General features: G+C 37.0%; 6 protein-coding genes across 8 annotated transcripts; 2 read left to right on the forward strand and 4 right to left on the reverse strand.

The window, feature by feature from the left end:
* Nucleotides 1–33322: 33322 nt before the first annotated feature.
* On the reverse strand, nt 33323–37960 carry LOC113541102 (transcription factor 21). 2 transcript variants are annotated; one of them, XM_053228051.1, is made up of 4 exons: nt 37769–37960; nt 37468–37525; nt 37009–37430; nt 33325–34675 (listed from the first exon to the last, which is right to left on the reverse strand). In XM_053228051.1, the coding sequence occupies exons 1-4, from the start codon at nt 37823–37825 to the stop codon at nt 34595–34597; spliced, it is 618 nt and encodes a 205-aa protein (XP_053084026.1). In that variant the 5' UTR covers nt 37826–37960; the 3' UTR covers nt 33325–34594. The 2 variants fall into 2 exon arrangements, with proteins under 2 accessions (XP_026793695.1, XP_053084026.1); XM_026937894.3 differs by lacking the exons at nt 37468–37525; nt 37769–37960 and having other exon boundaries at nt 33323–34675; nt 37018–37400.
* An 8279-nt stretch (nt 37961–46239) lies between these two features.
* terf1 (telomeric repeat binding factor (NIMA-interacting) 1) lies at nt 46240–55299 on the reverse strand. 2 transcript variants are annotated; one of them, XM_034297847.2, is made up of 10 exons: nt 54957–55299; nt 53135–53230; nt 51130–51257; nt 50790–50876; nt 49748–49897; nt 49528–49622; nt 49131–49169; nt 48912–49009; nt 48163–48233; nt 46240–46764 (listed from the first exon to the last, which is right to left on the reverse strand). In XM_034297847.2, the coding sequence occupies exons 1-10, from the start codon at nt 55123–55125 to the stop codon at nt 46606–46608; spliced, it is 1092 nt and encodes a 363-aa protein (XP_034153738.1). In that variant the 5' UTR covers nt 55126–55299; the 3' UTR covers nt 46240–46605. The 2 variants fall into 2 exon arrangements, with proteins under 2 accessions (XP_034153738.1, XP_026793622.1); XM_026937821.3 differs by having other exon boundaries at nt 48163–48236; nt 54957–55298.
* A 2952-nt stretch (nt 55300–58251) lies between these two features.
* On the reverse strand, nt 58252–166404 carry kcnb2b (potassium voltage-gated channel subfamily B member 2b). Its single transcript, XM_026937904.3, has 3 exons — nt 166131–166404; nt 161007–161960; nt 58252–66549 (listed from the first exon to the last, which is right to left on the reverse strand). Exons 2-3 carry the CDS (start codon nt 161586–161588, stop codon nt 64540–64542), a joined length of 2592 nt encoding a protein of 863 aa, XP_026793705.2. The 5' UTR covers nt 161589–161960; nt 166131–166404; the 3' UTR covers nt 58252–64539.
* An 18837-nt stretch (nt 166405–185241) lies between these two features.
* trpa1b (transient receptor potential cation channel, subfamily A, member 1b) lies at nt 185242–212235 on the forward strand. The gene is made up of 28 exons (XM_026938122.3): nt 185242–185297; nt 189866–189980; nt 190310–190472; nt 192003–192178; nt 193013–193120; nt 193693–193801; nt 194916–195061; nt 196567–196706; nt 197198–197246; nt 197346–197445; nt 198021–198121; nt 198748–198917; nt 199109–199273; nt 199977–200091; nt 200282–200448; nt 201277–201364; nt 202031–202090; nt 202484–202582; nt 203071–203141; nt 205296–205449; nt 205681–205770; nt 206409–206578; nt 207020–207149; nt 207456–207638; nt 208247–208315; nt 208431–208538; nt 209175–209293; nt 209808–212235. Exons 2-28 carry the CDS (start codon nt 189903–189905, stop codon nt 210007–210009), a joined length of 3330 nt encoding a protein of 1109 aa, XP_026793923.3. The 5' UTR covers nt 185242–185297; nt 189866–189902; the 3' UTR covers nt 210010–212235.
* A 189-nt stretch (nt 212236–212424) lies between these two features.
* Nucleotides 212425–221676, reverse strand: dcaf11 (ddb1 and cul4 associated factor 11). The gene is made up of 15 exons (XM_026938082.3): nt 221489–221676; nt 220048–220240; nt 219791–219918; nt 218551–218669; nt 218318–218382; nt 218085–218185; nt 217787–217933; nt 216910–216964; nt 216016–216084; nt 215496–215553; nt 215186–215371; nt 214740–214893; nt 214092–214244; nt 213880–213986; nt 212425–213140 (listed from the first exon to the last, which is right to left on the reverse strand). Exons 2-15 carry the CDS (start codon nt 220227–220229, stop codon nt 213075–213077), a joined length of 1590 nt encoding a protein of 529 aa, XP_026793883.3. The 5' UTR covers nt 220230–220240; nt 221489–221676; the 3' UTR covers nt 212425–213074.
* A 1693-nt stretch (nt 221677–223369) lies between these two features.
* Nucleotides 223370–232257, forward strand: ube2wb (ubiquitin conjugating enzyme E2 Wb). Its single transcript, XM_034297859.2, has 6 exons — nt 223370–223540; nt 226050–226141; nt 226354–226456; nt 227195–227350; nt 228416–228491; nt 229260–232257. The coding sequence occupies exons 1-6, from the start codon at nt 223526–223528 to the stop codon at nt 229271–229273; spliced, it is 456 nt and encodes a 151-aa protein (XP_034153750.1). The 5' UTR covers nt 223370–223525; the 3' UTR covers nt 229274–232257.
* The last annotated feature ends 2602 nt before the right edge of the window (nt 232258–234859 follow it).

Raw genomic sequence — 234859 nt, forward strand, 5'->3', positions numbered from 1 at the left:
TCTTTTTCTCCCTCTCTCTTTCTCTCTCTCTCTCGATGCTAGGAGAATGTAGGACAAAAGAATCCATCATACACATGATATGTTCATATTTATTACAGGTAGGATATTCTACATCCTGTTTCTTCAGTTTATTTGTATTAGACACATACAGTATAGACTATCTCAGGTTAAATAATGCACTGAGCTGTTGTCTTTTAAAGTGATTGTTCAGCCAAAAATACTCTCAAAAAATATATTTGCAGTTGTAGTGTTATATATAGAACTTTTAATGTTTCCTTCGGAGGAACAACCAACAAACCCTTAAGTGTTTTTAATTTCTTTAGGACCAGTTACAGTGTATGAAAGTTACCTGAAAGCAGGAAGCAACAAGACAGATGCAAAATCATCAAATCCACTAATGGCGAAAAATATTACTCCTCCTTAAGTCATAACTGAGCAGGGTTTTGATGAACAGAAACTGTAAAGTAGCTTGAGTTTAAAATTGGATTACCTCATTTCATCTATAGCCTACTTCATTTGATGTGAATTTGATTTTGTTGTGGTACATTACTTGTACTTATCAGTATGATCGCAGTTTTAGTTTTTATTTTGGCAAAGGGGCTAACGGAATGACTCATCTGTGGTTATCCTGTATATCCGGCCATCTGTGAATGGAAAAGGACAAAAATATCTCCACTCACTGCAACACATTCACATCAGCAGTTGAGTTTGAGTAATGACACATTGAGCTTGTGGTGTGTCCCAAATGCCTGTTTTGTTAACGGTTGATCCACTCTTTGGTAGTGTCAGCACATGGAGGAAGACTGTCGGCCTTCTGGCACCATTTGGTACAGGGACAGACCACTGGTATGAGATGTGGGCCAAAGTTTGAAGATGGAATTGTATTATTGATGTGCCATTTGCGCATGAGTGGCTCACACCCGCCTCACACATATGACACCTTTTTTAGATGTTGCTGTGTATTTCTTCCCATTTTCTCTCCAATTTGATCACCAATTCCCATCTACCAGCCAGCTCCCCCTATCATATGACAGCTACCAACCACTCCATCTGAGACATATGAAGCCAGCCAACTGCTTTTTATACTGCTGATCTATCTGCCCTTTTCCACATACATAAGTTCACAGACTCCCAATCTCTCGGCATTAGGGTGAACACTTTTCTCTTCAGTTTTGATTTTCCAGGTATTTAAACAGATTTTTTAAAATGCAATGTAACATTAATTTGTTAATGAGAAAGTAAAGAAGATTCCATGGAACAATTTCAGCCATAATTAGGCAAAGAAGCACAATCACTAGTCACAATATTGCATATCGTTTTTCATTTTAGGAAAAATTGGAAAAGCTCTTATTGGTGAGCTGAGTCAAATGATTTGACTCATTAAAGTGATTCAGATGATTATTCAGTTTTAAATATGAACTTTTATAAACTGCTTATGTACAGATGCTGTTACAGAGCCAAACATGCGAGTGTGTGATTTAGGGTACTGGTAAGTATGAGCTTGCTTCATACAGTATGTAACTTCCAGTGCAAAAATAAAAAGGAGCAAAATTCAGACCCTGAATATGTTTTCAGTATGAAACTGAAATCTATCTGAACATTCTGATCACTTTTTCCTTAGTACATTGAGTCAGAGGGAACACACAGCATTGGACTTTTTTTAGTGTAGAATGATGTTTGAGAAATGAGAAATAGAATTTGACATCAAATACATCAGTGTTTGATAACTGATGATGATGGAACTTGATTCAGACATTTGGACCTTTCTACAACTGTATTACACACACACACACACACACACACACATCTGGCCCTAATCACTCACATGGTCTCATTTATTTGGCTTGTTAGAGATGCACAACTAATCTGCTGTCTTTTTTCCAATAGCAATTGCTATGCACTATTAGAAAGAATCCGCTGGGTAGTTTCTGCTCATTGCAGTGTTTACAGGACTGTTAATGATTGCTATTTGGAAGCAAATGGCTCTGTGGATCTGCATAAACACATGATGGAGAGGCAGAAAAACGCAGAAAAGAGAAGAAACATACCAAAATTTGGGCTACAAATCAAACTCTCAATCATCCACCTCTCCACTACATGGTAAGTCCAATAAAACAGAAAACGACAAACAGGAAGTAAAATTTGACCAAGCAGCTAATGTCAAATTATGCTTGATGTCCAACCACAGAACATATAATCAGAATCATGAAATGATATTGTTAGTGTGTTCAAAAGGAAAATGACAACAATAATAGAAAGAAATCCCAGTGATGACATATTTCTATGATTTCCCGTAGTTCCTATAACTTTGAATGTTGTGTACATCAGATAGGGTTCCAGTACAATCAATGTGCATGATCTGTCCATAATTCATCTTAAATCTAAAACTGTAGCTAATATTCCCTCTTAAACCAAATATATTTGATCAGCCAAGACATGGTTTGTTTTGCACTGGAGATTCATTCATTATTAAATTTCATTATTAAAACATCACACACTCACCTCCTGACCTCAATCTGCTTTGTCCAGTTGTTCAGTGTCTCAAATAGATCTGGATATGTGGGTTCTGACACTGGATAGACATAATTGTCTATAATAATGGAGCTAAACACAGTCATAGCACACCATCTTGAATCTGGAGAGCTTCTCAGCACATAGTTTGGTACCAACCACATGAGTCAGTCTCAGGCAGGAGGCATGGCTTTCAGATTTCAATACAGTTTTATTTGTATAACACTTTTAACAACAGACATTGTCACAAAGCAGGTGCACAGAAATTCAGATATAGATTTAGTTCTCTAACGAACAAGCCAGAGATGACAGTGGAGAGGAAGAAACCTTGAAAGGAACTAGACTCAAAATGGAGCCCATCCTCTTCTGAGTAACAACATATTAACAGTGCGATTATAAATCATTACAGCATACAGGTGTAGATGAGTAAAGACAAACAATACTAAATGTGTTGAAAGGATGTTTAGTATGAACATATTGTGAATAAGAGTCCTGGGATGAGCCCAGGACAGACTTTATTATTACAGCCGCAGTTCTTAAGTACAAATCCACAGTATATATGTGAGATTATCCAATGAAGTAAGAGTAATATGAGTCTGACATATATGGATGATGATATAGTCAGCTTATATGTAGTACAGAATTATATAGGTATTTTGAGGTAAATTTTGAGGTTTAGGCATTAAATTCACACCACAATTCACTAAACTGCTGGCTATAACTTTCCCTCAGTTGTTAGCTTCATTAGCCTCAGAACTCCAGAGTAAAGCTAAAGCAGCAAACTTCAGACACCAAACACATCATGGCTGATCACCTATACTGAGGTGAATGGTAAATGTGGGACTTGTGTACATTTTATTTTTTAAATATCTGACATTGATTAGGTATGCATGTATAAGTTATGCATTACCATCTCTGCATGTTTCAGCCAAAAAGAATACTCTGTTTTTGGACTTTTGGACCCTTTCATGAATGGGGATGTCCTTCATATGTGTTTTTGCTTGTGTTGTCACGCAAATGTCACACCACACAATACACAATACGCTTATTCTTCATCTTCTCTATTCTTTTCTATTTGAGCCATCTTTCAGATCACACAATCAGCATCTTCCCAAAAGATACTCGTAGTCACTTTTCATAACAGACAGTGTGAGGGTAAAGTTGCCCGGTGGAAATTGGGACGCCATATTTTACAGGTATAAGAATAGCGATTGGGCGTCTCTTGGAAACATCCTCCAGGGAAAAAGGTGGAGAAATACTGCGAAACAAAGCAAAAGTGACACCAGAGAGTGCTGTGAATATCAGCGTCTCTGCTTTCAGTGTCAGAAAAGCTTTGAGCTGTAGGTCTTTTGTGAATGAAGGTGGAGGATCTGACCTTTAAACACAATGGCTTCTCATATAAGGAGCGACTAGGATGAGCTTTTAGCTTCAGGCTATGAATACAGATCACATTATTTACGTTCACTAACGGCACCATCCATTAATAAATATATACAATGCGGACCAAAATACAATGCAGACCAAAAGTGCTTCTATTTTGCATTGTTTCTAATTTAATACAACAAATTTCATTTTAAAAATTATATTATTTACAACAACAACAGATTAGGAATGAGGAAAATCTGACCTTTTGTACAAAGCAGTTAACATGGTCAATATCACACATTTGCTTACATTTAAATATAGTGACCTAGAAATAGTGCAGAATCTTGAAAATGAAATATGCAAATATTGAACTTTCTTTGTTTTAAATATTTCAAAATTCTAAAACCTTCTGGTTATTTATTAGTTTTACATGAAAAATAAAAACCCAGATGTGGCCTCAGACTTTTGGACCCCACTGTATGTATTAAGCATTAAACCCATTTAACTGGGTTTCAACCTCAAAAAAACTGGTGGCAATGGTGTCAATTCTTCTTTACATTGTTCGATTTCATTACATGACTCCACAGCATACCAGAGAGAGGGTCAGGAGTACAGATTTGTGCAGTTGATTTGGATTAATGCATACAGTTTATCACATAGAAAACAAATGAGTCTGCATTCTGAGTTTCGGAGTCAGAAACCAGTGCAAGTTTGAGATCCTTTGGGCCACATCTACTACACAGTGTCTGAGTAATCCTAGTTCTTGCTACTTACTCTGAATCAAGATAGAGCTAATAGGGTTACTGCTATGCGACTATTACAAATATATATATATATATATATATATATATATATATATATATATATATATATATATTTCCTATATATATATATATATATATATATATATATATATATATTTCCTATATATAAAACGTGTAGTGAGTAGAATGTATTCTGTGAAAGTAAGCATTCTCCACAGAATTGCATGGATTTTATTCTATTCATAGAATTACATGGATTTTGACATATGGGTGGGGGTCTGGGAAAACCATCAGAATTCTGGCAAGCTGCCAAAAGATACAAAAAAATAAGGTTTTGGACAAAATTAGGTTTTTCTGCCTATAACATATTTGACACTTTAACTTATAAACACAGTGGCTTGCAAAAGTATTCAATGGAAACTATCCCTGATATTTATCAGATTTGTCTGAATAACAAATGATATATACAGACCTTCTTCCTGTCACTATTTTTATTGCAAACTAATGTTATTTTATGGTAAATTTTCAAAGTCAGAATTAATTATTGGTCAGTATTTCAATGAAAAGCAAAAACTGAAAAATGCTGCTTGCATGAGGATTCCACCCCCCAGGTTCTGGAAGCTCCAGATGAAAGATATTGTCTTAACAAGGATACAATTGACTAATTGGCCTTCACCTGTGAAATATTAAAACAGCTCCTGTTTTCTAAACAAAAACCCATTGAACTGTCATTGAAGAGAAGTTAAAGATAAGGTAATAGAATTTCAGCTTTTATAACAAAAGGGTATAAAGTTATATATAATGAAAAGGGTGTAAAATTTTATATATATTGGAAATCCTAGTAAGCACTGTTGGTCAATAGTGAGGAAGTGGAAGTTGCATGACACCACCCAAGCGCCACCTAGACAAGGCCATCCCTCAAAACTCAATGCGAAAATCAGAGAATGGTGATGGAAGCCACAGCGAGGCCAACAGTCACTCTGAAGGAGTTACAGGGTACAGTGGCTGAGTGAATGTGCACCAGACAGCCATTTTCAAGAGCTCCCATGTCATTGAGAACAGCATGGGAGGGTGGCTAGAAAGAAAGAAGAGCAATATGAAAGCACGAGAGTGACCCATTGAAGATGTGGTTTTTGTTGTGACGAGTCCAAGATCGAAATGCTGCTTTTTTGTTTTTTTCGTTTTTTTTACAAATTTCAAAGTGCTATATGTGGTGCAAACCTAACACAGGCCATAATAAAAAGCTAAATATTCTGTAGTGGCCAAGTCAAAGTCCAGATCTGAATCCCACTGAGAATCTCTGTCACTGTTTAAAAATATGCAGTCAACAATCAACATCCAACCTGAAGAACCTGGAGTAAATCTGCCAGGAAGAATGGACTAAAAAACCCCTCCCATGCATAGCTTGTAGGTATGCAAAGCTTGTAGGAACTTACAACAACAGACTTAAAGCTATTATTGCAGCAATAGGTTGTTCTACCAAGTTCTAGTCTGAAAGGGTTGAATACTTATGCTAGCAGCAGTGTTCAGTTAAAAAATTAAAGATTTGCTAACAAATAGTGAATTTTAACTTTGAAAATTTACTTTAAAAGCATAATGGTTTGTAATAATAATAATAATAATAATAATAATAAATACTGGCTGGAGCACTCTGCGTAAGTGTCATTTGTAAACCAGACGGAAAGGGGTTGAATACTTTTGCAAGGCACTGGATATTTCACCATTTCAAATAACATGTAATTGTTTTTATTTACTTTTTAATCTTGCCTACACTATTTTTCTGCAAAGATCACGTTGTGTAAGAAGCCAGTTTAACGAACACAGAGGTAAAATCAGTCTGCCTAAAATGTCTAAAACCCTCCTAGATAAGTGCAATTTCCTTACACAATGAACGTCGTGCCTTGGTCAAGTTGCTGGATAGTTACATGCCTTACTGAAACAGAAATCTAATCAATTCAGTTGTAATCAGATACTGGCTTTCAAAATGTCCATGATACTCCTTTTCCATAGTTGGAAGGAAATCTTTAAATATAATTTTCTCCTTTTTACTTTAGGGGTAACCAGATTTTAAAAAGCTACACCTTAATTTCTGGTTGAGATACTGTACATGAAAAAGAGACACATTCAGGAAAGCCTGTAGTTTTCAGAAATATACGATATATATTAGATATCCATAATACACCATGACCTGTAGTTTCATATGGTACCAAAGCCAACAGGCTAGTCAAATACATCATTAGCTAAAAGTGTGTTCTGTGTGAGCTGTGGTTGCGCTTTGGCTAAATTCAACACAATAACACAATTTACACAGTTAAATTAGTGAAATATAAGATCAGGGAAACCTGAATGATGAACTGAACAAGCTAACCCAGCTAGCTAATACTGGCAGAGTAACTTGTCTAGCTAACATATGTAACTAATATTTCTTCACTATTGTAAAAGCAGACAGTTTATGGTCAAGCTAGTGTTAATGATTATCATCAGGAAGTTTTAAAGTGATGGAATTAAAAATTTCACAGAAATGTATGTATGAGATGTTTTGCTACAACATTGAAACTAGTTGGTACTGAGGCACACTAGCATTTTCATTCAATCTATATTGATTGGGAATATATTAAGAGGAAAATAAGAGGAAGTTTTTTTTTTTTTTTTCAGATCAAAACAGGACCAGAGAAGCAAAGAATTACAGGAGAACTGAATGTACTGTTACCAGTTCCTCCCTTTCTAAAACCTTAGAAAGACACACACACATACAGACACACACACGTGCGCACACACACACACACACACACACACACACACCCCAAAGCTAAATTTGAATCTCTGTCTGAAGAACAGGTGATGTTTTACCCTTCTGAGGTAGTGCATGAATGCAGCGACAACATAGCTTTCCAAAATAAAAATGGCTGACGTATTGTGTTATGATATCTGAGTTACTGTGCTCCCATGGAGGCTGGAGTACTGTTATTCTTCAGACATGTTTTTCTTATAGAGCTGAACAGTGTTATGTCCACATTTCCATGGCCTTGTTTCCATCAGTTTCTTCCCATTCATGAGCTTCATAGACATTCCATAAATTCTTAAATACAGTTTAAAGCAGTAAACCTTTTATGAATTATATCTTTTTTATTAATTATATCACTTTGTATTATTACTACACATAACTGCATATTTTGTACATTACTATTTTTTCACATTCCTGTACCAACATTTCTTATTTCTTGTTATTTCTTATTTCTTCTTCATATCTTATTTTTAATTTAGTTATTTAAATGCACAGTCTAAGCAGGAGTAGGCCAGGTTTTCATTTCACTGCGAGTTATATACTTTAAATAACTGTGTATATGACAAAATTCTTGAATCTTTAATCATCAAATCAGTTCCCTTTCATGCTTAGCCTTCAATGCTATCTTTAGCATAGAACGTTAGCGTTTTCTATTGTAGATACTGTAGTTTTATTTACTTATGCTATTTTATGTCAATGTTCTAGTTTTGTTGTTCTTCCTGTTCCTTTATTTAAGCTCTGCTACTGCTTTAGCCTGTTTGTTAGCTAGCTAGTTAACGAACAAGAAAACCACACCTTCATTTCAGGAATGGAGGCAAAACTGCAAAAGTATCTTGTATTTATGAGGAAGCCAGTAATATTTCATTACTAATAATAAGATTTGTTATACCACAGCATTGTTGAATTCCCAAATCTGATTGGTTAGATGTTGATTAATTTTATTTTTACTACAGACATGGGCAAATGCTTGAATCTGATTGGTCAGAAGGTGTGCATTATTCTCATATAACAGCACAGGTAGTTCTAGCTGTAACATGAACGTTAATATTAATGCCCTCGATTTAATACGTTATTGTTTCTATAGTAACAGTTCATACCCCGGGACATGTATGGCAGACGCTCCACATAATCTAAGTCTAATCTAGTCTAATCTAAAATAGTCTTCAGGTTCATCACATATTATTGCTTACCTATTAGGTAACATGAAGGTTATTTCAGGAAACTTACTATTCACTTCTATTATTCTTTGTCTTTGTCTTTTCTATGAGCCTGGAGTGCTTAATGTACATGCATATTAGTGTGTCAATTTCTGTATTTTTTTTTTGAACTTCACACATTTTGTTAAGATGTTTTGATTAAAGTGAGTTTTCTCTTTGAAACACACTGACAGAGCGTTGATCGATTTGAATTTCAACTGCCAGATGTTGACGCCATAATGGCCGTTACAGCAGCTCACTAATCAGCAGCTTTGCTTAAACGTACACACTGCACACTGATTAAAATCCTAACACACACTCATTAAAATATTTGTCACTTTTTTCTATTTAGAAAGTGTGCATCTAATTAATGTGGAGCAATACAACATGAAGCTCTCCTGGACAATTTAATAGTGATATTTACCGTACAGTATATTACAGAGACGATGTCCAAAAGAATTAATAGGAATAAAAAGTTCATTGAAATAATCTAGTGCTTGTAAATGTGAATCAGAAAGATGGTGCTAGTGATATCCTGTTTTCTCCATCTCTTATTTCCACTTCCACCTGTGCACACACTCCTGCCATCAGGAGAATCCCCAGCATGTGCAGAGGCTCTGTTTCTCTCATTATTGCTTATTGCTCATCACTAAGCTGAAGAGAAGTAAAACCGGGGGATTTTATTGTAAATGTTATAGTATTGTGTCTTGCCAAAAAATCAAAAGGGACGGCCTGGGGCAATGAAACGGACCATTGCTAAGCAGCGCTACACACAAATTAGTTTTGCCTTCAGCACTTTGATATGCAGCATTTCATCTTTTGTTTCTGTTTGTGAAACATCAGAGACAGCTGGCACGCAGACTGCAAGATCATTACGGCAAAGTTGTTTAATTTGTGGCCACATTGCGTATGGCTGACTGAATGCAAAGCTGTCCGTCTCGGGTGGGTGACGCTGTTGAAAAACGCATGAAGGACTTGTAAATTATCCACTTAAATTAGGCAAATCCTTCCGACCCTCCCGCTGTTTCCACTCGCTAACCGGAACGTGGTACTGCTTAGGAAAGAACGACGTAAAAAGTCTGATTTTATTGATTAGATTGAAGGAAATATAAACACACTGGGAATTTCTTCCCCACCACACAAACACACACTTGACTATTTTTTTTTTCCTAGGCATGAATAGGGCACCTGGGAGGCAGACGTCTTTGTTCAGCATTCACATAGGAGTCCATTTACATGCCATGTCCATTACTATTCAAATGAACACAAACATTAAGCAAACAAAAAGTCCCAGGAAAAACACACCACACGCCTCGTTTGGACTGTCATTTGTTTATATTTGGTGAATGTAGATGAAGAAATGGAACGAAACCAATCATGTTACTAAATAGATGGTGTTGGAATGCAGGAAATTCATATAAAATTCATTTCCCTTTCCCAAATAAAAGCAAAATATAAATATTATATTAAAAAAATCGTTTACATATAAAAATATCATTTAGAAGTAAATATAAATAATATGTATATGACTGTTGGCTGTATTCTTTAGGGATCCATTGGCCTATATGTGATCTTAAGGGGTAAACATAGTAATTATTTATTTAAATGTATCACAATATTGTAAATTGTCATAAAAGCTGCTAATTAAATATTTTAAGTTATTATCTATGCATTATTATTATTATATATTCATTTATTATTACCATTTGCTAGCTATTTGAAATACATACATTTTATCTGAAATTAATCATCTTTTTTTTCAGATATCATTCACATATATATATATATATTATGATTATGATTATATATATATATATATATATATGATTATTATATATATATATATATATATATATATATATATATATATATATATAATCATAATCATAATCATATAAACTAAATCCACATGAATTAAAATAATTAGCTATCTAGCTAACAATTTACCAATTAATGTGCACTACATAATTGGTTGTTTATTATTATTATCATCATCATTATTATTATTATTATTATTATTATTGCTGGTGCTTTATATAAATGTAAGTAAGTATTTTTTTCTCACAGTTGCTTGAGCACTGAGCAGATTTGGTGGTCAGAATCGGAACAAAGCTCTCTCTCAGCTCGTCTCTCTCCAGCCCAGCGATTCCTGCAACGCTCCACGGATGTTATTGACCTCCGGGTTAACTCATGTCAGGTAAGCCTACGAGATAATAGACAAAAGCGCATTTTCTTTTCTTTTTTTTTTTTCCCTTCTTTACAGGTGGAATGACGGGGCATATCCTCCAGCAGCACTGACAGATTTTCTAATTCACTGCAGATTCTCATAAAACTGGGTGGCCTCCTGAAACAGAGGCCTCATTCATTCATTCACGGGTGGGATGGAAATTAACTAGGATTAATTTAAAACGGCACACGAGGCTCTTCGCAAATTCAAATAAAATGAAGATCAATAAATTAAATGTTAAGGGGGGGGGGTCAGGATGTCAAGTTGGCCACTGATGAGCGACTGAGAAGAGGAAAAGAGGCTTTACTTAATGACTTTATTCCACAGAATAAGCACTTCAGCTCTCCTCACACGCATGAGCTGCTTTCCTCTAAACACATCCATGCTGAAGTAGACTGCTCATTACACTACTCGCTCAGAGACAGAGTGCTTTCGAATATTTTCATCATGGTAAAGACGCTGTGTTTCAGGAGGGTCCAGCTGTCTAAGTGCATGACCGAGAACTGACTTTATTCCCTCAGGTATCAAACACTAATCCTGTTTTTAACCCCAGGTGATCCTTATTATTCAGGAATCCATCATTTAAAACTGTACGGAAACATATACAGGACTATTGAAAAGTTTGAAATCGATTTAAAATCCACATGCATACTGTAGATGAGTGCAAAAGTTTGTGTACCCTTAGTATAAATCACACATGCTTGGTTTCACAGATGTTCCTTCATTATCATATGATCTACATCAGTCTTCTTCAAATATCTGTGATAAATCCTCCAGATGTCATACATTTTTTTGAAAAACATAGATTGTTCTCTAGGTTTTGGCCTCCTGTCCACTGAAAAAGAAGATACAAACAAGCTCCAAGGTAGAGAAATTTTAAAACTCCTCTGTCACTGTTCTCATTTGAACGTGCAAAATATATGTCTTGAAAATGTTATAAATCTTATAAATGGCTTGTTACTTCGTGGTCTGTAATTACTTGTACAATAACGTGTATGCAACTTCGCTATGTTTTATTATTACACCCTCACACTGTACGAGCACTGAATCCACTGCTCCAGCGCTACACAGCACACTGCAAATGGAGATCTTGGTAAGTGCAATATTAAGCAGTAGTTCCATCTCATCGTCAGTCCACACATATGACTCCTATTATTATTGTTTGTCATTTTTCATTTTTGAACTTTTGGCCAACCGCAACCCTGACCAGGAGACGGCAGTTACTGAGGAATGGATGGCCATGTTGATGATTTTCCTCATTTTGCCTTCTCTACCACTCAATACACAAACTCAACATTATTCTTGAGGTGCAGTTTATGACATACAATTGTCTGACATTCAAGTAATATTAGCATTTTCATGTGAATATGTGAGATATTTTCAAAAAACGCTGTTTATGTGGACTTTGTTTTAAAACGAACGGGTAAAATCTACGTTTTCAAAAAGATCTATATACACGTGGACAGGATCTGACAGGGTCATGGCAGAACTTCTGTTTTTGGTTAGTTTAGCATGTTTTGGACTATTGTCTTTTTTTTTCTTTTGTGGTATAATTTTCTGTTTTTGCCCAGAAACAATTGGGCAAATTTTTGCACTCAACTGTGAATAGATCGATAAGTGAACCTCATTTTTATTTGTTTGCATGAAAGACGGCTTAACCTCTCTAATTTATACCAGTCAGCCCTTTAATTTTTTTTTTTTTTGTAAGTGAAAAAAGAGAATAAATTAAATTCCACAGTTCTAATAGTGATTATACCACAGCACTGCTAAATTCTCTAAACTGATTGGTCAGAATGTGTTGATCAATTTTCTATAAGAGCAGCTCTTACATTAATTCTGGCTGTAATTCAAATCACAGGTTTACATGAATTGTATGAATTGTACATCTAATAATAAAATGGACTAAATGTTTTGTTATTTAGCAAATAAGCATTTATATGGTGAAACTTTCTGTAAGGAGATGTTTATTTAACATTTATGGAAGGAGTCTCCAGTGTCAGCATTCTGTAACAGTCAGTGAGTTTTCTACCAAGGGAAAGTCTTCAGGATAGAGGAGTTTGTGTTGTCCCAATAACATGATAAGCTACATTTGGTCTTATTAACTTCAAGAGAGAGAGAGAGAGAGAGAGAGAGAGAGAGAAGTCTTTGTATATGTACATAGAGTATGACTGTTTATAGCTTTAAGTAAGTGATCACAGGAACTAACATGTTTTGCTGATGTTCCATAACATTAAATAACTATAAAAGGTAAAAAAAAAAAAAAAAAAAAAAAAAAAAAAGGTCATGCTGTAATTGCTGGCAAATTGCTGTGGTGTAAATTGCAGGACATGGTGTTATAGGAAATAATACACTTCAGGCTGTCAGGCCATATCACACCACCCCAGTGTGGATTATTTTCCTATAATTGCACACTCAGTTGTGTTTTATTCTTTACTTAATGTACAAACTTCGAAAATCCTAAAGATATTCCTCCTACCTGAAGCACATGCTCATTCAGAGTAACACCAAACTATTGGCTGTGAAAGAAAAACTGATTTTGGCATTTCAAATGGCTCTGCAACATCCTTTTGTCCATTTTTATAGACAACAGTTGGTTACACAGAGTCAGAAACCACATAAACAAGTATATTTGAGACACTGAGCAACTCGACAACATGTTTTGTGATACGTTTTGCAAAACAAGGGCTATAAATTTTTATTGACATCGACCTTTAAAGCAACAAACTACAAATGAAATACTCCAGGTTCAGACTAATCTAGTTAAAAACAGCTCTTCATTTGCTCAGCACTTTTAACCGGCTAAACCTGAACCACTTCATGTGTCACTGCATGATCAATAATCCAGGAGAATGTCACTGAAGAGGCCAACCTGTCATTAATATCATTAATATGTAAACAGAAGCTTCTATCCTAAATGACATACAGCACAATGGAAAGAGGGGTGGAAATGTCTGCCATAAAGTACGTGAAGTAATTGAAGTGTTGAGCAACGATGACAGACAGACTGCAGAGTGAAGACGTAATAAATGTTCCATGCTCTGGAAAGTTTATTCTTTGCATTTTTCTTGTTCAGTGTAGGGAGGCCTAAATTTGTTATAAAATTTATTGCAAATATATTGCATATAAAACAGGTTACATTTGTGAATCACATCTAATCTAAAAATGCATATACATGTGTCTACAGTTATTCTTAGTAAGGCTTTGGGCCTCAACAAGCCACCAGAACAGCTTTAATGCACCCTGGCATGGATTCTACAAGTCTCTGGAACTGTACTGGAGACCTGAGTATCATTCTTCTAAAAGATATTCCCTCAGCTGGTGTTTTGTTGATGGTGGTGGAGAGCAAATTTGTAACCGAATCTACTTATGGACAAACAATACAACATTAGTCTCATCACCTGAGGTAAAAGTCACTTGTGGTATTTAAATATGAGCCTCATAGTCTTCTCCTGACTCGATTGATCTCTGTTCACGCTAAGATAGATGGCGAAAATTCTGTTCTTTTAGCTAAATTTAGCATCCATCCATCCATCTTCTGTACCGCTTATCCTATACAGGGTCGCTGGGGAGACTGGAGCCTATCCCAGGGGACTTGGGGCACAAGGCGGGAGACACCCTGGAAGAGGTGCACACACTACGGACAATTTGGAAATGCCAGTCAGCCTACAACCATGTCTTTGGACTGGGAAGGAAACCAGAGGATCCAGAGGAAACCCCCGAAGCACGGAGAGAACATGCAGACTCCATGCACACAGGGTGGAAGCAAGCTTCAACCCCCAACTGCAGAGGTGTGAGGCAACAGTGCTAACCACTAAAGCCACCATGCCCCTGTAAATTTAACATATTTCATGTATTTAAATTTAAACATTAGAAAAGGTTGTCCTCTGTTTTCTGTACAGAGTGTTTTCTGTTTTGATGATGATATGATGGTGCAGGAACATCGTGGACATTTTAACAGCAGGTATCTGATTACAATCTGAATTGATTAGGCTTACTGTATGTTTGTTTCACCATGGTACATAACATATCAAAGCCTAACATTCACTGTGAGGAAATCACACACAGCTAGCAAGGTTTTTAGACATCTTTAAGCAGACTGATTGTTTTCCACCATGGATCCTTACACAACATAATCTTTGCAGGAAGGCAAGATTATAAAGTAAATAAATGTTTCTGCCATATATCCTCCTCTCAGCATACTGTTTAAAATGCAACGAGCATGCAAGCAAGTCTTTGTTTTGGTCCGGTCTCCACCTATGTCCTGTCATTGGTGTGTTTCCCGATTGTGTCCAGATGTTCAGTGTTAAGGTTGTAATTAGTTGGTCTATTTAATCCTTGCTGTTTCTTTGCAAAGTCTTACCATGCATTTGTGTCGTTAAGTCTTAGCATTGTTTTCTAGTTTCCATGTTCTCTGTTTCCTGGGTTTTATTATTGGATTTGCCCTAATAAATAACAATTTGAGTATATGCACTTGCCTACTAACTCTGACCACATGCTACAATTTCCATGTCGTTTTAATGAAGTATATACTATATTGCCAAAAGTTTGTGGATAACTGATCATCATCCATCACCCATATGTTCTTGTTGAACATCCCGTTCCAGATTTAGTCCCCCTTTGTTGTTATAATAACCTCCACTCTTTCTAGAAGGCTTTCCACTGATGTCAGGTGAGGAGGCCTGTGGTGCAGTCAGTGTTCCAGTTCATCACAAAGGTGTTCAGTGGGGTTGAGGTCAGGGCTCTGTGCAGGCTAGTCGAGTTCTTCTACACCAACCTTGGCAAACCATGTCTTCATGGACCTCGCTTTATGCACAGCAGCATTGTCATGCTGGAATATGTATAGGCCTCTTAGTTCCAGTCAATGAAATTGTAATGCTACAGCATACAAAGACGTCCTATACAATTGTGTGCTTCCAGCTTTGTCGCAACAGTTTGGAGGAAGACCCACATATGGGTATGATGGTCAGGTGTCCACAAACTTTTGGCCATAAAGTGTATTTATGGATTCTTAAAGTTCTCAAAAGTAAATAAATATACACATAGGCAGAAAAATGCAATTTTGACCAAAACCTAATTTTTAATGATTTTCAGCGACCTCCAATGCGTTTTTCTGGACCATCACACATATGTTTTATTGTCTCCTAAACCACATTGGCATGTCTGTGTGATATCACTGAACAGCTAGAGGCAGCATGAAGCAGATATTTACAGACCAGAGTTTGGTTGCGATAAGATAAGATAAGATAAGATATCTTTATTGTCACTGTACAAGTACAACAACATATCATTTGGAGCAAGCCAGTAGATGCCATCAAGAGTAAAGAGTAAAGATAATAGATATAAAATAAAGTAAAGACTTGTTCATAGACTTCTATTACTTGTTATTTACGTTAGATTTGTGGCTTCAATGCACAACTGAAAAAGCAAACACCAGTACCAAGCATGTCTTAGGTGAATTATAGGGGAAATGATGTGCATTTGTTTTTCACAGAACTGTACCTTGAAGCTTCTGCCTTTCACCAGTGTCTTCTTGCATAACACATGAAACAAAAATCAGTTTCTTTCTTGTGTGAAATATCCAAACTGAATGTATTTCCCAGATTAGTGTCAGTGTTTACACAGGCCGCTCCTGATCCGGGCCACATGGGAAAAGCTGCACTGTGTCAGAGGGTCAGATAGAGTTTCACATCAGCATCACTAACAATGAGCTAAACACTCACACTGCCACTGACAGCACCTCTCTATCTCTCAGTCTTTCCCTTATGTCTCTCGCTCATTATCTCTTTCCATCTTACCCTCTCTCTGCATCTCGTCCTTTGTCCTTACTTTGTCTCTTTTTCTGTCTCTCCCTCTACCTTATTTCTGTCACTCTTCCTCCATTTCTTCCTTTTTTTCCTCTTTCTCCCCCTACCTTCTACCTTTTCTCGCTCCCTTGCTCTAAATCTCTCTGGCTTTTGGACTTGCTGTGGTTTTACTTGCTCACAGGTATAAGTTGCTCGCAGGAAGCTATCAGTCTCAGGAAGCTGCACTTCTGACTCCTGGCCTTAATTCAGGTCAGAAAAAAAGCTAGAACACACACACACACACACACACACACACACAAATAAGGTGCATGTCCCGAATTTGCTCTGTGACAGTCATCAGGTTAACACACAGTGTTCAATCTGATCTGCCAATCATGAACTTGATCAGGTGACATCACCACTTCTTCAGCTCTAATATAAATACATAAACTAAAATGCTAGTATGGAATGCACATTATAAGTTTAGCAAGCTAATCTAGCCAGGTACCCAACCATAGCACTGTGCTAACATTAGCTATCTAGCTAGGTAATTTTTTTAATATTAGCTAGCTAATGTTTTGGTTCTGTCAGTAGTTAGCTGACATTAAGTTGCAAGTTAGTTAATATTAGGCTATTAAAAGCAGCATTCTTTTTCTAAGCAATATATCAAGCTAAACAAATGAAAAGCTAGTGATGTCAGACGATCAAGTTTGTTATTGGATGATCAAATTTAATGTATACTCCACACTCATTGTTCCTGAGAAGCCCTTCACCCTAATCAAGTTAACCCAATGCCACTACACTATGTTGTTTTCTGAAAAAGACTGTGCCAATCCCTGCCTTATTTTCTTGGCCTATTTACTCTGTCTTCCCTGATTGGATGTGGCTCCCCTCTGTCACTAAGTAGTCTGACTTCTTTCATGCCTACATTTGGTTCATGAGCACTTTTGACATATTTGAGCTGGTGTATGATGTATGTGTAAAAAACTTTCCCTGTATTTTGAACCATTATTCTTACTAAACAATACATCAAGCTAAAGAAATAAAAAGAAAAATGCTCCACCTCATTTCCTCTACCTTATTTTCCACCAAGATTGTTTATTGGTTATACTTAGATTGGTTTCTCTCTCCTGACTGACTGGCCATCACCCTGTAGTCAGATTTCTGTATGTATGTAGAAGAGGGCACTATCTGCCCTCTTCTACATACATGAACACTATCTGCCCTCTTCTATATACATGAGCTCACAGACACCCACGATTGGCTACTGTCACTGTGATTGACAAGGGAGGGAGAGTATGTTACGTTTCCCACCCAGAGAGCACAGCCAATTAGCTCCCATGACTCCAGGCCATGGACAGCTATGGCATATCCAGGATTCGAACTCTCAATCTCCCAAAGATTGGGTGAACGCTTTTCTTTTGCTCCACCCAAGACCCACCTTTGAGGAATTTCAGCTGGTGTATGACATGCAATATTTCAGTATTTGCAATTAAATCTGTATTCATTGCTATATGCCAAGCTGAATAAATGAAAACTAGTGATGTCACATAATCAAGTTTGTGATCGGATGATCAAATATAACTTATGCTCCGCCCTCGCTGACCCCAGGACACCTGTCACTCAGTAAAATCAGGATGTGTGAAGAAGTCACTGATCTTAGAAATGGATTGTTAACCTTTTTGAATACGTCCCTCCCCACACACATAAACACTCGCACACACTTGGACAGAAGGAGACCAGATGCCGGTGTCTGGTCTGCAGCTACTAAGCGTGAGTGTGTGAGAAAGACGAATACTGATCTCTGTTCAGAGTCTCAAATCCAGGTGCTCTGGCCAGCTGGAGATGGACAGATGCTTTAAAGAAAAAGGGTTGTGATGCTCACCACCTGTCTGAAAGTACACACAGACAATCATCAACACACTCATGACACACTTGGAGGAAACTTAAGAGCGGATAGAATACCCCATATGTTTCCAAAAAGACAGACGAGCGTAATGAATTGTAATTCATCTTTTTTTTTTCTTCGACAAGGAAAGCCAGTGAACGTTGGCTGGCCATGTTTTTTTTTTTGCTGAATAACTGTGTGACCGGCTAAACCTGGCTTGACTTCTTTAATGCTGCGTGTGTGTGTGTGTGTGTGTGTGTTTCTGTGAAAAGAGCAAGAGAATAACAGGTTTGTTGTTGCCGGGCTTTGGATTGCTCTATTAGGGCTACTTTGTTTCTTCTCCCTCCATCCGGGAACCAGACGGATCGAGCGGACGAAACGAGGACAATAAGCCTCTTCAGCTCGCTCGCAGAGTTCAGCTTTCACAGGCTTATCAAGATCCTCGGCAGAGTGTGCTGAAAAGTCAATCACAAAGGTAAAAAAAGACCCCTGGGATTCATCCACCTTGCCTCCTCACTTTCTGCTCTGAGGGACCTGCGCTCTCACCGGATCTGGTGGAATTTACACACAGAGTTTCCTGTTAAGAGGAAGCTGCGAGGTGTGAATCTTTAGCTTGACCAAAAAACTAAATAAATAGTTAGAGTGTTCTAGGCATTTATAAGAAGTTATGAGAAATGCTACGATCGCTAGGTTTTCTCAGTAGTATAATTTGTAAGTTGTAATTTATTTGCCACTTTAAATATGACTAGCCTTCATGCTAACCAGTAAACCAGATTTCACCCCATATGTGGAGTGTTCCTAGCTATTCTGCGTACTTTTCCCCTTCATTTCCTCATTATTAAGCCCAGCACAAAGTCCATAACCTATTCAAACTTTGTTTTGTAGATCATTTTTAAAAACCTTAAGGACATTTTACATGTGAGATTGTCCCTCATTTATTTTCAGCACTTCCAAGCTAAGAAATTCCCTGCTGAAAAAAACAATAGAACTCCTCACAGAATTTGTAATGCTTTTAATGGCTATAATGGGAATTATATCGGTTTTAATGGAAACTGTAATGGTCCCTGTTGGCATGTTATGTCTAGTGGAAGTCACATGATTTAGTGAGAGACAACTACTGCTGATTTACAGACATCAACCAAAAAGTGTTTGTTAGCTAATTTTGCCTAGCTTCCTAATTCAGTGCTAAGCAATAGCTACGTTTCTAGCTAGCTATTTAGCTAGTGTAAGATTAAGCGAGAATTAGTGATTTACATAATTACCAAATATTTACAAATGTAATGTAAGTTTTGAGAAAAAAAGCCTTGTCATGGAATTAGTTCATCCACACACCCACGCTACATTGCACTTACGTTAGCGTAACTTTGGCTAGTAATGATAAAACTCTATGCATTTGATTAAATATTAGTGTATTTATCCCAATTTTGTAGCTTGTGCATTTAATTAGTGGTGTAATCCACACTGCAAAGTCACTCTATTTCTGTCACGTATTGGACAGAGCAATATATCTCTTAGTATAAAACACTGGCATTGATTTTACAACATAACAGTTTAGCAAGATTATTTGCCTAGCTAATAATATAACCACTGACTAGCTAACTTAGCTATCATTAATGTTTTTGTCTCTAGCAGTAGCTATCTGACATTAAGTAAAAAAATTACCTAACCTTAATCTATTCTATTGAACTGTGTATACTGTATACTGTATTATATATTTACTATTTACCGTTAAGGTTCAGTGCTACAGTATTATCAACCCATGTCTGATGACACTTCTGGATTATATGAGTGAGTCTGACTAAATATTAAGCTGTGTCTAAGTTGGGTTATGACCCAAACTGTCATAACCCAAAGTTAGCTGCCATGGTAATACTGAAACAGTAATTTTTTATTAATTTGAAATTGGTGTTAAGATGGGGTCATGTGAATCGTTCAGCTAATATTAATGCTACATGTGTATTTTATCAGGATGAAGAAAGTTAGCTAGCACTGGGAGTGCTAGCATTTATTTGCTTGATGTTATTTAACAAAAATTACGTTTCATTCTAATGTGAACTGAAGGCCTCGTCGTCAGTTTCTACCGGAAATCTTTCCTGATTCCCAACAATGGTCTTGTAGTCCCTTAAAATAATATTTCCTCTTTCACTCTTTAGAATACGCAGTAATAGAGGTGTGGATGGGACTTACTATTAGTCAATAATCTTACTCCTTACTTATTACTCACGTGCCATCATGAGGCCAAGATGACAATTGATATAATTATGATATCGTTAATACAGAATAATAATCACAAAATAATTAATCAAATCAAATTAATGCAGCATGTTAAATCACTCAGCTGTCATGAACAGGTATAATTTATTCAGGAATAAAACCCAGTCTGAATGCAGGCCACTTAAAGTATATTGTGGAATAAGAAACATTGTGTTGCTCCTGCATCCATTTTTTACTTTCTATTGATCTTCTAGTTAAATTTAAGTCTATTCCTATTTCCTAATTTGTTTTGTTGCATCTCCTGGCCTTTTCCCTGTAAAACAAAAAATAATAATAATAATTTTGGAGCATAACTTCACTCTCTACTTGACACCCATAAACTTCTACTATAAAGCTGTGACAGAGTTACAGTGTTCTGACAGAAGGCAATGTCTATTTTAGTTAGCGTGAATATTTTCACAGCACAAAGCATGAGAGAGAGAATAGTCTAACAGTGCAATTAGCTGACACACATTCTCATGTCAGGAGTCCCATCTGCCAGAGGACGATCGGCTGGAATAAATCATTCTTAGGAAAGGTGAATTGTGGCCAGCACGAGTCGGAATAATCCGCTCCAGACACGTTTAGCGTAACGCTAAAACAGCAGGTGCAAACAATTCAAGCAGCTGTCAGTAAGCTACAGTGAGATCTTTTGATATCTTAATTGGTAGACGATCCAGGCATAATTCTGGCAACATTGCTGTGGGCAGATATCGGCATGCCTCCATCTGTCCGAGGGGAGATGATAGGATATTTCTTTCGCTCCCTGAGCCTCTAGGATGTGTGTATGGTCTGTGTATGGATGTTGCATGTAGTTTGGAGGAAAAATGATGCCTGATTGGCTCCATTTCTCTCTCAGATTGGCAAACTACTACCTGTGCCATTCAACCATGTTTTTTGTATAGACAATACACCCCCACAGCCATTAAAATACAAATTTAACTCATTTCCTGAGTAACTTGTCAGATCCATTCTTATCTCAGGTAATTCTAGAACGCTAGCTGATTATTCCTTGGGATTAAAATGACATTAGCTATTAATTTGTTGTAGAAGCTTAGATAAATTAGCTAGCTTGCTTTATTTAAATGTATCCTCTAACAAAGAATGTTATCTAACATTAGCCAACTTGTATTGTTTGTGGATCTTTGCTAGCTGTGGACTAGCATTTTTGAGAATTCTCTTATTTTAGCTAAATTGTTTGTTTTGTATTATCCTCTACTAAAGCAGATATTTTCTAACATCAGCTACTTTGGGAACCTAATTTAGGTTAGCTAACTAGGATTTTGTGGATGTTTTCTTTGATGTTAGCTAGCTCTGTGATTGCTTGGTGGCTCAACTAGGATGTATTTCCACCTCACGTGGTTGTTCCTGGGATAAGTTCTGGATCCACCGTGATTGTGACCAGAATAAAGCTGTTACTGAAAGTGAGTGTTAGCTAGTATCTTGTGGAATTTTTTTTTTTTCTGATGTTAGCTAGCTAGTACTGTCTTGGAATTTTCTCTAAGGATAGCTAGCTAGTGTTTTGTGGGAAATTTTCTCTGATGGTACCTAGCTAGTGTTTTGTGGGAAATTTTCTCTGATGTTACCTAGCTAGTGTTTTGTGGGTACAGAGTTCAGAGTACTATGTAGCAAGTATTTTGTCTATATTTTCTCTGATGATAGCTAGCTATTTTTGTGGAAATATTTCATTTGCTAGCTAGTATTTTGTGGATGCTTTGTCTCATAGCTAGTATTTTGTGGATATTTTGTCTGATAGTATTTTATAGATATTTTGTCTCACAACTAGTGTTTTGTGGATATTTTGTCTGATAGTTAATATGTTGTGGATATTTTGTCTCACAACTAGTATTTTGTGGATATATTGTCACACAGCTAGTATTCTGTGGATGTTTTGTCTCACAGCTAGTATTTTGTAGATATTTTTTCTCACAGCTAGTATTTTGTGGATATTTTGCCTTATAGCTAGTATTTTGCGGGAATTTTTTCTGTTAGCTAGCTAGTATTTTGTGGGAATTTTCTCTGATGTTAGCTAGCCAGTTACAATCGGTGATAAATATTTACAGATAGCCGACATTCTTGTGGCATGATCATGAATTCCTAACAATTTTCATACTGAAAAGCCACTACCAAGCTCCTTTTTCATTTCTCATTAAAAACAGCTGAATTTTAAAAGAGACGTTAAATGTTGAAATAGAATTATACCTGAAAAAGTTAGGTTATCTTCTTTTAAAAAATCTCATAGCATATTTTAAATATATATCCATATTTTATGTCGTGTGATCTTCAGTACCAGTAAAACATAAAGTATCAGGATAAAGTAGACCACATGATATTAAGGGACCACTTCTAGCTTTCCTACTGCACTCAACCAACGCAAATTGTCCGTAAGGGTCATTATTTACCGCTGGAGACAGTGTCAAATCCAGTAATGGCGTTTCTAAATGAAGCCAAGGTGTCGCGTTAACCCTTCGCTGATTTATGTGCCCCTGTGAGCTGAGGATATTTGAGGGCCAGGTGAGGAATGAAAGTGTTAACGCTGAGCGAGCACAGAGGGCGAGTTATGAGTTTTCCCAGTTGAGTGCATGTTTTTGGTGTGTAAGCTAAAGGCTTACGGGTTTGAACTCCACAGCTGAACCGCTGACCCCAAACATCCATCAGGAACAACAGACGAGCCAATCGCACGCAGCCGAGGATTCGAGCTGTGCTGTGAGTGTCAGAAAAGCAGTTAATGAAATAAGATTTATCCAAAGATGCTTCATAGAGTGGTTTGTAATGGTAACAACCAACTCAAGACAGACAGAAGAGACAACATAAACAAAATTGTTTTATGAGTGAAGAGGTAAATTTTCATGTGAGGAACAGAGACAGAGATAGAGAGATAAAGAATTACAAACAGTTTTAATATAATTAAGTTATGAGGAGGTGAAACATAAACAAAGTCTTTGTGAGTGCCAGTAGGTATTGTGTAAGCAAGCTAACATACACTAGAGTGTTGTGTTGTTCTTCACATCTGCCTTGTCGGCTATACTGTGATACTGAGATGCTCATGCTCATTATTATTTCATACATAACACACACGTAATGATTAACAGAATTGACTCATTTTTAGTTGTTGTTTTTTTTTTCAATCATTCTCTTTCTGCTTTCATAAAATATGAATATACTTCATTTCTGTTTTAATGAACATAACTTGCAAGGTTAGTTGAGTTCACTGACCAGTTGTATTTAAGCTAGCATTATCATGAAGGTAGAAAAATGTAACATTACTCTAACATTATAGTAACAATAGCATGAGGTTAACTTAATGTTTTGTCTGTGTCTGTTTTTGTTTCTGTGCATTTTTGTTTGTGCATTTGTTTTTTTGTGTGTGTGTGTGTTTTGTTGTGTGTATGTTTCTGTTTTTTGTTCCTGTACATTTTTAATTGTGCAATTTTTTATAGTTTGTGTACTTCGTTGTAGTTTTGTGGGGTTTTTGTTTGTTTGTTTGTTTGTTTCAGTACATTTTTGTTTGTCCATTTGTTTTGGAGTTTTTTTGTTTGTGTGTTTTGTTATGTGTATGTTTGTGTTTTCTTGTTTCTGTGTATTTTTGTTTGTGCATTTGTTTTGGTTTTTGTTGTTGTTTCTGTGCATATTTGTCTGTGCATTTGTTTTTGTTTTGTTTTTTGTTTGTGTGTTTTTTGTGAGTATATTTGTGGGTTTTTTTTGTTTCTGTGCATTTTTGGTTGTGCATTTGTTTTGTGTGTGTTTTGTTGTTGTGTTTATATGAGTATGTATTTATGTGTGACTGTTTGTGTTTACATTTACATTTATTAGTTTGATCAATTCTTATTCATCTATTCTTTTAGTGACTTACAATCAACAGATGGACAAACTGACTAGATGAAAATTAAAAGTCTAGTTTAAGGGTTAGTAAAACATAAAAGCCTAGTAAAATGTAAAATGTTGAAACTGTATTGTTATTCTAAGGCTGAACTTAAGCTTTAGTTAGCAAGAATAAAGCATTATAATGATACATATGCAAAAACAGACACAGAAAATGGTTATGGTTAATACAGATTTTTTTTTTGTTCCATTAAGAGCAGCACTGAACTGAAATGTAAAAGTAACCTATTAGTATTCTTATCATATAACCTGAGTGATATCTATGCAGTATATACTTTATTATGAGGAATTTATTACATTTATCGTGTTATTACTAATTACTCACTGACCTGATTCTGTCTGAGTGAAAGGTTTGTAAAGGTTTGACATTAAATTGTGCTTAATGTCATATGTCAGCTTTATTAGCTGAGCTGGTTCATCTTCCTCGCTGTTAAATAAGCGATGTCTGAATTCCCCTTCCCTATCAGTGGGAATGAGACATGGCCCAAAGCCAGTGTGGTTTATCTGCGCTCAGGGTGTGCATGCTCCACTGAATCAGAGCAAATCAAACCAACAGGTATTCTTTTGTATGCTTACGATCTGGAATGCCATCAGCCACCGAGTTTCTCTTTCACGATGAAATGAAAGAAAAGTAAAGGAATGAGTATGGACAGTTATATACAGGTGTGTGTGAGACAGAAAGAGAGAGAGAAAGGTCATAAATTTACAAAATGGACAGACAGACCTGTTTTAGTATGACCCAGTGCAGAGGAAAATGGAAATATAGACTGAGAGAGAGAGAGAGAGAGAGAGAGAGAGAGACAGAGAGAGAGAGAGAATGTGAAAAATGGTGAGAGAGTGAGTGCATGTGTGTGAAAGACAGAAAGGCAGAGAGAGAGAACGCTTATGTGAATGAGAGAGACAGAGAAGTCACAAATTTATACAATCTGAAGATGTGATGTTTCAGACATGCTTAAATATAAAGTATATCTTTCTTGCTGTATGTTCACCACATCCATATGTGTGTCTTTACACAGGTAGAGTGTGTATATACCCAGAAAGGTCCATCTCCGTCATTACACACACTCATTTCAGTGTAATTACATCTTATTACTGGTGGTTTAGGCAAGTGTCATGCAATTTTGGGCAATTTCATTTTTGTGAAACATGTTTTTTTAAGACTTGTACCAATCTGTGTGTATACACCTGTGTGTATGTGTGTGAGTGTGTGTATTTTTCTTGCCCCATGCTTAATTGAAAGCTCCGATGGTGTCTACACTTTCCATAGCTAGACCAAGGTCACAGCAATAATACAGAAATACAAAAAAATATACTGCACTGTTATGACTATTATGGAATTTCATCAATTTAAGTGTTAGGAGTCAAAACTGTTGAATCTTGACCATACCTGAATGTATTTCAGTTAAGTGGATTACCAATCCTCTGGATTATTTACTATCTGGAAAACAGCATATGGAATAAGAATTATAAGCTGTCATTCAATAAGTTAGTTATATTGATAGATTTTGGGGTGTTAAATATTAAGCTACAATAATGCAAGAATAAGTCAAAATAAGATAATAACATGAAATAGTGAGTCATTAAGTCGGAATAGCGACATAAGTTAACGTAAGTTGTTAAGTAGAAATAAAATATTAAGTCAATATAACGATATACTATATAAAAATAATAAAAAGTGAAGTTGAAATAATGATGTAATATATTGAAATAATGAGTTACAAAATAAAAATAAGATACTAAGTCAAAATGACATACTATAGAGAAATAATTAAGTGAAATATTAAATGAAAATAATTATAACAAGATATTCGAAATAACAATATAATTTTTTCCACAACTTGCAGTTCAGGGCTTCTGTAATATACTTCGGTAACGATAAGTTTAGCTAATGAGTCATTATAAAAACTCAGGGCCAAATATACGCATGTCAGGAGGCACAGCGCAATCTACAATTAATGAACAGTTTACTAAAGCTGTAGCTCATCATGCAAACTACGCTTAGAACTGCAAACTACTGCTCTGCGTAAAGCGCAAATTCCTGTTCAAAAACCGGTGTGAAGTGGTGGAAGAGAAAATGTAAGTACAGTAATGATAATGTGTTAATAAAGGAAGTTATATAGTATATTATAGTATACATGACAGTATAGTATATATTATGTGGAAGGCATTAATATGGCTAACATGCAATCTGATTACTCATTGCTTTTAATGAAAAATGTTTTTTTTTAAGTGCAATTAAATTGTATCCCAAAATCCCTCACATTCAATCTGTATTTTTTTTTCTGATGTGAGGAAATTCTGTATGTGTTCCCAACATATGCACTATGACCAGGGTTGCAAGATCTGCTTGACAAAAGCAAAACAATATTAATAGATGTAGCTTCCCAAAGCAATATTAATAGATGTAGCTCTTTCACCAAGGTACTCAACTTATACTATTACACATAAATTTAAAAAATGAAAAATAATTATGAGAACGAATTAAAAACATTCAAAAGTACAAATGTACAAAACGTACAAAAATTCAAATGTACAAAACACTGTCTGTCGTGAACTGTCAAAAATTTTGTACATTGACTGAATGAATGAACCGCACTTTCTATTTCTCCACCTATTTTTGTACCCACTTTTTTGCAATCCTCCCACTAATGTATATGTATGAGTGCCCAAAATATACTTGTTACCAAATAAACTGTGCGTTAGTTTTATATAACAGTACAATTTAATGCCCACCTTTTGCGCTGCCTTGGTGCCTTGCTCTGGTGAGGACGTTATGGTATTATTCGTTATGGTGTTATGGTATTAATCTCTGACGTCAGAGATACTGCTCCAATGGCTGAGGTCACCCACCTTAAATCACCTACACTGCTCTGCACTGGTCATCACACTCATGTGGCATTGACATAAACTGAAAAATATATTATATTCATTTAATAAATTGCGAAAATAGTACCTAAAGATAGCTAACCATTGTTCGCTTGTTATTAAATTTAAATAAGTAAATAAATAAATTTAAAGACAAAGCTAGCATTGTCGTTTTAAGGTCTAGGACATATTGATATTTACATTTTGGTGATATGAAGTGACTTGTACCTTAGGATCTTATTAAAAAGCCACACAAACTGTCTTTTTCATCCTCCCTAATAGGTAATAAGATATGAGAAATAGACAGAGTGCAACTAATATGTTTTAATATGTTGGCTTTAACCAAAAACATTAGGTTGCACGGCTAACAACACTCAGTGCCTTTTTCATCACAGCAAGTTACGTTATAAATTCGGTGTATCTTAAATGCTATTTTTGTGATATATTGTGCTAATGAACCTAGAAAACCAAGCCACATAACATATCCAAGAACAAATAAACTCTACAAGGAAACCTGATATGTCCTTTAAGGAAATATGCATTTTATATGCAATTAGGGACACGTCAGTGATATGCAGACATTTTGACAATATCTTCCTCCAAACCACCCAAAAATCAGCTAATTACATTATAAAGATTGAAGATACCTTTGGAGATACTGTATGTGGCATATACTGTATGTATTCTGTAATCTGAGGTCAAAAGGTCAGGGTAATATTATTTTTCAAACTTAGGGACAAACTGGCAATGCATTCCTAGAGACAAGATGGCTGTGTTCTTAGCCATTAAATTAAAAATTTAAAATCCTTGAAGAGTCTTTGGCCCATTGACATACCCAAGAGAAGGAGTAAGATTTTACACACATCTTCATATGAATTCATAATTTCAAAGCCGTTTAAAAAAAATATGTTTGATAGCAAACATAGTTACCTGAAACCTTTTTATTAATGAAGTAATATTAGCTAGCTGACCCACTTTCTTTGCTACTGACTACAGGAGAGTATGATGATGTATTTGGATCGTTTATTGGTAAAAATGCGACAAGTAAATCTGAAATAGCCGTATGATTATCATGGAGGTATCTGTGCACTGATTATTATGGAGGTATCTGTGCACATAACTGAATCCTGATGCTGTTGTTACAAGTTGTTCTTTTTGAAAATGGAAAGCTGGAAGTATTGAAAACCATCATATCTGTTTGGAAGTTATCATACCAGAAATTTGTCCTGTCATTGCACCCCTTACAGTGTATGTATTCTTTTTTAGGCAAAGAGCTTCATGAGGGAAAAGCCTGAAGCCGTCCAGTGATAAAATGACAGAACACACACACACACACACACACACACACAAACTCCTGCGAGTCCTTTTTTCCTTTATGGTAATACAACACTGCTCTCTGCTGGTTGACCACAAAACAAATACATTGCAAGACACTATATTTGATACAGAACAATCTAACAAAATGCAAGAATATATTAAACATTTACTACATATTGTTTGTCCTTGGTTTTATTTTATTAGCTGTATTTTTCTTTCGTATTTACACCTTTCCTGTAAGGCATTTTGGTGAAGCACTTAACTGTTTAAATGCATTTTTTGCATGTTTTAGTACATAATGTTCAGTCCCAAATGCTCTCGTCTCCCTCTAAACTAGACCTCCTGATAGTGGTTATTATGTGTTCCAGTGTTTATACTGTTTTTAATGTTGCCATGTGTATTGCCCAAAACAGATTGTGAGAGTGTGTCTGCTGAGAAATGATTCCATGTGGCTAGTCATAGACAAGTGTGTCATGAAATACAGTGTATACAGGGGCAAGTCTAACAAGTGTAACACACTGCAGGGTTGGAAACAGTCCGTCAGCCAAAAATGTCCTGCCAAACATGGTGCTGTGGTAAGAAAATAACATTGATGAATGATAGAGCATAATTAATGCAGAGTGTGGATGGAAAACAATGACTGTACACTCTACTGGAAACTGTAGAGGGAAGGTTGGTAGGTTTACCTGATAAAAATAGTGAGTCTAGAAGAGGAAGGAAGAGGTACCTAATAAACAGGCAAATCAGTTAATGTATAAGTCATATGATAGAATTCTTTTTTTTTTTTTCTTCGTCAAATACACAAAATCAGCCACTAGAGGCTGCTGCAGATCAGATTTTCCCATGTGTATTTCACAACATTTGATCTGCAGCATCCTCTATTAACTCATATTATGGACATCACAACACAACTGTGTCATTGCAACATCACAGACACAACACAACATAAATGATTCATCACAACATCACTGATTCAACACAGCATCCCAGACTCAACACAACATCACAGGTTCACAGCATCATCACAGTCTCACTAAAACTTTACAGATCCAAACCAACCATCCCACACATGCATCACAGATACACCACATCACAGACTCACTACATCACAGACTCACCACAATATTAGAGATTCAATATAACATGACAAACTGACCATAAGATCACAGACTCACTACATCACAGACTCACCATAACATCACAGACTCACCATATCCCAGACTAATAACATCACATACAGACATCACAGACTCACCATAACATCACAGATTCACCATATCCCAGACTAATAACATCACATACAGACATCACAGACTCACCATAACATCACAGACTCACCATATCCCAGACTAATAACATCACATACACACATCACAGACTCACCATAACATCACAGACTCACCATATCCCAGACTAATAACATCACATACACACATCACAGACTCACCATAACATCACAGACTCACCATATCCCAGACTAATAACATCACATACAGACATCACAGACTCACCATAACATCACAGATTCACCATATACCAGACTAATAACATCACATACAGACATCACAGACTCACTGTAACATCATAGACTCACCATATCCCAGACTAATAACATCACATACAGACATCACAGACTCACCATAACATCATAGATTCACAATATCACAGACTCACCACAATATGACAGATTTACCACAACACTACAGACACACCACAAGATCACAGACTGACAAAGACATTAAAGCCTCACATCACAGACTCATGAAAACAACAGATTCAAAATGGCATCACAGACTCACAACATCATAAACTCACCATAATGTCACAGACTCACTACATTACATATTCACAACATTGCAGACTCACTACATCACAGACTCACCAAATCACATACCCACAACATCACAGGCTCACCACAGAAATTCACCACATCACAGACTCACAACATCACAGACTCACAACCTTACAGACACACAATGACATCACAGTCTCACTACATTACAGACCAACATCACAGACTCACCACACCATCATAGACTCAGTCATCATAACATCACAGACTGACCATTACATGACAGATTCACATCACAGGCTCACTACATCACAAACTCACCACAAGATCACAGACTCAACACAACATCATTGACTTACACAATCTCAGACATCACCATATCACAAACTCACCATCAACTCATCACAACATTACAGATTCACCACAAGATTACAGACTCACAACATCACAGACTCACAACATCACAGGCTTAAATCGTACCCAGTCAAAGCTTCGATTTAAAAATTGTCTTGTTTGAAATAAATAAAGAATATTTAAATGGCATTATTATTCTGGTGATTTTTGTTTATGACAGCAACACATTTCTAAAGGTATTTAGTAAAAGTGCTGCAATTTTTGGGACTGTGACTAGATTAATTACATCACCATCATTGTTTAACAAATAGTTTTAATAATACATTAACAATCTACTGCTGCTAAGGTTATCAACTATAAATGACACATAAACTAGCTATAGTTTATCTAAATACATAATGCATATTAGCTACATTAATTTCATTTACATTTTGCAATGCATTAAAAAGTTGTAAAAATACACTAAAAATGAAATCAGCTGGTAGACAGATCGTTGTGCTGATTTCTTTTAAGAAAGTAATTTATTTAGTAATTTATTTATCTATTTTTGCTAAGGATAACTTCTAATAAATCATCCTTTAGTTTTTGCATTTTTAAAAATGCAGCAGGATTAAGTCATTTTGGTCTCAATGGAAAACATTTTTGTAAATTATATACACAAGCTGTTTTAGCCTTTTACTTGGTGCAGGTTAAAAAGCTTGGGAAAAATTCACAGCGATAATTAAAACGTTTGCGGTTTGAGGAGGGAATTTGTCTTTTCATCACGTCTGCAAAGGATTGCAGCTGTTCCACAGTTATTTTCCCACAAAGCTGGACCGATCCCGAGAGAAAGGATCACACGAGATGAAACGCTTTGTCAAGGACAAATTACGACAAATTTTTCATGTTCTTTAGCGAGCATGGTTTTACTTCACTCGAATCTGTGAGATATATTTACTTTTTTAAGACTGTACATCAAATAACATTTGATGTTATTACATATTTCCTAGTGTAGTAAAGATTTATATTATAGTACCTTTTTGAATTATGAACCATAGGAAAGCATCTGTTATAAATTTTTCAGCATGTTCTCTCTGCTGCTTATGGTTGAATGCTGAAGTTTGAGCCTTTTGATCCCGGGGAAAAAGATTCTACTGTAGAAATAGAGAATGCCATTTATCTGGTGACGTTCTGGAAACTGGAGAGATTCAAACTGGGCTTTTATAACTGGAAAATAATTGTCAACTTTGGACAATTGATTCTCAACATGTCAGCCTCTGGGGTTGCACACGACAGTGCACTCCCAGTGCTGGTCCCAAGCCCGGATAAAATTGGGGAGGGTTGTTTCAGTAAGGGAATCCAGCATAAAAACTGTGCCAAATCAAACATACCGACCAATGATCTGCTGTGGCAACCCCTAATGGGAGCAACTGAAAGAAGAAGAAGAAGATTCTCAACATGTCAGCTGATGGTTATGTAACATCATAGACTGGACCATCTAAAAAAAGTGATAGTGTATCTGTAAGTGTCTATAAATTATCTACTAACCACCAAGAACTTTAAACTGTTGACATATAGTTTAGAATTAGTTGATGTGCTGGTTGTCAAAGTCAACTGACAGGATGTTGGTCTATAGATTTTTTTTTTTTTTTAACTCTATAAAGAACAGTTTGGAAACCTGCCTTCCAGTCTGGAGTGTTTGTTTTTATTGGGATTGGCCTCTTGTCAGTCATTTTCTAGACACGCCCCCAACGCCCCTTCACATCTTCATAAATCATTATGAGGAGAAGTTGCATGTTTATAGAGTTATAACTTGGGTTTCAAGTAGTTGAATGTTTCAGTGAGTTTGAAATTGATGTCATGACAGTCCTTGCTAATGCAAGTTAGCATGCTAACTCTAGTTGAACCATAAATTTTGTGGGTGGAGCTTTGTGTATATGGGTGGAAATGGGGGCAGAGTCAACTTCAACCATTTACCCATTAGAGACATATTTTTCCACAAATCTTACTTAATACACATTTAAGTGGCTAATTTCTGTATGTATTTTTCATAAGACCTCCAAAGCTGTGCATATGTACATACTGTAAAAAAATGTCTCAGTTCAAATGTCTATATCGTTCACTCCAAATGCAAATAATGTGTTCAGCAGCATTGCAAGTGTAAATGTAAGAAATCTTTACCAGCTGAAAACAAGCCATCATCCGTGTCAGCTTGCTCATATTCAGCGAGTTAGGTAAGACCTGTGGCCTGTTTTGAATTGCTTTTGGCTGTTAGTAAAATAAGCCACACCCATTTACACATCTCACTCTGACTTTCTGTTTCAAAAGGAGATACATCAACATACAAAATCAAATCAGCACCTTCAAGCCACTTCATCAGCATTTTAAGAGCTTTAAATTTTCAGTCATTCTCTTGAGTGATAAACTGATGAAAGTTTTTAAAAGAATTTAAAAGATGTAATATTGTTGGGAATAGTCATAAACGTGGCCTAAATAAAATTATGTTTTTGGTTGTAGGTTTTAAAGATACTCATTGATCATTACTGATCATACATCATGTGGCACATGTTTACACAATGAATAAAATAATTAGAGTACAGTTAATGGTTGTCATTTGCTTTATTAGAAAAATAGAGTCCAAAGTGATTAACAACATCATTTCCAACATATCAAACCTTTTGAAAATATAAATAAACAGTGAAAAATCATGCATATTAAATGACATCAATGCAAGCATTTCGCAAAAATAAAAAAGACTAGATATTTAATTTCACACAGTGACATATAAACAGTGTTGACAAAACAAAATATAAAGCATCCAATGTGTAGTGATGAATTTATACTGATCAACCATAAAACACACTCTAAATGCAACTCTAAATTTAGATATCTATATAGTGTACTTCACACACACTTTGTGCTTATGAGATATTTAAAAAAAAACACTAACATACATAGAGTCTGTAAAAAAAAGAAAGAAAGAAATCTTAGCTCATAGGCAGTTTCAACACTCTAGATTGGAAGGATTTGAAGACAAGAGTAAGAATGAAAACAACACAGGGATGAAGAAATTTAAAAGACATGGAGAAGATATCGTTATTAGGAAGTAGGAAGTAATGTAAAAACACTCACATCTTTTGTACATAAATATGTTTAAAAAAAACAGCAGAACATGCCATTATTTAAAAAAAATAAAACTATATTTAAACCATTTTATATCCCAATTATTTTCGACATACAATTCAGTATTTGAACTTTAGGCCACGCCTCTCGCCTGAGTCTGATTCGTACATGCAGTGATTCAGCTTCAGCTGTTTTTAGCTCTGCAGTGTCCTTTTGTCCCTTTATATAGATAACAGTATGGCATACAGCATCACTCTCCATCATAAGATCATAAGTTTGATGGAGATACTGAACAACTCTGCCTCATAACTCCAGTGAACTAGTGAAGACATAAAGTTCAGACACCAAACATGTGGCAGATATAGAGAAAGATACTGTAAAGAAAGAGGAACAAGAAAGAGAAATACCTAGTCTTTGGCAGTACACATCTGGTGTATATGTCATTTCAATAAAAAGGCAATGTAATTGAAATTGAGAAGAAAAAAAAAACAGACAGAGAGTGAGGAATGTCTAGGCTGTAGCTCCACACAGTCTGAAGGATGAAATGTCTTTTGTGTCATCTGGTCTTCCTGAAACCATGAAAGGCCATGACTGTGAAGAAAAATGTAACAGGTAGGTTAAAATTCTGTCCTTCTATTTCATCTGTACCAGATTCACAGCACAGCGGCATCCACTGTGGGTTTATCTTTAATTAGAAATGAATTAGAAGAATGCTAAAAGGTTATGGTTTAAGTATACGTTTGGTTTATATTGCGCTACATGGCTTTTAAACCTAGAAATGGCCAGTTCACTCTGATAAGCGTGCCTGTGAGTCACTTTGGAGAAAAGCGACAGCCAAATATTACATACATTAACACATCATTAATATTCTATGTTTAAGATAAACAGTCAATAACTTAAAGGTCATTAAGTTACAGATAACAGTGAGACAGACAGTAGTCTCTGAGTTGTTGAATCTTTCAGAGTCCATTTTGCAAATATCTAGTGATGAGTGATGGAACAAAAATATAATAACGCATAAGCACCACTCTAATCCTGAAGAAGTCCCTAAGGGCCATGCTTTATTACTGTTATTACTTTTTGTCCTCAAGATAAGTTGTGTTATTGTAGATGCATCGTGGATCAGCATGCTTAATTTTATATTATTAACATGTGTCGAGGAAAGGTGGTTAAAAGAGGACAACTAAAGTTTGGGTGTTAGGGTTTAGGTTTAGTTTTGGTTGAGATTAGAGGTTTGGGCTTAGGATTTAGTTTTAGAGGTTTGGGTTTAGGGTTTAGGTTTAGAGGTGGGTTAAAGTTTAGGTTTAGAGGTGGGTTAAAGTTTAGGTTTAGAGATTAGAGATTTAGGTTTAGAGGTTTGAGTCAATGTTTAGATTTAAAGGTTTGAGCTCAGGGTTTAGGTTTAAAGGTTTGGGTTAAGGTTTAAATGTAGATGTTTGGGCTTAGGGTTTAGATTTAGAGGTTTGGGGTTGGGGTTTAGGTTTAGAGGTTTTAGTTTAAGGTTTAGATTTAGAGATTTGGGTTTAGGGATAAGATTTAGAAGTTTGGGATAAGGTTTAGATTTAGAGGTTTTGGGTTTAGGGTTTAGATTTAGAGGTTTGGGATCAGGTTTAGATTTAGAGGTTTTGGATTAAGGTTTTGAGGTTTGGAATAAGGTTTAGATTTAGAGGTTTTGTCTTAGGGTTTAGATTTAGAGATTTGTGTTAAGGTTTAGATTTAGAGGTTTTGTCTTAGGGTTTAGATTTAGAGATTTGTGTTAAGGTTTAGATTTAGAGGTTTGGGTTTAGGGTTTAGATTTAGAGATTTGGGTTAAGGTTTAGATTTAGAGGTTTTAGGTTAAGGTTTAGATTTAGAGGTTTGGGTTAAGGTTTAGATTTAGAGGTTTGGGCTTAAGGTTTAGATTTAGAGGTTTTAGGTTAAGGTTTAGATTTAGAGGTTTTAGGTTAAGGTTTAGATTTAGAGGTTTGGGTTAAGGTTTAGATTTAGAGGTTTTAGGTTAAGGTTTAGATTTAGAGGTTTAGGCTTAGGGTTTAGGTTTAGAGGTCTTTCACAGGTCTGGTTTAGGGTTCTTTCACTGGAAATCAGTAATGCCAACTCTCTATGGCTAAAATCAGATAGCTTAACCTTTAGCGGGATAACAGCAACAACCAATATCCCTATTAGATATTAGGCAAGTTTGGACTCTACAATGGAAATCAGCAATAACTCATATCAGGAATACCCAACAGCAGTCATTACATAGTGATTTGGGTGCCAAAGCAGTGTGAATTTTTATCATTTAGAAAAAAAAGTTGTGATCTGGACATAATGGGATAATTGAATTGTCATCTCTACATCATCAGCTCTACTCTCAACCCATGCACTTGTACAAAAATCACTAAACAAACTGATAGTGTCTTGCATTTGTTTATTAATTACACTTATTATACTGTTAATAATTATTAGGCTACCTTATCTGACACTTTAACTATATTATTTTGTCATATTGAGAATATGGAAACACAGCTTGTAAGGGAGATGTAAGATCTGAGGTGATGCTTCAGGATGATATCTAACGCTAACACTAGATATCCTTCACAATATAGTGCAGACATCCACACTGATGGTCTGCACTATATTGTGAAGAGTCAATTATCTATAATGATTTTTCTGTTTCTAATATAATACTGTACCATGAATGTACCTGCTGTTGATGTTTTGGCGGGAGATTAACATAGCTAAAATAGCATATTAGCTAGCACCCTGCTTTAACTAGGAATTAAGCGATCATGTGAAATCATTTAAACACTTATAAACCTTCCAGTAACAATGGTCAGGATGAAAAAAATGTAAAAAGTTAGTGAGTTATTCAATGTATTATTACAGCATTATGTATGAAGTGGAAATATCTGTAATGATAAACATGCTAAAACATTGAGCCATACCAAATTTACCGGATGGACGAGGGTCTTTTCATATTTGTCCTCATGCAGCAGCTGTCTGAGATGATTGATGTAGCTCGAGGCGAGTCTCAGTGTGTCCAGTTTGGACAGTTTGGTGTCTGCTGGAACCCACGGTAAACTTGTCTTCAGACGTGAGAACGCTTTTGCTAGGACTCTCATCCTGGCTCTTTCACGTGCATTTGCTGCATGGCGCTGTGACTGCCTTCCATCTTTTGGGCTTTTTGCTCTCTTTTGCATGTTAGCTCGTTTGGGTTTGGTGTTGAGTCCTTCATCGTCATTAAAGTCATCTTCAGAGTGAGAATCAAGGCGCGCGAATGATGTTTCTGGTGCATCATCGGCATCACTCAGTGAACCAGTGGACATTATTACTTTTATTACACCTTTAATAATATATATATATATATATATATATATATATATATATATATATATATATATATTTCTTTCCAGGTATAGCTTTTGCTGAAACTCTGGCGCTCTTTCTTAAGTCGGTATTGAGCTAGAATTATGTAGAAAAACAGATATAACCTAAAACAGACACAAAAAAACTTAAATAAATAAAAAGTATCTAAAAACTCTCAAATAAATAAAACTTAGCTAAAAACCTAAATAAGTAAAACTTAACTAAAAACACTAAAAATTAAAAACCACTAAAAACACTAAAAATTAAAAACCACTAAAACCAATAATGATCTAAAAACATGCTAATATGCTAATTTAAAAACAAAAACAAAACACATACCCTCTTTCCCTTGAGTGTTCTCTTCAGATAAGACGTCCCTTCTCTCTTTCCACTCATTTAACTTGTGACACACACACACTCTCCTCACACACTGAGTTTTTTTGCTTTTCACACACCCCTTTTTCTCCACAGCATCTTGAGTTTTCAGCAAGACTGCAGAGGAGGAGGAGTTAGCTTATGTGTGTTTCAGTTTTCAGATTAGCGTTTAGCCTGTGTGTGTCTTCCCTCTCATGAGTTCTCATGAAAGGTCTGTCAGATCAACTGAGGAGAATGTCTGATCAGTTTGTATTTCTTTAATCAAAACAAAAAAAAATTGTTTCTTTAGTTTTGCACAGGAGCTACAAGGCTAATATAGCTAATAAGTAAGGGAAGCTTATAGCCACCGATTTAACATTGTACAAATTGTCTAAATCATCACTCGTTCATTTCAAAGTGAGTTCAGTGTCTCAAACAGACTTAGCTGTTTGGTTTCTATTATTTATTAAAAAAGGAGGAAATGACATTGCAGAGCTAACAACAACAATAGCAGCCATTTTGAAATTCCTCATTACATAGTTTTCTGTCACTCCAAACAAGCATCAGACTCAAGTAGGAGGCTTTCACTTATATAGTCTTCTTGTACGTGAAGGTAAAGTCATGATAATGATTAAAATGTTTAATGTAAAATTCAAACTAACACACATTTGGGTGTACAAAATTTTCCAAAAACATCTTCTGGGATTTTTTTTCTTAAAAGATTAGTCATAAGAAGACTGTATCAGTGAATTTCCCTGTTTCTAGCCCCAAACAGTACACTGCGGCAAAAGTAAACCAGCAAATGATGGCGCAGGATGTCTCGGGAGTGCATTTGTTTAATTCTTGCTAATTTGATGACCAATGAAGAAGCTTAAAAGACCATTAAAAGCTTAATATTTTTGCCATTTTGGGCTTGGCCCATTTTTGTTGCCCAGGAGTATACTCTCAAACTAAAATCTAAATCTATTCAGATTTACGCCATGAAGTGGCCTAAATTGTATATACATATTTATATATATTGCTACACCCTGGAAAACATAAGGGGGAAAAATCAGAAGTAGAACAGCATGGACTGTTAATTCTCGCAGACAGTTCATCAGATTCAGCTACATCACTCAAGTTCATAATTGGTCTAAACTAGAGTTAAATTTTGCAGTTATTATTTTTGTTTGTACCTGCCTGTGATATTTTCTGCTGAATTTATTTTGTTCTCTTTCCCAAAATGTAAACAAATTCATTTAAACCACCATGACCCTGACCAGGCAGTTACTAAAGATGAATGAATGAACACTATATGCTCATATAAATGAACCCGATTTTCCGTTGTTCTGCAAACTTCACAACTAACTACTCACTCATACCCACATGAAATCAAAAACCTCCTGCTCATGCAACTTTTGTGTTGTGTCCTGATGCACATTTATAGTTCCAACCAGATGCCATGTGAACTGGGCAATAAACTAAAACAAATAATGGTGCCTCGTATTAATATCTGTATTGGTATTCTGTTACATCCCTTGCATACAGTGTGTCTTTGCCTTTTGAGGCAAGATGGTTACTTGTTAGCCACATTAGCCTCATAACAACAGTACAAAACTAAAGAAGCAAACTTCAGATACCAAACACACCTTGGTTTTTATTAACTCCATTTGGGATAAGAGGAACATTTTGTGCATTTAAATTTTGGCCAAATTGTGTCTTTACAGCTGAGATAGATCCAGTGTTTAGCTGCTTGATCAGCTGACTACTTGTAGTAGTTTTTAATAAGGGATGAAATTAAAAAAAAAATTCTTGCTAGTGGATGCTTACTTCAAATGTTCTATTAGGTAATGGAACTGTCTGAAAGTTTTATGAAAAGTCAGTAATCCGCCGGTCAGTTCACAGAGATATCGAGTTTCTCTTGTGTTTTTGAACATTTCCACACACGGCCGGTGTGCATTGGACACAGCTGTCGCCACTTTACTCTGGATGGAGGGATAAGAAAGAGCGAGAACGAAGTGGAGGAGAAGCAGAACCACCATCAAACATGACCCTAAAGTGTGGTACCATTCAGCAAATATGAACATAATCATGAAGAAAGCAGGCAGTGGGAAGAATATACACATAAACGATGGCATTTTTATTGTCCACCTTTAGATATTTTTGGTGATCAGGAACAACTTCAACAAGTGCTTTGATACATAATATAAGAGACCCCGAATGTAACTGCCCAAAAGTAACCCACAATGTAGCACAAAAAAAAAAAAAAAAAAATCGAAATTAACTATAGTATTGTGCAGTTTGAATATACATAAATACAGTGTAATGGAGGCTAATGTTAGTGTTTTGCAGGATGATGGTCAACATCTACAGTTTAGCCATAGCATTTACAATTTTAAAACCCCTTTGCTTTGGCGATATGGGAGATTTTCTAGCTAAAGCATGGAATAAATTCACCCAGCAGTTACTTTTACTACACTTTATCTACATGAACCTTTACCTGGGAATTTGCAAACCTCTGTATTGTGAGCTAATAGAAAGCAAGAAGGCCGGACTGTATACTCCTGGGCAAAAAAAATTGGGCCAAGCCCAAAATGGCAAAAATATTAAGCTTTTAATTTTTTGGGGGAAAATCTATAAACAGGGAAGTTCACTTATATAGTCTTCTTATGACTAATATTTTAAGTTTCCAGCTTTTCCCTAAACAGTTCACTGCAGCAAAAGTAAATAAGCAAATGGTGGCACAGGAGGTCTCGGGAGGGCATTTGTTTAATTCTTGCTAATTTCCTGACCAATGATTTGTTCTTAAGACAATTAAAAGCTTAATATTTGCCATTTTTGGGCTTGGCCCATTTTTTTTTTTTTTTTTTTTGCCCAGGAGTGTAGCCTCTTTGCTCTAGAAAAAATGATGGGGCTAATATTACTCTCGTTCTATCCAAAATCACATGCACCAGAAACACGCTTGATGGTATCACATGAGCATTTAGTATATTTGCAACCAAAAACGAATTAGCTGTATACAAAATGGTGGAATGCGTTCTTTTTTTTTTAAAAAAAAAAACAAGTATTCTGCGTGTATGTAGCAACAGACAGTTTTTACAATAATACGGCTAACGGAGGCTATCGTAACTTTCTTTTTTTTCAGTATTTTGTGTTCTTGTTTGGCCGGACAATTTGCTTAATTTTTTAATTTCCTTTCATGTCTGGAAATTCTTGTTTTTTCTCTTTCCCTGCTAGGATTTTCTTGTTAGCAATGTTGGCACTTCTGTAATTAATGCTAACACTAGCTACTGCATCCTTCACAAACCACGCTGATAGTCTACATTTAATTGTGAAGGGTCAATCATCTATCCTTACTTTTTATTTATAACACATCTTAACATGCTGTTACAATTTACTCCTGTGTTAGCAAGAGATTAACCTAGCATACAGTACAGAGATACAGTAGCAGTAGGTTTTGCCTGTTAGCTAGCATTCTAAACTTGCTAGTGAAATGTTTCATAAATAATTACAGATTAAAGATTACAGATCATGTGAAATCTTGTAAAACTTTCTAAAACATCTAGTAACATCAGTCAGGTTTTGGAGCATGAAACAGAAATCAGTCACATTGCTACATCTCCGTTCCCTCCATGACAAGCCAGTTAAGATCTTGAAGCTGCTGCTCTGTTCATGAACTATTCACAAAAAGAAGATTTCTGGATTTTGCAACAGACAAATTCTAGCTTTATTATAGTTGCACATGCTCTGTGGTTGCTATTTTAGTTCTGTAGTTCATTTTTTGCACTGTTTGTCTGCTGGAGAGTTTTAGTAATGGATTACTGGAAAGCTTGTTCTAGCCAAATGTAGTGTGTGTGAGTCAGCTGTGTTAATTGCTGGTTACAGATTTCCCATTGTGATATTAAATCTGATTGTCACACTTGTAGATATCAGGTTTCTGTGAACACTGTGAGGTCCTGAGAACAGCTCAGCCATGGGAACATGTACACTTGTACCAGTGTCATTGCTGTGAGAATAATCCATGATCTAAATAATATCTGGTCAGCAGTGGTCCTGTGATGGGACATTGATGGACAGTTTTGCAGAGAAGGAGGTGATACATCCTTTTTCCTGGCTGAAACTTGTTATATTGTGCGTTCATACAACAGCGCTGTTTAAATGTGTTAAATTAATATTCTAAAACAGCATGGACTTTAGATCCGGTTGCAAGGCAAAATCACAGGTTTATCTTAATATGCTTCTTGCTGACGAGAAATGGATTTTAAAAAGAATTTAAATTTTGATATAACAAAGCTTTCTATAAGCTCTCTAAGTTTAAAATGTATTTTTTGTCATATTAACTTCAAGGAAGAGTTAAAAGTCAGGCTGGTGAGGGAACGACTGTTTGTAACTGCTCTAAGTGATTAAAGTAACTAATTGTTTTGTGGATAATATGTACAATATATCCTTCTTCATTAAATAAAAACATATATATATACACACTCACCTGTACACCTACTAATTCATGCAATTATCTAATCAGCTAATTGTGTGGCAGCAGTATAATGCATAAAATCATGCAGATACGGCCAGTATCTGAGTATTTCTATAACTGCTGATCTCCTGGGATTTTCAAGCATGACAGTCTCTAGAGTTTACTCAGAATAGAGCAATAAAAAAAAACATCCAGTGAGCGTTAGTTCTGTGGATGGAAACACCTTGTTGATGAGTGAGGCCACAGGAGAATGGCCAGACTGATTTGAGTTGACAGAAAGGCTACAGTAACACAGATAACCACTCTGTACAATTGCCGTGAGCAGAAAAGCATCTCAGAATGCACATGTCGAACCTTGAAGAGGATAGCTACAACAGCAGAAGACCACCGCTGAGGATGCAGTGAGCACAGGTTCACCAAAACTGGACAGTTGAAGACTAGAAAAATGGAGCCTGACCTGATGAATCTCGATTTCTGCTGACGCACACAGATGGAAGGGTCAGAATTTGGCACCAACGGCATGAATCCATGGACCCAACCTGCCTTGTGTCAACAGGCCACGCTGGTGGAGGTAGTGTAATGGTGTGGGGAATGTTTTCTTGGCACATTTTGGGCCTGTTAATATCAATCAATCATCGCTTGAATACCACAGCCTATCTGAGTATTGTTGCTGACCATGTGCATCCCTTCATGTCCACAATTTAGCCATCGTCTAATGGCTACTTCCAGCATGATAATGCACCATGTCACAAAGCAAAATTCGTCTCAAACTGGTTTCATGAACATAACAATAACTTCAGTGGCCTTCCCAGTCACCAGATCTGAATATGAACAATAGAACTAGACTAGAATCTCAAAGGAATGTTTCTGACATCTTGTGGAATCCATGCCATGAAGAATTGAGGCTGTTTTGAGAGCAAAGGGAGGCCCTACCTATGAGTGCACACATCATATATATATATATATATATATGTATATATAAAACCACATTTACACCTGTTATAGGTTATAGGTAATAACACCATGTCGTGTTTTATTCCTTACTAAGTGCACTCTGAACATCATATCTATCTATCTATCTATCTATCTATTTATCTATCTATCATGTTCATCACATAGTCAAGCCGTGTTACCTGGTCTGTGGATTTCCTGCAGAATTGGCCTGCTGTTGTTGTGTTGAATATTTTATCCATGGATTAGGAAGTGGACATTAAATTAGATTAATTACATCTTAACTTGTAAGTCAAATATTACAAATAACAAACCTCTATAAAACTCTACAAATTTTTCAGCACCCTGTAGCAACCATACTAATTGGTCTCCTTTCATACACACAGCTCGTGATCTGATGCTCAACATCAGCTACAGTTTGTATGTTAGTGTATGAATTTATGTTTTGTGTTAGTGAACTAACCGTAGTGGTTTTAGTGTCTCACTGTGCTGAGTTTAATTTGAGAGTGTGTAGGTAGATTGCTCATTCTCAGTGGGTTCAATTTATTCTGTGTGTGTGTGTGCACGTGTGTGTGTGTGTGGCCATTTCGATGCGTTTATTCCGCGTTAGTTTTGTCCCACAGCTGTGCAAGTGCACCAAGCATGAGAACCCACTGAGCTCATACACTCACACCTGTTACTGGTGGGGCTGGGAGGGGTTGGGGGGATTGAGGGAGCAAAAGAAGACAAGACATTGTGGGAAAGAGAGAAGAGAGAGAAAGAAAAATGAGGAGAGTCTAAGAGTGGTAAAGAAAGACAGAAGCCAAGGGAGCAGTTATGAGACATTGAGAGAGAGAGAGTGAAACAGAAAGAAATGCAGATAGAGCCAAAGAATATGAAAAAAAAATTATGTGTAATTACATTAATACATATAATGTATTTTCATATATTTATATTTTTATATATTTTTCATATATTCTTATATTCACACATTACACTGACTCTATTACTTGGGCCAAACTGTATGACAGTCAGCCAAAAAGCATAATAAATAAAATTTTATTGTATGTTAGTTATTTACAACAACTAATTTTCCCCCAGGTCATAAAGTGGACATAACTGAGGTGCAAACATAATTAGATTTCTGGAAGTCCAATGGAAGGAAGGAAGTCTGAGAGGAAGTCTGGAAGAAATAAAAGCTGTCCAGAAGGAAGTCTGGAAGGATGTCTGGAAGTCCAGAAGGAATCTAGCAGGAAGTCCAGAAGGAAGGAAAGAAGGAAGTCTAGAAGGAAGGAAGGAAGTCTGGAAGGAAGGAAAGAAGTCCAGAAGGAAGGTAAGAAGTAAGAAAGAAAGGGAGAACAAATGCAAGACAAGCAGAATGAGTATGTAAGTAGGAATTAATATCTGGAATCAAAAACCATCGTTCATCACTGAGATACAGTGAGTATGATCGATTAGGGATTTAGAATAAACGGTGCAGTTGTGCTGCTGATGTAGAGTTTTCATCTGAAACAGTTTAGAGATGCTGGATTAAAGGAGCATTCCAGACTGATGACAGAGACACAGAGCGAAGGAGAGAGAGCAAAGAGCAGGAGTGGAAGGAGAAAGGAAAAAGTGTACATAGTCTTTATAATCATACACAATGTCAGTTTGACATCACTCACTATCACTCAGCAGTTGCTTGATCCTGCTCAGGGACATGGTAGATGGAGCCTACCTAAGAACACTGGGCGTGAGTGTACGGATCAGAGGGAATACACTCTGAATGAAACGTCAGTCTATCACAGGGCACCATGCACACACACACTAACACAATCACTCACACCAAGGAGCAATTTACAGTTATCAATCCTCCTGTGATTAGATAATTGTTTATTCTAACCAACAGAATGCTGGTGACTATTTCCTGGAGGCCTTAGGTTTGATTTAGAGGATTACAGTGTGTAGGTTTGCATATTTTTCATAACAGCATTTCTATTCCCTTGTGTGTATTCACATTTAAATAAACCCAGCACTCTGTTTACTTCATTATGCTGCCAGAGGTAGAGCTAATTAACTTAACACAGTTTAATTACATAGAGTACATCTTTAATTAAATGCTTATCTGGTGCGCAGGTCTTCATTTCTTTTGCATTTGCATCATGCATTCAATGCCATACATGAATGTACCTAGCATTATTTACAGTAGTAACTATAATAAACCATGAACCTTAATGTGTATGCGTGTTGTGCTACTTCAGTGGATAACTTCACTTGGATATTGTAGACGTCTACCTAAAATAAAGGGAAATACACAAATACACAGTGCTTGCAAGGAGCTAAAAGAAAGTTGGGAAGAAAGAAAGTTTAAAAAAAGAATAATAAAAATGGCTCAAAGATTGCTAGTATGTTGCTAGGCTGCTGCTGTGGTATTCCAGGTGGTTGCTAGGGTCTTCTTATGGTATGTCTGGGGGTTTGCTAGGGTGTTGCTAGGCAGTTGCTATGGCATCCCTTATGGTTGCTAGGGTGGTGCTAAGCAGTTACTATGGTGTTCCAGGTGGTTTCTACGGTTTTGCTTCTGTGCTGCTATGGTATTCCAGGTGGTTGATAGGGTTATGATAGGTGGTTGCTGTGATGTTGCCAGGCAGTTCCTATTGTATCCCAGGTATTTGCTAGGGTGCTGCTAGGTGGTTGCTATGGTGTTCCAGGTGAGGCGTTCCCTTTTCTCTTTTCACCAAACTTCAATTCTGTTTGAGATATGTGCATATTTAATATGCAGCCTTATTGCATAAGGCAGTCTTTATTTTTCAGAACTACAAAAAAGGGTGCTACTAGGGTTTTGCTATGATATTCCAGGTGGTTGCTAGGGGTGTTGCTAGGCAGTTGTTCTGGTATCCATAGTGCTTACAAAGTTGTTGCTAGGCAGTTACTATGATATTCCAGGTGGTTTCTAGGGTTTTGCTAGTGTGTTGTTATGGTATTCCAGGTGGTTGCTAGGGTGTTCCAGGTATGGTGTTCTCACTGACTGCATCAGAAAGCTACATAATGCATTTACTTTCATAGATTTTCAATTCAGTTAGGTTAGAGACACATGTTCATCCACTCCCGTTTATTTGGAGCATTTTTGTGGAATATTATTTCTGGTACATTGTAAGCTTCAACATTCACTTTTGCATGCTTATATATAATAATAAAAAAAAAAAGAACAGTACAAACATTATTTACACCCGCTCATATTAAACAGTAAAAAAAAATATGTACAATTCTGTAGAGATGCAGACAAAAGTGTCCACATTGAGGCACCTTAAAATGCAACTCACTTTTTTATTTGGAGTTTTATTTCATCTAATAATAAATTTTGAAATGAAAGAATCTGGAGATGGCACAGCATCATTACAGGATCATTAAAGCATCAGTATTACAGAAAAACGTATACATTTAGGGCTCTGTGTTCACGGTTTCAAACCTTTCCGTGTTTCTTTAACGTCCTCCACCTGTCCTTCAGCATGACGCTGGTCCGATCTCTGAAATCAAACTCCTCCAGGATTTTGGACCATTTCCCCTCACCGTGCTTCTTCACTCCTGCCTTCAGGTGCTGGTCCTCTTCGCTGAGCCACTTCTGCAGAGGACGCAAAATAGTATATATACCATACACTATATTACCAAAAGTATTCGGTCACCCATCCAAATGATCAGAATCAGGTGTCCTAATCACTTGGCCTGGCCACAGGTGTATAAAATCAAGCACTTAGGCATGCAGACTGTTTTTACGAACATTTGTGAAAGAATGGGCCGCTCTCAGGAGCTCAGTGAATTCCAGCGTGGAACTGTCATAGGATGCCACCTGTGCAACAAATCCAGTCGTGAAATTTCCTCGCTCCTAAATATTCCACAGTCAACTGTCAGCTTTATCATAACAAAATGGAAGAGTTTGGGAACAACAGCAGCTCAGCCACGAAGTGGTAGGCCACGTAAACTGACGGAGAGGGGTCAGCGGATGCTGAAGCGCATAGTGCAAAGAGGTCGTCGACTTTCTTCACAGTCAATTGCTACAGAGCTCTAAACTTCATGTGACCTTCAGATTAGCCCAAGTACAGTACGCAGAGAGCTTCATGGAATGGGTTTCCATGGCCGAGCAGCTGCATCCAAGCCACACATCACCAAGTGCAATGCAAAGCGTCGGATGCAGTGGTGTAAAGCACACCGCCACTGGACTCTAGAGCAGTGGAGACGCGTTCTCTGGAGTGATGAATCACGCTTTTCCATCTGGCAATCTGATGGACGAGTCTGGGTTTGGAGGTTGCCAGGAGAACGGTACATTTCGGACTGCATTTTGCCGAGTGTGAAATTTGGTGGAGGAGGAATTATGGTGTGGGGTTGTTTTTCAGGAGTTGGGCTTGGCCCCTTAGTTCCAGTGAAAGGAACTTTGAATGCTTCAGGATACCAAAACATTTTGGACAATTCCATGCTCCCAACCTTGTGGGAACAGTTTGGAGCGGGCCCCTTCCTCTTCCAACATGACTGTGCACCAGTGCACAAAGCAAGGTCCATAAAGACATGGATGAGTCTGGTGTGGATGAACTTGACTGGCCTGCACAGAGTCCTGACCTGAACCCGATAGAACACCTTTGGGATGAATTAGAGCGGAGACTGAGAGCCAGGCCTTCTCGACCAACATCAGTGTGTGACCTCACCAATGCGCTTTTGGAAGAATGGTCAAAAATTCCTATAAACACACTCCTCAACCTTGTGGACAGCCTTCCCAGAAGAGTTGAAGCTGTAATAGCTGCAAAAGGTGGACCGACATCATATTGAACCCTATGGGTTAGGAATGGGATGGCACTTAAGTTCATATGTGAGTCAAGACAGGTGACCGAATACTTTTGGTAATATAGTGTATGTGTGAAACCTCTGTAATGTTTATATAATAATCACACTCATATCTTTTCCTCCATTAGAACAGATACCTGTAATCTCAGCAGGATTGAGTATATACGCTGAGTATATAAACCCTTACCTTCTTGGTTCTGTATCTGGAGATGGTGTTTTGCTGTGGTGGTGATGGCACTTTACAACTCCTTCTGGATACTTCTGTACAGAGTGCAAAATAAAAATTCAAAACTTCAGCATTTAAGAACATGGCCATATGGGCCTTTCTCTCTCTCTCCCCGGTCAAAACATTTACATTTTTTTTTTTTTAACCGATTTTACATTTTTCATATAGGCGTTTCACAAACCACTTGCATGAGATAGAAACTGTACTATATGTATATACAGGGTTTTACTTTCACCACCTGGCATTTTCGGCAGAGGGAGGGGGAAGTGAGCTGCCCAGTTTCTACCTCAACTCCAGTTTCTAGCTCAGTGGTAGAATTTGGAGTTCTACCTCAACAGGATCGATCATGCTGTTGGAACGCAGCTGCGCTGACTGGTGCAGGAGAGCAAACAGCATCACTGAAATTATTATAGATGTGGGTCTATATAAGCTTTTCTTTCGCTTTCTCTCTTTTGACTATTTTTAGACTATGGATTTATTCGTAAATCATACACAAGAAATTTGTGAAAATCCTGTAATTTCAGAAAAACGTTCGTATCCTACTCGTGCTCCTAAGTGTGAGTAAATTTACATATAAGAAGACTAACTAATGTAAAGCTCGACTTGATCGACTTTAAATCATATAACTTGCAGGGACTAAAACTACCATCACACACTTGTTATGTCACCATTCACATAAACAACAGGTGGATGAAAATGCAAGTTTGTACTCAATTTGGCTGTTCGGTGAGGAAGACACGGCAGTTTCTTTGTGCTTTCGGGTTTCCAGGGATGAACAGTTTTAGTAGAGAAGAGCTTCTTTTTGGGTCTGTGAGAAACAACATAATAAGAGCGTTACTGAACATGGGAGGTTGCACACAGTCCTGCATTTAAAGCCAATGGTTTTAATAATGTTTTACAATCAAACTTGAATATAACTGAACACTCACCTCAGATTAAGCTCTGACGAAACAACATTTGTCTCAGGCCTTAATACAAAGCAGAAAAGAACACAATTTCAACTAGTTATACACATTGCTCAAATGTATTTCACTGCTTCTTCAAACCATTTTTGCCCAAAGAATGGTTTCAGTTTAACAATTTGGTGACTGAAGCTGACATTTTCCTGGAATAAATGGTTATAATATGAAGCATTAATAAGATTTTCTGAATTCAAGTCCAAAATTATGCTGATTTTCACCTCCTCACTAGTTACTTAAAATACGCTGTGTTGTAAAAATATCTTCAAGTATTGTGATATTATTGACTATTGCCCACTGCCATAGCGCTTTTCTCACTGTACTTTTACTAGGACTAAAAAGCAACTTTTTTGAGAATGTATCCTACTTTACAGGACTGTCTGGTTCTGGGTCCTCACTGTTCTGATCCACGTCGGCCTGCGCGGGTCTCTCCTGACGAACCTGAACCACTTTTAAGGCAGCCTATAAGAGAGGACGTCTCCTCACTCTCATGTAGACATATTTCAAACTGAGGTAAGAGCCATTAGCATACAAACCTCCTACAGGTGGGAGCAAGGTAAAGAGAATCTCCAGATCACATTTAATACCTTAAATAAAAAGTCAGAAGGATGTTTCTCAAGGAATGCGTCCAAGAATGAGTTCACACTCTTCATTAGGTGATTAAAGGAGAACCTCGTTAGGAGCTGATCGTACACATCCTTCTTAGACACAACAGTAGACAGTTTCCTCTGCAGTTTCTGTGAATATTAATAATAATAATAATAATAATAATTAGAAGAAGATGCATAAAAAGAAGAAAAAACAGAGACAGAAGGTTTATTTATTTATTTATAGACAAATAAATAAATAAATAAATAAATAGATAGATAAATACAGAAAAAAGGAATAAAAAAGAAAGGAACAAGAAAGAAAAAAGAGCGAGCATAAGAAAAGTGAAAGAAAGATGGGAGAAAGAAGAATAAGGATAACAATCGAGAAAGAAAGAAAGAAAGAAGAGAAACAGAAAAAAGAGAGAAAGAAGAAAACAAACAAAAGGAAGATAAAATCGAAAAAAAAGCCAGAAAGAATATAAGAAAAAAGGAAAGTGTAGAAAGTGTAAGAAAAGCAAAGCAAAAAACAAATTAAAGATGAAACTAAATAAAAGAAAAAGAGAGAAAAAAGAAAGAAAAAGATTAAATCCAAAACAGAAAGAAAGAAAGAAAGAAAGAAAATATAAAAGAAATAGAAAAAAATAAGAATAATAAGAAAGAAAGAAATGAAAGAGCAAAAGTGTAAGAAAGAAGAAATGACAAGAAAAAGACAGAGAGAGAGAGAGAGAGAAAGGAAAGAAAGAAAGAAGTTATATGTTATGTTATATGTTATTATAACTCCAGTGAGTGTGAGTTTACACGAAGCTGCTGATTGGTCAGCTTCTGTAACGCCCACTATGACATCAGGACATTACTGCAATATCAACATCCCGGTACTAGATACTCATAGTGCATAGTGGAGTCACGTAGTGCACAAAGTGTGATTTGAGACAGAGCGCTACGTTGTCAGTGTAAAATCTGAACATCAGCCCTGAACAGCTGATCAGCTTATTATCTGCTTTCTGTTAACAACACTGAAGTGTAATTAAGAAGAAATTACCTCCGGTAAATCACTCTCTTTCTCCAGCCACTGCAGTGTGTGTGCTGCGAGCTGAGCATTTCCTTTCTCCAAACACACACCAACACACTGGAGTAAAACAACACAGACAAAACACACACCTTATTGCAGCTTTATTTGCCTGTTCAATGGAATTAAAACAAAATGGAGGCGCTTGAGATGTTGAGCAGTGCTTTATGGCAGTTATCATCTCCACTCATGGAGATGTGTATGTGCATATATGTGTGTGTGGGTGTGTGTGTGTGTGTGCATGGTGCCTCACACACCACCGTTATCTGAATGAAGAAAATGGTGTAAACACTGCATAGTGCTGAATCCTGACCTGAATAAATAACAGGTTCTTTATGTTGTCGTATAGTGCAGCGTCGTTTGCGGTGTCCTTTAGACAGTCCCACACCGAGAGAGCCGACATCAGAGGAGTCACTTTGTTATTCAGGTCATAATGCGCATCTGAAAACACAGACACACACAAACACACACACAGACACACAAATTACTGAATAGTTAACTCTTACATTACTTAATTACTGATGTGAATAATCTAATTTAAGACTTTGAAAGACTCGTTTCCTCAGTTAACAACCAGACGATCCTTTCTAACATTTGCAAACGAAAGCTTTTCATTTTGTTCGTATGTTGAAACACGATGCTAGAACTATCGCGTGAACCTCACCACCTGCTGCACTACACACATGACAGATGGAAGCACTATTTTTCTGAATTAATTAGCGAGCATGGATGACACATGATCTTTTTGGAATCAGGAACATGCATGTATGTGGAAACGCTGACAAAACACTGCCATCGTTTGACAATATTACTGCTCGTGGAGTTGAAGGGGTGTAGGCTGCAGTGACGCTGAGGGGCAAAACAAGGAGGCGTGACCAGATATAGGGTTCATCATTACAGGAAAAACAATAAATAAATAAAAAAAAGTCACCTGTTACTGTTAGTCGCTGGCATTAGTATTTAGTCCGTTTTTTTTCCCTGAGTAAATATATATGTACTTAATGTACTTAAGCTATTAGCTGTAACTAGGCTCGTTATAAAAATGAAACCTTATTTCAACAACACATGCATGTGCTTCTGTGCTGAACAGCAGTGGAGATACTTACTGAATTTTTGTATAGCGAGGCAGACCTGATTTCCCTTTCTTAATTTAAGCCCCGGTGATGTTTTGTGAGAGAACACATTCAGGGCTGTAGCTGTTTACTGTGCATGGACAACATAAGCTAAGATGCAACAGACAAAGATCTTTTGTTTCTCTGCTCCACAATCAGACAACATACACTATTAACATTCAAAAATTAAGCTAAAACGATATACATATTATGAGATATGACAAGATTTATTGCTGTAGATTTTAAAGCTGCAGATTGCATGTTCTCTGACAGACATTTAAATCATCCAACTTAAAGGTGCACTTGCCGATTTTTTTTTGCACTTGCCGATCCCTTACTTGTACAAATATCCTAGAAGATATGCAGAACATGATAAAAAAAAAACAACAATGGATTAAGTCTTTGCCTTAGCAAAAGTGTATTACGTCGCTGAGAAAACCCGTTTGTAAAAGACTTCCGGTCCGGAATGCTTGTTTGTTTTGGATCCGCCTACTCTCAGTCATTTTATGGACACTCTTCAGGCCACCATAGATCCTGGGGGCGGAGCTTTGTGAACATGGGTGGGAATCATTGAAATGTCAAACCCACCTAACCGTTAGAGACCTATACTTGAAGACAGGAGGGGAGAGAAAAAAAATTATAAAAAATCGTATGCACCCAATGCACCTTTAATATTCATCGCGATAGAGATACTGGCGAGTCACAGTACTATCGTCAACTGCTTCGAGTCTAAACTCAGGGTTAAACATATAAAGAGAGATTAAACACATTAAACAGACACAACTAATATCTGTAAAGTGAGATTCAGGGACTAAACATAACACCGCAGCTCACAGCTGAAGTGTTGACAAACGTTTTCGTCGAGAGTGCGAACATTTAAAGGTCTGTATTTAATGTGTTTAACTTGTAGCATGCACATTGTTATTACATTACATTAGCTACTACTTTTTAGCCGTGCAGCCAAAACATAAAACTAGGCAGGACATTTAACACTGGGGTTTTTACTTTACATGTGTCGGATATTCTATACTGTGCTGCAAAAGTCACTAAACAGTGAATGAGTGAATAAGCTGTGGTTTTGTTTCTAAATTGCACACACCTAGTGATATTTTATGTGCTTTTACAGACATGTGCACGTCCGTTCTACACTGGAGGTTTTACCCTGGCAGTCAGGTAGAAGTGATAAGGTGGAGAATAAAAAGTCACCCAAGTTTTTGCCGTCCATAATTCTGGAGAGCAAGCAGCAGATGGTTCTCTTCGTTTGCTGATTGTCCTGAAGCTGGTACTCATCATCGATCATCGCTGGAGAAATACAAACAACGTTTTACTTCTACATAAACAGCAGGGACAAATCAGTCTGGTGTAAATATTACTATACATTATCAATCAGGTGCATGATATACTGTAAATACATAATAAACATATAACAGTCCATAAAAAAAGTATAAAAGTCCAGCCTGAAACTGTGTTTATATTGAAATATTTGGACACATTTAATGATTCTGGTGATCAATTCTGGGTTGGTGCTGTATTTTCGTTATCCCTGTGAGGAGATAGTGGTTGTGCTGTGCTGACATCACCAGGTGACATCACTAGCCCGGTTATAATGGAGTTTAATAGGAGAAAAAGTTCAACAATCTCAAATGTAAGAGATAACAGCCAGGTTTTGCTGTTAAAAATATAAGAGCACGAGTTTCTTTTCTCACTCACTATTTTCCAGCAATGTTAAAGAAATCCCATGTAGAGGTAGAAGAAACTGCCAACATTGGGTTCGAAGAATGCAATGCAGCTATGCACAAGGTGGGGGACACCCTGGACGGGGTGCCAACCCATCGCAGGGCACAGTCACACATACACACACTACGGACAATTTGGAAATGCCAGTCAGCCTATAATACATGTCTTTGGACTGAGGGAGGAAACCGAGTACCCGGAGGAAAATCCCAAACACAGGGAGAACATGCAAACGCCGCACACACAGAGTGAAAGTGAGACTCGAACTCCCAACCCCGGAGGTGTGAGGCAACAGTACTAACCCCCACAGTTAAACATATACAGAGAAAATAAACACACTAGGCAGACACAAATAATCTTTAACGTGAGATTCGGGGACAAAACCTTTTTTGTCGAGAGCGCAAACATTAGCTGATTTTGGAAGCTGATCTGTTTTTTTTTTTATTTATTTTTTTTATTTTTTTTTATTTTTAAAACACAGATGAGGAGGTGAGAGAGTGAGAGAGCCGGACAGATTAAAGGATTAAAGCGCTGCTGCATCGCTCTCTTTAGGTAGAGATGGCACCACTTTCATTAGGCAGTCAAATGGCATTGTGGGTAACGGTTAGCAAAGTGAAAATAGACCAACATAGCAATGAAGGAAGTTTAAAAAAAAAAAAAAAAAAAAAAGTCAAGGTGGAATTTCATTACAAAGTAAATCTGGGATGCAGCTGAAGATTACATTTTAATTAATAATAATATGCAAGTTGTTCAGGGTGGAGTTTCTTTTAATGACATGTCCTGAAGCCTGTTTGGCTTTTTCTTATATATGTAGGAGCAATATGCTGCTAATTATTACAATTTTTAACAAATAAATCAAATTTTAGGCATCAAAAGCACAACAGAAGTTAATATTTGGCGTTTTAATTCCCATATACTGACTGTAAACTGTAATTAAATTAACCCACAATATATTGCTGTATGATTGTTATTTAAGACTAAAGATGGGTTTTTATTTGTGGAGACTTACAAATAAATGAAATTAATTAATTAATTAATCAATCAATTAAGAGTTTAATGTTATGTGCTTCATCTGAAGACGTTTAAATTGATCTAAACAGAATTGTTTATTTTCCCGCTCTGTACCAGTAAGTCCCGCCTCCTGCAATGTGATTGGCTAGGAGTTCCTACGCACCACGAATCCGCCAATCTTAGCAAAGAGGAGCAAATCACCTGACCAATGACAGCGCAGGAGGAAGCGGAAAAAGCTGCACTAGTAAACAAACAGAAGCTAGCTTAGCTAATTTAGACTTACCTTCAAACACTTTTAAAGTTTTGCTAAACTTCTCAGCGTTTTGCTCTCTGTAGTAGCGACACAATGTCAGGAAGCTGAAGTCAATCATCCACGACTTAGCAACACTTTCTACCTCACAAATGTTCACTTTAGCGACTGTTGTGCTGGATATAACCGCCTGGTTTTCCATAATGAGAGCCGTGTACAGGTTCCTACGGCAGGAACAACAAGCAGTGCAGGTTCAGTTTCTGTGTGTGTGTGTGTGTGTGTGTGTGTGAAACTGAGAAAATAAACTCAAATGAACGAAAGTCTTCTTCTTCTTCTTCTTCTGCTGCTGCTGCTGCTTCTTTTTCTTCTTCTTCTTCGTCTTTTTAGATGCGCTTACTGCCACCAACTGGACTATACAATGAATAACAAACACAGGTAAAGGTGCAATAGTCAATATTTTTGATTTCTTGTACAAATTATGTAGAAATTATGTAGAAATTCTAACAATAATAATAATAATTAAAAAAAAAAAAAACAGTTTGGAAACCTGTCATTTGTTTGTATTGGGATTGGCCTCTTGTCAGTCATTTTCTAGACACGCCCCTTCGCATCCTCATAAATCATTACGAAGAGAAGTTGCATGTTTATAGAGTTGTAACTTGGCTTTCAAGCAGTTGAATGTTTTGAGAGCGCTTGAAAGTGATGTCAGGACAGTATTTGCTAATGGTAACTCCAGTTAAACCACAAAAAGTTTGGGTACGTGGGTGGAAATGTGGGCGGGGTCAATGAGTGAAAAAAAAGTCATAATATTATTCAGCGCCACAAATTTACCCATTAGAGACCTATTTTTCCACAAATCTTACCTAATGCACCTTTAACAATATATTTTAGATAATTTGGTTTATGTGGGAAAAACTTTACTATGTTAAAATTAAAATAGAGCCATAACTATTGCACTCTTTTTAAATAAATAAATTCAATAATAATAATAATAATAATAATAATAATAATCAAACGGGATTTTATAAATTGTTTTATAAAAACGAATAGTTTAATTACCTCTAAACGATTTTATTATTATTATTATTATTATTATTATTATTATTATTATTATTATTTCTACGATTTTTGTCATCGAGATAAAAACTGTTAGTCCAAATGGCCACCAGGTGGCAGTGATCACCGCTGGTATCTAGGCAACGCCGTGACGCACTTCTGCCTCGGAAGGCTGCGTCCCAAACCATACACTATATTGCCAGAAGTTTTGGGACGTCTGCCTTTACATGCACATGAACTTTAATGACATCCCATTCTTAACCCGTAGGGTTTAATATGGAGTTGGCCCACCCTTAGCAGCTATAACAGCTTCAACTTTTCTGGGAAGGCTTTCCACAAGGTTTAGGAGTGTGTTTATGGGAATTTTTGACCATTCTTCTAGAAACGCATTTGTGAGGTCAGGCACTGATGTTGGACGAGAAGGCCTGGCTCTCAGTCTCCGCTCTAATTCATCCCAAAGGTGTTCTATCGGGTTCAGGTCAGGACCCTGTGTAGGCCAGTCAAGTTCCTCCACACCAAACTCGCTCAACCATGTCTTTATGGACCTTGCTTTGTGCACTGGTGCACAGTCATGTTGGAAGAGGAAGGGGCCCGCTCCAAACTGTTCCCACAAGGTTGGGAGCATGGAATTGTCCAAAATGTCTTGGTATGCTGAAGCATTAAGAGTTCCTTTCACTGGAACTAAGGGGCCAAGCCCAACCCCTGAAAAACAACCCCACACCATAATCCCACCTCCACCAAACTTTACACTTGGCACAATGCAGTCAGGCAAGTACCGTTCTCCTGGCAACCTCCAAACCCAGACTCGTCCATCAGATTGCCAGACAGAGAAGCGTGATTCACCACTCCAGAGAACGCGTCTCCACTGCTCTAGAGTCCGGTGGCGGCGTGCTTTACACCACTGCATCCGACGCTTTGCATTGCACTTGGTAATGTAAGGCTTGGATGCAGCTGCTCGGCCATGGAAACCCATTCCATGAAGCTCTCTACGCACTGTTCTTGAGCTAATCTGAAGGTCACATGAAGTTTGGAGGTCTGCAGCTATTGACTCTGCAGAAAGTTGGCGACTTCTGCGCACTGTGTGCCTCAGCATGTGCTGACCCCGCTCTGTGATTTTACATGGCCTACCACTTCGTGGCTGAGTTGCTGTTGCTCCCAATTGCTTCCACTTTGTTATAATACCACTAACAGTTGACCGTGGAATATTTAGTAGTGAGGAAATTTCAAGAATGGACTTACTGCACAGGTGGCAACCTATCACGGTACCACGCTTGAATTCACTGAGCTCCTGAGAGCGACCCATTCTTTCACAAATGTTTGTAGAAGCAGTCTGCATGCCTAGGTGCTTGATTTTATACACCCGTGGCCATGGAAGTTAGTGGAACACCTGAATTCAATGATTTAGAGGGGTGTGCTAATACTTTTGGCAATATAGTGTATCTTAACCCTCTTCGGTTCAGTTCCGGTCAAAGTGACCCGCTTTGAAGTGGAGTAATATTAGAGGACTAAATTACAAATAAAAATCTTTTATACTACGAAACATTGCTATTATATTATAGTTTGTATTATGTATTATTTGTATTATTCCACCTTTATGTTATGTATATATATACTATTCGAATTTTAATGTATATATTATTTCACTTTAAAAAAAAAGATTATTCCACTTTTGTTATGCATTATTATTCCATGTGTATATAATATATTATTTAACTTTTATTTTACAAAAATATTTTTCCACTTTTATTATGTATTATTTCATTTTTATTTTATTTATTATTCCACTTCTAATTTATATATAATTCCTATTCTAATTTATATATTATTTCATTTTTATTCTATTTATTCTACCTGGCAGGAAGTGAGGAAGAGTCAGTTTTAATGGCAGGAAGTGAGACAGAATCAGTTTTAGTAGACACTCATGAAGAGAATTGCAAAAACCCTCGTTACACAGAGTTAAACACTCCAAATGCAAAGTGTACCTTCTGCGTCAAATGGCCTGTTTTGAATTGTTGTACAGTGTTTCCATATGGCAACATAATCCCCAAAAATACCCCTAAAAATTAAAATAAACATTTTGAAAATTTTTATTTTTAAGTCATCGGAAGTGATATAATGCAATATAAGATTTTTTTTCCCAATAGAGGGATAAGCAGGAGGACACACCCACACACACACACACACACACACACACACACACACACACACACACACACACACACACAGAGCACAGCACAGTGAGTTATATACATATTTATTCTTTATTCTGCATATGCTTAGGACAGACGTAACAAGGAACACCGCTCTCTAACGTACAGAAACGTCGACACACACATACCATAACAAAGTGATCATGAGTCCAACATGCTGATGTGTGCAGAGACATGGACTGTCTACAGCAAACGCTTCACCCAAACAAATCAACACCAATCCCAAAAAGAGGCAGAACCAATAAGAAAAGGATTCTACACAGACCAACATTTCTTTCAATGCAAAATAAAAACACACATTTATCATCATGGCTTAAGAGTTTCACAAAATAAATAAGTGATGAAAAAACATGCATTAGCTCACAGATCCCTGGTTATCTGCTATTCTCTTAATCCTAAGAAATCGTAAAAACGGGAGGAGTTTTTACATTAAGAGTTGAACGCTTTGAAAGACGTGTCATCTCATTTTGGAAAATAAAATTTTGAAGAGAACGTTACAGTATCACAGTGAGCTCTTTCTTTAGTTTTCTCTCGTAAAAAACATCAAAAGAAGGTACAGTTAATGAAATCAGAAATAAAATAGGATTAGGAAATGAAATGCTCAGTGTTTGAAATGGCACAGTGATACAATACAGGGCTGAGATAATATCATTTTTATACCGTGATAATGAAACAGTTGCACTATAGCAGTAAAGATAATAACGTCACACATCAGCATTGTTTTCAGGTCCTGGGCTGCGTCCCAAATTCCACCCTACTATATAAGAGTACGTGCAAAGCATTCACAATGTAACTTTCCTGGTTAACTTGGTAACGCCATGTGGCTACATCCCAAACCGCCACACTTACTATTACTACATATTTAAAATAGGATTGTGACGATATGTCAGTATGAATGATATATCACGATAACTGTATCTGATATAGCGTTAGTGTTATGCTACGGAAGCACAGATAATAAGGTTATGTTATTAGGCCAGATGATTAGCATACATTATTGTTATGCACACAATAGATGGTCACTTTATAGGGACCATCAAAACAGTGTGTGAATCCATATGTGATGATCCAAAACCTGCTCCTACAAATGTTAGAGGCAAAAAAATGTTAGTATCACATTTAGAAAGGGAGATTTTTGAGCAGCTATCATTTCTGCTCACTATTAATACCTTAACATACACTATCTGAACATTTTTTGCTACTTGATAATGAAGGAACATCTGGTCAATATACATTATTTGTCCTAAGGGCGCGCTAACATTTGCATTCACTCGTAAATCTTATACGAATTATTATTAAGAGGTTATATTGAGGCGTGTACCAATAATTAGTTATATATCATGTACGCTTCAAAAGACAATAACTACCCCTGTGCTTGCTTTCCCCTTGGAAGGAGGCGGCCTAGGTAGGCGGCATTTTGGGCAGTGAGTTGAAGTGTGTTCCATAAGGAAAGCTGGTCATTTATTTTAAAAAAAAAGGATGTTTTGGATGTATCATTCTCGGAGAAGGTATTTTCCTAATTATCAGAACTAGCGCTGCGATTTAAATTTTTTTTTACTATAAATAAATGTTTAGTAACTAACGTGAATGGGAGTGTTAACAGGGCTTACACTGGGACCAGGGATGTGGAGGAGCTCGGCTTTAACCTGTAACCATACGTCAGGCGCGATCAAATCATTAACCTGGGTGGCTAGCACAAATAGATTTCATGTTTTAGTTGTTATTCATAGTTATCCAGGTTTAACAACCAGAAAAAGAAAAACATCCTACTTGTTATTCACTTTCAGAAAGCTTTGTGAGTTTTCTTTTGGTTATGTAGCTATGTTTAAACGTAACGCGCTTCACAGTGGCGTGATGCACCTCGATGCGTAATCTCAACCACCTGCTGCACCACACTCATCGGCCGACACGTGATCTGGTTAATGTTTTTTTTTACTGCGCATTTTATTTAGCGTGCGTGGATGAAATACATGGAAGGCATATACAGAGGTATGTGGAAACAATGAATTCAAGCAAGATAAAGTCCTGCTCACTACATATTTTGAATGCGCAGCTTTTAAATTTCCATCCTAGCACAGTCATAACATATGCGCAGGTTGATTCAGTGTTTTAAAAACAACAACAACAACAAAAAAAAAAAACGTGGTTTTCTCATCCACACAGAAAACAGTGAAAGAGAGAGTTGTAAAATTTCTCCAGCTTGAAGAGTGTTTTCGAAAAGCTTTGTTTTTAGTGATCCAAAATGCGTTTTCATGTTTCCAAAATGCAAAGAACAAAATACGTTTTAAAAATATTATGTTTCCGGGCAAGCAAAACACGGGACTGGTGCTTTCACTTGCCTGGTGCATGACCTAATAACATGATGGTTTGTCCACCCAAGGAGATGAATATTCATACATAATATACTGTAATTACGAATATTAAAGAGTTAAAGTGTTTCCATGGGATGTACTGATAAATATTTATGATATACATTAATAGTGAATATTCAAAATTAATATATTTCCATGTGTCATGATTATGATGTCTATGGCCTTATGTTTTAATGTTTCCCTCTCTGCCAAGACATAAACACGTACCTTTTTAACAAGCGACCTAAATGACATCATTATCTGTAAATAAGGAAAAACACACACTAGTTGTACGTTTGTTTTGTAGAAAACCTGAGAACTCATAGATTATTTCTTATTATCTCTCACTGAAAGACCTGATTTTTTCCTATAAAAAGTAGTTTGGTTTTTTTTTCTGTACAGTGCTGTATGAACAAAAAAATGATTAGCCTTTCCATAAATAATGTGATTTATTTACGAACAGGCGAGCGTCATTTCAACCAGGAAAACGGTTTAGAAAAAATAGAAGTATCGACAGTGTTCGTTCACAAAAACATAAAATACTTCGCCTGTGGCCGTTTTAGATCATTCTCACCTTTTAACTTTATTTTTACATGAATAAAAAGGCCCATATTTGCTGATTTGAAGATAATTTATATCTGAGTCACACTGATGTAAAATCTTATTTTTGACCTGTAGTAACACTGTTTTTTTTAAATAGTAAAGATATATATTTGTAAAATACACGTGTATTTATCAGCCTGTACATTAAACTGTAAAATAAAGTGCAGTTTTTTTTCTTGGCCTGCATAGATTTGCAGTATGACAGTATTGCACTTTCCCTCCATTCACTAAAAACCTTTTAAAATTCATCTTTCTTTTTACACAAGCCTCAAAAAATATGAGTTTTAAAGTTCAATTAAACATGATGAAAATACATATGACATACAGCAACATTTGAATAAAGGCAACATGACACAATAGAAAATGAAATTTCTAAAGTAATCTGGGGTTAGATTCAAATGAAATCATTTTAATCCACATGGTGATGATGATTACACTAAAAAATAAAACAAAAACAAGATGTTTCCATCGATACGGTGCTGGAGCGTTCCAATTCTCTTTTTAACGCACTTTTTGTCCACTTCCCCTTTTGGCTGTTTTAAAATTCCATTAATTTGTTAGCTTGTGTGAAGTTGTTTAGAAGAGAATTAGATGAGGGATCCAAATGACATCACTGTAGACATCAGGAACACAATTTACCCAGAAGACCTTGCACCAGTCTTCAAAATGGCGCTGTTGAATGAAGCTGTAAACAAGAGCTTAAAATGATTTTCCTCCACTATTTAGCACGCTAGAACCTCGTGTGACGTGGGTCTGACTAACTGCAAATCACTAGGGGAAGTCAACAAGTGTGCATTGAAAACAGCATTGAACCACAGACTGGAACAGAAGAACCGACGGATTGGAGGACATTTAGTTGCCATGACAACAAAGTTGTTTGCATGAAATTATACATGAATACAAGATGATTACGTGAATATTACGTTTGAAACAGAGTGAAATCAGTGTCACAATTTGTGGTCTGAGGAAGAAACACTTTACTGGCAATTAACAAATTGAGGGGGAGCTACACTGCTAATGCTAATGCTAACTGAATCATAATGAATATAAACAATCGAAGCATGTAGCTGTCTGTATGGTTGTGTGAGAGCTCGTCAGCTATGGCAATATCTGTTTGCTGTGTAGACAATAAAATTAAGAAATGTTCAAACAAATCAAAGAACAACCACATGAAATGATGGCATGGCTTGGCTCTCAAACATAGCCTGCTTCTTAAACAGGTTCATTGGAGAACTGAACCACAACCAGCTCCGGCCTGTCGATAGAAAAGTGGCGTGAGTGTAATTTAGAAATGCAACAATTTTTGGAAGCATAATTCTGTGTAATTCTATGTTGAAAATGGAGTTGAATATTTAAAATTTTAATTTTAAAATATGGCTTTTTGGTCCTAATGTTTATTATTATTATTATTATTAATAATAATAATACTAATAATGATGAAATAAAAATAAGATTTAATGACCAGAACATACACTAACAGACTTTAATAGGAACACCTGTACACCTGCATATTCATGCAATTACCCCATCATGATGCTGCAGCGGAATGCATAAATTCATGCAGATACAGATCAAGAGCATTAGTTAATGTTCACATTAAATATCAGAATAAGAAAAAAAATGTGTTCTCGGTGACTTTGACCATGACATGGTTGTTGTTGCCAAACAGGTGGGTTTGACCATTTCAGAAACTGTTAATCTCCTGGGATTTTCACACGCAACTGTCTCTAGAATTTACACAGAATGGCGTGAAAAACGAAAAACATCCAGTGAGCAGTATCTCTAAAGATGGAAATCATGTGTTGATTAGAGAGATCAGAGATAAATCAAAACTGGTAAGTCAAATTATCACTCTTTCCAACTGTGGTGAGCAGGAAAGCATCTCAAAACACACAACACGTCGATGGGCTACAACAGCAGAAGGCCATATCAGGTTACACTCCTGTCAGCCAAGAACAGGACTCTGAGGCTACAGTGGACACAAACTCGCCCAAACTGAACAGTTGAAGATTGGGAAAAAACAACCCATGTTGTTCAAATCTTCAGCTGTCCAGTTTCAGTAAGCCTCAGCCCACCTCAAGGTTCAGCATGTTGTGTATTCTGAGATACTTTTCTGCTCATCATGGTTGTAAAGAGTAGTTAACGTAGCCTTTCTGTCAGTTCGAACCAGTCTGGCCATTCTCCCCGATCTCTGTGCACAGACCTACTTTTTTTTTTTCTGCACCATTCTGTGTAACCTCTAGAGACTGTTGTGTGTGAAAATCCCAGGAGATCAGCAGTTTCTAAAATACTCAACCAATCCAACTGGCACCAACAACCATGCCATGGTCAAAGTCACTCAGATCACATTTTTCCCCATTCTGATGTTTGATGGGAAGACCTGGATCTGTGCGATGTTATGCATTGCGCTGGTGCTGTATGATTGGTGGAATGGATAGTTGCATGAATGTGCAGGTGTACAGGTGTTCCTAATAAAGTGGACAGTGAGTGAGTTTAGATTCAGACCTCTTGTCAAGACATAAAGGATTGGTTATCAAAACTAATTAAAAGTAGCCATCTGTATACTAAAGAATTTCTACTAGCTGCTCACTGTTATGCTAGCTGCTATATCTAGAAAAGCTAGCTAGCATAAATGAATGGAAAATGAGAACGCGTGAGATGTAAAGACTTCGAGTTACATTGCCACTGTATCATGCTGACGTTTAGCGTTTCTTGCTAAAAATTGTCTGTCAAACATTATCATTATACACATTCAAAAGCTGACTTAAGCTAGCTGCCTGGTGTGGTAGCATAACATTCATTAATATCCAAAACTAGCTAGCTGGCTAAGTAAGAAAATGTGCTCATATAAATATTTATGAACCAGTGTGACAGTTAATTTCTGGTCATTAAATCTGAAATTAACTCAAATTGCAAATTACCAGTCAAAATGTTGTTGACATCACAGACTATACTCTTCAAAAAAACAAAAAATCAGACAGCTCTGTCATGGTACACATTGCATTACTGTGTAATGATATGTTTCAGTATGTTGCTGTTTTGCAACCTTTCAGTCTTTGAAGCACGGTATTTAAATAAATAAGTTGGATTTGAATTTCTTTTGTCCTCTGTGACTATGTGCATCATTCAGTCCTCAGTGTATTTACAGTGAAGCGCTTTCAGCAGACTAAGCACCGTAAACATAAGTTTTAAATGCATGCTCTTTCCGTCCCTCTGCACTTTCTTGAATCAGCAGGATCGTGATTTTTTTTTTAGATAAATACGTTCTTTTTCCATGAAGACTGGTTTAATATTTCCTGCAGACAATGCCACAAATATAATGACCTTTTCATTTTCATGCCATGCAAAAATATCTTTCGTAACACCTCCATGCCTCTTTTTTCATCTTCCAGTGTTTCACATGCTAGTTTGCGAAATATCCCCCTCTCCCGGCATGAGATGAATCTCTGGCGTAAACATGTGATTCTCTACTTTGTGTCCACTTTGGTTGCTTTCGGTTTTTCCCTCTGCATTGTCACCTACTCCGTCCTGAGTGCAGTTTTGTGCAGTAAATTTGGGTGAAGGAACCGAAGTGCCAGCAATGTCCTCCTCCATGGATGCTCGCTTATGTTCCTCAAGGAGTGATAAAGTCTCATTTGGATGGAAATCTTCGACCGGAAGCTTTGGAGAAAGGACTAGTCCTTGTTCTGGGATTCTAGCTAGCGTTACTGATTCAGGAAAAAGTGGAGAGCACTCTTGCTCCGGTGAGTCGTCGTCTTCCAGAAGACTGATGCTGAGATCCTGAGCAGAGAAAGTGCTTGGAGGCGTCAAAGGAGCGTCATCTGTACTTTCTAGAAAATTTACTGTCATGTCTGGGTTAGTGCTTTGAATTAAAAATGTGGTGTTGTCCACAGTACACTCTTCATCTTCCTTATATGTTAAGTGACCACTAGGTGCATCAAACTGGGTTATCTGTTCAGGACTAATTTGGAACGTGTCCAATATTGTCTCAACTGGATTATCACTTTCCACCAAACTTGTGGTGTTCTCCTCAAAGCACTCATCATCTTCTTTGGATGCTACTTGGCTAACTTGTTTTTCAGACCTGTAATCACACTGTTCACCCTCTTCTGGAATGACTTGGGACTTATCTGATGGAGAGTTCTTGTCCCAAATTGGAGGCACTTCAGTCTGACTTTGCTCAAGCTGAGCTGCTGTGTTAGAAGGAGGGATCAACTGGTTGCCTTCTCTGAGTTCAGCAGTGCAGCTTGCAAAGCTGTCAATGCTCGCCATCTGTGGTACATCTGAAACAGGTCTATTCCGTTGTCGATCAGATTTAGCATTCTGTCCTTCCTGCTTTGGCCCGGCAGCATTCTGATTTTTGTCAAGATCTGATAACGATCGTGCCTTGCTCATCTGGTTGTACATTTCTTCTAGTTTTTGAACGTTAAGATGCTGTGGGCTTGAGCTTTTAAAACACTCCCGTGATCCAATCTTTCTATCAAATGGTCTTAAACTGGCATCCGAGGAAGCACGCTTCGGAGTTCCCCACCTGCTTGGAGACAGGTGATTATCGAAGGAAGGTTTGTCTTCACTCTCCACCACGATGTCCATTAACTCCATGCTCCTGGCAAAGGCGTCTTTCAGGTTCATCGAGACAATGCTGCCGTTCCTCTTCGCTCGCTCTAAGGCCTCTCGTCTCTTGATGGCTTTCTCCTGACGCTTTTGCTCCTTGTAGAACTCTGAGAAGTTGTTGACAATGATGGGAATTGGTAACGCGATCACCAACACTCCTGCGATGCAGCAAAGCCCACCTACTATTTTACCAAGCAGTGTCTGTGGATAGATATCTCCATATCCAACGGTCGTCATAGTGATAGTGGCCCACCAAAATGAAGCTGGTATACTTGTGAATTTTGTTGCGTCTTCATCTTTCTCTGCAAAAAACACCAAGCTTGAGAATATCATAATTCCCATTGCTAAAAACAGTATGAGCAGGCCAAGCTCATTGTAGCTCCGCCTCAGCGTAAAGCCAAGCGACTGGAGTCCAGTTGAATGTCTTGCCAGCTTAAGGATCCTTAAGATTCTCATGATGCGGAAAATCTGCACCACGCGCCGCACGTTCTGGAACTGCAGCACGCTCTTGTTTGACTCGGTCAGAAATATAGTAACGTAGTAAGGTAAGATGGCTAAAAAGTCGATTACATTTAGAGGTCCTTTGAAGAATTTCCACTTGTTGGGTGAAGATAGGAAGCGCAGCAGGTACTCCATGGTGAACCAGGCGATGCATACGGCCTCGATGTGTGCCAGCTGAGGGTTATCATTTGCATGACCAAGCTCATCTATCACCTGGAGCTCAGGTAGAGTGTTTAGGGACAAGGCGATGGTGGAAAGGATGATAAAGAGGATGGAGATGATGGCCAAGATCTGCAGAGAGAAAGAAAGAAAAGAGTATCAATTTTAAGTGTTATAAAACTATACTATCCCAGTGGCCATAGCATTATTTATTATTACACACAGTTCTGTGATTTTCTGGCCCATAAAAGCCTCGAGCACCTCAATGCCCTTATTGATCAGTGTGTATTAGATCCATACTTGTAAAATCACTTCCTACTTCACTTCCTGCCTCATCCTTAATAATGAAGGACTAGTATATTCAAAACTAACCTCTGATCAAACTATTAAACCTGCCAGAGGTTTAGGAGCAGCAATAAATGATTGGATTTTCTATTTTTCAATTTTCTATTTCTATTAAAGTATTGCTTTGTTTTTTAAGCCGTGGATAAGGATTTGTTTAAATGCTTCTTGTTTACACAGCTGAAGATACGTAATGTCTGTCTTATCTGTATGCATTGTGTTTTTGTATACTAAGTATAATAACACCCACCTGAACCATATTAATTAATTTTTTTTTATAGTTTTTGGAGTCGTGTAGTGGATGATTACGTTATTATTTTTACATTATTACATTCTGTCTGACTCTCAGTGGGTGATATGGCTGCGGGTAAAATATCTGATGTAATAGTTTTTCTTTGCAAATATTGATTTTTGCCAAGTATGATGCCCCTACATTAATGATTGATTTCCTGTGGTGAAATTCAATTCCACTAAAGGAGGCATGCAACAAAATTTCAGGTTTGGTTAAGGTTAAGTTCAACAACAAATTGTGATTTCTTAGGATAAGTTGAAATATTTATGCATTGCATTGTTATTGTGTAGTCCCTTCAGGCAAGGTGGAATATGTTACAATTGTATGTTAACTTATTGTCATCTAGCCAGAAGTATTTTTGATATTTATCATGGTTACATTCTTAGTATACAGAGCATTGGTTTAGAATTGTGATTACATTTCAGACTGAATCTATAGTATATAGCCAAAAGTTTGTGGACACAAGAACATGTGCTTTTTGAACATCCCATTCCAGATTTAGTCCAATTTTGGTGTTATAATAACCTCCACTCTTCTGGGAAGGCCTTCCATTAGATTTTTGAGCATGGCTGTGGGGATTTGTGCTCATTCAGCCACAAGAGCATTAGTGAGGTCAGGCACTGATGTTGGGTGAGGAGGTCTGGGGTGCAATCGGCATTCCAGTTCATCTCAAAGGTGTTCAGTGGGGTTGAGGTCAGGGCTCTGTGCAGGACACTCGAGTTCTTCCTCTCGAACCTTGGCAAACCATGGACTTTACTTTTTGCACAGGGGCATTGTCACGCTGGAACAGGTTTGGACCCTTTAGTTCCAGTGAAGGAAACTGTAATGCTACAGCAAACAAAGACATACTCTACAACTGAGTGCTTTCAACTTTGTGGCAACAGTTTGGGGAAGAAGCACATATGGGTGTGATGATCAGGTGTCCAAAAACTTTTGCCCATATGCTATGCCTACACCTAAATCTAACCCTAACCATAACTTCAGTACCTGAAAGGAAACCTTTTGGCCAATTTAATATTTCTCATGGGGACCAGCCAAATGTTCTCAGAACTGGTATTATTGAGATATTTTATCCTTGTGTGGACATTTGGTCCCCACCAAGATATAAAAACATGACTACAGAGAGAGAGAGAGGAGAGAGAGAGAGAGAGAGAGTCTGATTTGTGCTATGTGACTATGTTTCCATTGCAGGAATAATGTAAATTAAGGCATGTTTCCAATGCAGGACCTTTTTTAGAAACTCAGGAACTGTATGCACATTTCTGCTGGAGGAACCATGGATAAGTTTATTTTCTGATTAAAAGTCCATTCTTTTCTACAGCCTAATAACTATTGGAGGCAGAGCTTGTTGTAACCTTCACAATAAGACTGACCCTCTCTCCTGCAATTCAAAAAGTTCAGTGTGTTTTAGCCCTGAGGCACTGAGTCACAACCAGCAAAGTGGGACATTCCTCCACTGTTTTGTTTTCACGAGTGGTGAGTCACACTGTGTTCTGTAAGTTTCTGGTGGCACATCGCTCATGGCAAAAATAGACTCCAAGTATATTTCACCAAGTGCAAAAAACCTTCCAGTCTCAGTCTGCTCTATGTTCACCCAGCAGCCTTGTTATACTAATGCAATCATTAATCTTCAATAACTGCTTTATCCTGGATCCGGAGCTAGAGGACTCTAGGTGCGAGGCAGGAATTCACCATGCATACACTTATTTACACATTCATTCACACTTAGAGCAATTTATCATACACAGTCCACCAACTACCATGTTTTTGGGACGTGGGAGGAAATTGGAGAACCCAGAGGAAACCCACAGGGACCCAAAGAGAACATGCACAGAAACTCCACACAGATTGTATCCAAAGCCAGAGCTATGAGGCAGCAACACTATTCACAATACTATTCACTGCACCACTGTGCTGCCCTAGCCTTGAAATAATTGACTAAAAATGTTCCTCCATAAGCTTTCCAGCTTTATAATGAGCACATTTCGTGATTTCTTACTTCCACCTAATACAAGTGTCTCAATAATATCAGCACTACATGTACTAAAATATAAGAAATCTCAAATCCTGTGAAGGATGCAGATGCAGAAACAACTGAGTGCTTTTTACAACCGCACTACTGTCCAGAGTAGACCCTTTTAAAGGAGATAATGTGTGTAATTTCTTTACAAAGATCTTCTACTGTCCCACATTTCATTACACATGAGTGGGTACTGCTTAGAGCAGTGGTGAGTGCTACTTAGAGTAAACCTGTTAGTATTAGCATTAGCTGATATGCACTGGGGTCTGTGTTCCTGCAGGAATGTGGTTTAAGAGTACCTCTAAGTGCGGGAATATTAGGGTGTATCATGATTTTAGTGGTTAAAAAGCTATATGGAAGTGCATTAGGATTCAGACACAGCCACAACAGAGACATTAATCTGACTGTGCAGAGAAAGAATGTTATAGTTTAAAGAAGCAAAGTTAAAAAATGAAAAAGAAATAAAGACAATTAACACTTAGATAAGAAATACACTTAGTTTAACCCTTTCTAGCAGTACACTGGTTGAAATCGACTTATCAGACATTTTCAATCAGTATAAACAAAAGAATTATTTTATCGCCACTAGTCTGTTATAAGACTAGTCAGGACACTGTTGGGTTTCTGTACGTAGAGTATCGTGACTCTGTGTTTAGGAACTGAGAAAGGGGAAATGGGAGGGTTGTGAGCCTGCTGGGCAAAAAATTCACACCTCCACAATAACATTGGTACAGAGTTAAAACGGAAGCACATCTAAGGCTTTTTTTGACAGTAAAACACCTTATACAACTGCCACAATAAAATTATAACATTTAAACCTTGTATGCTAGGATAAAAAATACTTATTAAAGACTGCAAATTCTTAAAGCCCTGAGTGTCTACTTTCATATGAGTTATGTAAAGAAAGTTATAAGAAAGTTATACAAATAAAATATAAAATGCAACGTTGATGACTAAAGAAAGTAAAAAAAAATAAAGTTAACGAAGAACTAAAATGAGTTAGAAATAAAAAGGTGAAATAAAATTTTACATTTCTGTAATTTAAATAAGCAGTTAATACAATAAGCAGCCAATAAAAAGTTATAGAAGTTAAAAAGTTATAGAAGTTAAAGAGCAAAATAAGTTAAAGAAAGTTTAATTAACAAATTGGAGGAAATATACAAAGTTAAAGAAATTAGCAGGCCATAATTGAGTTCCTAAAAGTAATAAAAGGAGTTAATCAAAGAGAAGTTCAGGCAAACTCTCCCACACACCATCATCAATTAAACATGAAATCAAATTACAATTGTACACTATGTCAGTGAAACACAGGGGACACAAAGCACAGTTCAATAAAAAAACGTGACATAAGACATTTCCTTCCTGAATAACCGTCCAATAAATAAATGGCCTACTGCTTATTAGATTACTATTTTAAAGTTAACAGCATTAAAGTTAACAACAGAAAGCGTGATTGTATGATTTCAATTGATTTCTATTAAGTTTTCTATTAAGTATGCTTCACATACACACACAAGTGAAAAAAAAGTGATAAGAATAAGGGCTTAAGTTTTGGGTTTCTAAAGGCATCACTATACTTTCATTGAAATGAAGTACGTGAGGGTTGTGAGAAGTTGAAACCAGCTTACAAGCTTACAAGCTCGTCCAAAGAGCTCGTCCAGCTGCCATGTGTGGGACAAAGTGTGTGAAGCTTCTGCATGTCACCTGTGGTTGTTACGCTATCATATCATTTAGGTAACACTAACATCTTCTTCATAAAAAGTATACTGAGGACTTAACATGCCACGGAAGGCTTCAGTATAGAGAGTTGCATGAAAACGAAACCACCTTCTCATGCTTCTCATGGAATAAATCAGTTTCGAATAAAACACCTTGTTTTTAACGACCACTCACACTTGGTTGCATCGCATATTTGTACATAAATGTCACTAAGCTGCCATATGCATATCATATCTAGTGTTAGCTATCTCCCTAACACAACATCCATTTACTCCACAATTATGCCATATTGTTAATGGAAGCCATTTGAACATCATCTAGTCTGGATTAAAGTGCATATTAAAATCAAAGCATAACTGCCATGTGTCACACATCTCAAACACGTCAAAGACTTCAGAAACGTGTGTGCTGTATACTGGCTTTTACACTCAGTGCAGCACTACAATATTTATAAGATAAGTCTGGTATGTGACTTGGCCACTCAGATCAGTTGGTCTTTCTGGGTTCGATGTTTTATGGATCAGTGGTTAGCTATTTGCTTTGAAGGCCAAATCCAAGAGAAGAGAAAGGTCATGATGAAAAACACTATAGGATCTGAGAAAGAAAGATAGAGTTTTTTTGCATTAAAGCTACAGTGTGTGGAATATTTTGTTAGAAAAGAAGATATATGATATTGAGTCATGGGAGAAAAATACTATATCATATGATTCCATCCTGTAACAGTAGTCACGTTTACATGGACACTTTTTGTTTCAATCGGAATGAAATTAATCAGATTGATTAATCCGATCGCAGTGTTTACAAGAATAAAGTAATCGGGTTGATATGCGCGTCATATCAAGAATCTTCTGACATGCGCACAGTGCACGATTACACGTTTCCAGCCGTTCCAACACGCAGATACTAGCAGCCACTCTCTTGCCATTGCTTCTTTTTTCGTTTTAAAAAGCAGACTTAACATTTGCCTATTTCAGCTGCTAATTAGAAGGCGACGAGCGCGTGATGTTTCGTGCGGTACTGCGTGTATTTATCAAGCAATTAAAACGCCCCTTCCCGAGCCCAGAGCAAGGCATCTGTGGATGAGGGTCCGAAGCAAGGACTGGTGGGACAACGTCGTCTTGCACCACTTCACAGACGAGGAGTGGAAGGAGAATTTTAGGATGACACGACAGTCATTTATGACACTATGCTCCATGGTGGAGGGATACATGGTACCTGGTGAGGCTACGGTCAGAGCCCCAATACCGCTGACAGCCGTGCGTCATACATCATTACGTGATTTGTATGTCATTGCACATGCGCAGAACTATCTGGTTTCATTTTCAACCCGATGAAGTGTTTATATGTCCTCTCCATCGGATTAGAAAAGGTTTAAACCACCCCTTACGATCCGAATGAAATTTTAATCGGTTTTGGCCAATTCATTCCGATTGACGTGTTTACATGTGACTTTTTAGATCTGATTGTGCTTCTAGTCCAATTACGATCGGATTATTAGTGTCCATGTAAACGTAGCTAGTGTTGAGTTAGGGATGTCAGGTTAGTATTGGTGGGAAATGTGTATGCACACATCATACACCACGTCATATATGTCAAACATCATCATACCCCAACTTCAGGCATGAAAAAAGTCAAACTGCATGGCGACTGACAGGAGGTGCAGCCAATGAGGGGAGAGAGTGTAAACAAAGCAAACAGGAGTGCGGCAGTAAAAGGCTGTGATGTTACACTATTTTTCTTACTGAAAAGGTAAGGTGTTTATTTGTTCTCTAATTTGGTGGGAAGCTTGTGAATTATAGATGAAATTATATATGATATTATATATTATATTATATTATATTATATTATATTATATTATATTATATTATATTATATTATATCATATTACATCATATTATATTATATTATATTATATTATATTATATTATATTAGATTAGATTAGATTAGATTATATTATATTATAAATGAATTATCCTTATTGTGGAGTTTGTATCTTTAACCAGTTGTGATAGCTAGTAGTTTCTCTGTATTTCTGTTGTTATTTTGGATGAAAGTGAGTGATTTAAGCCCTATCTCCACTTATATGTCTTTTTATCCCCTGGTAGATTTTTTTTAGCATGCTAACACTGTCATATCAAACTTTTTTGACAGGCTGGAATACCAAATAAACAGAAGACACAGAGTCTTTACATATGGCTGTGACCAGCTGTTATATAGTTTTGTTCTTTACACTATAATTTAGCTAGTTAGCTAATATCAGGTGACTAGTAAGATATGTGCTGCTACAGTGGTGTGAAAAAGTGTTGGCCCCCTTCCTGATTTCCAATCTTTTTGCATGTCTGTCACACTTTAATGTTTCACCGCAGCGACGACTCATCCAAGAGGTCACAAAAGACCCCACAACAACATCCAAAGAACTGCAGGCCTCACTTGCCTCAGTTAAGGTCAATATTCATGACTCCACTATAAGAAAGAGACTGGGCAAAAATGGTCTGCATGGCAGAGTTCCAAGACAAAAACCACTACTGAGCAAAAAAAACATCTTGATGATCCCCAAGACTTTTGGGAAAATACTCTGTGGACTGACGAGACAAAAGTTGAACTTTTTGGAAGGTGTGTGTCCCATTACATCTGGCGTAAAAGTACAAAAACATGCAAAAAGATTGGAAATCAGGAAGGGGGCCAACACTTTTTCCCACCACTGTAAATCAGTTTGCTGAACTGGTAATTTGCAATGCTAGTTTGTAGTCTGTAGTGATACTCTTCACTATAATGCTAGTTGGTGTGTTAGCTCGGTTATTATAATAGTAGTTTGTAGCTGCCTGTCTGTGGCTAGCATTTTTACTATAATGCTAGTTTGTTTTAGCTAGTTGCAGTAATGCTACTTTGTCTTGCTCAGTTATTATAATGATAGGTCTGCTGTACTAGACAGACAGATATTAGCAAAACTATAAAAAATAATACTTGACACATCAGCTAAAAAAATTCTCAGTATCTTTGGCACAGGTGATGATGCTATATTTGTCGACTTTAGAGTGCAAATGCGTGACTAATCAATATCAATTGGAGTTCATTTCTCACCCCAAATTATACACAATCAATATTCGCTCAAGGTTGACAGACAGTGGGTGGTGTGGATCAGGCCATTTCTCTTGTCCTTGTGTGTGTGTGTCTTAAATAAAATCTTAAAAGCTGACTCCATAGGACTGTTGCATGTGGTGTGTGTTATATTTACATTTATGTTTCTATATAAATGTATACGTAATTGTAAGTGCTCACTGTTATTGTCAGTGTGTGGCTAAAACTGCTATGTTCGACAAGCATAGTCTGGTTATCAAGCACTCTCATCTTGTGTTGCATAATAGAGGTGACTCCCTAGGTAGGCAGCATTTAGTGACCTAAAGCCATTCAGAACACAGCACAAGGACATTCACTTATCTTTGAAATGCCACCAAACAAGCCATTGCCATGATATCTCAGCCTAAAAACTTTAAATTAGCATCCACTCAATTGCCAAGAATTTCAAAACAATTTACATATAAGAGAGCTACGATGCATACAGTATTATAGCTATTTATACATAAACAGTACACAGACCCTGAACTCCAAACACGTCAGGACCACAGGGGAAATGCTTTATCAGTTATTTCTGATAAATAAATTCCACATCATCAAAATGAACAGCATAGCTGTGTTAATGTTGCCTGACCACCAGGTCAGTAAAGCCGATTAATCCATTAGTGTGTTTTACATGCAATTACAAAACGTGTAGTTTCAGTTCTAAACTCTGATTGGCTGAGCCGTGTTTGAGGCCACTGACCGCATCAGAATAATTGAATTCTGTATCAATGCACAATGGTTAAAACCAATTAAATGCTTACACTTAAACCATTCTTTTGTCCATTTAGAATGCTCTAATCTTTCACTTAAGTGTAATTTCTCAGTGCTCCTTCTACCTCAATGTATGTTGAAAATGTGACACACCATTTACAATCGCCATCTCCTTGTGTGTGGGATAAGAAATTTTAAAGAATAACAAAATGACACCTACTCATCCAGCTTCAGTCGCTCTGAGCGCTTTCTCTCTTTTTTTAACTCTGTTTTCACTGCACTGCTGCAGTACAATCTGAAGACAAGTAGGCAGTGTACAGTGGAAGACTGCAAGCTGCTGTGATTGGGACAAGACCGCACCACTTGTGTCATGCAGGAAGAAAAAAAGAACTTTCCAAATCAAAAACGGAGAAATACTGGATTACTGGTTATGTATGTATGTATGCATGTTTGTATGTGTGTGTGTGTGTGTGTGTGTATGTGTCCATCTATCTATCCCAATTGTATGTTTTATGTTTTGTCACTAGGGTGCACTCTCTCTCTCTCTTGAGCTTTCTCTTCACTATCTGTAATTTTTGGACTCTGTTGTTCGTATTGTCATCGTATTAATCATGTATCCTTTTTATATCATCTTCTATAAATGTCAAGCTTACAGTGCAGAATCCTTTGTAACAGGAGTGAAGTACAGTATGATATATGTGTGAAGGCTGAAGCCTTTGCTGCCGTCAGCATGATATTCAGAGGATGACACAATAATTTACTGTACCAGTCCACTCTGTCTGCTTCCTGATTGTGAATTTAACAGAAACTTATCTTAGAGTACCACATGGTGTAATACTAACCCAGAGAACTGAACCAGAAAGCTATAAAAGAAGAATTCAGCTTGGTAGCAACAGGTCTCTGAAACATGCACCACTGCAATTAGGCCTTTTTTTTATTACATTATTTCATACCACAGCACTGTTGAATTCTCACATCTGATTGGTCAGAAGGTGTTGATTAATTTTCTACAAACAGTTTCTCGGTAAAATGACAAGCTGAATGTTTTTGTCATGTGAAGTTATATTTTAGTTTACAAAGAATTGCAACTTGTACATTTTACCACACCTCAAAAAATGACAGCAATTGAAAATATCTTTAATGTAGTCAAATGTATCTAGTATTTCCTATTATTAGATTACCATAAGCCAAATATAAGTTCAGTAAACCTATTTCTAGACTTTTTTTTTTTTTTTTTTTTTTTTACTAATTTCATGCTTTAAATCTTAATCTATTGGCAGATAATTTTGCTTCTTTCTAGAAATAAATTCTTAAAATTAGCAAAATTATCTGCCAGTACAACAAGACAAGCTTGAAATTTGTAAAAATGTCTAGAAATAATATTAATAATATATTAATAATCTTATATTTGGTTCATGGTTCATTGAATTTTATAATAAGAATTCCTAGATGAATTTATATCTTGAATAAACCATATTCAAGATATTTTCACTTTAAAATATGCCATTTTTTGCAGTGTACTTGCTTTATCTCTATTAAAGATAGGGAAGATACTGTGCTAATGTTCAGCATGAACACAACTACATGCTAAAGCTTTTTTATTTATTAAATGAAAAGCCATGAAATGAGTCAACACTTTCAAGTCAGATTAACAGGACTTTTTATGGGTTTGATTTCATGAAATGATGTGGCATTAATCTGTTCGACATGTTAGAGTGTGTGTTAGCCTGTTTTGCATTAGCATGTGTTGGTGTAAAAACTGTCTGTAGCATTTGTATTTTGGAACTAGACAGATCAAAATAAGAGATTTTATATGATGTGTAAGATTCATTTGATTAATTGGATGTGCAGGATTCATTTGATGTGTAGATTTAATTTGATTCATTTGATGTGTATTATTCAATTAATGAATTGAATGTGTGGGGTTCATTTGATTTATCTGATATGAAGGATTTATTTGATTCATTTGATATGTAGGACATGTGATTCATTTGATGTGTAGCATTCATTTGATTCATTCAAGTCATCTGATGTGCAGGATTCATTTGAATCATTTGATGTGTAAGATTCATTTGATGTGTAGGATGTGTAGGTTTCAAACCCTTGGTATTGTTCTTCTGTATATGTAGCTTTATAATGAATAAACCACAATCACAATAATTTACACATTAGACGTTCACACATATTGAGGTATATATTAAAGCTTGCTCCCCAAAATCTGTAATTTATAGTGTTTCAGTGCTTTAGGCACCTCGTAAACTAAAAACCTTGACAGTCTGTTTACATCATACTGATGTAGAGCTGTTTATAAAATGCTAATGAGAGAGAGAGAGAGAGAGAGAGAGAGAAAGAGCATTTTATCTGACTGAAATATCTTCTTAATAATGTCTTAAAACAGAATGGGGTGTAAAAAAGAGATGGAGGGAATGAGACATCCACCAACAACACCTCTTTGGGGTCATTTTTAAAACACCAGTCAATGCTTGTCATGATCTGGGCTAGGCTCCAGTGGTTTCCCTGTTCCCTTGTGTTTTCCTGTTTTTTCCCCTTCCTCATATTTCCTGGTTTTGTCTCTTTGTGTTATGTGTGTGTGTGTGTGTGTGTGTGTGTGTCTCTGGGCGTGGTGCTCCACTTCGCGCCTCTTCCTAATTGATCAGCGAACGCACCTACTTCCTGTCTCCTCATCAGACTGGAGCGCTTAAAAAGCCCGGTTCTCCAGCCACTCATTGCCAGGTCATTCTGGCTACCAGTGCAGTATCAGCAATAAGGCCCTTTTCACGTTTATGCTCAGCTCTTTGCTTCCTCATGTCTGTTCCTCATGTAACACTGCTTTCTCTGTGCTCCAGGTCCATGTCTCTGTCTGTCTGCCTGTCTGCCTGCCCTCTGCTACACGCAGTCTGGTTTTGTCTTCCCTGTGGCTCACAGACAGAGCGTCAGTCCCTCGGACGCCACTGACCCGAGTTTGAGTCCTGGCCTCGACAGAGGCACTGTGCCATACTCCTTCCTCACGCATCCCTCATTATCCCTCAATAAAACCTTTTTAACACTGTGTCCCCGAGTCTGTGTTCTGCTTCTGGGTCCTAAACTCTCATTGGTTACAACAGAACAATCTGGCCAACATGGTCCCAGCAGGACCAGACCCTGTGCAGTTAGCTCTGTCAAGCCATAGTGCTCTCCTCATCCAGCATGACCAACATCGCCGAGAACAGCCGCACCATTGCAAGCCAGATCGCACTCATCAGCCAGCAACTAACCCTTATCTCCACCCAGATGTCCCCCAGCCCAGTCAGTCCGTACCTGCAGCCTCCTCTGCTCCCTCCTCCGGACCCCTAACGTTACAATGAAGCTAATATTCCTGACCCTGAACCCTACACATTCGACCTAGGGAAATGTAAGTCTTTCCTCCTTCAGGGTTCAGTCTCCTATGTAATGGGGCTACTAAGGGAAGATGCTTTGGCTTGGGCCACAGCCATCTGGGACAGGCAGCCGGCACTGTGGTCCCCTCACCAGGCTCACCTCCTCTACAACTCCTTTTGTTTGGACCCCTGAGGCGGATCACGCCTTCACCTTCATAAACTCTCGTTGGTTACAACAACACTATATTCTCTCTTGTTCCTCTGAAACAAAAAGCCTCACAGGACAAAGATAATTGTTAAATAGTATAGACATTTAATACTTTCTAACAGTTAGGACAGTCTTAACTTTTGGGAAACTAGGCCATGAACATTTTCTCTAACATGAACATGTATTTAGAAAAAACACTGCTTTATCGCACTCGACTCCTGATGCGACGCTGCTGTTAGGGAAGCTGCTGCATCCTCATTTCACAGTCAGTTTGATTTCATTTCTCCAAATGTCCAAAACACAAAATGTGGGTTGGACAATTTGTGTGGAAGAGTTTAAAAAACTTTATAATGAGTGTTTAATGAGTTTGCAGTTCCACTAAGCATGAGTTGTGATGCAGTTCCACTAAGCATGAGCTGCTGATTGGCCAGCTTTTGTAACACCCATTATGACATCTGGTATGCAACATAATCTGGTAGTTATAATAATAATAATAATAATAATAATAATAATAATAATAATAACGGCTTGATGAAGGGGTAAGAGATTAGTGTGCTATTTTCTGTCATAGGGAAAGAGTGATTAACTGCTTATAACCTTTTTATGTCCTTACTAAAGATAGAAGTTCAATCCTATTACCATTATCCTGAGGTGTCCTCACTTAGTATGGACAAGGTGTATAAGTAAACACACACACACACGCGCACGCACGTGCGCGTGCGCGCACACACTCTCTCTCTTTCTCTCTCCCTCTCTCCCCCTCTATTTCATCTTTTATTGTGTAACTGTAGTATGTAACTACATTGCCTGCATACTGTTGATAAAGCTATCTAAATGCTGACATTGAATTTAACTTTTGCTCAAACCACAGTTCAGAATGAAAGGAATAGCTTGTGCTAACGTAGCTAACAACGGCTTGAAGGTAGTAGTCACCAATTAGCATGCTGCAATTTGCATCTTGCTGATTAGGTGGCTGTTCACTTTAATGCATTGCTAGCAACTAGAATTATTCTTGAATTCTGCTTTGCTTTACATTTAAATTCCACAGCGATGCTAATATTTGTGTGTTTACCTACCAGCCAAGCCAGATGCTAAGACTTGCATCCTCAATGCTAATTGCACGCTAATCATACACTAAATATTTATGTGTGTCAAATGTATTTACAAATGTATATATTTACTAAGAAGTAAGCATGCAAAGTAGAATAATGCTAATGAGAGTAGCACAGTGTGAAAAAAGAACCCTGATGAATCAGACTGCAGTGTGTGTGTGTGTGTGTGTGTGTGTGTGTGTGTGTGTGTGTGTGTGTTTTGAATTTTAAAAGAGCCTCATCAACACACTTGACTTCAAAGCTGACCATTCTCAGAACATGAAAGGAACTTCAGACAAAGGAGAAGGCTAGAAAGTCACTTACGGGAAAGAGAACATCATTAGCTCTGCTAATGCTAATATTTCATTTTAGCTAATGCTAATTGTTTTTCCTCAGTACTGGAGCACAGTGCTAGAGCACACTAACTTTCTGTAATGATTCAGAACTAGCAATCTGACTGTAACTAAATGGTGCAGTTTTAAACAAAATAATTCAAGCCTAAGTAAGACACTTTGTTTTTTTAAATGTTTTGTCTGATACAGAACTTAAAGCTAAGCTACAGGTTATGAATTAATGGAATGGAAAGAAACAGCATGTTAGGAAGCCCCCAGAACAGCTTCAATCCACCTCGTGACAGATTCTACAAGTCCCTGGAACTGAACTGGAGTGATGAACACCGTTCTTGCCAAAAAAAGATCTTCCCTCAGTTGGTGTTTTGATGATGAGGCGCTAATATGTCGCTACAAAATCTCAGATAAGTGTTCAGTTGGTTTGAAATCTGGTGACTGTGAAGGTCATAGCATATAATTTACTTTCATTTTCATCCTCGTCACAACATTCAGTGAGCCCTCGTGCACTGTGGCACAACGGGGATGGAGTCGTCCTGGAAGAGACCATGCCCATCAGGATAAAAATGTTTCACTGTAGGATAAACGTGATCAGTTAGAAGAACTTTGTATTGATTTGTACTGACTCTTCTCTTGAAGTGGACAAGTGGACCCAAATCATGCTTGCAAAAAATAAATGCTCCCTACACGTTAATAAAATATAAATCTGATAAAATGTTGCTCAAATACCAGCTTTGTGTATTTGTTAAGTCCTTGGAGTCAGCAGCGACTCATGACAGATTTTGATGGAGCAGAGCGACATTAATAATGACATAGCCTCAAACAAAATTAAGTTGAGAGACTATCACACGTGACATATGATGGTTGCTGTTACAACTGTTAATTGTTACAGTTGAGAATCAACAACATGAAAGACCATAGTTTAGGTAAAAGACTGTAGGAAATATACAGACATCAGCGTTGTGCTTACACAAGATTAGCCCCGCCCACTTTATACTGAAAAAATGAGAAATGCAATGTAGACATCAATTACTTAGTCTTTGTATTGTAGATTTTGTTCACAAGACTAACATTAACCTCATTAGAAAGCAATAAAATCCTCAATTGTCTCTTTATCCCAATGATGATTAATGTCAACAATTCGTGCGCAGGGGTTCCTCTTAATTGCAGGTGTGTGTACAGCTGGAAGAGGAAATAATGGAGGGAATGGGACTGACAGTAAAACGGGTTAAACAGGACTTGATATTGAAATTAAACCATTACACATTAAAAATGTATAGTGAAGATTTTTCTATAATTCATAGTCATTGATGGAAAGGGTGTCAGTCTTGCACCACTGTAACACAAAAAACCTTCAGATGTGTGTGTGTGTGTGTGTGTGTGTGTGAGAGAGAGAGAGAGAGAGAGAGAGAGAGAGAGAGGTACGTCCTGTTCTATAAGCTGAAGGAGCAAAGGGTGCTTCACACTTGGCTGGACGACTGAAAACACCTGAAGCAGGACGGTCTGGACACACACACACACATGCACACACAGAAATGATCCAAAAACAAGAAGAGCAATGGCTTTAAGCCTTCATGTAGATGCTTCCACTCCATTTTCAACAATCTGTTCTCAGTTCCAGCAAAGAGCCAGGAAGCAGGTTTACGACTATAAACATGGCGAATATGATGAATAATACACTGGAGTGTGTTTCCATTTGAGCTTCATAAACAAAGTGCTTTTCACGTGTTTATATGAAAATGTGACAGCCTGGTTTGGTTAAATGGAGCGAGCAAGAGAACAGCCATATTTGGATTGCTGTGCTGCTCAGTATGCGAACACACACACACATACACACACAAGGCCTTTGATTGAAATCAGCTATAAAGTTGGGTGTTATGAATTCTGTCTTCCTGGAATCAACAAGGATTTTACAGCTTAAAAGAGAATTTCCATATAAAAGAGATTAAAGATTCTTCTTTTCCCTTTTTTGTTGTATAACCCTGAATTCATACAGACAGCACCCTGATGCGACACTGGAGTCGTTTGTTTTCAGTAAGAGTTTTAAGGGGATTTGCAGTGACAGTCAGTGAAGCAAAATGGGCGGGGTCCCATGACTTATGATAGAGCTGGGCTGAGTTTAATCTTGCAAATCAGAAGTGAAATAATGTGGCGATAACCTTCAGCACTGAGTGACAGTGCGACTCAAGAAGCTTCACTGACTGACTTGGCTAAAAAAATAATAGCTAACATTATGTAATAACATATGGCAAGATAGTTAAGTGTATTACTACAGACTAAGGGAGGCGAATGAGTATATGATCATGTAGCATATCACCGCTGTCGCACCAAAAAAGTCAACAAGTTGATATTTAGCAGCGTTTGAGCTATGAGCTGTTGCATTATGCCCTCAAACTGTGCATACATAACATTACTCAAATCTTGCTAACATCATTATTTTCTTTCTGTTTATGTTTAGTGACTGCGTGTAGTAAGTAGGATCGTTATATGATGGCTTTCTGCTTCACTTTATTTTCCTCAGTTTTGTTAGTGTTTCCATATACAAGCAATTTTCCTAATTCTGACAAGATCATCTGCCATTTACTCAGGATAATTAACCTGCCTAGTAAAAACCATTCAGTTAAAGTTAGTGCCTCGGCCGATGTGTGTAGTGCAGCTTGTGGTGGGATTCGGAACGAGTAGCTTGTGCTATAGCTACAGCATCAAGTTGTGTCACACCACTGTTAGATTTACACATATTTGCGTGTTGCTGTGTGCCACAGTATTGCTCATACTTTGTACGTTCTTTGCTTTGTAACCACCGTTCATGTTTATAGTCCTTGTCTTCATGTCTTTGGTTGTTTCTTTAGTACTTTACTTATTAAATAATCTGCACTTGCATCCGCATCTGCCTCGTGACATTTATTTATTTATTAATTTATTTTTTGTATGTGTGTTTATGTCAGATATTCATTCCGAACCAAGATGGAAGAGAGATTGTTGGGATTTCAGATATGTCAACACGTGAAGTAAAAACCTGGAATGTAACCAATTATAAAGCTAAACTAACTAGCTCAAGTCACTGAGTGAACACCAGCAGGTGCTGCTGTTGAGTCGCCCGTTAATAATATTCAAAAGTATTTTAATTTGCTTGAGAAGAGTAGCTGATTTTATCATATATAGATAGTGTTTGAGAATGCGTGTGGATCACAGCTATTACAATAGCTAGTCACTACCATCACTGAAATCTGGAACACACAAGCTAGTAAGTGATAAGATTATGTCCACCGTGGTTAAACCAGTAGTTTGGTGTTGTCATCGCTGATTGTTTAGCTTTGGCTACTCGCACACTGGGAGAATCTATTCGCATCAAGTGTCACAAGGCAGAGGCAGATGGATGTAAGTGTGAGCCATTTATTAACAATCCAAATCAGCAGACAAACCTGTGGTCAGAGACTTGTGGTTTGATCCCATGCAGAGGTCAAAAAGAGCATTTCAGGTGACGCAGAAATGCAGATGTTTGAGAGCGTGCTAATCTGAACTGGATTGGATTGTGGATTCGGACATTTTTATAGTACATTTTATAGTTAAAAATTTCAACACTGACAAATACAACTACATGTGTGCTTATGCTGAATATTATAAATGGTCCATTGCATTAAAAAAAACACAAATGTGCTTAGCATAAAATACTGGTTTTATATAAACAATTTAGTAGTTTAGATATTTATCTACACTAATGTTAGCTAGGTACATATTTAGCCTAGCTAATGTTGATATTAGCTGTAGGTATCTTATTTTGTTGCTAACCAGGTTTGTTTTAAGCTAGCTAACTATTACCGAAGCATTCGGGCCCTCACGACCAGACTGTGCAATAGTTTCTTCCCCCATGCAATCAGGCTCCTCAATACTCAGGAACTGAACTGAAGGAACGCACTCACACATACCTCCAATACTCAGAAACTGGACTGAAGGAACACACACACATATCAGTATACACACACAACTGAGCATCCTCCATCCTCTCTGCATTTTTTTTGCAAGTTTTCGCACATGTTTATGCTGCTACATTACTCATTGTATCATACTGTACATAGGCTGCTACTCTTATGTTTACACTTATGTTTACACTATTTCAGCTACTTGTTTTGTACTCAGGTACTATTTGCACTATTGTCACTAGGTTCACTTTAAACAGAACTGTGTACTGGTCGGCGCTGCACTGGGACTTACTATTCCCATTGTCTGTCCCAGTAGTCATTGTACTGTCTTGTACGGTCTTGTACTGTTTTGTGCTGTCTGCACTTGTTTGCACTTGTGCACTTTATTGTATAATTTATGTAGTCCCTTGTAGTTCTATGTTGTTCTGTGTTTGTCTTATGTAGCACCTTGGTCCTGGAGAAACGTTGTTTCGTTTCACTTGAACTTGAACTTGAAAAGTATGTAATTATAACAGGAGTCAAGTTTGCCACAAACTAGCTAAACTACTTTGGCGATGTCATATGGTCAAGATTGCTATTGACAGATTACATTTAGCCTAAGCCTCGCTCTGGTTAACCGGGACGCCTGTCACTTGGCAGAGTCAGGGCGTGAGAGTGGTTTGTGCAGTGCTGTTCTCCACTTAGCCGAGTGAGAACACTTACAGAATGATGGAAGCAATTTAGAGATCATGTTACTGCGCTTTATTCCTCAATCTCTACTAATGTCATCATCTGAGTGCAGATTTCAGGGCAGGCTATGTTTTTTTTTCTACAGGACTTTCTGAACTGCTCATCTGATAGAGTTATAAAAAAAAAGCAAAGTGCAGAAAAGACACTCAGGGAACAAATGGCACAGTGTCCATTATGAACAATAGGATTTTACCCTGTTCTAAAAAGAGGAATGACACTGACACTGAACTTTATGTGCATGGCTACATTTCTCCTGTGAACAGGAACCTTTTACAATAGTACTGTAATGTTGTCTTATGAACAAGTGTAATATGTATAGTCTGTAAGTGTAAAATGTAAATGTAATGGGTATGTATCATATACAAGTGAGCATATACACTGATTAGCCGTAACATTAAAACCAATGACAGGCATTGGTGGTGGGATATTTTAGGCAGCAAGTGAACGGTCACTTCTCGAAGTTGATGTGTTGGAAGCAGGAAAAATGGGCAAGCATAAGGATCTGAGCGACTTTGACAAGGGCCAAATTGTGATGGCTATATGACTGGTCAGAGCATCTCCAAAACGGCAGGTCTTCAGGTCTTCTAGCTATGATAGAAAGGTGTCAGAGCACACAGTGTATCATATCTTTCTGCATATGGGGCTGCATAGCTGCAGACCAGTCAGAGTGCCCATGCTGATCCCTGTCCACCGCCGAAAGTGCCTACAATGGGCACGTGAGCATCAGAACTGGACCATGGAGCAATGGAAGAAGGTGGCCTGGTCTGATGAATCACATTACTTTTACATCATGTGGATGGCCGGGTGCATGTGCATCGCTTACCTGGGGAGGAGATGGCACCAGCATGCACTATGGGAAGAACGCAAGCAGGCGGAGGCAGTGTGATGTTCTGGGCAATGTTCTGCTGGGAAACCTTGAGTCCTGGCATTCATGTGGGTGTTACTTTGACACGTACCACCTACCTAAACATTGTTGCAGACCAAAGACACCCCTTCATAGCATCGGAATTCCCTAATGGCAGTGGCCTCTTTCAGCAGGATAATGCGCCCTGCCACACTGCAAAAATTGTTCAGGAATGGAGTTCAAGTTGTTGACTTGTCTTCCAAATTCCCCAGATCTCAAGCCGATCGAGCATCTGTGGGATGTGCTGGACAAACAAGTCCGATCCATGGAGGCCCCACCTTGCACCTTACAGGACTTAAAGGATCTCCTGCTAATGTCTTGGTGCCAGATGCCACAGCACACCTTCAGAGGTCTTCTGGAGTCCATGCCTCAATGGGTCAGAGCTGTTTTGGCATCACAAGGGGGACCTACACAATACTGGGCAGGTGGTTTTAATGTTATGGCTGATCGTTGTAAATGTAGTGAGTATAGTGTGTAAGTGTAATGAATGCATTGTGTAAGTATAAACTGTATACGTAGTGGGTGTTTATCATGTATCATATATACAGTATATAGTGTGTACATGTAGTACATATAGTGTGTGAAAAATGTAAATTTAATGTGTAAGTGCAGCAAGTATAGTAAATGTACAACGTAAATGTAATGAGTGTAGCAAGTATAGTTTGTAAGTGTAAAATGTAAAGGTAGTGGGCGTGTATATTGTACAAGGGAGTATACACTTACATACATTACTGTATACATACAGTATATGTAGTGAAGTATGTATGTGTTGTATGTGTAGTAGTACAGTAACTAAAAGTAGAATGTAAATGTAGTGAATGAGCGTAGTATGTCAGGTTAGTAAGCATAGTGTGTAAGCATGTAAATGTAGTGGGTGTGTAGTGTACGAGTGAAAAATGTATACAGGATATACAGTATGTATAGTGTGTAAATATGAAATGTAAATTTAGTTTGTAAGTGCTGTATACATAGTAAGTGTAAAATGTAAATGCAGTGAGTATAGTATAGTGTGCAAGTGAACAACTATACAGTATATGTAATGTAATAGTACAGCACAGTGTAGTGTATGAGTGTAGTAAGTGTAGTTTGTAAGTGTAGAATGTAAATGTAGTGAGTAAGGGTAGTGTGTAATGTAGTAAGTATAGTGTGTAAGTCTAAAATATAAATGTAGTGGGTATGTATAGTGTTCAAGTGAACAAATATACAGACTATGTAGTGTAGGCCGTGACTCCGTGGTTAAGGCTTTAGGCTACAATTCAGAAGGTCATAAGTTCAAATCCCAGCACGGTGACTGTGACTGACTATAGTATGTACACTAAGTGTACAATTAAAAATGTAGCGAGTATGTATAGTGTGCAAGTGAACAAATATACAGTAGTCAGCCAGGGAAATGGGGCACAACATTGCTAAGTAGTGCACACTACAGGGCAGTTTATGGCAAAACCTCAACTTAATCTACAAAATTGCTTTGCATTATAACAAACTACAAAGCCTTGTTAATTGTTGATACACTTTCAGCATAAGTATAATCATAAATCTCCACCAAAACCCAGATTTATATATTTTTGTGACGAATAGTGTGCTCAGCAATTATTTAATACATCCTGTGGTTACATTTCTATATTAAACATATCCATCTCAGGCCTGCTGACCACCACTATTGTATGAATTAATTCTAGATAATCTAGTGGTGGTTCCTCAATCCATGACTCTGCTATAAAACTTAATTTTGGTAAATGAATATTGTCAGCACTTGGGTTATTTTCAAAGATCAATTTTATTGCAGAGATCTAATTTATTGGATAAAGACCAAACTTGTAATTGTAAACAAGGAGAATTTAGAGTTGCTAGCTTGACAGAGGGATTAGGACTCTAGCAAAGGCTTCAACTCAGGAAAAAATACAGTGCTGAACTACAGTGGCAACACTAATGGGACAAACATTAAACTAGACTACAACACTAAGGGGAGCTGAAGCGTCTTTTTAAAGTTAGCAAAAATATTATGGAGAAAAGAACATACACTACACTGATGTCACATATGCTACAAAATTTGTTAAAGGATTAGAATTATGGAGGTGAGATGTCTAATAGATATTTGCACATTTTATAGGAAAGCAAGTGAACATTTCAAGTGAATTCATCATTTGATAAATATTAGATTTATATGTGTGGGTTTTCTAGGGAAGCCAGTTTGGCTGAAAAATGTTTCATCATGTTGTTAAGTGAGTAATACACACATTTTCACATTTGCCTGCGGGGAAAGACTGGCCACACTCGCGTTTTTGATAATACACTAACACTTGACATCTGGTGTAGAGGGGGAGTTGTGCTCATCCTCCTACACACTTTCTTCCTCAAGCCTGTAAGCAAAATCCAATATAACATCCACCTCTGCTGTCACATGTTCACACCAACAACCTGCTAAATATTAGCCATATTACATTATTATATCAGGAGGATTTTTCCAACATCAAGCCTTCATGAGCTCGGCTTAGGTGAAGATGAAAACCATTTCTAACATATTATGTTTACATACGGACAGGGCAACAAGGTGATGTTAGTGTATGTTATAAGTTTAGAGAGATACTGTTGCATGTATGTGTAGTATGTGACTGTAGGGTGTGCATGTAGTGTGTAATTAGTGTGTATCTCTAGCAGTGTGTACATGTAGTGTGTAAGTGGAGTGGACATCTATAGCGTGTATGTGTAGTGGGCCACTGTAGTGTTTAATGTAATGGATAACTGTATCTGTGTAGTGTGTATGGATAGTGTGTAAATCTAGTGGGTAACTAGTGTGCACATCTAGTAGTGTGTAAGTGTAGTGGGTAACTGTAGTGTGTATGGATATTGTGTAAGTGTAGCATGTAAGTGTAGTGTATAACAAGTGTGTCTGTATAGTGTGTAAATGTATTGGGTAACTAGTGTGTATGTATAGTGTGTAGTAACTAGTACAGTATGGTATAATATATACTATATACTACATACAGCAACTAGTGTGCACATCTAGTAGTGTGTAAGTGTAGTGGGTAGCTGTAATGTGTATGTATAATCTGTAACTGCAGTGTGTATGGATACTGTATACTGTAAGTGTAGCATGTAAGTGTAGTGTGTCTGTATAGTGTGTAAATGTAGTGGGTAACTAGTGTATATGTATAGTGTAGTAACTAGTATAGTATAATATATACTATGTACTACATATAGTAACTATTGTGCACATCTAGTAGTGTAGTGTGTAAATGTAATGGGTAACTATAGTGAATAATTGTAGTGGCTAACTAGTGTGTACATCTAATAGTGTGTATGTATATTGGGTAACTGTAGAGTGTAAGTGTAGTGTATAAATGTGTGTATGTACAGTGTCTTTGTGTAGTGGGTATAGTGTGCAGGTATAGCATGTAGTGTGAAAATGTATAGTGTAAGTATAAATTATAAGTGTGGAGATGTAAACTGCAAGTGTAGTGGATAATTATACTGTATAATATAATAAGTAAGTGTAGAATGTAAAAGTAGTGGGTTAGTGTGCAATGTAATGTAAGTGTAATGTATAAGTGTAGTGTGAAAGGGTAGTGTATTAATGTAGGGTATATAGGTATATTTTAAGTGTAATAAATGTAATAAGAGAGAAAATAAAGATTATGGCTATTATTATTGTAGTGTAAAATGTATGTGTGTAAATTAAGTGTATAAGGAAAGTGAATAAGTATAGTGACTTACAGTATTTGCACTATATTTTGTAATAAATTGCATTATAATGAATATAATTGAAAATCCCAGCACTGTATAATCAATTATCAACACCATGCCTTGTTCACACACATGCTTTCCACACAGTTGCGTGTGCTGCCTTCAGTATGCAAACACAAACAGCACACAATGTAAAAACATCGAAGGGTTCAGTCATGGTTCTGGTTTAGCTCTATAAAAAGCACATGCAAATACAACGAGAAAGAGCAGCACGGAGCGAGGGATCACACAATAGACAGGGATGGATTACATCTCCTGTGAGTTGTCAAGGCTCCTGCGCTTATCATCCTTCACCAGCAATAAAGAGAAAAAGACAAATCCCTCTACACCAGACACACACACACACATACACACACACAAACACATACAAACACACACACAGATTCCACTGACAAGCCACACAAAAGTAATGTAATGCCTTTCGTTTGCCTTGACTTTCTCGTTTCCTGCGAGGCCGTAATTAGTGTCACGAACAAATTTGTTGCTGCTAATGAGCCTACAAAGCTGCAGCAGTGTGTGTGTGTATGTGTGTGTGTGTGAGTGAGAGAGAGAGAGAGAGAGAGAGAGAGAATGAAAAAGACAGATGCACTCACGCTGACCACTTGGCACACACACATATTCTCATCCATCAGTATGTGTGTATGTGTGTGTGTGTGTTGAAATCGCACAGCAGTGTTCTAAACTGTTGTACCAACTTTCATCTATAAATCACCCAAATATTAGTAAAACGCCACAGTCCAGTGCTTTATTAGAAGTCATGCCCACACTAATGCTAAAATGGAAATTCAGATGGGAATTCATCATTTAACCAACCAAAAAAAAGCTATAGTGTGTACAACTTTTATTAAAAAAGATGAAAAAAAGATTATTGAGTCAGGGGACAAAAATACACTACAATATAATGATCATAAGCTGCTCTTAGTCAGAATTGGTGGGAAATTTGTACTCATATGTCATATGACAGCTCAGATATGTCAACCACCATCACGCCCCAACTTTAGGCACGAAAGAAGTCCAACGTCCAGGATACACAGTGACAGGCAGCCAATCAGAGGAGAGAAAGAATGAGAGTGTGAGAGTGTAAACAAACCAAAGGGGATTGACAGAATCTGAGATTTTACTAAAAAAAAGAAAAATATAATAAAGTATGGTGGATTTCTTGATGAACAGGTATTTATTTGTTCTCTAATTCAGTGAGAAACTAGAATTAGCCTCAATTTGGAATTTGTATCGTTACTCAGTTGTGAAGTTGTTCACAAATGGGTAAAGATAGTGACTAACAATGTAGTGGCTAGTGACTAACAAGAGATGTTTGTGCATTTCTCTGTAATTTTTTTTTTTTTTTCATTTTAAATTCTGTTATATCAGGCGAGAGTGAGTCATCCGGTGTTTTGTGTTTTGGCTCATCCCTAATCAGTGTCTCAGTCTAACTCCACCCCTTTCACTCTAACCCTACCCCTCACTCTAACTCCACCTTTGGGAAATTACATTATCCAATGTAATATGAGCAAAAAATGAGCTGTTATAGACATAAAAATAAACAGTGCTGTCTGTGAGTAATTTGGTAATTTAGTTAGTGACAGTTTTGGTTGTGGATTTGTCTTAAAATGAAATAGTGACTTTGAGATTAAAATTGACAGCTCAATTTAGCTCAAGAAATGCTTTCAGAAAAAAAAATATATATATCACATGTTGAAACATCTTTAATTTGACAAGAGAAAGCGCCTCGGGTGCTGTAGCTTATATTGTTTCTTCCACTTTGCATCACTGCAGTCGCCGTTCAGGTGAAATAAAACTCGGCGCCGTAATATATCACCCTGCATCATGCGTCATTTCAGATTAGCGATACATAGAACAACGTCCGTCTTCGGAGGAACAGCATTCAAACGATGGATTACACTGAAACCTCTGATCTCTCTCATACACACAACTACTTCCTAAAAATATGGACGGCTTATGAAAACATGCAGCACAACAGCTGCGTATCTGATACAACACACACAGAGGAGGAAATTGATCTTCTCTGTTTGTTACACACCGTAAATGTTTGGCATCGCTGACTGTTGTTTTTCATTGTTGTAACCTTTCACATGAGAACAGAATCATCTTACAGAATGTGACAGGTGCCTTAATTTGGCATCTTTATCTTAAGCCACTTTCACATGCAGGACTAGATCAGATTCACATCCAATACAAGGCTATAATGAGAACAGTCAATGTCATTATCTAGTGTCAGCAGTGGCTGTAATGAGGACAAGAACCAGAGGACAGCACCGAGTGTAGTCACTGGAGCGAGGGAGAAATAGCTCATTTTCTCGATTTTTCAGGAAATGAGGTGCTATTTTTCAATGTAAATGTAATGTAAATTAACAGATATTGTTTTAGGAACATTTTGAAAGTCTGAATATTGGGCCTCATTTATCAATCTTTTCGTAACACTAAGTGTTTTTGTAAGTCAAACTCAATTAAAATTCCCACCAGACGTACAACATTGTCATTAACGCTGATTTTCTTCGTACTCACGTAAGTATGTTGATTAATGCCAGTCACCTGTAAATTTCCAACCGTGTTCATGTTCATGTCACAGCTGATTTATATTTAATGATGGCCATAAAACTCCATAAAAGGCAAAGCTTACAGAGAGCAAAAAAAATGACAAAATGACGACTAATATGAAAGAGATCCTCCTAAGTGTAACATGCTAAATCTGCAGCGCATTGGCTAACATAGACACATGCTAACCATTCATCCTTTCATAAGGTGCCATTTCTTTTATTCTAATTTAAAGGCTAGTCTTATTTGTCTTAATTCACGTATTTGTTTTGGATTGCTTTCTTTCAAGTTTCACAAAATGGTCTTTCAATTTGTGTGTGTAATTGACATAAATAAGTTATTCACATTCGACAGCATAATCTCTAAAAAAGTGCACTAACCCAGGCCAGTTATATGATTGGAAGCCTATTACTCGAGGTTTACATTAGTGAGTCTCATTAAACATACATTTACACAAACTCAAGAGCTCCTGCAGGATATGAACGTGAAGTTTCTTGCGTAAATGGTCCTGAGAATGATTTACGAAAAAATCCATTCGTTTCAGCTTGATAAATGAGGCCCATTGTGTCTATTTACATTCATTCATTCATCTTCATTAACTGCTTTATCCTAGTCAGGGTCGCAGTGGCCTTATCCTGGGAACACGAGCTGACACTAGTCCATCACAGGGCACCATACACTCACACACTGGAGCAATTTAGCTCAGCCAATCTGGCATGTTTTCAGGAGGTAGAAGGAAGCCAGAGAAACCACAGAAGACCCACATGGACTTGGAGAGAACTAGGCCTGTCACGGTAAATACTTTTGTTGGACGATATATTGTTCCAGAAATAACTGCGATGAATGATATTATTGTCATTTCAAGGCCATTTTATGCCACAGATATAATGATAATATAATAGCATAGTTTTTGTGTTCTGACGAAAATATCCTTTAAATTTCTTTAAAAGTCAGTATTTTGTCATGTCTTATTTATTAATTTTAGTCAATTTTACTCTGACTAAAATGACATTGAATATTAGTCAACAGCATTTTAGTTGACGGGAAAATGCAAAAAATAAACCAAATATTCACACATTTTATATATTATCTTAAACATGTATCAACAAAAACATGTGAAAACTGCCATTGCTGTAAAAAAAACCTGATCTCCTGAAATAATATTACAATGAGTACACTATTGTAATACAATATTGTGAATTCTTTATGCTATAGTTATTCATTGTCCATGTTTTAGTGCGTTGTTATAGGAACAGCGTATTCACTACGTGACAACGTTCTACCTAGTGCGTTACTTAAGTTCAAGTTCACTTGTGAATTCGTGTCATTTTGCGCAGAAGCAAGTTGTAATATTACGTTTATGTTGTGTATATGTCTGATTAATCTGATATGTGTATAGGATGTGTTTGGGCGAGTTAACTAACCCACTAGTAAAGCACTTCAGTTTATCGGTGTTCATTCACTGTTCAGCTTCAGCTCAAAAAAAGATCAATGAGTCAATAAAGTCCCTGACATTATTGACTATGACTTTATTATTTGAAACACTATAACTATTCTATCTAGATTTTTCTTCTTCAAAAAACATTGTTAATGCATTGTTAATATCTTGCGTCTCATAGTTTCTACAGTATGTTTTAATTAAAATCGGTATGTTTTAATTAAAGTCAGACGAGAGGACAGAAGCAGCGTGAATAGCTAAACTGTTGGTGTGTCAGGAATCTCCCCCTCGCGCCAAGCACTGCTTCCAGTTCAGTATTTTGCCGCCTGACTTTGCCAAGCCTTTTGTTTCATGGTGTTATTCTCCAAGTTATTGACCTAGTTCTGTTTTCTCATTTGTGTAATTTGGATTATTCTTGCTTTTCACTGTTCGCTGATTGCCTGACCTGTGCCTGTGTTGTGTTTACCAATTTTGATTCACAATTTGGATTTGTCTCTCAAATAAAACACTTAAACTGCATTTGCATCCATCTCTACTCGCCGAACAGGACATGGTGACATTCATTCTAATGTAAACATACACGCATGTAAACACAATGAGCAATATCGAGTTCAGCAAGTCGATAACGTAATTATCGTGACAGGCCTAGAGAGAACATGGGAAACTCCACACAGGCAGTAACCCGAACTCAATTTGTTCAAATTAACAATGAAAAATAGCTAAGTGTGGTCATGTATATATTACCCCTCAAACACACCCAAATACTACCTGCAATATAGTACACCTTATACTTCCTGTAATATGTTACACCTTGAACTTCCTGTAATATATAACACCTCTTTAAAATAAAAAAATGCAAAAGAACCTTTAAAAATGGACACGATTTTAAATTTTAATTCCCTCAATCTTAATTTTGAACCCCACCACATCTTCATTAAACCTCATGCCTCACGCCAAAGACCATAGCAGTCATGCTAATGCTAATGCTAAAATATGTATTTCAGCCTAGCAAACTTGCATTATTACTGTATGTAAATATACATATAGTGAAATGTAAAATGGTCAAGATATGGGAGTGTGAATCCTGCTTTTTTAAAACACTGAAATAATTAAAAAAGTGCTCAACTGAGCTCACTCAAAGGGCATTGTGGGTAATATACAGGGCTGAGAATAACACTGCATAAGCACTTAAACATACAATATTCACTACTAAAAAGTCCTGTTAGAAGGGATTCTTCATCCATAATTTTTTTTTTTTTGCAGTAAGTAGACATGAGAAGCTTTTGGTACGGTGGTATAATTGAAACACTGCACTGTTATGGCTCATAAGGAATCCTATAATCCGTCAAAGATCACTGGTGTGAATTTAGAGTTTTATAATCCTCTTCAGCGAGGCACAGATTTCTACATTTCAGTGCATAAAACGCTCAGACAGTGACATTTTCCTAAACACACAGGGGAACTGGAGCAAGGCCTGAAGCGGAAAAAAACTAATGAGGTGTGGACGTTCTTCTTGAAGGTGAACACACAAGGTGGCCTTGTCCGATTTTTCCTTATTTTCCGTTTTCCTTCCCTTGAGAAACAGAACCTACATGCCATAAACGCCCACTCACAGATGCACACGCTAGCAGTGATGCCAGAAAACCATCCAGAGCGTCTGATACACTCCGCTTTGGGTCCAAAGATTCGTAGGCAGCACTTTAAATACAAAGCCTAAGCATCGTTAACATAAAACACCACATTTAAAATAACCAAAAGATTGTTCTGGAATATTGATTGATGAAGTATTGAGGAAAATGGATAAAACTGAGAGCGTATGTTTTTTTTGGGGTTTTTTTTGGAGAATTCAGATGCCTAAGCAGCACATAAAACCTGACAATCATTAACATAAAGAACCACAGTCATCTCTCGGAGGTTTATTATGCAATGCTGGTAAACAAAACCAGCCAAAGGCAAAGTGGCACAACACACACTGGCACACAATCATCTGACATACATGTCTTAAATCTGAATGAAGATCAAATAATTAATAAGTAATAGTTAACTAATAATTAATTCAAGTTCCCTTTAGTAATAATCAGTACAATAATAGTATTTAATAAAGTATACACTCATTAAATAATGTAGCAGAAATACACACTCCGTCCACTATATTAGGAACACGTGTACAACTACACATTCAATCAGACAATCAGCCAATCATGTGGCAGCTGTGCAATGTGTAAAATCATGTAGATGCAGGTCAAGAGTTTCAGTAAACATTCACATTAAACATCAGAATAGCAAAGTTTTTCCAATCTTCTACTGTCCAGTTTTGGTGGTGCCCAATGTAGCCTCAGATTCCAGGTCTTGGCTAGGAACCTGATGTGGTCTTCTGCTGTTGCCATCCACCTCAAGGTTTGACGTGCTTTTCTGCTTACCATGGTTGTAAAGAGTAGTTATTTGTGTTACCATAGCCTTCCTGTCAGCTTGAACCAGTCTGAATATTGAACCTCCTCTGATTTCTCTCATCAACAATGCATTTCCAGCATCTGTATGACCTGCATCTGAATTCTTTTATGCATTGCACTGCTGCCATTTCATTGGTTGATGTGATAATTCCATGAATGTGCGGGGTTACAGGTGTTCCTATTAAAGTGGCCGGTGAGTGTTTGTCTATTTAATATAATTCTCAAGACATTCTTAAATGTTTCAATCATGATTATTCATTGCCTATTGTGTAAACTATCATGTGGCCATCTCCTCCGTTTACATCTGTTGTATTCAGTGTATTGTTAAAACAGTAAATCAGATCAAACTGAATGGAATTCATGATGCAGTGAATCATTCTTGAAAGATTCTTATTATTCTGAGGTCACATATCATATACCCTGTTTCTTATCCGTCAGTGGAAAGGTCGTCCCTTTCTACTGACAGATAGGGCAAAGGGCAGATAACAAACTCTACAGAACCATGGGCTCCAGTCAGCAATTATATAGATAAAAATTGGCCTATATGGTAGATTGGTAGATTTAAGTCTAAGTACAATGAGACAAGCAGAACCCTGAAACTTTGACTTTTAGACCTCATTAAAATAGTAAACCATAACATGTTTTTTTTTAAGTTTTTGAAAAAGAAGAACAGAGTGGCAGCTTGAAATAGACTGTATTCAAGAATGTTTAAATGGTCAGATTTGAAATTCAGACAGCTTTGCTATTTATGACATTTGACATCCATAAATACTGGGTCACTTCCACATGCACACAAGATTACTAAACGTACATTTACAAGATCACTACAAAGAGGCTTCAATGTCCAGCTTTACCATTTAAAGTCCTCCTTGACCTGAACCCAATCTATTTCATTACATTCTCATTGACTCATTGATTTTTGGCTGGAGGTTTTTGGCTCGTTCGCTGAAAACATCCTACTAGATTTAATTTAAACTTTGGACATTACTTTGATATTGATATTAAATAAAATCAGCAGAGGTGAAATGTAGATGCTGCTTTGCAGTAACATTCTTTGAAACTGTCACTTTCTCTTCTCATAACAGGGACGAAGAAAAATTACTCTAAGCGCTAGAGGTTTTTTATGCCTAGTGGCTACAACTTGACAGACAAGGCAGATTCAATACTTACACACATTCCCATGGTGACTCACTAAATATATTTCAGTTTTACGGTGAATTTAATACCAACGTTCACTGAGCCTGTAGTTAGAAGCGGTTTGGCTAGCAGAAGGTTGGTGATGGGCTAGATAACATCCAGAAGTGATAGAGTCATGAGGCTCTCATGTACCAAGCCAGTCTTATTAAAGATAATGTACATGTTCCACTATTTATCAGGAGGTAAAAGTCAAGCAAAGACAAGCTAATGCTCATGCAAGTGTCAGTGCAAGTGAGTTTCGTCTTTTATGGAGTTTTGTTGGTGTAATTTAATGTAAATCGATAATGTAAATGTAAATACATTTTGGGTAATTTATGGCTGATTGGCATTCATTAACGAGTGTTGAGTATGAAAAAAAATCAGTGTTAAAACATTTGCAAATCTGTTGGCGATATTTTTGTTCAAGTTTGGCCTATGAAAACATTCGCACACAATTCATATATAAGATCCATTGTGTTTTAATGGTATTACAACCACCAATGCTAATAATGATGTGATTAATGGTATTTCAATACTAACCAACAGTATTAACAGTGATTAAGCAGTACTAATAGTGACTTGAATAACATTAGTCCTATTAGCATTGCTAACTGTGAGATGATTAACGCTATTACTATAAGCAGTGCTAGCTGTTGTGTAGTTAATGTTAGTCCTATTAGCATTGCTAACTGTGAGATGATTAACGCTATTACTATAAGCACTGCTAGCTGTTGTTTAGTTAATATTATTCCTATTAGCATTGCTAATTGTGTGATGATTAATGCTATTACTATAAGCTGTGCTAGCTGCTGTGTAGTTAATGTTAGTCCTATTAGCAATGCTACCTATGAGATGATTAACGCTATTACTATAAGCAGTGCTAGCTGTTGTGTAGTTAATAGTATTCCTACTAGCAATGCTCAATGTTTTGTGATCTTATTATCTGCATCTTATTGCTTTTACCGACACTAACTGTGGAGTGATTTATTTTACAACTTATGGCAACACTAATAGTGGCTTGAATAATGTTATTCCTATTAGCAAAGCTAACTGTGGTGTGCTCAATGTTTTTCCTATTAGCAATGCTAACAATGACATGATTAATGTTATTACCACTCGCAGTGCTAACTCTACCTCTGCCGTTAGAGTGTCTGCAGTGAGTGAGCGTGAGGAGTCCTTCACTCTGACGCTGTGAAGCTCAACAAAATGATGAGAGCTCATCTACATGCACACAACCCTGGAAAGAATGCCAGGCCATAAACGATAGAGATGTGAATATGATCGTGCTTCACTTTTTGTAGCTTCAGAAACATTTTACCCTGCTTTCCATCCTAATCGACCCATTTCTCACCAAACCACGTGTCCAAAAGATATATATACATTCTCAAAAGGCCTGTTGTTAAATATCAAGTGCTGCATTATTCAAGAAAAATGTAGAATCTGTGGGAAATAAAGGCATTAATTATCATAAACTTTTTGCTCTTTTGCTCTTTCACTGGGTCTGTTCAGTCCTCTAGAGGTGAGAGAGAAAGAACGAGAGGAGAAAGAGATAGAGAGATAGAGAGAAAGACAGAGATGTGGCATTGCTGTATTTCTGCAAGTTTAAGAGTGAAATACAAAGAAAACAGTTTCATATATTTATAGTGTTGTCTATAGCTGGCTGTCTTTCTCTGCCTCTGTCTTTTACTCCCTCTATCTCGCTGTTTCTTTCTTGCTCTCTCTCTCTCTCTCTCTCTCTCTCTCTCTCTCTCTCTCCTGTCTCTTCAGTTTTGGACAGCTGAAGTGGACTTTGATTGAAAACGCGTTGCAGAGAAATGTCTCGTGTCGGCTGGGTTTCTAACTTGCCTGCTTATCGATTGAGCTTTAATCAATCTCATTATTTATTTTCACTTCGCTGGCACACAACTCAGCTGCACTTACACGTCTCTGTGTCTTGTCCAGAGAAACAGTGAGAGACACTGCTTTAGGTTTACCCTTTACACTTTCCGTACTTGTTGCCATAGAGCAAACAGATTGACTACATTGGCCTTTATTCATCAAAGTGGTGTACAGTCAAATCTTATTGTAAATCGAGCATCTGAAAAAAATTTTTTAATCAATTTCATCTTTGGTGTATCTTTACGATGACACTCACGTCTGGTCAGAGTGTGTGTAAATTTGAGCGGAATACCTGAAAAAATGCTTGATTCTCAGTTAAATATTCAAAATCAATATCAGTATTATCAATAATTGTAGCAAGTATAGTAAGTATAGAAAGTATCGTAAGTTATAACAATAAAAATAGCAAGTAACATAGATAACCAAAACTGGGCATCACATAACTACCTGCAGGTGAAGTTGGAAAACATATACAGTTTAAACAACAATATAAAAAAGATAACAAACTTCCACAGTTGCCATTTTCTTAGCACCCTTGGACAAAGCACCTCTAACCCTGCGTTCACACAAAAAAGCAACAAAGCAATACATGAGCATTCATTTTCAATGTAATGAAAAGTTTTCAGTGATTTTCACACTGGTTAGTACATGTAAGTTTAAGTTGTGTTTAAGTAGATAGCTTTAGAAGAGATACATAGCCATTACTGTTTCTCACTAGAAATTTAAAAAGAAGAAAAGCAACATTAGCAGTTGTTACACACAGGAGACAAACTACATGCAACATGAGCAACTTGTCGCTTCCTGTTGCAAACATAGCGTAAGTAAGTTCCACTGAAAGATATTTTTTCCCTTTCCATTTACTTCTTTTCTCAGACCTTTTAATAGCTTTTTTCCTGTCCTTGGGTCTTCTTTGGATCTTGGATAGCCTGCTAAATGCTTTCTTTGTATAAATTAGGGTGAGCTTCATACAAATTATATGTATATTAGGGCAAATCGGGGCATTGCGTATGCATATGACATGTAAATTAGAGATTAGTGGCGGGAGCTTGCATCCACGCAACTGAAGCTGATTCATCAGTTACGCTCAAATGACTTGATTTGATGTCATATGACAGTTTCATAAATTGGTAAAAAGGCCTTCCCTGTTCAGCAACTTTGATGAATAAGTTTATGAATAATGAAGACCACTTCATTATTCATAAGGTTCTTCAAGGGTTCTTTAAGGGTTCACTGGATAATTAACAGTTCTCAACTTCCTAATAGGGTTCTACTTGGAGTCCTGTTTGATAGGAACACTCTGTTGTAGGGTTCTGCCAGAGGAACAATTAATCGTTCTTTGGTTAGAAACTTTGGTTTCTAAATGTTAAAACACTGTAGGTAATGTGACTGAATTCAATTATTTGTGTAGTGCTTTTAACAATAAACTTTTGCCTAAGACAAAAGTGAAAAGGAGAAGCTCTTTGAATCCTTGAGAGGACCAGACTCAGAACCCATCCTGCTCTGGCTGACACCGGATAGTGGGATTTTGATGGCAGCAGGAAGGTGGCAGCAGGAAGGTGAATCATCCTCCTATGGGTGATACCAGATAGTGGGATTTTGATGGCAGCGGGAAGATGAATCATACATGCAAATATATCCGCGATGAAGAAGTAGAAGGAACAGCAGCAGAAGTAGAGCTCTGGGATCATGTACTAGTGTCATCTAAGACAGGCTGAGAGGAACCACAGCTGGAGAAGTGTATCAAGATCATAAGGCATCACATCGGGCAGCAGGAGTACACATACTTGTCTAGCTATGACAGCATAACTAAAAAGGAGAGCCAGAAGGTAGCACAAGCATGAGGGTGCTCTAATATTCTGGAATTAGCATTCTTAGTCATAACCATGAACCTCCAAATCTTCACCTTCTCCACCTAAGAGAAAAGCTGTTAGCCAACCTGACTAAACACAGAGGTTTTTAGCCTAGATTGGCACCAATTTTCAGATTGGCACCAAGCTGCCTACCTAGATATTTAGCTATGTACTGTATGTTTAGCTACACTGATGGCGAGTCCTTGGTGTTATTTTAGCCAGCTAGCCATATTTGTTACCTTATTTAATGGTGTTATTAGCTAGCTACTTTGTATGTTTACCAAGCTCCAGTGACATCCCTTGTTGCTAGCTTGGTTATTTAATAGCCAAATAACACAAACTAGCAAGCACTACTGAAAAGTCAGACAATGTTTTAATGATTAATAATGTTTTCTAGCTGGTACACAAGTATGATGAGTAGCCATGTGATGATGCATGACCTGTGTGTAGGAATGTGCGTTATAAAACGAGCACCACTTTGTGCATGGTGGATCCTGCTACACTGAAGAGTAGTTTCAGATGGACAGAGTGGTTTACTGTAATCCAACAAAATCAATATGCTAAACTTATTTAAGAAATATATGTTAAAAATTGCGTTGAAGTCTAGTCTAGTCTTACGCTGTTCCAACTGTGACAATCCCCCCATGTTTCCAAGCAGACATTAAGTTCTTTTAGCTACCACCACACTTCCTGTTAGCATTAGCATGTAATGAGTGCTTTACCTATTTTGCGAATGAGAGGAGAAAGGATGGCAGATATGAAGATGAACAGATCAGAGAGAGAGAGAGAGAGAGCAAGATTTAGAGAGAAAGTCTTACTCAGAGAGAGGATCAAACTGGGTTCAGAGAGAGAGAGAGAGAGAGAGAGGGGAAACAGAGGGGTTAGTTCAAATCTCATATTGATCAACTATATGACATCACTGTTACTAGCTGTTACTATGGTAGCAATTAAATTTAAAAAAAGGCAAGGAGAAATAAACTCATTTGTTTACTCGGTGTGTAAATATTCAGAATAATTTTACGACTTCTCCATTTATTATTGAAGTGACTGCAGTTCCAGAGTGCAGGGTTCGATTCTGAGTTGCACTATGTGCCAAGTTTTGCATGTTCTTCTCCACAATGTTTTTCAGGGTACTTTGTTTCCCAAAACCATGTCAGTAAGTGGATTAGCTACTCTAAAATGTCCCTCTGCTTAAACGATTGAACGAATCTATCTATCCCTGGCAAAATTACTGAATTGAAAACTGATAATCATTCTTATATATCTAAATTATTTTGATCTACTCACAGATACAGTACATGCAATTTGTTTTTTGTATAAAAATCAGTCTTCATTGCTGTTCACTGTATAAATGAATGTCATAATGAGATTTATTCCATAAAGTATGTGAAAAGTTTGAGGCTATTTTTTAAAAATCATATACTGTTCTTAAATGTTCAGATGTGACTTTCATGAGAAATTCTCATATAGCTACACAACAGATTCTCTCTCTATTGAAATAACAAATTCTTGAGTAATGGGGATCAGTCGGGAGGCCTTGTGCCATATCTATGCGTATCTATGGATATGTAAGCATGGCAACAGTTGCCCCGAGTTACCAGAGCTAATAATAAACCTGCACAAAACCATTCACAAAAACCTTTAATGACTTAAGTGTCAAATTGCGTATAACATCTGACCACCCCCCTCCCCACACACACACACCCCACACCCCTAAAAAAAAAAATCATCTACACAAGGGTTGCTTTATGAAACAATAAAGGTTGATGAATTAATCATCTCGCTCCAAAAGTCGCATTTTAATGAACATCTTCAATCATCTGAGTTACTACAGGCAGTGATCTGAGGCTGAGATGAAAGGGCTCATAAATATGCATGATTTTGAGGGGGAATATCTATGTTTCCTTCCTCAGGTGAAAAGCTGCTTTTATTTGCTTCCTTCTTTCTTTCCCTGCACAGTGTTTCTCTCAGCTGTCACTGACGTATTTTTCCACAGCACTAGGATAAAACTCATATTACATATTTATAAACCAGTACACACAGGCGAGCATGACTACTATAGTCTCCACTAAAAAAATAAATAAATAAATAAAAAAGACACTGTTCACCCAATCAAGGGCAGACATTGTATTCTAATAATATTACAATAATCGGATTAGCCTAAATATAATATACCAATTTTTACAGTAGTTATTCTCTTTTTAAAAAATAGTAATTCACCCATTTTTTAGTGTTAGTTTGCCCATTTAATTGTGTTTTTTCTATGATAGATCACTCATTTGTTAGTGCTTTCTGTAGTCGTTTGCCCATTTGTAAGTATTTTATGTTTCTTTGGACATTTGTTAGTTTTTATAGTAGTTTGCCTCTTTTTGAGTTTTTAATGGTAGTTCACTCTGTTGTTAGTATTTCATTATGATAGTTCACTCATTCTTTTTTAATGGTAGTTTATCCATTTGTCTGTGTTCACCCTTTTGTTAGTGTTTTCCTATAGCAGTTCACTAATATGTTACTGTAGTTTATTGTAATTTTGCCATTTGTTAGTGTTGTTTATGGTAGTTCACCGATATGTTAGTGTTTTCTTATGGTAATTCACTGATAAGTTAGCGTAGTTTATTGTAGTTTAGCCATTTGTTAGTGCTGTTTATGGTAGTTCACCGATATCTTAGTGTTGTTTATGTTAGTTCGTGTATTTGTTAGTGATTTTATGCTAGTTTGGCCATTTGCTGTATTTTTGTTTAATCACAGTAGTTCACCCATTTGTTAGTGTCTTTTTACACAGTGGTTCACAGTGCTTTTGTTCATTCACTAAGTATGTACATATATACTTAATGAATTGCTGCACATGGCAACTGACTGGCATGTTTCCCAAATCCAAAGGCATATCATTACTGAGATTAAAAAAGTTCACAAAACTTCTCACTGTATCGTGTATAGTTACACATTTACATAGTTTGCACATTTATTTGTAGTTCACTGACTTCTTAGTGCTTTCATTTTAACTGACCCATTCTGTTAGTGTTGTTTTGTTTTCCCATTCATTATTGTTTGAATTGTTTGTTATTGTTTTTATTGTAGTTTGTCTATTTATTATTGTTTCTTTTATAGTAGTTTGCTCATTCATTATTGGTTTTATAACTGTAGTTTGTTTAGTTTGTTTTTGTTTTCTTACTATTGTTTACCAATTCACTAGTGTTTTGTGTTTTCCCCATTAAGTGTTTTTGTTTAACCATTTTTTTTAATGATTTGTTTTATACAGTATGTTGTCCAGGAACTAACCCTCTGAAAAAGAAACAAGACTTTGTGGATGTGTTATGTTATATCGTAATTGTACCATTGCTCATATGGTTTTCCGTTATAGCATTTAAAATGCCTGCTGCAATAACAGGCGGAGAAGAACAGTTCATTTCAGAGTTTGCATGGAGGCTTTGAAAATCAGTGCAATTTTTTGGAAAGTTCCCCATGCTGAAAGTATAAAAGTCATTTTTTTTCCACGAAGGTGTTGTGCTTTGTGGTCTGCAAACAACCTCGAGCACATAAAAGAGCCTGCACACTGTGTGAGCTAATGAGCTGCAACTCCTTCAAATACATTTTGTTGACAATATGACTCAGTGAACAGCAGAGGAACAAACAAACAGCAAATACAACTCTGACACTATCAGGGCTCTCTAATGATCTCACCTGGTCCTATTTACGGATTCGTATCCTTGCTCGTAAATGCTTCCCTGCTCCCTACAGTGCAGGATCATTAACACGATGTAGTACACTAATACAGACCACATTAGAGCAATGACCTTTCAAGCTGACCCTCAGGGATGTAGAGGTTAGAGTTTACCTCTACAATTAACTTCACACTATTGGAACATTCTAGTACACCTGGCTCATCCTGTTGCCTGTATTACTGAGCTACATAATGCTGCAGCGCAGGAAACAGGGGATAGTTACATACTATTACAACCCTGTGAGTCAGGTGTTCGAGAATGCTTCAATAATAACAACAGGGGTTCGCAAACTAGAGGCCGCGACCCCATGAAGGTTACTTGATTTACAAATGGGGTCGTGAGAGAAACTCACAATCTCTTTTGTTTAATTCATTCATTGAAATGGCACTGTGAGTCGCATTCAAACAAGCCACATTTCAATTTAGAGTGAAGGTTTTATTTAAGTTTTTTCGTTATCCTGATAATGCAGCAATAGCGTAGGAGTTCAGCAATAAAAATGGACAAATTTCCCTGTCCATCTACCTTCACAAGTTCCTCGGCAACATCAAGTGACTCTGACTCAGTGGAACAACAATAGTCAAGAAAACGGACACTGCAAAAACTGCAAAACCGGAGTACACTGCAAAAACAGAGTACACAGATATTTCTTTGCAGGCACTGAACATTATAGCCCCATTTGCAATCACTAATCAGTGTGAAGCTCAACTCAGTGTTCTTGCCTGCACTAATTAAGGAATAATACAGTTTGGGCCATCATGATATATGAGGAATAAAACACTTCAGGAAAAAAAGTCAAGGCAAAGAAATATTCTTTCGATTTGTTACTGACAAAATGTTCAAATGTTACAGTAGTCCTAAATTGTAAATCTGGATTTTTTTTTTTTTTTTTTAAAAAGTAGGCTGGTCAAGGTTTAGGGTCGCAGAAAATCGATAATATGTTTGCCAGAAAGTTTGAAAAACCCTTGAATTACAAAATTCTTGACTCACACTGTTCTAAAAGTGTGTCACTAGTCCCTGCTTTCTCCACTGGAGGATCATTAGTGTTATGTAGTACATTAATACAGGGAACAGGATGAGGAACATTCAGTATATTCAGTTTTGGATTCACTACAGTCTGTTTATTATAAACATAAACATAAATGTCTCACCATCATTAATCCACTGTGGACATGCCCCAAACCACAGACCCTATTCTCTATACAGGCCACACAAACATCATCACAAATGATTCATCATTATCACTCCACCAGTGACAAGACCCAAACCACACACACTGATCACTAAACGCTGACACACACAGCTCTCTGTCATCTGTCCACTGTGTATCCACATACCCTATTCACTATATAAGCCACATAAAACACATTCTTAATGTCTCACTCCACTGTGGATATATCCCAAACTACCCATTCTATGCACTAAATAGGCCACATAAAGACCCTCTTAAATGTCTGTCAACTGTGGACATGTCCCAAACCTCACAGCCTATTCACTATATACAGTAGGTCACATAAACACCATGTCAAATATCTCACCATTATTAGTCCAGTAAGGATGTTCCCCAAACCACACATCCTATACACTACACAGGCCAAATAAACACCATCATAAATACTGTATCTCCATTCACTATGGTTGTGTCCCAAACTAGACACCCTATAGACTACACAGGCCAAATAAAGCCCCTCTTAAATGTCTTCCACTGTGGAAGTGTCCCAAATCACACAGCCTATCATGATATACAGTAGGTCACATAAGCACAACCTCTCATACTGTATATTTCACCAATATCAGTCCAGTAAGGATGTGTCCCAAACCACACAGTCACAATATAGACCACATAAACACCATAAACACAAACATCTCTGTCCACTTTAGAAGTGTCCCAAATCACACATCCTACTCACTATATACAGCAGGTCACATAAACATGATCGCAAACATCTCACCATTATCAGTCCACTGTGGATGTATCCAAAACTACACAGCCTACAGATGTCACAGGCCAAATAAACACAGTGTCCCAAAACACACAGCTTATTCAATATATGCAATACGGTACATGAACACCATCACAGACATTATAGTCCACTTTGGAGGTGTCCCGAACCACGCAGCATACTCACTATATACAGCAGGTCACATAAACACTATCACACACTATCAGTCAGTTGTGGACACCCTATGTAATATACAAGACAAATAAACACCATCAAATGCTTTACCATCATCAGTATACTTTCATCACATCATTATTCAAAGTAGTGCACTGGTGAAGTGAATATGGAGTAATTTGGGACAAAGTCTTGCCAATTTCAGGTCACTGGGACGCCATTGCTCAGTATTGAACACATCAGGAGTGTTTAGTTAACTTGGCTCATTAGTGCACATCATCTGTCCTGCTGTCACCAGCAAGTCTGCACCGAAGTGCACGTATCTGAGTGTTGTAATTAGTGGCACTGAGGGAAAATCTGCTCATCAGAGGAGTGAAATACAAGTAGAGGAGCTTTTCACACTTCACAACCATCACATCTGCTCACATTTTACATTTTCATGCTGATATCAGTAAAATATCTTTCTCAACCACTGCAAAAGACTAGCACTAAGCAGCTGTCTGCTATATTTATATTCAGCCTAATCTTTTCATAATTCTGCTCAGTTTGAAATAAAATAACTTCACTGGCACACCTAAGTCGATATAAAGTAAACCAGTTGAGGTCAATCTCAAGGACATGTCTATCTGATAGATCAAGGTGTATAATCTGTTAAATGGAGGAATGTTTGAATCCATTTTATTTTCACAGCTGGGATCTTTGCATTGAGTCACAGTGGACGTTAAAGGATATTTTGCTGAGACATACATAATTTAAAGATGTGAAGACGTGGTGAAAAGGTGTTTTGGTGGTTTCTAGACTATAAAAAAGGCATCAGTAGCGAGAAAATGGGAAATCTCTCTGAATAACAAAATAGTTTGAGTATTGTTTGAGTATGCTTACTCAGCATTATAATTAATGCATAATTATGTATAATTATGTACATGTTCAACAAGTTTAAGTTTTAATCTTCTAGGAGCTTCTTTGGGATCTGACTGCCACAGCTACTGAGAACAAATCAGGTCACACAAACCCTCATTTAAATATTGCTTCATCTCCTTACTTTGCATCTTATGCCACTCACGCAAGCATCCTATGTAAACCACCAACAACGGCAATTAACATAAGGCTCAAGCCTAAACCGCACATTACTAGTCTACAGGCCTTTTCCTCAACTGAATAGTAGTACTGCTACATGCTTCATCATAATCCTAATATATTAGGCTTTGTTTAATCCACATATTAGTACTCCTGCAGGCTTCATCTTAAATTGCATGTTAGTACTCCTACAGACTTTGTTTAAACCACATATTAGCACTCTTACAGGCTTCATCCTAAATTGCATATTACTGTAGTACTCCTACAGGCTTTGTTCTAACCCACATATTAGTACTTCTACAGGTTTTGACCCAACCCACATATTAGTACTCCTACAGGCTTCATCCAAAATTGCATATTAGTACTCCTACAGGCTTTCCTCTAAACCACATATTAGTACTCCTGCAGGCTTCACGCTTAACTGCAGATTAGTACACCTACCGGCTACATCCTCAACTGCATATTAGTACTCCTACAGGCTTAATACTAGACTGCAGATTAGTACTCCCACAGGCTCTGTCCTCAACTGCATATTATGCCACTGACAGGCTTTGTCCTCAACTGCATATTAGTACTCTTTATCCTTACCCACACACTAGTATACCTACAGGCTTCGTCCTCAACCATACTTTAGTACTTCTACCTGCATCGTCCTAAACCGCATCATATTAGTACTTCTTCAGGCTTCGTCCTACAATGCATATTAGTACTCCTTCAGGCTTTGTTATAATTCACATTTACTACACCTTCGGGCTTTGTTATAATTCGCATTTACTACATCTTCAGGCTTTGTTACAATTCGCATTTACTACACCTTCAGGCTTTGTCCTATTTGTACTCCTATATTTAATTAACAGCTGTTGGTGTACTATTGGGGTGCAGAGCTTTGTAATAAGCTAATTCTCCCTAGCACAGTTAGCACAAAAATTACCGGTGAAAACTTGAAATTGCCTTGAAATTTGTACCATTTCTGCTGCAAAGCAGAAAGTAAACCCTTCACTTGTGTTCCCTTAAACCATCAGGTATTTTCTCTCCTACAATCCACCAACTGCTGTACCAATTTCTTCCATTCACACAGCAGCACTGAGAACTCAGACCTGTACAACTTCAAGCAAACGGCTTAACTCAGGGTTCTGAGATGTTAAATACTGAATCAGCATATTTCTCTTCAGGTCTGAAACAGGTTGCGACAGTTTTTAAAGATGTCTGCTTAGATCTGGAGAATGGCCAGATAGGTGGCAAAGCTTATTTAAGGTCAATTATCACTCCAATTCTTTCCAGATCACTGCAAAAAATTTATACTTAATGAATCACATCTAGTTCATTTTGATTTAAAATACCACTTTAGCATCATAAAGATTTTTACCTGAGCATTAGGAACTATAAAGCATTATATACGCTGGAGTCTGTACAGTAATATCATTATGTGACCACAAATTTTGCACCAATGGATTTATTTCCTATAGATGATTAGTTGCTGTGCTCTTAGTGTGCTCTTGCTCCTCGTTGCTATGGTAATTCTGTGAATAAATATCGCTCATCACATGCGCATACAAATGAATAACATGTAACATGCATGTCAATGGAGATCTTAGAGTGCCAAGATTAGGGTCTGTGTAATGCCTTAATCTTTTTGATTCAATAAATCTATTGGGGACATTAATGACTACTTCGATTGAAATGCTGATGTAAGCTTTCTTTATAGGTTTGGCTTTAAAAATCTTAACTACTGCAATCTCAATTGCAAGTACATTAACATTACTGAAATTTAAAACATTTTTAGTTTAAACCTTTAGCAAGAGAATTGAACATTTGGGCATTTATATAAAAGATCAAAACATATAGCTGTATTTTTATCATTATTAATAATAAAATAATGACTGATGTCACACTTTGACTGTGACCAATCACAGACATTTATTAGGGCTACACACTTTAATAATACAGTAAGTGACAATACAGTTTTTGATTTGACGTGTTGTTTTTTTAATAAAGACCCACCGTTTATCACATCTCTTATGTACATACCATTCAATTCCAAGAGCCACCACTGAATCCATACACACAAGCTCTTTTTTAAAGAAAAAAATGCAGCTTCCTGGTTTTCTGGTGTGCAAATTTAAAGATGACATAAAAACAAATACACCATAAGAAGACGCATACAGAGGCCGTATTTTCATATTTTTCATTCTTTCTTTCGTACTGTGCTGCATTATTTTCTAGGAGAGGAGATTTTCTGGCCAGAGGATCTGCTGGCTGCTCCACTCCCACACCCAGCCTTTTCATTTGCATGCTTTCTCCACATTAAGGGCTCTAATTAAATATTCATTCTGCAAAAACCCACGGTTACATAACGGAGACATGTGCAGTTTCAGGGAGGATGAGAGAGAGAAAGAGGGAGAGAGAAAAACAAGTGCACATTAGAATTTTGCTAAACACTTTACATGCCTCTTGGACACCAGATGCTCAAAAATGTATTTTCTTTCAGTGTCGAAGTGATTTTAGGGTAGACTGCATTACGCAGCAACAAGAACTTTGATGATAATAATAATAATAATAAAGAATTTATATTTTAATATAATAATTAAAAATATATTTTTTATTGAAATATATGTATATATATATATATATATATATATATATATATATATATATATATATATATATATATATATATATTAGTATATACTATATATATTAGTCTTAATAAATAAATAAATAATATTATTTATTATTTATTAAAACTATATATTATATAAACATAATATATTTCAATAAAATATATTGTATTTAATTATTAGATTATTAATTATTTATATAATAATAATAATTATTATTATTATAAAATGGGAGGAATTCTGTTTTTTTTCTCAGAACCTTATCATTTTTTACTTGAATTTTTACAGCCTAAATTTTCAAAACCTGAATTTCATAACTGGTTTGTTATGGCCCTAATTGTGCTTAATGGTATTTTTAGTTGCTTATGTATTTTTATATCCATTACCTAATTTGTGCAGGTCAACAACCACGTGTCTCTTTTGTGTTGAATTTTCTTTGTCTTTGTTTGTTTTTTACCATGGTAATGGATGACAAAAGGATTTAAGGCCAAATATATTTACAGCAGTAAAACATTTCAAAACACTTTAAATTATGCATTAGTTTTCTTGGCAGCACAACAGTGCAGTGGGTGGTGTTGCCACCTTACAGCTCCAAGGTCTCCAATTCGATCCTGAGCTTGGGTTAGTGTCCATGTGGAGCTTCACATGTTAAACGGCCCCTAGGTGTGAACGTGTGTGTGTGCATGGTGCCCTTTAATGGACTTTGCATCCAATCTATGGTATTCCCACCTCTATTCCAGTGAATCCAGGATAGGCTCTGGATCCACCATGACCCTGACCAAGATGAAGCGGTTACTGAAGATGAATAAATGAATCGATGTTTTGGTCAAATTGATTTATTTTCAGAACCTAGCACCTCTTTGTTGGGGTCTGTTCAGCTCTGACTGCTTAGAGAATGCAAAACAGCTATCCATATCCAGTGGGTGCACTTAGTATTTCCATTATACGAAACCACAGAGTATGAAATGTACCAGACAACAAGACAGCCTATCCACTTTTTTATGCACTAAATTGATGATGGAAAGGAACAGTCCACTTTGTCACTAATAACTATCTTCTCTAGTGTCTAGTCCAGGTTCTTCTGAGAAGTACAGATAATTGAACGAGAGAAGAGAGTTGTGTCCATGCTAACATGGTTATGCTGCTAATCCCAGTACCCTCAAATTATAAAGCACTACTTGTGCAATCGTCACATCTAGAATAATAATGAGTTCATTCAATAACTGACTGATTGAAAATCTGCAGTTCGTTTACTTTTGGTTAAGGCCATGACAATAATGCATACACTTTAAATACACACTTTAATTCCCCACTTAGCAAGCACTGTGATGTTATTAGAAATCTGTGATGCATCCAGAGGGTAATAATTATCTAACATTTACAATAATTCTCAGCGGAACGCGATTAAAACGAGTACGGGGGCCGCAATTGGAGAAAAACAGAGGCTGGGTTTCCATGATTCCTTCCTGTTTTAATCCTCATTAAGTATGAATTCAATTTCAGAAAGCATCCGCCCAATCGTCCCATCATCTCTTAGTGTCTCTGTTTCCTTTGATTAAGCTTATGTTTCATCTTCATTTGTGTCTTTGACAAGACACAGCAGAAACAACTTTTTTACTTTTCTTTTTTAGTTATTTTTTTCTTTTTAGCTTCGTATGTGTGTGTATAAGAGTAGTATGTGTGTTTGGGATTGGGAGTGTATATAGACTTGTAAAGAAAGCTCACTTAAAAATGATGAGTGTGATAGAGGGCATGATGAAGGGCAGTGTGGCTGTCGCTTCAAACATTGCACACTCTCAGACGCTGAAAGCTTGAAGCTCAAAGAAGCAGCACAAATGTCTGTATATTTTATTGTCAAATGGCTACAGTGCCATCAGCGCAACAGCATTCCAGCTACATGGTGTGACAGTACATTGATATGATGATATACCATAATAAGGAAGTTATACTGTTATGTTGCATTCGCACAGTGGCAAATTTTGCCCTAATGTCATCCAAATCATTATACACTGGTTAGTTGAGATTCTACTACAATTTATTAATTGACAAATCAGAGGAAAGATGCACTCAGTCAATTAGCCAACTCTTTTTATCACCCCTACTTTGCATTTGTCTGATCTCCTTCCAACATTTTAAACTATAATGCACAGCTGGTGTGAAGAAATATCTTACGGCTGTTGTTAGCACGCTAGCCAACCATAGTCAGCTTAGTGACTACTAGTGTCTTTCTAGAAGAATTGTTGAGTGATTTATCCACTGATAAATGATTTGTTGACTGGCACAATTGCGAGGTCAATTCCAGAAGCCTAGAAAGCAAAATTGGCTGCGCTCTCTGGGTGGGAGGGATGGTTTTACTCTCTCCCCTGTCAATCACAACAACACTTAGCCAATCATGGGTCTCTGTCAATCAAGGTCATGTATGCAGAAGAGGGCAGATATCACTTTCCTCTGAGTGTGTTACGCTGACCCGTGACGCAGCATAAGCAGCATCACAGGGCAGCGTAACATATTCGGAGGACAGCGCTATCTGCCCTCTTCTGCATACATGAGCTTACAGAGATTCATGATTGCCATGTCATGGATTGCCATGTCTCAGAGGAAGCATCTTCATCCCCTTCCCTGGTTGGTAGCTGTTGTGTGATAGGGGACAGCTAGCTAGTGGGTGGGACTTGACCAAATTGGGAAGAAAATCCTAAAAAAAATCATCTATGTTTTATTGTCCTGCAGTCAGTACTTGAAAGAAAAAAAGATTGCTTCCTGGAGTGTCATTATACCGAAGAAAATGTGCAAAACCTCTCTTTCCACAAGAAATAATGAAATCTTTACCAGCATGTCAATACAAATGGGATATACAGTATATTACCCGGGGTTATTTCTACTGGTCAGTTTATAGAAGGTAAAATACGGCATAATCTTTCCAGGCATGGGAATGCACAGTCGGTAAAAATTACTGACATGACAGATTCAGGCAGGGCTAAAATCCCAGGCGATACACTGGTAATAACTACATTACTCCACCTCCACATGTCAAACTAATCCAGTCTGAATGCTTCACATTCGGGGAAATCATGCCTACCATCCGCCCTTGCATTGTTCAGCTGCCTCAATGCTTTGCTTTCATAAATTTAAAGTGTTCAACTTTATTGTGCCTCACCCCGCCCACATTGCCCCACCTCCTGTCACTGTAGATTGCAAATCTCATTGATTTATTTAGTTTTTTCAAGAAGTGCAACGTGTTCCTGTGCTCTTCATAAACTGCTAAATGCTGAGTGATTCTCGAAACACGTTCACTTTAAGTAATATTCTAGCAGTTTTCATATATTATATTGTTATGTGACATTAGTGTCATCCTATTAGTAAAAAGGAAGCTGGAAACAGATACTAGGACCATGCCAAGGCTTTATTGTATTGTTACACACCTGTTCTTGCAATATTAATTTGACATCGCACAGCTGAGAAATGAGCTCAGGCTAAACAGTCATCTTTTTTTAGTAACTTTCATTTCCCGGTTTCATTCATCAAACCAGACAGCTCATGATTAATAGATATTTCATGTAAGCGCATATGTGTTTTTCCTCTTCTCCCCCAGGTGTTTGACACACAAGAGGTCACATTGCGCTGGTTTAACCCCTTCCTGTCCTGTTCGGGTAAAAATGACCCATTTTAGACTAAATAAGGCGAAGTACTAAGAATGATTTTTCTAACATGAAGCTTGACGTAGCTTAGCTCAGGTCCTCTAATAAACATAAACATCATTAATAAAAGTCTTATTTATATTAAAGAAATGCTGTTCAGGTGATTTTAGGTGATCTTAAGAGATTGTTAAGGAATGACTGGCAAAAAAAGACCACAAAATTTCCTTTTATTCACCAGTTCAGAGGATGGAAATATCAAAAGGAATAACCAGTGACGTCTCTCCACTTCTGTTTTGAGAAAAGACGATGATGTAAGGAATTTTATCTCATCGCTTCATTTTTCAACCCTGCTGTAATGTTCACTAGGCTCCAGACTGCTGTTTTTAGATTTTATAGCAATCCTTCTGTAACATTCATTCTAAAATCTCTAATATAATCTAATCTTCATCTATATTTCCATCCATTTTATGAACTTTTTTTGAGAAATGAAATGCTACAAAACATGTATTCTGCTGCCAGCAGCTTACTTCCATTAATCTTAACGCTTTATGTAATAACATAATCTCCTGCATAAAACTGCTAAAAGTTCTGCCTTATCAAAAAATAAATTTTCCCAAGAATTTCATATAAATAGCCTACTGATAAGGGTGACAGAAACATCTACAGAGTTTATGACTCTTATCATTTGTCTGTGACAACTAATTTTCCAGACAGAAGAGCAGAAATGAAGCACTCACATGACATTACGTGACACTCATTTTAATGCATCGTCCTCAAATGGACAGCTCTGCCACTGTCCTGCTTTTCCTGCAGCTTTTAAGAGTTTTATTAGGGGTAATAATTTGATTTCTGTCAAAAAAGAATCCATTCTATGTTGTTTTTTTTTTTTGGGGGGGGGGGTGTCTTTTGAGTATCAACAAGATAATTGCTGTTTCCACTGCAAAAGTGCTACAACAATTCATATAAAGTGATGCACTGTGGAAAGGTGGGAGTGTAAGTAAGAGATGGAGGTAGATTGAGGGACAATCACTTGTGATACTAGTGCGAAAATAAACAGCTGCCAAGTTCATTGTGTCCTTATATAAGAGCGTTTAGAGGGAGAAAAAGATAACAAGAAAAGTCAATATGAAGACGACTGCTGGCAACGAGCCCTGTTAGAACAAACGGGAGCCAAGGACTATTTGGATGTGATGTTTGGTCTCTTTTTTAGGCTTCTTCCTGACACACTTCTGTGGTGCACTAGCCACTTTTAGCATCAGTACTGTGTTTGCTAGTAGTGTACAAGACAGTGACGTGATTAAAAAACATATTAAGTGAGAATGCTGCTACACGGAATATGCAAGTTAGGAAACTGTAGCAAAATGTTATGAGTGACCTATTTAGGTTGTTAAATGAGTTGCTGTTCCTATGAAGGTTGTTTGAGCAGCTCAATGACGTGACGTTCTACAGGGTGATCTGTAATTTCCATCTAGTGCAAAACATTCATCAATGCACACAGCCAGGTCCTAGATAGTGTATATTGTTCTACATTCATTTCATTGGATTTTTCTGAAGGATAAGTGAAAGTGAAGGAGATAAACAGACATGAGACTACAGAGGTGGACAAATCTCTAGCAGATTACATGAGGATTATGGGCTATCAGCTGATTTTTTTTTATTATTTTTTTTTAAATCATAGACGTCTGGTGGACAAGTTGGTTAAGTAGGCTGGTGACATTTTCTTCTCTCGTTCAACAACCAGAAAAAGAAAAACGCTTCCCTGTTTTTGATGCTTTTGGGTAAAACATAAACACACTCCAATTGGTTCATATATTTCTAGTTAAATGGAAGCACCTCAATGTTGTGGCACATGCTACTCTTTTCCAAATCGCACCACCTGCTGCACTACGCACATGAACCAAGGATGCGGTTTGGATGTCAGTAGGAACTATTTTTACTAGGCGTATTAATTTGCTTGCATGGAGGTTAGACAGTCTTTCCAGAATCAGGGACATGAAGGGGTATGAAAACAGTGACTAAACTGAGTAAAACACAGTACAGTGCAGCAACAAAAAAAAATGGTGTATAAATCTAATGCTACATTCACCTTGCATTAGACACTTGGGAGAACACCATAGTTCATATCTGAAATGTCAGCTCCAGACGTGCTGCATTTTATCGTAGACACAAACAATATGCTTCATGACCAGAGACATTATCAGCAGAGGATAAAGACTGCCTACATAAAGTCACCCCTGTCAGGGATTCAAATACTCACTTATTTTCCATAATATGTATTAATACACGTACTTGTTATACTTTTGAGCTAAATTACAATTTGCACTTTTTAGTTTAGTTAATTGTACTTTCAGGCAACCAAAATATGGGACTGTACAACCATAAAATGAGACTGGGCAGCACCTTTGATTCACTTGCACAGTGGGCTAGCTAATGAATTTATGATTTTTCATCCTTGGGCTGGTACTGCACACACACTCACCTGCACCTTCAGATCAGAGTTATTAGAATCATTGCTCTGGGCAAAGTGTTCAAGTGTTCATGAGTCAATAGGAAGTAGCTGTAGCACAAAGTAGGGAGGAGTAACAGAGGACAGATAATTCAATTGGAATGCACAAACCCTTGGCAGCCAGAACAATATAGCTTAACTGATTTCCTGTACAGTCTATTTCATTTGAACTTTGTACAGTCTATTTCAGGTGGACCAATTTCCTAGATTGCTAAGATATAGTTTCAGCTTTCATGTAGCGATGGAGAAGCTGAAAGAACAAAACCTAATCCAAATACAGATTGGGTTCCACCTCCCAGCTCCTGAGTCAGCAAGTTGATCATTTGCTCGGGTTACTGTCTGTGTGGAGTTTTGTGTGATTTCCCCCAGTCCACATGGGTTTTCTCTGGCTTCTCCAGTGTCCTCCCGCCTCCCAAAAACATTGCCTTGGGTTGATTAGATACATGAACCTGCCCCTTGGTGTCCCCTCCAGGCTGTAGTCCTGCCTTGTGTTACTGGATCCACCTCAATACTGACCAGGATAATGTGCTTACTGTAGATGAATGATTGAAATGTTTGAGTTTTGAAATATTGTACGTCTTGACACTTCTAAACAACTTCATCCAATAGTTTGAAAATGAAACTGCATCAGATTAGAGGAACGCCTTCAAGGTAAGTTGTACTACAGTTATGTCAACACAATCCCTCTAACACTACATAAGCTGATAAAGTAATGGAACAGCCTTCAAGATGGCCAAAGGCAAATTACCCAAAAACTCAAGTGAAAAATCCATGTGTAGTGTGAATGATTTACACCTCTGTACCTTCTTAACAACCATAAAGAGATGGCTTCTGCATTGTAGTCAGTGCCATTGTTTACAGCCTAACTGAAGGTTTCATACTGCAACTAATTACATTTCCACATTAACGAAACCGGAAATGTGAGAACGGCAAATAGACGCGGTTTGGGAGGACTCCCAAATGGAGAGTGAAGGAAAAGCTGCCAATGAGTCCTCAGCATGTGGGGACTTCTTCCAGACTGTTGGAAAAGTAGCCCTGGAGGTTTCCCATGAATCTGCTGAGCGGCACCAAGAGTGTGTAAAGCTTCATCAACAACACTCTGTAGACTCAAAAATATAATTGGATTCATTTAACCAATGGATCCCTGCTTACATTGTGATGTTTTCAAAGTGTGAATTCATTCAAGTGTAGCATTCACTGTGTGATATATCTCACAATCCTGTGTATCAGCCAGTCTGGTGAAGTTTTTTGTAATTGTTTTGATGAGAAAGAGCTGGTATAGTCAAAGAATACTCATTCTGTTACCCAGTGACAAATTATTCCATGTACCCTAAACAACTTCTTGGGTTTAGGAACTGATGGCAACATGGTGTCATGTAACGTGTTTAGAAAAACATATCAAATGTTCCTTCGAAAGTACCTTTGTATCAGTCCCAGTGCTGTGTTTTAAGATATTGATACATGACAGTGACAATGCCTTCTGTTTCAATGGTGACAGTCCATGTACCATGCACCTGCACATTCTATCCACAATTATGCAATAGAACAAAATGGTACCATGCTGGGGTTCAGCAGTTAGCCTGTGTGTACTCAGTGTGCAAATCATTATCAATGTCCATAGCATGGCTCAGTAAACATACATGCAAAATATTTGCAGTGAGGCAAAGGAACAGGAGGATAGACAAACTAATCTAACTGACATAGAACAACTAAGTGAAACACAGAACAGCTGAACACATTAGGGCAGTAAACCAATGATTACATAGGGGTGCAGACAGGACCAAAACCAAAACAAAAGCACATAAACATAAAACAAACATAACCACATGATGTGAACTCAACATGAAACAACGCAAGAGGAGGAATTCGACATAAGATACACACAGAGAACTGAGAAGCAGCGATGCACCAAAGACAATGTAAAGACAAAATATCTTCCCATCTGATGTGATTAGCAACTGATAATGACCCCATTAGTACACCCTTTTTTTATGCAGTATGTCACAATCCCTATTGTTTTCAGCCAATAGGAACTTATATCAGCCAATATGGACCTATATTAGTAAAGAATGATGATAACTGATGAAATAGTAGTGGATTCTGACAGCCTGGTGAGAGTGAAGGGCATTGTGTTCTTTTCCTCTCTTGGAAAAGGTCCTTCAATCTGTATTTTCCCTGACTCATGGACTTTTAATGGAATTGTATTGAAACTCATAGAAAGGGCTTTAAAAAAATGAGCTTCAGACAAAGCGATCCCACTTATCTTTTCCCATAATGCTTTGCTCGATTATCAGTAACGAACAGACAGAGTTCACGTGGCCGTGCCCTGAGATAAGGATGCGCCCTTTGTGTGTGCGAACAGAATACTAAACACATGTCAAGAACAGAAAATACACCAAATCAGGCTTCCGATCTTTAACCCTCCAGGAGTTTACACTAATTAGCAATCGAAGGATGCTTCTTTAGTGCTTATACCGATACCATGCTTGGGGATCATGATAAAATCACATCAAGGTTCAGTATTAATCTTAAGAATTCAAAATATAATATCTCAAGCTGAATACATGTGGAGAGCACATGAAGCGAGACCATAATTGAAAACATTTAAACTGTGATAGCCCCACTTATGCCACTACATAATTACATAATACACATACATAATTAATGTAAGCCCCTTTAGCACTTTGCAGTATGCAGTAATCTACTAGGTAGAATGTAGAGTTTTAATCAGGTGGGAAAACATGTGAACTGTATAGTGGATGATCTGCTGGTACTGTCCATTTCCTTTTATCACCCTGACCAGCATTAAATCATTAGCTAATATTCCTTGTCTTCGATTACAACCATGCCCCCGAGTATGGCTTAGAGCTGTGATTGGACATTGATTGCATTTCAGTATGGCACTCCTGCAACGTACTGATGAATTTGGGGAATTGCCTTCACTTCTGACACAAAGGTCAGGGTTTAATTCTTAAAAAACCAATCCCCTGAGATAAAGTGATGTAAGAGCAATGCAGTGAACGTTTTGCTTTTCAGTATGGAATGTTTGTTCATGTGACTAATAAAAAGCAGTACCGATTTTGTATTGCATTGAACTCAGACTGTTTTTCATTATGGACATCAAGCGACGTAAGAGAAATGCAGTGAAGGTTTGCTTTTCTGTGTGGCATGTTACATGCATGTTACAAATATTTGTTTGCTGGACTTCATGCTATTTTACCTTTTATTATTGCTGTTTTTCAATTGTATTCTCCATATTAAACAAATATGCCTACTGCACTATTTACGCCTGGCAGATCTTATTCACATAGCCTAGGCCAAACGGACATTTGACATTCACATCACCAGGGAAACCATAGAAAAACAGAGGAACTTTAAAAGAAACCTACAATTGACACAGGCTACAATCCAAGCACACAGATGAGCAGTTAAGGGTTAAGGGTCTTGCTTAATGGCTTTCTGGCAGTCCTGGGATTTAAACACACAATCTTCGAATCACTAGGTCAGAACCTAATTCATGTTCTACGTCGTGTATGAGTGCATATGCCTTTGACTGTCTGTTTATTCTGCGTGAAGGTTATAGTACATAATAGCATCATAAAATGCTTCACAAGCAAAAGGCTGCTGTTAAATGACTGTGCAACAGTGGCTGGTGCAACATTTGTTAGAAAGTGCAAATTGGCGATACTCTTAAAAGCCTGGCAATTTTTCCATCCCATTCTCTGCACTGCTTACCCTACACAGCATCATGGGGGAGCCTGGAGCCTATCCCAGCAGACTCAGGGCACAAGGTGGGGGACAACCTGGCCAGGGTGCCAACCTGTCGCAGGGCACAATCACACACAAACACCCATTCACACACTATGGACAACTTGGAAATGCCAGTCAGCCTACAACACATGTCTTTGGACTGGGGGAGGAAATCAGAGTACCTGGAGAAAACCCCCAAAGCAAGGGAAGAACATGGAAACTCTGCACACACAGGGCGGAGGCGAGATTCAAACCCCCAGCTTCAGGGGTGTGAGGCAACAATGGTGGCTAGCATGCTCCCTCCTAACACTTTTTTCTTTTATAAATACTGACATGTTAATAATATATGTCGTTTCAATACCAAAGTACATTGTAATGATGGACTTTATAACTCACTGATTTGATTCTTTCTAAGTACATGTTTACTGAATTGAATCACTGGTCACCAGTCATACTTATATATACGGTACTTATACAGATGTATTATTTTAGTGATGGGTTCCTGTGCTCCCCGTATGTAGGTGTTCTCTGGGTTCTCTGGTTTTCACTGGTGGATTGGTGACGCTAATCAGTTTCCCTATGCACTTTACCTAATATGGACTGCAAAACATTAAAATAAAGCATTACATCATCAGAAATGTGGATACCTTAAAAAGTCACTCCTAATACTATCTGACTATAAACACTGACAGTGAAGGATCCAGTTGTAATTGTACACTCATCCAACAGAGCAGGTGCCATTTAAAAAGTTATTTTAACAGTGTTTTGCGAGGAGATTAAACAAAACTCGACACAGCAATGCGGGAGCTTGGAATAGTCACTCCTATAAACTATACCAACATAAACACTGACTGTATTATCTAACGCTAACAAAAATCTGTGTGATGCCATGATGATCTTCAAGTCTGGGAGACGTAAAATAAACTTTATGGATTTAATAAAACTGCACGGGCTTAATGGAGCAGCATTTTATAAGCCATGAACACAATTTTCACAACACTAACCACATAACTACTGAAATAAAAGCAATATGAGAACAAGGTATCTGTTTATGACATTAAATGCCATACAACACAGCAGCATCAGTTATTAAAGCACTTAGCTTATCAAAGCAGCAAAGAAAAACCACCAATGCTCACATCTTTCAGGGTAGACAGCATATCACTATAGCATAATGTTATTAATTATAACTATTTCAGTATTCCTTACCAGTGTGTAACGGTTTAATGATGATTTAATCGTCTCTAAATGATATTAGACTGCCACTATATCCAGTGACATTTACTCTGATTATACTGCCAACTTTTGCAACTTTTACTTCAACCCGGACTATTAAATTATACATCATGATTTTTCAAAAATGGTAAATCGCAACCGATGTTGAACCATGTCTACTGTGTACCATCACAGCAATATATCTTCATACCCCTTTTTGAGCTTTTGAGCATTAAAATAATGTCAATGCACTCCTAAAACAGTAAGGCCAAATTTAAACTTCAGTCCAAGTTCACTCAGTCACACACGGAACTTTTAACACCACCGTCTTTCACTTGACCTTCATAAGCCCTAAGATCCTCTCTGATCCACTCGTAAAGCTCTAACTGCTGCTCACAGATTTCTCTCCCAAAGGTCAAACGGCTGATAGGCGACGAAACAGAGCTGTTTGTCCATCTTCAGAAATGCGTACCAGCACGCATCAGGCTCACATTAGGAACGTTACAATGGCTCCACATCGCAAGCTATAAATCATATTCTGTGCCTGACAGTAACAAGATAGAATACAAGTGTGTGTGTGTGTGTGTGTGTGTGTATGTGTGTGAAAACCCCTGTGTGTGATTAAGCACTGCTTCCAGTGTTTTAGTTTCCTGGGCTGTGTTCCAAATGCCACCCTCCTCCTTTTTCCCTACAGCGGAGAATTATGTGCACAATCTAGCACACTACTAGCCAACAAATTAGACCAGAGAGCTTTATGCCATGCTGAAATGCTCAGGATTTCCCAAAAAAAACCTTCACAAAAATGTTCCTAAGGGCAGACATCATGAAAGTTTGGTTAGCAGTTTAGAAAATGTTAATACCACCAACAGTTTTGTCTCATTTTCAGTATGTGTGTCTTCACATTGGGAATGTGAAACCAATCATCCACTAATTTACAGCTAGCTAAGTTTATGTAACATGGGCAGCATTACTGTGTAATATTAGCAAGAGAGAAAAATAGCTTAGACTACAGTTTGGATGAAAACTACTGGCCAGTAGTCGAGCAGTAATGAGCTAAAAGCCTAATTATGAAAGAAACACACACGTATATAAGTGCTAACAGTAACAGCTTTCAAAACTTTAGCAAGCTCTCCAGTACCAAGACAGGAAAGCTTCGCTAGCTAGAATACTGTCACGTTAAGGTAACTGTAATAAACTGTTGGTTTATTTTTCTACCTTTGTAAAATTAACTAACTCACTCACATAGGGCCGTATTCAGATTTGAATTTCATGTATTCAGGTCTTAGCCGTAACTACAGACTTAAGAGCTATTCAGACAGTTGTGGGATTTGCCTGCACAGGACAGAGTTTGCTAAAAACAGAGGCATGTCTTAATTATGTGTGATTCTGACCTTGGATTTAAGCTCATTTTTCTTGCATGATAATGGCTCTAGCAAGCAGAAGTATTAAGTCCAGAGCCCCGTCTGCAAGTTTGATGTAACCACAGCAGCGAAGGTGAAAACTGAATTTTCGAGAGTTATTATGTCATCAAATTTATTATTTCATTTACTAGTTGGAATGTTAAGGCTTTTCATCAATTTAACAGCGGCCATGCTAGCGAGCTAGAAAAGTTGAGGCTAGCAGAGTTCTGGTGTTTGCCTTGTGACAAACCTATATTATTCACAAGCAGTCTGATGATTGGACAGATAAGAATTGGGATTGTTGAAAATGGAAACAAATATCCAGTAAAAGTTTTCTGTCAGATCATAGATGGGGAAAAATGAAACCCATGACTAATGTGTCTTATGTGCTACTAATTCACTTTGGTTTAGTACTGTCAAAGCAAATTTCACTACTCGAATTCTATTCATATTTGCCTAAAAATTTACACATTCGATGACGTTTAACTTTTAGTTGACTAACACACATCTATAGAAACACAGTTTAGCCAAATGATGTTCACTTGTTTGATTGTTTGATTTTTAGTCATCTGTTAATAAGCTCTAGCTTCTAGCATATATTAGCACAGGAGATGAGGAATTATCGTAGCATAAGATGATTCAAGTCGCTTTACATAAGAAAAGTTGTCTAAAAGTCATCGTTAATTAGGGCTGGGCGATATGACAAAAATATCATAGCATGATATTTGGAGTCATTTCTTCAATACACAATATGTATCACGACATACAGGTCTGCTAACAGTAGTGTTGCTTTATTTTTTAAAAATTCAGTTTAAGAATACTTTTATTTAATGTCTATAAAAATAAATTATTGACAAAAATTCTTTAAAAAATTTATATTTTTACATTTTACAATTTCAAAATCTACTTAGAAATCTTTAACATCAAGTCTGTTGTGTCCGATCAGAGTTTGTAAGAGATAGAAAAAAATTAAAAGTAAGTAAAAGATTGCAATATTGCGATATCTATAGATATATATTGTGACATAATTTATTACGATATCGATATTATATCATTTAATAGGTGCTAACTACTAGCAAATATTCGCACAGAAAGCCAGGAATTTTCATAGCGCAAGATGATTCGAGTCATTTTAAATAAAAAAGTTGTCTGTTGTTGTATGATGCTAACTACTAGCAAATACTAGCACAGGAGGCGGGATCTATTGTAGCGCAAGAGGTGGAGTTTGTCAGAATAGATTTTTTTTTTGGTTTATTGATGGACTGCTGTTCCAGGTTATAGGTGTACACTCCTGCCTACTGTACAGAGTAACTCATTTATGTTTCAACAGTGGGGCTCAATCAATCAGTCAATCTGTCAATAAGTCGGTCAATCAGTCAGTGAGTGAAAATGCCTCCTCGAGGCCGGCCCACTAAGCAGACTGGTAAAAAAAATAATAATTATAAAGCACAACATGGGGTAAATTCACAATGCCATTCTCCTAAGTAGTGCCCTATACAACCAGCTCTGAATCCAGACCACATTAGAGCCAAGAGTGTTAGGGGTTCAAACGTTCAGGATTTAGTTATTACATTGTAATTATCAGAACAATCGAGGACAGCATCTCAGAGTCTTACACTGAGTTCTAACTGTCTCTTTCTGTTACAGAGATGATGTTAAGGTCATTTTGAGCTGAGAAGAACAAGGTGAAATAAGTGTGCTTTGGAAAATGGCTGGTGTTTGAAAATGCAAAGCAGAAATGTGACGGTAATGGCATCTCATTCCCTCTAGCTCTGATTTCCACTCCCACCTGCGCACACACACATCTGCCTTCAGGAAGATCCTGTTATGTCGCTTTGATACTCTCAAGCTCAAAATGACCTGAAAACCATCTCTATAATTTAAAAAAAAAAGGATTTTAAGCAGAGGCATAAAGCTGTTGGAATAATTATTTTAGTACTGATCCGCTTTTAGTACAATGCTAAAACAGGTCAAGAGAAAAAAGCGTTGTAAATTATATTGTGTGGGAATTTGGTGCTAGCAATTTATCACCGTTTATTGCCCTTTTACTTTATGCAAACGTTTGATGTGAAGCTAATATTAACCCTTTCAGTCGACTCAAGCTAATCAGTATTACGCTGACAATCATCTGTTTTGCCTGTTATGCTAACCTAATGCTTTCTTGCTACATTACGCGAATTAACATAATGATAACCATATATGGCTATGTTATGCAAAATAATTATCATCATGCTAACTTTAATCCTTGTGTATATGTGTGTGTGAGTGTGTGAGTGTTGTGTGCATGAGAAAGTAATCCCTTGCCTAACTACACTTACACAGTGTGACATCTGAACAAGAGGAAGGAAGTTTATAATGCATCAAAAATCTTGTTATAAGGATATAAGAAGATATGCAGTCTCTGTGTGTCTCTCTCTCTCTTTCACGCACACACACATACACACACGCACACACACATCCTGAACAGGCGTCGAATGCACTCATCTCCTAACAGGAAAATGGAAGTCTCTCTTTCTCAGTTTTAGTAATGTAGATGATTTTTACAAACACAAAATTAGAGTTGCACATGAGGAAACAGAGGCGTATATGTGCATTTGTGTGTGTGTGTGTGTGTGTGTGTTTTGGGGCGGGGATTGGTGAGTTGGTGGGTCACGCATAACAATAAAAACAACAGGTGGAAATCAATCACGCTAAAACATGGTGGATTAAACAGATTGAAAATTGATCAGGGTTGTAAACCTCACCTCGGCTCTCATCCAATCAATACACAGCTGCCTGTCCTTTTCTCCTCCTGCTCTCTCCCACACACACACACACACACACACACACACACACAAACACACACATGCATATATACGACCCACCAGGTTTTAATTAACTGCTCACTCCAGGGCTGTGATTACTGATGTTTTAAAGATCAGTAGTCTTCTCAACATCTCACTTGTCCCTGATTTGAATTTGCTGCACTGTGAAATTCAGCCAGTCAGTTTCTTGGTTGTGCGACATGATAGATAGAGCAAATATCAATTTCAATATCAAGTTTGGACAGTTTCTGATAAGTACTTCACATGGGTTTCAGAACTGAGCATAAAGACATCTGTCATTACAAATCAGTTACTGTGCATTGTTTCATCATGTTACTAGTTTATTATTTGGTATAAATGTTAAGTTGCATGAATGTAGTCCTATCAGAATAAACATTATATAAAAGTATTATTATAACATCATCCTGCTACTTTGAATAACATTACGCTAACGTTAATAATAATACATTGAATTTATATCATTCATTCATCCCAGAAAATCTGGGTGCAAATTGGGATAAATCACCCTGCATGGGATGCCAGTCTACTGCAACACACCATGCACACACCTGGGGCAATTTAGCATAGCCAATCCACATAACTGCATGTTTTTGGACAGTGAGAGGAGACCAGAGAACAGAGAAGAAACCACTGCGGAAACAGAGAGAACATGTACACACAGTAACCCGAACTCAGGATTGAACTGGGGACCCTGAAGCTGTCAGGTGTGCCTGCTGTGCCTCCGTGCCACCCTAATTTCACCCTAATTATAGTACATTTCAGTAACCAAAAGATATTTTAGAGTAACAGTAACAACAGAAGATATTAAGAACCCACAAAAAACCACATCTCACAGTAGATATGAACATGGGATTGTTTTTCTATGCCACTCCTGCCAGCTCCCTGAGTTATTATATTTGGTTGCATATTTATTCTTTATCAAATTGCTTGATGATATTTCCCAAAATATAATATATAATTGCATATAATTGCAATATAATGCTTCCATCTGCATGAGAGTAAAACCTGCTTGCAACTGTTTTGTTGGGACCCGTGGAATCCCAGTCCCGATTCAGAAAGTCTAATAGAGAAGTTAAGGGTAGGGTAGCTGAAAACAGGTATTATTTTGAAAGATGGAAAGTATCGAAGATGAAGAGTTCCAAAGTTGTAAAGCCACTGTTGAGGAGGCACCCAAAGCTATGGAGTTTAGATGGAGAAAGGAACAGTGAGTGAGCCAGGTATGTAGTATATAAATCACAAAATCAGTGGACCAAGAACTGAGCCTTGAGGATCCCCTTGTGGACTGTGTAAAGGCTCTGTAAGTAGGGAGAAGAGTCCTGATATAGTTTTTAGAGAGATGATGAAGGCTGTCAAGTAAAACCTTTGCAACTGAGTGCTTGGTGAAAAGTGGAGTGCCAGAATTTTGAAGTTTATTGAGAGACTTGTACCACTGAGGGGGGAATTACAGTAATCCAAGCAGCTAGAGACAAAGACCAGGTCTGAGCTTTGCAGTGTTTCAGAGACCAAAAGTTGAAGGTTTTCACTATGAAGGATGACTGAAACGGGCTTGCAAAAAGAAAAAGAAAGAGAAATAGACATGTCATCAATCTCAAGGGTTACAGGGTTTTTCTTTTTTGATCCAAGAAGCAAGATCTCAGTCTATTGAACTGGGTGAAAATGTTTGTCATCCTAGTGTTAATTTGCAATAGACAAGCCAGAGTCAGACATATCTGAGAGGGAGAATATAAATGACAAAATCACTGGACCAAGAACTGAGTCTTGAGGATCCCCCTTGTGTAACAATGGAGATTATGAAGCTGGAGCCAGACAGTGATGAAATGTGTACTGTCTCTCAGATAAGAAGTAATCCAACCCCGTGCGGTGCCGACAAAGCTTAGTTCACGGATTAGAGTGGCATACTGTGTGAAAGGCTGCGCTCAAGTATAATAAAATGAGAATGTTGAGAATCCCGGAGGGAGACGAAGTAAATAAGTCATTGATAACTTTAAACATGCCTGTCTGTGGGGTATGGAATGGCTGCAACCCAAACTGGAAAGGCTCAATTGCCAATGGCAAAGGTTACTGAACAAAATACACCTTAACATCACAAAGGTGTAAAACATTTGCCAATGTTTCTTTTTTTCTACACTTCAACACCTTTCTCCAAGGGCCAAAACATACTCTCACTGGCCACTTTAATAATCATACCCATGCATATTCATGTCTAGAGAGCCAGCACAATGTTCTATGCAATGCAAATACAGGTCAAGAGATTTAATTAATGTTTACATTTTACATCAGAATGGGAAAAAATGGGGGAAAAAAATCTGTAGCCTTATATTCTTGTTCCAGATTTCTAATTCTGTAGCCCATCCTTCTCAAGGTTTGGCATGTTGCGCATTCTGAGATGCTTTTCTGCTCACCACGGTTGTAAAGAGTGGTTATCTGAGTTACTGTAGCCTTCCTGTCAGCTCAAACCAGTCTGGATGTTCTCCTCAGATCTCACAACAACAAGGTGTTTCCACCCTGAGAACCACCACTCCTTTTTTTTTATTGTTTTTCGCCCCATTCTGTGTAAACTCTATACACTGTTGTTTAGAGATCAGCAGTTCCTGAAATACTCAATCCATCTGGCATTAACAACCATGCCACAGTCAAAGTCACTGAAATCACTTTTTTCCCCATTCTGATGTTCGATGTGAACATTAACTGAAGAGCTTGACCTATATCTGCATTGCATTATGCATTGCACTGCTGTTACATGGATAATTGCAGGAATGTGCAAGTGTACTTTTGTTCCTAATAAACTGGATGGTAAGTGTATGTTTGCCATTATCTGACAAAGAGTCCACAAGCAGCAGCAATGAATTTGTCATCCTTCTCTTAAGCAAATAGAATAAATAACACTGATACCAGCTACATACAAATGCAGTTATACCTCTTCCTATATCGGAGCTCAAGCTATGCAATGAATTGTTTTGCAATGAGAGACACTACGGATGAGTTCACAGTGCTACTGCAAGTGCTACTCTAACCCTGACAATGACAAATCGACAAAAAAAAAAAAAGATAAATCACTGCAGTATTATTTTTTTGTGTTTCATTATTGTCTATTATATGACTAATGGAGTTGAAATCATGTGAACCCATAAGCAAGCATTGGCGTTTCCCACTAAAGTGCCACTTGCCTGCTTCTGTCCACCTCACTACTGACACACAGACAGTCTTCCATAAAATCCACATTATTAGTAAGTGCTATGCTGTTTATGACACCGCTCTTTGTTCTCAGAGTTATCAACAGCTCGGCCATTGTGGACAGGTTGACATCACATGACGCATCATTGCAGTACAGCAGCGCTGGTCTTGACATGCAGTCTGTTGTACAAACGTGTATGAGTTCATTTTAAAATTATATAATGAGGTTTTGTGCAAAACAATCCTGTTTGATGTGTAAAATAATAAGTGGTAAAATCGTCTGGGTGGCAGTTTTAGAGGACGTAATAACATCAACGATTTATAGCCATATTTTGTTAGTGAGTTTAAAACTTATTGGGCTTTGTAAATAGTTCACAGGAGCATTTACACAAGAAATGTGGAATTCATGAAAATGCAGAAAAATGTTTAGATCTTATGAAATCTTCCAAGTCTGTGTAAATTTATATATAAAGAGACTCACTAAGGAGAACCTCGACTGATAGGCTTCAATTTGTATAACTGCTGTGTTACTACAATTTAGATATGGATTACGTTATCAGGCCTAAATCTCTTATTTATTTTAACTGCACACACAAACACAAAAAAAGGAACTTTTTTTTAAAACTTGGTCATTTAATATTATAGTTCATTTTTTTGGCCTACAAAAACACTTACACACAATTTTACTAAATGATTAATAAATAATAAATAAACAGTAATGCGTGGTATTGTTTGTCATCTGCTTTTCCACCGTTGAATAAGTTTTAAATGGTTAAGAACACTGAAACTACTAAAACACTAGAAATGTGAGCGTGGCTTCTTATATATTGTGTTGTGACACCCCAATCCCCCCCCCCCAACACTACCATGTAATAAAGCAGAGTGTTGTGTGATTACGTAGTGCATTCTTATTAAAATCCTTTCATAATCCACACGCTATTTTTTGCTTTTGAGTCACTGCAGCTGACACATATATTTCAGTGCATAGACACACACACACCCACACCCCCACACCCCCACACACACCAGCCCTGGTATGCCCTCTCGCACTTAATAATAATAATAATAATAATAATAATAATAATAATAATTATAATTATGATGCATACCACCTTTAATACACTTACAATGAATAAAAATATCACAAATAAGACATCAATAAGCATAGAGTGAAAACACTCTTTATGAAGACAAATTCCTGTCTTCTTTATGAAGACAGATGGCTTATGGGTAATGTGACTGGATGCACTACAGGTAATGATATAGGCAGTCATGCCTTCTTTAATGGGATGAAATGGTTACAAAGCGCACATACAAATATCAAATAATTAGTTAATATCAAATAATTGAGTTGGTTACCAATAACAAACACTGAGATTAGTTTATTTAAATTCTGAAATGATCAGAAAAATTCAAACGTGCAATTTATCAATGTCAAAATGCAACCTGCATGAATAGCAATTACCCTGGCTTCTTTTAGTCTAATGGTACGCTAATACACCAATTAGCCCAAGCTAAGAGCTGCCTCTCTTGTGGTTGGACGATGCCGTATGAATAATTTGACATGGAAAATGTATCGTGGGTATTAATACTAGTAGCCTTGTTTTATGAAATGATACGTGGAGTTCACAGAAGGAAACTGAAAGGGGGAAAAAATAGAAAACTGATAAAGGAAGGGAAAAAGATCAGCTGAGATTAGTTTATCATTATCTTTTCTTATTTTTATATTTATATTTAATGTACTTTAATCTGAAAATATATCTATGTGAGAGTCCAACACATGCTAACGCATTGTAGGTTATGTCATATATCAGAAGTATTATGGGTGAGATGACACTTCCTGGTTTTCACTACCGGAAGTAGCCTTCATAGTGAAGTGAAGTGAAGTGAAGTGAAGTGACATGTGGCCAAGTAGGGTGACCCATACTCGGAATTTGTGCTCTGCATTTAACCCATCCAAGTGCACACACACAGTAGTGAACACAAACACCGTGAACACACACCCGGAGCAGTGGGCAGCCTTTTTTTGCCCGGGGAGCAGTTGGGGGTTCGGTGCCTTGCTCAAGGGTCTCACCTCAGTCGTGGTATTGAGGGTGGGAGAGAGCACTGGTCATTCACTCCCCCCACCTACAATCCCTGCCGGACCCGAGACTCAAACCCACAACCTTCGGGTTCACCTTCGGGTTGCAAGTCCGACTCTCTATCCATTAGGCCACGACTGTTATTCATAGGATAACTCTACTTCAGCTACATCAACAGCAACCGCAGTTAGTAGAAATGGTTTGCTATTTGATCAAAGCCAACCTGCAGAGTTCATCCTCAAGTTTGTGTAGCTGCTCCTTCCTCCTCAATGGACGGTCATCTGGCTCTGACAAACACCTCGCTGTCGACTAAATTTGCACAAACAAGAAAACACTCATCATTCTCACTACGAGTGTTAACTTAGCTTTCTATTCACTAGAAATAGGGCAAAATAAAAATTAGCAAAAGAATGCAATCAGTGATGAAATTTTTGCTAACGTTTGTACCTATCCAGTTAGTTACCTTAAGCTTAATGAATTCTTCCATGAAAAAATTTCTATCATTTTTTCCGCTCAGAATTCTTCATTGCTATCTGTTTTCCAACAATTCTGAACATATCTTGAAGTTTAAACTTGACAAAGATGAAGTGAACAGTATTTTAACTGCAAGCGAGGGTTATAAGTGTCAGAAATTCCTGCTCTCAGCACTGATGTGATCCCCAGCATGATTATTATTAGTTCTCTGTTGTATATCTTTTGTGATATGCTTTTGTTTTGGTTTGGTACTGTCTCTGCCCCTGTCATGTTATTGGTCTGTTACCTATTGTGGTCACCTGTTTGGTGTTAACGCTGGATGAAATTGTCTGCTTATAACCTTGTGTGTATATGTTGCAAACTCTCAATGAACGTTCTGAACGTTACCAAAACCACAGTTTCTTATGTTCTAGTTCATGTTTATTTGGCTTATTGATTTGGATATGCCTCTGACAACCCTACCTGTCTGTACCTTGCCCCCTGATATGTTTCATTACCATGATTTCTGGACTCCGACTACCATACGTTACACTATGAGACAATGTTTTACACACTACAGCTCTGTATATCTGTTTTTTTTTAAACATATTCTATTTATGCATATTCATGTTCTACATTTCATTTCTCTAAAGGCTGCTAAACTTTTTTTACATAATAGTCTACTAGTTTTTATTTTATTATATTCTTTTTTTTATGTATCACTGTTGCACTGCGGGACGAGGCACTAAGGAAAAACTTTTCACTACATACAATAAAGACCCCTGAACCTTGAATCTTACAATAATGATGTCGTGTTTCTGTAGTAAACAACCAGAAATCTATTTACCCTTCATTTATTTACTTATGGTTTGAATAAATACTCTTTTGAATGAGTTACTTTAAACAATGAAACTAGTATTTTACTATAAACATACATAAATGCATGCTTCTTTTAAGCTAATGATACCACATCACTTGTTTGTTGCAGGTACATTATGGGTATTGGGAAATGTCAATTATTATGAGTAAACAAAATGGGCTTTGTTGGCTGAGTAAGACATTCAAAATGAGTCTACTACAGTGCATCTGTCATAGAGATGGGACACAGTTTCAAACAGCCCCTCATTAGCTTAAAAGAACTTCCCATCCTATTTTGTAGATGCGTAGTGGGTAATGTGACAAGACATCGGCATTGGGTAATGAGTGCCTAATGAGTGCTAGCAGCCCTGCCCTTTTTTTGTGGGTTGATATTGGAAGAAATGTTCGGGCACAGTGCCTCAGTAATGGATGCATTAGACTCGCAGCTTGCTGCTTCTTTCAATATAGATATATAATACAGAATATTAGAAACACAACACACTGATGCAATTTCCTGAACTGCCTAATCAAAATAAATAATACAGTTATAAAGAGAGTCGAAAACCAAATAGATAAAAAATATATAAAAAATTACAGCCAGAAGATTAGTAAATATTTTAACATGTAATATTTAATCTAAAGAAAATATCCAATAAATAATATTTATTTACTTATTTAGTTAGTTAGTTAGGTAGGTAGTTAGTTAAATCATTCTGTTAATTAATTAATATAACATAAATGTTAGATACACAGTTTAGCAATTTTTTAAGAAAAACTCATCAAACAAAGATATAACTCTATTAAGCCTAATATTAATAGTGTAAATTTTTTAAAAAAAAATATCAAATTGAATTTATAGAACACATTTGCTTTATTGTATTTATTTCAGCAGAACAGACTGACCTGTGATTTGCTGCAGTGGAAAGTGAACTTTAAATAGCTTGCAGTGTGTATGCAGGATTATGCATACACACACACATAAACACACACACACACCCACGAGCACACACTAATTTTACTAATACGCCTTTAAGCGTGCCGTCATGGCTGACTTACTCTCCTGTACACAGTGATTCAGAGCTCACTGAGGTAAGGACAGACACAAAGACAGACAGACCCACACACTCACACACACATACACACACACACACATATTTTCATATCACAATTATGCTTTTATAACAGCATGATAATGATCATAACACTGCCATGTTTTTTTCAGTTTCAAATTTACTCTTACTTGGTGAACAGAATTACTGGATTGTCTTCTCTGATAAGGACACATGGGACACATGCTGCTTCAGTTCTGTTCAAAATAGAGACAGCTGTCCTTCCAAATGGGTCAGATTTTATCTCACTGCCCTACTCCTACCTAGACAGCCTCCTCCCCAGTCCAGACTGGAATACAGGAAAGTGACCACATTTTTAAGGTACATGATATCATTATTGCATGCACTGAATATCATATAAATTATGAGCCCATGCCTGGACACACATTCCAAAGAAACCAAAATGACTCTTCATGTTAACCTGCAGTAAACAAAAGTGAACCCAAACACAAATCATACAGGTACATTGCTATTTCATGGCTTTTAAATCATTGCTTCATTGTTTGTACCTTTTTTGTCAGTACTAATTCAGTGTATTAGTGCTATTTTCATAGGACATCCTATTTTAACCACATCTTTTGTCAATGCAAAATGGAATGCAAAGCATTGTGGGAAATGACAGAGTGCGAGAATGTAGCAAAGGGACACAGAGTTAAGATGTGTGCTATTTGCTTTATTCATAATCACTTTGGTTATTAATGATAATGTATAAACCATTAGAGATGAGCTACTAGATTGTTATAAATGCCTGTATAATAATTGCGTTTGACATAATTGCAATGTATTGTTTTACATAATTGCAAAAACAATAAGAGACATCGCTGAACCATTGAAATGAGCTGAATAATGACAACCCCCAATGCCCCCTCCCTCCCCCAACACACTTTTTTAACCTTTTTTTGCTTTAAGCAATAAAGCAGTATATGCAATATATATATATATATATATATATATATATATATATATATATATATATATATATATATATATATATATGTGCTTTACAATCTTGTAAAAAATAAAGGCTTGCCTAAACTCTTCTAAAACGTCACTGGCGTTGATGAATGGTAAGAAGCTTTTGGAGCCAAGGCTGTTGAAAAAGTGTCCAGTCACACAATCCACAGTCACTGGAGTACTTGAGTGGACAATGTCCTTAGTGCACTAGTCACTTTAATTGCAAGTATTGTGTTCACACAGGGGAGTTTAGTGAGAGGTAGTGCACTATCAATAACAATGACATTATAGTACTGCCAAAAAATGAAGCATGGAACGCTGAACACTTCCGAAACCTAACGCTCACAGCCTGGGGCCAATCCATCAGATGGCAGTGTGGTCTGAAATTTTCAAAATGGCGGGCACAGTGAGAAAACATGAGTGAAAAGCATGGCAGTCTTTTTGCTGAGCCGGTCCACCCTGATGTCACTACACTCTTTAAATGGACTGATATTGAAATGATTATTTATTAGGCTTTAAAAATATTATAATAAAAGAAAAAAGGCTAAAGCTAGCTAGCTTGTGTTAATTTACTTATTAAATAAGCTAGCTAGCATTACAATGATGAGCTGTGATTGGAGTACATTGTTTTACATAGCCCTATAAAATATTAAATATAGCTAAGGTTACACAAAGAAGTATCTAAAAGTGCCTAGCTAGCTAAGGAGTTAGCTTCTATTACACTATAAAATGGGGTGTTAAATAAGCTGGCTACCTCTACAGTGTAATTTGGATAGGGTTCTCACAGCTCCTTCATTAGTGGAACAACACACCAAAAATAACACCAACATAATTATAAATATGGAAACGTTCAGGTCAGAAAAAATGGTTTAATTACGCAATTACTGAGAAAATGATAAGCACTAATCACACAGTCCTTTCCTACAACTATTCACATACTAATCAGCAGAGTTAATGAAGTAAAGAAGCAAAGTTGATGAAATGTACATAACTATGAGACCATGCCAATACCACTAAAATCCCTCACTAAGCAAATTCAATTAAAAGAGTTCTTCAGTTTACATGCAATAAGCTAAGGATTCATGTGAGTCCTACAGGTTTATATATGTTTCCTGCAGCCCTGTTTTGGGTTGAAAGCATGCCTTAAAAGCAATCAAGCCCTACAGGAGTCGTTTTGCACCAACAGCAGTGGAACTTTCTCATCATTGACTCAGACTCAGAAATGCCAAAAACCATGAACTTCAAATCAAAAAGTGCTTAAACCTCACTGTCAAAATTTGCACAGGCTTTTATTTAGTCTATTGCACTGTTCCAGTGAAAATGGCAGTTTATATCCTCAAGTATTATGTGTCCTGAACGGCATAGAGAGCTAAGTATCAAATGCTAAGTTATATAAAGTTTAAAATGAACATATAAAACGCATGACTTCTAGTGTTTCCATACAATTCTCTTATCAATTAAATGACCATCTTTGGACAAAAGCACTTACCATCAAGAGTGAAAAAATGAGGAACAGAAAATGCAGAATGTCACATAAAAGCAATAGACTCAAAAATGAAAAATAAAAATGAATCATACAACATCATATTGCCAATGTATTTCTGCATGAATAACCCTAGTCATAATTATCACATTAATCATGGCAAATTTGATTTAATTTAACCATATGGCTTCCACCCTTGTTATTTGGCAGCTTGTAAAATAGCACTTGATCTAGCATACTTTATTATTTTTCTTTTTTTATATTGTGCAGTAAGTTAGCTGTGCACACTTAATTAAGACACAACGTACTAAATCAAGGTCATAAAATCGTAATGTGTGCACAGGATATAATCTGTTTTTAATTTGCTTTTAATTTGCTAATTTTATTTGCCAAATTAATAAAATAATGCCAAAAATTGATTAAAAAATAAGGTATAAAAAATAAATCCTACTAAAAAGTTTGGGTTGATTTGATGTGCTCTGTTGTAAAGAAAATTTGCAGATGGTTTGAAGGATAAGCTGACCAAACTTACACTTTCACTTACAGCTAATTTTATAAGTTTACTAAGTTTATTCATAAAATAATCGGTCCTTTTGCTGAGACGAGATGCTGTCTCATCTAATGTCCACTGTGAGGAAAAAACTTTTCGTGGACAATTCTATTAAATAATTAATATTGTTATATTTATGTATTTAACATTGGCAGCAAATGACATCCCATAGTATTTTATTTTATTGTATTTACAGCCCAAATGAATTTCAGTGTGACATATTGTGGTTACCTTAAACTGTCAGATAAAGTAACCCAATTCTTAACCCATCCCACTTGTCCTAAATTATGTCCAAAGCCCGTGTGACATTATTGAAGAACTGGATGCGTTTTGGACAGATATTTCATCTTTTATGAAAAAGACTGCTATTACTTATTAGCTACATTAGCGTCATACCTTCATTCCAAAGCTCAAGAAAGCAAACATCAGGCACCAAATATATCTTGGCTGATAAACTACATTTGGTATAAGGAGAACATTGTGTACATTTCATTTTGGGCCAAAGTGCTCCTTGTAAAGGAAAGTTTATAAAGTTATTCTACAAAATACCCTTTAAGGCTTGGAGAACACATTTATGCAAATCCTGGCAGATGATGTCTGCAGCTTAATAGCTACATTTATTCTGCCTGATCATTCATGCAATGTGATGAAGTATTTTAGCTTGAGTGGCTACCTAATCACTTTCCATAATCATCTTTGTGCGGTTCAGAATAGGACATGCAAAGAGTGAAGTAACTTACTCGTCCTTCAAACACACACACACATTTGTACCTTCCTGGCATCATTACTTACACCTTGACTTTGTATTGTCAATCGACTAAAGTGTGTGACTGAGTGACACAACACGATTCACAAGTCACAACTCAAACTGTTGTTTTGTTTCATATGGAGCTGACAAACACAAACCCCGCCCCCCCCCCCCATGATAACTCCACCCCCTACCCATACCTTTACATGTTTACACAGCAGGTAGAGCAGCAACAATCCTCCCTTATTTATGATCAGGAGAATGTTTTCTTGCGGTGCTGAGTGTACTAATGTGGTAGTGTGTGTTACAGATGTATTTTATATAAAGATGTATATTTCCAGTATACCTACAGATCTATCCCCAGTATAACTTTCATTTGTTGGTTTAATGGATGTATTTGGACTGAGTGCTCTGAAAAGTCTTGTGGTCTGTGGCTTGTAAGTGCTTTTTGTTCCATTTAGTCCCTATGCAAAATGCAGGATGTGGGAACACACAGCACAGACAGACGGACAGACAGAAACGCACGCACGCGCACACACACACGCACACAGAGAGAGAGAGAGAGAGAGAGAGAGAGATTTGCCTTTGCAACAGGAATGCTGTGAGATCTGTAATGCATCATTTTAATTTTCAATTTTACTGATGGCTGGTGGAATACATTTTCCTCCTGCATCATACTATTATGAAGTAACTCTCTAAACGTGAACTTCTGAGAACAACAACATAAAGATAAAGAGGATTGTAATGCTAATCACGAACACACTTCTTTTTTTAATAGATCGATGAGTCTTGGTGAGTTAAAAGGTAGTGAGTGAATTCTCTGTGCTTTTATTCTAGAAGAGCTGAATATATTACGAACATAAAGGACAGCTCTGACATCCAGCTCCTCTTTCATCTCGCCATCCAGCTCTGAGTGTGTTGGTGAATCCGAAATCCCTTTTAAGGAGGTTTAAGAACAATGAGGTCACCTCATCAAATCTGCACCGAGTCCAGATTTAATACAAAGGTGAAGAAAAGGAAACACATAAGCATGAGTATTAAAATAATTATCATATAGATGCTTACTGGGGTTCATGGTTTAATGCATCCCGGTATAATCTACATTTTCCTTCAGGCTATTCATAATATACAGTACATATATATTAAATCCAGACAGATTTCCAGGAAAATTGGTTTACTTGGAGTGTGTCCCAAACACACACTATTCAACATATATATATAGTTGGTAACTACTTTCATATATGAATGAACCTGACAAATTAGCAGGGATGAGAATCATTCATAAAGAAAAAGTTGATAAGGAAGGTGTTGGTTAAAATTGGCTGTAACTTGCATCATATTCAACTGATTTTTACAAATTTTGTGACAGATATCACACACTGCTGCATGTCTTAAGTGATGTACGTGCGGAATAAAACACAATAGGATAAGCTGTTTTAGGAAAAACTATCATTCTAGCTATATTGTTACTAGGCAAAACGTCTGACATGTTCTTTAATAAATAAAATTACCATTGGCAGATTACTCTAGTATAAGAGAAATAAACCGCTTCGGAATGTGCTGTTAATGGAAAATAATCAACTTCAGGTTGGTAACAATAACCCGGGCAGCATCACACCACTCCTTTGTTGATAATTTTCCAAAACTAGTACTTCCCAAAGTGTTTAATTTCTCTTATACTATAAAAATTTATAGTTTATAGTCATGTTTAATATTGTGAAATGTCCACAGAACAAGTTAGTCCCTGTTGTCACTTACGTTATAGCAACTATAAACAGCCTTTCCCTCACCAGACTCTCTTTTTTCCCCGGCAGTTTTGAAACCACACAGCGTTCCTGAAGACTTCCCTGTGTCGGAAAACTTATCTTTTAACGTCAGATGGAACTACTCTCAGAGCCGTGTAGAAAAAATAATTATTTGATCACTTTCTGACCAATCACAATCAAGAATTCAACAGAACTTATCTGCTGAAAGTTCATATACCAGGAATTGGCACTTGTATCACAAGATGATGTAAAGTCAAAGTATAAGCTTCATTTAAAAACACATTCACAACAACATTTTCATTGTAAATTAAGCAAGCAACATAACGTAAGCTCAAGCTATTAGCTTACAAACTAAGTCAACGGTGCTCAGTCGTAAATAAAATCTCAAATCTAATCTTAACAAACTTCACATGACCTACCAAATACTAGCTAAGAACTAAGGTTGAGTTAAAAGCATTAAACAGTAATAAGCTGCAAAATCACTTCACCAGTTTGCCTTAACTCCTGCATAAAGCAACTTATGAAAACACCCATATTCCCAGAGCTATCTCCTGTTTAAATCTGGAGAGGAATCTTCACAAATCTTCGAAAAATTTCAATTTCAAAGTTCAATTCACCTCTAGAAAGTTACTCCCACCAAGAACACAGTGCTACAGACACATCATTCTTAGCTCAAAATAACATCTAGGTTTTGCTATTCACTATATATGAAACACATAAAAAAATCTCACCATTATCAGTCCACTGTGCATTCACTGTATCAGCCGCGTGTCATCTTTGTTCTGGCATTCAACTATTGCAAAGCAATCTGGGAATTCATCAGTGATTATTTTGGGGTCAAGGCCTCATTCAAGGTTTTCTCTAAATAATTCCCTACATACTTCCGCACGTTTTAATTAAATGTGGTGTTTTGAAGAGAGAGAGAAAGAAAGGTCTATGTGATTGACAGGAGGTAATGGAGCTGTCAATGGAAACCGTTTTATATATTCGCATCATGCTACTGTATATGGTGCACAGAAAACAAGCAAAAAGTTTGAGATCAGTGTGCAACATATAGTGAATGTTTTATTCAGAACAAATCAATACTGAGTGTATATCAGGGTATTCTTTGAACTCTTTCAGGGCTTAGGTGGTGGGTGGCTTAGTGGGAAAACTGGCAACGTGCTGTGATTACTGCTTAAAATACAGTGCTGGATTGACAGATTTTCTGAGCACAGGGACAAGTGTGTCCGGATGGAGCATTTCTCACAGAAGGCAATCGCATAACTCTGCTCACTGGACCATGAAAGTTTGAAAATAATGGCAGACAGAATTGCCACTGTGACACAATATTGTGATGGGATCATAAACTGTGAAGCAAGGTTAGTCACATATGGGACCTGGAAGAATAGCATCAGCATATGCCTTTCAAGCATGCTGATTATCAAGACAAACACCACAGCACTGTTTAATTCTTGATTGTGATTGGTCAATAGGTCAATTAATTTTCTATAACAGCAGCTCTGAAAATAGTACCGGCTATAAGCCAAACGCGCTGGGTCTAATACATTAAATTAAGTGAAAAACTGTTGTAGCTGCTATAACCTAAGTGAAAACAGAAATTAACTTGTTTTGTGATTAAATGTAACTGTAAACTGATGAAAAAAAAAAAAAAAAGTAACTATGCTTCACCATCGAGATGCATCACATCACATTGCCGTTGATTGTTTTCCTATAAAAGCACAACCCCAAGTGTTTTACTCCTTATGTATATATATATATATATATATATATATATATATATATATATATATATATATATATATAGATAGATAGATAGATAGATATAGATATAGTGTTTTATTCCTTGTATATTGCATAACAAACTACTGACACAATCCACCGCTGATTTAAATGAGAACAATAAGTTCAATGCATACTGGTGCATAAAAATTACTATCTGCTGTCGAACTTTTGAAGGAATAATGCAACATACTGTGACATGCAATAGCTGATAGGAGAAACCTTCTGAGAAAGGCTTAAGTCATTTACGGCAATGTTGAAGAAGATGAAGGAGAAGATCGCTTCGGTTGTCAATTCACATCCATTCACCAGTTGTACAAGTGGTAAAAATATATAAGGGAGTCTTACAGTGAACCTCACTTTGGCACACTGTTAGCATGTGAACAGGTCTAGTACATAAGCACAAATTACATATCACCTAAAAAAAAGGATCTCCACTTGATGATGACCGGGATGAATACAACTCGACAATGTTTATAGTTTATACTATATCCTGTATAGTATATAGTATGTACTATAAACATTTATAGTATATATAGGATATACTACATACTGACTTGTAAGCAGAGCCTAAAAACGCCATAGTCCTCTAAAAAGAACAGAGAGAAAAATGGAGAGGAAGAACAAAAGTGATAAGAATGAAAAATGAATAAGAAAGGTTAAAAAAAGAAGTAAGGAAAAAGAAAAGAGTGTGAAATTATGAGTGAGTTTAAACAAAGCTGCAGATTGGTCAGAAAAACAAGAAGCAGTAGCAGTGGAAAAACTTGTCCAGTAAATAAAATGTACTAAGATTCAGTTCAGGGCTCAAGAGGATATAAGTGCATTTTCATCACATACATTCCGATAATTCAACGTCATTTCTAAACAATTAATTCATTTTAAACAATAATCCAATGAAGGGTTAATTTCACGGTGCTTAGAGGGATTTACTGCATGAGCAACGGGCATTAAAAAATCTTTAGCAGGATTACAGCCAGCTAAATGTTCAATACCACCACATCAAGCCAAGAACTGAGACGCTCCATTGGCAGACACAGAGCTTGGATTCACCTTCAGCAAGAATTAGTGTTAAATTAAGTGGAAAAATATCTAAAGGAGCTCATAAATGTTCATTAGGCCTGTCAGTGAGTGAGGTATGGGTTTAGGAAACACAATGAAGATGCTAAGGAAAGAAATGTATAGTATGGTCCAAAAGTCCACTGAGATCGGACTCATTCTAGCAGTAACATTGCTCTAACATACATTAAGAGATGAATTATTTCACATTTTATAGTGTTAATGAACAACAGCAACCAAATCATCTCTGATATTGCAGAGGTCATTCACTTTATGTATCTGTTACTGCCTCCCCAGCAGGGCTGGGCGATATGACGATATACTATCAATATCAATATCGTGATAAATTATGTGAGAGTACAGTCTTTAAGATGTCGTGGGTATCGTGATATCTTTTTATACACTTTTAAATAACAATTACAAATTCTGGAAGTAGATTTGATAGTTTTCTTCAGTCTGAATCTTTCATGTTGCGAAATCTTTACAAGTTTTTTTTTTCAGTGTTAATTTATTTTGTACACATTAATTAAACAGTATCAAACAAATTTTAAAGGTTTATTAGTAATGTAGCCTGAATGTTTTCCTGGCAACATTCCATTGCAGAAATGTCATTCCATTGCAGAAATGTCTTCAATATCATGATATGATATTTTTGTCATGTCACCCAACCCTACTCCCCAGACCCCCTCTTAGCTCAGATGCATATACTTGAGGAATAAAACATAATGGAGTGTGCTATTATAGGAAATTAATCAATGACAGGGTTAACAGAATGTGCCAAACTGCTTTATTCCTGTTATACCACAGCAATCTGCCAGCAATTACAATCTTATTATTTACTAAAAAATGACACATCATCTGTTTATTTAATGTTGTGAATGTGAGTTAGTTTCTGTTATCACTTACATTAGAACATCTATAGCAGCAGGTGTTACTTCACCGGCTTCTCATTTTTCCTTTTTCTTCAAGTTATTAAGACAAAACATTGCTGCTTGTCACGTTAACAAGAAGTCTGAAAGCACAACTTCCTCTGTCCTGAAGAATTTCCCATGTCAGAAAACTTAATGGAACACCTCTGTTACAGAGTGCTGATACTGGAGTCTCCTTTAAAAGGTGTATTTATCAGTCGCCTTCCGCACATTTTCTCTTTAATGCCTTTTGATCTCTGCATTTGCCTGATGTGGACATTTAACCCCCATGGTTTTGAGTGATTGTGGATTTTGGAGTATTGGCATAAAATTATCCTATCACTAAGAATCAATATGAAATCTGTAAGTGAAAACAAATTGTACTCTAAATCATGAAAACTCACCTTGCTGCACTGCACACTCTCACTTTCTTAACAGGAATGAGCTCATGCACGCCTAACCACACCTCTTGATAAGTTATTCATTCAAATCCAAGCCTTTTTTACATTTGTGCTGCTTAATAATTAACAACCTTAAATGGGCATATGTCACAATAAAAAGTCTGCTATAGCTAATTAGAACTCAAATAAATCAAATGTCTCCATCTACGTCCTGCAGGATTACAAACCACACCCCTTACAAAGCATGCCAACTATTAAAAGTTATGCCCACAACAAATACAGTTAGGGATATCGTTAGGGTTAGGGAAATTGATGATATTCGTGTGTGTCTTCGACTGGGCGTGGGAATGTTGTGTATTGTGATTTTCTAGTAGGCGTTGTTTGTAATACTCGTTCCTTGTAATAGACGTGGTTTGTAGTCTTGCAGGACATAGACAGGCTCTTCTCAAATAAATGGGTAACATCAATACTGTGTTAGCTAATGGGCTAACTAGCAGGATATTATGTTATCACCTGCACCGTGTTACCACTCTACACCTTGTTTTTGCATGTTTTGCGAAAAATGTTGAGGAAAATAGACTCCTGTAAAACTTATACTTTAGATCAGCATGTTACCTCTAACCTATAGCGTTCAGAAATGGAGATTATAAAGTGGACAGTTTCTGAAATCTGATTGGCTGAGCCGCATTCAAAGTAAAATCCTTATAAAATCCTTAATGTGCACACATATATAAACGCATCATAGTAATTGAAGTGATATATATTGATGAAGTGATATTATATTAATGAGCCAAGTAAACCAATAAAATAAACCAATAAACCTGTTACACGTTAGCCATTGTTCTGTCCATAGAATACCCTAATCTTTGCCCATTACATATATATATATATATATATATATATTTTTGGAAACTGGATTTTATCATATTGTTTTTGTCATTGTTTTATAATGGTATAAGTCACTTATATCATACTAAGTCATACTAAGCGAGGGTTAAAGGTGTTCTTAATCACAACACAAAATGGACTGCCTAAAACCCCCTTACCAATTTGTTGGGGGGGTTTTTTGCTTTATTTTAGAACTACAGAGTTCCAGTGTTATTAGTAAAACACCTGACTTACACATGCTATTCACTGTATATTAATAAACATCATCATAAATGTTTCACAATTGGTTTACTGTGGAAGTGTCCCAAACGACACACCTTATTCACTATGCAGGCCACATAAACACCAGCACAAATGCCTCATGTCCCAAACCATAGAGTGTTACATTGTTTGAACACTAACCTGTTGCATTGCATAGTGGGACTTTATTACTGCCATTATGCCATTAATGCTTTCGGTAGTGACAGCTCCCCAAAACAGAGCATAGCGAACAACGGTTCAGACAACTGCTGTACATTTTAATAAATGTGTATTTTTTCTTAAATTTTATGGACTTTTAACTCAATCTGTCATACCTTGAAATCCTGTAATTACCTCGGAAAGAAAATTGGACAAGGCCCTGTAATCACTGTCTAACACAACAATTAGCTTGCAGTCAATTACAGAGCTTACAGGGAAGCATTTGCACCAGTAAAACTAAAATTGTGTGTGTGTGTGTGTGTGTGTGTGCTCCTACGTGTTTGCTTGCGAGAGAGAGAGAGAGAGAGAGAGAGAGAGAGAGAGAGAGAGAGACTTTTTCTGTTAACCTAAAACTTATTAGAATGCTAATGTAGCTAACTGCAACTCAAATACAGGAGTAACACTAAAAGCCTTCCTGCTAATAGGCTAATTAGCGGTTAGCATACATGATTAGCTCTCTGTGTAAGTCAGCAAACCTGACAGAGAACACAGAAGCACTGTAATATACATATAGTTATGACCTCTTTGTTACAAATAGTAACAACTTTATTACATTATTTTATTAGCACCTGAGTGCTACATTGCTAGTATGAATGCTAGCTTGACATGAATGCTAGCATATGGAACAGAGCCAGAAACTGTCTAAAATGCTGCAACAGTTGTCGTTTCCTTTTATATAAAAGAAAACAGTGTACCACAGAGTAATAACTTAATAAACTGTTGTTTTAAATTCTTATCATGTCTTGTCTTAATAGTCTTCTGTTCGTAGCCAGGCAAATGAAGATAAATTTTGTTTACTTTGTTTCTCTCTCTTTGGTTGGTAAGTATGATTAAACACACTCCTTACTACTTTGCAATGGACCATGATGGATGTTTCCAAGACACACAGGCACACACACACATACACACAGCAGCCTAGGGACTCACACAGATAGAGACCGATTATAGCATTTCAGAGAGGCACGAGTGTGTTTCACGTGCTTTGTGCAAATGACTAATTTATGTGTCATGGTATTTGTGGGGTTCTTCGAAACATCAGTGCCAGAGGTGTGAAATTCATGATACTATAGATAAAAAAGTGCACCATCTTTCTTTTTGCAAACCAAAATACAATTTTACAGATGTTGTGCTGTCAACCGAGGGTCCACATAAAGCTAAAAAATCTTATTTTTATGTCACATGACATCAACACACCCTGCTGAAAAAAGCAATAGAAACCATCAAGGAAATTCTAATGGTTTTTCCACTACAAATACCATTACAAACCATCAGCTAACCATTAAAACCATTACCATTATTGGTCCTTAATGGTATCCACTAGACATAACATGCCACCAATAGAAAGCAACAAATTACCAGTAGAGACCCACAGGGACCATTACAGAGTCCATTAAAACCAATATTATAAGCATTAAAACCATTACAAGTTCTACGAGGGTTTCTATTGTTTTTTCGGCAGGGCATTCACCAAATTTCTACTGAAGAAAGAAAGGATGATTTTAGTTTCTGCTTCAGAGCGAGTACATCTCTGCGAACAAACAAGTACTGGGTGGCGCTGGCTGTAATGAATACTGTTGATTGGTATAAAGCAGGTTTCACAAAATGGCCGACTACAAAATGGCTAATTACTTAATATGCCACTAATGAAATGTGTTTTATATGAGCGGCAGTGTGGTACCACACGCATAGTGAAACATTTCTGCTACACTTCTGTTTTTAGAGAAGCAGAAGTCAGAAATGTAGCAGGAATGTGTGTACGTGTTTGCAGTGGCACCCTGCTTGTGGCAAATGCAAACATGAAACTGTTTCATGCATGTGTGACCACAGGAGCTGAGTTACAGAGCTTCATTACTCTTAACATCATATTCATGCAACAAAGCAACACAATAAGCAACAACACTTTAGTCTCAGCCTCCCCCATGTCCTTGTGTTTCTTTCTTTCTTTCTTTCTTTCTTTCTTTTCTCAGTTGTTTTCTATGTTTCTTTTCGCACGTCTTCTTTTTTCTTTCTTTATTCATTTCTTTCCTCACTCCATTTCTTCATTTTTCCACCTCCTTTGTCTGCTTTCTTTTTTGTGTTCTTTTCTCTTTTTTCTTTCTTCCTTTCTTTTCTCAGTTGTTTTCTGTCTTATTTTTTCTCTTCCCATTTGTCTTTTATCTTTCTTTCTTTTTCTTCTCAGTTGTCATCTTTCTTTCTTTCTTTCTTTCTTTCATCATTTGTTTTTCTTTTTTTCTCTTTTCCTATTTGTCTTCTATCTTTCTTTTTTTATTTGTCTTCTCACTTTCTGTGAATGTGAGCATGCGTGTGTGTGTGTGCGTGTGTGTGTGTGTGTGTGTGTGTGTGTGTGTGGTACCCTGTGATGGACTGCATCCATTGTTCTCAGGAAATCTCTGGCTCCCCTGCGACCCTGACCAGGATAAAGTGGTTACTGAAGATGAATGAAATTAATGAAGCTCCTCAGAGAAACTTTGCTTCTTGGCTCGTTTTTGGTACTGTAAGCTGTTTTGCCAACACTAAAAGAACAAACGTGAATTTCAGAGGTATCATGAGATTTGTTCACAGGGTAATGATAAATCTGGGCACAGACTTCTAAAAACTTGATGAATGAAGCTTTTTACTCTACAGTTCAGACACTGAACCTGCGCTCTCTTTCTGTCTACGCTTCAGCTCTTCTCTTCACATTTTCCCCAATATTGGCAGATTAATCCCGCTTGGCCGGCTAACTCCGAACCATTTATTTCTCAGAGTCAGACTCGCTGTCACTCCCTAACTCATTTTGTGTTTTTTCTCATACACGACAGTATCTTAACACCTCCAGTGTTAGGTGCTGACTTCACTCTATTGACCCCTTGTACTACAACCTTACAAATACACTCACTCATTTTCAGTAACCGCTTTATCCTGATCAGGGTTGCAGTGGATCTGGAGGCCATGATCCAAGACAAAAAGTGGCAATGTTAGCTATTAGACTGAAAAAGATGAGTGATGTTAGGGCAGGTTTTGGAATAAAAAAAAACAGCAAGGGATGAGAGTGATGAAGTGATGAAGAATTATCCATCATCATAGTGTGATGTTTCATGTCAAATGTGTCGAGAAACACTTGCTTTTTTAAAAAAAATTGTACTTGTCAGAATAGTTTTAATGGGGATTACATCTTATTCCAGTTTAAAAACATTTAATCACAGTTACTGCATGCATTACATAGGGTGTACAAAGCTACTTGTGTTTTTTTCTCCCTCTATTTGAATCTGCCACTCCATGAAAGCTACAATACACCAACACTCCCAAGTGACTTTCCTGTAGTGACCCTTATACACAGAAATAAGAGGTTATTAAAATAAAGCACTAACCGTGAAGCACGTATGTCAAGTGCACCCGTGAACGTGTTCAGCTTCACTCATAGCTTTTGTAATTACCGGAGTCATTGATTTCTTCACTAACTGTGAGGTAATTAAACCAGCAAATCTGAAATGTCACGGGGTTTCAATGGAGCAAATCAAGGAGGAGGCACCGCCTGCCTTGTTCAACAGAAAAGAAAGGTTGTGTCCCAAGCGATCAAGTAGTCTCACAAGCCAGACTTCAGAGTATGTTCAAAGAAGCTGTAAGACTTTGTTACTCTGTATGCCCAAGAACTGCCCGCTGGCTAAACCTGGGGTTCAAACTTTTTATATAAATTCCATGGTCCCCTTATGGCTATTTACTGGAGCCACAGTTTTTTTTATTACAGAACTTTCCATGCACAGGAAACAATTTCATTCAAAATGTTATTAGGTCCAAGCTGACACCATTTATAGGCCTACTTGTTTTTGAGTTATTGAGGTTTGGATTAAACTTGTTCATGTAACCAGCCACATGGGCTAATAACTATAATTCAAGTCAAGTGGTTTTTACTGTTATTCCTCTATATAGCTAGTATACATCAGAACGAAATTTCATTTCTCCAGGAGCAACACAGAACAGTACGCAAGACTACATCAAGTGCACTACACCACAGTGTGAGACGAGTGCAGGACAATAAAGACATAAAACAGAAAAATAGATACACAGGACAGTGAATTTACAGGACAGAAAATATACAAAACATGGGCTGTAAACTGCGAACTATTTTGCATTGTAGCAGCAATAAGTATAGCTCAACAATAACACAGTAATAATAAATATACTCACTTTTCAGTAATGGTTGCCACCACTGTAACTAGATAAAAAAAAAAAAAAAAAAAAAACAGACCCCCTGGCTATGTCTCCTGGACCCCACATTGAGAACTACTAGCCTAAATAACCAAACACACCTTTTTTTGCACACTTAAAGATGTTTCCTGTCTATTTAGCTTAGGTTAATCCACTAGCTAGCATTATCAATGAAGATTAGAACTATTTATGAATATTTTAAAATCCACTCAAAAAGCGTGTTAGTTTGTTGGTTACTGTTGGTATGGAGTGAACATTATTAACATCAATAAAAATAAAAAAAATAAAAATCCTGTCTGAAATCCTGTCAGGCTAGCTCATCTTAGCCAGCTGCCTAGCATTAGCAGTGAAGAATATGAACATATGAATATGATTTAAAAAGCCGTTCTGTCAGTTTATCTCATGTTAGTCAGCTATCTAGTGTTAGCAGCAAAGAATATGAACATATGAATATGATTTAAAAATCCTTTCTGTCAGTTTAGCTCATGTTAGCCAGCTATCTAGCATTAGCAGCATAGAATATGAACATATGAATATGATTTTAAAATCCTGTCAGGTTAGCTCATGTTAACCAGCTGTCTAGCATTAGCAATGAAAAATTTGAACATATGAATAAGATTTAGAAATCCTTTCTGTCAGTTTAGCTCATGTTAGCCAGCTATCTAAACATTAGCAGTGAAAAATATGAACATTTATGAATGCACCTTAAAAATCCTTTCTGTCAGGTTAGCTCACGTTAGTCTGCTGTCTAGCATTAGCAGTAAAAAATGTGAACATTTATGAATACAGCTTTAAAATCCTTTGCTAATTAGCTAATTTTTTTAACTGAGCAGTTAAGGGTTAAGGGCCATGCTCAAGGGTCCAGCAGTGGCAGGATTTGAACTTATGACTTTAGTAGTCCAGTGCATTAACCACTGAACTACCAGAGCCCTTTAAAGCCCCAATATCAATAGCATATAAAATGGAGCTGTAAACTGGGCGATGTGCTACTAAGAACATGCTGTAATTAACTAGACCTAACTGCTTATCCTGGGTTGATTCAGCAAAGAGCTGAAACATTTTTGCACTTGCTTGCCCCCTGTGACGGACACAACAGCGCAAGCTGATATGATTTAAGCCACTGAGCTAACCTTTAATCACATTGCTGGTCCATTTACACTAATTCACTCAGGTAGATCGTGACATTACTGTGATTATTTTGCCATCATTTTACAGCCCATTACTACAGCAGTATCCTGGTGTGACTCTCATTACTGAGAGTAAGTCATGTAGAAAAAGCTCTCAGTTAGGATGGATCATCCTGCTGTTTCTGAAATACAGCTTTGGGTTTTTTTTTCTTCTGAACAGCAATATTTTGATTCTCTTAATTATAAGGTTCATGAATTTGTATAGCTAATTTAATATTTTGAAAAAAAAAAAACTTAAAAAAAATTAATTATTTGAGAATGTCTTCAGAAACAAGAAAAAAAAACTTTATTTATTTATTTATTTATTTATTTATTTAGCAAAACTAGATGAATCACTATTTGACTGGGAATGATCTGAAGCTGCTAGCTGCGTCAAGTGTTGAGTGATTTTCAAATGGAAATGATGAATAAAGGCAGGTCTGCTGTGTAAAGAGCCTGTGTGCTTTTACGGAGTTATAGTTGTATTGTTTAAGACGTCCTGAAAATGCACAGACAAACACAGCTGTACGTGTATTTTATTACACTGAACAACCGCAATCATATTTCATGCACATCTTCTTCGCTAAAGAGGATCTAAAAAAAAAAAAAAAATACGACTCTCTTCATAATCTTTAGATTTATATCTGACCATGAAAGTGAGTGGAGAGGATTTATGACACAACATCTGCACTGATTGGGCCTCTGAGTGAAAATGTTATACAACTCCAGTAACACATGCAGGAGAAAAAGAGACACAAATCAAAGGGGGAATTGTTTAGAAATTTAGTATCTTAATAAAAAAAAATCTCTTTTTGTGTATTACGTAGTTTTATTTCATCTTTTTAAATTATAAATACTTGTAATATTTCTGTCACTTATTTTTGGATTTACTGTATGTCTTATTTATTTTGAGACCTATTACTACATTTAAAAATGTTATCTCATGTTATCTTAAATATTAGATTATCATAAACATTAAATATTGCATTCAATTAGATTCAGTACCATAATTTCATGTTTTCATCACAGTTTTGCCCTATTTCTGTAGCTATTTTGTAATGAGTAAATATCAATAGAAAAATAGATATATTCTTAATAAATTATTGAAATTATTGAAATTACTGTCAATATAGTAATATAGTAAACAACAAGGAAAATGATACAAAAAAAGAAAGTAAAGCAAAAATAAAGGGTGATTAATGGGGAGAAACAGACTAAAAATCTGTGACTTTTTTAAAATAATTAAATAATATATACAATATAAAATAAATAAGATATTTGTAATTAACTATTTAAGAGAATGCAGGACCTTTCTGCTTAAGAAGCTCATACGAGAAGCAAGTTTACCTACCAGTGTGTAACCAGAGTCAGGCTACAGCAGAGACAAACTGTAACTCACTCCGACAGGAAGGAAGGAAGGAAGGAAGGAATTGAAAAAGGAAGAAGGAAGGAAGCTAATTAAATCCTGAATGCATTTAAGGAATCGACTTGTTCACACATACACACACACGCACACTTCCTTTTCTAAATCACAGCAAGGTGTGTGTTCTGGATAAAGAGTGTTGCTGGTTATAGATCTGCGCTGGTGTTTGTTAGCCCTGGTGGTTAAATTGCCTCAGGAGGAATTTATTCCTGTAATTTATGTCTAGGTTTATAAAGCTAAACCGTGTGGTATTGATTATAAAGAGTGATATGTGCAGAAGAACCACAAATGAGGTAAATACATACACTGAGTTGCCAGTTTATTAGGTACAACTAGCTTATAGTTACATTCAGTGGACATTTTAGCAGGTCAAATTACCATATATTACAGACTCCAGCCCATCTGTTGTTCTCTGTAGTTTGTTATCTATCTCCAAGATGTCTATCAATGGAAAAAGACCACCACTGAGTGGATTTTACTTGGGTGTAGGACCACTTTCGGTGACACTGGTGTGTAATAGGCACAGTGGTGTTGGGTTTTCTTACATGTCACTTTATTATCCTTCATCAGTGTCAGTTTCTGAGCCACAGCACTGCTGTTAGCTGGAGATTTCTGATTGGTGGACTGTTCAAAAACCAGAACTGACTTTATGATGTTTCAAAATCTCAACCCTGCTGCATCTGATACACTCACACCAACACCACACACACAGTACTATGTCAGTGTCACTGCAGTGCCGAGACATGTGATGGGTTTTCCCAGACCGCCACACATTTACAGTATACAGGGTGTCCGAAAATTCAGGAATCTCTGGGAATATGTTGAGGAAATATGTTGATTCGAATACGTTGAGCAAAATCAGCAAAAACATGATACAGCAGCTGAGGAAATGCTTAGAGCTTAAAAGTGAACATGTAGAGAATATGTTGTAAATAATAAATACAAAATTAGGTATACGTACTTCTCCTGCCCTTTCGGACACCATGTATATATGTCTGTTGTTTTAACTGTGATCATTCAGTGCGCATGTCAAACTCAGGTCCAGAAAGGGGCCACAACACTGCAGAGATTTGCGTAACACACCGTGAAGGTCTTGCGCATTAACCGATGAGCTGAATCAGGTATGTTAAATGAGGCAGAATGCTAAACTCTGCAATGCTGTGGAACTCTTGGACTGCAGTCTGACGCCCCTGCTCTACACTATAAAATTTACGGTATGGTTTATCAGTTCCTGCAGGCTCTTTATAATGTTTCCACGGCCCAACAAACTACTCAATTAATATAATAAATAAGAATAATTACTAAGTATGAATAAGTATTAGGGTGGCATGGTGGTGTAGCAGTTAGTGTTGGTGTCTTACAGCTCTAGGGTCTGGGGTTAAAATCTCGGGGTTATACCTGTGTGGAGGTTTGCATGTTCTCCCCGTGTCTGCAGGGGTTTCTTATGGGTTCTCCAGTTTCCTCCCAAAAACTAAATTAAAATTAAATTGCCAATAGGTATGAATGAGTGTGTGCATAAAGCCCTGCAATGAACTGGCGTCCCACCCTGGATGTATTCCCACATAGCACCAGTGGCCTTTATTTATTACTTTATTTATTTCATATATTTATGGCCTTCATTTATAAGAGGGTTAAACTGACTGGTCCGTCTGCCCCATGAGTGTGTATGTGTGTGTGTGTGTGTGTGTGTGCACGTTCATGTGTGTTTGCTTGTGCCCACCTGCCACCACAGTTAAATGACCCTGGTCTAGTGAGATCTATATATAAACTCTTTAATAGCAATGGCCATGACACTGATGACATCAGAGTTGGCTTTACTAGCTGTTGCTATAGAGAAATAGACTTGAGATTCTTGTGGCTTTGAAAAAATGTGATGGCTTAAACCTAAACATCATAATTATGGGAATATAAAATAGTTCTACTTTCTACATATTTAGATACACACACACACACACACACACACACAACAATAACTTCCATTACAAAAGTCCTCCTTCTCTACAAACTTCATACTCTGGAAATTTACACGGTCCATGTCAGTGTTATGTTAACACCAAACTAAAGTAACGCATTTTCCCAAGAGCACAGCTAGAGTACCCTCACACACACATGTACTACAATTAGGCTAATCCAAAATGATGACTTCATATGTCATCATATTATGTCATCTGCTACACATGTTAGAAATGACAACATTAGTGTCTGTCTGTGTGTGTGTGTCTTTGCAATGTTTGGACAGCTCCTCTGACAAAATGCAACATGATAGCATGCCTGATGGGTCACACACACTCACTCACACGCGCACACACACACATACACACACACACACACACACACTCTCTGAACTTTCTTCTGCCTGTCAGTTTGTTTTATGACTGCCTAAAAAAAAAAAAAAACAAGAAAAAGAAAAAAAAAATTAAAATACTTTCAAGTAGTTGCTCTTTTTTTAAATAATATATCATGATTTCTATGCATTCCTTTTATTTCCCTTGTGTCTTTTATCATAAATAAACTATGCAAACCTATGTAAATAATGTATCCAATTGAATCTGGTGTTAAATAAGCAGTACACTGAGGGGTTGTCATGCAGTGGTTTTTCCTACTTTTCCTACACAACCTAGCTAGCATCACTGGAATGAGATCCTCAAGGGTCTGTTTTTTTAAGTCTCTTCTCTATATTAAGTTTCTTACTATTAGTTATGTAGCTTCTGTTGTGGATTTATTACACGCTGTTGAAGGTGGCCATTTTGTTCTAAGCTGTTTTAGTTGGGCAGTACCATATTTTGTATAGACTATTCAGAATTAGCAATATGCTTCTCGCAGCTTCTTTACCTTATAAGAGCCTGCATCTCGCTAGCATTTTCACACACCAGTTTACAATCGGTCATGATGAGTTGTTAAATCATGCTTTTCGACCTTAAACTCTGTGCCCTAGAGCAGTGTTTCTCAATCGTGGCCCTGGAGTTCCACCACCCTGCATATTTTGGTGTTTTCTCTGCTACCAACCTAACTGATTCCACTCATCAGGGAATTAACAAGCCTGAACTAGGTTGCACCAAGTGAACCAGGTGAGTTAGAGGAGGGACAACACCAAAATGTGCAGTTTGGTGGTACTCCAGGACTAGGTTTGAGAACCACTGCTCTAGACGGCTGTACTAGGTGCTGCAATAGCCAAGCCTGTGTTTTAATTAACCTGTAGCCACCACACTGCCACTAGTATTAAATATAACAGGTAGTTAAATTAAATGTAAAGATAACAACGCTCAGTTTACATCAGAAATGCTTACATCACTTCTGCACCATTGAAGTGCAATGGTGTTCTAATCAGTGTAGCTTTTTTTTTTTCAAACACACACAGAATACAGTCTAACTGTTATTTATTCCTGTTTTGGGTTCCTGCCATGTGCTTTTATTTACGTCGGCTACGTTTACATGCACATCAGTATTCCGATATTAATGAGAATTTGGCAATATTCTAATTAGTACTGAGTCATGTAAATGCCACAATCCGATTGCCTGATTCAGATTGTGACAATATTCTGATTCCTGAATTTCCAATTCCATTCCTTGTATATGCCTATTTTAATCGGAAATTTGTTGCATGTAAACATCTTATTCAGAAAATCCACTGAAAAGAGATATATTCATGTTCAGTCCACAAGGAATTGTGGGTGCTAACAGATGCTTAGCTGTAGGCTAGGTATTTAGGAATGGCAACTCGGGCTTCTTACAACAACCATGTCTACAGGAATATTCCAATGCCTGTATGCATATAAACATCGTATTCGGAATATGGCTGCAACCTGAATATAGACCTTAAATGGAATTTGACGTGCATGTAAACATAGTCACTGATATGCTTTTGTTTTGATTTTGGTCCTGTCTCTGTCCTGCCCTGTCACAACATTGGTTGATTACCCTAATGTGTTTACCCGTTCTGTGTAAAACCCTTAACTAGTTTGTCTATGTATATCCTGCTGTTAGTGTTCCATGTTGTGAAGTCTTATCATGCATTTCTGTATCGTTAAGTTCTTTTTCTTGTTTTCTGTTGTACCGCCTTGTTTTTTTTTTTTTTACCCTAGCCTAGTTTTTCCATGATGCTTATCTTTGATTATCTGACTATCTTTGTTTAATGCTGTCTGCCTATGTTTTGACTCATACCATGCTAACGAGATTTGCATTCACCCTAATAAAATACACTGAGTTTGTTTATGCACTCAGTGCGACATTTTTTACTCGTGACTTGTGTGCGAATGCGAAAGTGACGTGGAAGCTCCTCTATGTCATTTTTTCCATCTTCTGTCATTTTTTCCATCTTCTCAGTTAAGTTACCAGGGAAACGGCACTTCCAATAATTATGCAGTCTGACACGCCCACACATTTCTGATCAGGCATTCTGAGATTTTAGAGTGTTTAAGTACTAAATAAATAGAAACTACTCATGGTAAATGATTAGTGTGTGGTAGATCTTTATCATCACAAAGAATTACTTAATGTTTGAAAGCATGCTGCTAGAGGTTTTAAGGCCACGGTTCTCCCATGAAGCATAGCCATGGGATTTGTGATATATATATATATATATATATATGTACATATATATATATATATATATATATATATATATATATATATATATATATATATATATTATTACGTATATATATACATAATTTTGATATAGTGTTTTTTTCTTATTTATACATACATGCATTCACATTTATTATTGAGTTCAGGATTAAAAGGAATTAAAGCTTTATGGTTCCAATAAATATATCAAATATAATTACATACATTAAATAATGAGCCAAATATTTGCATAATAATTGGATTGTGTTCATTAAATAAATTTGTCCATGGATTTTTTTTTTACAGTTTAATCCTGTTCTTGCTAAAACTTTTCAAAACCCTGCTTTAAGAGGATGTCAGGGAGGATCACCGCACTCATCACACTGAAGTCTGTTGTGCACCTATCATCATCATCATCATCATCATCATCGTCCACTATGACTGCAGAATTCCAAAATCAAAAATGAACCATGTGAGGAGGTAGAAATGAAATATTGCAATAACACATGATACGGCATTTATGAATCACAATATTCTGCTCTGTGCACTTTCAAACATCATTTCAAACAGCCTTACATCTTTGACACACTTCAGGAGGGTAATTTCTTTATTTTCTTTTTTTTACATGACACTCACTCAGATTTGAAATATTATCCAGAACATCATCCTGTAGGCGCCTTCTGAATTAGCACTGATTGAATTTCATTCATTTCTCTCCTCAGGCTAATGGAGACGAAACTGTACATCGTCACTTTTACACATGATGTCAGCTCCAAAATTCTGAGTGCACTTTTCCCACAGTTACCAAACATTAAACTGGCATTTTCCTTATTATTCAAGAATCTATAATTTATCACTAAGACTGGGAATCAGCTAATTGTGGTATCAGCTAAGGTTATTCAGCATTATTCTAACTGCAAAGCTTTAATTCAATGCTAGTAAAATTTGTATGGCCTTTTCCTTTACAAAGAGAAACATTTAACACATGTGTATTACCCATAATGCATTGTGAGTGTACATCAGCACCTGTGGGACTCATCAAAAAAGTCGCAGGACAGGACGGTCAGATATGAAGCTTGTGGGACAAAGAAATGTTACATAGGAGAGTAGTAGAGAGTAAATTATTTATTCTGACCAATCACAGTGGTTTAAGTTACTAATTTTCTTTATATTTTGCATAAAATATCCCAAGAAGCTCTATAGGAAAGATAGCAGGCAGGTACAAAGGAAAAATAATAGCGTCTGGAGTGGACGGGATTGGTCAGAATTTCTTCAGGAGTAGGTGGGAGCGGGATTAAAAAAAAAAACATTCCCAAGCACACCTCTACTGTGAGCAACAATCAAATGAGTATGTTATGAAATAAAGCGTAAATGTTTGTTTATCTGTACCTATACACTCACCAGCCACTTTATTAGAAACACCTGCTCATTCATGCAATTAGCTCATCAGCCAATCATGTGGCAGCAGTGCAGTTCATAAAATCATGAATACAGGTCAGGAGCTTCAGTTAGTAATGTGGTCTCAGTGACTTTGACTGTGGCATGGTTGGTGACAGACTGGCTGGTTTGAGTATTTCAGAAATGGCTGATCTCCTGGGATTTTTACACATACCACGAGCCCCAAGAGTTTACACAGAATGGTGCGAAAAACAAAGAACATCCAGGGAAAGGCAGTTCTGCAGGCAAAAACTCCTTGTTAATGAGAGAGATCAGAGAAGAATAGCTGTCAGGTAGACTATGGTAACTCATATAACCACTCTTTACAACTGTGGTGAGCAGAAAAGCATCTCAAAACACATTGGAGTGGATGGCCTAATACAGCAGAAGATTACATCAGGTTCCTCTGTGGTCAGCCAAGAACAGGAATCTGAGGCTACAGTGGACACAGACTCACAGAAACTGGAGAGTTGAAAATCAGAAAAAGACTAAGGGACTTTTTTGTGATCTTGTGTATCTGTCTGTCTATCAATCTACCTCTCTATCTACACTCTTAAAAATTAAGTTGCCAGAAGAGGGTTTTTTTAGAGTAAGGCCACATTTTTTGGTTCTCTAAAGAACCTTTTCTTCCACAGTTCATTTGCCACAGTGAACTGAATACTTGTTTCCCCCCACACAAAGCTCATTCCACATAATGCTAACATTTCTGGGAAAATTCTTTCACCAAAAATGGTTAAAAATCCAGCAATCAAAATGTTGTTCTATCTACAGCACATGTCCGTTTCTCTGCCTCTCGGTCAGTGTGTATATTTTTGTGTCTCTGTTTCATATTAGTTTATATGAATACAAGAAATGATCTAAACATTAAATTAAATATTTATTCAAGAAAAGATTGAATAAGCTAAACTTTCTACTTTTCCTGTTGGTGTGTAGGATCTTCCTGAGAGAGAGAGAGAGAGAGAGAGAGAGAGAGAGAGACTGTATTATGTGACTGTATTATGTGATTTATGTGACCTGTTGTGGGAAGTTATTCAGCAGAGATCCTCTATAAAAAACTGGCTATTGTCGATACCAAAAAATACTTTCAACTCCTTTCAGACTATATTTTATCAGTAAGTGTGTGTGTGTACATGTTAACAGAGAACCAAAAGAATAATATATATTTATGTTATATCATAATACAATATTTAATGCAATTTTAGAGCCAAAGAAATGAACAACAGAATGTGAGGAAAAGTATTTTGTTGTGTTAAATAATATAAGTTTGTAGTACAACTGTAGTTTATGCAAGATTGCTTAAAGCTGTTCATCACCTTGTGTCCAGTTGTGTTTGTATTATTTTATAGAAGGTGAAAACCAAAAGAATTACACTATTGTCCATCTACAAGTCAACAACATACAGTTAATCCAAAGAATATTTCCTACATGCAGCTACATTTTTGCAAAAAAACAAACAAAAACTTTAATCACACCTTTTGATTTTAAATGCGAAATCACTGAAAATGTCACAACAAAATCAAGTCTGCACTGCTAATGTAAATCAATTTTCCAAACAAAAATCACACTCATTATTTTTTTTTTTTTTTTAAATCATCCGATACTAATCGCACACAAACAAAACTCAGCTGAGAGAAACACAAAGGCATGCTGCACAAACAAACATCATTTTTTAACAGTTCGCACAACCTTACTTCTTATCTTGTGTGTAGGGTGCATTGCGAGTTGTTACTTTAACCCCATAAAATGTGTCACTATTTATCTACTATAAAGAATATTATTCATTTTATATATATATATATATATATATATATATATATATATATATATATATATAAAACGAATAATATTTATATATTTTATATATATATATATATATATATATATATATATATATATATATATATATATATATGTATATATATATATAAGAAATATGTAGTTAGGGAAGTCAGAAGTGTACACCTGGACCTGCCAGAGGATCCAGTGACATACAGCTGACTCCAGAACAGGTACCACAGAAGAACTCCATCAAAAAAGCAAGCACACACAACTTTTGTTATTGCATGGAGACTTCCTTATGGCACAATAACGCAACAATGCATAAAGTTCATTCATAATATTTCCAGAATGTTGCAGCATTGTCTTAAGGAATCCTAAAAAACACACAAGTCATAAAAAATCAAGTTTCCTAAACTTTCCCTAAAAGTTCCCTCACTTGTGGTCAGAGCACTGAATAAAAACAAATGCACCCCCACCCCCCCAACACACACACACACACACACACACACACACACACAGATCCAGCCAAAAAGGAAATGTACATAATTTTCTACTTACTCAGCTAAAATTGCTTTTCAGTAAATTGTACAAGTAAAGAAAACATGCAGCCTCCAGTTAAGCATTGTGCAAACTCCATATCTAAAGCATCACACACGCTCCTTGTCGCTTTGTCCAGTTGTGTAGTATCTGTCACTTGTCGAGCGTATGTGTTTCTGACACTGTAAGGCACATGGTTATCTATAAAAAGTGTCAAAATGACACTGCAGGGCTATGAGTATCAGACTCAGGTAGGGGGCGTGGCAAGTTTGAAGTTTGAAAGTGGTGTATGTTACAAGTATTTCAGATAATAATATATTTCCAATTGGTTTGTATATTTAATTTTTATAACAGACTCCTGCTATTATATGAAACATTGCTGATAGATTTGTAGATCCATTTAGATATTTTATTTATTTAAAAAGAATAGCAGACATTAGCGACTGTCCTGCACTCGATACGGCTCTCCTGCTCACATCACAGTTGCGAGAGTAGGTTCGGTCGACCAATCACTGGTCATCCTTGTTTCTTCCACCCACACACTTTTTTAGATGAAAAAGCATTACGGAGTAAAGGAGTAGTATGTCAGAATTCTCAGTATTCATAAAACAGTAGGTGAGAAATACCCGGATGACCTACTGCTTCTGCCGAGATCCTGCAGTATGGAAACAATGGACACTGCGCTATCCCATAAGGCAACGGGACTGGCGAAGAAGAGCTGTCAGAATCAAAAATGGTGGAAGGCAGCGCATTGTTTCTTGTGGTTAAACTGTACTTGTTTAACAAAACCCGAGTTAAATTGTTGATGGTTTAAACCCGAAAAAAAAAGTTGCTCTAATCTGGCAGGCTCTTTAAGTTATTGTTATTCTGATGTCATAGGTCACATGACAATCTCAACATGGTGGATGGTATTCATACTACACACATATACTGATCAGTACGTACTGTATCAACAGCGAGCAGTAGGAACTGGATCGAATGCAGGACGTTCTGTCACAGTACGTGATTTCGGACGCAGCTAATACTTACATTTACTTGTAGTCATTTGGCAGACACTCTTATGTGAAAATTTTACAGGTAATGAACACAACTTATTCCTGCCAAAACTGTTTTCCTTCATGGCTATTTCCTGACTACTCACTATCGCCGCTTTTTTCCCTGCGCTCTTGATTGAAATTATGGTATGTTGTAAGTACTTAAATAATTAGTTTGTTGTGTTATAACAAAAGAAAGAAGTTATAATCTATTATGTAAAGAATAACACACAACAGACCGTGCTGTTATATGAATATAATGCATGCCGGTTTGGTGTAACGTACATTATAGCTGTGATAAAGTCATTCCCTCACCAGGCTCTGTCTCTGTCTCTCTCTCTCTCTCTCTCTCTCTCTCTCTCTGAGCTGAGAAACTTTGACTTACAAAGCACTTACAACTAAGACTCTTTCTATAAATCTTAAATGTCTTCTAAAAATAAAAACACACAAATGTCACCACATCAATGATTATACGTTTTACTTTGTTCAGCAAAAACACTTTTTCTAAAAAATCAGTTTATTATTAGTCTTAGATCATGTGAAGCATCAGGCATACAAGTCCCTGTGTTCCTGTGTCCCAAGAGAGCGCATTAATATTAACCTTTTGTTCACGTTACAGCTGGAACTACTGTTACATGATAATAATGCACACCATCTGACCAATCAGATTCAAGCATTCAACTGCACTGTGCTATAAGTTCTAATAAAACTCTATTCTATTCTGTCTTCCTTCATCTTCCTTCATGTGAAATGTTTTGATATGCAAATGATGATGATGATGATGATGCAATGAATATGCAAATCAGTCTATGAGGTCAACTGGAGACTTTTTTTTTTTTTTTTTTTGCATGCATTAGATACTTTCCCCTGAAAAGTGCTGGCAACATTGACTATTACTCAGACATTCTGCTGAAGAGAGTGTGTGATGATTTAGGCATGGAGATTGCACAGTGCTCAACTGGAGGCTATGAGCTTTCCTGACTTGTTAGATCTCCAGCACTAAATAAAGCTAAATAAGTTTGGAAAGCAAACATTTGCTGGCTGATCACGCACGCGCGGGGTAAAGGGGACACTGTCTTACCTTAGCAGCGACTGAGGAGTTCGGCTTCTCCAGCAGATCCCACAGTTTCTTCCTCTTATCAGGACAGCAGGAGTGGTCAAGCTCCCCCTCTCCATCCCTCTCGCGCAGGATCTCCGCTTCCCTCCGCAGCTCCTCGTTCATCTGCTCCTTTTTCTGATGATAGCGCGCCTGGCAGCACGACTCCAGATAAATCTCATCAATACCCCAGTAATCGAGCTCCTGTCCGAACGAGAGCGCGCACATCTCCTCCATCATGTGCAGCTTCCCAGTGCGATAGAAGTTCAGGATGCTCGTGAACGCGCCCGGATGCCGGTCGAAGAAGTACTCGTTCTCGTTCAGGCTGTAATCGTCGCACACCTCCATGAGAGACTCGTGCGTGTTGCAGTCGCGCAGCTTCCCCAGCCGCGTGCGCGGGAGCCGGTCCAGTGTCCGCCACAGCACCTCGTGGTTCAGACCTCCCACGTTGATCCGCACTCTTCTGGTGCGGGCTTTGGTGCGGATGATCTCGATCGGCTCCGGAGGAAGCGACGTGGATGAGCGCGAGCCTGTTTTGGGAACTCCGAGACCAACTTTATCCGCCATGGTTCACTCAAAAAAAAAAAATGTTTATAATGAATAAAAGCAGATTTGGGTTGTAGATCTTATAAGAATGGGATCCAGTGTCGGCTAATCAACCCGGAGGAGCGCGAGCTCGCTTGTGCAACCCCTAGACCGACTAGGATGCGCCATATCATGCACTCCAAAAAAAAAAAAAAGAAAGAAAGAAAAAGATTAAAAACAGTTCTTCCCTGTGTGCAATTCGTAATTTAAACTTAGCTATGTACCAGGTTCCGTCGTTTTCTTCTGGTTATCCATCAGCCAAGCAGGAAACATGGATGAGCAAGATGGGGAAAAAAAGATAGAAAAAAGTGATCCAGTCTATGTTGGATCCTCTTTACACGCGCGCCTCCACGACTGCAAAGCAAGAAAAGTGAAAATACTTTACTGAATGTTAATAATTCAATTCATTATAGGCACAATTGAAGTAATAACAGTGTACTGAATTAACACACAATCAGTTGCCAACTCTTTTCAAGGGGAAAGTAGCTAATGCATGCTCAAAGAGTGGCAGATGACATCATAGTGCACGCATGACATCATAGATTAATTTGCATATTCACTGCATATTCACTGAATTGTTTTTACGATTAAATCGATTACTTGCATATCAAAACATGTTACGTAAATATGGAAGATTTTCAGAAGATTCTTAGAATAGAATAGTATATATTTTTATCAGAATAGAAAATAGTCAAGTAGTACTTATTTCTCATGGAAAGAACTCGTCTTTGGTCATGGCATCACAGAATACACTGTATGGATAAAAGTTTGTGAACACCTGAACATCACTCCCATATGACAGCCATTCCCAAACTGCTGCAAGTTGGAAACACACAGTTGTCTAGGATGTCTTTGTATGCTGTAGCATTATAACAATTTCCCTTCACTGGAACTAAAGGGTCCAAACCTGTTCCAGCATGACAATGCCCCTGTGCACAAAGCGAACTCCATGAAGACATGGTGTGCCAATGTTGGAGTGGAAGAGCTGGAGTGACCTGCACAGAGCCCTGACCTCAACCCAACTGAACAACCTTGGGATGAATTGGATCACCGACTGCATCACAGACCTCCACGGCCGACATCAGTACCTGACCTCACTAATGCTCTTGTGGATGAATGAGCACAAATCCCCACAGCCACACTCCAAAATCTAGTGGAAAGCCTTCCCAGGAGAGTAGAGGTTATTACAACAGCAAACTGGGGACTACATCTGGAATGGGATGTTCAGCAAGCACATATGGGTCCACAAACTTTTGGCCATATAGTGTATGTATTACGAATGTAGACAAAAAGAAGCAGTGGAAGTGAATATTCGGGAAATAGACACAACTAACATAGAAGAGCGTGGGTGGGACAAACAATGGTGATCAGTGATTGGTCATTGGGAGACAGTGGTGATCAGTGATTGGTCATTGGGAGACAATGATGATCAGTGATTGGCCATTGAGAAACAATGGTGATCAGTGATTGGACATTGGGAGACAATGGTGATTGGTCATTGGGAAACAATGGTGATCAGTGATTGGTTGCTGGGAACATCAGTTCACGCAAGTGTGAATCAGTCAGGCTTTGTACACTGGTGGTTATTCAACCAATCCTGCTCTCTCAACTCGTATAACCAGCAACTGTGATGTGAGCTGGAGAGCTGTATCGAGTGCAAGATAGTCACTAACATCTGCTTAATTAGTTGCTAGATTTGTCACCAGTATTATTTTTGAAGGGATCTTAAAAAAACATAAAAATGTCACTCCACTGGCACCAATGGACCCAATATAGAATTAGTACATGTGTTCTGTGGCCATTTCTTCAGGCACACTTCACGATTACTGACTAGCTCATGGATTACTTTGCACAATTTATGGAAAGAGACCACCACTGGACAACCGCTGGCCAAATATTATTTGGGTTGTTGACCATTCACAGCACAGCAGTGACATGCGCTGCCATGACAGGACACAAGTGCACAGCTATAAAGTGTTAAGCTTACCTGCTAAAAAGACCACTGAGTTTCTAGTATACGCAGGCTTTATACACGCTAATTAGGACAAAATAAACAAGCTAGGTGTTAATGGAGCAGTAAAGAGTTTCATTTCAATCTGTAGCTGTTACTTACACACAAACATTGTGTTCCAATCACTAGGCAGCTCCCTAGGTAGGCAGCATTTGTGCACTCCTGAGAAAAAGTCTGTCCGATTTGGAAGGAATTTGAGGGCAACCTCACATGTCCTTCTCAGTGAAGGTAATTCCATAAATCCATTCACAGAATCAGTGTTCTATGAAGATTTCAACAAACACTGTGTAATAAAACCATCCGTTTGACTTTTGTTTGAGTGTATTTATAAATCGTAAGTGAATTACACTTTGCATTTGTCAATACACTTTTCCCTGATTAAAATATACTAGCTAAAGTATCATAGTTTTTCCAGTATCCACTTGCTAGCCACTGGGATAAAATGTATTATTTAAGATGACAACAAATCTTAAAAAGTACCACCTGCCAAAGTTCCTTAAAAAATATGGCTAATAATGCAACTCCCTTCATGAAAAAGAACATATACTGTATACATAAATCCATAATAATATTTATATCATAGATACTCAGCATTAGGATTTTCTATTTTAAGTAATTCATTCAATACTTTTTTTAAATTCAGTTTAGTTATGGCCAGTTCCCAACCACTAGCTAGATCACACGCTAGCTACCAAACCCGGAAACCATTCATTTCACACTGCAGCTCACGCTGCGTCCCAAGGAGCCTCAAGATTCAAACACACACTCTATCGACAACTGAGTGAAACTTTAGCTAGCTGTGCAGGTATGGACTAGCAGGTGAAGACACTGCATTGGTAGACGATTTTAATCAGCCAATCGGATTGGATCGTCAGGACTAAATAGCAAGCATTATGTGACTTCTGCATTTATTTTATCCACTACAGTAATCTGCCTTTCTAAGGCATGAACCTTTATAGAATTCTATGTTAGGAAAGTAATAATAATGAATTTAATATCATATAAATTATATGACTCTATAGTAAATAAATAATTAAATAATCAGTAGGCTTAAAAGCCTCATAGAATTGTGGCCACATTTGTGTATTTGTATTTTGAAATATCTCTTAATGAAGGAGGGAACACAAAAGCATACAGGAAAAATCATTCATTTGTTTTATTATGAGTGTAACATAAAAGTTCATTTATTTAACATTCTAATCAATCTCATTAATATTACAGTTAATTGGCTGCAGTAGGTGTTAAACTCTTGGGTATTAATTCATCTCATCGATATATGTGTTATTTCAACACCTCAACACCATGGTGTTAATGCTATACAAGTAAATTCATCACTGTTAACTCCATTAAAGCTTATTTTTACTACTATGAATTATTCAAGAACTACTATGAATTATGAATATACTACTATCTTTAAGAAAAAAAGGTTCCTCTGGGATTCTTTGGATGAATAACAGTTCCAGCTTTACTAAAATAGTTGAGTATACACTTTCTTATATTTGGAAGCTTTTATGAAAGGGAAACCATTTGTCATTCTGTGGTTCTAATGCTTTCAGAGAAATCTACAGTAAGTCTGGACCTAGCAATGGGTTCTTTAGGGTTTATGGGATAATTAACATTATATAACTTAATCAAACACCATGCATTTTAATTCAAGTTAGAATTGAATCAGCAGTGTGGGTGTCTATCTAAGGATGTCTATTTTTTAATTATTTGTCTTAAAACATTGTTCAGTAAGTACTATGAATTATTCATTAATTACAGTCTTAGAAAAAAAGGTTCCTCAAGGGTTCTTTGGAGGACGTTTGGACATCTTTTATGACCAGAAAGCCATTCGGTGTATGGTTATACTCCTTTCAGAGAAATAATAGTCTGGTTTATGGGGATAATTAACATCGCTGTTAATTAATTATATTATGCTGGCATTAATTCAATTCCCCATGTGCTAATTTATTCATTATTAACTGATTTGATTTAAATCTGAAGATATACGTTGAAAGCGAGTTCATTCAGCATTGTATGTGTTATTTCAAGTCTGTAGGAATTGATTCATGTAATAGATTTTAATAAGCACTACAAGGGTTAATTCAACACCATAGATGTTTCATTCAGTAAATTAACACTGTAGGAGTTTCATCAAGTTCTGTAAGCATTCTAAGATTTAATTCAATGATATGAGTTAATCCAGTACTAAAGGTGTTAAGTCAACACTATTTATGATCATTTCAATTGAATGTACAGCTTGTAATTAATGTCCTACAGCAGCATTGATGCAAACTGTTGCTCTTCTTAACTAGCTGAACACACAGGGTATCTGATAATATTAACATTTTACAATCACACTCACACTTTGAGTCTTAAATAAAACAACAGAAAAGATGCAGTAACTCTTTTTCAATCTGAACATCATGACAGATTCACATGAAGCTTCATCAGTGTCATTATTGTGCAGCTACAGAGGATATATAGCAACATGTGTGTGTGTGTGTGTGTGTGTGTGTGTGTGATCTTACCTTTCTGAAGTAAAGCAGCTTTGGCATGCAAACCGTCTTTCACACAAGCAGCTAAGAGAGAAGGATAGATAGAGAAATAGATAGAGAGATAGAGAGAGAGAAAGGAAGAAGGGATGTTTTCCTAGAGCAGATTAATCTTCAGTGCTTATCCGTGCAAATCTCCATTAAAGAGAAACGTTTGAGCTGCAACACAACGAGAAAAAAAAGAGTGTGCACCAGAGCAAAGCTGCGTCCATCTGCTGACAGAGAGAGAGTCTGTGTGTGTGTGTGAGCGTGTGTGTATGTGTGTATGAGTGAGTGTGTGAGGGAGGGGGTGTGTGAGAGAGAGAAAGAGAGAAAGAGAAAGAAAGAGAGAGAGAGAGAGAGAGAGAGAGTGACAGAGTGAAGCTGCACCACAGTGTGGAGAGAAATAGAAGCACATCAGAGCGAGCAGTTCAACTATAGCCAACACACACACACACACACACACACACATACATACATTTTGAATTGCTATACAGCGAATATAATGTGTCCCAGTGACTTATGCATTGTGTCTCAATGCACATACCCTTTATTTGCCTTTACTTGATATAGTGTCGCAAAACATTATATCCAGTTCTCAGTGTAAGCGCAACAGTCATCGGCTCTGTCTCAATCACACAGTGTTCCACACTTCATTTCTCAGCGGTTCTTAAATATGCAATTTAAAGGAATACTCCAGCATTTTCAGCTTAATCTCTGTTTACTGCATCTGTAGTGTATGAACGATTACCAAAAACAAGAATTTGGTCATGTTCTTCTGAACTGATGGAAGAACGTATCACTTGTTCACGCAAAACTCACCTAGTATTAAAAAAACTGCCTTAGGGCAGTTGTTGAAATTAGTCAATCAATGTTTATGTGAAAGATGTATTTTTGTAGGAGACTTTTTATTCAGTTAAACTCTTAATATAATTAAGGTAGGACTACATTTTCAGAGGCAATATGTTATTATGTGTTACCAGCATAGTTGCGTTACCAACATATGGTCTGATTGTGCATGACTGAGTTGTGATTGTGCCTTTGGGAAAGTGTAAGTAACAGAAATGACATTTTACTGTCTCCAGGTGATGGATAGTTGGATAACACTAACATAAGAACAGACATTTTGCATAACATTTGTAGTTATGCATCATATTACAATTTGCAATTACCTCCATTATAAGTCAGTTTGGATTTTTCTGTTTCTGATTGTTTTCTCGGTACAGGATTTGTCTGTGCAAATCATACAAATGCTACAGTTATGTTAGTCTTAGCCTGTCGAAGACGCATCTGATATCTTTTGTACACTTTTCCGGCCACAAGCTTCAGAATCTTGTAGGCTCTTTCAACTACATTGCACAATAGTCATATAACTAGTTACAACATCGTTGCCTACATATTTAGAGAAGGCCTTTGTCAAGTAAGGCATAGAACATTTCGGGGCAGGCTGTGATGGGAAAATAATCAGCATCTTAAACCACAGCAATTTAAAAAAAATGATCATTTTTTAAATTAAAAATATTGTACATTTTATCCATTTATAGTTACATTTAATGTTGTGGATTGTCTGCAAAACAAGTTATAACTGTAAACAGCAATTCCCTCACCAGCCTCTCTTTCTTTAACTATCTCCTGAATGTAATAAGACAAAAAAAAAAATGCAGCATGTTATGTTACAGAAACTTAAAGTCACAACATTACCAGTGACTATTACCTGGGACTTTTACACAACACTGACACTGGAGACTCCTTCCAAATATGCTACATAAACATCTCCTCACTTTTTAGTATTTTTAGTGGAAAATAGCTGCCAACCATTTGCACAGCATGGGGAAAGTCCTGAGCAGAAAAGATGCTTCAGTCCTGTACGGTTTTTGCTGGTGTGAAGATTTACATTGATTGTTATAGGCACTGCTTTGCTGATTTGAAGCTTAAGCTTTAGACACACATGTTTTTAAGGTTCAAAGGGGTGAAGGTGTGAAGCTTCCCAAAGCACTAAATCTGTTAGGGTTGACCTTGAGCCAACAGAAGACATTGTGGTATTACGTTTTTAGAATCACAAAACAGCACAAAAAAAAAAACAAAGAGCAAAAAAGCTAAGGCTGGCCATACTGGATTTTAAAACATTTAAAAGCAGCAGTTGTCCTGTGTAAGCTGTTCTGAAATGGTTTAATGATTAGAGGTCCCATGCCATGACTGTCATTTCCATTTAGTGCAAAACATTAGAGTTCGATTAAAGATGTTACCATGCCTTAATGAAAAAACGAACCACAAATTCATCATCTCAGATACTGCTTTGATCCCTTTTCCCTACCCTGAAATATCATGATCACTATATAGCACACTAATGTAGAGCAAACAGCAATAATTCTGACTCACCAGGATCTAGAATGTAGAATATAATGTCGCATCTCTTAAAGTTACACATAAAATTAGCTGTGGAAACATTCTGTTCTGTGAAGACACACTGATGGAATCTTTTGTTTGAGAAACACAATTTCATATCAGTTTTTGAAAAATATAATGAAATGTAAACAGTTCCTGATAGTGCATTCAGGCTTTTGCACCCTACTGACTATAATTGAAGTGAACATCTGCAGGAGGGAGGAACTGATCTGTCATTCTGTTAAATTATAATAATAAGACCTTAATCGATGTTGCTAAAAATAGAACAAGGCCTAAACTGTGTGTGTGTGTGTGTGTGTGTGTGTGATAATTTTGCATATAATTTTGTATATTTTAATTTCATAAAATATGTATGTGTGAATGTAGTGCCAATGTTTATTTTATTGATTTTAGGTTTAAATATAAAGATAAATATAAACTTTGTGCTGAACCACTCAGTGTTACCACGACTACGAAACATTTTTGAGTGTGTGTGTGTTTGTGTAGGCAGTTGCCATAGAAACACCAACCATAGTGTAACACAAGTGATATTTTGGCCCAGTGAGCTGGTTATGCCTTCAAGCTAAAAAAAAAAAAAAAAAAAAAAAAAATGTTATCAATACAAATGATTAGTGTGTGTGCAGGTGTGTTGTCCCAGTGCAGTGTGTAACCTCATGCCTATGTGTGCAAGTGTGTAGATATCAGTTTCTGAGAAATATGATGAAATATGAACAGTTTCTGGTAGGGCTTTCAGACATTTACAACCTAGTGACTATAATTTAAGTGAACATCTGCAGGAAGGAGGAACTGATCCCTGATTCTGCTAAATTATAATAATAATAAGACCTCAATCAATGGTGCTAAAAATAGAAACAGTCCAGAAATGTGTGTGTGTGTGTGTGTGTTTACTGGGGGCAAGATTCATGTGCAACGGATGCTTCACACAACACATCCATCAACTTCTACAACCTCTGCACTCTACAGTGTGTATTTCATGCTGTCATCTGTTTTTCTGTGTCGAATATGTTGAATATTTGTGGAATAAAAGCTCTAGAATCCTTGTAAATCTAGAATAAAGTTATATAATTCTTAGTATATTTCTAGAATCCTCACTGTAAAAGCTGTAGAATGCTCAGTGTGAATATTCTGGAATCTTCAGTGTGAAGGTTTTACAACCCTTGTTTTAAAGGCTTAGAATCCTAGAATCCTCAGAATGCTTTTAAAATCCTCATGCATCTCTCGTATTCTCTATGTCTTTACAGAACCATCATATTGGCTCTAGATTTCTCAGTGCATGTCTAGAATTCTCAGTGTAATTGTTGAATCATCAGTTTGGTTCTAGAATCCTTAAAGCAGTCCTAGAGTACTCAGTGTGGTTCTAGAATGCTAAGTTTATCTCTAGAATTCTCAGTGGCATTGTAGAATCCTGAGTGTGGTTCCTGAATCCTCAGCGCACCTCTAGAATTCTTACTGTCACTGTAGAATCCTCATTGAGGTTAAAGAATACTCATTGTATCTCTAGACTCCTCTCGTGTGGCTCAGTGTCATTCTAGAAACCTCAGGCTGGCTCTAGAGTCCTCTGTCCGCCGTTAGAAGGTCTCGCTGTCATTGTAGAAATTTCACTGCTGTTCTAGAATCCTCAGTGCAGCTCTAGATTTCTCAGTGCCTCTAACAAGAGTGACTCACACACAGAGAAGGGATCTCTCTACCTCTAGAATACTCACTTGCACAGTAGAACTCTCATTGTGGTCATAGAGTCTTCAGTTTGTCTCTACTATCGTCTGTGTCATTCTAGAATCCTCATTGTGGCTCTAGATTTCTCTGTGTGGCTCTAGAGTCTTCAGTGTCATTCTAAAATCCTCATTGTGGCTCTAGACTCCTCTTGTGTGGCTTTAGAATCCTCACTGTCATTGTGGAAACTTTATTGTGGTTCTAGATTCCTCAGTGCATCTTTAGAATTCACAGTGCCATTGTAGAATCATCAGTGTAGTTCTGGAAACCTCAGTGTGTCTCTAGAACACTCAGTGTCATTGTACAATCAGTGGTGTGGTTCTAGAATATTTGGTGTACCTCTAGAATTCCCAGTGTCATTGTAGAATCCTAGATGCCATCTAGAATCCTCATTGTGGCTCTAGATTTCTCTTGTGTGGTTCTAGAATCCTCACTGTCATTGTGGTTCTAGATTCCTCAGTGCATCTCTAGAATTCACAGTGCCATTGTAGAAGCATCATTGTAGTTTTAGAAACCTCAGTGTGTCTCTAGAACAATCAGTGTCATCGAACAATCAATGGTGTGGTTCTAGAATCTTCGGTGTACCTCTAGAATTCCCAGTCTCATTGTAGAATCCTCAAATTTCATTCTAGAACCCTCATTGTGGCTCTAGAAATCTTAGGATCATTGTAAAATCATCAGTGTGGTTCTAGACTCCTTACTGTGCCTCTAGAATTCTCACTGTCATGGTAGAATTCTCATTGAGGTTATAGGTTATCTTCAGTTTGGCTTTAGATTCATTGGTGTCATTCTAGAATCCTCATTGTGGTTCTGGAGTTCTCTGTGTGGCTCTAGAATCCTCAGTGTCATTCCAGAACCCTTATCGTGGTGCTAGCCACCTCACTGTAAAGGGTGTCAGTGTGAAATCTTCTGTGGAGCAATCCTCAGTACAATTCTAGAATCCTCAGTATGGTGTGTAAAATCCTGAATGCAGCCCTAGAAAACTCAGTATAAATGCTCTAGAGTTCCTATCATGATGCTTTTAAATTTCTGAATGCAGCTCGATAACCCTCACTGTGGTTACAAAATCCCAGTCTGAAGGTTCTAGAATCCTTACAGCATTTTTAAAATTCTGAGTATCCTCGGTGTGGTTCTAGAATACTCAGCATACTCTAAACACTTCTGCTCTAGAAAATCTCACTGTAATGGTTGTCAGTGTGAAATCCTCTATGCAGCTGCACAAGCCTTAGTACTGCAAGCACTGTAAAAGCGCTAGAATTTTTATGGTGAAGTCTTTAAAATTGTTGTGCCGTTCATTAACCCAGAGTGAATCTAGAATGCTCTGTACAGTTCTAGATTCCTTATTGCAGCTCTAGAATCCTCAGTGCAATTCTAGAATCCGATTGCTTCCTGACTGAATACTTATGTGAGTATTTGTTCATTATGAAACCTATAAGGAGGAAAATCTCGAACACCTTTGCATCACAGTTATCACCGTGTGTGGGAGGTGTTATTGTCGACTAGCTCACATGTTGTCTTTCCCATAATTAAAAATTAATTTAGAACATCGTTATTTTTAGGTTGTTTTATTAGTGCAGTGAAATTCTGCTAAACAACATGATAATGTATCAAACCACGATTCAATTAACAGCCATATACGCGCTACAAAATACATTTACAGCTTCAGTGCTACACTGTTTAAGGCTCGTGTGAATGATCTCTTGACTGTGCTGAAATCACTGATTCTAGAGATGAGAGTGTGCAGCATGGAAGCTCATGTCCTTCAACAGAGCCCTCCTTATAGCTCAGTGATTTGGATGTTGAATATTTGGATGTTGACCAGGATTTGCTATTGTGGCTTGTTTCTTGTTTTCTATTTTTTTCACAGTTCTTATTCCAAGTCGTGTATGTTCTTGCTTTGACCCCCGCATGTATGTGTGTGTGTTTTAGATCTTGATTATAGATTTCTCAGATCCTCTGGCATTTGACTCCTGCTGAACCTGGTGGGGTTAAAGGTTATTTACTTTACATCCATTGGTTAAATGTCACATTTATTTTTCATTGTGATATTTATGAAGAATATCAATCCAAATACAGGTGTGAATCATTATTACAAATAAAATGGCAAACTGAAATGGTTCATTTCTATGTAACTGAAACCCACTGATGTTTATCTACTCATCTGTATGTCTGTTTTTAGCTTTAGTGGTGTTAGCGGACACTTCTGTCCTTCATAAAGATCCCTTATTATTTTGTCGGACATAGCACCTGCTCTCTTTAATCACATCGTCAACATTCTGAAACTCAATATCGGCCTTTGCGTTTGCACTCACGTTGTAGAACAACTGTCAAGAACAGTAGAGCACTTAAATAACTTCTATGAACAAGGTCTTTGGATTTCATTTTAATTACATCATTTACATACTGCAAATATGGCAAAAACAAATCCTCTGGTTATCACATCACATTGTTAAACAAAATTCATTCTTGCAGTTGCTTTTATAATAGTTGTGAAGACACCTCAATAAAAATAATGTGACATTTATAAAAGACAGAGGAATTATATATATGCCATATCTCTGATTTTATAACATTAAGCATCTAGCACCTGTATATTTTTATTTTATTTTTTCTCTAAAAAATACTTTAAAAAACATATCAGTTAGTTAATGTTCATTATTGAACATGAATAACAGAATGACAGAAAGGAAAAAAATAAGGAAGGAAAGAGAAAACGTCTTTGATGGCACCTGTGCCATGAAATATCATGCCTTACATACAGTATTTTATTAATAATTTAGTAATTATTTGGCACAGAGACTTACTTTAAATTGCATATTTTCGCAACTGTGATCCGTGTTTTAACCAGAAAATAATCACAACTGCAAATCAACTTGTAGCTTCAAATTTTAGCACTAAAAAGACGTTTTTTTGTTGTTGTTGTTGTTATTTTGTTCAGATTACCTGTTTGATTTTCAGTGCAGATGTTAGTAGTTAGTATTACAAGCAGCAGGCCTACAAAGACCTTTTGAACGATCATACATTTTGTTATTCAAACCCTTTAACAATCAGTAATCAAAAATAGGCACAGACCCCTGAATAATCGATTCAGTTTACAGTTCTGTCAGTATATTTAAACAGGAAACACTGAGAAGTCACACTTTAGTATGAAATATTAGTAAAAATTATATAGAAAGTATAAAGTAAAAATCCATAACACACCTCTTAATGAAATTATCTCCAAAACAAAGTGTGAAGTGTGTGGGCAATTCAGGCTGGATTCACACACGGTGCAAACACACTGTAATAAAGACCTGAACGCAAAAATAATCATTTAATTAAAAATGTACCAGTGTAATTAAACTGTATTAAGTTAATTAGCTATATTTCTGGCAGCATAATGAAGTAAACAGAGTGTTGTGCTTGATTATGTGTGGATTGAAAATATACAAACTGACACGCGGTAAAGCCTCTGAAGCTGACCTATGGCATCCAGGAAATTATGAATTCATTCATTTAATTGACTGATTTTAGTTTTTTGTGTGTGTGTGTGTTTGTTTATTGCGGCTCATTGCTAATGAGATGTCAGTTTCTGAGTTTCTAGCTTCTGAGTTTTGTGTTGCTGCATGAAACCCATTTCACACCACTTAAACTGGAACACACACTCGCAACTGCATAATTTACTCACCACATTCTTTTATTCATCACTCTTTATCACATATTCTCTTTATCCCAACCATTCACTTTAACACACACACACACACACACACACACACACACACACACACATTTGTCTTACTATCTTTGTGAGGACTTTCCACTGATATAATAAATCTAAACCTAACCTTAACCTCAATAACCATAAGGAAACGTTTTGGCTCTTTTAGTTAAGTTTAAATTTAGTTTAAATAAAAGATCCAGTTTTTTGTTAATAAATAAATAAATAATGGGGATCAGCCAAATGTCCCCACAAGGTCAAAACTGTCAGATATTCCCATATCTAAGATATAAAAACACACCCACATGAACACACACGCGAACACCCCTCTCTGAGTTTCAGGTTTTCATTCATGTTTAATTATGAACAAATTCAAAATATGTATACTTGTATGGAGAGACACCACACTTCTGTTTTTGTGTCTCATTTCAAGTGTCTTTCTGATTGCGTCTTATGATGAAAGGCTTCGTAAATCTCAACACTCATTAAAGGTCAGTCAGAGGTCATGGACATACTCATCCATGTGATTCCATCCTTCTTTTAGGCATGATGAGAAGAAGAGTGTAAGCTTTCAGTACTGAGAAAATGAAATTGTGCTTTGTAGATCAAGGGCTTCAGTGCGTTCTGTCCCTCTAAGAAAGCAAATTTTAAACTGAATAGAATTTTAAACCGGGTATGGACAGCATACACTGCACCACTTTATACCACGGCACTGTTGAATTCTCGAATCTGAATGGTCAGAAGGTGTGGATTAATTTTCTATAACAGCATGACTCTGATAGTAGTTTATATTAATGCACTCGTTCTAATGCAATAGCATTTCTATAGTAACAACTCATTCACAGGGACTTGAGTGGTGGATACGCCACATAATCTAAGCCTAATAATAAAAAACAGACTTAAAAAAGACAAAAGAAAGACGTCATTAACATGTTAGAGCTTTTTGTTAGGAGAACTTATTCAACATTTATGGAAGGAGTCTCCAGTGTCAGTGCGTTGTTACAGCCAGCAAGATTTCTGCCATGGGAAAGTCTTCAGGACAGATGAGTTTGTGCTTTCTGTTTTTTTTTTTTTTTTTGTCATCAAGAGAGAAAAAATGAGAGGCCAGTGAGGGAATGACTGTTTGTAACTGCTGTAACATTAGAGATAACAGGAACTAACTTGTCTCATGGATGCTTCTTAACATTAAATGTAAGTATAAATGTTTAAAATGGGTGATAAACAGCCTTCCACTTCGCACTGGGGTGACTCACACCACATCTGGCATGGATTATTCCTTACTTAGAGCAAAAGCAGCTTATATATTATATATACTAACTCATAAAAAATTTAAAAATCAGATATATATATATATATACATATATATATATATATATATATATATATATATATATATATATATATATATATATATGTGTGTGTGTGTGTGTGTGTGTGTGTGTGTGTGTATATTTATGGTCATTAGGAAATGAAAATATTCTCTCTTCTGGAAGAATTGCTCTGAACTTGCTGCACACTATTTATGAAAATGCATTTACCTTTAATGTCACTCTCAATTTTAAAGCCTTAGGGAACGTTCTAGTCTGAAATAATTGTTGAATGCTGCCTTCACCAGCATTTCTCTCCATCCTCTCCATTAAGTGGCCAGGGTTAATCTTGGATAAAGCATGTATGAGTTACACTAACTTTCACATTTCACCCTTTCACCCTAAAAATTATTATTGTTCAAACAGGAAGTGCTCACAGTGGAGGCCAAATAACAAAGAAATCATCATTTAAATAAATAAGAGCAAAATCTAATAGGGGGTTCAAGCCCTCCCTCTATATCACCTGAGAGACACTGACAGGAAATGGAGGATGAAATGTAAGGGAAAATGTGGTTAGTTGATATAGCACTTATACCTGGTACACCCTGGGTTACTATTTAAAAAAAATTATAATAAGCTATTAGGGCAGAGATCATCTATCTTCCTTCCCTCTGGCTGCAAGAGATTTGAAGTGAAATGAGTTTTTCTGTTTTTTATAAGAAATATTTTGAAGTGTGATTTTTTTTTATCTGTTATAGATTTAACAGTCATGAGTGTGTATTGAAATAAAGTTAGTAATTAAAGAGTGGGCAGAGTTTCAATGTTTTGTTTAATCACTTTCTTCAAGTATGGACGTCCTCAGAGTCTTCTTTAGCATAAGTGTCATTGTGGTGATGTTTGTCACACTCGTTATGAGGATGCTTGTCATGTGTTCATGTGTAGAAACTGTCTGTGTGTTGGTGTTGTTCTATAGAACACCCTATATTTTAGAATTTTTGTTTAATTGACCTCATTGTAAATACCCTCAACTTTGGAAAATCTAGCCCAGGAGTATGTATAAGTGAATTGATTATACATAATGTTTATTATTAAATGTTTAGTGCATTGAGAAATATTAGAAATGACTTGTGTTTTATTGAAAGAAGATCTAATTTCATCAGAGAAGGACAAAATCATTATCACTGTAATTAGGCACCTTTCAAAGACACCATTCAAAATGTTTTGACTGGTAGTGTATGTGAGTATGGACACACACACACACACACACACACACACACACACACACACACATGTGTGCACACTATAAACTGCATGAATGTATTTTTTTGTAGTAATTAAAGTTTTTCAGTGGCTACATTATAAATTTAAACTTTTTCGTATAACATTACTTTGACAAATTGTTTTCAATTTAGTTGATTTATTATTTTAATTTTATTTTAAAATTCCACTACTCAAGCATGGTATCATTTTGATAAATGATTTCATTTATATTCTTTGAGTTTTTTCCATTCTTCGCATATATTTTTTATTATAATTGCAGTAATAATTTCATGTCATTTTGGTATAAGGTATCATGACTGTGACAACCAGCTCTATGCACAAGCTGTATTTAAAACCTCATTAAGCTAATAAAATAATGTCCCAGTGCTCTATTCAGTCTGTACAGGACACTCTGGACTTTTCAGTTTGGTTATTATTAGATATTTGATTCAAGAGATCTTACAGCTAGACTGAAAAGTGAGTTTTTGACTTCATTGTCTGCACATAATGTTAATATTTAAATAAAATAAATTAAATATGTTCCATTATAAAATCATGGGAAACTCTCTCTCTCTCTCTCTCTCTCTCGCTCTCTCTCTCTGTATGTATGTATGTATGTATGTATGTATGTGTGTGTGTGTGTGTGTGTGTGTGTGTGTATATAGATAGATAGATAGAGAGAGAGAGAGTGAGAGAGAGAGAGAGCGAGAGAGAGAGAGACCCACTGATTTGATCTTACCAGCTGGACACCAATTACATTATCTCTTGGTTAAATCCTTACAGTACAAACCTCAATAACATAAAGCTGAACTTCAGGGTTTAAAGTCTGTCCCAGAGGGAAAATGGAGAGATTATTTATTTTAAGTGATGGAAAAGTCACTTTAAAAAACTAGAGGAGAAACTGCAGTTGCAGTCTGAATGTTATCACCCACACATACAGATAAGTCATTGAAAAATCAATATGCCTTTAAAAAAATCAGTGGTCAGAGAATAAAAGATTTTTCTATTAAGGATCAGGAGAATGGGAATGTAGTTTTCATAAGGATGACACTAATAACTCGAAACAGAAAAAAGAAATTTTATATAGAGATTAAATATGGAAATATGGCTATGTCGTTGAATCTATATATGAAAATGAGAACAGCTCTGAGTGCTCGTGCCGTGAAGGCTGTAGAAGCTAGTTAGTTGGCTAAAATAAGTTAATTCTCATAATTATATTATATTATATTATATTATATTATATTATATTATATTATATTATATTATATTATATTATATTAAATACAGTATGTCACATTAAATAACATTTTATGTGGTGTGTATAATATACTTATCAATGTATTAAATAATATCAATATCAACCTTAATATCAATATCGATGTTGTTTTCTTTGTTTTGAACTTGTTAGGAGTAATATTTGCATTTAATAATGTATAATCTGAAATCATGAAGAAATTATGGAGATTAAAAAAAAAAATTAGAACCCTGAATATAAATCTTAAAAACACAAAGGTGAAGCATCCAGGATTCCCAGAGTAAAGTGGGAAATTTCAGAGTGGTCACACAAATAAAAACGTTTTTTTTCTGTTCTAGTCAAATAACTAGTTTTCTACTGTGATGTTAAACACTCGATGTGTAGCATGAGCATTTAGGTGATGTTCTACGTACTTAGGCTAAGCAAATGTTAGATTGCTGGCAATCATTGATGCACTTACCTCATTATGATTTTCTTCTGTTTTGACTCTCTATTTTGATTTTCACTATTTTTATGTAGAATCTGAATTTTGTAGATTTTAATTTTTTTTTATTTGTATTTAGGGTTCTGATTTTTCCCAAATTCTTTACCCATAATTTTGAATTATATATTTTTAAAGACAAATCGTACCCATAGCTAGGCCAAAACCAATTTAAAAAATTGGCAGAGAACAGAGAAAAACAGCATTGTATTTAATGTAATGTGTATATAATTCAAATATAAATTATTTTAATATAATGTATTTAATGCAATGTGTATAGCATTGAAATACTGTATATTCAAATACTTTAGTCAGCTTCCAAGATCTGTTAAATACATGCTCATATGTCTGACTAAAAGGCTTTAAGCTCTTCACACACACACACACACACACACACACACACACTTTAGGTGTTCCATACATCAGTTTCTGTTACTCCCAAGTTTTACTTTTAAATTTATTTTAAGGTTGTGCATATTTTATACTGTATTGGACTACTGATAAGAGAGTAAAGTCTCACCCTCTAAAAGCTGCATTCAGTACCATGTCAAGCCTCCTTCCCTAAGTTAATTTAGGAATTTATCATGGAATATTTTGTCTTCTAGCAAAATGAAACAGTGAACAGTAAAATCTCATTGTACTGTGGTCCACTAGGTGGCGCTGCAGCTCTGTAAGCACTGCTGTTCACACAGCCAGATTAAGAATAAATGGGAGAAAATTCATTTAAAGTGTAGAAGCAGTGAGATGTATAACAAATTATTATTGGATTGTTTTATTATATTGCTGCATAAATGTAGAATAAACTGCTAGCATAATGAAATATTAGGGATTTTTTAATGCAACATAACTTTACAAAAACATGACATGTTCCAGGCAGCTTTAAGAAGAATATAAGCATTATGTAAGGAATAACACACTCCAGACCATGCTGTTTTATGAAAATAATGCACACCGGGGGGGGGGGTATGATGTGGCACAACGCGCAAGCAGAGTGCCACTAAGCCTCCCCACCCCCACAAGTGCATTAATTTCATATAACAATGTAGTATGGAGTGTGTTTTTCTGCTTATATCACAGCAATTTGTCAACAGTTACAGTGTTTTATTTATTAATGAATGAACGACATGTCACAAATTTTAAAGGTTTTAGTTATATTTAATGTTAATGTTTTAATTGAATGTCTGAGAGACAAGTTAGTTCCTGTTCTCATCTACATTATAGGCACAATAAACAGTCATTCCCTCACCAGCCTCTCTCTTTTCTCTCTCTCTCTCTCTCTCTCTCTCTCTAGTTATTTTACTAAAAAAAACGGAAAGCATAAACTCCTGAGCTGGGAAATTTCGACTGTTACAAAGCACTTACAAATCAGATTCCTTCCACAAATGTTAAACAAATGTCTCCTAACAAAAACATCACCACATCAACCATTATAAGTTTTACTCTGTTAGCGTCTGTGGTACAAGTCCCTGTATATGAGCTGTTAGTATAGAAACAATAACCTATTAGAACGAGCTCATCGATATGACTCTATCGTTCATGTTATTCAGAACTACTTTCCGAGCTGTACATGAAAGTAATGCACACATTCTGACCAATCAGATTCAAGCATACAACCACACTGTGGTATAAGTAGTAATATGTAGCACAGACATTATGAATGTATTTATTCACTGTCACTTCTGCCCATAGAGGTAGGAGAAGCAGGCTATTAGTGTTTGATTGGTCTATTTTTGTAATAAGTGAAAATTGTTCTTATTTTTTTAAAACTATGATTTCAACCCCTAAACTTGAGTTCGGTTTTTGAGGCACAAACAGGAAAACTGTTTGAGTGACAATGCATACAATTTACACACACTTTCCACCCCATTGACTGCTTTATAAACACAGATGTTCACAGTAAAAAACTTTAGTCCAAACATTTTTCTGTTTGAGAAATTTGCTAGCGTTCCTCATTTTAGAGACGTTTTTGGGAGAGAATTATAGTCAAACACTTTCTCAAACACTTTTTTAAAATCATTTCCTTTTTGTTCCTTTATCATTTTCTTTAGGCAAGACACATCCCACTTTTCTCCATTATTAATTTCATTTTTGCCCCTCCCCTTTTTTTCTTTTCTTTATTATTTTTGCCATCACTGTCTGATGGCCCTTATGATTTTTCTGAAAGCACCCAGACTTGCAGTCACGACTGCAGATGAAACCTTTTCTTGGCAATGACTTTGCTGTCATTGCAGATTAATGAACTGTTTAAATGAACTGATTTCTCATTTCTCTCAGAGATACAGCTCTATAAAACCCCACCTCTTTAAAAAAAAAAAAAAAAAAAAACGTTCACATTTAGTGTTTGATGATTAAACTACTGGGATGGAGCAAGGAGCTTCCTAAATTTCTCAGGGACAGTTTATTATTAAACTAGATTTGAATGGAAAATGCTATACAGCCATAGCAAAGAGCAAAGACCTTGTTGTTGTTCTTCTTTTGGCTGCTCCCATTAGGGGTTGCCACAGCAGATCACTGTTCCATGTATTTGATTTGGCACAGTTTTTACACCGGATTCCCTTCCTTACGCAACCCTCCCCAATTTTATCCAGGCTTCGAACCGGCACTGAGAGCGCATTGTTGCATGCAGCCCCAGTGGCTGGGATTGGTTCCCTGGCCAGTGATTGAACCCAGGCAGCAGCGATGAGAGCACTCGAGCCTAACCACTAGTCCTCCAGGGACCCGTTTAAGAGCAAAGACCTTAAACATTGTTTAAGGACCCGTTTAAGAGCAAAGACCTTAAACATTCGTGAAATTAGTTAAAAATATGCAGGTGGACAGTTCACAGAAATACAACTGCTCATCCCTGCACAGGTGTGCCACACAAGATTTCACAACACACTCTCAGACTAATAATACAGAACAATATTATATATATATAATATTATATATAATAAGGAAGGTTTGGGAGAAGCCAGCAGAAAAAAGTTGCAGGACAAGCTGAAAGCAGCAACAGCAGTTACACAGAGAACAATAAGCAAAGAACTGTGTTGTAATCATCTCTGTTCCTACACCTCATGTAAAACCTCTCTACTTAAAAAGAAGAACATCAATCCTAAAAGCATTTAGACAAACCAGGATCATTTGGAACAATATACAATTTATACACAAAACAAAAATAGAACTCTTTGGCAATAATTCAGCTCATAATTCAGCTTATTTGAAGAAAGAGAAGGGCTGCCAGTATGATCCCAAGTATGCTATACCTACAGTGACATACAGAGGTGGGAGCATCATGATATGGGACAAACACCACTGGGGCATTACACGTCATTGAAGGAATCATGAATGGAGCAATGAACCACGGCTGTTAATCTAATTGGCCAAGAAACTGAATCTGACGAGAAGACAGACGTTTCAGTAAGACAACGACATAAGCTTGGCGAATTGAAAAAGATTTGCTAGGAGAAATGGGCCAAAATTGAACCACAATTGCCAATACAGCTATTTATTGCCAACATCAACATCAGCTTTGCAACATCTATAGTAATAAGTAATTAGATTTTCACACCATTCTGGTTCATTTTGGTGGTGATTTGTGGTGTCCGAATACTTTTTTCTCTATCAATTTTATTTTTTAAACATATATTTGTTTATGCTTATGAATACATACTTGTGTGTTCATATTCTAAGTAAAAACCCAAAAGACATTATGTAAATCTGAAGTGGATATATCCACTCAAAGTATATTAAATAACAAAAACAAAAGTATCATAATACTTATTTCCCCTCACTGTAATAATTAATCATTCAGACAATAAAAATGTAAGATAATGCAATGTAATGTAATACCACTCTTCTGGCTGGAATATGACTTAAACTGGAAATAGGCATAGGCTCCAACCTAAAATGTGGATTAAGGAAATTATGCAACACTTATATTTCGAAACTAAATTTTCAAGGATGGCTTCATCAGATAACCCTTACACAGTTTGAGCTGCTTCATTTCTGTAGCCTTTTTTCTGTGCGTGGCAACTGTTTTTATTTTTTAATAATTTTTTTTTTTCTTTTTTGGGGTCCCAATTTTCCCCTTAATTTAGTCATGGCCAATTCCCACCCATCAAGCATCTCTCCCCTATCTCACAACAACTACCAAGCAGGAAGGGTGAAGGCTATCACATCCCTCTTCCAAATTACATGAAGCCATCCGACTGCATCTTTCGAACTGCTGTTCATACAATGTCAGGGGGCAGCGTAAAAAAAGTCAGAAGAAAGCGCTATCCACCCACTTCTGCATGCATAAGCTCACAGATGCCCATGATTGGCAAGTATCTCTGTGATTGATAGGGGACAGAGAGTATGCCATCCCTCCCTCCCTGAGAGCATGGCCAGTTTTGCTCTCTTGGGCTCCCGGCCACAGATGGCTGTGGCATCACTGGGATACAAACTTGAGATCTCCAGATGATAGAGCAAAAGCTCAACCACCATATTGGATTGAACAATTATTATACCTGCTGACAGATATTTGTGATATTAGATGGGAGGTCTAAAATCTAATATCTACCAATTGCTCAGCAATGAAAGTGAGTCAGTGGCCTAATAAGAATGATGTGGGGCAAACTAATACACACTTATAAAGGCAGATCAGCAGCTGCATTGGTTATTTCTGATTTTTAAGTCTGTATTGCTCTACTGGGTTTCATGCAGTGTTTCCTCCATATACCAAACATAATAAAAACCAAAAAAACACCTAAACTTATCATTCATTTATTACCATTTATTCTTTTGCATAATTGATTTTCATAGATAGATAGATAGATAGATAGATAGATAGATAGACTTTATTGATCCCATGAAGGAAACTGTTATGTTACAGCAGCATAAAGAATAACACTAAAATTAAGAGCAGAATTGCAAATCTACAAAAAACACACTGAATATTGAATAAAGATATGTACAACATCAAAAAGAGTAATAGTAATAAATAAAAGAAAAAAGGAGTAATAAAAACAAGTGTGCGAAAATGAATAATATATACAACATATACAATATACAATATACAATACAACATATACAATATACAATATACAATACAATACGACATATACAATATATACAGGTTGTGCAGTAGTGTGTTCACCTATTACACAGAGATGAGTTGTTGTATAGTGTTATGGTGAAAGGTAAGAATGATTTCCTAAAATGTTCTTTACGTCAGCGGAGCTGAATGAGTGTATTGGAAAATGAGCTCTGCTGTCTTTGTAGTGTGTCATGAAGGGGGTGAGATGGATTGCCCATGATGGAGAGCAGTTTGTTCAGTGTACTCCTTCTTCTCACTGACTCAGACGTCTCTCAGGTTTTGTCCAATGATAGTTTCAGCCTTACGAATGAGTTTATTGATCCTGCTGGCGTCTCTGATGCTGATGCTGCTCCCCCAGCAGACCACAGCATAGTAGATGGAGCTCGTGACCACAGACTGGTAGATGATCTCCAGCACTGAAAGATTTGAGCTTCCTCAGAAAATAGAGTCTGCTCATCACCTTCTTGTACACAGTGTCTGTGTTGGTCCTCCAGTCCAGTCTGTTGTTCAAGTACTTGTAGTGCTCGACAATTCCAACCTCCTCAACCATGATGTTTATGGGCTTGGTCGCAGTTCTCGTCCTTCTAAAATCCACTACCATCTCCTTGGTCTTGTTTATATTTAGGTGCAGATGATTCCTGCTGCACCATTCCACAAAGTTATCCACCAGTTCTATGTTCTCCAACGCCTGCCCATCTCTAATACACCCTACCACTGCAGAGTCATCAGAGAACTTCTGCAGGTGGCATGATTCAGAGTTATACTGGAAGTCTGAGGTGTACAGAGTGAACAGAAATGGAGACAGGACAGTCCCCTGTAGTGCTTCTGTGTTACTGACCACACCATCAGATAGGGAACTCCACATTTAATTGAATTTGTTGTTTGTATTTGTAATTTGTCTATTTACCTTTAGTTTCTCCTTCAAACACATTTTGGGGGGAAAAAAAAACATTAGATAGAGTAAATGAGCCATCTAGTTCTTATTTATTGTTCCCTCAACTTTTCAATCACTGCTAATGACATGCTACAGATGTGTCAGCCCAAATGGAGATCAAATCTAGAGGACATTTTACTCTGCGTAATCACCTGACACAACTTTCACTGATACTCTGCACGAGTCTACAGTCTATTCTAGAAAGAAATCAGCCCTTCTTAGGATCATCGGTGGTGCTGTTGAGACAAACACCTTAAGCATGCGAAAAAGTTCACACTTTTTAGTGAAGTGATGTGAAGTGACTTGTGGCCAAGTATGGTGACCAACACTCGGAATTTGTGCTCTGCATTTAACCCATCCAAGTGCGCACACACTGTGAACACACACACGGAGCAGCCTTTTTTTGCTGCGGCGCCCGGGGAGCAGTTGGGAGTTCGGTGCTTTGCTCAAGGGTCTCACCTCAGTCGTGGTATTGAGGATGGAAGAGAGAGCGCTGGTCATTCGCTCCCCCACCTACAATCCCTGCCGGACCTGAGACTCGAACTCACGACCTTCAGGTTCACCTTCGGGTTGCAAGTCCGACTCTCCATCCATTAGGTCACGACTGCCCCCAGTTTTATTTATTTATTTATTTACTTACTTTTATATTGTATTTTGTATGTTAATTGTATGTTAAATACAAGCACACCATCATGTGTTAATATAGTACACTTTGTCATACAAAATGGAACAACGAGAAACAAGAAAACATTTACATTACCAAACAACTTTTCTTCCTGACTGTAACATGCAAAGTCACAGATCATCGCTTGGCCCCCATAATAACAGTAACAGGACAATATTATGGTTTGTAATTGTTTTAAAGTCCAATTGGCAGAGTTTTTGATTACATCAGAGGAAATGATGTCACAATAACAGCCTCTGTAATCCGACCTCCATGAAGCAAGGCAGCGTATAAAACCACCTTCCTAATGACAGAGAGAACATACACGTAGACAGACAGACACACACACACACACACACACACACACACCACTCTGCATCTGCTCAAAACCAAGGTAGGAAGTATTTTATTTCATTATTGTATGATTTCATTTCATGTTAGAAAATGAACTCTGTCTGAATAAAAATATTGAGTTAGTACAGTAAACTCTTTCTGTTTGTTTGTGTTGTGTTCATTATATCCGGTTCAGTCGTTATCATCCATATCGTACACCTACTTTTATTTCAAGAGCAATAACACACAGGGCAATGAGAGATGGTTATAAAATAAACGAGTGCATCTATACTTAAAGAAACAATTTGATTCTAAATCATCAGATGATTGCAGCTGTAAAAAGGCAGCTCACTCGTGATGACAGTGCTTGGTTGAATGTCTCTGCATTGCAAATCTGACAGCATCACGTCTCATTAGCTTGGCTGAAAACTGCCTACATGGTAGGAGTGAAAGGAAATCTCTTATGAGCTTTTGATTTTTATGAAAAACAATATGTATATATTTAGTTTTGCTCATGGTTTGTTTTTTAAAAAAGCAATTAATTTAAAAAAAAGTCCAAATCAACTACTAGTTTTTTATGACTAACAGTGTACTGGGGATAGAGTTTCAGAAATACAGAATTTTCACAAAATAGAACATTTCTCAAAAATATGTACTTTTATTCTACTTATTCTACACTACCAGTCAAAAGTTTTCAAAGCTCTTTTATTTTATTACAGTTTAATCAGTATTATTAGTGATATAGATAAACCAAAGGATACAAAATGGCAAAAAAAAAAAAAAAAAAAACTCAAATGTTCAACCAAATAATAAAATCTGTATTTACAGACTCATTAACTGGATTTTAATGAGACTCTTGAAGGCAGAAGCACGTGGAGAGCAAGCCAGCTTATTAGACCAAGTTATAGATTAAAAAATAAAATTAAAATCAGAGCTACCATTCACAGTATGAATGCTGGCAAATGGATAGTTGGGTTACCAGTGTCTAATTAAAATAAGCAAGAATCACGCCTTTCTTTTTAGATTGTTTCCAATAAAATCAACATGAAGTATAACATAACACTTTTTTGAATAAAAAAAAAACACATTTAGATCTAGACTTTAGATGACTTTTTATTCCTTAAACATGCTTGTCATACAAATATTTGTATTTTTTTCTAAATATCACTGATATTATAAAGTAAATGGGTTGTACATGTGTAGGAATCCCATGAGTAAAAAGTATAAACAGTTATACCTAAAATTTGAATAAATAATCTGTCTAAAATATTAACAGTTGAAGACCAAAATGCCAAAATATTTGCAATAGCAATATTTACTGAAAAGTCATGTGCAAAAAGTTACACAGTTTAGTTCTGTTGCATGATGCAGCTGATTTCGGAGGAAAATATTAAATAAATAAATAAATAAAGTCTTATGCCTTTTATTTTATTTTATTTATTTATTTAATATTTACCTCAGAAATCAGCTGCAAATAAAATAAAAGGCATAAGACTTTATTTATTTATTTATTTATTTATTTATTTATTTATTTATTTATGTATTTATTTATTTATTTATTTATTTATTTATTTATTTATTTATTTATTTTTATTATTTTTTTTTAAACTTAATTTTATGTAGATATACCAGAGACATGCTGCACAGAGAATGGCAAACAACATGAAACAACAAAATCCAGGATAATAATTTATATTAAATTAAAATATATATAAAATTTATATTTTATATTTTCCTAAAAACAGCCTGTAAGCCATAACGGTTAAAAGATTTTGACGGGCGGTGTACACACTGAAATATAAAGATGGGTCAAACGCCCTTCACCAGCGAGTTCATCCTGTGACTTGTGTGTGTAACGCACCTTCAATATTTACTGTACATGATGGCAGTGGAATCAAACTGATTACAGCACATGATGTTTCATTACTTCAGTGTTTTATAGGCAAGTCTTAATATTTGCATATAGTAAAATACGAGTGTACATAAGCAAAGCGAATGAAGTCTAGCTCAGATGAAAAGGAAATTTAATACCCTGTTATATTTTAGAGCACAGTGTCTCAGTGAATTGATGTGATTAAAATGAATGGAATCGCTGTGTAATTGCCATAAATGATGTCTCATTGTTTGTTTTGTATTGTTTGCAATTTAAACTAGTATTATTACAGTACTATATAAAGTGCAGTGTTTTGATTGCCGATTATGCATTGCTGATTTTAAATGAAATTACTATGAAATTGCAGGAATGCTGTATCATTATTAGTTTTGTATTATACAACCTAAACTACCATTTTTGTCATACTAAAGTATATTTTGTGTTATCAGGGAATATCTAAAACCTTAAACTAGTAAGACCTGAATAAACTCATGACAAAAGATACTTATTTATTATTTACTATTTAACACCATTAAAATCTCAGACACATTACATGTTGCACGCAAAACAAGACTATTAAAATATGAATGTAACTTGGAAAGTTTTTTTTAGTTACTTCAGTTTCAATTCCCAAATCTGATTGATCAGAAAGTGTTGATTCATTTTCTATAATAACAGAAAAGCAAATCATAGCTTTACGTTTACGCACTTGCTCTAATACGATATCATGTATATAGTAACAGCTCAAAAAACCCATCTAATCACTGATATGGTGAAATTTCCTGTAAGGCACTTTAACTTTTACGAAGCAGTATCCAGTGTCAACACAGACATTTAAACAGAGCAGTTGCTTTTAGTTTTCCAACACTCAAATGTCTAAGACAGGAGGATGTTTTGCTTTGCAGTTTTTTGGTAATGAGCAGCATTTTTGTCTGAGGAACAGAAGTAAAGGAACGACTGTTTATATCTTTTATAACGTCGTGTTAACAGGAACTTGTTTCATGGACATTCTGCAAATTTAAATGTAACTATAAACAGATAAAAAGGGCGATGAAAAAGGATAAATCTCTAAGCCTCGGGTTGGTGCATCACATCAGGGTGCATCACACCACCCTGTTGCTGATTACTGCATTTTCCCATAACAGCGCCAGCATAATACTTAATGACCTTTATCTAATTAATGTATATAAGCACTGCATATTAGCATTATGTTTCAGACATTTTCTACTGAAATTTATACTGTGTGTATTCATGTGGTATACAGTTGGGTCCAAAAGTCTTCTGTTTCCCTTTTTTTTTTTTTAGTTTATCACAAATTTTCATTACAAATGATATTAACAGCAACAATTTGAGTAAAAAAAAGTGGAATCTTAAAAATATTTACATGAATTTCAGAGTCTCTTAGTATTTGGTATGTCCACTTTTTCTGCTTTAATACCAGTGTGCACTCGAGTTAGCATAGACTCCACAAGTTTGTATAAAACCTGATGATCCATTTTAGATCAAATCCATCAAGCGCGTCATCTGAATATGTGCTTCAGTGGAAGGGAAGAGACTCATGTAAAATCTGACCTTTTGTACGAAGCGGTTAACATGATCAATATCACAAATTTGCTTACATTTAAATAGAAATAGTGCAACATCTTAAATATTGTATAGTCAAGATGTTTCATATTTCCTTTTTTTTTTTTAAAGAATTTTACAAATTCTAAAACCTTCTGTTTATTTCCAGTTTTAAATAATAATAATTTTTAAAAATCTCAGATCATCAATGTGGTCTGAGACTTTTGGACCCCACTGTATATCCTGTATAATCTGTTTTTAATTATATTCCAACATCAGGCAAGTGCGAACACTTTCAAGAGAGCAGTGGATGTTATTGCAGGTGCTCGAGATAATGTGAAAGGCACAGCTCCTGATATCAATGTCAAAATAAATATGAACAAGAAATCAGTTATTTCTCTGAGTTTATACTCCGAGGCTGGGAGAGAAATCTGAGGGAGAGACTTCGCAGCAAGAATCTTCCTAACCTATGACACCAGAACGTCTATGCATATGCATATGGATTCTTCTTTTCTTTTCTGTTTACTGCACCTGAAGCTCAGGGAGCATCTTCACCTTTACTAATACAGGATGAAACTCTAGTCCTCTGCCTCATAAAGCTATGGATGCGTATAATATATTTACATAAGTAAGGTTGTTAGCTTATAAATATGGCCTAGCAGGTGGATTGTGTGTGTGTTGAACTCTGAACTGTGTACAAGGTGGGGTGTGTACAGTAGTGTGTCATCTCATTACTTCTGTTTGCTCATTGCTAAGCAACTAGATTAACTGCTTAATACTGAAAATAAATTAATTTCCTACATACAATAATTTACTTTTTTTTCCCACTCCATAAAAGACATAACGATAAGTTTATGCAATATATTTACTCTGTGTAATAAAACATCAAATAAAACAACACAAATTGAGGACATATTATCATCGAAACAATTTCCAAAATGCCAAACCTTCAGCAATACCTCCTTTTTGAAATTGTGAGGACATAAATAAATTGATTGTGTCATACAGTGTCAGAAAACAACACAAGCTAGCTTAAGTTTTTAGCTACCTTAGCCTCATAGGACCTCCGCTAAGTAAATTATAGAAAACTTGTCTTGGCTGAACAAATACATTTGGGGTTTACTGTGTACTTTTAATTTTTAGCCAAAATTCTAATCATGATGCATTTATGTTGTTTTCGTTTCTGTTCACAGGTTTTCATTGTGAATTTTTTTCATCAGGAAAGAAACAATGAAGGAAAATAACTCCTACAGCTGTGTGATAGATGAGGGTGATGTGGCTAAAGTGGCTAATGTCACCGTGTTTGAAGTGAGTTCCGAAACTTTTGTTCATGCATTTTAGATTTATGGCCATGTGTGTGTGTGTGTGTGTGTGTGTGTGTGTGTGTTTAGAATGAGGTGAGGAAAAGACAAACATTTACCCTCCGAATATTGTTTACATTACGAATATCATGGCTGACATTACCTATTGTGTGTCAAATTTCTGTTTGTATGTTAGAGCCCACTGCTCAGATTTCACCTATAAATCATCTCTTGGTGATCCTTTCTGACAGCAGGAACATATATATATATATAGTTGGGATGTAAATAAGACATGTAAAGAACGGTGCAGATGGTAACATCCACTTTTTCTCTTAGTGGGTTGTTCAGGGTGATGTTTCAGCTCTGGATTACCTGAGCAGGAAGACTCCGACTTACCTGAGCTCTAAGGATGAAAATGGAGCCAGACCAATCCACTACGCTGTCGCTAGTGGACATTTGGACATTATTCGGCTCATCGTGGCCATGACAGGACCTGCGGGTGAGTCTTAAACCTCTCCTTACTTCCTATTCCCTAGCTGTACATATGTAGCACTCTGATACAGACCACATTAGAGCATAGAGCTTTAACTCTGCATTACAGGGTTCTAGAATAATTGGAATATGCGAGACTCAGATGTTCTAAATTTCTCTGTATTCAATTACAACGGCCTCATCACCATCAGTTCAACGTCCATATAATACAATTGACTCACTATATAGGCCACTGAAGCATCATCACAAATGCTTCACTATCATCAGTCCATGTTTGTGATTTCTGATATGTATTTACTGTGTGTGTGTGTGTGTGTGTGTGTGTGTGTGTGTGGGTAATGCCTTGTTGATTAGAGCAGTCAGAGGAGAATTGCCAGACTGGTTTGAGCTGACATTAAGTCTTCTGTAACTCAAATAACCACTCATTATATCAGTGGTGAGCAGAAAAGCATCAGAACTCTCAAAATGTTGACTGTCTTGAGGAGGACAGGCTACAAAAGTAGAAGACCAAATCAGGGTCCACTCCTGTCAGCCAAAAACAGGAATCTGATGCTACACTGGGCAATAAAAGATGTCACCTGGACTGATCAATCTTGATTTCTGCAGAATTTGGCATCAATGCCATGAATCCATGGAACCTGCCTTGTGCCAACAGTTCAAGCTGGTGGTGGTGGTATAATGTTGTGGGGAATCGAGCATCATTTGAATATCACAGCCTATCTGAGTATTGTTGCTGAGCATGTGCATCCCTTCATGGCCACAATTTACCATCTTATAATGGCTACTTCCAGCACGATAATGCACCATGTCACAAAGTTCTCAAACTGTTACAATTATAGTGAGTCCATGAGTACTTTAATGGCCTCCCTAGTCACCAGACCTGAATCCAATAGTGCTCATTCAGGATGTGGTACAACGGGAGATTCAAATCTGCAGCAATTATGTGATGCCAGAATCCCAAAGGAATGCGTCAAGCACCTTGTGGAATCCATGGCATGAAGAATTGAGGCTGTTCTGAGAGCAAAAATGAATCCTATTCCTATATACATAAAAATCAGATCTCACCATCATCAGTCCACAAGAAGTGGTAAACCACTGTGTGTGTGACGTTAATGAAAGTGTGGCTACACGTATTTATGAGAAAAATTAAAATAAAGGGAGAAACACTGGTGTGTTATTGATGTATTAACAGCTCTATGATGGTCTATTAGAGCATAATGTGCATTAGTTATCTGGCTCAGATTCCCACATTGCTTTAATGCTTGGACACTTAACAGTGAACATTAACAAACCCATTACCATCATCTGAAGTGCCCATTATAACTACGTTTACTCCTTAAAAAGTAACATGAAAACATGAAACCGAAAAAAAACGAAAAAAGCATTAAAGACACAGGAAGGGTTTTTTTTTTTTTTTTTTTTTCGTATTTGTGACACAGAATCCATTTGTTTCACTCTGAGCACCATGGAGCTCTGTAGCACATATAGGAGTGTATTAAATGAGTTAATATCAGATGAATTATTTTGTGTTGTATAGAGTTGGATGTTCAGGATGCAGAAGGCCAAACTCCTCTACATTTTGCTGTGGAGAAAAACCAGGAGTCAAGCTGCTCGCTGTTGCTAGATTTGGGTGCCAATCCGAACATTGTAAACACAGCCTCGATGGCACCGATTCACTTGGCGGTCAGCAAAGGACACAATCACCTGGTAGAGGTGAGTCTCTCACATACGTAATTACCTGGTACAGATAAGTCACTCATACTCAATCACCTGCTACAAGTGAGTTACTCCAACTCAATCACCAGATACAGGTGAGTCACATATACTCCATCACCAGGTACAGGTGAGTCACACACACTTCATCACCTGATACAGGTGAGTCAGACAAACTCAAGCACCTGGTACAGAGTCAAATACATTCACTTATCTGATACAAATGAGTAACATACACTCCAACACCTGGTACGAGTCAAACAAACTCATTCAAGTGGGTGAGTTACACTCACTCACTTACCTGGTACAGGTGAATTACACCCACCCACTTCCCTGGTATGGTGAGTTACACCCACTCAATCACCTGGTACGGGTGAGTTACGCCCACTCAAGCACCTGGTACGGGTGAGTTACGCCCACTCAAGCACCTGGTACAGGTGAGCTACACCCACTCAGTCACCTGGTACAGGTGAGTTACACCCACTCACTTACCTGGTATGGTTACCACTCAGTTACCAGGTAGGGGTGAGTCACACCCACTCAGTTACCAGGTAGGGGTGAGTCACACCCACTCAGTTACCAGGTACGGGTGAGTCACACCCACTCAGTTACCAGGTAGGGGTGAGTCACACCCATTCACTTACCAGGTACAGGTGAGTCACACCCACTCAGTAACCTGGTACAGGTGAGTCACACCCACTCAGTTACCTGGTAGAGTTGAATTACACCCACTCACTCACCTGGTACAAGTGAGATGCACCCACTCAGTTACCTGGTACAGTCGAATTACACACACTCACTCACCTGGTACACTTGTCATTCATCTTGTCTCAGATTCTCCTGTCCTCCAGTCAGACAGATGTGAATCTGGAGGGAGATTTGGGAAACACACCTTTGATGTTTGCATGCTGTTACAATAACTGCGAAGCTCTTCACCAACTTGTGAGTATAATTCAAGTATTCTTCGTGGGTAAGGGAACAGTACAAAATTTCACTCTTAATCTAAATGTACTTGAAAAACGATACAGTATGTTTGGTGTCTGAGGGTTGTTCCTTGGATTTGCATTTGAGCTATAATACTGTAGGTATTAATACGCGAAGCTTACAGCCAGCAGTTTAGCATCATGCAAACCACATACCTAAATCATTGCCTCTAATGAGTTGATTAGTTTTTAAAACCTTGTTGGTGTATGACACTTTTTACTATAAAAATGAACAAATGAACAATGATCATAGTTTCCAATTGTGTCCTTAAAGTTTTTTTTTTTTTTAAATAAAGAGACTCTGCTATTCTGCTGTTTTATAAATTGTTTATGAAGAAATGTTAAAACTGAGCCAAATGATGTGTGTGTCATCCTCAGTGCTGTGACCAAATTGGGAGAAAATACTACTTGTTATCTACATTAGTTTCATATCTCCAGTGCAAAACTGTAACAAACTTTGGAGGGGTATTTGTGGAAATTGTGTACATCCATTTTTTTTCCTCCAAGTTTCCATTTGTTTGATTTTTCCAGTTTAAACATGGAGCAAAGCTGTGTCGGCAGAACAAGCTGGGGCATTTTGCGATACACACAGTGGCTTTTTCTGGAGCCAAAGAAGCAATGGAGGTGATACTGCAAAAAGGTGAGCCTCTCTGATTTACTTCAGGATGTCCAAATGCATCCTGCACACAGCTTACTGCAATATTATATTCTTACACAGTCTCATGACTGTACATAAGTAAGTCATCGCTGTTCCAACTGGTGTGTGCAGATATGAATGGTTATTATTACATAGTAGAATATTTTGGAAACCCATAGCTGTGTAGTCATGGAGACAAACCAGTGCACTCATGTAATTCCAAAATGTGCTGCTTTAAATTAATGTTCAAATGATGTAGCCTATTTACTGAGTAGTGTGTATGTGTATTTTGGGACACTTCCACAGTGGACTGATCATACAGTAGTGTTTGAACAAACACAATAAACATGCACCATTGCATTCACATGCCTCATTCTGTATACTACATAGTGCTCCTATAATTGATAACAGGGAGTAGGGAGCTGTTTTTGTTCACACTGCTTACACAGACAGTGCTCATGCAAGAGCATCGCTATATTAGAAACATTTGATCCATGACTAAAATCTTTGTGAATATACAGGCTGGTGCTTGTTGTGAATGTAAATTTTTTGATTTGCACTGATTTACATTTGTTGACCTGTCCACATGTGCAGACGAGGTAGCCAAATTAAACGACAGGACAGGAATAAGCAAAACTCATCTTCAGTCTAAACATGGGTCGCATGAGTCATGATTGTGCAAATTTGAGGACAAGGCCCTAAACAAATCCCATTACATGCTTCACATTGATAAAAGGCTGTGTCAATCTCTCTGTGCCTTTCAGTTCCAGATAGCTTTCTTGGTATGTTTGCATGTACAATATTACCATGTAAGGCAGTGGTTCTCAACATAGGGCCCAGGGGACCCCAAGAGGGCCGTGAAGCATAGCTAGGGGGTTCCATGACTTTTCTGATTTTGTTACAGTGACATAAATCACAACCGACATTATCAAAGTTATTATATTTAGGGGTCCAAGTACCAACATCAACTCAGACCTAATGTGTTCATGAATAGACAGCTATAATGTTATAATGCATGTAGCTTAAAATTTTACATATTAATATTTTATATAATTAATGTTTTTCATTTTTATTTGCCTTCTCCTTCTCTCTTTGCCTCTCTCTTTCACTGTTTTAGGAGAAGAGTTGGGTATTTCCACCCTTTCACACATTAATTACTTGGATAAATCCAAGAGCAGCCCACTTCATTTAGCTGTACGAGGCGGAAATACAGAAGTCATCAAACTCTGCATCGCTAAAGGTGCGAAAGTGGACCAGCAACAGGTAAAGAAACACACACACACACACTTTTATTCTTCTTCTTCTTATTATTAATACATCCGATTAATGCTATGCCTACACCTAAATGTTTTTGCTTTTTAAGCATTTTTAAGCATAAAGAATAAAGTTTTTCTTTGTGGGGTCCAACCAAATATCCCCCGGAGGTCAGATATTCCTATCCGTGAGAAGTTATTTGGGCTCACTGACATGCATAAACCAAGTTGTCACTTAATTATCTACCTTGTTGGTATACTCTTTGGTCATTTTATCATCTAAACTTACCTTATAATCAACCAACCAATCATACTTTGATGGTAAACATTTACCGACTGTGGCCCATCTGTTAGATTGGAACAGCATCTTAATCCCCCCTGCACCATGTCCATCAGCAGCAAGAGACCACCCCTTAGATATTATTTGTGCAGTGATTCTGACATAGTAGTAGAAGCCTTTATCAGAGCAAATTATTTACTCTGGCTGTCGGTAGCAGCTCATTAGCTAGTCATTATCAGGGCATGAAGATGAAAAATGGCCAGGTGCAAAGCTGGCAGTCCATCTTTATATATATATATATATATATATATGTATATATATATATATATATATATATATATATATATATATATATATATATATATATATATATATATATATAGCTGTTGCTGAGATTGATTATGATGATAGTGATATGCATATGAGCAGGCAGGAACATGAATTCCTGTCACATGGCCAAATTTTTAGAAATACAGCTTGCACAGTATTAAACCGGAAGCTATTAATGTTTCTTATTTCTTAGCTTTATAGCTCCAGGGCAAAACTAAATATACAACATTTAGACACCAAAAAATGCCTTGGTAGAGCAACTACACTTCAGGTAAAGAAGAACATTTTCATTTAATTCTTGGCCAAACAATTTCTCTGTGACTAATTAAAAAACTTACATACATGAAACATGAAACATTACATATCAGCTCAGTTAAGAACTATCTTACAAAATAGGCACAATGGCATGTACACTAAAATAAAAATTATAATAAGACAATGTTGTAAACATTAACTTTCAGCGACAGTATACAGGTATGTTATGTTAGGTCTGTTAGGCTAGCTAACTTAGGTTAATGTTAGGTTATGTTAATATTTAACAAATTAGTTTTGATTGTTATGATATATTAACAGGATTGGCTACTAAAGAATGACTGAGATTTCATTGTTTTCGAAACGATTACGTTCATTTCACTGAGAGTTCATTGCATTCTTTTGCGAGGTGTAGAGATATTCATTAAAAAACATTAAAAACAATTTACTACTAAACATTGACTAAATATATAAATATACAGCATCAGACAATTTGAAAAACGCATATAGGAAATTCAGATTCAGTTGCAAATTAGGAACTAAACTATGGATCTGTCGCAGTATTTAATAACAGATTCAGAGTTGACTGAAACACAATATCAGTCCCTGTGCATGTATGTCTGCCCATGTGTGTGTGTGTGTGTGTGTTACAGTGTGACAAGTCCACGGCGCTGCACTTCGCCTGCACACAGGGAGCGATAGAAGCCGTTCAAGCAATGCTGCATCCTTATGAGAGAAGAATGGATGAAATCATTAACATTAGAGATGCAGCCAATCAAACGCCATTACACAGGTCTGTCTATAATAGACACCCAGCCTGCTCAATAACTAGTACAGTTTTGCAGTTTTGCCAAATAATTTCTGAAACTCTAGTGCAGAATATTCAGTGTACTCGTGAAATCCCACAATGCACTGCAATAGGTCAATTTCCAAATGATGTATGCTACACAAATATACACCCATTAGAGCTCTACAGTAGATAGGCATCAGAGTGTGCACTACTGAAGCCCCTGGTCAAGAATTTAATGTCCCTCGTTGTTTTAATTCTCATTTATTTCTCATTTTATTGTCTCAATAACATTAAAAACCATAAATATCATAGAAATATGGTCCTAGCAGTCATAAGGATTAAATATAGGTTTTATTTTTTCATTTATTTTCATTAATTTGTATCACCCACCAACATTCCTCTGATTAAACACATTGATTAAGAAAAATAAAACTAAGAGAAATTAATTAATTCAGTAAATGCTGTATTATTTATTTGCCTTGCTGTAATTACAGAGCTACGTTATTCGATCATGTGGAACTGACTAAATATCTCGTCTCAAAGGTGAATCAAGAATAATTTTCATCTTTAGTTTTATGAAATATTTTTTGCAATATTGTCAGTTCATGACATCATTGTTGGTTGTATTTTTGCATTGTGAAGGGAGCGGACATTGATTGCGTTGACTGTAAGGGTTTTACCCCTTTACTCCAGGCTACAACAAGCAGCGCATGGAAAACGGTTTCATTCTTACTGTCTAAAGGTGCGTTTTGTTTATGATTATATATATTATATAACAGTTAGTTCTGGTCCACTAATTTGATTGGACAAGTGGCGTTCCAAGAGTGCTGATGTGTAGTATAACAGCACTGGGACATTTCACTGTATGTATCACACCAACTTGTATGTGTTCACTACATAAAATTCCAGTTTCAGCAATAGTTCATTACACTGAAACCTTTACTACACTTATTATGGGCTGTCTGTGTGTTGGCATGGAAACACACAATGTTCTATCCAGCTTCGACTTCTCTGGGAACTATTTTTGTTAACGGACCAAAAATAACAAAATAATTGGTCATATGATGTCTGAATTGTCAGTTACTCAATACTAATTTCTTGTTTATAGAACTGCTGTATAAAAGCAACGTGACACTCGCAATCACACTGTTGTACTGAACATCAGCATGACTGTGATCACCTGTGGCCGAATCACAGCAGCGTTGATCTTCTGTACAACGGCACTCTTGTCCGATATTGCTTAAATTGCACACCCATCATGAACAGAAATCAGAGTAACAACACCAATGTGACCAATGTGGGTTTTTTTTCTTGCAGGCGCAGATTTTAGAATTAAAGACAAAACTGGACGGAACTTCCTCCATCTCGTCATCTTCCAACCGAAAGGACTGAAAAATCTTCCTGAGCACATCTTACAGGTAGAAGAGGAGCATAAAAAGAAATCATAGAATAATAGCTACCACAGATACTGCCTGATAGATAGATAGATAGATAGATAGATAGATAGATAGATAGATACATACATACATACATACATACATAAAGTAGTAAGTAAGGAACGGTATAGAGAGTATGAGAGATCAGACAGTAGCTACGTTTCCATCCAAGGATTTTTTTTTTTGCGAAAAAAAGTTTAGCGCATTGATATGTTTACCAATATAGCTGATGGAAATGCAAATTATCAATAAAATTTCACAAGTGTTGACAAAATCTTTTATGTCATCAAAACGCAAAAGGTACACAGTTTGCGATATACACAAAATTATGTATGGAAATGGCTCAATACAAAAGAAAATATATTTTACAATTTTTTTTAAGGATGAAGTCATCAGTAAAAGGCCATTTTATCAGTAAAAGGTCGACTTGATGGAAACATGCAGGAGACAGCAAATTTCTCAAACTTTTTTTTACACATTTTACCTTGGTCGATAACAGAACAGCACAAAAAGTTGATGGAAACTTGGCTAGTGTGGTTGTTTCTCATGCATACAGTAACATATGAAGGTTATTAGTCTAGCATTAGTGATTTTTTTTCCCACTCCAGAATAAAGAGGTGTGGGAGCTGATGAGCGAAGAGGACTTTGAAGGCTGCACTCCTCTACACTACGCCTGCAAACTCGGCATCCACGACTCTGTTAAAAACATGCTAGGGTTTAAAGTCTCCCTGGGCCGCAAGTCAAAGGAGAAAAAGTCAGCGCTTCATTTTGCTGCAGAGTAAGACGACATCCCACATAAAGTATGAGTATTAGGATTTTTAATATTAGCATTATTATTAATATTAACCTTAATCTAGCTGATCAGAAATATGGTATTATATTTTTAGCTAACCCATGTAAAGTTAACCATGTTCTCTAGCAGAACATGGTTCTCGCTGTGTGACGATTTCTCGCTGTACTTCTTTTCAGATACGGGCGAATAAACACCTGCCTCAGGCTTTTGGAGACGATCAGAGACTCGCGTTTGCTAAATGAGGGAGATGAGAATGGACTGACGCCGCTCCACCTGGCCTCTAGGGGGGGCCACATTAAGGTGGTGGACCTGCTGCTCAGGCGGGGAGCGCTGTTCCAGAGGTACACCCTCCTCATACCAGGTTTAAAGAATGACACCTACCAGATTACACTGATCGCTGTTTTAAAAGTAAATAAATCTCAGCTGCGTTTAATGCAGGATTATCTTCATCATACAAAAACGATTCTAGTGGGCCCTGCAAATGAAGTTAGTTTACTTTTAATTGCAAACTAGCCTCTCAGCTTACAAGCACAGCATTACACAGTACACAGACAGTTCTGTCTGGTATGTTCCTCACAATCTCCTCATGAACAGAGTTACAGTATGGGAAGAATATATATTGGTGTATGCATACATACACCAATCAGCCATAACATTAAAACCACTGATAGGTGAAGAGAACATTGATTATCTCATTACACTGGCACCTGTAAAGGGGTGGGATATATTAGGCAGCAAGAGAACCGTAAGTTCTCAAATTTGATGTGTTGGAAACAGGAAAAAGCCCAAATTGGCAAAATATTAAGCTTTTAAAGGTCTTAACAACAAATCATTGATCAGAAAATTTACAAGAATTAAACAAATGCACTCCTGAGAGCTCCTATGCCACCATTTACTGGTTTACTTTTGCTGCAGTGAACTGTTTGGGGAAAATCTAGAAACAGGGAAATTTACTTATAAATTTAATGTAATAAAAGGCGAGTTTGTTGGAGTACAGTTGTGATTCCTTGTTAGGAATTCTGAGTTTTGTGTGTTAATGTGCAGCGATTATAAAGGCTGGTCGTGTTTACATCACGCTGCGGCTGAAGGATACACACAAACCATGACCGTCCTGCTGGCAGCAAACATCAAACTGCTGGATAACACAGATGAAGACGGGGTATGATATTTAAAAAACTTTAATATCATGTTACCCCTATACTGTAATGCAGTATTTAGTCAACTACTGAGAAATTATTTTATTTTATTTATTCATCTTTGGTCAAACTTTGGTCACAAACACATCAACAAACTTTGGGGTATGTGGAACTTTGTTAGATTTTATTTTTGACCAAACTGTTCCTGAGCAGAACACGGCTCTGCATCTAGCCGGACGTGAAGGTCACGTCGCAGCTGTAAAGCTTTTACTGAACCAAGGAGCTGAAATCCTGCTCAATAATAATCACGCCTCATTCTTCCACGAAGCTGTGCGCAATGGGAAAAAAGATGTTGCTAACGCTGCTATTGAGAATGAGAGGTGAGAAAAACGTACACACACACACACACACAGACACACACAGAAAGTTCACTGTTTTATTTTGACGGGAAATCAATAAAGGCAATCAGACACTTACTGTTCCTGTGATTGTTATATATATTTTATACTTTTACACTTTGCTGTCTTGGGGCCATATTCAGAGTTGAGCTACACACTATATAGTGAGGATTTAATACTAAAATTACACACATCCATATTTAGACCTCAGACACAGTTTGACATTTGATGTCACCACAATTTGTCATGCTGAAATTCACATTTTGGGCTGTATATTAAAAAAAAACACTGGAATGCCATTTAAGGCCAATAATAGATACATAAATATGACACTATTTATAAATTAATAGTATAGTCTACTAAAAGTCCACACATTTCCTTTCACTGAATTTTTTGGGCTTAAATGCAAATGCTTAGGGTCAAGACACTTTCAACAAAGCTTGTCTCAGAGTCGAGAAAAATCTGGCATCCTCAGAGGCATGAACTCCACACAGGTAATGTGCATAATCTGATTGGCGCACACAATAATTAACTTAAGCAGCTGAGCAACCCAAGTCTGAATACTGAATATTGTCATAACATTTGGACCTAATGCACTGGCTCTGAATACAGCCCCTATATATTTTGTCCTATGGTTTGGATGTATTTATTTTATTTGACTTGAAGCTTCTTTCTTTTTTGATGTGTTTTAAAATCAAAATTCACTCAGTTGAAAAAAAAAATCCCTTATCCTCTAAGGATGATTTTGTTAATGACTTGCAGATTATTATTACTTTCTAATTTGATGAAAATGTTATTGATTAATGGCAGGTCGGCCGAGATTATATGTCAGTTTAAAATGGGCTACACTCGCTGTGCTGTGCTGGATTTAATCGAGTTTCTACCTGAATCGACAAAGGTGTGTGCTTTTTTTACATATTTTTTTCAGTAAATACTTTACAGTTGGGTCCAAAAATTTGAGTCCACTTTTGAGAACTGTATTTATTTCACCAGTCATTAAACAGTTCATGATGAAGTGGATTCAGAGGCATCAGGATGTATACACATTATCTCAGAACTGTTTTCTTTTATATTATTATATAGCAGATATCAGGCATGGTGTGGATCCAAGTGCAGGTGAATCACAAAATCCAAACTCAGAAGTGCCTCCAAAGTAACGTCTTTGGCAACAATATAGAAACTAGGCTTTAGATAACACTGTTAATCATAAGAGGAGGATGAATGTGTTTGGATATTAGATAATACTAGGGCGACTCTGACCTCTGCTGGAGAGATGGGAGCTCCAGAGATGCAGGCTATACTGTATATATTTAGTGTCTCTTTATCCTCTATCAGACATTAGCTAAATATAATAAATATAAATTGATTGATGTAGATGGTTCATCTCAAATTGCAACTTAGTCAACTAGCTAGAAGACTGTTGTGTATACAGTAAGTGATAACATGAAAACCATTGTCAGTGGTTCACTTAGACAGTTGGAGTTGGGACACTTTGGAGTTGACACAATAAGAGAAGGAATTGTTTCTTTAAATGTTAAACTATAATTTCTTTTGTTCCATGCAGCATCTTCTGGATCAGTGTATGACTGAATCAGAGCATGATCCAAACAGCACTGACTACCATGTACGTATTAGAAGTGCAATAAATTTATATGTGGGTTTTATAAATACAGTACATATAGATATGTAGACTATTGTAGCAGTTATATGGTTAATAGTATGCAGCCAATAATGTCTGAATGTATTAGATAAACAGGAAAAGGTCTATAGCTCCTGGAGCTATTATAAATAAATCAGTTAAGAAAAATGGCCAACACTCATCAGCTGTACCAAACACAATTCACGATTTCACTTGAAACAGATTTATTATTATCAGAATATTAACATTATTTTTATTACATTACTAGTATTTTATTATATTCTATTCTTAGAATTTTAATTAATATTATTTATTGGTTCATTTTCAACAATGTCACTTATAATAAGGTGTTCCAGTGTAAACCCCGTCTATTTGTAGATCACATACAATTTCCAGTGGCTTCAGGCTCCAGTAAGTGTGCAGAAATCCTCTCAAACGGACAAAACTCTGTATATTCAGCCTCTGTCAGCTCTAAATGTGAGTAACAAACAACCCACAGTCTATTACTACTGTCACTGATAGACACTGTGGCTTCTGGTTTGCTCATCCTCTAGATATATATCTGGATTTCTGTAAAGCTGCTCTGTGATTTCTACTGTTAAAAGCACAATACTAATTAACTGATTGTTTAAACAAATCACAATGCAGCATAAAGTACAGATACAAAAAGATCAGCCAAACAGAGAATATACTAAATGTAAATGTGATAAATACAATCATAAAAATGAAATAAATAAATAAAATTGGTGATATTTGTAAGATATTTGGTAGACAATAATAGTTATCATCAATATTGATATTAATATGATATTGATATAAATAGATGATATTACAATATCATCTATTTTATGATATGGTGAATTGTAGTTGTATAATTAAAATCAAATATTATATTGATTGTCACAATTATCTTTTTTATAACTATGATTATTCTGCTTGTGTTTGTGTGTGTTGTGTTCATGCAGGCGATGGTGCAGTACAACCGGCTTGAGCTGCTCACACACCCTGTGTGTCAGAAATACTTAGAGATGAAATGGTAAGCTAACAGCCTAATAATTATACCCTTCCCCCAATGAATAAAAAGATGTATCTATTTTATAATTCTTACAAAATTACAATATTCACAGTAGATTCCCTGTGAGAAACTATATTTGAATTAATTTTCTTTTTTTATTTTTTATTTTAGGGTTATATTATTAAATTACACTCAGTAAATATCATAAATCCTATTGAGTTTTATTTATTTATAACTTTTTTTTTTTTTTACAAAATATTTTTTGTGTTTGTTTGTTAGTTTTTTCCATTTTTCTTTTTTCTACTATTCACTGAGCTTACTTAGTCTTTAATTAACACACTTGACACAGTTACCGAATAAGCTTTTACAATGAATTTCTAAACACATTATTCTTATTGTGAGATTTTTCACATAGTTGGTTCTATTTCACGTCTCATAACCTCTGGAGGCAGTAAGAAAGAAATGTATAGCTTTTTTCATGCAGTGACATACTGTGTGATGCAGTATGTGCAATAAATACCGCTGTCATATAGTCATCTTTCCTGTTCTTCTGACCTGTGTGCATGTTGGGCTACATATACATGACATTTATCTATCCGATTAGCTCAGTTGACCTCAGTTAGAGCTACAGGTGACCTGTCCTCCAAAGCTGGGGATACACACCTCTCACACTCTTCTACCCTGATGAGTGTGTTTTCTTGTAGGTTACATGCATTTTCCATAGAACGCCACAAAGCTCTGTAATACCTGTTAGCTTCAAGTCGGTTTCTCTCTACTGCTCACCATTTGGTAAAAAATAGACCCCACAGTTCAAAACAAGGGGTTCATCCAACCTCGATTGGAAGAAGTAACTGCATTTTCTTCCCAAACGAACCAGTTCCTAAGGTCCCTCTTCAGATACTTCAAACTGTGCAGCCACAGGACTGGTTCATGTGTGTGGATCTGTTCTAGATTTGTTTTCATGTTCTTATCAACCCAAAATACAGATAATTTTTTGATTTGCCTTCCTAGGAAGGCATTTCAAATCAAAGTTATGCCCTTTGGTCTCTCCTTAGTACCAGGGGTGTTTTCAAGATGTATACAAGCAGACTTGTTTCCCCTTTTGGCCAGTGGCAAACAAAATACTTCTGTAATTGATGACTGGCTCCCATGAGCTACAGACATTGCATGAGTGGCCTATCAGCCTACAGCTGGAAGCAAAATGCCAAGTACATAAATATGTCCTTGTCTCAGCAGAAGGAGTGCAAGCATTGGCTTTCTGGAGATACAGAGCAATACTAACTCAAGGAGTTCTGTAGGGAGCAATGCCCCATTGGAGAGAGACAGTAACCATGGATGCCCCCCTTAGAGTGGATCGGTGCTGTGCCACAGGAGTAGAGGAGATGTGTGTCCCCAGTGCAGGGTCACAACAACCCAGGAACTGCTAGTCAGGGACAAGTCCCCATCAATGCCATGTCCCTAGGGTTTAATAGGATTTAATACAGCCTTTCTAAAGGAGGCAAGGCACCTCCACCCACCAGGGTCCCCTTGGAGCCTGATGTGCCCGGTGTGTCCCTTAAGGTCCCCTCCTATGAGCCTGTACAGGATGACTTAAATTTGAGTATGTGCAGTGTTTATTTGCAATGGAGGAAAGACACAGGCAGGCTTCTTTGTCTACTCAAAGGCTGGTCCACTGGGTGGTGGACTTTATCTTGACCTATAGACAGACTGGCTGCCCTACAAGCAGCATCTTTAATTCATGGGCCTTATTTAAAGGTGTGCCACTAGAGGAAGTCTGTGCTGCTGCTATCTATGCATCACTGTGCCCTTTCTCCAGGTTCTACAAGATTAACATTGCCCCTCCCCATGGTGTGTGTGGAGGTAATCTCTGGGCACCTTTCAGTACTGTTATTCATGAAATTGTTTTCATACATTATCTACCTTCATACCCTGGTTCCTTATCATTTGGAACTGGTGCCAGCTTGGCAAGAAGCTTCCAGGAAAAGATGGCTGTATTGCAAATACTTTGTAATACATCATTAAGTGACTTTATCTATATCTTTTTACCATATTGCTTTTCTTACAGGTCCTCATGCTGCAGTGATGCCAAATGTCATATTGGCACTATGCTCTATATGTGTAGATACAATTTTGTTAGTGTCTTTTATATTGTTTGTTTCACGTGTTCCCTCACAGGAAAGCTTATGGAAGTAAAGCTCATTTACTCAATCTGGCCGTGTATCTGCTGGGCCTTTTGCCCCTCACCTATCTTGTCATCAACTTGAAACCTACACAAATCAACACAGCAAATGGCACGACCTTCATCATGGAGCCCATATCCTTCAGCAAAGTATGCTAAGCTATACAGCCTGTGTCCCAACCTCTAGTGTTTGCTAGAATAGCTCTAAATATTATTTGCTAAAAATTGAATTCATGGTCATAGAGAAACCTTAGAAGCAATTATTTGTGATGGTATACTATACTGTAGCTTGCTAATGAGAGGCTAAACACGTATTAGATCTAGCTGTATGCTACAAATAACACAGCTAACGCTCTCTTTGTCTCTCTCTTTGGGTCTCAGCAAAGCTGTTTAATTTCATTGTCCATGCTGATGGTCTTCGTCATGAACATTTATGGCATTTGTAAAGAGTTGATACAAATAGCACAACAGGTAATACAACACTTACAGTTTTACATATTGGCAAAAATCGATACATTTAGAAGACAGCAAAGCCATAAAGAAATAAGGACTCTGCTAATATGCTAACAAATCAAAATGCCTAACAGCCACAATACAGAAGCAAGTGTCACCATACAGAGTCACAAAGTCACACTACAGAAGCAATTGTTAAAATGAGTGAGATTTTTCATCAAGAACAATCTATTTTGAAAAGGATGGTAACCCATAGATATAGGTGATTAATAAAGTACTTAATAACAAAAATATTAAATACTCTGCTAGTTTGTTAGCAAGCAGATATGCATATCCTGGAGGGGGAAAAATGTGTTCCCTGGTTTACGTAACATAGCATATCAACCTTTTCAATTCATATAAGAAGGTCAATAATAGCACTTGATGAAGTATTAAAATGGAGGTAAGGTCACTTCTTCATATATACTGGCAGCACTTGATGTTACAACTCAGCTTTGCAGACGGCCTGCCAGACATTCAGACAGATGAAGGTGCTAAAGCCATTATGGGATTTAAAAAAGAAATAAAATTATGCAGCAATGGAGCAGACATTATTTATATACATACAGTATCAATTTATTTATTCATATCTATATGTACTCCCTTTGTCCCAAAAGCGAATGAGTTACTTTTTGGACACCTCAAACCCATCGGATTGGGCAGCAGCCATTTCCTCTCTTGCTTTTGTTACTCCAATGTTCTTTGGTGTGGAAGGGAATCTGCATTGGCAGGCTGGAGCTTTGGCAATTTTATTTGCCTGGATCAACTTTCTTCTTTACTTCCAGAGGTAAAATAGCCATGTGAAACTAGCAACAATTCTGTCAATTGAAGTATTTGTTTTGAACCCCACCCCTCACTATAACTTCACACCCTTCACACTAACCTTATGTTGCATTCCACTTACCTTGGAAGTGGGAAATTATGTCATTTTCGACCACCAACAAGCAGCTAAATGTGATGGCCAATGTTTATTTACCTCCTTAAAACAGTGAAATGTAAAAATTTAACAAGCTAACATGTCTATATGTTGATTGATCTAAAGCAAATACTAGGAATTCCAAGTTTGCTTTGGTTTTTCCTAGTTGGAAGTCAGATTGACACCATATTTCCTGGAAGCAATCATTTTGCCGTTCACACTAACGTAATAGGGCAATTCTTACCCTGTTACATCCCGAAGAGTGTATTCTTGTGACAGTGTGTTAAAATGTGTTTTTTAATTTCCTTACAGGTTTGAGCGCTTTGGTATTTATGTTGTAATGTTTGGAGAAATCATAAAGACACTCTTGAGTGTCCTCGTCCTTTTCATCTTCCTTTTGCTGTCCTTTGGATTGTCCTTCCATGCACTGATGCTTCATCGAGTATGTTGGAATAGATATTAATTCTATCTCTTTCATGATTGATTTTATATTGTTTTAATTCATTTAAAATGTTCTCTTTTCCCAACATGAAATTTTACCTACTCACGTGTGTCTCTAATGAACTTGAACAGTCTCTTACTAAAAAGCAATTTTTATTACTGAGATGATGTCAGTATGTCAGTGGCTTTCCCTTTCCCTCTGTATCTTATTTCCACCCCCACCTACAAGACAGTTAATGTGACTGAGAATTTTTTATTGTTTTTTTTTTAATTTAATTTAAAGTAATTGTTTGTTTTTTTTCATCAGGGCGAGTTCGGCTCAATTGGTCTATCATTGGCACAGACATTTGTAATGACAGTTGGAGAGCTGAATTATGAGACCTCATTTCTGGAAGCATACGATCAGGGACTTCTGGCTTTTCCTTCAATCACCTACTTTGTTTTTGTGCTCTTCGTCCTCCTCATGCCAATCCTTCTCATGAACCTGATGGTATGAAATTAAAATTTATTGGTGCATGCACTTCATTTTGACATCCTTTATAAAAAGGAATCAAATCCCTCAAGGGTCGGTTCTTCGTCCTCTGCTTCTCAACATATAAGTTGTATGTCAGATTGTGTACTTTGGATACTTTTAGTGTTAGTGAGCATACTGGGAAACTTAGCAAGATTATTATTATAAATCTGCCAAAGAATGAAATGAAAAATGATCAAATGTTGGCGAATTTTTTTCGTGAATAAGAGATCCATGTTTTTTTTAAACTACTGATGGAGAAGGTAAGAATGTTGTTAAACCATAGACACAGAATAGGATAACAACAATACATATTCTCCAAAATTGCCCCTAGGTGTGAATGAGTGTGTAAGGGTGTGTGTGGTGCCCAGCAATGGACTGGTGTCTCATCCACTGGATATTCCCGCCTTGTGCCAAAACATCACTCTTGGCATATGATATTATAGCATCCATCAGAAATTGCTTTAATATGAATTGCTGCTTTGTTGTAGGCATTTTCTGATTAACATTCATTTTTAAGCAAATCCAATTTGCAGCATATTACAAAAAAAGTCTTAATTATTTGTTTTAATTTGCTTGTGGCTCAGATTGGTTTGGCAGTTGGGGACATCGCTGAGGTTCAGAGGAACGCAGCACTGAAGAGGATCGCCATGCAGGTGTTGCAGAAATAAATTAAATAGATTGAGATTGATGAATTACAACCATTTAAAACCATATATCCCTATATGCTAGCACTTTTTCGATCATTAAATATGTCATTCATTCTTACAGATTAATCTTCATACTACACTGGAAGAGAAACTGCCTTATTGGTTTATGAAGAGAGTGGACAAACGTAGTTTCACTATCTACCCTAACAGGAAGTGTGCCAAGTTTCGGGTCAGTAACTTCATGATGTATGTCATTAATGTCATTCATATTAACAGCAATCCAGTGTAGTGTGGGTTCTCAATGCTGCCCTAACTGCTGGCACATAGCAGTTGGACAGGAAAAAATGTCTTATACGTCAGAAAGCACAGTATATAGTACATGGGTCAAACTCTATGTATATATTAAACTTGTCTTTTGATTTGTTGAGGTGTTTGCAGGGATAAAAAAATAACTCTGTCTGTATAACCGTGCTGGTATCAAAAAAGTTCTAATAAAAGTGAAAATTAATCTATGGCATATTTTTTTAAATGTTGGGAAAGTTATTATCCAAGATGTCCACCATATTGTTTAAAAATGCTGCATTTCTTTGGGGATATTAATTGAAATTCACATATTACAAGAATTAACAGATAAATGATTATAAAATAAAATAATTATTACACATATTACACATATTACCCAACAAGTATACCTAAAAATGTGTCTTGTGTGTGACAACTATATTTTATGGGTTATGACATTTTTCCATAGTGAATAAAAATAATACACTTTTTACCCATACAGATGTATAGTGCTTTTATGTAAATACCCTATACAGCTTGCCTATGTTTGTCTACATTTATATGTTGAATGCTTTATGTGCAGGGAATGATGGAGCAGATCTTTTGGACCGGTAGTCCAGAACATGAAGTGCGTACTCGTATAGACAACCAGGTGACACACTTAAGTCCATTGGAGACAGAAATGATGAAGCAGAAATCCAAGTGAGACCGCTTTTATCTTGTTGAAGATACCTCCCTCATACACCCCATATATCCCTCTTTATTCATCCCAATCCCCTCTTCACTTATCCCAATTCCCCATTTATCACAGTCCCCTTTCTCAAACACCCTATCCCTCTTCACTCATTCCAATTCCCCACTCTTCCCAGTCTCTTCTCTCACACACCCTACCCCTCTTCACTTACCTCAATTCCTCTATTATCCCAGGTTTGCCCCATTCCTCTTGCATTATCTAAAATCCCCATTCATCCCAATCCCCTCCCTCATTTAACCAACCCCTCTCACTATTGATTCTAACCCCTTCTTCACACATCCACTCTACACTCAGTGTTAACTCTGTTATTGACTTATTAATTCCACTCCTCTGTGTATTACTATTTTACTGTCCATAAGAACACAATGTATTAGTTAACAATGATGCAGACCTATGTAAATATCATAAATGATGAAATAAAATCCATTCTTATTAATGCACTGATGCTTTTTTGTTCTGAAGGCTGAAGCAGATTTCTTCAGCGCTGGAGAAACAAGACATGTTGTTGAAGCTCATCATACAGAAAATGGAAATCACGACAGAGGCAGACGAGAACGATGGACCTGACGATTTCCGGTCCATCACCACTGCAAAATTACATAAATCCCGCTGGGTTCCTCTGATGCAAGCTCTTAGGGTCAGGAAGTCAAACCTGACGTACTGATGGTGGTGTAGAGCTCCTTGAAATGTCAGATGTATATTACACTAAACATCTACTGGAAGAACTTTACTTTTTAAAATGTAAGTGATTAACCATAAAATATACTATTTAGTAGGACTTAGTATCAAGTAATATATTGAGCATTTAGCATTAAATCATTGAATACTCTCTAAAATGAGTTCAGTTTTTCAATAGTTATAGTATTTATCTATTTATAGTGAGGGGAAATAATTGACTTTTTACCTATAAAGTATGTATTTTTAAGCATAAACAAAGATATGCTGAAATTTTGAAATTGATAGGGAAAATCTATTTAAACACCACTATTTAACCACAGTAATAATTTGTTGCAAAGCCATTGTTGCGAATTACAGCTTTGAGACATATACAATAAGAATTAATTTGGGTCATTCCATGTCGATTCTGCTAGGGTTGTTGCTGCATATGTCAGATTTGCCAATTGGAACATAACATGACAACACTTTAAACATATTTCACACAATTTTTCATGTTTCTCCTACATGAGTCAGTATCATCATCTGGGCCCGTCAAAAACAATTCAAGTTAAAATCAAAATTCAATAAATTTTTTTAAATTAACAGTTTAAACACAAACTTTTAGCATATGTGTCTATTAAAGGGTCTATAAGCCTCAAATATCCCTCATGTTTGAAAGTTCTGCACTTTTTCCCATTTTGAGGACCCCATAAGAAAATAAATTGTCTTCTGTGGTGACTTCTGAGCATTTAGACAGAATGCTAAAAACCTAGTTTAACTTGGATCAAGCTTTCCTTATGTGTTCCTTTACTTTTAGCAGTGGTTCAGACCAAAGTATTTAAATAAAGCACACACAGACACAGACACAGACACACAGACACAGACATACCTCTCTGTGGGACCTGCTGCCAAAACAAGTCCGTCTTTTTGTCTGCCAAATTACCTGTGGCTGAAAATAATATTTTTGGAGATATTAAATCCTAAACATTGCTTCCAGATAAGATGATTTTAATTAGATGATATATTTTTCAGGGGAGTGAAAAAATAAAAAATGTGATGATGTTAGAATTCAGCCAAAATACTTTACAGAGGTTTTAGGTCACAAGCAGCAAATAAAAAAAGAAAGGATAAAAGCTGAGGCATGCAGCAACACATCTCCGAGATCCTTAATTTCACTATGTTTGAAGGCATCTTTGCTGTGCAGCATCTTTACATGTGCCTAAGACTTTTGCACAGTACTGTATATTTTTTAACATAGTGTCTGAATACTTTTTCTTATACATTTTTTAAACCTGTCCATGTTTATGGTTATGAATACCTACATTTTTGTTCATATTTATAAGTAAAAAGTGTCCGAATAATTATTTCTTCTCACTGTATACATTTACTGAGTCCTGTTTTTCCCTTGATCATTTTCTATCTATTTAAACTGCACATAAAAAATTTTGTTGGAGAAGTTCTTTTTTAAAAAAAAATCCATATAGTATAGTGCTTCCATGTAAATGCTCTAAATAACTTGCTTGCATTTTTGTGGAATGCTTTATGGTGATAATCAGGAACAGGAGGTTTGCACTTGTTTAAACACAGTGACACACAGAAGTCCACTGTAGAGAGGAATGATAAATTATAAGTAATTATTATTATTATTATTATTATTAAGTAATATATTGAGTATTTAGCATTAGGTTATTGAATAATCTCTTAACTGATAGTTCAGTATTTATATGTCTACTGTTATTTTCTTTCTCATTTTCTATATATTTAAACTGTATATCGTAAAGTTGTTGAAGTCTTTTGAATAAATATGACAAAGCATTTTTGACTTGTATTTTAATTATTTCTTAATGATTAAAAATAATTAATGATTTTTTAATTATTCAATTATCTACGAAGTACACTTTTCTGAGTGTATTATGGGTGTCGTCAATTGTAAGCAACGTTACTCACCAACTCAGTTGTTACTAACAATAACAAAAAGCAGATTGGATGTTAAAATGTACATTTTTCCAGGTTTCACTTTTTGTCCTGTTTCTTTTTAAATGATTTATCTATATAAATGATGAATAAAAAGTAGCGTTATAGACCCTTTTTAATATTGCTCTGTAATGCAGTCACAACTGACAATGACGAAAGCTGTTTAAACCACACTTCAGCCAAGTAAACTTATCCATCTTAGACATGCTTACGTATGTTGTTCCCAACACTGTATGACACACTGTTATATAAAAGTGAGGAAAAGAAGCATCTGCAGATCTATAAACAGTCGTAGCAGCCATTATGAAGCAGGCATCGCTTTCTTCCTTAGCACAGTTTGGTACCAGGTGAGATTATACCGTATGTTAGACATGATTTGAAAAGTATTATATGAAACTGCTTATGTAAAATACATATAGACACAACATGAGTGCCGAAAAGTTCAGACTCAAGATTGAAAAAGGATTTTAATTAACTTCGTTAATAATTTACAAACGCACTCTGGAGAGCTGCAGGAACAAATTTCAGTGACATATACATAGACACGCATTCCCAAACACACACACACACACACACACACACACACACACACACACACACACACACACACACACACATTTCTACTCTTCACTCTTTTACATTACACTCCAAAATAACATTTCCCTTTTTAAATCACCATTAACACTATTACAATCTTTTATATTATTCAGCTTTAACACAGCTGTCAGTTTTAACATCATTTGATTTTTTTTTTTTAAAAGCTGTGTTCTCTTACATGGAGACAAAAAGCAATATCATTATCATCATTATTATTTTTATCACTATTATTACTGTGTGATGTAAATTATGTTGCTGTGTCTAACTTTACCATCAGAGCATGTTTAAACAGTATCTGAAAACTCTGAGCTTCAGAATAAGGAACAAAGATCTATAGTGCGCTTAAAAAACATTACTGAGCTTGTGTGTCGCCCTGGTTTTTTTGTGCAGTTTTATTCTTTTTGGCCAGCAGAAAAACATAACCTATATAATTTCAGAATCACACACACAACTCTAGGCCAGTTCACTTCTACTCTGTCTTCTTTTCTGGCCTCCACTCACTCATTCTCTCTCTTTGTCCAGCAGGTGAGTGTGTCTGTGCTCCCACAAGCGAATTGCACCATCCCACTGCAGGAAAATAAGGAAGAGATGCTAGTGTTCTTACTACAACACTGAGTATTTTTACAGCTGTTTCAAATGTTACCAAACTTTGAACATCATGCAGAGCACCATGAAATTCAGTTATTAAAAACCATGAAAAGAAAATGGTACAACTGCAACTCCACCAATAGTCAGTAACTGGTTAAAGTGGGCATTTGAAAAACAACCAAAAGGCAAAGAGTAACTCTGAAGAAGCTGGAGAAATCCACATCTCAGATGGGAAACATTCCTAGGACAATCATAGCCCAAACACTCCACAAAGCTGTCTGTGCTATATGGAACAGTGGTGAGAAGCAAGGCATTATTGAGAAAAAATTAAAAATCATAAATCCTTTTTGTAGGATGAGACTTTTTGGCCTTGGCATAAAGCATATTTTTGCCAGAAAACAATGCTCATCACCCTGAGAACACCATCCTGACAGAGAAGCATGGCGGTGGTAGCATCAAGTTGTAGGAATGTGATTCATCAAAAGTGATTAGGGTTGAGGGCATTGTGGATGCAGCCAAATACAGGGTAATTAATTCTTGAAGAAAACCTACTCCTGTGTAGAAGAGACTGGAGCAGAGGTTCACCTTCCAACAGGACAATGACCTTAAGCATCCAGCCTAAGCTGTAGTGGAGTGATTAAAACCAAGAACCAGAGTACTGCAAAAAGAGCAGTAGACTAACATGTTTCACTGCTGATAAAGAGGATGTAACACTCACAGAGCTGCTGATGATGTTATCCTGGTATGGGTGCCAGCTGACGTCTCTCACACATGCCTCGTGACCCGTCAGTCTGGACACAACACGGCCCGTCAGAACATCATAAACTACAAGAGAAGAGGAAAGGGCGGTCAAAGGAAGTAGAGAAAGCGCTGGAATAGTGTAGGCCAAATTCTACCCTAATAAACAATGGATTTCTCTATTTCGCTTACTGATGATTTTCCCAGTTGAGCAGCCGCTGTAGATGAACTTCTGTCCTGTGCTGAACTCGGGGGAGAAACGGCAGCGGATGAGCGTGTGAAGAACGCCGTGACCTCGATACGTCATCACCGACGTATCACCTGTCAGTTTGTGCCTCTTCAAAGCTGTGGGGAAAAACAAAAAAAGATTTTGACCTATCAGGATTAAATGCTGTGCTATAGCTCCACCATAAGGCTAACAGGGGTATTCTTACTTACCCGAGTATTAGAGGCAATAGATTCTTAAAATGCTAAGTAAATATTTAGAATATTTACAATATAAATCCAGTTTACAAGATGCCATTTCAGCAGTCTTTTAAGATTATTACTTGTTCCACTCTATGAGTTGATCCCAATAAAATCTTGGCTGAATTCAATAACAGAATGAATTCATTTCTACTGATTTCAACTTGCGACAAAGACTTCTTTAACGATGTGCGATTTTTGTCTGCAGCAGTAAAACTGGGCTAAAAACCTAGTTTAACTTGGATCAAGCTTTCCTTATGTGTTCCTTTACTTTTGGCAGTGGTTCAGACCAAAGTATTTAAATAAAGCACACACAGACACAGACACACAGACACACACACACAGACACACACAGACACACAGACACAGACATACCTCTCTGTGGGACCTGCTGCCAACGATAGTCCCAGTTCTGCTGTGTGACGGCGAGCCGTGATGCAGCGAGGCCTTCCTTAGGAGAAAACTTCCTTACATCCCATAGCTTAATTGTCTGATCCTTTGAATTACTGATCAGATACCGGGCATCACCCTGTAAACATACAGACACAGTGACATTACAGCACAAATAGTGGCCATCCTGTGTCTTATAGCTAAGCTGCAGTGAGTGGGGGAAAAGTTGTGCCTTGGTGATGTTTTACTGACCACCAATGTAGTCGGGGTGAAAAGATGCCATGTTAATTAATCCAGCTGTCTCAACCAATCAGATTTCAGCATAAAGAAAGATGCTTGCTGCAGGAGCAGATTTTAATTAAATGGAACTAATGAAAATGTTTATTATATAGCTGTGTGTGTGCGTGTGTGTGTGCGCGTGTGTAAATAACCTTGCTGTGTATGAAGGTGATTCCGTCTCTGTGTCCTGCCAACACCCCTACTGGTTGAGGTGAGTGTTCTCTCAGTGTGCGTCTGTCCCACACTTTACACAGCGCATCATCACTGCCTGAGAACAGCAGCTGAGACGAAACATCGGCAAACGCCACAGCGTTCACGTCGTCCTCATGAGCATCAATCTGAAACACACACACCATAAACAATATGCATACACAGAGGGGATATGAGAGTGTATGATGTGGTATGATGTGCAGTCAGTGTGTGTTTGTGTGTGTGTGTGTGTGTGTGTGTGTGTTCTCTTACTTTCAAAGTTCTTTTATTCAGCTCACGATCAAATACATACAGACAGCCATCGTTTGCTCTGTTGCAAAGAAACACAGGCACATCACACAACACACTCTCAATCCTTGCAGGAACATTGCTGGTAAAGCGAATAAAACTAAAACTTCCAGTTGATTGATTGATTTATTTATTTATTTATTTATTTTTATAAATATGCTTTCTGGAAAACTTGAGATTAAACTCAATTGTTAAAATTTATCATTGAATTTAAGCAGAGTAACAATCCTTTTGAATTCCAACTGCTAGCCAATAAGGCTATAAAGGGTGTTACAGAAATTGACCAATCAGCAGTTTCACTTTAACTCACTCATTAGAACCGCAAACTCCTTCCATCATTACTTTCAGGAGGTGCACATCTAATTCTGAACAGCAGGAAGTGTGGGTTATTCTTTTTTTGTCTACCTTTCTTAGCCTATTTAAGGTGTTTTATCTAATAGTGCTAAGGTGAGTAGTATGTGAATGTGGCTGTGGCTATACCGACCCGCCCAGAACCTCTCTGCTGTCTGTGGATGCTGCGAGAGAGAACACGCAGAACCTTCTTTCCTCTGGACTGAGAGAGAAAACAGACATAACTGGAAAGCAGGCAATAAGCTGTGTCTCAAAGCACACACGATGATCTCATATCTAATCAAAATGTATTTACTGCAGATGGTATGACACTAAATGGTGTCATACATTACAGTGTTCATGTAACCAGTGTTAATCTAGGTGTTTTTGATGCTACACGTGTTTTTCCATCTTAACATACAGCTCAGTGAGTTAGAGTTAGATACACAGGTTGAGATAGAAGCCCCAGCACAGGAAATGAGTCAGTATTATTTCACTTGTTATGACTGTTTATTTAGTGTAAACCCTGTCCCTCTTCCCTGCAAACAGCATGTCAAATAAGAATATGGTTAGTTAATGTGATCATCATCATCATCATCATCATCATCATCACAGTCACTGTCCAATCCTATAAATGAAACATGTAGAAATTAGATAATATAAATGTGACTCTCATTGTAATCCCATTTTGCATGAATGATGATTAATGAATTTAAAAGTTATGAATTCACATGCTAGCAAAGATCACTGCTTTCATTTTTACTTAAAAACATACAGACTGTACATCTAATGCATACATCTATTGGTATTGGCGTCTTCTTGCATTAATGCAAAGACAAAAAAATTGTCCAGATGTTAATCAGAATTGGCACCAGATCTTTGCCAGCATGTTATGAATCACTTAATCTACTAGTTTATGTACGTGATGGATAATGATGGATGGTTCTCATGGCCATGTGATCAGCACTCATCCACAGGAAGAGGAAGTGTGCAGGTGATTGATTACCTGTGTCTTAATGCTATAATGAACTATGAGGGAGACACTAACTTGAGGTCCAGAGCGGTGTGTGTTTCACTCTCTCCATCTATACTGCAAACATGGACTAAACAAGACAAAATATAGAATAGGGAAAATGAATAAAGAACTAACTGAATGAATAAACAATGTCAGAAATAGCATTTCTCTATGGAGGAATGAGAAGTGCTAACTGTACTCTGTTTGGCCTAAATATGATCAATATATTTGTAGACGCACACCAGTAATCAATGATATCTACAAGATTCATAAGTTAATAAGAAAGAAAGAAAGAAAGAAAAAGAAAGAAAGATTTAAATGTATACAGAAGAAAGAAAGATAAATACATTGTTGAAGCAAATAGGCATGTGGCAAAAATCAATACTACAATATACTGTGATATTCGACAGGTGCAATTTGTCTGTGTATGTGTCTGTCTTCTAGTGTGTCTGTCTGTCTGTGTGCGTCTGTCTGTGGCATACCAGTCTGATATGCGTCTGTCAGGCTGTCTGAGGTAGGCATGTCTAACTCAGTCTGTCTATCTAATCGCAGGTGTATCTGTCTGTCTGTCTCAGACATGTCTGTCTTTCTGAGGCACGCCTGTCTGTCTCAGGCGTATTTGTCTGTCTCAAGCATGTCTGTCTCAGGCTGTTTGTCTCAGGTGTGTCTGTCTGTGTCAGCCATGTCTGTCTATCTAAGGTGTGTCTTTCTGTCTGTCTGTTTTAAGCATGCCTGTCTGTCTAAGGCGTATCTGCATGTCTGTCTGTCTTAAGCATGTCTATTTGTCTGTCTGTCTCAGGCATGTCTGTCTGTCTGTCTGAGACATATTTGTTTGTCTGTCTGTCTATGTGTGTATATGTCTTTCTGCCTGTCTCTCTGTGAGGCCAACATGTGCGTGTGTGTGTCTTACTGTAATCAGACCAGCTGGAGTAGAGAACGGAGCGTGAATCAGGTGTGAAACACACGTCTAACACACTCCAGCCCACGTCTCGGGCCTTCACAGTGCGCTTCAGGTGGAATCTGCCCCAGCTGGTGTCATACAGCCGAATATTCTGATCTACACACACACACACACACACACACACACACACACACAATATATATACAGAATTACTTAGTCATTGCTCAGTCAGAACATACAGATAGTCTCTGCGGTTTTCTGCTGAAGTTTGCGCAGCATTATCAGAGCACAGCCTCATTGCTGTCACCTTGGCATGCAGAGAGAAAGAGGTTTCCATCATCGCTGTACACGCCACAAAACGCTTTCTGCTGATAAGTGTCTTTGTGGACCACATAGTTGGGCAGGAAACTGCAAACACACAGCAAGAAGTGACCGAATGAGCAAAAAATGAGGCCTTGACAGTGACTGTGGCAAAATACAACAATTACACAATTCCAAATACTCAAAGGTATAAGTGAGTGTGTGTGCCTATAAACTCACTGTGAGCGAATACGGCTGCATTCCCCATGAGAGAAACTGGAGCCGCGACAGCGACCCTGCTCCCGCTGTGACACAAACACAGTTACACATACACTGTTATCTTCCCGATCCATCATACTGTGTACTGTATGGTGCATTTTACAACTAAACACTGCTCTGCTGTTCATCCGTTATAAACCAGCATCACAGATGCTATATGTGTGGATGTGTGTGTCGTTATCTGTGTCTCTGACCTGATTAAGCATGTGTGTGAAGCTGTGCTTGTTCTTTAGGTGTGAGGACGCTGTGGCTAATAGGATCTGAGTGCGGATCTCGCTGCGGTCCAGCTCCTGAGTGTCTGGGTGTGAATCCACTGTAACAAACATATAAAACTTTAAAAGTCATGTTGTATGAAACAATACAGATGATTGTCCTCGATGCTCCTCAGGTTCATTTTGGGATTCAGGACACACAGTGCTTCACGTATATTAAATAACCTGACACTGTCTTTACACTAGGCTGCTTTACATATTTAATCATTACTCTGTCTGGGTGTAAGTGCACATGTACAATTACGCAATGAACAATCAAAGCTTTCTAATGCTCTACTGTCTATACAATTTCATTCCATGAGACAGATGCAAATCAAATCATGTGGCCCTTCAGAGAGATTGCAGAACAACATTCCAGTAAGATATAAACGTAAATATAATGCAAGGAATTAAAAAAAAAATGACAGGGCGTATTTTACTGTATATACTTTTATACCTCAGAGATGCTGAATTCTCAAATGCGATTGGTCAAAAGGTGTCATTTTCTATAGAGCCAGCTGTAACCACTTAAATCACAGATTTATATTAATGCGCTCGTTCTAAAACATTACAGTTCCTGTCATTTTTTTCCCCTTGCTGTGGCTTGAGCATCACAGAAAAGTAAATAAGCTCATAAGCAAGTTCACCCTGGTTAGACTTGTTTTATGGGTAGCGTGCCACTGAAATTGCTACAGCGGCATGCTGACATTTTTGTCCTATTAACTTCAAGAGAAAGAAAAAAACAAGAGTGGCTGGGGTGGTAACCACTGTTTATAACTGTTATAACACAAGTGATAACAGGAACTCACTTGCCTCATGAACATCCCACAAAAGTATGACGTATTGCAAAATTTAAAATTGTAATCGGTGCCAAATTGCTGTGGAATAAAGCACTTCGGTACATGTCGTCCTAGGAAAATAATCTAATTGGGGACAGACACCTCATATCAGCCCACATCACACCACCTCACTGTTGATTATTTTCCTATAACAGCATGGCCCTCATGTTTTATCCCTTACTTTCTCTGGAGTCTTAGCTCCATACTGTCGAATTAACCTCATTAGCTATGTTCTGATTATCAGTACCTGCCCAGTACACACTTCTCACATTGACAGCATGCCAACAAAGTCTTCTGATGGGAAAAAAACTGTGAAAAATAATGCTTTCTTTGAAACGGATTACCAGGAGGATCATAGCGATGTCCTAGCCGTCCCTCCCATGCTCCATCACTGTCCTCATCCGAGTCTGAGATAGACTGGACGAGCTGCAACCCCGTCGCCCCGCTGCCATGGACCAGCCTCACCTGGCCCCTACAACAAAAATAACATTAGACATTCTGTCTGAGACACACCATGTGCATCTTATACTGTGATTAGATCTCTCATTCTCAGTCTGAAACACTCTTTCTGTGACAACACACCACGTATATTTTCAATTACCTCCTCAGTAGGTACGCCAGTACTTGTGCTAGATCAACGTCCTCCTCAGACGCCGATGCTCTCTCGGTTCCCCTGCGGCTCCTCGGGGTCGAAGCCTGGTTTTGGTTCGATTCTGATTCTGACTGGTCCGGGTTTCCACTTGAGCCGCGACCGGACATGCCAGAACTGGACTGGGAGCCCATAGACTGAGCACCTAGTGGACAAATGCAAAGACGGACAACTCATGAACTAGACATACAGTTGGGGTCATATGTTTACGTACGCCTTGCAGAATCTGACCCTCTCCAACAGTGGCTATATGATGGTGAGATCCATCGTTTCACACTGAGGACAACTGAGGGACTCATACACAACTATTACAAAAGGTGCAAACATTCACTGTCGCTCAAGAAGCCAACATGATACATTAAGAACCAGGGGGGTGTAAACTTTTGAAAAGAATGACTGGTGTAAAATGTTATTATTTTGTTTAAAGATCTTTTTTTTCCACTTAGTACTGCCCTTCAGAAGCTACATAAGATATTTACATGTATTCACATGTTTCCCAGAAGACAAAATAATAACAATTTACACCGATCATCCTGTTCAAAAGTTTACACCCCCTGCCTCTTAATGTAGTGTGTTGTATAATCTGCAGGACTTGGAGGATTTTTCTGAAGAACCGCGGGCAGTTTAACTGCTCAGGACAAAGGTCTCATAACTATCACAAAACATAAAAGCAGTCGCTGATCATCCAGGTAACACGCACAGTATTAAGAATCAAGCGTATGTAAACTTTTGAACAGGATAATTTGTGTAAATTCAGTTATTATCATGTCTTGTGGACTATATGTAAACATTTGCTATATGAAATAGCTTATTCAGGGCAGTACTAAATAAACAAAATGCAATTTTTATGATCCCTCTTATTATTATTTTTTTAAAATTATGAACATTCTTCAGATTCCACAAGGCGTATGTAAACTTATGACCCCAACTGTATTTGACTAACAAATATTATTACAGTTTGTTCCAGTTTTCTAAATGTACCTCCAATAGAGTGCAATGACTTTCTGTAGATTTGTGATTCAAATGAGCTGTAAAAATCCCACCCGAAGCAGTATAGCTACTATTATTACTATTATTATTATTATTATTATTATTGGCTTAAGGCAGCCATTAGGAACCAAATGCACAGCATGCAAAATGTTAGGAAGTTAGAAAGCTATTTTAGTTAATTAACATAAAATGGTGCAGACATCCTAAGGGTGGATCACTGAAATGACACTAAGGAAATACACGACGACTGCAGAATATATCTCTGAAAAAAGAACAGCTGCTAACAGCAGAGCTGTTAGTTGTTGATCAGTGATGTTTACGTTTCCGGTTGTTTGTTTGTTTATTAGCTCTATGCTAGCAACGCGTCCTCTTGTTTACAAAGGCTAGTTACAGTCTATTTTACCTTTTCACACTTCTGTCGCTTATCTGCTTTTCCTCTGTAGTCCAAAGTTAATGACGAAACATTTGCTTTATGTCGAATGACTGTGAGTATTTTTGTTATCTCCGTAAAATTTCCGCTGTCAACTGCAACGTCTCAAGTCCAACTGAGTCCATGACGCGCCATGTTGTTTACGAAACGCAGAACATTGCTCTTTTGGCAGCTTATCGCGACAGCACTGTTATCGCGAGAACACGCGAGAGTTGGACATTAATCCCTGTTGTCAGTGTTTAGAGTCAAAATATCACATTTTGGCCACATCTATGACAGCTCTGTGCAGATAAACATGACCCTGCCTTTTCACTGAACATTTATTTCATGCACATGTCCACTTTTCCCCAAAGAAACAGAGCTTAAACCTTATAAGACACATTATAAAGCTATGCTGTTAAAAGTACATGTTTGTACATGTGCTAACTATCTAATGGCCCAGAAATGCAGAGACAGTAAGGCTGATGTTGTTGCTGTAGGCTCAAAGTATCAGGTATATACTTGTATGTTGTTAAAATCTACAAAAGTTATGTCTGTAGTCTTCTGGTTATATTTTTAAACAGAGATTCTGTTGCAGGTTGAGAGGATGGTTGACCTGCAGAAAATCAAATCAATGAATCTCAAAGGTGACAATGTTCTATGGTTCAGTGGGACGTATGAGAATATAGGACTAATACAAATATACAGCTCGAACCAATCTGGCCATTTTCCTCAGATCTCTCTTATCAACAAGGCATTTCCACCCATAGAACTGTCGCTCACTCAGTGTTTTCTGCCTTTCGCACCACTCTGTGTAAACTCTAGAGAAAATCCCAGGAGATCAAACCAGCCCTTCTGTCATGGTTAAAGTCACAGAGATCACACTTTTACCGCATTATTCCCCCATGTTTGATGTGAACATTTTACCTGAAGCTCTTGACCTGTATTCTGCATGTTTTTTTTTTGTTTTTTTTTTGCATTGCGCTGACACCACATGATTGGCCCTTTGTGTGAAATTATGTGTGTGCATGGTGCCCTGTGATAAACTGGCATCCCAGCCATGGTGTATTCCAGCTTTTGTGCCTAGTGTTCCTGGGATAGGCTCTGGACCTAGGAACACGACCTTGACCAGGATAAAGTGCTCACTGAAGATGAATGACTCTATGAATAATCCAAAATAGAAAATACAGCAAGGAGGGCACTGTGGCTTAGTGGTTAGCACTTTTGCCTCGGGATTGGGGGTTTCTTCCCCCAGTCTATTATGCGTTGTAGGCTGACTGGAGTTTCCGAATTGTTCGTAGTGTGTGAATGTGTGTGACTGTGCCTGGTGATGGCTTGGCACCCTGTCCAGGCTGTCCTCTGCCTTGTGCCCCAAGTTCCCTGGGATAGGCTCCAGGTTACCCTGCAACCCTGTGTAGGATAAAATGGATGCATGAATGGATAAAATACAGCAACTAAAATCAAGCTGGATGTAGGCCTGTCCTGAAACATCCCTGCTGAAAACAAACAAACAAACAAACAAAAACCCTCACAGAGTTTTTAATGTTTTTAATGGGGATTGTATTGGTTTTAATAGACTCTGTAATGGTCCCTGTGGGTCTCTACTGGTAATTTGTTGCCTTCTATTGGTGGCATGTTATGTCTAGTGGATACCATTAAGGACCAGTAATGGTAATGGTTTTAATGGTTGGCTGATGGCTTGTAATGGTATTTGTAGTGGAAACCATTAGACTTTCTGTGATGGTTTGTGTTTATGTTACTTCATGAATCTGTGTGAAGGTTTTCTAGTGGTCATGAATTGTAAAGAGTTCAGGGACAGAGCAAAGTGTGTACTGCACTAACTCACTGCTCCACTCTCTCTCTCTCTCTCTCTCTCTCTCTCTGTGTGTGTGTGTGTGTGTGTGTGTGTGTGTGTGTGTGTGTGTGTGTGTGTGTGTGTGTGTGTGTGTGTGTGTGTGTGTGTGTGTGTGTGTGTGTGTGTGTGTGTGTGTGTGTGTGTGTGTGTGTGTTGCTGATGCAGGGGCTTCCAGCATGGCGTCCATGCAGGTAAAGGTGTCATCAGTTACCTTGTTTTATCTCTTTATTTTAGCTTAGCTGCTTTCTTTATTCTTACCAACACTTTATTGTATGTCCATCGAACTGACGACACTGAAATTTACCTTGTTTATTATTTTTAACAAATGAAGTTTGCATCAGCTGTACTTCTAGCTCGTGGAGAAACATCCTTCCTTCCTTCCTAGCAGTATCTAAGGCTCTTTAGCTTAATTTAGCTTAGCATGCTAAACGAGACTTTAGGCGAAGTTATCTAGCTTTAACCTCATAACGTTTGCTAAAACGTAACGTAGGTGTCTATAGCTGTAAACAAAGCTAGATAAAATAATAAACAGTCTGTCAAATGTATTTATCGTGGTTTCAATAAGGTTAGCTAGCACATTTGCTAGCTAACCGGTTGTATTAGCATACTTGTAGGCTGTATCCTATAACAGCGCCCTAAGAGTCACATAGTGGGCTACGTAGGGCGCAGAACGCCTTTGCTTCGTGTCCTACATAGTGCACATGCATAGAGGCTAGAGCGCTATTTGGAATTTGGCCTCAGTCTCATACCCTTTTCGGCTAAGCTTGTTTATTTCCTTCCAAGTGTTTAAAGTCTTTGGGAAAACCAAACCTCGACAGTTAGCTGTGTATGTTTTGGTTAATATTTTACTTGCTGAAAACCAGATTAAAACATAAGCCAGTTTGCTTATGTAACTTTAAAACTAATGAAAGTATGTGCAGATACTGACATGTTTTGCAAATGCTAAGTTTTGATAATTGGATAGTTTTAGGTTCGTTAAATATTTATTTAGGAGGGCGCAGAAACAGAAACATAGCCAGGTAAGTAATATGGGAATAGTTAATGGTATCGGGTTCAGTGTTGCCAGCACTTTTCAGGGGAAAGTACCTAGTGCACGCTCAAAAAGTCGACATGTGACGTCACGTGCTAATGTGCATATTCATTGCCTCATGATTATTTGCATATCAGAACGTGTTCCATGAAGAAGGACGATGTTCTGGAGACACTTAGTACAGCATGGAGTTTGATCAGAATAGAAAGTAATTCAAGAAAAATACACGATCTTATGGTGCGTTCAAGTCATGTCGGAAAGATCGTATTTACGAGTCGAACGCACATGAACGCCACCACAAGGTCCTAATCACGAGTGGGAAACTCTGGATTTTCTTCAAGCGCAGAGTTTCCGAGTTTCCGCACAATATACTATAGCATTGTACACAATATAATGTAACGATAAAGTTTATAGTGACTTCATAAATTGATTAAAAAGACAAAAAAGCAAAACACACCTGATGTGCATTCTTTGTTCTTCATTTTCTAGAAATTAAAAACCTTGCTGTAATTTTTGTAGTTAAATAAGAGAAGGTACACTGACATCTTGCTCCCAAGTGACTTGAACGCACCTGAGGTCGTAATTATGACCTCCCAACTCGTAAATGCAAACTTCCCAGGAGGACGTGAACACGCAGTTAGTTCTTGTTCTCATTTACATTATAGCTGTGATTCATTCCCTCACCAGCTTCACTCTTCTCTCTCTCTCTCTCTCTCTCTCAAAAAAAAGCAGCTTGTCATTTTACTGAGAAACCATACGGTGTATACTCCTCCGTCCTGAAGACTTTCCTGTGCTGATAAACTTCACAAAGCACCGTGACTGTTACAAAGTGCTGACAATCAAGATTTTCAATAAATGTTAAATAAATGTCTCCTAACAAAAAAAAAAAACATGACCACATCAATGATTATAGGTTTTACTTTGTTAAACAACATGTCTTTCAAATCCGTTTATTATTAGTCTTAGATTATGTGGAGTCCCTGCATATGAGCTGTCACTATAGAAATAATAATGTATTAGAATGAGCGCATTAATATTAACTCATCATTCATGTTCCAGCTAGAACTACTTTCCGAGCCCTGCTGATATAAGAAAATAATGCACACTTTCTGACCAATCAGATTCGAGCATTCAACTGTGCTATGGTATAATAGATTATAACTTATATCTTATAGAAGGTCTTTGGTCATGGTACTGCTAAATAACTATTTATGTATTTACAAAATGTTATAATTTCTATAAAGAATGTAGACAGAATATAGCCAAGAAGAGAGCTTAAAACAAAGAAGAAGGAAAAGGTGGGTGGGACAAACAGTGGCAATCAGTGATTGGTCATTGGGAACGAGGGCGATCAGTGATTTATCTTTGGGAACATACGCTTATGCAAGCTGATCTCAGTCAGGCTTTGCACTTTGATGGTGAGTTGACCAAACCTTCTCTCTTAACTAGTACAACCAGCAGCTCTGTTGTGAGCTGGAGAGCCGTACTGAGTACTGGCAGTCACTAACGTCTGCTCAGAAAGTTATTAGATTTGTCACAAGGCTCTTTTTTTCAAATAAAGTTGCTAAAAAGTTCAGGAGTTAATATTGTGATCACTTGTGGCATTGTTTATAAGTCTTACTAAACAAACTAACATTTTGTTTCTTGTATTCCTATACACTCCTGAACAGAAAAGGCTTCAGAAAGAACTGTTGGCTTTGCAGAACGATCCTCCTCCTGGAATGACTCTGAACGAGAAAAGTGTAGAGAATACTATAACACAGTAAGTGTGTTTCCCAATTTGAACCCAGACATAATCTTTACATTCCCGAGTTCCAGATTATGAAATCACAGTGAAATACTATATTCTAACCAGTGCAAAGTAACTAATAATGTGTTTTCCACATGCGTTCCTATTAGGCATAACATTTTATATCGTTATAGTTGTGTGATAAATACTTCAATGCACTAACTTTATTCCCTCCTGTTTTGTAGGTGGGTTATTGATATGGAGGGAGCCTCTGGCACTCTGTATGAAGGAGAAAAATTCCAGCTGCTTTTCAAATTCAGTAGTCGATATCCGTTTGACTCGCCTCAGGTACAGTGCAATTTCCACCCGCTAATAAGCAAACTTTTATTAAATACAGTACTGTGGAGTATCATTTGCATTTACATTAGTTTATAGAGGAGTTAAAAACATGTCAAAACAATGTGTCATAACTAATTTGCATAAATTTAGGTCTCAGTACCAATCACAGTGAAGGAGGTGTGGTGTAAGTGCTTGTCAGTCCCAAATGTAACGGGTGTGGCCTGTTCCTGGCAGTTTCAGTGAAGGAGGTGTGGCCTGTGTGCTTGTTAGTCCCCTTGTAAAAAGTGTGGCCTCCACTTAACAGTCTCAGTAAAGGATGTGTTGCCTATGTGCTTTGCTAATACCCATCTAAGGGATGTGGCCTCTCCCTAGCGGTCTCAGTAAAGGAGGTGTGGTCTATGTGCTTGTTAATCCTTGTGTAAGGGGTGTGGCCTCTCCTTAGCAGTTTCAGTGAAGGAGGCATGGCCTGTGTGCTTGTTAATCCTTGTGTAAGGGGTGTGGCCTCTCCCTAGCAGCCTCAGTGAATAAGGTGTGGCCTATGTGCTTGTTAATCCCCATGTAAGGGGTGTGGCCTCTCCCTAGCAGCCTCAGTGAAGGAGGTGTTGCCTGTCTCTGGCAGTCTTGGTAAAAGGGGTGTGGCCTCTGTGTCAAATGTAGGAAGCAGTAGTATCTCATTCCAGCCTGATAATGAGATCCTAATTTCACCTCCAATGTGTTTCTTTCACCTGTGCGTGTGTGTGTGTCCAGGTAATGTTTACAGGAGAGAACATTCCTGTCCATCCTCATATTTATAGCAACGGCCACATCTGCCTGTCAATTCTAACAGAGGACTGGTCACCAGCACTGTCTGTCCAGTCAGTGTGTCTCAGCATCATCAGCATGCTGTCCAGCTGCAAGGAGAAGGTACACACACACACACACACACACACACATTAAACCAATCAAGAAACCTTATATCTAGTGTAAAGTTTCCTGGTTGTTTTTGCTGACTATAAATCTGTATTGCTCCTTGTTCTACGGACATGGAGCCAGTTTGGGTTCAGTGCTTAATTTGGGTATTTTTAAAAACCGTAGTTATTTAATAAGGAGTTGTCATGGTGACACAGTGGTTCAAGACTGGCAGGATTCTGGTGGAACTGATTTTACGAACAAAATAGCAGTCCTATTGTGGTGGGAAAGCTCAGAATGTTCAGAATAGACTGTTTAGAAGTGTTTCTAGACCTATAGGATTACACATGATCATTCTATGCATCTTGTATCTGGATTATATCATGATATGGTTTTAACAAATGTAGTTACACTCGTAGCCAAATAGCCGGATTTAAATCCGATCAGGCTGTATCATGCAGAATATTCAGATCTGCTCAAATCACCAAATGACTGTGTTCCTCATTTCCTGTTGTTAATCGTACATACAAATGTATATATACTTGTCTAAATGTGTCTCAGAAAGTGTGTCTTCTGTCAGGAAGTGAGAATTCAGCACACCACCAGGAGGAGAAAGAATAAACTCATACTCTGATGTTAAACTGCTCCTCCGCAAACTGCGTAAAAGTTGGCAGGGCTGGTAATCTAATACATTCTGAGTAAAAGTCATTGGCTATCATGGCAGTGTAATAGCATGTAGAGATGATTAAATCATTATATCATACAAGCCTAGTCTCAGACCTCCTGTGGTTTGAGAGATCAGATTTGAATCTGTTTTAAATGTGGCTCGGGGGCATTTACATCTCCGTTTTGACAGTATGTAAGTAATCCCTATCTAGATATAATCCTGACAGTCAAGAGACAAGAACCACCAGAAGCAAACAGGCTCAGTGATACCTTAGAGAAACTTTGATCTGCAGTGAATCACACAAGTTTCTTTATTTCAGACTGTTTATTTTTCTGGCCCAGAAATTAGACACTCATTAAAAATCTGCTCCTTTAAAGTCAGTTTCACCTGTTTCACTTGTTCATCTGTTTCAGAGACGGCCTCCTGATAACTCCTTTTATGTAAGGACATGTAACAAAAACCCAAAGAAGACTAAATGGTGGTATCATGGTGAGAACATTACTGCTGTTTTTCTACATATCGACCAGACACGAGCTGAGAATCAGTTATGTAAAGACTAAACATAATAGGGTATGATGTTATAGGAAAATAATCAACAGTGTGGACAGATGTTAGCTCTCTCATGTAATTTTCCTATAACAGCATGCCCCAGAGTGTGTTTCGTTCTTATATCACAGGGTGTTGTACTATTTTATCAGTTTATAGTTACATTTAATGTCGTGCAACGTCCACAAAATGAAACAGAAAAGTTCCTGTTATTACTATTATTAGTAATTTTGAAGACTTTCCAGTGTCACAAAACGTAACACTTAACAGTTTGACCTCTGACTCATACAAAGCACTGACACTGCAGACTCATTCCGAAATGCTAAATAAATATCTCTTGAAAGAAAACTTCACCATATGAATAATTACACTTTAAAAAAAATCGGTTTATGTGAAGCGTCTGCCATACAAGTCCCTGGGTAAGTTGTTAGAGAAAATTAATCAAGACCAATAAGATTGAAGAATTCAACAGCGTTGTGGTATAAATTGCAATATTCAGTTTGTTATGCATCATAGTTTATGATGAACATAATATTGTGACAGTTACTTGAGTTTTTTTTATTGTGGTTTATGATATCATGATATGATATTGTAGTTTTAAAAATGCTTAATCATAAACTGTAATAAAAGATACATGCACATGTATGTGGCGCATTGGGAATGAGCAGTAAACATGCAAATGTGTGTGTTTTTTTTTGGTTTTTTTTGCAGATGATACATGTTGATGCTGAACTTGACAACACGTTTAGAAAGAAGTTCCTGCTGACGTACATTAGCACTTTTTAAACTTTGAACTTTAGCCTCGAACTGAAAATGGAGGACGTGAACTTTTACTCAAGGACCAGCATTACGATAACAACGAAATGGCTTCAATTAAAGCAAAGACGTCAAGAATTAAAGGCGGAATCTCCCAATCAGGATTGACTCCAGAAGGACGCCGGATTAAGCAATGAGTCCTTAATTCCGTTTTTTGATTTTTGGTTTCTTAGCTATGTCTCAAATCGCATGCTTCTGTAGCGCACCAGCCCCTTTTAGTGTGAGCATTGTGTACAAAAGGACCCTTGATGACCCTGTTCAGGGTATAGAGTTGAGCTATCTAGGTTATACAGGCCATGTTTAGTCTCTTGGTTTAGATAAGAATGTAAATTCAAATTGCTAGTCAGATTATCAGTTCAGCAGAATTAAAAATTGAGGTATGGAAGGCTAAACAGAACCAGTTTTAACCAAATATTTTCAAAAGAGGTAAGAACATGCTTTTTGCTAGTGTCAGGCTTTAGTGTATTCTGTATCCATGCTAGAAATTATTTTTGATATCATTTTGAAAAACAACAAAGGTTTGGTCGTTGAATTGAGAAGTTAGTACATCCAGTTAATAGTAAAGTGCATAGTATGCAATTTGAGACAAAGCCCTTGTCTTTTTCTACTTTATTTAATATATTATTAAATGTAACGTTCTTTTCTATTTTTGTTGTGCAATAATGAACCTAAATCGTTTGGTTCATCTGGAAACGACTTTAGCATTTAGTGCTTTGTGTTTGTGCATCTGTTTTTGTTCGATGTTTATATGCACTGTGAAATTCTCTATGAAGGCACAGAAAAGTTTAAATCGAAACCTCACTCACTAATTTATTTCTATTTAATTAACTAGGCATGTGCCGATAATTGTTTATATTACATACGGCGATATTTAAAATGCATGATATTATTGTGAATACTTCAATAAATCATCAGTAGAAGTAATTTTATATTTCACATAAGACATTATTATTATTATTTAATTATACTATCATATTAATGTGTATTTATTTTCTTCAATTTTCCATTTATTTGGTTTGTGCTTTTGTTTTTCTTTAAAAAAAACCCAATATACATTTACTGACCACTTTATTAGGAACACTTGTGCACCTGCTCATTCATGCAGTTATCTAATCAGCCAATCATGTGGCAGTAGTGCAATGCACAAAATCATGTACATACAGGTCAAATGCTTCAGTTAATGAAAAACTTATTGCAGTGACTTGAAAAAAATCTTCAAACTCTCCAGTTTTGGTGAGCCAGTGCCCAGTGTAGCCTCAGACTCTTGTTCTTGGCTGATAGGAGTGGAATCCGATGTAGTCTTCTGCTTTGGTAGCTCATCCACTTCAAATTTATACTTTATGAGATGCTTTTCTGCTCACCATGGTTGTAAAGAGCGGTTATTTGAGTTATTGTACCGTTCTTGTCAGCTTGAAACAGTCTGACCATTCTCCTCTGACCTCTTTCATCAAGAAAGCATTTCCGCCCACTAAACTGCCGCTCACTAGATGTTTTTTTGGTTCTTGCACCGTTCTGTATAAAATTTGGAGACTGTTGTGTGTGAAAATCCCAAGAGATCAGCAGTTTCTGAAATACTCAAACCAGCCCATCTTGTACCAGCAACCATGCCATGGTCAAAATCACAGAAATCACATTTTCCACCATTCTAATGTTTGATATGAGCATAAACTGAAGACCTGTAGCTGTATAATTTCATGCACTGTGTTGTCACGTTATTGACAATTGGATAATTGCATGAATGTACAGGTGTTCCTAATAAAGTGGCTAGTGACTGTATAGTAGTGTTATCTAAAATATAAAATAGTTATCCAGAACAATACCACTGACACCAGTACAGTATGGTAGTGATATTGGGAAGCTGTGATTAAAAGGATGAGCAGGTATTGTGATGTAGAAGGTTAATATCGGCACATGCCTGTATACTACTGTATTTTGATTTTCCTCATTAATCATACAGAAAGTAATAGACACGTAAAACTTTCGGTATGTTTAGCAATGTTCCTTGTTTATATGGTTATTCTGGATAAACCAATGAAGACTGATGACTGTAATGAATATTAGCAAGGCTTCTGTAGTGTATTTATTTATTTGTATAAATGAAATTTTGAAGGGTTTCAAAAGGGCTGTAAGTTAGTCAGCGTAAAGTTTAGCTATTTGTGAACAGCCATGTGCCGATACGACTTTCCGAATTTCATATCATGATTGTCTAACATTTTATTCAAGCCTACGATGTGAACACAATATTATTATATGTTTACCTTTCTTTACCTGTTCTTATAGGACAGTGTTTTTAAATAGAGTTAAATCTTGTAGCGCAGAACTAGCTAGCTAACTAGGAAATAACTTTAGCAAGCTAAATGTAACCATAGGAATGACAACAATAAAGAAAACATTAGCTTAGGCAAGCTTTATAAGTGCATTTCGCAAAATTATATATTGTTTGTAGATTAGTTCTGATTTGAAAAATGTCTTCGTAGATGGAAACAGTGCTTTAAAAACAAACAAACAAACAAAAACAACGTTATCTCTCGTAGTTACAACCATTGCTAAGTAACAAGCACTGGCTAGAGCATTACACACGCTGCTAGCTAAATCTAAATACTTAGACTAAATTATGACTTCAGTAAATTCACTTCAGCGACAACATTTTGAAGTGTTCACGATAACAATATTGCGGAATTATCGGCACATGTCTAACTGTGAAGAATTGTTTTGATCCTGATCATCTTATCTGTGTGTTTGTTTTCCTGGTCACACTTTTCAGACTCAGGTACTTTTTCCCCTCGAGAAGAAATCAGCTTTCCTACAGTTATTTTGTGTTTTATCATGTATATATTTCGTTTTTTTTCTCCTGAAGGAAATATTTTACAAAAAATCAATATGTATATTTAAATTGTGTGTGTTACTCTTTAGCTGAATGGACCTGTATAGTAAAGAATGATTATTTAGACTTTGTTTGCAAATTAGGCTCTGAATTCCAATTTTCAGTTTGCTAATCCAGTGGTTATTGCGTTGCGTTAGAGAAGTAAGGGATAAAACATTTGTGGGTGTGCTGTTATAGGAAAATAATCTAGGATGGAGCGGTGTGAGGCAAAGTGGAGCTACGCTTATCACCCTGAAGTTGATTACTTTCTTATAACTACATATCCCAAAATTTTTTATTCCTCTTACACCACAGAAATGTTCCAACCATTCTGATTTTAAATTTATTAATGAACGACACGTCACGTTGCTTTTTTAACACATTTATGGTTAAATTTAATTTTGTAGAAAGTCTGTGAGACAAGTTAGTTCCTGCTATCATTTGTTATAGCGGCTACTCTCTCTTTCTCTCTCTTTCTCTCTCTCTCTCTCTCTGTCTCTCTCTCTCACTCATTTTTTTTTTTGTTTGATTTCTCTCAAAGTTAATAAGACAAAAAACACCGGAAAGTGCAGACTCCATAGTCCCGAAGTCTTTCCCTTGGTGGAAAACTTTCAGACTCTTACAAAGCACTGACGCTGGAGACTCCTTCCATAAATGTTAAATAAATGTCTCCTTACAGAAAGCGTCACTATATCAGTGATTAAACAGCACGGTTGTAATCTGTTTATTATTAGCCTTAGATACTTCCACTGTACAGGCGAGTCCCTGTGAATGAGTTCTTATGATAGAAATGATAATGTATTAGAACAAGGACATTAGTATAATTCTGTGAATTAAATTTCAGTGTCAGCTGCTGTTATAGAAAATTCTTCTGACCAGTAAGATTCGGGAATTCAGCAGCGCTATGGTATTATTGAAATTGTTTGTTATTGATTATGTATCTGCTCGCTTGGTTATGTGATGTTCCAAATCTTTACATACGTCTTGGTTTTGTCCTCAGGTCAACAGGGTAAGTTTCGTCAGCCACTGACAAACATGGTCATGTGACATCACTCATCTTTATCTAATAGTATAACAACATTAGCTAATCTAGCCAGCTACCTAATTGCCACACAGCATAAAAATGATTATGTTAACTGACGCTTTGTAGTTAGGAAGCTAGCAAATTACGGTGCAATTTGTTGTATAATTAAACCTAGCAAGCACTCTAATGTTAAAAACAATATGGTAAAATATTTTATTGTGCAATACAAGCAATAACATTTGTTAGCAGAGCTAATGTTACGTAAACTAACCTAATGACCAAAAAGGAAGGTAAGGTCTAAGCCTAGGTTCTTTTTATGGGCCTATGAAACAATGAAAAAAAGACACAAGAACAGATTTTCATAGTCTCAAAAAGAAGAACCACAAAGAGAAGACGAACTCAGTGAAGGGTCTCGTGGAATACATTATCAAACCATGTCGTAAATTCTTAATGCAGCGTGGCTTGTATGAATTTTCCCAGTTATTCTTCTCCACCTCATGATTCATAAACTATAATGAAACAGAAATAAAATGTGAGAAGTTGCATATAAATAAATAAGCTAACAAATAAACAAATAGCACATACTTATATACTCTTATACATGTACTTACAGTATATACTATATGGCCAAAAGTTTGTGGACACATGACCATCACACACAATCTTGATTTAATTCAAATCAAACAAGAATCTTGATTTGATTAAAAAGTTCAACAGTTCAAAAGTTGAGCAGCTTTATAAATTTGTGAATTAAAACATCACCAAGAGGTGAATTTAGACAAAACTTCTTGGAGTTCCTTAGAGTCAAGAGATTCAAGAGTTTATTGCCATATGCACAGTAAAAAAAAAAGGCTCTTGCATTTTAGATAACTGTGTTTATGCAGTGTGCTTCCACCATCACGTAAAAGGAAAAATTACAACCTGCTGGCTGACGGGCCACCTATAATACATTCCAAGAGATAAGCTGTGGGCCGCATCTGGCCCTGGGACTGAACTTCGGACACCCATGGCTTAAGACGTAACCAAATAGGTACAAGTTGCATTAGGAGTTTCAACCTGATAAAACTGCAGACTTACAAGATGTAGTGTTAAAAATACACTTTAAGTCTAACTCTAATCCACTGACAAAACTGAACATCTAGCTAAGAATTAACACACTTGGCGGAAAGTGCTATTTGCCCTCTTCCACATACTTGTGCTCACAGATGCCCACAAGACTACATTCCTGGGGGAAAAAAATGGGTCAAGCCTAAAGTGGCAAATATTAAGCTTTTAATGGTCTTAAGAACAAATCATTGGTCAGGAAATCAGCAAGAATTAAACAAATTCACTCCTGAGAGCTCCTGTGCCACCTTTTGCTGGGTTACTTTTGATGCAGTGAAGTGTTTGGGGAAAAGCTACAAACAGGGAAATTCACTGATATAGTCTTCTTGTACACAAAGGTAAAATCATGATAATGGTTAAAAAGTTTGATGTAAAATTCAAACTAACACGTGTCTGGGTGTGCAAAAAATATCTTCTGGGATGTTTTTTCTTAATTTCCCCCCCAGGAGTGTATGCCATCCATCCTACTCAGAGAGCATGGCAAAATTTTGCTCCTATGGCTCA

This window comes from Pangasianodon hypophthalmus, chromosome 22, assembly GCF_027358585.1.
Source record: "Pangasianodon hypophthalmus isolate fPanHyp1 chromosome 22, fPanHyp1.pri, whole genome shotgun sequence".
Taxonomy (NCBI): Eukaryota; Metazoa; Chordata; class Actinopteri; order Siluriformes; family Pangasiidae; genus Pangasianodon; species Pangasianodon hypophthalmus.

Bases quoted from the DNA above. Each gene is read 5' to 3' on its own strand.
- LOC113541102 (XM_053228051.1), bottom strand. From the start codon at position 37,825: ATGAGTGGAAAGAGAGAAGGGACGTCTTATCTGAAGAGAACACTCAAG. The intron at 37,431-37,467 runs AATATATATATA...ATATATATATAT, and splicing joins AAAAGCTATACCTGGAAAGA to ATATATATATATATATTATT. The intron at 34,676-37,008 runs GTATGGCTCAAT...TTTTCTTCACAG, and splicing joins TCGTCCATCCGGTAAATTTG to TCATGGCCTTTCATGGTTTC.
- terf1 (XM_026937821.3), bottom strand. From the start codon at position 55,125: ATGGAAAACCAGGCGGTTATATCCAGCACAACAGTCGCTAAAGTGAAC. The intron at 50,877-51,129 runs GTCAGGATTCAG...GTTTTACTCCAG, and splicing joins AGAACCTGTTATTTATTCAG to TGTGTTGGTGTGTGTTTGGA. The intron at 49,170-49,527 runs GTAGGATACATT...CTTTGTATTAAG, and splicing joins GAACCAGACAGTCCTGTAAA to GCCTGAGACAAATGTTGTTT.
- kcnb2b (XM_026937904.3), bottom strand. From the start codon at position 161,588: ATGGCGGATAAAGTTGGTCTCGGAGTTCCCAAAACAGGCTCGCGCTCA. The intron at 66,550-161,006 runs GTAAGACAGTGT...TTCTCTCTGCAG, and splicing joins ACTCCTCAGTCGCTGCTAAG to ATCTTGGCCATCATCTCCAT.
- trpa1b (XM_026938122.3), top strand. From the start codon at position 189,903: ATGAAGGAAAATAACTCCTACAGCTGTGTGATAGATGAGGGTGATGTG. The intron at 198,122-198,747 runs GTAGAAGAGGAG...TTCCCACTCCAG, and splicing joins TTCCTGAGCACATCTTACAG to AATAAAGAGGTGTGGGAGCT. The intron at 205,771-206,408 runs GTAATACAACAC...TTGTCCCAAAAG, and splicing joins TGATACAAATAGCACAACAG to CGAATGAGTTACTTTTTGGA.
- dcaf11 (XM_026938082.3), bottom strand. From the start codon at position 220,229: ATGGGCTCCCAGTCCAGTTCTGGCATGTCCGGTCGCGGCTCAAGTGGA. The intron at 216,965-217,786 runs GTAAGACACACA...TGTCTTGTTTAG, and splicing joins CTCCAGCTGGTCTGATTACA to TCCATGTTTGCAGTATAGAT. The intron at 214,245-214,739 runs GTATGTCTGTGT...TTTTCCCCACAG, and splicing joins GCAGCAGGTCCCACAGAGAG to CTTTGAAGAGGCACAAACTG.
- ube2wb (XM_034297859.2), top strand. The intron at 226,142-226,353 runs GTAAGTGTGTTT...CCTGTTTTGTAG, and splicing joins GTAGAGAATACTATAACACA to GTGGGTTATTGATATGGAGG. The intron at 226,457-227,194 runs GTACAGTGCAAT...GTGTGTGTCCAG, and splicing joins ATCCGTTTGACTCGCCTCAG to GTAATGTTTACAGGAGAGAA.